The following is a 267,946-nucleotide window of genomic DNA, read 5'->3' on the forward strand; positions in this document are numbered from 1 at the left end:
ACTTTGCATCTTGCAATTAAGATCAGCAAGGGTACGGACACAGCTCGGCCTGCCCAACTTTGTAATTCACTTAACATCTACACAATACGGGGCTATACATAATCACATGAACCAAATTCGTTTAATGCAAATAAAGGTTATAAAAAGTAATTTTATTGCTGTACAGCTTATCTTGCGTTGGGCAGTGAGTCATCCGGACCCCTCTACGAGTCTTACGACCCTCGATAAGGGAGGGAATCAAACGGGAAACGCCTGGAACCGCTCACGCTATTGTGATCAGATACCGAGGGTTCGATATCTGACTAATACTCACCGCTCGTGTGAATTCAAAACAAGTTGGTCCCCTGACGCCGTTTATCAGAAATCGATAGTGATTGTGTACCAATAGGTACGTAATGCAATTGGGGAATTAAACTCTGTGTATGTAAATTGTTTTGCTCCAAAATACGTTACATATGCTCCAAAATAAGGAGATTTAAATGTTTTGTGTTAACTTATACGGTCTTTAATAATAACGTGAATAAATCTCTCGGACCGCGGTATCGGTCAATAATTGTCACTCCTATCTTCTCGTGGATATCGTACGAGATTATTATACTCGTATAAGCAAAGAAATCCGACGGCCTAAAAATATCTAGCCTATATCACTTCTACAATCTAGACGAATCCAACCACACCTCTTATGTTAAATTGAATGAGGCATAACATACGCACGAAAAACATTACCCTCCGCTTTCAGAAAATAATTGATTCAATATTTTTTATTTAATAACACTAAAAATAATATTGAAGGTGGTAGAACCCTTTGTGGTTCGACTCCGGCGGCACCACCGCCACACCTATTTCTACCTGATAACAGCAGTGTTAGGCGCTGCATTGTTCTGTTTTGAAGGGTTTGGAAAGGGAGACATACTTTTCCGAGGCGTTCCAGCTTAGTTCTCAGGGGTAGTGGCGCATTTGTGGCCGACCTCAGGTAGGAATCTAATCCTATCTGGGGTTGATTACTGGGCGGCAGTAGCCACTTACCATCAGATGGACTGCATGCTCGTCTGCTACTCCTATGTTTAACAAAAACCTTTACATAGCAAGCCATAATGAAAATTGTTTATATCCAAAATTCTATCTACCCATTTACCACTTTGAAAGATAGAACAAAATTCAAAGCTTCTATGAAATATTGCTCACTTATATCGCGAAAAGGATTTATGATCTGCGGTAAAAAATTCAAATGGACCAACTCTGTAATCTGCGTTCAATGCTTTATATTCCACAAATTTAATTTAACTTTGTCTATTTTCCAGTTGGGAATCAATTATCTTTATAAGAATAGTGTCTTTGTGTTTCATATTATGAAGGTCTAGAATAGTAAATAAAATTTATATAATAATATTTTTGTAATATTAAAAAATCTGGATTAGAGTTGTATTTGATGGTAAATGGTCTCTGCCGTCTATGGGATATTTATGACCAACTCGATATAGAATAGGTTCTAAAGCCAATCACAGGTGCATTGTCTGATGACTAAAATGTGTGTGGCAGTGAAACCACACTCATTTAGGCCTCTCGACTCAAACACTAGCTTTAAAACCTTTCTTACAATATTTAGCGACTAACTACCCCTATTTCTTATAGAAAGTTATATCCAGCAGAAGGTCTCTTTTTATAATCGACATATTGATATATAAAGGTTTTATATGCAATAGAAGTTTTTGCAGTTTTTGCAGGTATTTGCTACTGCCACCAATGGATATTAGTAATCAACCCTAAATAAGATGAATGTCGCACCAGAGGTCATGGAGATGATATGCTGTATGTGAAGACTAACTTGGAACGCCTCAGATAAATGCCACACCTTTCAAACCTTCTACCACCTTGAAAACAACCACTTGATCTACTTTGTCAGCCAATCGCCAAGTTGGCTAATTTGGCGTTGAATCGGATGCTGATTGGGGTCTGACAACTCTTATTTGATTCTTGGTAGCATGATGCATCAATAGGTGAAATAGCAGGAAATAACATTTCATTAGTTAGTCATAAAAAGTAAAGAACAATGTATACCTAATAAATTAGACAGAAGTGAGACATTGATTATTCTGTCTGCCTGCTCTTGATTTGAAAAGTTTCAGATTGTATTTGTATCAGAACTTTCGGGAACTCATGCTATGTTCGTTCGCGTCACTTGCTCGATGTAATCCCAAATCTAGATAGCTTTAGTTTGAGTCTTAACGGTTATATATTAAGTTTTGTGTATCATATTGTAATTGTTTATGTGGTATTTGCAAATAAAATCTTATATTCCCGTAGTGATTTACAAAATCCTGTCCACCACTGTCTCCTGGACTGTCTAGTATTAATTATTTTACAACCACTATACAGACTTCAGTATTGCTGTTCTACTGCTGCTGCGCAGTCAGTAGCAGGGGATATTTGAGTATCTTCAGATTGAGAAGGTTAGGTTAGGCCATAGAAGCTTCTTAGGTTGAGGCCAGAACCCAGCAAGCTGACCAAGTGTGGATTAGGCTTTACACGTCTTTGAAAACTTTTAAACGAAACTCTCAGTCATATAAGTTTCATTAGAATTCAAATGACAATTTCGAATAAGAACATAATTTGGAAAAATCAGACGAGCGGAACTCGAATCCCGGACCACAAGTGACGATCTGAAGTTTGACTTAGCAATCAGTTACGCGTACAATAAATGAAACTCCCTAAAACGCCCTTTCAACTATCAAAATTCTACCGAATATATCTGTTCCGTGAGTATGCATGAGGTAAGTTGTTTGAACTAGCTTTAGAGTTGGGGGCGGCTAATATTTACTGGACGGATTAACAAGCAGGGAGAGCTGAAAACGTTAGGAATTATAAGAAATGCAAATAGAAAACATTTTGAAATACAGAAGGTAGGACTTATCGTGGTTGCCTTGGGGTGGTATATACTTGACTTGCAACAGTGGTTAACTTGTTATGTTCTGATGTGAATGGTACCGGTATATTAAGACAGAGATAAATCAGAGATCAATAAGGTGGTAGAACCCATTGTGGTTCGACTCCGGCGGTACCACCGCCACACCTATTTCTGCTTCATAACAGCAGTGTTAAACGCTGCTGTATTCTGGTTTGAAGGGTGTGGCAAGGAGACTTACTTTCCCGAGGCGTTCCAGCTTAGTCCTCAGGGGTTGCGGCGCATCGATGGCCCATCTCAGGTAGAAATATATAATCATATATGAGGTTAACTACTATTGTCCATGGGCGGCAGTAGCCATTTAGGTACCATCAGATGCCATCAGGTATGACTGCATGCTTAAAATGCATGCAGTCCACCTGCATGCAAAAAAAGAATTAGTAAACCACAACAAGAAGCTATTCTATATACGTATACTTATACAAATACTGAACAGCTCAACATAATAAGCATTAAGGATCTGACTATGATATGGCGATAACCCGGCTGTCAGCTGCACGCAGTTTCAATCGATATCTTAATTAACTGGCAATCGCTACATCTCGCACTTTATACTATTTCTTCTTCTAGCTTCCCTTGCTATTAAATTAAAAGGTAGGTTTGTAGTAATTCCCTTTTTATAATATAGATGTAGAAAACGGGAAATCCACCTGATGCTAAATCGATATTTTTTATATAATAACGGCATTCAGATAAGTGGCTACCACAGCCCAAGGGTATTTGTAATAAAACCTAGATAAGATTAAATTCTTACCTGTGATCTGCCACAAATGCGTTGCTATAAAGCTATAAACCTATGAAGACTAAGTTGGAACGCCTCGAAAAATTCCATATGACTACCATAAATTTGTTCTGATGTGTGTGTCTTGAAGTGTAAGGTGTAGTGTACAAATGCCCATGAAACCAGAACACAGCAGTGCTTAACACTGCTATAACAATGGCATTTTTCGTTCCCGAAACAGTTGTGATTATAATCGTAAATAAGTAAAATGACAACGAGAAGCAAATATATATATAAGCATACTTTTACCAATACTGTAAAGTTACAACCAGAAGTAGGTCAAATTACAAGCGTAGGTACTTACACTAATACTGAACATTCAGCTCAACATACAGCATTAAGGATCTGACTATGATATGGCAATAACCCGGCTGTCAGCTGCACGCAGTTTCAATCGATATCTTAATTAACTGGCAATCGCTACATCTCGCATTCTATACTATTACTTCTTCTAGCTGGGCTTAGTATTAAATTAAAAGATAGGTGTGTAGTTATTTCCGTGTGATAATATAGATGCAGCAAAAGATATAAATATACTCGTAGATGAAAGGGAAAAAGGGAAGTCCATTTGATAGAAAGTGGCTATGTTTTTTTATGTAATATATAAGTAGTAAACGGCATGCAGGGGGGTTACTACCATCTCTTAAAACAATATTATTTTAATCATACATTGAAATTTCGTACCACGACCTGTTTTAAGGAGGTCTTGGTACGACACAAAATAATGTTGATGCAATATTGAAACAAAACATTACTGAACTATGATGGTTTTTAAAAGGTGGTAGTAGGCCCCCAGGTAATGTTAAGGGGATACAGTCACCGGACTGTAATCAACCCCAAATAAGATTACATTCTTACCTGAGGCTTGCCACCGATGGGTTGCTACCTATAAAGACTAAGTTGGAACGCCTCGGAAAAGTGTACACATACATCCTTTCTACATAACCACCAACACCACACTTTATCATACTCTTCAAACCAGAATACAGCAGTGCTTAAAACTGCTTAACTTGCAATTATGAGCAACCACAAACATATTTACTTCTTAAATGCGTGTGCAGTGTGTGTGTAAGCTTTGCAATGCTTTAAAAAACGCAAAAAATAACAAGAAACACGAAAATAAGCAAAAAGTTTCATATGAATGTCAAAAGTGAGTAAAAATAGTTATTTTTCTCTCTACCCAACCTCCAAAAAATAATCCGACCAAGCCCTCACCTTAACAATGACTTTGAACTCATTTTTGACATTGCGACCCTTCTAAGCCCTTCAAAATTTAGGGGACGAGTCATCTAAGACAGCTCTTTGTAACCCCTAATGACGCATGTTTGTACGGAATTGTCCGTATTTACGGCTGAGTACGTTTGCAGGGTTGAATGATTGTTCTGTTACAGTCAAAACATGTAGTAAATATATACGATACGATGTCGTGTCGTGTTACGATGCATGCCATGATATCGCGTCTTGAAATTGGTCGTTCATGATAGAGAAGGAAGCAAGGAAAGAAAGGATAATTGCGTAACATCTTCAATTATAATGATACTCTTATAATCACGAGGAAAAACACGTATAAAGTGTCCAGTATCTCCGGGTCAGCTGTGACTAGAGATGTTAAAAAATAATAGATTTTTATATCACGGCGTGCGTAAATGGACGTTTTACGCACGCTTCGCGTGCGCAAAACACCCATTTCCGACCCCGTAATATAAAATTTTATACAACACGCGGACGAAAAATGTTTTTCTGACTCGTGTGATTGCAGTCCTCGCCTGCGGCTCGGCCTGCAAACTCACACTTGTCAGAAAAAAATTTTTCGTCCTCGTATTGTAATGTACTATTATTTTAATCGATTATATAAATTACGTGTTTAAATCTATTTTTAGAAACAGTTTCTATCTATGTAACGGATGAAATATCGCGTATTAAACTCAGACGTATAAGTTGATTAAATAAAAACGGTGCAATGCCGGTGCCGGTGTAATTTTTATATAATTGATTAGTATTATTGTAAAAATCGATTATGATAAAATAATAATCGATTATTTTTTAACATCTCTAGCTGTGATGTGTTCTACATTTTTTTCTACTAAACGACATGGTATTGCAAATGTTGTGTCGTATATCGTACTACGATGTATTAGGATACGACGTCGTATAGTGTATTTGTGTTTTAGCTTTTAGAGGAGATAAAGGACATTTTGTTTTGTATACAGGCGCTTGACTTGATGCTTGTGGTATGTGTGATATGCTTAATGGCGAACTTATCGGTTCATTGATCAGTGTTTAGGGTTTGATCCCCGGCCAGGCAGATCTTTTCATTATAGTTTTTTTTGATCAAGTGGCTGGCCACTTAACGATTTATTTCTGTTGTAAATAATATTTATAAAAAATGATGATTTAAGATTAACATAAGGTGTATGAATAATCAATACGTTTTGTATCATTACGTCACATGTATTAATATTACATTTAATGTTTTTAAGTAAGACCTTTTAATCGTATGTCTATATTGAAAAATAGCTTAATGGAAAAATTACGGATTTCGAGAGAATCATCTCAGGAAACAGTTAGTGTAAGTATTAATTTAAACTTAATGCTTTGACAATCCAGCCAACATAATTACACAAATAAAATGTTTATTACAACAACAGACAACCATATCATAAATTCAACACATATTTCGCTGAATCCTCGATTAAAAGCACCAAACAGGATATAATAAAACAATGACACATAATTCACATAATTTATTAATGCTTCATTACTTTGAGCTATAAATTAACCCATTATTTACATATTCATCTTACAACTATAAATATTTATAACAGTAAGCAACAATATCAACTGCGTTCTATAAATACTATTAAGAATACACATAAGCTTGTACACCAAGTATTCTTTGAATTTAACATAAGGCAAAGTCATATTATAGACACGATTTTAAAAATAATAATTCAATTCAGTGTAAAAAGCGTGGGGTGCATTTTACTGCGGTTCATAACTATTCTCTTATAGATAATTGCCAATAGATTGATTGTAACATTTAAATAAATATTTTTCAAAAACTAAAAAACACGCTTTTATGATAAAATCAACTAAAAAGTAGAAAAGTATTCTATTTCATTCTTTCATACATGCAGGGTAAGATAAGGATGTATGTTGATCTCTTTCTACTGAAAAACGGAGTTACTGACAAACATACAAGTGAAGCTAATATAAAGCGTGTAAATATCAAGCACTCCACGCTTCTTACTCTGAATTGAATTATTATTTTAATAACTTAAATTATTTGCATTAAAGCAATATAATAATGGGGCAACGTGGTGGAATGTGCTCCATTCAAGAATTTAACGCCATTTTTATATACAACATACAAATCCAACATAGTCAGCATGCTAACGGGAAAACCTTTTTTTTTTCAAAAGATATTTAATTATTTTCAAACGTATTAGGATTAAATGAGTTCTATTTGGCTTTTTATTTTAAATTGGGATAAATATACGAAATACAAATTTTCAAAAATCCTCACCCCAAAAAGATCCCATATTTAACTGACATCGTACAAGATCGTGAAGACGAAAATGCGAACCGTTCATAATTAAAAAGAGGAATCCCTTTTGTCTTGTCAAGAAGTCTTGTCACATGAGCGTGCTTAGTTGTTTTTTTCATTTTAGTCGCGTATACCATTTCCGTGTAAACACGAATACCACGATTAATATAAAAGCTGGAGTAAAGAACTTCATTGATAACTTGCAAAAAAAAACGCAAAATCGCACTAAAATCGATGCCACGACAGACACACTGGTAAAGACGTAAAGGCATTTAACTGTGTAGTGACAATAGACCGGAAATGGAGAGGAAAATGTATTCAAGAGTTATTACCAATTGGTAATAAGTAGTTCTGAAATATAGGTCATATGTCAATCTTTCGAGGTATTAATGTGAAACTAGTTGAAAGATTTTTATGAAAATCTTAACAATGTCCGCCCTATTATATTTACCAATCCATCAATCCATCCAATTATTACCAAAGCTAGAAATTTGTCAGTGAAATGTCAAATGTCAAATCTTTAATCGACAAAACATAATTACAAATAACAAACCTATTTTGCATCGAACTTAAACACACATTTCAAATAAACCTAGTACCAATAATTCAACAGTGTAATACATCAAAATCAATAAATAGATCTCAATTTCTCACCACGAAGCTTTTAGTAAAATTAAGGTCGCATCAAGCCTCCCGAGGCGTACACTGGGAATGCCTCGGTAAATAAATGTATAGGTTTTACGTAGGCTCAAGAGTTAATGCCACTTCAATGATAAAAAATGTTACGTATCTTGGGAAAACTGAAGACAAAACGAGTGTTATTACTATATTTCTTTTAACAATGGTTTCATGACCTTGTTATATATAACTGGCTGACCCGGCAAACGTTGTATTGCCATATAAATAAAAAAATGTTAAGGGTGGACAAAAGGGTTGTTCACTTGAGGGTATGAAAATAGCTGTCCCTGTAGTTCAGGGATCAGAATAGGGCTACGGTATCCTCTGCCTGTCGTAAGAGGCGACTAAAAGGGGGCTTTCGGGGTTGCGGACGGCAAGAGTGGGAACTCTAACCGCCTGGCTAGCGACCCCGGGAAGAACGATGGTATGTGTGACCTCATACCGTCGTATCTGGACGGAGCCAGACGGGGCCACGCGCCAAGAAGACTCCGGTTGCGTTCCTTTGGAGATCCCGGAGTCCTTTACGCAGCGCTGAGGATGGTCACCGGGGGGGTTTTAGTGCGGTAAAAGTCCCACGTCGTCGCTCCCACGGCGTCGGGTACCTTTTGAAGGTTTCCCCCTCGTCAACAAAAAAAAAAAACAAAAAAAAAAGGTATGAAAAATAGATAGTAGTTTTGGAGGAGTACGGTAACTAACATTGTGATACGATAATTTTATATATAAGATTAATCTTATATATAAGCTTGTAACAAAACTAGCTGAGCTAATGAAATATATTTTATGACCCTCTATTAGAAAGGAAATAAGGAAAATAATATTGAGTGCGATAATTCATTAGGACGTCGGCACGTCTATAAAATGATATACTTTTGGGAAATAACACCGTTATTTATTGTTAGTACGATTTATGACTTTATCTTAAATCTTCTTACGATAAAACGTTATTCTATGATGAAAGGTCAGCGAGTCATGACTTTGGCCACCATTGGATACTACTTCCTACAATATGATACTTATAAGCGACACTATCTGATGGTGGAATAATACGGTGTACTTATAAAGGGAACTCGTTCGATTCTCGGCTCAGGATAGTTTTTATTAAAATCGAACTCGAAATTATAAGAATTTTAAACACTATAAGATCGAAACAATAAGCCATAATATAGCCTTGTGGTTGTAATTCGGGTTTTTAATCCGGCGTACTCCAATTTTTCCAGTCCTGAATCTTTGATTTTTAGAAGTAATGCGAGTATTCGAAATTAATTATCACTTGATCAAACGGTGAAGGAAAACATCGTAAGGAAACCTACGTACGTTTAAAAAAAACGTTTAAAAAAAAGCGTGATGGACTATTGCTTCCAGACATGACTTGTGCCCAACAGTGGGATAATAGATTAACGACGAAGATATTTTTAACACGATAAACACAGCCGAAGTCAGCCGAAAAGCGAGTCTCAAATATTATTGTGTAAGCTTAAAAGACACTTAAGAGCCATAACTGAAATCCCAACAGTAAAGTTTACAAAGGAGTTCAGAAAGTTCACGCAGGTTCACCCAAGTTCCTGTAAAAAGAATAAATGTCTTACAATTTCAAGAACGCCTGAAAATTTGATAAAGCTGATTAATGTTTTGTGTAAATATTTTATTTAATGCCTAAAAGAAGTTTAAATCCCAGTGCGAAGTTTCGGTTTTGGCTATGGCGGCCCTAAAACTGAAATAATGTTCATAAAATCTTTGTTTTACTCAACTAAAATAATTTTGGAGTTTGAAGTATGTAGCTTAATGGTACTAGTGTTGAATATAATATTTATTGTTCCTTTAAATAAAATTGGAGGGAGGAATAATTTCATGGAAGAATAGGTGTAACCCTTTTTATGTCCCACTCCTGGGCTCGGATTTTTCACCACAGATAACGAACGGATAATAATTTAAACTTATCCGGGGACTTTATTTATAATATAAGAGATGAGCACTTCAATTGATGGTATGTGGTTACTGGCGCTCATAGACGTCTGTAATTAACCCCAACTAAGATTTTATTGGATGAAGACAGTGATAGCCTAGTGGTTAAGAAACTCGGCCTCTCGGTCGAGGGGTCTTAGGTTCAAAGTTCACGTCCCAGGCACGCACCTCTGATTTTTCGAATTTATGTGCGTATTACAAATAAATTATCACTTGCTAAAACGGTGAAGGAAAAACATCGTGAGGAAACCTGCATACCTGAGAGATTTATTAAAAAAAATAATCTCAAAGGTATGTGAAGTCTACCAATACGCACTTGGCCAGCGCGGTGGACAATGGCCTAATCCTTCTCATCCTGAGAGGAGACCCGTGCCCAGCAGTGGGACAATAATGGGTTGATGATGATGATGATGAAGATTTGATTCCTATCTTGATTCCGCCAGAGATGCGCCACTACCCCTGACTAAGCTAGAACGCCTCGGAAAAGTTTGTCTTCCTTCCCACACTCTTCAAACCAGAACACAGCAGCGCTTAATACTTCTAACTTTATTAGTAGTAGTCTTCTATCCAGTGCACATGTATATTGTATGTGTGTAAAATATTTTACGTCATTCGGCAACAAATAAGTCGCTTGGGAACACATACTGCGAATATCCCCAAAATGTAACTCTCAAAATAAGTCATTTGTCAATTTGTGTGAAAGCAGAAATAGACATTTGAATGTAGGTTAATCCTAAACATTGTGTAGGAAACTATTTCTGTTTGGACTATATAATGCTCGTATGAAAGTTATCGTACATATTTTGTGATTAATTTGATATTTCTTACTAATTGATTAGTACTTTCTTTACTTATGTATTTGTTTTATATGTACCTAAATTATGAACAAAAGCTGGAATATCTCCTACGAGGAGATTTAGATACATAGGTTTATTATATAGAGAGGACATTGTCAAGATTTCATACAAAAACTTTTTTCCCGGTTCACATTGAGACCATCTCGGATTGGTTTGACGGTTTTTTTTTTAATTATATTATAGGAGTAGCAGACGAGCATGCAGTCCACCTGACGGTAAGTGGCTACTGCCGCCCATGGACATCTATAATCAACCCCAGATAGGATTAGATATTCCTACTTGAGGTCGGCCACAGATGCGCCGCTACCCCGAAGGACTAAGCTGGAACGCCTCGGAAAAGTCTGTCTCCCTTACCACACCCTTCAAACCGGAACACAGTAGCGCCTAACACTGCTGTTATTAGGTAGAAATAGGTGTGGCGGTGGTGCCGCCGGAGTCGAACCACAAAGTGTTCTACCACACAAATTTTGACACAAATTTCACAATTACTTATTACCAATTGGTAATAACTTGTGGATGACTTTTTCCCGCCCTATATACGGTCTATTACTATATAGTTGAACGCTTTAAGTCTCGTGTAAGTACTACAGATAATAGATAAGGTAAACATACGTGTGACAGTGGTACTGTCGTAATAGAACCATGTTGGTTTTACCAGCAATATATTTTTATCACCCTCGTTATTAATAATCGATCTATACAATGGTTTTCTACCAGAGATCGACATTTAAGAATTTCTTTATCCTAGACATTGTCATATTTTGATCGTTGGTAGGTTAAAGAAATTGAAAGATTGGTTATTAATAGGCGTTAAACTCTATCTATCGCTCGCTCTTCAATCAATTTCAATCTGTAAATTACGTAAATACTAATAATAATAGAAATACTTAGTATATTGGTAATGGTAGACATCTTACGTATAACATGACAGTTGAAAACTATATCTATTATTTACATAACATATGGATACTATTTCTTCAAACACATGTTTTTTTGCATTTTGGGCATCTTATAATTTTGAGTGCCTGCCTTCCGCCATTTTGAAATATTTCATTTCGTTGGGAAAATATGATGAAACATTTGTTTGTGAGTATTTGAAAACATTCTGTAATTAGAAAAGACTTCTGAAATTTGGGTTTATCCTTCGTAAACCCACTAAATAATAAAATATTTTAAAGTTTAATTTTTCTGCGGTTTCCAACTCATATATTTAGAAAGTATATCACTAATCATATTTTATCATTGTACACTTTTGATTGTAATTACTTACGTCTTTTATTAATAAATAATCGATCTATCCAATTCTTACACACCAAAGATCGAATTTTGACATGATGAATGACAGTATGAAAAAATTGTTTAATGTCGATCTTTAAAAATAAACATTGGATAGACTGTTAATTAATAACGGATGTCTATCGATCGACATAAATTTTATCGTTGACAACCGAAGTGATGTTGATTTTTTTCAAATTGGCGGAATTTGAAGGTAAGGCAATAAGGTTAGATGCCCTTTACAGAGTATTTGCGCTCAAATCCGCAAGCTGTGTCTACTAACAATTTTAAAATTCTGAACGCCCATACTACCTATCCCTGTACACTTTTGTAATAGGATTAGAAATTCTATATTATTTTAAATTACTTAGCATAATTCATAAATTTACAATTTTATAAAATTATGTTTATTTATAGACCATCTAAATTGATCTTATAACGTATGGATTCGGGTCTGAACCCAAAAAAAAATATGTTTACCACCGTATAATACCATTTACCAGAGCAACAAATCAAAAATCAATAACGCCTTTATTTTAGAAAGATGAAATATAATCAAATCATGCTGTATTATTTTAGTTTAAATAATAATTAATAATAAAATGTTATAAGGAATTTTAAATTGATAAAAAAATATCTTAAAGATATAATAAAATAACATTTATGTAAAAAATATTTTTAAACAAAACATTTAAAAGTTTTCTTTGTAATAAATTTTAAATAAAGTTATCTAAAAATTATATGTATTACACGGATGCTTAGCAATTAGTGTTGTTAACTAACAAAAAACACATAATATGAATATTATTTTTTATATATTTTTTTCGTTTAATAGACCCGAGTTCCATTTGTTATTAAGTAAATGGTCATTCCTATAGTTTTAACCATAGATTTTTGGGTTTAACTATTTCCTTACAAAAGGTAAGTTACAGTTGGATTATAACATTATAGTGACTAGGTAATGATTTTTACAACATATTTATTGTTATAACAGCATTGTAACATCGTACTTACCACAATCGTAGAATGTAAGCTGCCAACACTATTTTATTACCTATATTTTATGTACTTCTATAATTCTTAATTTAAATGAAATGGTATTTCTTTTATGGCTACAAATAGATTAGAAAACACAAAGAGCGCGTAGAATACAAATGCATAATGATATTAAAGTTACAATAAAAAGTTTTTTTGTAAAATATTACAACATTTAGTTTTAAACAATTAGAATACACTTAAAATGTTTTTAATAATGTTTATTTACTTTACACTACATAAATATATTTTACATAAATATTCGCCCTGCTTCTAATCGTAAATTTCATTACAGTTTTTTGCGCATTTTTTTTCTTTGTCAATTAAATGTAAATGAAGTTTTATATTTATTTGACAAATATAAAAAGTTGTTAATTAAGAAACATACCGTAATTGAATTGTAATAAATTATAATATATTTTAAAATAAAAAATAATTATTTAAGATTATATGACGTAAAAAATATTAAGTAGAGCTACTGTAACTAGTTATTATTACGATTATGAATTGACTTCCACTTAAATTTACAATTTGGTGGTTCTTTATACTAATGTAAGTAATATCCATAAGTACGTATTATTTTGTTGATAATATAATAATATTATAATATATAGCAGCGATATTTATACATTTTTGTAATATTTGGCGTATCTAAACCTCTCAACATCTTACAATTTATAGATCAAAATAGCAAAATGTCCAGTTACCCAAAATGCCTATAAAAAACAATACGTTTATTTAGAAAATTGCCTATAGCAAAGTGTCCAATTATCGAAAGTTTTATACATCACATTTCCTAATGAACAAATTTTTTTAGTGCATAAAAAATGGATGTGAATTTTGGACAGAATGCAATTTAACAATTAAACGTATTGTCCAAGAAACATTTTGAATACTTGGTCATTTTGCTACTTAGATGTATTGACTGTAAAGCCTCCCTACAACTTTACTATCCAGTTTCAAGTTTTTTAGATTTCCTAACTACAATAGATTATTACGCACTCTAACTTTACGATTATCTCAAAATAGAAATTATTTGATATGCAATTTATTATTTTCACTGTGTACTAATTTAAGTCCATACGCAACGTGATATGACATTATTTAAACAAGGGAAAGTTAAATGTAATGAAATGATATACAAAACACAGATTTAAATTATAGATACAACCGTGGTGTAAATGCTTCAAAATTTCGCTATAATTCAGTGCCAGTACAATAGCCCGCTATCATTTGCATGAAAGAGAAAGTAATTCCGCAATTTCAAGAGGAGTGAAAGAGACAACATTAATATTTTTTGTTCCTCGTGTGGCATCTATAAATTAAATCAATGCAAATATTTACGAAATAATACGTATATTGTCCACAGACACTCTACTTTGGTTAGCAATTTCTTTGGAACGTGAGGTGACGATAGATAAACACAAAATCGAACGAATAATGGCACTTTACAATTTAATTAATCTCTAATAAATAATTTGAAAATTAAATACATTTTTACGTATCACATCCATCTAAGGGAGTATTTACATTTATCGACGAAAGTCGGGTCGAAATACAAATAATGTGAACTGTAATGCGGTTAACAATTTAAACTTAGACCAAAAAATGAAGACGTATCCTTTTAAAACATAATGTTTAAGTATCTTAAAATCTGCCGGTTTGCATCGAATAAACAAATTACGCACACATGGTATACAAATAATGTCAATTGTATTTAGTATAAAGCAGAATTTCAAACATGACTTTGTTGTAAAAAAATTGAAATCGTGTAGAATTAAATATTGCAGAATCCCACATTATATAAAAGTCCCAAAGATTTCAAATTAAACAAGCCATTTACACAATTGCAACTGCTTCAATGCAATGCCGATCTGTTGTCTCCTTTTTGGTCAAAGAGTTTAATTAGATACATCGACGCAACAAATCATCAGTAAGCAGGTCAAAATTACTCAAATCCTTTTGTAGCGGATTGAATAAAAACAATTCTCATTTATCACATTCCGTTTTCGTTTCTGAACAGATATTCGTGAACAAGTTTGAGAACTCCCCAAACCAAATTACAGCCAAGAATGTTATTGGAAGAGCTAGTTCATAGCAACTATGCAAAAAACCAGAAGCCGTAGTACCAAAGCCAGCGAGAGGGCGCAGTGGTCAGACCTGCCCGCGGCCTGCACGCGGTCAGCTCTGGAGGCGCCGTCGGCCAGCTCCCGCGACCTCGCGAAGCCCTTCAACCTCTCTCCTTGAACGCTTTCTTCGTTACTTCGCCAATACACTGTGGCTATTGTTGCGAGACACTGTTAACAAAGAAACACAATAAATACCTATCTTTTTGTGACACATTTACTGTGAGCTAAACACTTGTATGTCCTACAGAAAGGTTGCTTGGAAACTAGATAAATGGAGAGTAATTGAACGACTATGATGTTGGGAAACTCTAACAAAGAGAAATAATAAATTCTTGTTAGGATACAGACACTGTGCTATAGAGTTTGTATTATATCCTACAAAAAGGTCTTGCTCAGAAATCTAAATTAAATAGTAGAATAGTAATGTTTCACTGTAATCAATATAATTATTACAAATTTTAATAATAAGATTTTAATTTCACATTTTTTTTTGATATACATTCTCGTTAATTATTTTAACGAATTAAAACTATTGGATTCTTCAAATTTACTTCAATTTTCGGAAAAATGTATAGCTTAACTTAAATAAATTTTAATTTAATACCTACCTATATGAATTTTGTTAAAAAAATTACACTTTGTTTAAAAAAAATCAAAGTAATAGTAAGTTAATTACACAATACTAACAATAAGTCACATTTTTAATAAGTAAGACGTACCTTAAGTTTCAGGTCTCCTTTCCTAAAGTGCTTAGGTTTAACTTTGAAGTCTAGTCCCAAACTAGTGGTCTCTAACCCATCCTCATGGGTGTGATACGATGGTGCGAGCAATGCGCCAGTCGGAGCTGGTTCCCCATTCACGTACCAGGCCAGCCTGGTCGCCGGTCTTGATCTGCCCGAAGTGCAGTTGACCTGCACCCGGTCTCCGATCTGATATCGGAGCCGGGAGCCTGTGATTGTTGGTCCCATTGTGGGTAGCGCTGGAGCAAAAACAAATATTATCATGTGATTTGACATCTGCTAAGAGGAACAGTAAGGTTTGACCGCTACACGTATTTCCATCAATTTGTAGCAAATAAGCTTGAAGTCCACTTAATGGCACGTCACTGCCGCAACAGATAAAAAAAAATTAAAAAAGTTTTTAAAAAAATAATTTGAAAATTTCACTTCCGGTTTTGAACGTGTATTTTTATTTATTTTTCAAAGTTTATTATTAAATACTTTATTTCGTTTTTTTAAAGCACGAAAAAATACTTTAAAAAAATCATGTTTTCAATTTTTACCATTCTTTAGAAGCTCATAACTCGACAAATAATCACTATGTAAAAAATATAGGACCTTGAATAAGTTCTCGCCTTTTTTTGAAAGATGGCGTTGCGGCACTCTGTGCCTGGAATTTGGTACGGTAACGAATCACCAAAGTAGTGCTATATGCAACCTCAAATTATAGTAGAATAGAGTTTACCACAGCGTCAACTACATATTTATTTGCCTTTTGTGAAAATGTGTACTTTTGTACCAAATAAAGTGTTTTTGCGGGGAATTTTTATTGCACTGCTTTATTCAGAAAAAATCTGCAGCAGAAGCACACAGAATTCTCGTTGAGACATATGGTGACAATGCTTTGTCGAATACAACGTGCAGAGACTGGTTTAGGCGCTTCAAAAGTAATGATTTTGACCTTGAAGACAAAGAGCGTTCTGGAGCACCGACAAAATTTGAAGACAAAGAATTGGAGGCATTGCTTGAAGAAGATCCATGTCAGACGTTAGTAGAGCTTGGGAAAACGTTACAAGTAGATGCGTCAACAGTTTCAAAACGTTTAAAAGCGTTAGGAATGATCCAAAAGCAAGGACATTGGGTGCCGTATGAGTTGAAGCCGAGAGACGTAGAGCGACGTTTTCTCATGTGTGAATTGTTGCTTCAACGACACAAGAGAAAAGGTTTTCTGCACCGTATCGTCACTGGGGATGAAAAGTGGATTCACTACGACAATCCAAAGCGAAAAAAATCGTGGGGTATGCCGGGTCACGCATCAACATCATCGCCCTAACCAAATATCCATGGTTTTAAGCTTCTTCTCTGCATTTGGTGGGATCAGCGGGGCGTAATTTATTATGAGCTGCTTAAACCTAATGAAACTATCACGGGAGCTCGCTATCGACTTCAGTTGATGCGTTTGAGTCGCGCTCTGAAAGAAAAGCGGCCACTATACGAGCAGAGACACGACAAAGTGATTTTATTACATGATAATGCTCGGCCACATGTGGCAAAACCAGTCAAAACTTACCTGGAAACACTTCAATGGGAAGTTCTACCCCGCCCGCCGTATTCATCGGACATAGCCCCCTCCGATTACCACTTGTTTCGGTCGATGGCGCACGGTTTAAGCGAGCAGCGCTTCCATTCTTTTGAAGAAGCCGAAAAATGGCTTGATTCATGGATTGCCTCGAAAGATGATTCATTTTTCCGACGGGGGATTCAATTGCTACCAGAGAGATGGGAGAAAGTGGTCTCTAATGATGGGCAATACTTTGAGTAATGTCATTGTAAGCATTGTATTTTAAATAATTTAAAAAAAAGCGAGAACTTATTCAAGGTCCTAATAATATTGTCTGTTCACATTCCTATCCACTAAGAGTATAATTGACCCCAATATGAACAAAATACAGAATCTATTTTTTTTTGTTCCTGTCCGTTAGGCGGGAAATGCCCCATACATCTACTGAACATACATTTCGGCTGCATGAAGTTACGTTCCTGTCCAGGCTTATATGAAACGCCTCGTTTAAGCTTAAATCTAATCAAAATTAGTATTACCAATCCAATTGCTTATTTGCATAATTAAGTTGTTTGGCACAATAGTCGTCACAATCCAATTTGTGATTCAAAGGGTCATGGTTTAATTTCCGGTACAAAAAATAGGGATCGTGAATTAAATTAAAACTCAATTTCTAAAATGTAACAAAAATAATTATGGGCTTCGGTTTCTAAAAATACATATTCCTGATAAAAGTGTTCACAAATCATAGGAAAACCAAAGGAAAATAGCGTTCAGCAAACGAGATGGTATTGAAAACTGTATTTCGACTGGCTTTTTCCAAACTGTACAAAAGTTTCGCGCCAAACAAACGAATATCGCGGTGGGCGTCACTTACGGGTCACTGTCATTTAGGCACCGTTTGTGTCATACGTCAGCTGTATACCAACTTGAATTTTTGAAGTGACTATCGGTGAAGTTAAGTCACTGATCATTAGCCTGATACTACGAACAAAATAAGATATTCATTATTGTTTGTAGCGATTGCCTCATTAAAACGTTCAGAAGGTTCACCACCGCCACACCTATTTCTGCCTAGTGAAGTACTGTTGTATTCCGTTTTAAAGTATATGGTAAAGGAGACATACTTAAACGAGGCGTTCCAAATTAGTCCTCTAATCCGTCCAACATCGAATCTTAGCAGGGGTTGATTACAAATGTTCATGGGCGGCAGTAGCCACTTAACATCAGGTAGACTGAATGCTCGTTTGACACGTCTAAATTATGAAAATCCTCGGTTGAAAAAATATCTTACCAACAATGACCATATCAGCATGGTCAGAAACAGTGGGGAAGAGTGGTCGTTCACCAGACACTTCGCAGCGGTACCTGCCTCCCGTCTCCAGTACCGCTGGGGTTAGAGTCACATTTGACCCGTTTAGACTCGAATTCTGTAACAGAGCATATCATTAGATAATTACCTATTACCCACAGACCTATATCTAAACAAATACAGGTCTGTGCTATTACCTATTGCCGAATTATCACCATGAGTCTTTACTTTCTTTAACAGAGCATATTGTTATATTTTTTATAAATTATTCCTGGAATATCATCTTCGTCATGAAGTGTTTCCGCACAGAACACATTTGGTTTGGACTCTTTTAGAAACATTAGATGAAATTATACATGTAGGGTTCAGGTTTCACATGTGTGTTTCAAAATGTATATATCTTTTATCAAAGAAGTGAAGTGCAGAAGTGAGTTTTGGATTGATTTTTCTACCTATTAATTAAAAAATCAATTCAGAACACCGAAATTCTCTACAAGAGGATGAATACGCAAATAATATCATTCAACATGAACAAGATTATTTAATTAGGTACCTTCATTTTACTTCCAAGTTTCCAATAGTTACTTCCAAGACATAGTAAATATAATTTTAACATCTGCGTCCAGTGTAGTTGAGAACATATTTTTAACCGACTTCAAAAAGGAGGTGGTTATCAATTCGGCCGGCATCTTTTTTTTTTTTTTATGCATGTACACGAATTACTCCGCCGTTAGTGGACCGATTTTAATAATTCTTTTTTTATTGTATAGAGACGAGCTGGAAGTTGGTCCCATTTAAATATGGTTAGGATCCATCGATGGGTTCTGGAGAAAATGAGGGGAACTCCTCCACCCATGTAAATATAACAGCCATAACTTCGCCGTTTATGAACCTCTTTTTAACCGACTTCAAAAAGGAGGTGGTTATAATGCCTTTAATTTCGTGTGTGTACAATTGCTTCAAGTTGGTCCCATCTAATATATCTCATATTAGACACGCTGTTTACATCGTTATCAAACGAAATATATTGAGTGCCGACTTCAGAAATATGTACTAAACCAACATTTATTTCAATTTTTTTTTTACTTTGTCGGTTGTATTTATTGTTAATTTTTTTTTTAAATCAATAAGCACTACGCTACTCCCAATATTTTATGACGGCAAGTTCTTCGCGAGCTCAATATATAAATTTAATAAATCGCAAATATTTTCATGTTCATATTCAGTAAAATATCGATAAATACCTCTCATTTTATAATCTGAAGTACTGGCATGCGCCATTAAATTCGATTAATTTCACGACAAGCGTTTCCGTCCAAACAATCGGTTATTATGTTGTCCGAATTAATTTCTCTTAATTTATATATATAAGTGTCGCTACAAAGTAATGAGTATTTCCGATTTCATGCAACGCACTTCGCGTTGATTAAATGACATTACTTAACAAGATTAATTTTTTGTTGATAATATCACGGCTCGGAATATTGATGTTAAATACGTATTGTTTATGTAAACTTTGTAAAATAAAGGGAATTGAAGGCTTAATGAGCACGGAATTAATAACAAACGGGTATTGATTGAAAACGGGTTTTACACTTCTGTTTTGGACACATACGAACGGTTTTGCAGACATACGTAATTATATGTAATCCATGTATTGCATTCAAATAATTTGAATAAAAACGTGGAAATTGTTAGATTTGTACTTTTATTACTAATGTCAAGTTGATCGTTATTACGAATAAATGTTCTTTTCTGCTTTTAAATGAAAATTAAAAAAAATAGTATTTTTAAAATTACTAAATATTATTTTAAAAATGTACTTCACATTCGAATCATCAATAATACCGAAAGCCCAAAACACTATCATAAATAAGTTTTAAAACTTATAATCTACGCTAAAATGTTCATATAAACAGTTACAGAAAGTAACATCACAAGGACGGAGTCTAATTTATGTCCAGGCCCATATGACGTCACTTCAATATGGATGAAACAGTGCAGTAAAACCCAATTGCGCGCTTCATAAATGTTCTCATATGCCGCTCGCTCGAACACTACTCACAGCGCTTTAATAAGCAAAAATTAATAACAGGAAGGCAACAGACGAAATTCGGTACCGGTAATCCCCTGTGAAAAATACAGCACACTAGGAACAAACTGCAACAATGAGGAACAAGGAACAAGTTACCAGGAACAGCGAGGAGCAATAAGTGTTTAATGCACGCATTCACGTGCAACTTGCAAGTTTCAAGTGGGGACCGGCAGGTAATTGAAGGAAAGTCGAAATGGCTCCGTCTAGCGCGAGTTTGTTGACTACTCCACAATGCAATATCCGCTCCAGTTTTGTGTAAGATAAGTGTACGCTTCCTCTCGGACCTAAGTAAACGACTCGCAACCGGATTAATTTAATTACAAGACTGTGTACGGACTGACAGAGCCGGATTTGGAGGTAGGGCCCTGAGGCAATGTAGAGCGGAGGCCCCTAATTATTTTCTGAATAAAAGGAACATTTTTTCCCTCACATCAGTATACAGGCATGTATTGCCTATAAATAAATTTATTACAATAAAATAATAGTTGTTAGTGAAGTGCAAGTATTTCGGTAAAAATGCGACAAAAGACAATTTGAAAAAAAAAGTTGCTTAACTAAAAGCCCTTTTCTTATGGAGGCCCTGGGGCATTCCCTAAATCCGGCCCTGGTACTGATATTTGATCTGCTACGTCCGGCACAGAAAGCCATTGCTAGCGTGTGTTCTACGTGCTAATTTGTCGAGTAAGTATTTGTAATGAATTTGCATTGGATACATTTGTCACTGAGCTGTAACGTTGTTTTAGTATAATTGGCACGCTAAAATTTACTAAATAAACACTATTATACAAATTGTTGTTTTAATGACCTGGGTATTACATTGTTGTACGATAAAATTTAAGTAACTTTTTTGTTTGTATATTCAGAACCATTCATTCATTTTAGGTCTAAAATTACGAAACTTTTACTAAGTACTAGTTAGGTACTTCCTTTTATTGAAGTCAGGTAGTGGAAACAATTAATACTTATTCGATTCTGCAGTCGACTTTAAAGGTAAGTAGAACTTTTAATGATTCGGCTGCTACGTCAATTCTAAGTTAGTCTTCTACACTACAATATGTTATGTATATTGGTGCTATAAGGTATAAATAATCGGTTAGGCCGTCTTAAACGAATGTCAGTACCTAACATTAATACCTATAAATGGTACTATACCATGAATATCATCATCAGCCTATTACTGGCCCACTGCTGGGCACGGATCTCATCTCTGAATGAGAAGGATTAGATGATTGTCCACCGCGCAGGCCAAGTGCGTATTCGTTGAATTCACATACCTTTGATTTTTTTTTACCATGAATATCATCTTCGTAAATATACAGTACAGTTACCTCTACATCAACTCCTGGCAGCAGGAACTTCCTGCGTGGTTCGACGTCACGAGGCACGTGTCTGAAGAACTCCTTCCCATCCTTGTACCACTTGACGGAGTAGAGCACATCACTGGGCCCTAGAGCCCAGCGGCACGACATCGTGGCTCGTGTGCCCAGCGGCACGTGTGTGGGTACACGGAGCTCTAACAGCTCCAGGCTGGAGACGCCGTATTCTGTAAAAGAGTAACTTTTGTTAGAGAACTATTTAACTAATGTATGGAACTAGTGGGATTGGGAAAACATCCACATTTAAGTATTAGATCTTGATAATAGCGCGACCTATCGGAATAAAAAGTATCCTATCTTATAAGCTCAAAATAATCATACGTAATTAGTTAAGAATGCAATAACAAACTGATTTTTACACACCAGAATATTTCGCCGAAAGTCAAGAGGAGTACATTTTGATGTGACCACAGTGGATAGAACTTTATTTAAACTATAGATAAAAATTGATCGGTCGCTAAGGCTAAGTCAAGTAAATAAAAACAGTGGAGATCTCCATATTTTTTCAACTGTTTGACGACCTACATGGCGCACCACCGTAAATTTTCCACGTTTTTTAATTGATCCAACAGCTAGGTATATCACAATTTTGCTTTGCGAAATAACATAGATGGATTGAATAGATTCGAGTCGTAGTGTCCGTATCTATCCGCTATCCTACGACCCAATAATCAACCCGATGTTGATCAAACTACAGCAAAAAAATATAAAGTAAATAAAAACGAAGAAAGTTCTAGAATTACACCTCCGTACGACATGGATGTTTGTATGTTCAACCATACAATTCAGATACGTGAAGTCTGAGTCGACTGTAAGTCATATCTACTACAAAACATTTTTTTTTAAAATGTGTGTTATGGAGTTTCTTTCGCCGCTTCTTCTCCATAACGAAACACCTTGTGAAGTGGTGGTTGTATTGACATTCAAAAAGTGCTCTGTAAAGAACCTATTTTGAATAAAAAAAAATTGATTTGATTTGATTACTTAGTCACATTGCCAATAAGATTACACGAAAATCGACATCGCAAATACCGTTAACATATTGCGCCACCTAGATATTTAAGTACTTTGTATACTCATATTTTTATTTGCCTGTAGGTAGCATGTTATGAAGGCAAAAATCCATTAAACGGCACGTCAAATAATTTCCCATGTGACGCCCGCTCGCGGCCCGTAAAAGGCACTATTGCCCGCCCAGCGTGGATAATATTACTTTACGAGTCGCGGGCGGCGCAAATGTAAGTAAATTGGCGAATAAAGACAACAAGCGCAACTAATGCGATGGTATATTATTACTTTTAACGTTTTGTGATGGAAATTAGTGATATATACATATAGTGGTTGGACGGCTCAATCGGGGAGTCTGAGGTTCAATCACGAGACACATATTTCAATGTTATGTACGCTTTAGAAATTAATTATCATTTGCTTTTCAACTAAGTAAAACATAGTGGAGAAAGCTACACTTCTGATATTTCTAAAAAAAACGTTTTCATAGATGTGTGAAAGCGCCGACTCGTATTTGGTCAACGCGGTGGACTATGAACTGAACGTCACTCACTCGGAGAGAAGAGCTGTAGACAGCAATGGATTGACGACCACGCCGAAAAAATCGTATCTTGGATGCGACTTTTGGGCGAGCTGTTTGACAATTTTTCCTTAAAATAAATAAGTATAATATAACATTCGCGTACATAAATAATATGTATTAAAAATACATTATAAGTTTGTTTCAGAAAGGCCTTGTCTCTCAGATACGGGGAATTGACTTCAAAGAATATTTTTAAAATATTACACGCACGGCGACTCCCACCCCTTTTGTGACCCGCTAGTAGGGACGGGTTTCTTTACAATCGAAGGAGCTCTGGAGCATGTTGCCCCAATGCAAATTGGCGAAAACTTTCTATAAGTATAATTAATTAGACCAGCCAAAATTACCTGGCGACACAGTCAAACTCTTTCGTACTCCTCCATAATTCACATAAAGTAAACTTCTACAGTTATATTTATTTAAACTCTTACTCAGTCCCTTGTAATATAAAATAACCAATTTCTCTTGTCTAACATTACAACCCTTTTTCAACCGCCGACACGATAACGACACTTCGGATATCGGATATCGGACAATGAAATATGTAAAGCGCAATTGTTGCTTCTTTTAAGGAATAGAAGGATTAAATGAGCGTGAGTCCATCCGATAGTAAGGTTACTGTAATAGATATTTATAATCAACGAAATTAAATATATTAGAAGGAGTTTTATCAGAGGTCAGCCACAAATGTGTCACGAGGCTATTAAAACTAGATTGATAAACATTGTTGAAGTTTCTTCTTACCACGGCCTTCAACTTGGAACACAGTACTGTTAATACTGTGATGATTGGAAGCTGATTATCTTTGTATACTTAGCGTTATCTGAGATGTCTGTAAACTAGATCTGTCTCGTTAGTGTAAGTGGCCTCGGTCGTTCTAATTAATTAGATTAATAAAAAAATAACAAAAACAAAGTAAAAAGTAATTCAAATAAATGTTGGTTTAGTACATATGGAGTTCTGAAGGCGGCGCTCAATATATTTCGTTGGATAACGATGTAAACGTGTCTAATATGTGTTACGTTTAGTTTTGAAGGTGGTAGAAACCTTAGTGGTTCGACTCCGGCGGCACTACCGCCACACCTATTCTGCCTCATAACATCAGTGTTTATCGTTGCTGTGTTGACATACTTGTCTAAGGCGTTCCAGCTTAGTCCTAAGGGGTAGCGGCGCATCTGTGGCTAACCTCAGATAGGATCCTGTTCTATTTGGGTTGATTACAGTTGTCCATGGGTGGCAGTAGCCACTTACCATCAGGTGGGTTGGTGAACCTTAATAATAATAGCATAAAAAGAGCTCTGATATAACAATTAATAGCATAAAAACAGCTTTAATATAATATCGGTCCAGTATATCGGCGACGAAACCGTTACCGTTATCAGCCAATGCAAAACGCCCTTACGCCTACGTTTCCTAAATAACCTCGAAATGCTTTTACGATATTTACGGAATCGTTGATCTGTGATGTGTGACCTATATAAAATGTATCAATTCACCTCGAGTTTTAATATTATAGACAGGTATACGCTTTGTTTGCCAGATATTTTTATAATCTTGAAAACCGAAAACAGATTATACCTTTTTAACACGCTTTTGTTAGCTTGGGTTGTATCTATGTATGTACATATGTAACGGAATCTTTGAGTTCAATTTTAACCAATTTCCACTCTGATTAATTTGAAACTTTGCACACGTATCAAGGTCCGATGACAATGCAATAATTTGATAATAGTCTCCCATTATCCTTATTAGATTAATTAATTCCCCAATTTATTTATAATATGCGAGTACCATAAGAGCTTGCAGTCCACCTGATGTTATGTGGCTATTGTCGCCTATAGTGGTCACTTCGTATGTAAGTGAGACGGCATACACACTAATTCTCTGAAACGCAAAAACTATTTTACAGTAGAAAAGCTGTGACGGTGGTTCCTCGTCGGTCTTTGCATTAGTCTTTTATATGTTAAATTGAGGATAGGTTATCCAAAGATGGTAGATGGTAAATAGAACCCTCTATGGTACGACTCCAGGGGCACCATCGTTTCCCTTATTTCTGCCTAATAACAGCAGTGTTAAAAAGTGTTATGTTCTGGTTTGAATGGTTTCGAAAGGGCATACTTTTCCGAGGCATTCCAGCTTAGTCCTCAGGGGTAGTGGCGTATCTGTAGTCGACCTCAAATAAGAATCTAATCTTTTATGGGGTTGATTACAGATGTGCATTGACGGCTGTCGCAGTTACAATCAGGTGAACTGAATGCTTGTCTGCTACTCCTATATTATAAAAAAATCTACACATTTACACAAAAGAAAAAGCGCTTATACATTTAAAGCATACTTCAATTATTTATCTTCGTAAAAATTTCATGGGTTATACATAACTTTTCTATGACAGTATACCTATCTATAAACATTAGATAAAGCAAAGATTTCCGAAATAATTTGGAGTTTAAAATAAAGGAAAGCTCGAAACTCAACTTCGTCATTGCAAGGGTACTTAAACGGTGCCTCTTTATTAGGGTCAAAGCACGGCTCGGTATTATGGCGTTAAGTGTTGCCAAGCTAGGAACACCATGAGTTTTGTTTTAACGGGACAGTAATTTTGATAATTCTTAAAAATCATGTAAACGACTGTCGGCGATGATAACTTTGAACGCTATATTCGCCGTTTTTGTGTATTTTTTATACAATAATTTGTTAGGTTTGTAAAGAGTTATTGTTGTTTTATTTAGGGTTTTGTCGGCGTAATAAGTGTCGGCGTGGATTCGTCTTGAGCCAGAATGGTCGTCATTTGTATAGAGTAAATTTAACGTCTTTTTTCGTCCCAAAGTTATTAGTAGGACAAACTGTGTTAAACAGAATATAGAAAAATAAGTACCAATAGTTACTAGTTTCATAACATATACGTACACTTACTTTGATGGATATAGATTTCATAGAATAGATAGAATCAAAACAGGTTAGAGTATAGTCTAGCTCCCAAGCCGAAAATAAATAACGTTGAATACATTATTTTCAAAAATATTTCAAAAAGTTAAGCGAGATTCTAAACAAAATTGCTTTGCTTTACGCGTATTATAAGTCAGGAAACTAAGTACGTTTCTCTATGAAAACTGATTGGCTTACAGCCAAGGAGTCACGGACCAAGTGTTCGTATCATCGTGTGTCGGGGGATGCTAATAATGAACGGTATCAGTACTTCAATTAACGCACACATGGCCATAGTTCATAATTTGTGTTTTTGAAAATACGGACCAATTTTGTTACGGAAGGTAAAAATCTTGTGTAGTGTTCGTTGTATATGAACTGCCTTTTATGGAATGCTTTGCTCTGTTATTTAAATACGTAAAACACACATTTATTAGGCATTTATTTACTTGTCAACGATTAGTAACTTTGAACACAGGACAGTGACAGTGGACCATGGACAGTGACTGCATAAAATTAATTAGATTTCTTTAAGTAATATCAGTCTCATGAATAAATTTCATGTTTTATTATATTAGAGTTATAGAAGCCAAAATGACTGCATAAAATTAAATAGATTTCTTGAAGTTTTTCTATTGGGATGAAATATAAAACAGTCCTGATTTTTCCAAAATCATGGTAACCGTAACAATGGTACGACGTAATCCTAGTTTGGGACGGTGATTATGGTGAACACGGCGTTTGTATATTTACGCTTGGAAAGTTAAATTTTCAAGTAGTAAACAGATTGCCTCGTTAATTTGGGCAATTTTCATCGCGTTTGGTTTGAGCTATTTTATGTTTCCCATTTCCCTCAAAGCCCGTACGAACATTTGAGTCAGACTTTCAAAGTGTTTTGTTTGTAAGTGGTTTGCAAATATCCTACGTTTTACCTGCGAATATGGCATAGGAATGTTAGATGGTTGTATGAAATATTTTCATTAGATGATAACAGAAATTGTATAACAGAAGTAGATGGAAAGTAAAGGAAAGGGAGGGAAGACGGATAAAAAGGAAGAGAAAGGTAAGATTAAGGAACTTAACACATGAGCAACTTTATGTCAATATCTGTCACCGACAATCGACACCTGTTTTCAGTGATTACTATCCCCACCTATATATCGACTATATGCAAGGGTAGTCATAGGTAAGGATAAAGATCCAAGAGTATAATATGAGTTATACCAACTTATAATTATGGAATTCTCTCTGTATACGCATAAAATCTATAGTAGTATACCTATATTATATATATAATAAACTCTTTCTTTGGGAAGTCGGTTATAAATACTCTCAAATTAGTATTTAGACCATGGAGATTAAAAAATAAGTTTTCAAAAGTACCCAAAAATTAATTTCGATGATAATTATTTCGTCGAATATAACGTATTGTTTGAAACTTACTAGACGAATCAAAGTAGTCTTGAAATGTGAGATCTAAGTAAGAATAAAGATGATGTGAGTAAGTAAGAAGAAAGTAACGTCATAGGGTGACGTGTACATCAAAAAAGATATGGCGCTGAATAAATTCATAGTATGCAAACCGAGCTACATTTCCACCGCCACAGCCACAATGAGCTTCGAGGAGGCTGAGCCTGAAGGATGCGACGTGCACTATCTCGCGTCCAGCCGCTGACGCCATATTTCCGCTACTTGATAATGTAATTCAAAGCGCTTTGTCCTAGATGACTGTCTTACACAACGGCTCAAAGTCGTTGAATAAAGCTCCACTATGCTGTAAGTGTAAATAGGAATGAAGTGTGTGCCTGGCATTATGATAGCCTTTTGTTAGTTTGCATACGATAGTGAGGATAGGTGTCTGATAGGGAATTTATAGTATAGGATACGGTGTTTGGGGTTATTGTTCCCCTAGTTAATAGTGTTATAGTCGTCACAATTTAATAGGCCCATTTTGACACATGCCATCGCTAGGCTCTAAGCATGTGATATACAAATCGATAACCAAAGAAACCAATTTTTACGACAAATCGATTACAACCACACATCGTATTGTATAAATTACTTAATATTTTGTAAACAGAATTCTATATTTTTATAAATCATCTAAATATTCAATAAAAAGGAGAAAAGAAAATAAATTCTAGTGTAATTTAAAAATTTAATCCTTTTTAGAAGCATCGGTCGTAAACTGTATTTTTTTCGTTTTATCATTCACTAAGAAACAATGTTGATTATTTTATTGTTGTTATAATGAAAAAGGGATAAATAATTAGTTATTGCTAATTCTACGTTTCGATTATTTGAAAGTTAATTGATTATGGTTTCTTCCGAATGATTTGAATCTGCAAGCTCTAACCGTCACGTGGTCGTAATTTCCCTACTAAAAAGTTAGTTTAAGACATTAATGACATTGGAATGGCATGTGTCAAAATGGGCCTATTAAATTGTGACGACTATAGGTGTTGTTTTAGAAGTTATGTGAAGAATAAAATTCTTTTGTAATAATAAGGGTGCAATATGTTGCTGCTTTTAAGAGGTGCTTTAGCAGCGCTGCTTCTTTTCATATAGGACATACCTTTAGTCTGCAAACAATAATAATAATTGTTTGTGTATTGATTTTACTATAAGTATTTGCTGAGATATTGCTGCAAAAATTGTTCCTCTTCTCTGATAAAAATATTTAAAAAGGATGATAATCTTCGATACCACGTGTTTAACCAAAATTTCACAGATTTCTAAATCACAATCCTTCACATCTATGACGAGTACAATCTGTTGTTTCACATTAAGGCACTTTGATCATAAACTCCCCAGTACAATACTGGTACACATACAGGTAACCCCGCTAAAGACAAACACAATTAGCTCACTATTGGATAATACTCTGAGTCTATAGTCTGAGTTCGAGTGCTCGCTGCAAAGTGCACTTGGCACAACACACATTTCACACAAACTGTGCTACTCTTTGGAACTTTTTAGAGCATGATGACGTTATCTACGTATATGTATTTAAAGGTGATAGAACCCTTTGTGGTTCAACTCCGGCGGCACCACCGCCACACCTATTTCTACCTAATAACAGCAGTGTTAGGCGCTGCTGTGTTCCGGTTTGAAGGGTGTGGTAAGGGAGACAGACTTTTCCGAGGCGTTCCAGCTTAGTCCTCAGGGGTAGCGGCGCATCTGTGGCCGACCTCAGGTAGGAATATCTAATCCTATCTGGGGTTGATTACAGATGTCCATGGGCGGCAGTAGCCACATCAGGTGGACTGCATGCTCGTCTACTATTCTTATATTATAAAAAAAAAAAAAAATGTAGCATTCACGATAGAGAATTAACCAATTTAGCCAACAATCAAATTGCTTGAAATAAAAAAAAAAGATTTTTACGTTCGTTAGCGTATTTTTTGGACTTAAAGGATACATTTCGAATGATATAAATATAATTCATATTCTCTGAAAATGCTTAATTGAAAACACGGCAATTTTTAAACCATGTGTTTAATCTCAATCCTACACTTCTACGGCAAGAACAGTCTGTTGCTTCACATTAAGGCACTTTGATTAAACTTTCCAGTATTAACACACAAAGGTACAGCTAAAGGCAAAGACAATTAGCTCACTATTGGATAATACTGTCTGAGTTCGAGTGCTCGCTGCAAAGTGCACTTGGCACAACACACATTTCACACAAACTGTGCTACCCTTTGAAACTTCTTAGAGCATGATTACATAATCTACGTATATGTAGAATTCACAATAGAGCATTAGCCAATTAAGCCAACAAGCAAATTGCTCGAAATAAAAAAATGATTTGTGCCTTAGTGTATCTTTTGCACTTGAAGGATACATATGATAAATGTCAGGCATCTTTTCTAAATATCATTACACGGCAATATTTGAAAGTATGTGTTTAATCAAAATTTCACAGAATTCTACATCACAATCCTACATAATATCAATGATAAAAGCAATGTGTTTTTTCAAGCACAGGTAACCTCGCTAAAGACAATCACAATTAGCACACTATTGGATAATACTGTCTGAGTGTTCGAGTGCTCGCTGCAAAGTGCACTTGGCACAACACTTTCAATACAATCTGCGCTATTCTTTCGAATATCTTATAGCATTGTGCCTGTTGTCTATTTGTATGTCGCAGTTAAGATGTAAAATTGGCTATTTTACATAACATCCAAATTATTTAGAACAAAATGATTTTTATTGTAAACTTTAGTTTTATGTACCTTTATTATATTACGAGTCTTTTTTGGAGTTTTAAGCTTTGGAATAACTAATTAAGACCCGACTTGACGCAGAGTGATGGAGTATGCTTCCATATTGCTCCATTAAAATTGGATGAATGATAAATAAACGTTATATGCATGTATTTTAATGTTATGTGTATTTTTATAAGATTGTATTAGTCAATGAGCCTGATGTTAAGATCCCTGTTGCTATGGGCATCTACATCGTGAAATACCTATTCGGTTGAAGGATTGACAGGGGTGAAGAAGTAATCGGTTGACATAAGTCAATCTTCATTATAAAATGAGGTAGCCATCTTAGTCCTCAGGAGTCGTCTCAGGTCGACTTCAGATAAAACCCCTGTTTTATATACAATAGGTTACAAGTGTCCATGGAGGCACCCTGACAGCATGGCGACAAAAAATAGGTACTAATTCACTTCAAGTACTAATTGACTTGAGGTGTCTGCCTTAACATAAGCTAGTCACAAACAAAATAAACCCCATCCATTACAATGCAGCCAGCAAGTTAAGCACAGCTGCAAAGCGAACATAATTAACGCAATATCGGATAATGGTGTCTGAGTGTACAAGTGTGCTCGGGTAGTACTCGTAACACAAACCTGACTCGGGGTGAGACAACTGTGGGGTTGAAATGAAATTGTGACTTTTTTCACGATGGTAGTAAAATGACAGTTTTGATGTTAAGAGATTATTTTTGTTCATAGGGCGCAGAGGTGAGCTTTAGGATTCTTTCAGAAATAGACTGATATGTCGTTGACCTCCTGATAGAAAAAGGAATAAAGCGGATTTTATTGCGTGTCTTTGTCTTTTTAACCCTACTGGGTTAAAGCTTAAGTAATGACTCTTTAGCACAAGGCGTCTTAATTTAGTCGCCAATATTAACATACATGATATTATCTATAGTATCTGTACTTTAAACCTTTCAACCTGTCACCAAAATGTACAACAAATGCGAAAAATGCGAATAAAAACAAACTCCTCGACAACACCTAATTGAAATAATACCACTTTACCATTAAGTTAAACAGCTTAAGTAGAAGTAGAAATAAGTAGAATAGTAGAAATATATATTCTATAGCATATTTCACAGAACTATATTCAAAGCCCTATGATTATTCAACCAAGAACAGTCTTACTAACCACCTAGCTAGTTACTAACGCCGGGAATTCCTTTGTAATTAGAACAATATTCGATAATAGCTTCTGAGTACGCAGTTAAGACGCCGCATCTCAGAAACCACATATTTGTATGTGTGAGTATGTATGTAGGTATGTAACATACTTACATCTACAGTAATTGTAAAAACTTAAGGTGTTTTTCATAGTTTTGATTTATAAAGAAGTAGCTTACGAGCATGCAATTTACTTTATGGTACCCTGTAGTGAAAAACACGATGCTCCCTAAATATTAAATCGTAACTCTTAGTGTATTTCTTCACTACGAAAGGTTCGGAACCGAGAGGTTTCGAAAGATTTAAAGTTAAAGGAACCCGTATGAATATGTTCTAGCATGAAGTTCTTACGCTGCGGTGGAATGATGTGGCCACCGTCTGACTTTCATATGAAAAAACTTATGCATATGAAATCTTAATCCTCAACGAAAGCATCTGTGATCGACATAAAGTAAAATTGGTCTTTAAGGAGTTGGTTAAAAATGGCCACGGGGCGCTTCGACCACTAACCGTAGATGGACTGTATATTCGTTTGCTACTTGTACTACTATAAAGCTACTATAAAAGAAGCACACCTTACAAACCAAAGCACACTAGCGCACCACTGCTGTTATAAACCTGAAATAAATATAGCGGTAACACCACGACGCTTACTTTACCACTTAAATACCTGACATATTTTGCATGTTTATGAAACAATATTTTCTTAAACGGCTTGTTGGCTCTGCTCCCCATTTCCTGCCCCAATCGAGCGAGGAATTGTAAATAAAAAAAATGTGATCCCCGCATCGAATACGTAATGGAGGCATCAGGTGTATCGGTAATACGAGTAGGATCTTATGTATTGTTTCGTTGCTATCAAAAATGGCTGACAAATAACGTTATCTCCATATTATTATTGCTATTCGCCTGGCTTTTGTTTTATGCTAGTATCTGATGAGTGTAACTGCGTACTGCAAGTATGGTCTGGTTGTGATAAAAGAGTCGATAGTAAAACAAAAAGGGTTGCAATATACAGCAATCTAGTAAATTAAGTAAGAGTTTGTGAGACAGTTAGCTAAGAACAGCCTTTTTTAGAAGTCACATAAATCCAATAAAAATATCAGGAGGCACGGCAGTGCCTCCGCCAAGTCGAGCCTAACTATCTTCCAGAAGCCACCTATTTTTGCGCTAAATATTTTTTTTAATAAAATTTTGTTCGGGGATTTATACGGCTACATGTTTAAAATGATTTTGATGGAGCTATAACTTAAGTATAATAACTTTACAGAATGAAATTAGTAATTTTATATATATAATTCTTGTGTCACAATGAAACGGCATTACCGATTTTCACCAAATTTTATATGCATATTCAGTAGGTCTGAGAATCGGGTACTATCTATTTTACATACCCCTAAGTGGTAAGGGTTGTTCACCCTTAACATTTTTTTATTTAAATGGCAACACAACGCTTGCCGGGTCAGCTAGTAATCAATAATATTTAACATCCTTAACAGAAATATAGAAACACATTTAACTTCAGTTTCAACTCTGTAACAGAGTTCAACTCTGTAATAAATTTAAATTGTATATAATCCACTACGAATTCACGGTTTTATAATCCTTTGCAGCGCCAACACTGACTCATTACACTAATACCCGTAAATTGGTATGTATGTTCTGTTTAGTGGTTACATAACAAACTTTAATATATTAACTTACGTATAAAGCCACTGTCCTCATCATCATCCTCAATCCATTACTGTCCCACTGCTGGGCACGAGTCTCCTCTCATAATGAGAAGGATTAGGCCATAGTCCACCGCGCTGGTCAAGTGCGTATTGGTAGACTTCACATAACTTTGAGTTTTTTTTTAATAATTGTCTCAGGTATGCAGGTTTCCTCACGATGTTTTCCTTCACCGTTTAGCAAGTGATTTCTAATACGCACATAACTTTGAAAATTCTGCCTGGGATTTGAACCCCGGACCCCTCGATCGAGAGGCCGAGTTTCTTAACCACTAGGGTATCACTGCCGAAGCCACTGTGTTACTCAAAAATGGCAACACATCTGTGATTGGCTTCAGGTAGAACCTCTAATGTGTATGGAGTAGGTCACAGATGCCTATAAACGGCAATTTAATTAGATGGACTGTAAGATCAGTATTGACTTTTTATATAAAAAATAGATAAAGGCACTTCACTGTGATTTAATTGAAAACTTCATAAGAACATCTAAAAAGGGCTTCTAAGTCTCTCAAAGTATGAAATTACTTATAACTTGAAAAGATTTTTCACTATTTCACAAAAATGTTTTCTTTGTGTACTTAGATACATTTTCTTTTTTTTATAATATAGAAGTAGCAGACGAGCATGCAGTCCATCTGATGAGTGCCTACTGTCGCCCATGGACATCTGTAGTCAACCCCAGATAGGATTAGATATTCCTTTCTGAGGTCGGCCACAGATGCGCCGCTACCCCTGAGGACTAAACTGGAACGCCTTGGAAAGGTCTGTCTCCCTTACCACACCCTTCAAACCGGAACACAGCAGCGCCTAACACTGCTGTCATTAGGTAGAAATAGGTGTGGCGGTGGTGCCGCCGGAGTTCTACCGCCTGAAATCATATCATATCTAAAAATGAACAAAAACATTTTTGATCACACAACACCTCACGGGAACAAGAACACACGGTATCTAGATTGTTCCAGAATGGTTTTATAAAAGTTTAAAATAAAAATGAGAAGCGGTACACAGTACGTTGAGAATTCCCAGCCCACCCAATACCGGCTGAGAATCGTTCCGAAATATATTAGTTGTTTACACAAGATGTGGAATAAAGAGCCTGAAGTTTGTTATTTATGCAAAATGGGAAGTAAGCGGAGAAATAACTTCTTCTCCTGTGAGGTATAAGGAATATTGTTACGGTTATGTCTAAGTAACTTCCGGTCGTTGGTATCTTAGGGCAATTGGGCTTTGAGAGGTAGGTATCTTCTTTTTCGTTCTGTGTATCAAGTAGCCTATAAGTTCTGTACTGAACTTTTGAAGGTAGCGCCTTCGTGGTTCGACTCCGGAGTCACCACCGCTGCTCCGCTTACCAACTTACTCCTCAGCGCTAGCAACGTGTCTATGCAAGCAAGATTACCTTCCTACTAGAGATTTTGGATAGGAACCTGAACCTTATCTTATCTGGGGTTGATCGCTAATCTCGATAGGTGGCAGTAGCCACTTACCACACAATAAAAAACATAGCATTAAGTCCACCTATATTTCTACAAATTAAAACCAAATTAATAATCTAAGCGCCTTTTAAAAACTCCACATTTCCAGATATCTGATACGTATTAAACTGAAAGTAAAAGAAGAATATTAAAAGGAAAAAGTTAACATCAAAATGTTAGCAAACACCAGTAACTATTCAAAACACATCCATTGGGGATCTTTTTGAAAATATTACGTGAACAGAAGCCGATGTGTTGTAAATATTGCGAAGTACAGGAAACTTAGCTCGTAACTTTCAGTGGAGAATATACCAGAAGTGAAACAATAAGTTCAGAGCCTTTCATAATATCGCTGGAAGTTAGAAGTAACTGGTTCATCTGTAGAACAATATGATCTCTGAAGTCGATTGTTTGTTTTTTGTTAAAGGTATTTTATTTGAAGTTTTTTTTTTATATATAATATAGGAGTAGCAGACGAGCATGCAGTCCAGCTGATGGTAAGTGGCTACTGCCACCCATAGACCTCTGGAATCAACTCCAGATAGGATATTCCTACCTAAGGTCGGCCACAGATGCGCCGCTACCCCTGAGGACTAAGCTAGAACGCCTCGGAAAAGTCTGTCTCCCTTACCACACCCTTCAAACCGGAACACAGCAGCGCCTAACACTGCTGTTATAACCTAATACTAGAGGTATTAGGTACCGTTCTACCTAGAAATAGGTGTGGCGGTGGTGCCGCCGGAGTCGAACCACAAAGGGTTCTACCACCTCAAAATATATTTATATTATATGCTCAATTACTAATGTCCATGGGCGGCAGTTTCTCACTGTCGGATGCATGGTATAAAAATATTTGTCTAAGAGTACAAGTTCTCGAACAAACCACATGGGATTTAGACTTTTAAAGAAAGGGTTTCAAATTTAAAATCCTTACTAATATTATAAATCCGAAAGTAACTTTGTCTGTCTGTCTGTCTGTCTGTCTGTCATTCTGGTTGTCTCTTCTTCACGCCTAGACCACTGAACCGATTTTAATGAAATTTTGTACAAAGATAGTCTGAGACCCGAGAAAGGACATAGGATAGCTTTTATCCCGGAAATCCCACGGAAACTAGGGATGGCGATCTAAGATCGATTAATCGGAGAATCGATCTTTTGGACCCAAAACATCGATTATTTTAATCGATATTAGTAAGGATTGTATCGTAAGCTATGCATTTGTTCAAGTGATGATCTTTAGCAAAGTTGAAGGTACGAATTTACAGTTTTATGTATGTTAGTATGTTATATTATTTTCTTTTAAACGCGGGCGAAGCCGCGGGCGTAGGTCATAAGGCAGACGTGCTTCCTGATAGAGAGCTGCCGTCGCCTATTAAGATTTGCAACACCACATCAGTTGCAAATGCATCGCCGGCTTTCAAGAAGAGTTCTTTTTGTATATTTCTTGAAGAGCCCCATAATATAGTACTCCGGGCCGAGCCCCATATTATAATGCTTCGGGAGGAATACCGATAAAATGACGACCGAGATAGGTGAATGACGAAAAGATATATCACAGTATTCTATTACCAAATAATCGCCCACCAAATTTACCCCGAGCTCTGTTATATTATGTACTTGGTAAATAGCTACCCCATTTCAATACTCGTTGGAGCGTTTGTCGCCAGAGCGATTGGACGAATGAGCGATGTAATTCGGACGAATTCATGGATTTTGCGGTACGGATATAAAGGCCATCAGAGTCCTTTGAATATTTGAAAGCTAAGTTTTGTGATTAATTAAAGGGAACTGTTTATTAATAGAATAATAGGAAGATTTTAAAGTGATTATCTACACAGCGTAACCGTCAGCATAATATATCGGACAGAAACGCAATGGGTTCCGGGTTTGATCCCCGGCCAGTTAGAAGGCTAAATGATGAATTTTGACATCTATTCTGGGTCTGGGTGTTCATGTATTCGTAATTGACGACATACAATGAATACTAAGCGATTAATTTTAATCATGTAAATATTTAACAAAACTTTGAAGGCTTTCGAAGTTTAAGTAGCATGTGCATGCAGTATATCTGCTATCAACTGTTCCAACTTAGTATTCAGTGTTAGCACCACATCCAAACCCTATCTCAGTTAGGACATCTGGGATTGGTTGCAGATGTTTGATGTTACTCTGACGCAGATGGTACATGCGGCAGTCACTTACAATCAGATGAACTGCTATATATTCTACTTTTAATATCATTAAAGTAAGAAAAACTTTTAAAGTATAATATAGAGATCAACCAATAAACTCATAGGCTAAACAAAGTTTTATACGAAGACAGTACGCCATAAACAAGGATGTGCTTACAAAAATCCCGCCTGATAGAAAGTAACGACGCGATCTAAGGTGAAAAGGCTTATCCGGGAGATACCGGATCGTTCCACGTTATACCCGCACGATTGGAAATTTTACTTTCATTTTACTTACTGGTAAGAACTTGGATATAAAATATAGTCATCACGTGAAATGCATGTGCGTGTAAGGTAAACGTATTTTTTTAAAGTACTGCGAAAGATTTTTACAGAATGTTATTACTAAGCTTATGCAGTCCTTACTTCGTCTGTCCATTTGTCAGTCCGTTCTTTCGTCCGGCGACCAAGCAACCGCTCGTCTGTCCGTCAGCCGTTCATTCGTCCATTTGGTCGCCTCTCCTTGGTTCATTCTTTTATCGATTCGGCTGTCTTACTTAACATTTGTCTATCGATCCATCAACTTAGTAGGCTGTTTTTCGTCCATCCATTAACCAATCATCTACTAATTTCAACCATCCATTTGACGACCCTTCCGTCCGTCCGTTCATCGTTCAGTTCTTTTATCGATCCGTCCATCTTTTATTTTTTTTAAACATCCATCCGTTCTTTTGTCCATCCACTTGTTTCTCTGTCTGTCTATATTATCTACAAAGAACTGTAATCTAGGCACAGAATATGAATAAGAATATGTTATTATATCGGCAATGGCGAAAACAAAAACAACAATTCATGTTACTTTCTAGAACTCGATTTCTAGCATTATAGATATTAATTCCGACGTGCGAATTAATTATCCCCGAGTTAATTATCCCCGTCTTGTGTGTATTTTAAATTGAATTTCCATTGAAAAAGTAAATTAAAACGCAAATAATGGAAACGCATCTGCTTCTGACAATGCATGTATTGGATATTATGCAAATGCAACGATTTCTATGTTAATGCCGATAGAATACATTATTGAATATTGTACTGAACCTTTACATATTTACTATCTAGTAAATATTGTAATATGAATTGTAATAGAATGGAATAAGCTTAGAGATTGTGTTTTTATGTAGAAGTCTTTATGGTAAACATACAGTTTGTTAATTAACATCTGCAGCTGAAATGTATCGTTTGCTGTCATTACTGCCTTTTAATTGTATTTAATGGCAATTGTCATTGGCCCACAGAATGCCAACGCCAAATAAAATCCGAGTTATACCTGAGATCGACCACAGATGCGTTGGTACCCTTGAGAGCTAAGCTAAGTCAAAACGCCTCATATTCCTATTCTAGACTTAACGCACGCAAACAAAAACACAATACCTTATATCACTATTATTAAGATATAAATAGTGTCAGTGAGACTTTAAATCACTATAATAGTGCCATCGGAGTCGAACTACAAAGAGTTCGTTCACCTTCAACCATATTACAGTACCTCCATTCAATTAGAACTAATGATGAAAACAAAGAGCATTAGGAATTTTCCGATATTTCGAAGCCTATGAAAATCTAGATCAAGATAGAGCATGCACGGGCATCGGAAGTCCTATCTTCATCTATCTATCCTGGCTCCAATCTATCCTGACACAGATTGTCAAAGCTCTCAGGATATCGAAAAAGCTTTTAGTCGCAAAACTCCGGTATATTTTCCATTGATGCAATTTTATCAATTTCGTTTTTATAAAAGCGCCTTTATTAATTAAAACGAATGCAAGTTTGATGTAAATCTGAATTATTGAAGATATTCTTTAATAGTTTTATAGAAGAGTATTACCCCCAGATAAGATTAGATTCCTACCCGATGCCACCCATGCACCGATACCCCTTAAAACTAATCTGGAGTGTCTGGGGAAAGTACCTACATCTACTTTATCACATTCTTTAAACAGTACCCTTAGTATGATATTTACAAAAATGACTGTTTTTATATTTGTTTACGTATTTCCCATACATTTCCAATCAGTTCTGATACAGTCCGCTAGGAGCGCTGATTATAAATGTATGGACAAATACGTAAACAAATACAAAAACAGACGTTTTTGTTAACACGTAAAAGCTCATACTAAGGGTACAGAACACAGCAGCGAGTGCAGCACTGGTGTTATTAGGCAAAAATAGGTGTGGCGGTGGTGCGGCCTGAGTCGAACCACAGAGGGTCTATCACCTTAATATGTGTATAAGTATATATAATATGGAGTTTGGGTACTTCATGGTCTCACATCCCGTCATAAAAAGCCGTAATTCATAATGTATAAAACGAGGATTAGATATGTTACAAAATAATTACTCTCGAGTTTATGTATGAAAAATGCTGATCTAAGGTACTCTTCGCAGTAATTAAGCGTTAAAAACGACGCAAAATGTTAATTGAGGTGGTGAGTGACATTTTAACGGAGAATCCTTTTCAATGTAGTTTGCATAAATTCTGAGATGGGTACCGGTAAAATGTTTGTTAACGATGCCGGTAAATCGATTCTAATTTATTTTAGGCCTTTGGTTCAAAATAGGTGCTTTGGCGTCAATACCATTTAGATATATTTTGGTATTTTTATAGGCACTAACATGTCATATCTTGACGATCTTTATTTTTATAAAATAGGAGTAGCAGACGAGCATGCAGTCCACCTGATGGTAAGTGGCTACTGCCGCCCATGGACATCTGTAATCAACCCTAGATAGGATTAGATATTCCTACCTGAGGTCGGCCACAGATGCGCCACTACCCCTGAGGACTAAGCTGGAATGCCTCGGAAAGGTCTGTCTTCCTTACCACACCCTTCAAAACGGAACACAGCAGCGCCTTACACCGCTATTATTAGGTAGAAGTAGGTGTGGCGGTGGTGCCGCCGGAGTCGAACCACAAAGGGTTCTACCACCTTAAACCGATCTGCGTGCCAGTGGGTTCAGGGTTTGATTCCCAGGCAGATTATTGATGAATTACATTTCAGTTCTGGGTGTTTTTGTATCTTTTCTGTCTATAACACCCACGACAGAAGAAAAAACCTCATGTGGATCTAAAGTCTAAAGAATGCTTTCTACTCTCATAGAAGTGGATTTAGTAATAGATATATTAAAATATAGTTGAAGGTATTTATTTCTTTATCTTTATTTGAATTTAATGCCATACATTTATTTGAAATATGGAAGACATTGTATGGGTTAGAATTGTATCGGAGTTAAATACGCGTCTGAAATTCATGTAAAACGAATCGATCGTTATAGTAATGAGACAAGGAATTGACAGGCATATACAGCTCAAATTTAATATAAGGTGTGGATTGGAGGACTGACAGATATATTTCATGACACAAAAGGGTTTACAGACATGTCGTTTTACGTGTCAAGAAACACGTATACCTTAAGTAAATATAGCACTGATTTTTTGAGTCTGTTTTGAGATGTTAAATGCCTTATTCTATTAATATACATTTCTAAAGAATCTCCAGATAATATTGGACTCATACCTGAGCCATCAATACGTTGAAAGCTTCTTAGCTTCTTTGGAATGCCTCCTATAAAAGTCTTTCCCTTGTCAGATTCTTCAAACTGAAACCCATCAGGATTTCACATTGCCGGCTAAAACAATAATAGCTGTGGCAATATTTCAGACTTTAATACTAAAAGTAAATAAAAGAAACAAAATATTATTACAAAGAAAATATTATTTAATATTAACAAAATATTATTAAATAAATTGCCTGTCCTAAACTCTATGTTCTGGTTTAGGATTCCACAATCCTCGTGGAGTGGAAAGCCTAATTTCTTCAGTTGTATGCATTGTTTAATTATGAATTCAGTGTTTCGCGTGCCCAGCTAATTAAATCTGTCAGTGAGATGTCTCTTTTGACATAATTGAGGCTTTTGAAAGTTTCAAAAATTTTACTGTACACTAAGAACTGCTGACAGATTCTTTAGTTAATTCAGTAAAGCAAAATTTGCATAGTTATTTTGTAATTAAAACCTGCTTTTAATTAAAAATAATGAAAGTTGAAACGGTTACGTTCATAATAAATTGAGTGGTTAGAGATTACCATCCAAAGAAATTAAATTAAGTAGAAATATCTCGTTGTAAGTGTATCAACAACATTTTTTAAAAGAAAACATGAAAAAAACTGAAGGTACAAGTCCAATAGCGATTACGAAAGACACGTTCGTCGGCATTCATAATATAATTATCTGCTTGGCCCGGGATCGAACTACTTTTCTGCGTCACTAGTCACGTTTACCATGGTTTAGATTATCCCATGTATTAAGCCAAGTCATAAACTAACTCTGTAAAAATTTTAACCAAATCCAATAATTACTTTTTGTGTGAAACAGTAACAAACATCCATCCATCCTCACACACTTTCGCATTCATAGAATTAGTGTGAAGTAAGTTTTTTTTTTATAATATAGGAGTAGCAGACGAGCATGCAGTCTACCTGATGATAAGTGGCTACTGCCGCCCAAAGACATCTGTAATCAACCCCAGATAGGATTAGATATTCCTACCAGAAGTCGGCCATAGATGCGCCGCTACCCCTGAACTAAGCTGGAACGCCTCGGAAAAGTCTGTCTCCCTTACCACACCCTTCAAACCGGAACACAGCAGCGCCTAGCACTGCTGTTATTAGGAAGGAATAGGTGTGGCGGTGGTGCCGCCGGAGTCGAACCACAAAGGGTTCTACCACCTTCTAAAAGATAAGAAGAGTAAGAAGTTAAATAAAAATAAATCATATAAAGGGTATACAATAAATCATTGTAAAAAGATACGCATAAAGTACGTCATTGTGGTATAATATATAATTCATTCTAAGTTCAGTAATTTCCATGTGATGAGTTTTAAATGTTAGAACTTTTCTAAGAAAGTAAGCGTCGCAATGAACATAAAATCTTGAAAAATATTTCATTCCCCGTTTAGAATTACCCAGGGGACGCGTTTATAATAACGGAAAGTAGCTTGCGGCAAAACTTTATTATGTTTGCGGCAAGTTGTGATAAAAAAATTAGTGCGCTCAGTGTAAGTCAGAGTTAAGCCGTTAAGTGTGTGTTACACGATTGCGGCTGTATGAAACTGTACGTGTGTGTGTTTTTTATTGGTATGTATTTATATGTGTTTGCCATAGATTAGTAAAGATTACTCACTCCTAACAAGAAAATGTACCCAGTTTTGAGAATTGAAATAGTTGCGTAAAAAAGTTTTGCCACATCTCCGTGCTAAATGACCCTAAAATATTTGATATAATTATTTATTTATTATTTAAATTACGCAGTATTAGTTATTTATTCGTAAATTGTCTCTAAAAATATTTTTATTTGTTAAGAATTAAAAAAAATAACTTACTAACAAGCCGTTTGTGGCTTCATTCAATTTCAAGACACCGAAGTATCTTACTAATCTATGGTGTGTGCATGAAACGCAAATTCAGCCGATCCACATAGTTATGTTATGGCGGGTGGCTGGGAATTGAAAGAGTGACTCCTAGTTAGTAACATAAATATGTTTTCATGCTTCGGATGATATGCTAAGCTGTGAGTCCCGATTGTTATCGTTAAACTTCCGGTTTTTAAATCCTGCTTGAGACCTTATGGATTCTGAAGATATGACATCGGTTGGCTACGAAGGGCCTCTTCTTCTACTCTCTCCCTTCTCATATTTCTCGATATCACTATGTTATTAAAAGATTCCGCATGTGCGTGATAAACTAGTATAGAGCATTGACTAATATTGCAGGTTGTTATACATTTATGTCCCACTGCTGGGCACGAGGTTTTTCCAGAGTCACAAATGCGTATTTAACCACCCAGCTCCAATACGGATATAAGGAGGTTATAATAAGTAAACAATGATGATGGCATTTGCATGAATAAACTAAATAACGAAGTGTCAAAAACCTATTAAGCTCCAAAGAGAATTGAAAACCGTTAACAGCTAATACATTTTCATGCTACGCTGTAAATGAAACCGAAATTGGAACACATTTTAATCGCCATTACGCGTAAATTACGTTCATATGGCTCGATGCGAGCTGTTGCAGCGAGCTCACGAACTTCCTAATATTTTAAGGAATTCTTTGAACTGCCTAACAAACTTAGGAATGATAGTGATAAGTTGTTTTGTATCAAACAGTTAGCTCCTAATGTTAAGCTGGCTATTTATGTTCCACCCAGACGGGGCAACACGCTTAGAGGACTCCGGTTGCGTTCCTTTGATGGAGTCCTCGTCTCAGAGTCGAGGACGGTCACCGAGGGGGTTTTAGTGCGGTTAGAATCCCACATACCCCGTGTCGCTCCCACGGCACTGGGTAACTTTTGAACGCCGCCAACAAAAAAAAAGAGTCAAAACTATTTACCGTTTTAAACTAACTAGTTTGACAGGTATTTTTACCCGACTGTGGAAGGTAATGTCTTTCGAGAGCATTATTATTTGTCAGATGCGATGTTACCCCTAACTAATGACTAACGTCTGTTATTAATAATCAATCTTTGCGATTCTAGTCTAGCAAAGATCGAAATTTGATAACGAATGAAGAAATTAATATATGAAGATATTGTTAAATGTCGTTATCTGGTAGACAAAACCAATAATAATGAACGCACCTAAGTGGAAATGCCTCGGGTAAGTATATCCTTTACCACACAAAATGATTCACAAGTTTTTAGTCATTTCCATCCTAGTCAAATTTACCACAGTCCCCGCAACATATGCACCTAATCAATGTAAGTAGCGAACATTCTCGATTAAAAGACACTCAGTTAGGCTCATGTGTGGAGTGTGTGCCGATCGGGACGCACTCTACTTGAGTGCGAGACTAAACAGATGACCAGCCATTCCTATAAGTGCAAACTTACTTTAATACATATAGGTAGGTAGATTTTAAATGCGCCTTCATTGATGTTATATCGATGTTAGAGAGACATTTTAAAAACTTTAAAGTATGCTGTATTCATTATAGTTAAAAGGTGGTAACCCTTTGCGGATCGACTCCGGCGGCAACACCGCCACACCTATTTCTGTCTAATAACAGCAGTGTTAAACGCTGCGTTGCGCTGGTTTGAAGGGTTTTTTTTTTTATAATATAAGAGTAGCAGACGAGCATGCAGTCCACCTGATGGTAAGTGGCTACTGCCGCCCATGGACATCTGTAATAAACCCCAGATAGGATTAGATATTCCTACCTGAGGTCGGCCACAGATGCGCCGCTACCCCTGAGGACTAAGCTGGAATGCCTCGGAAAAGTCTTTCTCCCTTACCACACCCTTCAAACCGGAACACAGCAGCACCTAACACTGCAGTTATTAGGTAGAAATAGGTGTGGCGGTGGTGCCGCCGGAGTCGAACCACAAAGGGTTCTACCACCTTCAAAATAAACAAAAGTAAGGTAAGGGAGACATACTTTTCCGAGGTGTTCCAGCTTACTCCTCAGGGGTACGGCATATATTCCGGATTTTAATTTGGGAAAGTTTCTAATTTGAGTTTTGGCGTTTTTTAGTATGTGTGTTATCTTTTTCGTTTATTTGTGGGTATATCAATCATTATTCGAATTATCGATTTAATTTAAATTTTAAATTAGATTTATGAAACAATGATTAAATATATTATGTAGATATTTTGTTATATTTATTAATTAATAAGTTTTCATTACATGGACAGGAATATTAAAAAAAATGTTTTTTTTCCTTAGCTGGCATTATTCCAATTTATCTGATTTAAGAATCGAGTTGGTCCTTAGCCCATTTAGTGGAAAATATATAAAGGTTCCATTTTGTCTAGCCGCTATCAGATCAAGACCTCCTTTATCCGAAACAAAATATCACACCACTAGAACAGTCAGTACAATAAATCTTAAGATTAAATCCACGCGTTCTAGTTTCGGAAAAAATAAACCACAGTCACATAAATATTTGCGAACTGTCCATTCTAGGTATGCACCGATATACCATGCTGTAAATACTGGCCTTTTTTATGTGTACATTAGACAAAAAAAAAACATTTTCTACACTCACAACCCCACACTAGGATTCCCTGTATCGTGGTTGCTATGGGCACACAGAGACAAATACATAAACGCCCAGACCCAGAAACAAACCTAAATTCATCAATTAAATATCTTTGTCTGGCCGTGGATCGAACCCGAGACCTTCTGCACGTCAGACCGGTATGGTTACTGCTCCGCCACGCGTGTCGTCAAACTAACTAACCACGAAAACAAATCACTAAAGGCAAAACCAAAATTCGATCGTACATTCGTTACATCGCCTTCCGACATTCAACACTGGCTATAGCGAGAAGGAGATGAAGCGAATAAAATTGAAATTACGTCAAAACGGATGAATTTCACCAAAATTAACATATTTCAATGTTCAAAATTGGGTATAATGATTATTACAACGGGCGTAACTCGAAATTGTTAGCAAGTTATACTTTTAATATCGGAATACGCACGGTAACAGCTTCCAAGGTAGAAATAAAACCAAAATATCGGTTGTTGAGTGTTAGCGACCGAAGCTACCAACTCGATATACTTGCCAAATTACGATTCTACTATATAAGAACTCCGATATAAGAACAGTTTTGTTAGAAGTTGGTAAAACTCTTTGTCGTTCGACTCCGAAAGCACCACCGCCACACCTATTTCTGCCTTATGCAGTGTTCCTGTTTAAAAGATATGTCATGGGAGACTTATTTGCCCGAGGTGTTCCAACTTAGTCCACAAGACTGGCAAAGCATCTGTATCCGTCCTTAGATACGACTCTACTCTTATCTGAGGTTGTTACAAATGTCCATGGGCGACAGTAGCTACCATCATGTGGACTCTATGCGCCTTTGCTACTGTGTTATAAAAAATGTTTTTCATAATATGAAAACCAAATATCGTCGGCCGTATCTAGTCCGTTCTCAAATTCGTATACTCGTTAGTATTTTTGGTAACCACCGCTGCATATAAATCCGCGCTCCAGTTAGAAAGAAGAAATAAACATTTATATAAGAAAACAAACGTTCTTTGACCTGTTTTAATCTTTGTTTAAATAAAACTACATACAGGTATGGGTTGTGTAGCCCACTTTGTTCTCGTGTGTTTGGACTAGGGATGGCGATCTGAGATCGATTAACCAAAGAGTCGAACTGTTGGGCAAACAAAATCGATTATTTTAATCGACCTCCAGTAATGGATAGATTCAGTGAATGGACCTTTCATCTTAGAAAATCGAAAGTCGATCTAATAATAATAAATAAATAAGATCGATTTTTGGAGAGTTGATTCCTTGGGCCTCGTTTTTTTTGTGAGTCGATTTATTACACTTCAATTCGAATTGATTCAATAATCGATATTTTTCGGACAGAATCGCCATCCCTAGTTTGGACATTTCGCAAGTAAAAACGTTGGTTTATAATAAATCAGCGCATTTGAATAACAGTTGTAAACGTAAGTAAACAGAAAGTTGATGACTAATGGGAGAGGAGTTTTCCATGTGGTTCAACCTGTTCGACTAAAGACCGCCATCATACATATTTCTGCCTTATGTAAGCAGTGTAAGCTCTGATGTATTTTGGCTTGATGGTTGTAGTAAGTAATAGTCTCACTTAGAAGATAATCCGCGTGAAGGAGCGGTCACCAGGACTGACGTGCAGTGGGTCCCGGGTTCGATCCCCGGCCAGACAGGTATCTAAATGACGAATTTAGGTTTCTGTGTTCACTTTATCTATATTTTGGCTTATCCAGAATTTAACATTTTTGTATATTATGAACAAAAAGCGTAAAATACAACACGGAATCATGATTTATTATATATTGACCGTTTTCGACAGGACAAGGCCTGAAGCATACACCTAATGAATTGTTACACTCCCCTACAACCTTACAACTTATCGATATATTTGTGTCACAAAGAATTTCAATATTGACCCACTATACCGGTAACTTGTATGGAACTTAGTCCTAAGTACATCTGAAGAGCCCTTGCAGTTCCATAGTATTTAAATTACCGGTATGTACTTAAGTGGTTTAATTAAAATTCTAACTGGCTACCGTTGGAAGGTAAAAAAACTTAAAAGGCGCTTATAAATAATAAGCTTAAATGAACCTCCCGCTTCTATTCACTCCACGTCCTTATTTTCATTTAATCTTTAATTTCAGTTATGCCTAGTATCTACTTTCCAGTAAATTAAGTTTATAAAGAATTATACTTTTGTAGTATAATTTAATTTTGAGGTCATTTTGCCTTGAGTTATGTCTATTTATTTGTGGGTTTACGACGTTTACATGTCTGTTTAATATATCTAGTACCTGTATGACCGAGCTTTGCTCGGTGTTTTTTAACCGACTTCAAAAAAGATGGTGGTTTCTCAATTCGACCGTATATGGTTTGTTTTAAACGACATTTTCTGAAATTAAAACCTAGCTAGATAGATCGATAGCCCTCGAAACCCCCTAAATACAAAATTTCAAGAAAATCGTTGGAGCCGTTTCCGAGATCGTTGATATAAATATATATACAAGAATTGCTCGTTTAAAGGTATTAGATAGATAGATAGATTTCTGATTTAAGGCAGTCGCTACTTTATGAATAAGTAAACATGTTGCGATCAACATGTTTACTTTACTCCATGAAACAATAGTTTAGCTCCTTAGATAAATTCACTTTCATATTTTTCCCAAATGCCTCAAAAGGAGTATAATTTAACATGTTTTGGTTCCAACTGGGCTATTTTCGCGTAAGTTTACTCGTCGCTTATCGCCTATCGTAAGACTTCTATAGTAAGACATTACTAAAACAAGACCAATTGAACCCTGAGAGTCTTCAAAACAAGAGACCGCAAGCATTATTTAAGTTTATTACGTTCCCCAAGGAAACCTTAAGTATTATAATATACTTACTTCAATAAACAATATTGAAATTTCTGATTATGATTGTGTTCAATAAAACAAATATATTTGTTGATAAAAACGGTATAGAGACACATTGAAAGGTATTTTAATAGAAAATAGTAACCTTATGGTGATCTTTGTAATGTTATTCTGAGAGCAAACTAATTAATTATCACTGGCTCTAACAGTGCAGGAAAACGTCCTGAGGAAATCAACATGCGTGAAAGTTCTTTATAAATAGTGTTCAAAGGTGTTTGAAGCCTTTTTTTTGTTTTCGAGGGGGAAACCTTCAAAAGGTAAGGCTTATGTGGGATTTTTACCGCACTAACCCCCCCCCCCCCCCCTGCGTAGAGGGCTCCGGGATCTCCAAAGGAACGCAACCGGAGTCCTCTTAGCGCGTTGCCCCGTCGGGCTCCGCCCAGGTGAGTTTGATGCTCGCCATCTGTTGCGTACGACGGTATGCGACCACACATACCGCCGTCCTTCCCGGGGTCGCTAGCCGGGCGGTTCGAGCTCCCATTCTCGCCGCCCGCAACCCTGAAAGCTCCTTTTAGTCGCCTCTTACGACAGGCACGGGATACCGTAGCCTTATTCTGGTCCCGCAACTAAAGGGACAGTCATCAGGTAGACTGCATGATCTTTAGCTTCTATATTAAAAACCCTATCCAGTATATACTCGGTATTGACATAACACCGTGATTTCAAACTTCCTTTGCTTGTGTTACATATTAGAGCAAGCTTGTTTGCTTCCATCGTAATTAGGAAAGTTTGTTCGCCTAATTAAATTTGTGTATGTGTTACATTGTTCCGGATTTTGTTATTGGATGAAGAATTTCTATGTTTGATTATTTTAATCAATCGCTTTATTACTGGAACCTTTTTTATCATTTTATTGGATAATACCTATTATTATTAAGATTTTCACAAAAAGTCTATCATACAGCAAATAGCAAACATAAATTGATTGACGTTTGACATTTATTTAAGAATGACTTATTACAAATTGGGATTACTATAATAGTATGACTTATTTCCAATGGGTAATAAGTCATGGAAGATACGTAGTTGAGGGTCTTTGTCACTTAGTAATTATAAAAGAAGCGGAATTTATGATTCAATATTACATGTTATGTCACATTTGCTTTCCATTTTACAACGAATTGGATTTTATGTCCAAATATTACAGTTATCAACGCTAATACCGCCCTTTGTGTAACCTGCCCTTCCTGTTAATGTCAAATACATATATTTAAATTTAATGTTTGAAAAAAAAATAGATTAAATAAATATTTTCTTAATATTTAAGATAGATATGTATTAGGAATTAAACGTCATAAAAATTATATTCCTATCTTGTCACTTCATGTCACACATACCCCTGCCTCCCCGTGTTACTTCAGTATATTGACCTGAACAACAAAGCTGGCTGAGTAAATAATATTTTTTCCGTCACCGCAAACCGTGACAAATGTTGGCACTCGATTTTCATTGCGATCGTTCCCGACGCCGGTGTAACGCAATGCTACATTTTTTATGAAAATGTAGATGTACGCGCAATATTACTCTCTTCGGGGGAGAATGGGCAAGTTTGACAACCACTCTCAGTTAGAAATTGGTGTTTTACTGCAACATGTGTGTAGTATTGCGGGGAATATTGGCTTTATTGTGTTATTTGATTTTCCTGGTATATCTGCTTTAAATTATTGATATCCTCGATGGAAAACATGACTTGGTAAAGTAGGTACAGGCCAGATTAGCTAAGCCTTAGACTTGGACAGCATCATTACTAGAAATAGCCAAATAACGACAGTATAGGCGACTACTACAAGATGAGACTTACAAAGTTTAGGAAGTATCCCTATACTTTTAAGTCTAACCTAAAAATATTTTTATGGCTCTCCATAGGAACATTTATAGGTTAGGGAGAGTCATATTAAAAAGGTTAATAAATAGCTTAACCCCAAAAACATACAATAATCATAATCATTCTAAAAATAAAAAACATGTGAGCCGTCACGGGACGCCTGGCAGATGTGAAACATCGACATTATTTTGTAAAAGTAATATGCAGAAAAGAACACATTGTGATAGGAACTAAATATGTCATAGTGATAAAATAAAATATTACGATTTTTACGGCATGCGTCGTCACGCCAGAAATCGGTTTTACGTGCGGCTATAGATGTTTCACACCAACAAGATTCATGGAATCACCTATCACACGTAAATGAAGAGAAATTATTAAATTTTGTTTATTTTTCGTGTTCGATCCGCCATGATTACATGAGTAACCAGAAAGAGACAAAGTATGTTTTTGTCAATGAAAGTGATAAAGACGCAAAATGCATGACCATGCATTTTGCGTCTTTATCACTTTCATTGACAAAAACTTTCATTGATTGAATTGAACTGTCATAGATCAATGAAAAAAATTTCATTGATCTATGACCATAGATCAACAGAACAGAAGTGACATTTTATTGAAGCTCACGATGTTCATACGTGTATGTTATAGTTTAAGATCCCACTGCTTAATTTTTATATTAGTGTGTTTTAGTCAAAATATAACTTTTTATAGTTTATTTTAATAAAATAAAATCGATATATGGGAAATTCTGTATCCTAATCTCTAAATTTTCTTCGATATCTGTGGTAAATAATAAAAAATATTACCATAAAATTTATATAGGATAGTATACGGTATTTTAAAATTTCTTTAATTGAATAAATTAACCTAAACATAATTTAATAAACAATCTTTGTATAGCCAGAAATTAATCCTCAAAAAGACCACGGTAAGATTATATAAAATTCGCATGTCACGATGTTAGTTACTGTACTCCTGCGAAACGCTCTTACTGATTTTCATCAAAATTTATATGCATATTCAGTAAGTCTGAGAATTGGCTACTATCTATCTATTTTTCATATCTCTTAAGTGATAAGGGTTGTTCACCCTTAACATTTTTTTTATTTATATGGCAACACAATGTTTGCTGGGTCAGCTAGTACATATATAAAATGTACACAACTTTGCAATTAATGGTCGTGTGTAAAATAAAACTGAAAATAATAAACATAAATTAGTAAAGATACTTCGCCGCCTTGAAATTGAATGAAGCCACAAACGGCTTATTAGTAAGTTTTTTTTGAATTCTTGACAAATAAAAACATTTTTAGAGAAAATTTACAAATAAATAACTAATACTGCGTAATTTACATAATAGATAAATAATTATTTCAAATATTTTAGGGACATTTTAGCACGGAGACGTGGCAAAACTTTTTTACGCAACTATTTCAATTCTCAAAACTGGGTACATTTTCTTGTTAGGAGTGAGTAATCTTTACTAATATACGATAATAAATATAAACAATTTTTAAATCGTATATTTTAAACCAGTCGATACATCTGTATAGATACATTCTTTCATCAAATTATATATTTATATAATAATAATTTATTTAGTGAAACTGTACTATAACATTTCTACGTAAACGATGTACTAAAACTATTATCGACAGTTCTGGACATTTTTTACCTTCTGTTCCATTATTTCATTGTCTTTGACAAGCATGAGTATCAATGAGAAATATACGTCCATACGTCCCGTTTTTAACGGGACAGTCCCTTTTTTCGATGCTTCGTGCCGTTGTCTCCGAAATGAACCGTTGCCATTGTCAATTAAGTAACAGTAAATATTATAATTGTGAAAAAAACATGGGGTGCTCCATTTATCAGTTTTCATAAAGCGCCCCACATTTTTTGCACAATTATACTATTTACTTTTCCTTAAATGATTCCTAGATTGAAAATTATTTTCTACTTTTTAGTTAATTTTACCATAAAAGCGTGTTTTTTATTATTTCTAACTATATTTTTTCAAGTAAAAAGTATTTGACATAAAAAAATCGATGTCCCGTTTTGACTGAAGTAATCATTGGTCACTATATTCCATGGTCAATATTTACGTTTGCGTACACTTGAAACGCAAGGTCAAACACTAGTTGTCTTTTTTTATCACATTGTTCTAATAGCTCTGTCCCTTATAGAACATTTGTCTATGTAGTTAAAGGTAATCGTCGCCACGCCAGAAATCTTTTTTACGTGCGGCTATAGATGTTTCACATCAAAAATAAACCCGGCTCCTTTAAACAAAGCCTATGTCATTCCCACAATTTAGTATCCAACGACAGCTCATATGTTAAAATCCATCGAGCCCTAGGGTACCAGGGAATGATACATACATACCTACATATACTAATACAGATGTACATTCGCTCGAAATACAGTACCCTCCGCAGTAGGTCAGAAACAAATCACACAATGTTTTTATCGTTTAGTTTTGTATTGCATATGTGGTGATCGCGGTTATCGATACGTGGATTTGACATTTTAATTTACAACCATAACTAAAACGCGGAATGTACTCGTACGAAATGAAATCCGTTATTCATACTGCAGTAATAAATAAACTCGGATGTAAATATAAAAATTGTTACTTGTAACTTGTACCGCTATACACCACCGCCACACCTCTTTCTGCCGATTAACAGCAGTGTTAAGCGCTGCTGTGTTCCGTTTTGAAGGGTGTGTTAAAGGAGACATACTTTTCCGGCGTTCCAGCTTCCTCACCTCAGGTATGAATATCTAATCCTATCTGGGGTTGATTATAGATGTCCATGGGCGGCAGAAGCATTACGTTGACTGCATGCTCATCTGCTACTCTTATAGTATAAAAAAAATTAGCTTAATAATATAAGTTAGTGTGTATAGATGGAAATAAAACTGTTTTGATGGCCCGTTCAATGACGTCAACACGGGATATAAATACTGACAGGTCCATTTCCTATTCGATAGTTTTGACTACAATTTTACGTCTATAGGAGACAGTTATCGATCAATGAACTACGTAAGCGCTGACTGTGGCTTAGTGGCATTTCTATCTGCTACGACGTTTCCAGGTTCGATTTCTGCAACAAAAGTTAAAAATACTAATCTATTCTAGTCGCAGCTGTTAATAAATTATTTTATAATCGCAGTTAGCTCTCCTCTATAGTGGCACCGCTGTCACGCCTATTTCTGCCCTATAAAGTTGTCAATACATTACTGTCTTACTGCTGGGCACTAGTATGTTCTTTAAGTGGGGGATTGAGTAGACTTCAAATACACCAGACAACTGTTCTTATTAAGCATGCAGGTTTTCTCGCGATGTTTTCGTTTTGCCGTTAAGTAAGTGATAATTAACTTTTTATACGTACATTCTTTGAAAAATCAGAGCTATGTGCTTGGATTTCGAACCTCGGACCGAGAGACCGCATTTCTAAGCAATGCTTTTTGGCTTTTGCCAGTACACAGTAGTACATTTAATGAAGGAAAAAAGAAAACGGTTTTGCTTATAATTTAAAAACATTTTTAAATTTATATCCAAAAGAGTGGCAGTTGTTATGGAACTTGTTTATTGCTTTATAAGTGTGTCTGATGTCAACACTCACTTGTTTTATGTGCCATGGAATGGATGGGACACAAGATGGGTGTCTGAGTTTGCACACCAGCAAATAATTGGTGTTTGGTTTTACTCTGATATACTGCTATTACATTGGCTGGCTGAAGAAAGCTGGCTCAAAGCTATGTAACGTCATACAAAATAAGACACATGCCTTGAAACGAAATAATGGAGCACAGCTGGTTAAAGGTAAATGATTTAATTCCGAAATTTAATTACAAATAAAAAACGTTAAATAACTACAAACTTTAACCTAGATCTGAAATAGACCCTAATATACAAACTTAATGACCCGTCCCTACTCTACCTTCATAATTTTGGCGTGTGTACAAGTTTTTGTGGAAAATTTACCCAAAACAAGGCAAGGTTTTTATTAAAGTCGGGTTTTAGGTCTGAACCAATTTAGCCTGGGAAAAACTGATTTGGTACCTTGCTTGCTTTATAAACTAGCTTATTACTATGGTTCACTGTTCTAATGAGAAAAAAAAAGTAGGTTTTAAATTGATAATCAACATGTAAATTGAAATGTTTTTCCAATGATTTTTTTGTGTCTTAGTGTGAGTCTGTATCAAACTTATTTATAATATAGGAGAAGCAGACGAGCATGCAGTCCACCTGATGGGAAGTGGCAACTGCGGCCCATTTACATCTGTAATCAATTTATTCCTACCTTAGTTCACCCATAAATGCGCCGCTACCCCCGAGGACTATTCTGGAATGCCTCGGATAAGTATGTCTCCCTTACCACACCCTTCAAACTAGAACACAGCATTTAGCAGTGTTGTTATAAGGCAGAAATAGGCGTTGCAGTGATGCCACTGGAGTCGAACCACAGAGTTCTAACACCGTCCAAAATGTAAATTCAAATGCTTTTTAAGGACTTTTGTCTTGGTGTGAGTCCATGACACTTAAGAAACTTAGTCATCATACAGCTACCTATAAAAAGATATATAACTTGGTTCAATGAATATTGTAATTCAAAATGGTGGAACTTCTATTTACTTTTCGCTCGTTCTCTTGTCATTTATTGGACACGGTTTTTGTCGTGAGCGCCAACTTCAGAACTAAGTAATAATATTATAACATTTGTGTCAATTATATTACGCTTAATCGAAGTCGGATAATTTGTTTTGTTAAAAAATATTTGACACTTTTGTTACTTGAGCGAGTCGCACAAATTGAATTTTAATTGGTTGTCTATGTGTCTGTAAATGAAAAATAATAGTTAAAAAAAACTAAAAAATACGCTTTTGTAAAAAATTCGACCAAAAAATGAAAAATAAATAATAGTTTAAAAAAACTAAAAAAATACACTTTTTATAGAAAATCCAACTAAAAAATAGAAAATAATGTTTTTAAAATTTGAATTAAGAATAGTGTAAATAAGATAAAAATATTTTTTATTGTAAAAAAAGCGTGGGGTGCATGGTGTCAATAGTTATAAATATTTTATTGATAGATATTGAGTAGAAGGATTATCATTTTGATAATATCTTAAAAAGCACCCCACGCTTTTTTTACAATAAAAAATATTTTTATCTTATTTACACTATTCTTAATTCAAATTTTAAAAACATTATTTTCTATTTTTTAGTTGGATTTTCTATAAAAAGTGTATTTTTTTAGTTTTTTTAAACTATTATTTATTTTTCATTTTTTGGTCGAATTTTTTACAAAAGCGTATTTTTTAGTTTTTTTTAACTATTATTTATTTTTCATTTTTTAGTGATTATTTTAGCGATTATTTTAACGATTATTACGTAGCGTATTATCAAGTTTATCTTTCGAATCAGCATCAGCACCTTTGCTTAGCAGTGCAAAAATGAATATTGGGTCTTTGTTTAACGCAGCTGTATGAAGTGGTCTTTTACATTGGTGTTTATTTTTATTGTTAACGTGAAATTCCCAGAGGTGTTGTTGAATGACATCCGAATTGCCAATGCTAACTGCTTTCTTTCATAATTTATACCATATCCCAGGTCCTCTATCTTGGATAAAAGTAATCACGGAAAAAGGATGATAGAGCATCTTTTAAAAACAGGCGCTGATGGCAATACTCAAGAGAAAAACGGTCAACTGCTTTACATCTAGCCATTTCAAAAGGACGTCGTCCAATCATCGATTTAATATTACAGCATGATGATGTTAATATCAAAAATAATTCTAGAATTTCTTCTCTTTGTGTTGCTGCTGCCTGCAGAGATTTTAAAACTGTTAGTAGTTTAATTAATTTTACAGCTCGAGTTAATAATATAAGTTGTGACTATGACGATGAGCTGAAATCATATATGCCTTTACATCTGGCAGCAAGAAATGGGAACAATGAAATAGTGGAAATCTTGTTAAAGGAAGGTGCAGATGTTGAATAAGGATGATGAGACACCGCTTCATGATGCTATTAACAACGGACGCGTCGAAGTTGAGGTCAGGTCAGGTCAGGTCAGGTCAAGTCAGGTCAGGTCAGGTCAGGTCAGGTCAAGGTCAGGTCAGGTCAGGTCAGGTCAGGTCAGGTCAGGTCAAGGTCAGGTCACGTCAGGCAGGTCAGGTCAGGTCAAGGTCAGGTCAGGTCAGGTTAGGTTAGGTGATCGGCGCGCCTGGTAGATTCCTTTATTGGTCTTAACGCAGACCTTCCGGGTCTCAGAAAAACAAAAATCGCTGATCCTGATTATCCTAGTAAGAATAACGGGTCAGAATGTTTAAAATATTGAATTGTCATCGGTCCTTAATAAGTATGCCAAATTTCAAGTTAATCCGACGTTTTGAAGGGGGTTAAAATCATGTTCAAAGATTCCGTTACATACTAACATACCAACATACCAACATACATACGTCTGAAGCTAATAAAAGCGTATTAATAAAAAGTCACTAAATAGTTAACGAACAGTTTGACAGTAGTTTCATTACTTACGCCCATTACCAATAATTTATCTATCCAATATTTTCCCTACCAAATCGACATTTAAAAATTCCTGGCTACTAGACATAATCAAATTTCAACCTCGGGTAGAATCGGATAGATTGATAATATCGAATAGATTGGCGTAATAAATGGCGTTAATGACTAACTAGCAATACTAGGTAATGGACAGCCTAAAAATCTTTACAATACATCAAGCCATAAAATCAATAATCGAAGCCAATTATGAAAATTTAATTACAAAGTTCCGGGAATAGTCCGATAAGTAAAATTAATCCTGGATGGTGCAGAGGAAATTAATTCCAAGAAACATTTAGCCCAATCTATCCCCCAGGAACTCGCTAAAGTCGCTAACGGATGGACGGAAGCACGCTGCCTCAATAGGATTTCCGTGCCTCGAATCTCTGAAATACGTTCAAATTTAATATTTTATATCCACTTAACATTCTGCGACTTTGTTTATTGATTGGTAATTTGTGAATGAGATATAATTTCTGTACATTTGTGCAAAGTCGGTACACTTTGAAAGTGGGAGGTTCGACTCAAGCGGCGCCACCGCCACAACTACTACTGTCTAAACAGTAGTATTAATCGCTTCTGTTCTGTTCTAAAAATGGATAAAACCATAAATAAATATGATAATGTATAGATCCCGTCCATTGATAAACAATCTATAATATTCTTACCTACTAAAGATGTTACCGAAGTTTATCAATGTCTAACATTAAGAAATTGTCATTTATCAATCTTAGGTAGGAAAAAATACTTAGATTGATAATAAAAACGGACACGGAGCTGCGCACACAAATATAGAAAATTACATCTACTCTGTGATTATTTTACAGCAAACCAATGGTTAGTGACACTCAGGCAATATCTTTATTACAAACAAACAATCGTTTCATGACATTATATCCGTTTCAGTAAAATTGGTGCAATATTCGTAGTGCATTAAGCTAAACCAAACACTACTGTAGGATAGACAATAATCTACGAATAGAGGAAGCTCATTGAAAATCCATTACGTTATCAATTGAATATCATACAGTCGGCAAGCTACTTCTGTCCTATTCCAGGGCACAAGTCTCATCGCTGAGTGAAAAGGGTTTAGGTCATTGCCCACCACATTGCCGATGGTCAATTGCGAATTAGTAGACTTCACAGGACACTTTTTATTTACAAAACTCAGTTATATAGGGTTTTTAACGATAAATAACGCTTGCTACAATCACAGCCCATCACTAAGATTCGTTCTATATCGTGTATAGGGACGCGTATAAACAAGAAAACGCGAACACCCAGACCCAAAACATAAATCTAAATGATTACATTTAGATATCCGCCTACCCGAGGCTTGAGCTTAGAACACATTATGGGTCGTCGTAATGTTTTACTTTACTGTAAAAGAAAGTGATAATTAATTTCTAATACACACAAAACATCGAAAAATCAAGTGCTTGGGATACAAACTTCAGACACTCAGATTAAAGACCAAATAACAAACCAATCGGTTTTCTTAGTGGAGTAGGTACACAATTTTTATGAGATATCGTGTACAATGCCAGTACGTACATTAGAAACTTCGGCAATCGTACGAGCCCCTTATGTTTCAGCTCCTACAAAGTTCCGACTTTTACGATAATGTCAGCCATTGCCATTCAAACGCGCTAAAACTTTATCAATGTGTGTGAAAGGATAAGCGCTGTCGTTACTATACTTCACAATAATTTCTAACAAGATACCCGGTAATGAAGGTTATCGGCAATGGTTTAACTTTATCACCAGGGTAACATCAGGTTACATGAGCTCTAAAGGTCATGTGGGTGAAATTAATGAAATTGCTCTAAAAATATTGCTTGTAAATAATTTGCACTTAATATTTTATTCTTAAAATTCCCTTGTTGATATGAAAGAGATGGACCATTTGTGGTTCGACACTGAAGGTATCACCGCCATACTTATTTCTGCCCAATAAAATAGTGTTAAGTGTTGCCGTGTTCCGTTATGGTGCGGTAAGGTTGGTAAGAGGCGTTTAAACTTAGTAACAACGCATCTGCTGTTAATCCGAGGAAGAACTCTAATCTTATCTGGGATTACAGTTGTCATTGGGCGGCAATTGCTACTTAGGTACCACTTTATTACAATAAAAAGAAGCTACTTAGAACTGAAGGAACTCCTAAATCGGCAATATTGAGCTTCATATTTAAGTTTAATTTAGTTAGAGTATACAATTTAAGGTATATGTTACGACAGTAAGGCGACATCGTAAAATAATAACTATGTAGATACAGAGACTAGACCGAAACCTTTCGTGTATTCTATCACCGAGTCGCACCATCGATCCGGTATATATAATACCTCCACAATTATGACGCATCCAATACTTTGAGTGGCATCAAATCGCGTTGCGTGTCGCAATGAGTCAGTATCGAGTGTCAACTAATCATCCACGTTGGACGTAATTAAACTTTTCATGGTGCCATGGTTTGCAGACAAAGGAAAGGGTTTGGCAAGAAACCTTATAACGTTTTGAATTATTTGGTTCAAAGGAAAAATTATTTATTAATGGCCAGTATTTTACGGCATTGTTTCGTTTAAAAGATAAAGCAACTGAGCCGTGGGACCTCTGGTGAAACATCAAAACTATTTTGTACAGAAAATATGCATGGCAAGATAGTTTAAAAAAAAATTGAATATACAGATAAATTTTCATATATTTGTATATGTATTTAGATAATACAGTCTTTATAATTATTAGAAAAACCAAAAACTCGTTTTAAAAATAATTAAGTGAAATGGAAAGTAATGTAACTTGTATATTTCCCACAATTTAGGCAAATCTAATGAAGCCTTACTAATAAACTAAAATCCATCAAGACATTTAATTTGTAGGGCGTATTAAAGAATGAGACTTACATAGGTTCAAAAATCATTACTCTCCAAAGTAGATAAAAAATAAACAAAAAATTAATACATCAAAAATAATATGTACGGCGTAGACGCATAACAAAGTTACATATTCATGTGTAAAAAAGGGCTACTCTTTATGTGAACAAATTTAATCTAGGTAAATTATTTTTCTACAAATAGGATTAAGCGTTTAATCATAACACGTATGCAAAGTCAACGTACGCACAATTTGTGTAAAAATTCCCTAATCCCGAAGCCAGCGCTGGCGGGCCGGGGTTTCCCTATCATGTTACTAACCTGACAAGTCACTCATTAAGGTAGTTGTGCTATCGCGAGCGATTGATATGCACATATTCCTGTATTGTAAGAGTGGGAGTTCGAACAACCCGGAAAGCGACCCTGAGTAGGACGGCGGTATGTGTGACAGGATATCGTCGTACACACAAGATGATGAGGCGAGCTTTATGCTCCACCAGGGTGAAGTCTGACGGGGCAACATGCTTAGAGAACTCCGGTTGCATTCCTTTTGAGGTCCCGGAGTCCCCATCGCTGCATCGAGGACGGTCCCCCCAGTAAGAATCCCACATAACCCCGTGTCGCTCCCACGGCACTGGGTACCTACCTTTTGAAGGTTTCCCCCTCGTAAACAAAAAAAAACATTTAAATCGTTGTAGTTCAGTGTAGTTGAGTCATTATTAGTCAATAAATGACTGCATTTTTTATTTATTTGTAAAATTCGCTATAACACTTCCATCCAATGGTACGACAAGTACCACTTTGATCGGAGAGATTATGTCAACTAAGTACCCTTCCAATACAATCAAACGGTGAAATTGATAAGTATTTAGAAATTCTATACTGAAGTATTGTCTGTAATTGTTTTACAGGAAAGCTAGCGAGCAGATTGTATCGATATTCTCCAGTATGTAATACGAGATATCGTAAATGTAAACTGTGAGACATAATAATCATAAACGCTATATTGTGTAATAATCAATTGTTTTAAAATTGTTTTAAAACTAAGTGGTATGATTTCAACGACAAACTTACATAATAAATTAAATCTCCCTACATTTAATGCTGGTATGAACATTGACTCTACAAATGATGCTGTACTCTAAGTGCCTACACAGCAATCGATAAATCGTCGGTTGAAATCATAGTGCAACATTGATCGACGTCGATCCAAATATGTGTGGTACGGATGACAGGAAAAATGTGAAACCATATAAGTGTAAGGATGTAAGTGAAAAAACCTATATGAGCCAGATCTCCATGCGGACGTAAGCCCACATGACGGGAATAAGGCTCATAGTTCTTATGAGTAACAAAGCATTGGTCATTGAGGACCAACCTAAATTTTAAAGGTGGTAGAACCCTTTGTGGTTCGACTCCGGCGGCACAACCGCCACACCTATTTCTACCTAATAACAGCAGTGTTAAGCGCTGCTATGTTCCGGTTTGAAGGGTGTGGTAAGGGAGACAGACTTTTCCGAGGCGTTCCAGCTTAGTCCTCAGGGGTAGCGGCGCATCTGTGGCCGACCTCAGGTAGGAATATCTAATCCTATCTGGGGTTGATTACAGATGTCCATGGGCGGCAGTAGCCACTTACCATCAGGTGGACTGCATGCTCGTCTGCTACTCTTATATTATAAAAAAAAAACCTCAGATACAACTCCAATCCTATTTTGAGTTAAATACAAAAATCCATGTAGTTGTGACTAACTATGCACCAACAATTGGCGGTAGAACCCGGTGTGGTATGACTCCGGCAGCACCACCGCCACATCAATTTCTGCCTAATAATAGCATCGCTAAGTTAAGCATCGCTGTGTTCACGTTTTGAAGGGTGTTGTAAGGGAGACACTTATCCGATGAATGCTCGTCTGCTACTCTTATCTTAGAAAAATGGTCGTTAGCTAAAACAATTTCAGGATCCAAGTGACTACGCTATTTTGGTTCCAACAATCGGCTTCTAACTTTCATCAAACGATCCGTTTATTTTTAAGTTTTATTGCTTTTCTTTCTAGTATTAATTACATCCTTTTGATAAGCACCTTTGATGGTTTCTTGAGCCTATTTTAAGCTCTTTCATAGAAATGAGTCAAGTAGCGTAGTGGTCACCATATTGGTCTGGCAACAAATTGTCACGAATTCGATTCCCGGCTAGGAAGGCACATGAATTACTTAATTATGATGTATGTTGAAATGATTTTTAGATTTTTAGAAAGTAAAAAGCATAATTACTTTTTCTAATACGTTTTATATGAATTATCTGTACATAATATGAAAATAAATTAGTAAATTGATATTAATAAAACCATTATTGTTTTTCTAATTCAGTCTCCACTTATATTTTACTAAAAGAAACTATGCTTAAAACATAAATAATTAAGACATAGAGCGAAAATTATAAGAATATTAAAAATTATAATATTTAAAACTTCCCCACGAATAATATCCTAACTTACCTACTTACAATCTAAAAAGTTTTCTCTAAATTGAAACCGGCGATATTTCACTAAGTAACTACCCAGTAGCTTAAGCAACGTTGAAATTTTCTTATTAACATAGAAATATAATTAAGAATTTTAATACGGAGCCATGCTGCGCTCTACATTCTATGAAAAAGCGCTTGAAAACCACAAAAGAGGTGCTTGAAATACCTACGAACCTATAGTAATAGCCAAAGGTGGAGTAACTACATAGAGGCATCTTAAAGCGGTTTTTTTAAACGTGATATTCGTAAAAATTCAGGTTATGAATTTAAGTTTCATGTATAAAGGTATAGATTCTATAGATCTATTATCTATGTCAGTTTTCTTTTTTTTATTTAAAAGGTAAATAATGTTGCATAATATGCAACACTATTTTCTGAGGCATTCCAGCTTAGTCATTTGGGGGAGTGACGTATCGATAGCCGACGTCAAGTAAGAATCTATTCTTATCTGAGGTTGATTACAGCTGTCCATGGTCGGGAGTAGTCACCTACTTGTGACTACTGCCGCCCATCAATTGGTTTGTATGTTCGTCTATTCCTACTTTATAAAAAAACAATATTATGTTAAAAAGATCGTAGCATCGTATCTGCAAGGTAATAGTGAATTAACTTTTCAATTATAAAGAATCTCCGTCCACGTACTTTGCTTCGCAATTCCGCTAGAAGGCAAGTCATACGTTATAAATTAGGGCCCCTTAGGAGCGTCTGCGGGTAGTTTTGCAATTTTTACCACGTCAGTTAGCAAGATAACTACAAAAAGCTTCCCCACGGGCAGAGCTTTTCAGGGCACTCGCTCCGAAAGCTCACGATATATAATGTAAATGCTAAGTTTGTTTTTTAACTAGCTAGTAGTAGCACCTGATGTAAAGTGGTTATAGTGGTACCTAGGGGTTGTTATTTATTTGTCGAGGTCAAGTAAAATCAAAATGCATAATCGCCTGTAACTTTTTTTCAGTTTTTTTTTTACTTCAATAGCCTATTAATGATGTTTGGTTGTAAGGAAATGAATACCTTAAACATAAGGTTATAATAAAATTATTTATACGCACCCACTATGACATATAAATAATTTCTGGACCATACCTGTAAAAGAAAATAATAATGATAAGAATTAATTTAATTATACCTCATGAAGATATATTACATTCGAATCGGAGATTTTTCATAGTATACGATTGAACAATATGTGGATATTGTGGCTATGTGTGGACATAGCCTCGCAAAACATTAAGTCTGGGACAGACACAATACGAAGGTGGTAGGTCGTAGGACTCTCAGTGGTTCGTCTCCGGCGGCACCTCCGCCACACCTATTTCTGCCTAATAACACCAGTGTTAAACGCTGCTGCGTTGTGGCTTAAAGGGTGTGGTTAGGAAGAGATACTTTTTCGAGGCATTCCTGCTTACTCCTCAAGGGTAGCGGCGCATCTGTGGTTGACCTCGGCTAGGAATTTAATCTTATCCTGAGTTGACTACAGATGTCCATGGGCGGCAGTAGTCACTGTCAGGTGGACTGCATGCTCGTTTGCTACTCTAATATTATAAAAAGCAATGTATCGTTTAATGTAATCGAACTGCGTGGATGACATACGAGCTCAATGCAAATCCAGTAGGCGTGATGCTTTATGTTTTTGTGAAAACGACGGCATATATTGTAATGTTTCCTTGTAATATCGTCGCGCCAGTTTCATTACGTTACAAATTACACGTCAGGATTCGGCATAATGTAAATAATGGTAAATAATGTATTTGATGATTTGTAAGTTTTAGTGATATGATTTTGTATTTTTCATTAGAAATCCAATTGCAATAGATATTTAGTGGTTTTGCTGTTATCGAAAGGACCTTTCTGCACCTTTCAAAGTTTAAATTATTTTATATCTCGTCGAAAATTTCGTGAACGTTTAATTATTATCGAAATAATCCGGACAAATAGAGAGTACTGAAATTATATCAAAAAAGCTCAAGAGCTTGAAAATAGCAGGAATATCAAAATCACAGACAGACACATTTTATTTACATATAAAGTCAATTCTGAATGGCAACTGTCTGTGTTTCAGAATAATGCTATTATACTGTTTCGTTATAAAAAATATTTCGCATTTTGCATTTCACATCGCTATTTTGACAGCTGTGTTATTCGGCATTCGGTAAGCCATCGTGATCCGCTTATATATTAACAAACGAGTTTCATTCTTTTTTTCTTTCTTTCATTTTGTTTTCAGCGAATCCTTTTCAACTCCGCTGTTCGATGAGAAAATCCTATTGATATATCAATAATGTATCTTAAAATTGATCATAAATTAATAAATAATTAAACAGGGACTACACATAAATATCGGTAAAAAAATAAAATGCTTTTACATAAAATAAATTATGTACATAGATAGTAGATTGCCTTTGTTATACCTAGACAAACAGATTCTTCGGAATCTCAGGTAACTCAAGGAACCGGGTAATCATGCACCCATTATAATCCCACAGTAGGACACGCTTCGAGAAGGGGTTAGTGCATCACAACGGCCTAGTGCAAATTGGTTCATTCACACACCTGAGAATTTTTTATAGAACTCTCGAGGTGTAGGTTTTCTCGTGAAGTATTCCTGCACCCTTAAAGCTAGCGATATTTAATTTCTTATACCTACGGGTAACAGATACTTAGGTAATTCTTACAAGTATTATGAAGTATTATGAATAAAAAAAAAACCGTTTGTTTAAAAATAATGCACTGAAAATTAAGTAATGTTTGTAGGACGTAGGTATGTGACTCCCACAATTTAAAACATAATTATGAACATACATACATGCGTTCATACTTGCATACATAGGTAGTACATAATATGTCCATTTATACACATACAGACAAACATTACCCTCTGCAATCGGATAAAAAGGGGATAAAACTAGAACGCTGGTCTTTGAAGGTGGTAGAACCCTTTGTGGTTCGACTCCGGCGGCACCACCGCCACACCTATTTCTGTCTAATAACAGCAGTGTTAATCGCTGCTGTGTTCCGGTTTGAAGGGTGTGGAAAGGGAGACAAACTTTTTCGAGGGGTTCCAGCTTAGTCCTCAGGGGTAGCGGCGCATCTGTGGCCGACCTCAGGTAGGAATATCTAATTCTATCTGCGGTTGATTACAAATGTCCATGGGCGGCAGTAGCCACTTACCATCAGGTGGACTGCATGCTCGTCTACTACTTCTATATTCTCTGCCACACCATTCCCTTATTTCCGTCTTAATAGTATATTTTCGAAAATCTAAACCAAGAGTTCACACAAAGACGGTTCAAAAAATTCCAATTAATATTATCTAAAATCGGTGTCTATATAAACGCACCCAAAATACATGTACCGTGCCACAAATACCTCATTGAAACAGCGAATCATTTTACATTCTCCCCTCGATATAGTAACTCTATTATGCTAATTGCCTTTCAATTTACATAGGACAAATAAATTGGTTTAAATTATTTATTTAGTAATGTACTGAGCGTTTCTTGCTCGCTATTACATTCTTGTCTAATTAGGTAGATTTCATTTGTCTAGGTGACTGTAGTATAATTTGCAAATTTAATGTAGATCTCTTTATGATAACGCGCAATCAAGTAATTCGAGATGCATGGGACTTGAATCTCGGACCCCACGTTGAGAGGCATAGTTTAAACATCTAATCATCTTACTATCAAATAGACTAAAAAAAGACGCTTTCTACACTTACAGCCCAACATTAGGATTCCGTGCGTCGTGGGTGCCATGGACACAAACAAAGACGATTACACCCAGACCCAAAACAGATATCAAAATTCATTATTAAAATGTCTGTCTCGCTGTCGGAGATCGAACCTGGAAACCTGACCGCGTCAGACCGATACGGTAACCGCACCACCGCGCGCGCCTTAAAACTGTGTTTATTTTCAATATAACAAATATATATATCTGGCTATTTCCTCCATAAAGCTTAACACGTGCAAATTGTGATTCATACTGAATTTTATCCTGACAAGCAAATGTAGGTATGCAAATTGTTCTTTCAATTACTCACGGCCCTTAAAAGCGATGTTGAAAAGCGCAAATCTGCAACAGTTGCTTTAAACGGAACAATAGCGTCATTTTTTACAGTCTTTGAGCCACTTTACGCTTGGAACACTTGGCTTATCGTTTGTAAAGTCATAAAACATTGTAAAAGGAATCATAAACGTGATAAAATAAAATTTGTTCACTTTGTATAATTAGTTTTATGGAAGTGGAACACTTAAAAGTGTATATTTTTAAATTACTACCAAGTTAGAAGTGTACGAAAGTGTACGATATCGAAACCCATATTATGTATAAGTGTTTTCTTCATAGAGATTTAAATAGCAAACGAACACGCGGTACACCCGGGGTTAATAATTACTGCCATTCTAGGACGTCTAATCGACCCGAAATAGGGCTGATATCTGAGGACTAAGGCAGATCGCTCATGGGCTACTATCGTGTGTTACTTACGTAGACTACCATTGTGTCGGTTAAGCTACTAAACAGTCGCTTAATCTGCTACCGCTGGGGCGTTTAATTTGTTGATTGAACGACAACGAACAATTGATTGTCTTTATTCGAAAAATCTGTCATCGATCGATTATTTAAGCAACTATTGCTAGTCGCGATAACTTAATCGCTAAAGCTACTAGTTGCTCAAGCGACAACAACCAATTGAAATGTCTCGATGTAAATACTCGTATGTCTTCCCTACTATACCCTTCAAACCAAAACACAGGAACTCTTAACTGTTTAAGCGAAAGTAGGTGTCAAATCAGACAAGTAGGTTGTACCATTTTCAACATTTCCGAAATTATAGTACACATTGTCCTAATTAGGAAATGAGAGCTAAGTGGTACAAAATGTATATTCTTTTAAAACGTAACAAAATGTAAAGTAAGTACAAATGAGCATGTATTAAAACGGGTTCGGGGCATATTTTATCTCCTAATGGAAATTCATAAGCACCTTACCCCATTACCATAGCAAATTCTCCAACTTATTCAGTGTCAAAATAATGAAACGATCATAACCAGGCATTGTCGGTATAATTAGACGAATTTAACACAAATATTCTGATTGTTTCCGTTTATTGCTCTAAAAAGCACCTACTCGTCTCACGTGGTACAATTAAGTGCTACACTTAAAGTAACAGTTGAGTGAGGGTGCCACTCAATTATTCGCAACTTGATGCGGGATCACGCCTTACCCACACTTCGCCGACAAACTGCGTCTCGCTTCGCCGACACCCGCTCCGCTTCCCACAAATCCCACCGACACAACAAAATTCCACGCCGCAATTATGCGCCACATGCGACACTCACGGATTATGTGAAATTAAGCACGTTACAGGAACTAAGTGGGCTTAATTCACGTCGCGAACGAGACCAGCAAATGTTGGTAGATACTAGGTACTGTATTTCATGAGTTACAGAGTTAAAGGTGCTACTTGCCACAACTCGACGATTCTGAATCACGCTGTTTAAGTTTTTTAAACGTTTTGTTTATATACGAGTTCTGATCTGTACCTACCATCGGCCTTAGAAGATCTCCTATTGCCCAAACTCCATCGTACTTCGACTCCAGAGGCAACACCGCCCATCTATTTATGCTGCATAAGTCCAACAGATGTCTGAGAGGCTATGGCTACTTACCATTACGTAAACTGCATAAAAAAGTGTTTTTATCTGTTTATCACTGACTGTTTCTTGAGAACGTATGAAAAGTAAATAGAAATTTCGCCATTTTGGTAAACTACCTTTAGTGAATGGTATTTGATAAACAATCTTAACTTTCCAGCTAAGCCGACTTGAAATATTGCGTGCGAATTAGTATCAAAATACTGAATCCGTTTTAGCTTTAAACTTTTTTCGGCTACTTTCAACTTTAGCAAGTTTGACAATGACAATAAATTTTGACAATGCGCTTCGAGAAATTAAATTAAATTTAAAAGCGAAGAAATTTGTGAACGAAAATTCGATACGTTAATCGTTTGCAATGTCAAAACTCCACATTATTAGGGAGCTTACAAAAATAACATAGAAGTTTCCACGTTTCGGGGGTAATTAAAACTTTTATACGTAAAAACAACTTTCATTGTTTACGGAGTTCCAAAGACAAAAACGGATGAATTAACGATTAACGTAAACACATTTAACTAACGAAGTTGACAGACTTTTGCTGTGTATTTTTAGCAGGCTACGGAGGGTAATGTTCGGTTATATATTTTAGATTTTATCCAAATGAAATTTGCTTATGAAACGATAGACAATTTTTTAAAGGATCTTAAAACCATGTAGAGTTTAGCTGTTAAATCCATTTTTCATCAACGATATCCATACGAAAATCAACAAGCAGTATTTGTTTAATTATATTTTAAAATCTGTCAACTTTACAAGGTATGAATAATCGCTAAGCAAATTTTTGAAGTCGCGTTAACCACTATTAAATCGCAAAATCGATCAGTCGCAATCGTACCCAATTCTCCGTTTTATTTGGGGCTATACACTTCTAAAGAAAGGCTTTAAAGTACTATAAAACTAAAGCCTAACCATTTTTATTTACAGACAATCAAGTCCAAACGAAACAGAAATAGGCTTTAAAACGAAAAGATACAGGAATGTCCGCTTAAAGAAAATTAAAGACAAATCGCACGGAGTGGCTTTTCATGTTCCCGTCCCTATCTATATTTACCCGACTATTTTCATATCGCGAATCAGCAAAAACTCAGAACAATATCCAAGTTAAACGTTTCCGTTCCCATTACCAAACAGGGCTGTGAAAAAAAGGGAATTTGACAAACATTTTATAGAGCTTATTATTCAAAGAGCATTACTTACCTCACACCCCGTTTTATGCGCGCAGTCCTATTCAAAATCTGCGTATTTGGCGTAAGGTTCCTTTTGGGATGAACGCGTATTTGACTTAACCATAACACTGGGAGATTACACTGTGTCGTTACGATGCTCGTTTAGATACCGCGTATGAAGAATTGCAGATCTAGAGACGCGAAACTTGCGAGAGCAGGGCATGTATTTTTAAATCGTAATAACTTCTTACACGCGATATCATCTTGCATTTTGCAGCTAAGCACCGTGCAAATTTAACAGTTAATACGTTTGGGTTTATCTTAAGATGCCGGCTTGATGTTTGATATTAGATCATACTTAGTATTTTACGCAGCCTGGAGTACATATAATCACATTATACCAGTTCACATTTTTTTAAAGGACTGACGTAGCAAACGTCCTGCTGATGGTAAGTGGCCACTGTCGTCCATAGACATATATATGTAATGGACATTACTCATCCAGTGGCCACTTTGGTGTACTTAGATAGGGCGACTATCTTGACACGTGAAAGTCAGACGGCATCCACACCATACCGTCAAAACTCAAGAACTTGCTACACGTTAGAAATAGGTGTGGCAGACTCACCAAAATATCATAAGATCCTTAGTATCTAATGATTCTTGGAGCATATATAACGCTGTTCCAGTTCAAATTATAAACAGATTTTATGATAAAACTGTAATGGGAGTACAAGTGTCGTGAATCCAGTGAAATCTACAGGATTTATGCAACTTGGCATTACAGTAGATAATTCGTATCCCGTGGGGTCGTTGATAGTGCTATAAATCGTGGGGAAAAGGTAATATTAAAACGGTTACTGGCTTTTATGAAAATGTCTCCTTTAACATTTATTTATAGTAGTAACGAATGCCTGTGAAGTGTATCCTAATTTTCAAGGCTCAGCGACTCTTCGAATAGATTGAGCTACGTTGTCTAGATGCACTGTATGGGATGTCCTATTACCATGCATAGGATTCCAAAGGCAATTTTTGATTGAACATATTAATAAATGATTTCAAAAGATATTTAGCGTGGATAAGTGGACGCGTAGGTGCGCCTTAGTTTCCTAGTTTAATGTTAGGAGGAAGCTGCAGAAAGGAAGAGGAAAAAATGTTCCGATCTTTTGATCCGCAGTCGGAAAACTGATAAACTTTGAGATGTTTTCCTGAGCCTCTGTGGTTCCGAAATAGATCGTTTATATATTCCATATATTTATATACTTAAACCATATTATCATATCCTAGTTAGTTTTTTATCAGTTCCTGGGGTATGAAGTATTCGTTATGTTTGATATGATTATGAAAATACAGATAATCCTAATATGAAGCTGTGAGCATACGATATACGAAACATTAATTTATTATATTAAAACATTGCGAATTAGTATTGATGACAGCATCCTAGACCGCTAAGTGAGTAAAAGCAGATCAAATATTCATCAGCCACGGTAATATTAAATTAGAGTTAGTACAGGTTCTATGAAAATGATTATTACGATAAACTTTTGCATGCTTCTTAAAATTTGTAGTTCTATAATTAAAATATAAGTTACATTATTCGTCGTTAGTTGCAACGTTTATTGTGTCAGACTGTTAAATATGGTTTCCCCACAGTTGGTTTACGCTCTAAAGGGGGTAACACATAAGCGACAATGAGCTCGTAAGCAGTGAGTTGCCGACTGTCGCGTGTCGCCGACTGTCGCGATTAATCGCCGGTGTCACACCTATATAAACTCATTGTTGCACATGTGTTATCTTCCTTAGAGCATATTTCACCAAGCTCCAATGCATATTTGTGGAGGGAGGTATGGCTTAGTGACAAATCATAATTAACCGACTTCAAAAAGGAGGTGGTTATCAATTCGGCCGGTATCTTTTTTTTATGTATGTACACGTATTACGATGTAAACAGCGTGTGTAACAAGAGCGCCGACTTCAGAGATATGTACTAAACCAACATTTATTTCAATTATTTTTTACTTTGTAGTGACATAGAAGTCGGTTGTATTTTTTTGTTAATTTTTTTTTTATTAAACTGCTCATATAAAGCCCTGGATACCAATAGTTCTTTATTGCCATGCAATGGAGACGGCCGGGACCGACAACTTACAGTGCCCTTGGAAGCATGGACGCCTCTGGAAATTTCCACTGGCAATGGATTAATATTATTAGGTACACAGTTATAACCTTAGTTTACTATTGCGTAAAAGCTGTAAAAAAACGACGCACACTTATACTTGTGCACTATTCATACAAAATATATTTGAATAATTTGCTTTCTAAATTCATTAAAATTGCTTAATTTAAAAATCACATATACATAGAATAACACATCATACACATCACAATCAAAATATAAATTTGCATTAAATTAAAAATACAGATTCACAGATAAGATTGAATTGTAACAGACCTATTTCAATTTTCTTTTATCTGTAACTACCTATTTCATTAGATCGTTAGAAGTTTGGCAACTTTTAACAAGATTAGCTTTACACTGATCGAATCGCGGGAGTACGAGTGCGTGTAATTATAAGTTAAGAAATACGAACATCGTCTGCTTATGATCTTGTTAGTATTTTAAAATTGTTACGTACGAAAGAACTTTGAAATTATTTTAAATTTTCCCCAATTATAGTACTCAAGTAGTCATTTTATTATTGTTGAATAAAACTCAATGTCGATTTACAGAAAATTCAAACATTCTGTTTCGTGTAAGCAAATATAATGATTATTTGTGACATTAAAAAAATGTATGACAAATTTTCTATAACTGTATCAAATATTAAAAAAAACTAGTTTAATGAACACTTGTATTTAAAAAATACACAATGTTTAATTTTTGCCAATTGCAAAAGCATGTCATGATCAGTTGAATCATTATTTCCAAAGGTGCGAAAAATATTTCGTTGCCCAGTTATTAACAATATAGTCTTATTAATTATGATCTTATCAAAGGGTTCACATATAACTAAATTATAAAGCTATAATTCGAACATTTAATTACGTTTACCGATCCGTAAACCCTTTCTTCAACCGGCACTCCCCAATTTCCAGAATTACCACAATTCAGGGCTGGAAAGCATGAAACCTTGTCAAGGGCCATGCAGCGTTCTTTGATCTTTATTATACAATAAACTTGGTTCATTTTACCCCAGTAATGAATATTAATGTTCTCGCGTAAGTCATAAAATAAACTTTATCTGAAGAACGCGTCCTGCACCTCAGGCTTGGTGATAAATTTACGAAGAATAAACCAAACTCTCCCAATTTCAATTAACACTGAAATTCGTATTGTTTACTTTCGAATTCGTGAATATTATGAATTATTTACCTAACAATGTTATAAACGCACCTGTTTTATCCCAAACTTGGGGATCATAGATCATCTGCAAAATCGTTACCACTCAGCAAGTCTACTATTTATTTTTAGTTATGGAAGTTTTATAAGAGCTTTCAGAAAAGGGGTAACTTGTGAAATAATAAAACGCTTTATTTGCAAAAAATGTTTATCGAAATCTTAGCAAACGCGCATCATGTACCACTGTAGTCAAACCAAGAAGTCTTTAAAAGACAGACTACATATTCGTTTGGTACTTTTACTACTGAAAAAATACTCTCAATTCTACCAGATAAATCATTTCATTCATATATTTTATTTGCTTCATTGGGAATCGAACCCGAATCCCTCTGCAGTTAAATCCGCAATACCCCACACGTGTTTTAGCCTCATATCACACATGAGGCGTTACTCAATTATTTTACAACCCATAAAACAAATCGCCTAAAAATATTTCACAACCCGAATAACTAATTAAAAACCTAATTTCACGGAGACAAACATGCACATTTCATTCAAACCCGCTTGCCACATGCTACTTGCATTCTGCATTGCTAATTGTACAAAGTCATGCCTCACGGAGCCAGCGAGACCATAAACAACCGTAATCTCGTCCCAGCTCCGTTACATTTGCCCAACAAACATCTAGTGTTTGTGTAGACAATAGCTAAGTACAATAATTGCATGAAGTGTACGGAGACGGCTTGTTGGCACAGTGGGCCCAGTAATGCGCTCGTACTAGCGGTGGCGACAGCGGACGCGATATAAATGTATGTAATCGAGGTCGGTTGCTACCTGTCATACATGTCACCAGTTGTACTTATAGCTCATACCTCATTATTTCATGAAGTGTACGGAGACGGGCTTGTTGGCACAGTAGTCCCAGTAATGCGCTCGTAGTAGCGGTAGCGACAGCGGACGCGATATAAATGTATGTAATCGAGGTCGGTTGCTACCTGTCATACATGTCACCAGTTGTACTTATAGCTCATACCTCATTATTTCATGAAGTGTACGGAGACGGGCTTGTTGGCACAGTAGTCCCAGTAATGCGCTCGTAGTAGCGGTAGCGACAGCGGACGCGATATAAATGTATGAAATCGAGGTCGGTTGCTACCTGTCATACATGTCACTAGTTGTACTTATAGCTCATAGCTCATTATTTCATGAAGTGTACGGAGACGAGCTTGTTGGCACAGCGGTCCCAGTAATACGGATTCGGAATACGAGCTGACGGTGACGAAAATAAACGTATGACATCGAGGAAGGTTGCTACCTGTCATACATGTCACTACCTGTACTTATAGCACCCAAGAAATACAGGTCTGTGACTTATAATTGTATGAAGTGTTTGGTACAGTAGGCACAACGGTTCCAGTAATATGGATCCGGAGTGTGAGCTAGGGGAGGCGACAATGGCGGCGACAGCGGACGCCACATAAATGTATAGCATCGAGCTTGTTATCTGTCATATACGTATTTCATTAGCTGTAGGTTGAACATATGAGTTACGGTATACCAGTTGTAATAGGCAATTAATAGGGGGCTCACGGGATTACCTGCTACAAAAGTGGTAGCAATCTAGCCAGAGCCTGGAATGAGCACGTCATAAGCACCTGAAGATATTACACCTGGTTAGAGCCCAATAGAATCGCCGCGCTAGGAGGTCAATAGTGCATATCTGGTGAAAGGTTTTCTTCTTTATTACTTTAAGGTACTCTAAGCTATTATGTTACGTCAAAACTCAGTCTAAGGGTATTGTTGCTCGCATATCAGCGTACTGTCACGCTTATGCGATCTCCCGTTAGCAGTTCACGTAGGCGTTCCCGCGTCCGCATCCGCTATTCCCCACTCTAGAGCACTACGTCTTGTGACGATTGTTTGGTTATGGTAATTACATGTTAATGAGTTAACGCATCGGTGCACGGTAACTAGATCATCTGTTTTCTACCGGTCAACGCTACCTTCGAAAGCTTTGCATAAGCTTTCTGTACAAACATTGGCCCACTTCGCAACGGAATGTTGCACGATTGGGACATGTTTAAATAAAAGAAATGACTACCTTAGAAGAAGTAATACAATAGACGCCTTATTTATATCTGTTGTAACAAGATTATAATATCTTATCTTATCTTATCTTATCTGTTTTCATAATAACAGTTCTTTTAATCAAGCGTCATATTTATAAAACTTAAATTCACAGTCGTATTACTAAAACATAATTGGTCTAAATAAGACACCACACGAGTAAAGCCACTTATTGTCCTTAAATGACATTTAAGATTGCCCCGAGGTGGGAGCAGAGTCGGACTGGGTCAAAAGGATCCGGGTGGCTCTTCACAAGTCTCGGATGAGGATACGTTTTTTTCGTCGGCAATTATTTTCGACGATTTTTTTATGCTAAGCCATCAAGGAGCAGAAAGATAAGGATACACTCATGGGATCTAACGTTGTCAGTCATTCAACGTTGGCATTTTTTTTAAATAATATTAGAGAAGTATACGAGCGTGCAGACCACCTGATGGTAAGTGCCTACTGCCTATGGACATCTGTAATCAACCTAAGATAAGATTAGAGGTCGACAACATATGTGCCGCTACCCCTGAGGTCTTCTGCTTGGAATTCTTCGAAAAAGTATGTCTCCCCTACCACAACACCACACTTTACCACACACCTATTTCTGCCTATTAACAGCAGTGTTAGGCACTGCTGTGTTCCGTTTAGGAGGGTGTGGTAAGGGAGACATACTTTTCCGAGGCGTTCCAGCTTAGTCCTCAGGGGTAGCATCTGTGGCCGACCTCAGGTAGAAATATCTAATCCTATCTAGAGTTGATTACAGATGTCCATGGGCGGCAGTAGCCACTTACCATCAGGTGGACTGCATGCTCGTCTGCTACTCCTATATTATATAAAAAATAATAACTGGTTGGTAAGTACCGTTCAGTGAAACAGTTGAAAATCTAGTCTTTTAATAGAGGTCTATTTGGTTAGTTCGTCAACGACATTCGTATTCCAAGTAACAATAATACACGCGATTTTTACCTTTCTTTGTCCCGTGAATTAGTTTTGGCTGACAAGTGACTTTGAGTGAGAACTACGAAGTCTGGACAAGTTATTAGATGTTTGATAAGTATTTCGTCCGAAAACGCTTTGTTGGATTTTCCTAATGTTCTAGAACTAGGTATTTTATTGTAAATTTTCTTTAAGTAAATGTTAATTTTTTAAGAATAAACTTAGTAAAGTTGTTGATTTACTTCAATATTTTTAAGGAATATTGAAGATTATTATAAAAAGAGGTTTCGGCGTTTGTCTGTCTATCTCATAGGTAACTTAAAAAGTATGGAATTGAGTTTGATATGGTTTTGTCATTTGTCATTTTTGTATGGATTGTCATTTTTAGAAAAATATGCCACATTTTCTATGACACTGAAGTAGGAAATAAGCATGCAGTTCACCTAATTTTAAGTGGTCACTGTCCCCCTTTGATATACTAATCTATGCTGTTACCCATATTTTTTTTATAATATAGGATTAGCAGACGAACATGCAGTCCACCTGATAGTAAGTGGATACTGCCACCTATGCACATCTGTAATCAATCCCAGATAGGATTAGATATTCCTACCTGAGGTCGGCAACAGATGCGCCGCTACCCCTAAGGACTAAGCTGGAACGCCTAAGAAAAGTATGTCTCCCTTATCACACCCTTCAAAACGGAGCACAGCAGCGCCTAACACTGCTGTTATTAGAAATAGGTGTGGCGGTGGTGCCGCCGGAGTCGAACCACAAAGGGTTCTACCACCTTTTGAACCATGACATATGTATCCTATAAATTTCATTAATACTTATAAAAAATAGTTTTCAGAAAATGAAATGCGATTAAGCAACTTATACAAATTATCAATATTAATCAGGCAGAGGCTTTAAAACTGTTTTTATTTATATCGCCTTGTATATTACAGATTGAATATTGATGATTGATTAAAATGTTCATAATAGTTACTTGTATTTAAATAAGAAAAAAGTTTTTTTGTTTTAAATTTAGTTTACAATATAAATCCGAAGCGCCTCGTTACGTCTATGTCAAGTTTGACAAATGTTTTACGAGCGACGTAACAGTACCCTTAGTATGAGCTTTTTCGTTTTTATAAAAATGACTGTTTTTGTATTTGTTTACGTATTTCCCATACATTTCCAATTAGTTCTGATACAATCCGCTAGTGGCGCTGAAGCTAAAGCTAAAGTTTGACAAATCACTGACAAATGTTTTACGAGCGACCTAACTGTTCACAAGTGGTTCGAGTGTTCTCAAGAACACTTGGAGCTTAAAATCTCAGTGTATGCAGCTTTTTTAATTAAACAATTTTTGAGTGGACTTAAGAGGATTTCTTGTTAGAAATGACTCGATGATTTATGTAAGCGTTTTCGTAATCTAGTGTGAGATTTCTGGTAATCTAAAGTGGTAAGATTTATTAGTTGTAACACTTTTTAGGGTACACAAAGGGAAAAACGGAACCCTATAAGTGACACTATTCGATTGTGGAATAATAGGTGCAGGTTGTGTGTTTTTTTTGGCAAAATAATCTCATTCAATTATCGGCTAAAAATATTGATTTATAAAATCTAATTTCGCAGTTTTTCTTTTTATCAAAATTGGCCTTGTAATTCCTTTCGGTACTTTTAGCTGTTTTTGTGTTTCTTATTAATGTTCCTTATTATTTTATTTTATTATATTTTTATTATTATATTACATTATATTTTTATTCTAATTGTTTATTTTGACTGTTGTCCATTGATAACGACCTAAACCAAGGTATTTAAGTTCCCCATCATTAATTCCCTATTTTATCCTTCTTCATTATAAACCTACTTATCTCACAGTGGACATGGAGTGGAGTATCGCTACTCTTCGTAAGGTACATAATATACTGTATAATAATGTAAACACATTCACTTAATCTCCTTACCAATTCCCTTTACCTGCCTACCGCTTCCCTTTTACTGTAATACATTATGTATACGTTTGTTCGTCTCATACCTAAATAGTTCTTGGAAATAGGATTTACATTTAATATTAACTAAATGAGTTCTATTTTCAACGTTCCATATTAGCATCCCGTGTGTGTATGGAGTCAAAAAAATGTTTAATTTTTTAAGTTAATTAATTATTTTTTTTTAATAATATAAGAGTAGCAGACGAGCATGCAGTCCACCTGATGGTAAGTGGCTACTGCCGCCCATGGACATCTGTAATCAACCCCAGATAGCATTAGATATTCCTACCTGAGCTCGGCCACAGATGCGCCGCTACCCCTGAAGACTAAGCTGGAACGCCTCGGAAAAGTCTGTCTCCCTTACCACACACTTCAAACTGGAACACAGCAGCGCTTAACACTGCTGTTATTAGGTAGAAATAGGTGTGGCGGTGGTGCCGCCGGAGTCGAACCACAAAGGTTTCTACCACCTTTGTGGTACCACCTTTTTAATTAATAGTAGGAGATGAGCATGCAGTCCACCTGATAGTGAGTGGCTATTTCCGCACATGAACAACTGTATACAAATTCCTGCGTGAGGTAAGCCACAGATTTTTTTATAATATAGCAGTGGCTGACGTGCATTCAGTCCACCTGATGTTAAGTGGCTACTGCCGCCCATGGAAATCTGTAATCAATACCAGATGAGATTATATTCCTACTTGAGGTAGGCCACAAATGCGCCGCTTCCTTTGAGGACTAACCTAGAATGCCTCGGAAAAGTTTGTCTTCATTAACGAACTAGAATACAGCAGCGCTTAACTGTGCTGTTAATAGGCAGAAATAGGTGTGTGCTGCCGGAGTCGAATCACAAAGGGTTCTACCACCTTCAATTTATCTATGAAGCTTAATAATTAAAGTTAAGATTAAAACTACTTCGCAACAATCCGCTCCAAATATGTATGTACATATGATGGTATATATTTTAAACCATGCAGTATGTACCACCCTCCCTCCCTCAAAGGATGCGTGCAGAGGCAAAATATTAAAAATATATACCACCATACATACCACCACCAACACATGTTTTGCTCCAAAACGGAACATCATCAGGTTAAGTTGACTCTACGACGGTTAATCGTGAAATAGTTTTAATCTTAACTTAATAGCATGCATTTCCGCAAAGTAACGCCTGATACAATTAACTATCAAGCTTATAAAAAATACATCGCAATTCCTGCGACTGCGTTCGGCACCGCATCTGGAGCCTGTGCACATTCCCCCCACACGCGCATTGTGACGGCGCCGGCGTAGCCGGCTAATACTTACTTGGCCCCCCAACACCCACCCTTTGATGGCAAAGGGGACCGGTGTTGGGAAGACCTTCGCGATAAAATCGGCTGTTTAAAAAAGGCGGTGGCGGAAGATTCTGCAACTACCCCCGAATGGACCCTGAAGAGGGAGAAGGCGGGAAGGAGCGAGACGGAAGGAGAAAATCTCGCCCTACCCCCGGATTGGCGGCAGAAGAGGGAGAGGGCAGAGGCGAGCGAGATGGAAGAGGAGTTTCTCGCCCTACCCCCCAATCGGCTGCAGAAGAGAGGGAGAGTAGAAGAGTGAGCGGGACAGCCGCGAAACTCGATAAACCATCCCGACTGCCCCCCAGGAAGATAGTGGTGCGCGATATTTTCTCCGGCGCCCACGTCCCGGTATCGAAGCCCCTGGGGGAGCAGCTCGATGAGATCGTGGTGAGAAAAGGACCAGGGCGGCCCCTGAAATTCGCTGGCAAACCCATGACGGGAAGCGCTGGCGTATCAACGAGGCCCCCGAAGAAACCGAGAGAGGATTCACTGTCTCCGGAGACCCAGCAGCTCCCAGCTAAGGCTATGCGAGTGGCGGTCGCGGATGACGAAGGAAGCCTAAGTACGCCGAAAACAACTCCACCTTCAAGTCCGACCTCAACATCTCCGTCGGACTACGAAGAGGCAAAGGAGGAAGGCGCTGGCGCGGAGGATGCTACTGCTGTGTATGTGGTAAGACGCACACGTACAGACAGGACCCCCCCGCGTTCCCCTACCCCCCAATTTCAGTCCACAGGGATCGCGACCATGGACGCCGGGCTGGACTCGACGTCCTACGCCGCTCTGGCAGCGACGCCGTCGCCGGCGCCCAGGGCCGCGACCCCACCAATCCGACCACCGACGCCCCTTGCTCCCGCGTCCCCCGTAGCTGCATCGTCACGGCTGGGGTCGTATGCGGACCCGCAGCCAGGGACGTCCTATGCCGCGGTGCTGACTACGCCAGCACCCCCGCGCACATCGTCACCGAAGGCACCAATACCTTCACGAGGTAACCCCCCCTCCCAGCAGGCCTCGAGTGCTGCAGCGGCCGGGAAGGCGTACCCCCCCCTGGTGGTGGAGCGGATGCCGAACTGGCCCACCCACTTCGCGGCGCTGCGGGACAAACTGGGTCGCGCACCCAACGCGCGGCCCTTCGGACAGGGCATCAGGTTTATGCCAGCGACGGTGGACGAGTACCGGGTCGTCCAAAGGTACCTGACGGACTTGTCCGCCACGGAACCAGGGCTCTCCTGGTTCTGTTATACTATGCAGGATGACCGCCCCACAAAGGTGGCAGTCAAAGGCCTGCCTAGTATGACGGACCCGGATGCGGTCACCGAAGCCCTAAAAAGGCTTGGCTTCCCGGCTCGATTCACCCGTCACATCCCACCAAGGCGAGGTAAGCCCGGCTGCGTGTACTACGTGCAGCTGGACCGGATGGCCGAAACGGAGCTCGCGCGCCTCTACGGGGTAAGCGAGCTCCTGTTCATGCCGGGGGTGGTCATCGAGGCGTGGAGGGGTCGTTTCGGCCCCCCCCAGTGTCACCGCTGCCAGGCGGTGGGGCACTCCTCGGTGAACTGCCACCGGCCGCCCAGATGCGTCCGCTGCGCGGGGTCACACGTCGTCGGAGACTGCCCCGAACCGAGGGACGCGACCCCTAAGTGCGCCAACTGCCGCGGGGCGCACACGTCCAACAATAGGGCGTGTGCGTACCTGAAAAAGATGGCGCGCGTCAGGGGGATGAACGTCCCTCCGCCCCGTCCACCCGTCCCAGCATCAACATCTGCCCGCAAGCCATCCGCGACCGCCGCCAGGGAACCAGTACCCCAGCGAGTCGTGGAGGAGTTCGCGCCCACCGAGGGCGCATCACTCATGGCGCCGGCCAACCTCCCTGCTCCGCGCGGCACGAGGGCGCAGGGCAGCAGGAGGAAGGCCAAAAGGCACCAGCGGAGGACCGAGCAGCAGGTGGAAACACAGGCTGCAAGGCCTCCGCTGCATAAACCGAAAGCGGCATCCCAGCCGCGCCCTCCGGTGGTCAGCGTCCAGTCAGCTGCCACACCGGCACCGACTCCGGCACAACACCAGCCACCTCCTCCAGCACCGATTCCAGCCCCGGTTGCTGCACAGGCGGCCCCCTCCCGCAAAGGGAAAGGTAAGGGCAAAGGCAAACAGTCGCAGCGGGAACCGGAAGTCCCCACGGCCCCACCTAGCCCCACACCTCGCCCACGGTCGGTATACTTGCCGACCCCCGCTCCTCGCCCCCTACAGGCTCTGGGGATCAACACGCCGGCCGATGAGCTGGTGGAGGCAATAGCCACCATCAGTGAGGCTATTGCGCGGTACCCAGAGCTTGTGGGTGCGATCAAAAATATTATCTCGAACACTCTCGGGTTCCAATATGGCAGTACAACTTAGGCTGTTGTATTGGAACCCGGGAGGCAATCTCCCCCGACACCAACACGGGCTCAGGCGTCTCGTCCAGGAGCAGGACGTTCACGTGGTGCTCCTGGGCGAGACGAAGCTGCGCCCGGCCCAAGACTTCCGGTTGCCCAATTACTTCGTGTACCGCCGCGACGAAATATCACCGCAGGGCATTGCCTACAGAGGCACCGCCATAGCGGTTCGTCGCGATGTGGTACACGATGTACTACCGCTCCCGCCGTTCACTCACACCCGTTCCATTGGGGCGGTGGTGAGTGCGGCGGGCCAGGAGCTGAGGCTGTTTGCGGCCTATAGACCGCCTGGACCCCTCTTTGATCCACAGGACATCCATACCATCTTGGACGATGGTGCTGCGACCTTACTGACCGGCGACCTCAATGCCAAGCATAAGGCTTGGGGATCCAGAATCGCCAACCAGGTGGGACGCAAGCTGTACGAAGACTCTGAGGCGAATGGCTACGAGGTGATTGGGCCAGAATCACCTACGCACATTCCCTCGGACGAGTCCCATCGTCCCGATGTCCTGGACATAGTGCTCCATAGGGGTCTCCGTTGTCCCGTCCATGTGGAGGTGCTGTATGATCTGGACACACAGCACCTCCCCATACTTATCACGCTTGGCCTAGGGGCCGAATCTTTGGCCTTTCAGCGCCACACTCGAAGGGTGGACTGGGGAGCATTCCAGGCCACCATGGGTGGCGTAAAGCTCACCCAATCGCTTAATACGCCGGAGGGGGTGGAAGCGGCGGCCAGCGCCTTCTCGGCCTCAGTCCGGGAGGCGCTGGACGCAGCAACCACCCTTGCACCGAAGACCAACAGGCGCGCACGGCTCCCAGTCCACCTGGAGAAGAAACTGGCCTACAAACGCCTTTTACGCCGACTATGGGCGCGCACCCGCTGCCCCCGGGTCAAGCGTGACCTCAACGCAGTGGCGGAGGAGTTGACTGCTGAGATGGCGGAGTATCGTGGGGCCACCTGGGAGGCGAGAGTCGACCAGGCTGGCGAACACGAGACCTCACTCTTTCATCTCAGCAGGCAGCTCACCCGAGCCAAAGCACCCGCCTGCCCACTCCTAAATGGGGCGGGCAGGCGGTGCTATGCACCTAAGGACAGGGCGGAGATCCATGCGGAGCACTTGGAAGAGCAATTCTCTCCTCATCCCGCAGCCGCCGCCGCCGCCGAACACCACGAGATTGTAGAGGCGTGGGTAGAGGACTTCCTCGGGCGCCCGACACCGCCACCCCAGGGTTTGGAGTTCATCTCCCCCACGGAGACGCGGAAGGTCGCCTTGCGCCTACCGAAGCGCAAGGCGCCAGGCCCCGACGGCGTGCCGAACATGGCATTGGCTATGCTGCCAAGAGGAGCCATAGTCACCATGACTAGGCTCTTCAACGGCATACTCCGCACGGGCTACTTCCCTTCCATCTGGAAGTTGGGGAAGGTGATAGTTCTCCCGAAGCCGGGGAAAGACCGCCGTCTCCCGGCCAGCTACCGTCCCATCACGCTATTACCCACCATAGCGAAGCTGTTTGAGAGGCTGGCGTTGAAACGACTGCAACCGTCACTTATTTTAAGGGACGAGCAGTTCGGCTTCCGCGCCGGCCACTCGACAACGCTTCAGCTGACACGGGTGATCCACCATCTTACAAGCGAGACCAATTACGGACGACACACGGTCGGCGTCTTTCTCGATATCGAGAAGGCGTTCGACCGCGTATGGCATCCTGGGCTCGTTTTTAAGCTGTTGGAGTCGCCCGTGCCGGCTTTGCTGGTGCGGCTAATGGCGTCGTTTTTAGATGGGCGGCAGTTCATAGTAGCGGTTGAGAACGTCACCTCAGACCCCCGCCCAATACGTGCGGGCGTGCCGCAAGGCAGCTGCCTCTCGCCACTGCTCTACGCACTCTACACGAACGACATTCCCACCCTCGAAGGTCACCTCGAGGAATGGGAACGGGACGTGGAACTCGCGTTGTTCGCGGACGACAGCGCGTACTTCGCGTCCTCTCGTGATCCTGTGCTAGCAACACGCAGGATGCAGCGCTTGCTGGACCTGCTCCCAGAGTGGCTGGACAAGTGGCGCATGGCCGTCAACGTCGGTAAGACGGTCGCGACACTTTTCAGCCGCAGGCGTACTATGCCGCCGCCGCTACGTTTCCGTGATCGGGAAGTAGCTTGGCAGCCCACAGTTAGGTACTTGGGATGTCACATCGATCGCTCGCTGCACATGAAGCCCCAGGTGGACCACGTGATCCGACAGGCTCGTGCTGCACGAGCGATGCTCCGACCGGTGCTGGCATCTCATCTGCCGACCCGCACAAAACTAAGGGTGTACAAGTTGTACGTCCGATCACGCCTAACTTACGCGGCACCAGCATGGTATGCCTTGGTGTCAGAGTCCAACCGCAAGCGTCTCCGTGCCGTGCAGAGCCTGGCCCTACGAACGATCGCGGGGGCGGGACGTTATGTTCGGAACGACGTGCTGGAGCGCGACCTCAAGGTTCCGACCATAGACGGGTTTGTGGCCGGGTTGGCGCGGCGTATGTACGCACGCGCCGACAACGGTCCACATGCCCATCTCAGAGGATTCGCGCCCCTCCACGCTCGACCCCCCGACGGTCTCCCGCTCCCTCGTGAACTCGAGGGGCAGGTGTCCTCCGACCACCAGGAGGACTGAAAATCTGCACACGCAGCCTAGCACAGGTCACGTTAGGACCGATTGCTGCACCGCTGCCAAACGGCAGCTCACAACACCGGTGGGCAGTGTACCCACTGAGGAGATTGCCCGGGTAAGGAGGGATCCCTCGAGGCCCGTATTCCCTGCGCCATGCGGCGAAGTCACGCCGCGGCATAGGACGACCATCTTGCTTGCTTACATCGCAATTCTCTGAGAATTACTTGCTAGTTGGTTACATGCGGTTCAAATGAACCTACGAATCAATGGTTAGCCGCAAGTATAAACATTGGTAATTAGGTCAATTAACACTAATTTACTGGTCGGAGTGCTCTGAATACAATCTTGATTGATAATCCTAACTATGGTCAATAGCGTAACGAGGTATCAAGTTTTGTATAAAATCGACAAATAAATAGATTGGGTATGACAACTTTTTTAACAGAAGGGATGTTTGTAGTAAGAAGATTTGATTTCGTTTATTTAGGTACTGATTTTTTTATGAAATTTTATTAGCAAATTCGGGTGCACTTCATCTGACTTTAATATTACTGACGCTCTGTGTAAAGGGTTGAAATCCTACCTGATACACAGAGGAGTTTAACACCAGAACATAAAATTGATCACACTACTCTTTTTAAGGCAGAATTAATTGTGAAGGCGGTATTTCCGTAGTCGAACTACAATACCATAGAACAGCGGTAGAATACCACCTTAAACCTATTACCTAATAAACATATTAGAGTTAGATGAATATGTGTGTGTTGTTAAGGATCCTCTTTTGTGATTAACAAAAACAGGGTGACAAAACAGGTGTTGTAACATTTAATATAAAAACTAGCAATTATAAAAATAAAACCCCGACTTGTAAATATAACCTAAGTGGGGTAAAAAAAGTGTGTGTGTGTCAGCTACGACGCACGATTGGAGTTTACTCCTTACGAACGATAATTATGATATATATCGAATAGAAAATAATTTGGATTGTTTCTGAATGTTTTATAATTCTAGAATTCATTTAAAACGTATTGCTAATTTTATATAACTTATTTTGAACATAATTCATTAGCAATAATTCTGTAATAAATATTAAATAATACTGTTTTGATTTTGCCCGTTTATCGTTGATAGATGGTGCTGATCAATAATGCATCCATTTTTATAAGTTAAATTAATATATCAGTAACTTACAAAAGCCTCTTTATGTTAAAACCTTATTTTGCTAATATTATATCTTATTCAATTGCTTACTGATTTTATATGTTACTCTTCTTTAAAAACGTTCATAAAAGATTGTTAATCATATTATGGCGCCAATGTTCATATTTTTCACAGTGTTTATAAATGATCAAACCTATAACTTAATTTATGCAAAAATGTAAACAAATTAGTTAATGACGTTTTAATGTTTTATATATTGCTAATTATTTTTATTGTAATAATTACTTTCATATGGGATTTGAACTTACTGTATTTTAAATTAATAAAAGCACTCTTGATTCATATTTTGGTTAAAAACGCTACTTCCTTTTTGAGAGGATATGATGATTGTAATAAAAAGGAGGGATTGTAATGTATTGTACGTTGCCGCCCAGCGACATGTATACATGTCCGAAACGAAATGTACCGTAACCGTCCACGGACATGTATACATGTCCGAGTTTAGCACCTTCGTATTTGGCTTATTTTAAATTATCTATGTTTTATTTGTGGCTAAAAATACTTTTAATATGTAGTCTGTGAACTTATTTTACCGAGGCAACGCATTCCTTCACGTCACTAGTACAAAAAAATAAAATTATGACATTTCTATTCAGTGACTTCACTGGTGTTGCGCGTAAAGTGTGGATATATATGTTTGTCTCTTTCTACGTAACGCCTCAACTTTTCGTGTTACACTTGATTTTACTCTTCATAAAATTTCCGTACCGGGCCTTATAACTCAAATCGTTTCTTAAGGAGTAAACTCCAAAAAATAAGCAAACAATATGACATATTAAAAAAAACAAATTGTTGCTAAAATAAAAAAAATAGACTAAACACATAAAAATCGGAAGAATATTAAAATGTAAAGAAGCATACTAAAATATAATTTGAAAGAATACAACTACAAATACCTACTCGTAATTCAAACCACAAGGAAGTATGTCTGCAGATGTAAAAATGCGCTATTCGATTTTCCTACACAAATCCGTGAAATCAATCTCGTGGCAACCAAAAGAGCACTGTAACCAAGTAGATTGAATGATACAGACGTGCATCCTGTATGTTGATGTACACTGCGAAACTGGAGTTATTGTGAAGTGTCTAGATTTTTTTTATAATAAGAGACTAGCAGACGAGCTTGCACTCCACCTGATGGTAAGTGGCTAATGCCGCCCATGGACATATGTAATCAACCCCAGATAAGATTAGATATTACTACTTGAGGTCGGCCACAGAGGCAGCCTGCGCACTAAGCTGGAACGCCTCGGAAAAGTATGTCTCTCTTACTACACCCTTCAATCCAGAAAACAGCAGATCTTAACGCTGCTTTTATGAGGCAGAAATAGGTGTGTCTAGAATTGTGTTAAAAAGTCAATTGTAAAGGAAGTGCGTATAAAATAATTGCGGGACGGGACTATCTAAAACAACTTTAATTACAGATAAAGGTATAAGAAGGCTTATGATTACTATGTTGAAACAGCGAGAATTATTTCTATATAACAAAAAAGGCACTCTTAAACTTGTAAAAGGAAAGACAGAGGAAATTAAAAACACTCTAAAAACAGTTTGTTAAAAAGAAGGGATAGATTAGTAAACAGAAATGAAACGGATGAAGTAAGCCTAGTATAACAAATAACTTAAAACTAAATGAATATTAAAATGTGTTGCGAAACGTAGAACAACAAGAGCGGAAAATAGTTTAAAACGAAAACATCACTGAATAAATATTTTAGAAAAATTAGAATAAAAGATTTATTTTATCACACATCTTAGCAGTACTAGGCATAAACAGAATACCTGTTTGTACGTTTCGACTACAACATATATTTAAATTCAATCTTAGAGGCTGTACCAGGAGATGCAGTTTGTCGTTCATAAAAACTGTCCTGTATTTTGATATGGTTTTGCAATAGTGGAGGTACATATTTTTAACTGACTTAAAAATATAAAGAATATTGAACTTAAACTCTTTCTATTTTGAGTCACATATTTTATAGACCTTTGATGCCAGGTTGAAATGCCCCGGGCTCCATTTACCATCATGTTTTATTTGGTTAAACCATGAAGTAAATATTTCCTTATCTTCTAGACAAGCGACAATACAAGGCCCGCGGGCGTGTTCCGTGAACCTCCATTTTTGGTCCGCGGACCTTTCTAGAACATAATTTCTGGTTCGCGTTATTTCAATTTATAGACATTTATGTTTCTACTTAAGGATGTTTTTCGCTCACCATTACCTCATGTAACTATCCGGTCCGTGCTGCTAAAAATGTAGCCGACTATTCTACACAATAAATCAAATTCAAGAATTTTATTACCAACACTACATTTATTACTCGTGTAGTTAATTTAACGTTAATGGGAAGGTGTAGATTTATTAGATTTATTTCAAAGGTTTTTATTGCCGTATATTTCGTGTACGCCAGAGCGTTTAATTTCGATATTAAAATCCTCACTTCCTTTGTATGTGGCGATTATGGAAGGATTTGAATGGAGTCGGATTCCGATCCAATTGATGCTTGAAACGATTACGCGGGCAATGACCTTTCATCCCTTTCATTGAAATTGATTAAGTATACGAGTCCAACCGTTTAGTTTAACTTGATGCGTTTGTTTATTAGTAATGCAATTTGGAATTCGTTTGCGGTTTAAGCAATTACTACGTTTCGTAACTCAGCATTAAAGATTTTGTTTAAATAAACACTCGTAACAGATTTCTACTATCTGTAATGTTTGTGTTTTGGATTTATGTCCTAAAGAGCATGCATTTTTTTTAATTTATACTGATCAGAATGCCTTAACCTTGTATTTGAATTAATGATGTATTCAAGTTCGTATACAAACTTTGGTATCCTATAACTTTCTTAAAGATATTTCTTAAAGATAGTTAGGCGTTTTGTTTTTGTGGTTTTAACAACGTGACCGTGGTTTTAACAAATTGACCATGGTCATTATATTGAACATAGCGCCCTCTGGAGGATATAATATTATAATAACTTCCTTAAATGGTGACTATTTAGGTCCAGATTCAATCCCACTACAACGATGAAATAACATTGTTGTTCAAGTTATTTGGATGTTTATATACTGACTTTGTATCTATGGTACCCATGTCACAGGGATATTTACTGATCTGTTGTAAGCGTTAATTAATTATTTATGAAGTCCGTACATTCAATAGTCGTCCGCTTGTTAATTAGTGTATAAATAATTAGTTGGGCTTTCATCTTACTTTTGCTTTACTTATAGTCCGAGATCCGGCTTTTTTTTTTTATAATATAAGAGTAGCAGACGAGCATGCAGTCCACCTGATGGTAAGTGGCTACTGCCGCCCATGGACATCTGTAATCAACCCCAGATAGGATTAGATATTCCTACCTGAGGTCGGCCACAGATGCGCCGCTACCCCTGAGGACTAAGCTGGAACGCCTCGAAAAGTCTGTCTCCCTTACCACACCCTTCAAACCGGAACACAGCAGCGCTTAACGCTGCTGTTATTAGGTAGAAATAGGTGTGGCGGTGGTGCCGCCGGAGTCGAACCACAAAGGGTTCTACCACCTTTAACTGTAGAATTACTATGTCTATCTATTTAAAAAAAACATAATTATTGTATTATCTATTAATGAATTTGTTGTATTATAAAATTGTATAAATTGTAAAACGTAATTTAATTTAATCCTTATTTTGTTTTTTGTTATATTTGTGTTTTTTCTTGGTTGCCTTTAACATTATAACGTAATTAAATTGATATTATTTATTTTTAATGTTAATAATATTTTTTATCATAATTCTTGTATTCAAAATGTATTGTTATTCGTTATAGTGTTGTGAATTGTAGTTTGTGCCCATAATTGAAGTGACACTCACCAAAATTGTATTGTATAGCAACGCGTAATAAAATGTATTAGTGTTTACTTCGTCGGCAGAACAATTAAATAAATAAATTATGGTACAGTATAGGTTGTATCTGGTCAGTGGTCTCATATCAAAATAATATGACTTCTAATACTTTTTGTAAAAAAAATCACATTCAATAGTAAAGTCATGTTTTTCGAAAACTACAAACAGGCACTGATATTTGTCTTTCTTTCCTTTTATATACCGCATTTCCAAGGATTCTTACTTCATCTGTCACTTTAAAATCAAGTTTAGCAAATAGGCATTCATACACTCGACATAACCCTCCCTCTATCGCAATGAAAAAAAAAACAAAACATAAAAACATGCAATCGGATCTTGGTTACCTACGTCTAGATTCGCCCGCACCGCTCCTAAATAAGCATTGAATTATACAAGAAAGCTGCGCTGTTAACAATACGTTACCAACCATAATTCATTCGTGCATTCATACGAAAGGGGCACGTACACGTACAGTAACGTACGGTCCAATTTTGGCGCACAATTTACCTGCAGATGCAACAAACAAAGCTATATTTTTGAGGAGGGGGAGTAGCGTCGGATTACGACGGCCATCTGCCGACACCGAACAATCAACCTAACGAGTCGACTCGCGACGGGATTAAGCCTAATGCCGCTACGAACAATACCCCCGACGCCCTTTATCAGTTACACTTAGACGCTAACAGATCGCCCGAGTCGACAATGCCCCTTGTTTATGGCTAATCCTAAGTGGATTACTTTCGCGATGACGAGCCGTCGCCAATCAGTTGCTTGTCCCGTTTAATTAAACAAACTTGTCAACGGTTTTCTGGATGTTTTTGTTTGGCTAGCTGTTTGTCAGCTGTGACTGTAAACATGGCTAAGGAATTAAGACATGGAAAAGGAAGGAATAAGGAATAAGGAAACATGCCTTTCCACTAGAGGTGTGTAGCTAAGAGGTGTGCGACGGCAAAGCTAAACTAAGCTAACCTAAGCGAGCAATCGACGACCCGCGTGGCGGAGCAGTCACCATACCGGTCTGACGCGCAAAGGGTCCCGGGTTCGATCCCCGGCCAGACAGATATCTGAATGATGAATTTAGATTTCTGTTTCTGGGTCTGGATGTTTGGGTATTTGTCTATGTGTGTGTCCATGGCACCCACGACACAGTGCTATGAAAATGTTATAACTATGTCAGTCGTGATTCTTAGCGCTCATCTGTTGCTCCAATCTGTAAGTCTCTCAAAAAAGCATAGTTTAGCTACCAAAGTGAAGCTAAGCTAAACAAATGAAAATCAAGGAATCCTATTGGTGGAATTAACATCCATAGCTTAGCTACCTCGCCGATCTCTGGTGGAAAGTCACCCTAATGTTGATTTTGTGCGTTAAGGCCGTTAAATTGCTTCTTAAGATATAAGCCGACGAGTAGTCGTACTTAACAAACCGACTAATTGTGCAATTGAAATGTATAACCAACTCGATAATACTAACATTGACTGACAGACAAGTTTTAAGCGAGTGATAACTATTTTTTATGAAAATGAAATGCATGAAATGGATTCAAACGAAATGAGTTTGCAACCACTTGGCTATAAAGCAATCGAAAAACTTAACTGCGATGGTGTCCCCATAAATGAGCCATAGAGAATCGTAATGCCACGTTTGCCGCAAAAGGCCTACAAACGTTCGGCTTAGTCAAAAGCTATGCTACAAACGCTAGCAAACCTAGATAAACCACGTCAAATACTCTATCCACACGCTTGTTTTGTGATGGTGATTTGTGATGGTTTGGCAAGCGTACGCATTACACTTATTTATTTTCGTTCTACTACATAGTTAATGCTGTATAATTATTTCCGGCTTTAATAAAACTCTGTCAATCACATGTTTGTTCTGTTAATTAAACAACCATGTCAACAGTCTTTGTTTGCGTGTCTTCGTTTATGTTTTACTTGTAACTGTTTGTCAGTCATGAGTAGGGTGTCTGTCTTTTCTGCGGAAACCAGGATCGTCCCTTTTCTAAAGCATTGAAGAAAATGACGTTTGAAATAGTAAGATAATTGGTAGAATCGTTGATGATTCGTCATATTTGATTGACGCGCAGAGGATCTCGTGTTCCATCCCCGGCCAGATATCTAAATGATGAATTTAAATATCTGTTTCTGGGTCTTGGTGTTTGTATATTTGTCCATGGTACTCACGACACAGGGAATCCTAGTGTGGGGCTGTGAGTGTAGAAAGCGTTTTTTTTTTATATTTATTATACTTTAGAGAGATCCTCTTACCATATCCTTTAAAATATATAATACCGATTAAAAGCAGTCCAGTTGTGTCCCCATAGCAAAAACTCCCATTTATCCTATTTTAAGTTGATTACAATCGTCCGCGAGCGGCATTACTGCAGGTGAATCGGTGACTCTGACACTTTCCCACCTTAGTTATCATGAAAAGTGTCATCATCGTCTATATACATTTGCAACGCCAATTACTCAATATACAATTAAAATGTAGGATCGAAAGAGACGCGAACAAACATAGCATAATATTTTTTCAAAAGGCCTAGATTATTTCCCGTCTCATAAAATTAAGGTATAAATTGTTTATAAAAGTAAGACTCAGCAAGTACTAACTTTATAATGTATGCGATTGGGAATTTCCTACAAATCTGTGCTCAAAACATGCCCACCGTAGTCGCAACTAAACATGACTTATGTTAATTTTATGCGTCTTAGAACCGTTATTTGAAGTCCAGTAATATAAGCCGACAACTAGATTGACTGATTGACCAATTAATCAATTATACAGTTGAATGGCAGAGACAATTTGCTCTAAATGTTAAATCGATTTAAAGTCGATGTTTTAAAAAGCTTTCACACCTTTACAGCATAACGGAAGAACTGCATCACGCTAGAAATCGCTATGGCTGTGGTACCAGCCCACTGGATTTATGTATACCACATTTTAAGAACCCTTCCAAATCCAAATGGCAACTTCGAATATTTTGATCGAAAATTAACATAAATATAATGACTATGTACTCTTTAAATAAATACCATACACGCTACAATATATTGTATATAGTACCAATCATATTTACATTAAAATAAAAAGAGGTAAGTAATAAGTATATTATTAGGTCAATGATGCAAACCAACATCACGGAAAGTATTAGACGACACCTGCCATGAACTTTGATGTTTTGAGCCGAGTTGTCACCATAATTGTCATGTCGTGCGTCTTTACGACACGTTCGCGTGGCAGTTTGGAGCTCAATTTTATTTTTGGGCCGTCTGAATGAACAAAAAATGTTTATGAGCCAAAAAATATCATTTGGCAGAATAAAACGCGAATGCGTTAAACACGTGTAACGTTTATGTTTAACTATTTGTTATATTTATTTTTGTAGGGATATTTTTTACTTAAGCAATAAAAAAACAATTAATATAATGATTATGTTGCTACACACCATAAAACGACATATAAATATGCATATTAGAGGTAGGAAGATTTCGTATCTTTGAGAACTTTAAGTTTACTGAGAAATAACGGTTAAAAATAAAAATGCTTTCTATACACACAGGCCACACTAGGATTGTTTCTATGTTATGGGTGCTATGGACACACGAAGGGTCAATACATAAACACCAAGACCCAGAACAGAAATTTACATTCGTATTGCCTGCCTGATTGGGAATTGAAAACAAATACACCAAAGACACCACGGGTCAGACCAGTTGTGACCGCTCGGCTACGCGGGTCATCAAATGTTAGGCATGTTAGGTATTCGCCAAAAGATATAACGATGACGTCAAACCATGACGTACCTTACCTTTTTTTTGTATTTGTTTTTGAGGGGAAAACCTTCAAAAGGTACCCGACGACGTGGGAGCGACGCCGGGTTATGTGGGATTTTTACCGCACTAAAACCCCCCCGGTGGCCGTCCTCAGCGCTTGGTGGAGAACTTCGGGATCTCCAATGGAACACAACCGGAGTCCTCCGAGCGCGATGCCCCGGTCGGACGGTTCGAGCTCCCACTCTTGCCGCCGGCAACCCCGGAAGCCCCCTTTTAGTCGCCCCTCACGACAGGCAGGGGATACCGTAGCCCTATTCTAGTCCCGAAACTACAGGGACAATGACGTACCTTACCCACCTATCTATCTTATACACCTTAATATCACCTATTAAGGTATAATATCACAACATAGCAGAAGCTACTACCGATACAAAATGACGATGCGCTATGAAAACTTACCCGCGTACATAGTTTGCGAAGTGAAATATAAAATGCGGGAGAACCACACAGCAAGGCACAGTGCAACCATTCTTAGCGTACCTGTGCACACATTCTACGTCAAACAGCACACAAAGGGTAGTTCATAGTTCATGTTTGTTTTGCAGTCTCCTCCAAGGAGACCACTTAGGTCCAACTTTCTACATGATAAAGCTGCAGTTATATTTTTTTTCATTGTTAAAATGTTTTTTTATGAATTTCGACGAACTCTTTATGCTTTGTTACTTCGTATGTATGTGAAGGTCAAATCTTGCAGTTAGCTGCAAGATTTGACTAAGTTATAGTTCATCTAACTCGACTAAGCTCAAAATTTGCATACACACATAAATTTACATCCTTGGTTTGACTGACAATACAATATTAGCTTACTGTCGTCACTCTAAATCCAATATGGCGGGTGCCTCAAGATTCAATAAATTTTTATATCCCCATGATTTAGGTATCAAATGAAAGGTTATCTGAGAAAAATACGAAAAATAAAATCACGTTACTGTAACTATTTTAAAATATGAATTTATCTTTTCGTCTAAAATCGCTATACAAACATAATAACTCCATATTTAAACTGTGAATAAATAGCCATGGATTAAAACATAGAAAATCTCTGAGCCAGTCCCTCTTTGTGGTTTGACTTCGGTGATCACAAAGTTTCCAGCATTCCAGCTTATTCGGTTACAGATCGAACTAGGCTATCTTAATCCCTTGTACTTTGAATATCGCTAGCGAAACGAAACCAAGATTTATCCGAATAAACAGACATTTAAAATTCTGATAACAATCCATTTAGCGAAGAGTTTAGATTAAACATATATGATTAAATACAGACACTGAGTAGAATTTGAAAGGTGATAATGGCACCATGGTTTCACCGGGGAGGTACCATGGCCACACCTGTTACTAGCTTGAGCAGTTCTTGCTTTTCGGTAGAAAGGTGTGGACGTTGGCTGACATGGTTTAAGTATAGCAATGCATCTGTGATCGGCTTAAGGAACTACTTGTTTTCTATGGAATTGGTCATAGATTTACATGGCCTGCAGTAACCACTTACAACAGGGGCACCGCAGCTTGCGACGTTTACTACTCCAATTCAAAGAAACGTCTAAGTAAAATTTAATCTTTTAGTATGATCTGTACGCAATAAATCCGTTATTTCTTCCGAAGTTTCGATTTTACAATTATTTGAAGTACTCTTGAACATCTGATTCGAACGGAAACCATGTAGAAGGAGCGATTATTAATGTTACTTGTAAATTTGACAGCTTAACCCTACAAAGCTATAAGCTTGTCAAAGACAATTGATTTGACAGGTTACCCGATCATATCAAATTTCATGACAGCGAAATAGCGGATAGCTGTCAAGTGGTATCGAAACCTTATAATAATGTAAGGGTCTCGTGGTTACTTTAATTAATTATGTTGATATTATAAAATTATAGCAACTGCATGCAGTCAGTTACCTGTTAGCAGCAATAGCTTAGTTACTATGCTTAGTGCTTAGAAACCCAGCCTAACAATCGGGGGTCTTAGGTTCGAATCCAATCTCTCATTTTTCTGTTATGTGATTATTATTATTATTGCTTAATCGGCGATGGGGGAACATCGTGAGGATATCTACACATGAAAATTCTTATAAAAACTTTGCTAAGGGTGTGTAAAGTCTACCAATCCGCACTTGGTCTACATAGAGCCTATGGCTTAAACCCCTCACTCTGAGAGGAAACTCATGCCCAGCAGTGGAATAATAATGAGTTGAACACGAATCGGTTGCATATACGATTTTTTCCTTATAAAACTCAGAATAAAGGGTATCTGCGGAAAATCAAATATGCACACGAAGTTTTGTAGCATAATGTCATTTGGCATGTGAAATGCAATGCAAAGACAGCCTCGGCGACCTGGGAGCAGGCAGCGTACATGCATTTTTAGCGTTTATCTATTGCAAAGTTTCTCAAAGTGGGCGATAACGCTCCCTTATGAGCGCTAGAGGCCTACAAGAAGACGAAAGATCCAACGAAATCGTTGATCTAAAATGAATACTTTGATAGTTGAATGTAATATTTGCCATTGAATTAAACGCTGAATGACGTCAACTAAATTTGAATAAGTAAAATACATTTTATTCCACATAATGTAAGGATCCCCTGGGAACGTGGTAAAACAGGATTTGTTTAGAGCACGCAAATGAAGCTTAGAGCAAAAGGCGCCTTATAATATACATATTTTTCATAATATTATAGTAGCAAACGAGCATGCAGTCCACCTGATGGTAAGTGGCAACTGCAGCCCGTTGACATCTGTAATGAACTCCAGATAAGATTAGATTTTAACCCGAGATCTACCACAGATGCGCCGCTGTCCCTAAAAACTAAGCTGAATTGCTTCAAAGCACTATGTTTCCTTTACCTTTTAATACCGTATAACATTGCTGTTTTTAGGCAAAAATAGGTATTGTCGAATGGTTGGTGGTGGTGTCGAACCACTGAAGGAAACGGTATTAAACCTTTGTTAAATTTATTTATGAAAATCATATTATTTAAAATTTTCACAATATACTATTATGGTATTATAATTGTTATTTTAAATTACGCCTAGAAGAAATCCACAATTAAAAATCAGTACTATTTCAAACAATGTTTCATAGTCAATAATATACACCTGCTATACAATATGACGTACTAAGGTAGTAATTTATTTGTTCCAAGTAATCACCTGATAGGTTTCATATAACAATAAAACTCCATTATCTAATGCCCCGGAGCTAACGTATGAAATAGCTCGACACACATTATTCTTCATATACTAGTCGCTTACTAGGGCACAGGTATAGGTAAGTAATATTGTAAATTATTTAGGTTTTTTCTTCTTTTGTTTAAGTCGAACAAAACATTGTACTTGTTCTGTTTACGGACACATAACCTTTGTAACGAACCCCAAGTAGTATTGGAGTTCGAGCTTAGATCGGCCATAGATGCGTTTCCTCTTCTAAAAAAAATAGTGAGGGTAGTTCACTATAATTTATTCCTGTAGTTCCGGGACAAGAATAGGGCTACAGTTTCCCCTGCCTGTTGTAAGAGGCGACTAAAAGGGGGCTTCTGAGGTCGTGGGTGGCAAAATTGGGAGCTCGAACCGCTAAGAGTCCCACATAGCGCTGTGATGTTCCCACGGCACCGGGTACCTATTTGTTAAGGTTTCCCCCTCGTGAACAAAAAAAAAAGTTCACTATAATTATGATTATACCCTTATTAGATATAGCAGTACTCTACTTTAATAAATAAAGTGGTCAATAACCATAAAATGCTGCAGTATTGCTTCAGCTTAACCCGGGGAGGGGGGGGACCTGTGGGTGTACCTTATGTTAATACATATGATTAAATAACATTTTCTTAATAATTACTTATCAAATGTGTTATCATGAATGTATGTATGTTAAATAACTAGCGAAAACATTACGAAAATGTCTTAACAAAATCCTTCTATAGTTTTGTGATTAATTTATACAGAACGTAAAATATTTTTAAGTTTATTGTAATAGAAAAAAAAGCATTTTCTAAAGTTTTATAAGATCTTGCTTCATTTTAAGATCAAAAGTAGTGCTTAATAATTTCATAATCCTCGTCTTTTAATGAACAAAGGATTAAAATGGTGGCTAATAATCATTGAGAGCGTCTTTTGTCATTAGGCGTGTTGTTTTGAGCTGAGCCGAGCTAAGATTAATTATGAAAGGGATCGTTTAAATTATTATAAGTAATAACAAATTATTCACCCCAAATCATCTTACATTTATTCGGTTTATCTACCTATTTACTATTTTAATGGATTAAATTTTACGTTATTCTTGTACTAATTAGTTTGTATTGCCTGAAACTAAATTGCTAGAAATATCTCCAGAAATCTACTAAATGATTACCTACAAATTTATTTATTATGGCACTTAAATCCTGTGTATATTACATTTAAGTTAGTCGTAAGAAAATAACTCGATTAAAGTGATTTAATGATATGCGTAATAAACACGTAACATCATTTTAACATACAATGATTAGATGCCATAAAACTCTTTTGTTCCATAAAACGGACGCCCCGTATTACAAAAGGTTGATGTTGAACAATTTCCAAAACGTAAACACTATGCGAGTGGAGCGATAAAACACATAAAGTACGTGAGCTCACGAGTCCTGCCGGCCACTTGTCACCGCCGCGCCGTTGTGGGCGGGGAAGCTCAGCTCAGCTCAGAAACTAAGCGGCGCTGCCAAAACTACGTGACCTTAATGTATATCAATCCCAGCGTGATTTATACGGGGAGGATCTCTAAAATATGATATAAAATAAACATTGACAACCGAAACGATGAAATACGACGCAGCGTTGTGATTTAAGGGCGCGTTCCACGAGATTTTATAGCGCCATAAAATCAGCCACGCCGGGCGGGCACAGCGCGCACGTACTGCACAGATTTGACAAAACAGACGACGGACATTTATTTGTTCGCTAGTTTTTTTTGCAAGTTTTATGGACTGCTGCCAACTTTATAGTCTCTGAGCGGCGACCGTTTACGTCTGACAGTGTAAAAATTGAGATTCAACGCGATTTGTAGTGTTTATAAAACAATTGCATCAATTTATGGATTTATCGCTCGATCGGTTTATTGATGGTCGATAGGATTAAGCGATCGTTTAAAACACGAACGGGAATACGAGTTGACGATGTGGTAAGTCGCGAATAAATTTAATGAATACTTACAAATCAATAAATAACGATTAAGTGTATTTATTATAATTATTTGTCAAGTTATAAATAGTAGTTCCATTCAGGTGTAACTTTTAGAAATACTGTTTCATTGGGAGTAATATTCTGGCATCATTTCACCGGGATCAGCTTATTCAATCAAAACAGATGCAGGTCCAGCGATATACGGTCAAAGCTTCATGCGGTAAGCTGGCATGTAAATAAATTAACACCGTTCTGCAGCTGAAAGCAATGAATAAGTTATTAGATTTTCCCATTACATTTACTGTCCGTCACAATCTTGTTCACTCGAGTTATTTATTGGTAATTACTATTATGCGTGGCTTACTCATACCTAATTTGCGCCGCGCTGCGCTAATACGGCGCAACTGCGCTTTTCGGAGTATAAACGCATAATAGCTTCAAGCTGGTTCATTTGTGAGGTTAAACGTTGCAAACATTCGAGTGTATTGCTCGGAAAGTGTGCAGAAGGTTGGTTTGCGCTGTAAAAGCGTTAGGCGGTAGTCATTAAGCCGTTCTGAGCGCCGCTGACATGTTACTTGGCGATCAGCCAAACTAACTGCAGCGATGTTGATAGCGTGAAGAAAATGACGGTGTATTTAATGTTGCACTGATAGAATTTAATGCGATACAAGTTTGCGATACGCTTGTGGGTTCAATAATGGGCGCGAAATTGTTATATTTTGATCTGGTTTACTTAATATTTATTTTAATTATTGAATTAGACTCGATGGAAAATGATTATTGATGACTGCAGACTGTACCTTTAAACTAGATTAGTCCAGCAGTCACAACTAAAGTTAATTACAGATGTGATGCTACTACCCATTTCGTAATAAAGGTTGTTTTCCACTACCGATGTACAAGGTAATTTAAGTATGTATGTGTGAAATCAACCAATAGGATTGCTTAATTTGACACACAACATCTACAGTTTAGCTATATGGAAAGCCTTGTTAACTTGTTACTGTTCCACTACTTTAGGCTTTAGGTCTCGTCTTAGTGACTACTGTCGACCACTCTTGCCAAATTTACATTGCTGATTTTTTAATTGAAAAATCTTAGCAGATCTCACAAGCAGGTACCTACTATTTTCTTAAGATTTTCTTCCCCATTTAAGTGATCAAATCAATACTTTGTAACATGCACATTAAAAAAAATAATTTAATTTTTTTAATTTATTTCCAAAAATAAGAGGATGATAGATGATACATATATTATAAATTTCTTCATTGATGGAACACGCTTATGCCCAGTAACAAGGACACTGGGATGTAAAGGAGATACAGACACAATATGTCACCAATAGCGATCCATTACAATCCGGGATAATCCGAGAGGCACCCAGGCGTGTCAACACAAATTGAAACGTCTCGACCGTGACCGACGGACGGCGCCCTCTAAACAATAATCTCATTACAATTTTTATAATCCGGCAATTGGGAGACAATGGAAACGGTGACTGTATGGCGCCTGCCACCTTCCTGCGAAGTTCAATGCACTCTAAGTTTATGAGTGATGACAAACGAGATGATCATACACCATGAATGGCATATAACATGCATTTAAGCCGTAAGCGTGTGTGATCGAATTAAAAATAAGTAACATAAGCATTACTAGGTATTATTTAATATTTTTTGGCAGTAAATAACAATTAATTAATTAACATTACAACTTTATCTATTATTTTATCAATAACATATATAAGGAAAGAAAAAAAAGTCAAAAGCTTTAAAAACCTTTACCTTGTTATTTCTATCTTCGTATATCTATTTAAACTAATATTGGAAACTACTAAAAAGACGGGGACTAAACTATCGTTTTAGAAAATATCTTTTACAAAAACTAATTGAATCTATTTGTACTAATCATAAACGTATATAAACCGATTTAGACTAGTTTCCTGCAAAGATAGATACACGATTTTACAAGAACCAAATTTGCTAGATAATCATCCCTATCTAAATGATACAAATAAAATTGCAAAAACACCTTCTCATAAAAATAAATTGGCCAAATAACCCTAAATCTTATAAACCGTTAAGTACAACAAAGTATCTGTATTATCTAACCGCCTTTATCCGTATTTACTCGGAATTAACCGTTGGTAGATTGAAATTCAATCGGAGTCCGGATAGCGGCTTGTGCTTACAAACCCAAATAGACGTGCATAGAAAATTAGTAAGTAGTTCTAAATACTTGTAGGTGTTACGTAGGAACCTTAACCTACGTCACTCTTCATAGTATTGTCTATTTGTGAGTCAGTCTCTTCAAAATTAGTTTAATAGTTTGCGAATTATTCCGTCAAGAGGGTGCTTTAAGTGAGTTGATACATTTTGCTTGCATATAAGTATATTTAGAAAATCGTATCACTTTTGAATAAAATGTGAAATGTAGTCACGCTAAGCTGAACTTATTAATGATCTTAGTAGATGAAAAGCTTTGCGGAAAGATACCGGTATTCCATATCTTGGGTATCATAATTGGGGTCCCTACAATAGCTACAACTATTCTTAAATATCCGGATTTCCTGCCCACATCTTAAACAAAAACACCCCTTAGAATGAAATGCTCAAAAATCAAAATTCACACATCGAAAAGAAATAAGCACTAAATCAGAGTTAGTCATTCGAAAATTAAAATTCAAACTCCGTCCGGATTGTGGTTTGTACAATCACAAATAAGCGCAGTGCATTGAAAATTAGCGAGACCCAAATCCTCCGATTCCCCGAAACAAGTTTACTGCTAAACAGAAAATATTTTCAGGTTCGCCCAACTGGAAAGTATGGCCGTTAATACAATCGGCCATCAGGCGCGCTAACGAAGTATTTTCAAAATGTTTGCGAATCAATCACCGCTCTTATTCATAATAATCATTCGTTCATTTGCGCTCGTGAAGCTTGCGGACCGAAGCATTGTGGGGGCGTTAGTTTCGATTCAATTTTACCTGTTTTTGTTATGTATATTTTATGAATTGGTTTATTAAATTTGAAGACATATTTTGTTTCAGCTTGGTAAACGTTACGTGACAACTGTAGTAACTATATCCAATCGCTACGTAGATTGGCTATTTTATTGATATAAGTAGAGTGAGTTCTTGAGACTTTAAATAAATATCAATACATGAATGAGAGTTCTCCATAAAAGTTCTCACAGGTTTGTGAAATCGCCCAATCAAGTTTCGGACCTAAAAGACGCCTAACAAAAACCCGCCTGAAAAAAGAGTCTAAACCAGTAAATAGCATTTTAGGTTCATTCTGTAATCATTTATTTCTTATTAGTCCGCTCTGAATATAGAATGAATCGCGTCGACATAGCAAATTGTATGACTACGCCTGCTCGCAACAACTTCAGAGCGGACTAGCAGTTTGGCGCGGACTATAACAGGCTAAGTAAATACTATGTTTTCTGAAAAAATAGTACCCTCACAATACTGTTCCCTATACTTAAAATACATACCTACTCATTTATAAAATTCTTATTCCGTTATAAAATATTCTATTACTCCTCTTGTATTAGAAAAAGTGTGTCTAATAACACACGGCAATGAATTCCAATCATATGAGCACACGCCGTAACATTATTCAAGGCATATTAGCGGCACAATTTACAATCGTTTAATAAACGCAAACTTTCATCTCGCTAAATTATGCAGCAGGAAAATATTCAATATAGGGTCGGTCGCCACCAGTCGCGTGTAAATTAACATATTACGGGGCTCGGCTACGCGTATCTTCCAGACATACCCAGTTGGTACTGTTTTACTGCTAGCGAGAAGCGAGGGAAGCGGCACGCAGTCGTTTTTTTTTTGTTTACGAGGGGGAAACCGTCAAAAGGTAACCAGTGCCGTGGGAGCAACGCAGGGTTATGTGGGATTCTTTAAACCCCTCGGTGGCCGTCCTTGGCGCTGCTTAGAGGGCTACGCGTCCAAAGGAACGCAACCGGAGTCCTCTTAGCGCGTTGCCCCGCTAGGCTCCGCCCAGGTGAGCTTGACACTTGACGGTTTACGGCCACACATACCGCCGTCCTTCCCGGGATCGCTGGCCGGGCGGTTCGAGCTCCCAATCTTGCCACCCCCGATTGTAGAAGCCCCTTTTTAGTCGCCTCTTACGGCAGGCAAGCATATTCAACAATTCAATGAGACAATCTTAAATCACAATTAAACTTGAACATTTTATTTTAACTAAAAGTAGTTGACTAAAATGCAAAGACACTTGATGGTATATTTTTATAACCTGTCTTTAGAATATTTCCTTACTAAAGGTGGCAGAACTTTTTGGAGTACGACTCCTGAACCGCGCCCATTTTTGACTAATAAAAACAGTTTTATGTGGCGATGTGTTCTTGTTTAAAAGGTATCACTGGGAAGATAGTTAAACAACATTCCAAGGTCCTTAGGGGTAGCAACACATTCTTACATGGTATATGCTTTACCAGTAGAACTTGATTGTAGTTCATTGTCATGCATATAGGCGACAGTGCCTACGTGCAATCAGATGGACTTTGGACTACGTGAAATCTTAAACGATAAAATCGCGTAAAACTGTCTCGCTGATACTAGAACAAGTTGCAAGCACAGCGTGTATTCCGTACTACGTCTGTAAGTAAGATTACACGCAGCCCAAGCGACTTATGAAAACTGCGAGTAGGTGCGAGCAATGATCCACAATCGTATTCAGTCGCAATAATGTCGCATAAACGAGTTCAAATGACACAAGTCCCTATTTCCTTATTACTTTTTTATCTCAATTTTTACAAATTTAAATAAGAACTGATTATGATTTTATAGTGAAAGCATCACCGCACCTTATAGTTAAAGTTTATTGAGCGTAGCAGTACAACTTTTCTTCAGCTTTGAAGAGTTTGGCAAATATATACATACGTCATATCAAGTCAGACCTCGGGCATCATGTGATTGATATAATATAATTCTTATCGTATTTGATAAATTGATACATTTTATTTCTGCCATAAAGAGATGTCAAGCGTCTGAATTCTAATTTAACGAGTGGGTTTCTGTGGAGTGGGAAATCATTCGGAGTCGACCGGTAGAACTAACGTCTTATGGTCAGTGGTCACTCCCGCCCATGGACATTTGTAGTCAACCCCAGGTAGGAATAAATACTTACTACCTGAAGTCTGCCATAAATTCCCCTGAGAATAAAATTGGAATTTACTTGTATAATTGCAACTTCCTAACTACGTACCAGATACAGTGGTGCTTAGCGCTGTTGCTACCTACAGAACTAAGTGTGACGGTAGTATCTCTGGAGTCAAAACAAAGAGGGATTCTACCTTCAATGACAACTCATCTCATTTACGTTCACAAAAGTTTATCTAAAATCGGTGATCGTTGAAGGAAAACATCGTGAGGAAACCTGCATACCTGAGAGATTTATAAAAAATAAAAAAAATAAATCTCGAAGGTGTGTAAAGTCTACCAATACGCATTTGGACCAGCGCGGTGGACTATGGCCTGATCCTTCTCACTCTGAGAGTAGACCCGTACCCAGCAGTGGGACAGTAATGGGTTGATGATGAAGTTTATCTAAAAGCGAATTAAAAATACAATGAGAACGATTGAAATGACTGAACGCTAGAACAAATAAATACTGAGCGTAAACATTTGTCGGGTTAGACACAGTGATCGATCTAGTGGTTTAATTGCCACTGGTTCCGTTTATTTTTAATGCCCATCCAGTTATGTAACAGTGGTTGATAGTCAGTTTTAACGATCGTAAACCGGCTATCACTAAAGCGGTTGGGCAATTTGATTATTTTTCAGTGTTCTAACATTTGTCCCGCGATAAAAGATTTTTTTATCCGAATGCAGCAAGTATGTATGTAGGTACCTATGTATGTATGTAGGTATGTAGGGTGTAGGTTGTATGTATGTTGGAACGCCCTACAGCCCAAACGGCTTGATGGATTTCAACTTATGACGTGTCGTATGATTCGTGTAAATCGTGGGAGTGACATAGGCTATATTTTTAAGCTGGTGATTTGTTTTTATTATCATTCTCTCGTGTAATAAAGAGGTAGAAAACCAGCATGCAGTCCTCCTGATGGTATGTGGCTATTGCCGCCCACGGACATCTTTCATCAACCCCAGATAAGATTAGAGTCCTAACTTGAGGTCGGTCACAGATGCCTTACTACTGAACACTAAGTTGGAAAGCTTCGCATAAGTATATCTCCCATACCACTACACTGTTTCCGTTAATAAGTGGAGATAATAATGAATGTGGTGTTATTCGTGTTTTGAACGAAAGTTTACTTTGTGTGTATAGTAGCTATGCACTGCTGTGTTCTGGTTTAAAATGGTAAGGTAGTGCTATAATTATTTTAATTTCATTTTCAGGGGTAGCACGCATCTGTGGCGAAACTTTAGTATGACTCCATGTAACACCATATTTTGAGTTGACTACAGTAGTCAGGTAGCTAGTGCCAAATTACTACGCTATTCTTCAATTTCATATAGAAAGACCCCATCAAGATAATCTACAAAAATCTTCGTCTAAAAATGATAACGAATGAACATTTATCCACACTTGGATGTAAGGGGCGATACGTTTCTTATTTATCCGATTTACCAGGATGAGGAATTCCGATTATCGTATGAGCAATCAGTGTCATGGCATGTTTAATAAAATCCTTCGTATATATTGATCGTTAATAATCACGTACCTTAGGCATGGTTCACACGTGGCGGCAAAACCGCGTGGATGAAACGCAAATTACAAGCAAAGTTAAAGTATGCAAGTGAGGTTTTTGAGGCAGATTACGAATTTGTAAAATGAGAGGTTTTGTATAAAATGAGATTTACTAAACCACGAGCAGTTAACCTCACCCTTCAAGACATAACACGATTAACTACATAATTCCTATTTGGTGATTGGAAAATAATTCCATGCGAGCTGAAATTGTTACAATTCAACTCGATTCAATTTTAGGTTGTTTTCAATAATATTAAGACCATACAATCGTTAAAAAATTGCAAGCGATAGGTTTATATAGTTTTTCTAACCCCTATTTCTTGTCGAAAGAACGTTCCTCTGTAACCCATGAATCAAATACAAGAACTACGTCAAACATAATTTTACTCACATTTGAGCAATATTTTTCAAGTAACAGTAAAAAAAGAAATATGGCCTTAAACGCTACGTCTGTAAACAGACTAAGAACATATATTAATATCAAACAAATGACTCGTGCCAAATAAGGCAGCCACGCGTGACTTAGGATCGGGGGAAAGATATTCATTTTCGTGTTTCCCCCTGAAAAAGTATCACCGTGTATTAAGCGTCGCTTTGTTTTTATTTTTTTATATGATATAAGAGTAGCAGACGAGCATGCAGTCCACCTGATGGTAAATGGCTACTGCTGCCCATGGACATCTGTAATCAACCCCAGATAGGATTAAATATTCCTACCTGCGGTCGGCCACAGATGCGCCGCTACCCCTGAGGACTAAGCTGGAACGCCTCGGAAAAGTCTGTCTCCCTTACCACACCCTTCAAACCGGAACACAGCAGCGCCTAACACTGCTGTTATTAGGTAGAAATAGGTGTGGCGGTGGTGCCGCCGGAGTCGAACCACAAAGGGTTCTACCACCTTGTTTATTTTTAAAACACCACCCATAGGAATATTTTCTTTCGTCTTACGGCATATACTCGTATATGTCTAAGGGCTTAGCTTAGCCCCCTTAGCGTGTGTAGTTCGATTTCAAAGACAACATTACACTAATTTCTGCCCTATAACAGCAGTGTAATGCAATGCTCTGTTAAAGTTTGGACGGTGTGGTGAAGTCTGTCGTATTGCAAGATCTTTCCTATAGGGATTCGTATCTCTGTCCCTATGTGTGGTCGCATACCGTCGTACACACCAGATGGTGTGGCGAGCGTCATGCTCACCTGGGCGGAGCCAGACGGGGCAACGCGCTAAGAGGACTCCGGTTGCGTTCCTTTGGAGATCCCGGAGCCCTCTACGCAGCGCAGAGGACGGCCACCGGGGGGGTTTAAGTGCGGTAAAAATCCCACATAACCCGGCGTCGCTCCCACGTTGTCGGGTACCTTTTGAAGGTTTCCCCCTCTATAACAAAAAAAAAGGGATTCGTATCTCACAGAGCCGATAAATGTGAGATGTTCCTACTTAGTTGTGAAGCGTAGAATGTAGGTATCTGTGACCTATCTTACATTTGAGACCAAACATATCCGGGGCTGCAAATGACGACTTACCACCAGGCAAGCTTCATGCTCGTTTGCTATTTCTATATTGTAAAAAATACACTTTTTTATGCTTACACTCAGACGTGTAATTTAAATTGCATTAGGAATAGTGAATATTATTTTTATCGTAATGGGTATTCCATCTTAATATTTGAGATGCAGACAAGCTAGACTAACTAAGAATGATGTTAGTCAATGCCCAAAGGTATTCAGTGATATGTAGGTCAAATGAATACATATACTTACTAGAAATGTCTAAAAATAAATATCTTAGTTCTTACATTTTGTGAAGTTCTATCTATTGTTTATTAACCGACTTCCAAAAATTTTAACAAAAGAAACCGACTTCTATGTCACTACAAAGCAAAAAATTATTCAAATAAATGTTGGTGAAATATGTACTAAACAACATTTATTTCAAATATTTTTTACTTTGTAGTGACATAGAAGTCGGTTTTATTTTTTGTTTTTCTTTTTTAATGTTAACAGTATGACAATTGATATCAAGAATCTTCCAGAAAAAAGTTTCATGAGATCTATAAAAAATAAAAATATATATTTAAGAATCAATTTTTTCGGCGTTAAAAATATTTCCATATTAAGTCTACTTTAATTAAAATATTTTGTTCGATAGGTATAAGACTAGAAGACCCGTATACATATTATTATTAATTATATTAAATTATGTTTCATGGTATAAAACACTCGAAGATCACATCTTATGGGAAAACCTACGAAATAATTGAATGTTTAAGTAATCGAGTATAATAAAGTAATTGAGAATATTTACAGAAAATCTCTTGTGTCATTAATTTAATGTTTTCATCAACGTACCTACACGTCGTTTCGTAACATTTATAAAATGAAAAGCAAAAATGTGAAACCTTTCATCGGAAATGATATTGAATAAGAGAATATAGAACATGAGTAGAAGACGCAATGGAGTTTCTATGAAATCTCGCATCGCAAATGGTCCGGTTGCAATGTTCGTATTTGTGTTTATGGCATTTTTTACGTTTGGTTAAATTGTTAGATAAGGTTAGATAAGTTTTAGAGATTTTTCTGAAAAAAAAAAGTTTTTGTTACTTATTTTTATGAAAATCATTATTTTCTCAATAATGTATGTTTTATAAATGGTGCACCTATTAGACATTATTTGTGACTTACTTAAGCGGTAAGTTAATTGCATTACATGAATGCACTTACTTAATCAAAGTAACAATCATCATCCAGTCTACAACGTATGTCGCCCTTACCACACCTTTCAAACCAGAACACAGCAGCGCTTAACACAGCTGTTAAAAGGAAGAACTAGGTGTGACGGTGGTGCCGCTGGTTCTATCACTATCAAAATTGTTGAACATGGAGATTTAAAATGGCATCTTGAAATAGTAACAAAATTCAAAAGCGCTATTTCGTATATTTTTATATTCTAAGACACGACTCGATTACTTTTAAATGCTTAGAATTTAATAAACTTAATTAAACCATTCGTTACTACGTGAACTACGTGAGTTCAAATGGCATCATTTACTTTGTATTTAATTTCTATAAAATTTACGTCAACCCATTTACTATTCCTTACTATGGCAGTTCTTAACTCTATTCTTCTGCTGGGCACAAGTCTCTTCTCAGTCTTAAGCTATAGTGCTCCATGAAAGTTGCATACAAATTGATAGACTTTACTCCCTTAGACCCTTAGATGTATAAATTCACTCACAAAGATTTCCTCCGTTATTAGAGCAAGTATTTATTAAATCCTAATACGCAAATTACTTAAAAATATTAAACTTAAGTGAATGGAATTCGAACCTCGGACTCCCAAATATAGACGCTAAATTTCATACCACTAAGCTTTCATCTAAATTCTATGAATCAACATTGTTTAATTTAACAACTAAAATGTTTTGTTTTATTAATAGTGTTTATTGTTTTTATTCCCCCAGTTGGTATATATGTACATAAATATAGTTATATTATTTCTATTGCAAAAAAGTTTTTTATGAATAATGTAATGTAAATGTATAACGTTGGTTGCAATAAAGAAAGTAAAATAAAAAAAAATGTAAAATGTAATTTACATCAACATGTACCATAAGTATAAATGTATTTCCTTTAGCAGTAGAGTCATTGTACTGAATGTAAAGCCATCTCTAGCTCTGAGTACGTCTGAGAGAGATAATAGATGCTTTACATAAGTTTTTACATTTGACTTGTGATAAAACTTACGTTTATTTCAAGCGCCTAGCGTTCTGTGGTGCTGAAAAACATGGTAATAAATTTTTCGTGGCATTAATTTGAGACATTCATACTTAGGATTCAAGATTCGAAACCAATACAGACAACTTCCATTTTCTGAAGGTACACATTGATTACCTACATGTAACTTTCTTTGACGGCGAAGAAAATATTTAGGAAACCTGCATACCTGATTTATCCTAATCTAATCTTACTTAAACATTGCTGATTTTAACCAACATTCTCATTCTATCAATTTTAAATAATGCCACAATCAGGTATGTTTAAAGTTTAAACAAAAGTAGTAAAATTTAAGATTTAACTTATCTTTAATATCCTCTGTTAAAAACGTTATTTTATTTTTATCCGGCACTTCAAATTATTACCAAAAATATTGATCGAATACACAGTGAATTGCATTTTTAATAAATAAAACAAACACGTAAGCAAACGCACAGCGTGTATAAAACATGTATATAGACATATATTTTTTGTGGTTTCACTCCAGTTGCACCACCGCCACACCTATTTTTCCCTAATAAGGCAGTGTTAAGCGCTGCTGTGTTCTGGTTTGAAGGGTGTGGTAAGGATGCATATTTTTTCGAAGCGTTCCAGTTTAGTCCTTGTAAGTTAGAAATCGTTACTCTTATCATCAGGTGGACTACACGGTGTTCTGTTACTCCCATATTATAAAAAATAAATGCGGACGAAGTCTTGAACAAAACTTAGTATAATATAAGCCTCTAAGATCTATGAACAATTAGAAGCGTCTCACTGGCAGCGGATCCAATATCCGTCGCCAGCTTTGTTCGCGACGGCTCCCCAAATAAATTGATAGTATAAATTACTCCTGTACAAAGGGATTAATTGAAGACAATGCATTTTACACGAAAATATTTATGTACACAGCTGGTAGCGTTTACTGGAGAATATAAATAAATAAGACGCTTTCTACACTCACAGCCTCACACTAGGATTCCTTGAATCCTGGGTGATATGGACACGCACAGAGACAAATACACAAACGCCCAGAACCAGAAACAGAAACCCAAATTCATCATTTAGATATCTGTGTGGCCGGAAGTCGAACCCGGGACCCTCTGCGCGTCAGACCGGTATGGTGACCGCTCCGCCGCGAGGGTCGAAATGACATTTTCCATATTATTCTCAGAGCCCCATACATAAAATATAAATTATAAGACACTTTGTATATACATAGTCCCATGAAGATTTCTTGTCTTTTGGGTACCATAGACACACACAAAGGCGAGTATACAAGCACCCAGACCCAGAACCAGAAATTGAACATTTAAAAAACTACTAAAAACGAAATGTACATTGTACATGGGCAAATATTGATGTTATGTGCTCACTGGCAATTAATTATCGCAATTCACAATTTGCAGAACAAAAAACTGAAGATATGCAAGCCGACTTAAAAACATTGTTATTTTGGTTATATCAATATAAATAATCTGTCAATTGACTAATTTATTCAAACTACATAATAAATCATTAATTTAAATAATATTTTTTCCGCAAAGCTGATATACAAAAATTCACAACGCAAAGCTGCAAAATGCTATAAAAATTCCGATTTTGGCATTCATACGTATTCGATACTTCATTACGATTTAATACTTCAATATTAACATATTTGCTTTTGTGGATACGTATGCCTTTCATTTACTAGTTACGTTCCATAGTTTAATTCCTCAAAGCTTTGCCTCGAATGTAAAAACTAAATGTTCAACAGTTTTCGGGATTGCAACGCGTTTTAATATTAGGTATTCGTTTACAATGCCTTTCCAGTTCTTACTTTTATTAATACTGAGAATTTAGGTGTAAAGTTTTCATTTGATGCACTACCCGGAGTATATAGAGCCTATGTTTTTCTATGTGTCACATTTTTTATAATATAGAGGTAGCAGATGAGTGGTTATTTCCGCCCATAGACATCAGTAATGAACCCCAGATAGGATTAGATTCCTACTTTAGGTCGGTCACAGATGCGCCGATACTCCTGAGAACTAAGCTGGAATGCTTTGGAAAAGTAGGTCTCCCTTACCACACTTTTCAAACTAAAACACAGCAGCGCTTAACACTGCTTTTATTAAACAAAAATAGGTGTAGCGGTGTTGCCGCCGGAGTCGTACCATAGGCAATTCTATCACCTTTTAAAAGCAGGTCCCTCCTACTTGATTATTTTAAATATAACCATAATAACATGTCATTGAAATTTGATGTTACAGTATATCGACAGTTCAGAAGTTCGACATATAATACCTATATCGACATAATTTCAACAAACTTGTATTCCTACTTTATATAACTTTCTATCACCTTGGTATTTAATATATTCGGAGATAAACGCGTGTCTAGCAGAGAAACGTAAACAGTTATCCAATATCGAAAACTAAAGTATTCCACTAACAGTTAAAAATAAAGGGCAACACAGTCACGGTCCGCCTGCTACGGAGGCACGGTACCGGGAATTTTTCAGTTTTTCAGCGGTGCAAATAACTGAAACTGTATGTAGCAAAAGGGGTATATTTCAGCTATTCATGTGTTTGCGTAACACAATATACGTAGACAATCAAAGAACTTTGTATTTTTATCACTCACTCTGAAACAAAAATATCTAACAACTACGTGATTTCAGGTTAGAGAAGGAAATTGTTTTTTTTTATAATATATAATATAGGAGTAGCAGACGAGCATACAGTCCACCTTATGGTAAGTGGCTACTGCCGCCCATGGACATCTGTAATCAAACCCAGATAGGTTTAGATATTCCTACCTGAGGTCGACCACAGATACGCCGGTACCCCTGAGGACTAAGCTGGAACGCCTCGGAAAAGTATGTCTCCCTTACCACACCCTTCAAACCGGAACACATAACAGCTGTGCTTAACACTGCTGTTATGTGGCAGAAATAGGTGTGGCGGTAGTGCTGCCGGAGTTGAACCACAGAGGGTTCTACCATCTTTAAAATTGTTGTTGTTGTAAGGAAATTGTTGTTCTGATTTAAACTATCAAGTACTTCAGCAACTACCAGTTATTATAAAATACAAAAACCGACTGCTTAACAATATAGCCTATGGTCATGCACGGAAGTTAGACAAATCTAACGACAACTCATATATAAAAATCCTTTAAGCCGTTTGCGCTGTAGGGCGGAGCAAAGATTGATATATACATACTTATTACACGTGTAAATAATTACATACGCTTGAAAAACATTACCCACTGCGGTCCGGTAATAACAAACATTTAACATATGTCCTTAAGAAAGGAAAAAACATTGATAGTCGATCTCATTGAAGATCTCTGTCCTAATTGAAATTTGTGACGTATGTATGAGGCATCCATACTTCTCCGGAGTGGCTACCATCAGATGGACTGCCAGCTCGTTTGCTATTATAATTTTATAAAAATATGTATCTATATCTTATCAATTTTTTACTACCAATCCTGTAAAGTTTCTTGAAAGTTTAAGGTCTAAAGATCCAGTCTACTTCACTGACCAAGTTTTGATTAGGATATTTCATATGATTTTGTTAACTACGAGTACCTATATGTATATTTAAAATGTTTGATTAGTAAACTGTCTTATACATTTATAAATAAAAAAATCAGTACACGTACACATGCAACAGATATGAAAAGTTTCGTTAAAACAATGTTTTCCGTAGTTAGTGAATCTGAAAGTCAAATTGAGGTACCAGGGGATTATAACTATGTGATGAGTTCAGACTATACCTACTCGTATAGTAGAGCACGCCGCTCGAGGGTGGATCCAATTTGTTTAGAATATAGATCGAAAGGTCACAATACAGCCCGCAGGCGAGATAAAGACACATTATCTGATAATACTTCTTTATTGGTGTAATTACACATTGGGGTCTTGTTTGGGATGAGTATATTTTGTCCTTGTAGAAAATTGACGAAGAAAAAGTAACCGAATATTCTAATATTTGTTTGGACAAAATCTAAAACACATTTAAAGCGCTTTGATATGACATTCTGCTGTTTTTGCATATAGATAAATCCGTGTTAACTAATATCCGTGTTAATGATAATGCATTAAATACTGTTGAGGTCCAGGGTTTGCTTCCTAGACAAGCAAGGTTTTGCCTTGCTTGTCTAGGAAGCAAACCCTGGACAAATAGTCAGATAAATCACAAATATCCATATTTCATCGTTAAAGTAAACATCAATTTCTAATAAGCACATTACATCGAAAATCATGTGTCTGAAATTCGAATACGAACCCCATGAGACTAAAATTCGCCTAAAATTCGTACCACTCGGGACCAGACGTAAACAACGGAAGGTTAACGGAAGACAAAACGCGCAATGCGGAGCGGATCTCTGTTTATGTTTTTATTTGTTACTTAAACGTAAACAAATTGAAAAACGCCCATTATTTATATCTTTTATATCAAGGGTTCGTATAATCCTAATGTGAGAAGCTTAAAGACATTAATAGAATACGTTTTTTATTTTTACCGTTGTTAGGAAGAATCTTAAAAGGGCGCCTTTCCACCAGAGATGTGCAAGGTAACTAAGTTATGGATGTGTATCAAATCCACCGATCGAACTGTTTTATTTCCGTTTGTTCAGCTTAGCTTAGCTCAGGCTGCCAAGCTATGGAGTGAATGGAGATTCTATGCGAGTTATGAACTGGAGCTACAAATACGAGAATTGCGATGCGCGACCCGTGTAGCTAAGTTTTTAATAGAACATCTTACTCGCTTAGCTTAGGTAGCCTCATTACAACCACATCAACATTTCAAAAGGTGAAGTAATTAATTGAATGACAAGCAAAAACAAAAAATACAGTTTGTATGATTGAACTTAAAACAAACCATTACATAATTATATGAGTGTAAAATGGCATTCGGTAAATAATTCTATAAAACGCGAGAAACGGCGTCCAGTCTCTGTCAGTAAGAAAATATTTATCTACAAATACAAGACAACAAATTGAATGATAAGCAACCAATAATGTTTACTTATAAATAAGTCGTATAATATAAAATAAAGAGGTGTCTGTATGTAGTTTAACAATGATTGCTATTATCTGGATAATTAAATCCATTATAGAGTACCATTGAATCTATGTAATGTGTAGCAGTATCTCCGTTAGGTTCAACACGTAGGTATGTGTTCCGATCAACACGCATAAAACACTGTAACTATAGCCATACAATTTCTAAGAAAACCAAAGTCCGACAGTACATAATAAATGCCTATAGACTATCGTTTTAGCCACTGGTAGATTTAACGATAGTTGCTCATAGTCACAAAAGTTGCTCGGTGACTATTTAATAATTTACACCTCTATATAGATTACTCACCCGTAAATGATTGACCATTATCAGAAATTTTCAAATAAATCAAACATGTAGGGCTTGTCAGTCGTTTAAACAATAAATTTGACATCCAAATTTTAGCAGCCTAAACAACTCAGTAGCTTAAGCTTAGATGGTAGCTCACGCGATCGTAATGGGCGATCTTTCTTAAAAATCCACTGGATAAACTAATAACTAATTAGTAAGTAGTAATTGTTTAGTACCAAAACATGTTTTTTTTTGTTTTTCTCTACCTATGGGGTTATTAAAAGTAGATACTAAATTCTGGCTCTAAGGAAAAAACACATTATAAGAAATAAACAAACTCCTTGCGAACCAAAAATATTAAGCATTCGTAAAAAGTAATTAAAACACAAGAGCCGTTATGAAATCCCTGAATAAATAAACGCAGACAAAACCACGACGCGATGCCTAGTTATAAGTAAACAACTTATTGAATTACTGTTACGTTTCTCAAGATGGAAGCAATTTCATGTTTTTATTTGCTAACTCAATAATATGTAAGTGTTTTCTGTTTCAAAGGTCTTCTATATCTCATAATCTTGTACATACACTTATTTATGCGTGCGACTCCGTTTACAAGAACTAGATTAAACCAGATTTAAATTATTCTTGTTAAAGTTTATTTCCTTTTAGATTGAAGAGCTACAACTCTTTATTATCCGAATGAGATAATTCAAGCGAATGAGCAGTGGTAATATATAGCCTTACTCTGTTTGTTCGAAATTTCGTCCGAACATTCGATTCGTTCGTTCGTATCGTGTCATTCATTTAGTCTGGTGTTTCCCACTCGTAAACAAAAAATGGCTTATTTATAAGTCATTTTTTGAAGTCATCTTTTAAGAAATGCATTTCATTTTTGAAAACAAAAAAAGTTTTACAAACTTCGTTTTTTGCCATCGCAGTTCATGGTTTCTGAGGTTCACGATCATCCATAATTAAACTTTAATGAAACGAAACGTCATTAAATTTAGTTTAAAGCAAGTTAACACTCGTTTACGCTGAATAAAAGCAATCCTTCACTAATAATACATTCAGAATACACACAGAAACAAGATATTTTGTATAATGAGGGTAACGCGTATGGAAAACGTGAATGGAAACAAGAATATTTCGCGTATTCTACATTTTTCTGAAAATGTTTTAAAAATAATTATATTGAAATCATTCTGAAACCTGTTCCCAACAGTGCGTTAGTCATGGAATTAAAGAGAAATCAAAGACGAAATTACAATTGTCGGCATCATAGTGCTCGAATTCGCGGTTCTGCAACACATTAATCTACCCAATGTCGAAGTCAACATCACCTTCACAGAAAACAATGACAAAAATTGTGATAAAATTCGTCTGTATAAAAAAAACTTCATACCCGAGTTAGAACAGCCGGGAGAAGAATCCAAGCCTCCCACAGTTGTGGTCCCAGCATAGCGATATAACAACTGTTGTGACCTTGTGTACAACACCCTAACAACATTGCACGAGGAATAATCTTATAATTTCGTTCCATTAGAATAATGATTTATTCAAAAAAATTGTCTACGAAAAACTATAAATAGGTACTAACTACACGGCAGTGCAGGCGCCAAGTTTTGGCATCTGCTTACATACAAGTTTGTATATGCAAAGTGCATCGTTCCCCCAAAACTAGATTACGGTCAATACCAAAAGTTCAACTTCCCAAAACGAGAATACGTTTACAATAGACGTCTGAGATTTTTTCCCACATGTTCCAAACACAGAATGTGTGTAACTTGAAACTCCTCGTGCTAGTATCCCTTTGGAATAGCTTTGAGACTTAAAGATTGCAGCTTTGCATGGATGTTATACTGAAACGACAGATGGGTGTAATGATAAGACCGTTGATCGTCGTTGAACAATGAAGAGATATATCTCATTATCTAAAACCTAAATAGATCTTATTAGTGTGTTGTCCACAATAATAGGTGTATTGGTATAGTAATAATCCGTTATAGACAGATTCATCTAGCCTTTTGTAACTATTTGTTTGTAAGCGTCTTAAAATATTGAAGCTGGGAAAGGTAAAGACAATGTTTTTAATTTCTTTACGAATCCAATTAATAATCTCATATTGGATATATTTATTGAGCAACAAAATAAAAGGCAACTTCGCAGTAAACCTGCATAGCAGACTACTAATACACGCCTCCTTCAGCAATGAAGAGGTCTGAGAAGAATAAAACCGACACAATACAAATGCGATAACAAAATAGGATTTTTTCTGAAACTCCTTGTGATATTTTCTGCAAACCAAAATCGAATCAACGTATCAAAACATTACAACCTATTACACATTGCATCGACAGAAAGAAGACTATTATTACAAAATGCAAAGTCCCTAGGCTTTGAATAAAATTTAGGTCCTAACGGATCTAGGGCGACCTCATCAGCGTTCCTCCATGCAATCGCGAAACTAAAACGTGATATTGCAATTTAATAGAAAGAGTTGATTGTAAGCGTAGTTGCTTGACGCCGGCTGAATATTGATGAAAGCTCCTCTGTAGCCAATTTATATGTTATGCATAAGTAATGGGGAAAATGCTGAACCTAGATTGAAGCGCATGATAAATATTGACATCGAACGCCTTCGAGGTCCTCCCGTTCCCAATCGACATGTGCTCGCATCACTATTGTAAATGATATATCTTATTTAAATGAAGCTGAATGATCCACTCGTATCATATTTCATTGTTGTTCATTCTATGATATTACTTAACTACTTTAAAAAGCCGATTGCTATAAAATAATGAACTGAAAAGTAAAGTACCGTAGCTTGTATCACTTCCACAATTTAGTCGAATCCAACGACACATTATATGTTAAACACAAAAGGCGTTTGGGCTGTATGGGGAGCCGGAATAAGAAATACATAGATACTCATAAAATATTAGCCTTCTTAACAATTTCTTGGATACCATCCTTTTTTTTGTTTTTTTTTTTATTCCAATATATTCGTATGAAACTGAAATGTTCGGTTTCCATATTTGTCTTCCAAGAAATCTATGCGTTATACCACTGCTTTATGTAAGGTTCATATAGATATGTAACATTATTGTTAACATTTGGTTATTTGGTTTGGATAACAACAGATGGCTTCAGGCTACTATATACGTATAGATATTAAGAATATTTTATATATAAACATTGCTTTTAAATAAATACTCTTTGCCTTTTTCTTTTGCTCTTATAGATTAGTTCCATATCCTATTACTCAGAGTACTTCGAACTTAATGTAATTACGATTACACGTCGAGGTGTCGTTAAGAAAATGGTGATCTGATAATAAAAAAGTCCTCAGAACGTCATAATTATTTGCAAGAGAACTAGCGGATGAAATCTATGGGCCTTGGTAGGGTTAAGGTTTACCGCCCATTGACTCTTATGGGCTATCGTTACATATAAGGACTCATAAACTACTATCTTGTTGCTTAAGCTAAGCAATTTGAATAAGCCACTCAGTAATCCCAATTGTTGTTCGACCGATGAGCGGTATATGATTGTTTTTATCTGAACAATACGTCGAAGGTCGATTGTTTCCACCTGTACATGAACTACTAAATATTTGTCGAACAATTTTTGAGATGCTACTTACTCACTATTTAATCGCTAAATCAGTTTTTCCAGCAAATTTTAGCTCATCTATAAGTGATCAGTCTTGGATTATTATAAAGCCTACCTATTCGTTCACATTTTTCTCCAAAGAGTTGTAAATAATAACAGACTATGGCAATAAAAGTTAAGTCATTCAGCGAAGCAAAAACAACCGTCGCTTGCGAAGAAATCCTTTGACGCTTCTACTCATTTTCATAATCGTTTAGCTCGTCGAAGTAATATTTTATGCATCAACAACCGGACAGACAGAATGATGTTGTAAGTAGGGATGGCGATCTGAGATCGATTAAGAAAATCGATCTTTTGGGCAAAAAAATCGATTATTACAATTGATCTCCAATAACAGATTGATTCAGTGAATCGCTCTTTCATCTTAGAAAATCGAAAGTCGATTTTTTTGAAGTTGATTGAACATTGACAAATGTGGTATAGCCTTTTTTTTGGTGACGAATACATATTTCATTTTTTTTTTCGCTATCTTCGTCCTTTCTAGCTGAAAAGATCGAAGATCGATTTTTCGAGAGCCAATTCTTTGGGCCTCGATTATGTGTATCGATTTAGCACACCTCGATTCGAATTAATTCAAGAATTGATCTTTCTTGAAAGAATCGCCATCCCTATTGTAAGTTTCTTCAAATAGGAACGCTTGTATAGGAAACGTAGAAATTTTTTAGATGAGGTGAACTTAAAACGGAAATCACAGCATCGGAGTGTAGATAAACGGTTCGTTCAGCCAATTGGCTGGTCGATATCCGTAGATTTAGAATCACGGAAACATTTAATTATTTGTTTCAAGTTTGCCACAGCCATAGATTAGTAAAGATTACTCGCTCCTACCAAGAAAACGTAACCCTTTGACAATTACTGTCATCTATTTTTGTGTGTGAAAAATATAAAAAAATGTAGTTTTTAGATCATTTACGAATGAAACGATATTTCTTCGCATTTTTTCTTCGATTTCGTGTCCAAACTGCGCATATCGGCATTGATCCGCGTAAATTACACCATGACAGCCATAAACTTAAACGGCTGATAATTTTGTCAGCCGTTTATGTCATTTATTGGCTTCCTTCCATTACAAGGCGGTGAGATATCTATACTTATCTATGGCCACAGCAAACCTTCTATATAATATTGAAATAGCAAACTAGCAAGCAGCCCACGAGACCGTGAGAAGTAACTCATGGATCTGTGGGGTTAACCACAGACCACATTACATGAACTTACCAGGAGATATCCAAAACCTTGAAAATTTACCATATATTTGTTTAAATAAAGGGTTTTTATTTGATTTTGATTTTTTTGACTTGAGGTTGCCACAGATGCGTTGATATCCCTTGAATGATTAAGGAATCCGTTGAAGGATTAAGTTGTCCCATCCGGATATATACGTCATCCTTATCAAATTTTTGATAGCGAAATACAGCACCGGTTAACACTGATATTAAGAAAAACTTCCGTTCGCCTCGGCCGAACACACTTTTCGTTACGTTCTCGTCCCGCATTCACCAGCTTACTCCCCAAGTCAAGAGTGCGTAAAGAAGTTTTACTACAATAAGAGCTTGTGCTGCTTTATAACAAAAGCAGAGGTCACCCTGCTATATGTTAATTTCAAATGATGCCCGGTTAAATAATAAACTAGACAGAAATCATACTTCGCAGAAACGAATATGGGTATCCACCTGGTTTTTTCCGATTCTAATTCTAAAAAATCAAAATTTATTATTATTTTTTTAATTCCCATTATTCAGTATATTTCGTTGATTGACTTTTTGGTAATCTAAAACATTAAGAGGAAGCATATATGCTTGAACAGTCTGAAAACGTTTTCAAGGGTCCACTAAACCGCACTTAACCTGTGGGCTGAAGCCTCAATTCTTCTCGTTCTCTAAAACCCATGTCAAGTATTTGAATATAATGACTCCATTATGGATAGACATCACACAGAATCGGTATTCTTGATAATTGTTCAATATTTTGATTTATTCGCACAGTTTAAAGTGGGGTAACATGAGGTTAAGATTCCGTTTCATACCAAGATCATCGTCAACCCATTACTGTCCCACTGCTGGGCACGGGTCTCCTCTCAGAATGAGAAGGATTAGGCCATAGTCCACCGCGCTGGCCAAGTGCGTATTGGTAGACTTCACATACCTTTGAGATTTTTTTTTATAAATCTCTCAGATATGCAGGTTTCCCCACGATGTTTTCCTTCACCGTTTAGCAAGTGATAATTAATTTCTCATACGCACATAACTTTGAAAATTCAGAGGTGTGTGCCTGCGATTTGAACCTCGGAACCCTCGATCGAGAGGCCGAGTTTCTTAACCACTAGGCTATCACTGCCTTTGCACAAGCTAATAAAATCGTGGTAAAAAAGTTCCTTACGGCAAATAACCAAAACATCAGTAGACACGTCGAAATAACAACACCACGACAATTAAAAACCTTCATTACCAAGAATAGGCCTTTGTTATAACACCAAATATGCATAAAAGTTTAATTAATATGGTCCTAAAATAACATTGTAACGGTTAGCTTATGTTTGTGTAGTCCTGAAAAGGTTTTAAGGTCTTTTAAATGTTAACGTTTTAATTTAAAACCACGTTACGAAATTTTCTTCCCATAACAATGTTGTTGCGTGACGTACATGCTACAAGATTTCTATCTAACGTTTAGAATTTAATACGCGTGAATAAATATAGCTAAAAAGTTAATCAGAGCGCTAATTCAAACTATTAAATGCCTATAGAAGCATAAATAAAGTGCGTTATGTTCTGGTATTAATTTATGTTTGATTAGGCTGAAACCCGTTTTATCCCAGATTTAGGAATGGGTTTCTTCCTACTGGGACGTGATAACAATAAATTTCTTCAGACTCTCGCAGGCCTAAACTGAGGTAGGCCTAAAGGTCCCAGTGTAGGCCTGTGATAACGCTGCTTCTTTTCAGATTGGTGGAACTCTCTTTTTTCGAAATGATATGTGAACGTTCTCCCGTAATTTTCTGAAATGTGTTTGAAGTCTACTAATCCGCAGTGGTCTGGCGTGGTGGACTAACGATTCAACTACGTCCTGCAATGATTAATGATGATGTTTCGCTTACATTTTTAGATACCCCTTTGTTACATAGCAAATACAGCTTAAGAATGTAGGTATTAGACGCTTAGACGCAACTGCTTCGCGTACAAATAGATGTGGCGGTGGTACGTCGCCGATCGAACCACAATGTTGCCATTAATGTTGCGAAATATCGAGTTTCACTATCGACCGTTTAAATCCACAAAAGCCAAAAAATCTATAAACGCATCGAAATCTTTGGATAATATTGCGTTTTCTTTAACAATCTTTAATCTGTGCAAATCAATAGTGCAAAATCGAGCGGCTACACTATCTGCCTTCAAACATTTCCTTCATTCCCCTGCAGATATCCTCAATGATTCACCACACTACAATACATGTCTGAGATTTTCCTGTAATCTACACAGAAATTCAATACTCGATATCACATAAACATTGCTTGTCAATGGAGCAAAGACTATTCATCCCTGAATAGCATTCATGTTCCGGAATATAACTGAATATAATTACACTTGAAGCATAATCCGGATACTCGGAAATAGCTGTGGGATTGTATTAAATAGTTGAATGCAGGCATACGGATTAAAATCACTAACATTTACGGATAAATTGAAATCTCGTATTAAATTATTTCTGACTTATTTGTTTGAGACAAGTATATTTATTATCCGAGTGCGGAGGGGAACCATTTTCGAACGCATGTAATTATATATGTTTATATTCCTATTTGGTAGCCTAAGGTCTTTTGTCCATCACACCGTCACCGAGCCGATACCGAGAACGAGATTATTTCGGGCCGATCTTAATATGTCGTGACGGCGATAGTTTGTCCACCGCGACCGATATCGGTGGTTTATTTGGTTCCAGCTGTCACGCGTGTGACGGCATTGTATGGACTAGTTCCAATGTGTTTTATATTGCCGATACATCGGCCCGTCAAAATCTCGGTGCCGATCTAGCGGTCACGCCGATCTACTCGAAATACCGGCGGCCGGGATGACGGTGCTCGGGTAATGGACGTGTGGTGGACAAGCGGCTATAGTAAATGTATGTACGCTACCTCGGCGCCGTCATTAATTATCGGTATCGGCTCGGTGAAAGTGGCGGTGGACTAACAGCGTAAGCGGCTTGACCGATTTTAACATATGAGGTGTGGTTACGTTCGTCCAAATTTTAGGAGGGACATAAACTTTTTTAACAGTCGAATTATTCATTTTATAATAATTTTCAAGTTTATAACATAGACGGAAAGGGCAAGTGGTGGTAAGTGTCTAATACCACCGATGAACATCTGTAATCAACTACAACAAAGGACTAAGTGGATCGGTTTGTGTAAATATAAAGAACTCTACCACCTCATTACCATAACTTTAGCACAAGGCAAAAGAATTAAAATATTGAAAGCGTATTACTGTAAAAATGCAAAAATAAGGGAGCACACATAAGATAAACAAAACCTATTTATGGAACCTATAAAAATGATTTACCAAAAAGGCAAGCAAAAAATCGCTCGACTAAATTAGATTACAAAGGCACTGTAAACGGCATCTACGTAGTCCATATAGAAGGAAAACGTCTACCCATATGACACCATTACGGGAGACAGCCCTCGGTAATGGAAATTTGCATACACACCTTAAAAATTTTATTCATAAGGCGAAAATTGTCTCGCATTCGCGCCGTAGCGGAAAATCGAATTATTGCCAGCAATACATTGCTTATAAAAACGGAACACTTAGGCTCCATTTACTTGAACGAACCTCCGTAAAAGTGATCAATAAACTTTTTGTGTTTTATGTAATAGACGTAGGTCGTAGGAGGCTGGCCGTCTGATGAAGCTAGAAATAAAAGTTGCAATTGAAGTTGGAATATGATAAAATCTATTTCCATCACTAATGTTTATTTGAAAGTTATGATTATCAGAATATCAATATCAATGACTGGGCACTTAAACCGAAACAGCAAGGTTCAGAATCTGTTGAGGAAATTTGGTCTGATCTCAAAAACACAGTGTCAGAAGTAAACCATCAATATCTGAAATTATCATTTGCTCCAAAGCAAGTATGGATGACGAATAAGATTCTTATGCTGATGGAAGAACGAAGATTGTGTAAAAACGTTGATGTCACAAAGTATAACAACATTGATCATCAGATAAGAAGAGAGGTTCGCTACGCGCGTGACAAGTGGTACTCAGATAAGTGCAATAATTTAGAGAAACTACTCGAGAGACACGATTCATTTAACCTACACAAGGAAATTAGATCTATGATCGGCACTGTTCGACGGACGAATGGACTAGTGGATGAGATGGGTCTTCCAGTTCTTGACATCCAGAGGAAAAAGCAGATCTGGGAACAGTATGTTTTTAACATGTTCGCTGATGATTCTCGTACCGCCTTAAAACCGATTGATACAGTAGAAGGGCATTCTATATTAAAGCGGGAGGTGTGGAATGCTCTAAGAAGAGCTAAAGTCGGAAAATCATCAGGACCCGATGGGATACACATCGAAGTGCTAAAATTAATACTGGAAGATAACATCGACACAATAGTGGAGTTGATGAATCTTGTGTACGAAACAGGAGAGTTGCCGAAAGACTGGCTGGTGTCAACATTCGTTACACTCCCGAAAAAGACAAATGCTAAGAAATGCCAGGACTACAGAACTATTAGCCTTATGAGCCAGATATTGAAACTATTTCTTAGTATTATACACGACCGTATTAAAACTAAGTGCGATGAACAACTATCGGACAGCCAATTTGGATTCAGATCGGGAGTAGGTACAAGAGAGGCTCTTTTTGCAATACAAGTTTTGGTGCAAAAATGTAAAGAGATGCAACAAGACGTATACATGTGTTTTATCGACTATGAGAAAGCATTTGACAGAGTGCTGCACGATCGACTTATATCACTCTTAGTTGACATTGGACTAGACAGCAGGGATATTAGAATCATTCAGAACTTGTATTGGAATCAGAGAGCTACTGTCCGTGTGGACGATCAAGAATCTGAAGAGGTTTCAATAAAAAGGGGTGTACGCCAGGGCTGCATTTTATCACCTGCACCCTTTAACGTTTACTCTGAAGCAATTATGGCTGAAGCACTAGAAGATCTAGAATGTGGTGTCAAGGTTAATGGGCGACTGATTAACAACCTTAGATATGCAGATGACACCGTGCTGATAGCATCATCAGAGCAAGAGCTTCAAAAAATAGTTGACAGGGTGAATGCTTGCAGTGTAAAGGCCGGCCTTGAGTTGAATGTGGCAAAGACAAAGGTCATGGTAATTTCAACCGAAAAACGGACAGACACGCGTATTTCAGTTGGGGGGCAAATCCTTGAGCAAGTACAGCAATACAAATACCTCGGCACGTGGCTAAATGAAACATGGGACAGTGACCAGGAAATAAGAACCCGTATAGAAATTGCTCGTAGCTCCTTCAACAGGATGAAACGTGTTCTGTGCAATCGAAATCTCAACATCTCCTTGCGCATTAGAATGGTCCGCTGTTACATCTGGCCCATTGTTCTATACGGATGTGAGGCATGGACGATTAAAGAAGACCTCAGGAAACGTATAGAAGCTTTCGAGATGTGGTCGTATAGACGGATGCTTCGCATTGCTTGGACTCAAAGAGTGACCAATGAAGAGGTTCTTCGACGGGTGACCCAAAAACGCGAACTTTTGCAAACCATCAAGCGCAGAAAAGTTGCGTACTTAGGCCATATCATGAGACATGATAGATACCAGTTGCTGCAACTAATTATGATGGGAAAAGTAGCTGGCAAAAGGAAAGTGGGTCGCAGAAAGAAATCTTGGTTGCGTAATATAAGAGAGTGGACAGGGATAGCGAGTGCTGCCCAACTATTTCGCCTCGCTAAAGATCGAAGGAAGTTTGCAGAATTGACGGCCAACCTTCGCTAGTCGGAGAGGCACTTTAAGAAGAAGAAGAAGATTATCAGATGCTGGTTAATTTCGAAAGATAATTTTGTATCTTTGTGCGCTAATGAAAATAGTGCAGGTGTAAAAGTATATAAATACCGATGAGTGGTGCCGACTGCACCCCTTGGCGACCGGTCTACCATGATGCAGCACAGACACATTCGCGTCCTCCGAATGGGTCCTATCCAGACCCTCCGAGATAAAAACAATAATATACCGTCCCGTGACGAGATCGAGTAATGACTGTATGTTTTCGTATGTTTTTACAGAAACGTCAACATTTCAATTTCACTCGTTATTTCGTTATCGTGAAGGTGGTAGAACCAGTTGTGGTTCGACTCCGGTGGCACCACCGCCACACGTATTTCTACCTAATAACAGCAGTGTTAGACGCTGCTGTGTTCCGTTTTGAAGAGTGTGGTAAGGGAGACAGACTTTTCCGAGGTGTTCCAGCTTAGTCCTCAGGGACTTTAGGTTGATTACAGATGTCCATGGGCGGCAGTAGCCACATACCATCAGGTGGATTGTATGCTCGTCTGCTACTCCTATATTATATAAAAAAAATATATAAGTATTTCAGCCAGCCCAATTTACTGAACTTAGGTACAATACTCATTTTTCTTTTACTTACATTGGAACAGTTCTAGATTTTACATTCTAGAGTTTTGTACAATTTACCAACGAGGATTCACACGAATCCTATGTTTGTAATATGCCCACACAGATCCCTGAGTTTTTCATAAAAAAATCTAATCTTCCTACCAACACTGGCACGATGTAGGCTTTATACGTCATTTGTCACGGTCCACAGCCTTTCTTCTGCAAGACTGTCTCACAAAAGGACGACAGGACGTTGCAACAAGTCTTCCTCATAATATTTTCGTCCTGCAGGCAAATTATATATAGAAGCGCATAGCAGTTTGTGTACTTAGTGGTCTAGAAGGTTAAGCAACTTTGAGCGCGATTGGAAGGTGATTTCCCCTAGTAGATGGTTTCCTCTAGAGAAGAAAAGAAAAATAAAGATAAAGTAGTTTCTTGCTCTCGTTAGTAATAATCCATTTTCACATATATTTACCTACTAACACCAATTCACTCTGAAGGTGGTGAACCCTTTGTGGTTAGACTCCGGAAGCATCATCGCTGCACTTCTGCCTAATAACAGTAGTGTTAAGCGCTGCTGTGGTCTACTCTAAAGGGTGTGGTAAGTTAGACATACTTAACAGAGGCGTTCCAACTTAGTCCTTAAAGGTAGCAACGCATCTGTGACCAACCGATGGGAGTTTAAACTTATCTGGTGTTAATTACAAACGTGGGTGGTAGTAGCCACTAATCATCAGGTGGACTGCATGCTCGTTTGCTACTACAAAGCTCAAAATTCGACAATAATTTCTCAGAATTACACAAATCTTACGCTTTGGTAAGCAAATTATTCGTGGACGTTTCCGTGCTACGGATGGCTTGTTAAGCTATCGGTTGTGGTTATTATTATTGAATAGTCATATCTTGTTAGAATCTACGGTTTGCAAACATTTCATTCTAGTTAGTCAACATACATAGTGTATTTTTCCTTCAAGGAGAGATGGAACATCATGATGAAGTAATGGAGTATGGGTCTCTTTCAGTTTCAACCCATTACTGTCCCACTGCAGGGCACGGGTCTCAGAAGGATTAGGTCAATAGAAAGGCCGCGTGTCAACCACTAGGCACTGCTTCTAGAGATAATTCCCTGCTTATCACTTAGTTTTGGGGAAAAACATACGCCCAGCAGTGGGACATCAAACGATAGCAGTAATAAGGTATAAAGGCCCATCGCTCCTATTTATGTTTTTATCATAATTACTAGATTAGTATTTATTAACATAGATACAATATAGCAATAATGTAATTCGATACACCCTAAGGATCCGAGTTCTAATCCAGAGTTAACCACAATTTTCGGCACTCATAATTATGTATCAAATTTTATAAAATATCTACGCAAATTTTATGTATCCAATTCAGATAAAAATATAATTTGCATACAAGGGAAAATATTGAAAGATTCCTTTAACAGATAGCCAAGAAGCGGTCACAATCTCATAGAAGTGGCCGATCTTATCAACATTGCCGATACTATCAGAATATGAGAAAATGGGGAACATCGTTTAAATTCAGAATTACCTACCGTTTTCTAATTTCATAGCCTCGGCCAACTTATTTTGGATAAAATGAACACAAGTATGTAGTATGTTTTAATATTAATATTTGCTGCGGATTCGTGTCGTAGATTGTATTAAGATAAAAGGAACAATAGTATTTAAAAAAAGCACTAGGTACAGCACGTCATTAAAATATTGAAATTTAATTTGAGTAACTCACTGTGTATTTATAACTCTAGCATGCTTGCCGAACTTTATTTTACTGTAGGTATTTTTTTCTTTTTATATTATGAGAGTAGCAGACGAGCATGCAGTCCACCTGGTGGTAAGTGGCTACCACCGCCCATCGACATCTGTAATCAACCCCAGATAGGATTAGATATTCCTACCTAAAGTCGGCCACAGATGCGCCGCTACCCCTGAGCCCTGAGGACTAAGCTGGAACGCCTCGGAAAAGTCTGTCTCCCTTGCCACACCCTTCAAACCGGAACACAGCAACGCCTAGCACCGTTGTTATTAGGTAGAAATAGGTGTGGCGGTGGTGCCGCCGGAGTCAAACCACAAAGGGTTCTACTACCTTCGCATAAGTATTAGCTTAAGTTTGTCTTATAAGTGTTCTTTTTATTTCTTTAGACAGTAAAAAATCTTTAAACCGAAACCTGTAGTATAAAAATAATTAATAAACGTACTCGTACTTTCATATGGACATACGTACAATCTACCTTCTACATAATGACAAACGAATATTAGTACTTAACTTTCCTTGAAAAATCGCCGGAAAATATATCTTGGATTTCGTTCTTTGATATTCCTTTTCAAGGAAACAACTATTCAGCGGACTTGCAGTCATAAATCATTTCGGAGAATACATGTCTGCTGGTCGTAAATCCTAGCCAAATAGCTGCAAGCTGGAACAAAGCTAGACCTTTGCAAGGAAGTGGCAATTAAGGTTACGTTCGTACCGCTGTAAAATTAAGGATTTTACGCACAGAGAAGCGTTGATAGTGGTAGGTAACATTTTACGGTGTCTGTTTGGCGCTTGGCTCTGTATGAATATACAAGATAATAATACTGTCCCACTGCCTACCAGTTACGACAGTAAGGACAGTAATGTACCTCAAAAGGATTAGCTCGTAGTCCAAAGTGCAGGGTACGTGCAAATTGGTGGACTTAACACATCTGCACGGTGTTTTTCTTCATCGTTTAAGCAAGTGATTATTAATTTCTAATACGCACATAATTTTAAAAATCATGGGTGCGTGGGTGCTTGAGATTGGAACCTCTCGATGTGACCTATCGATGGAGAGGCCAAGTTTTAACCACTAGACTATGAATGCTATATGAGCGGATAAAATAAGATAAAAAACTGTATCAAGCTTTCTGGCTTAATGTAGTTTTTATATTATTTTATACCTATTTTTATTGTCTTACCCACCATATTAATGTAGGGCGGTTAAACCATACTTATTTCCTAAAATTTCATACTTTCTCAACTCATATCTCATGACACAATAGCCTTCTGAAATATTTTGTTGTCAGAAATGCTATGGCATGTCGAATTTTGAATGGAGCCCCAACAATACTACGGGTTTATTACACCCTTCACCACCTGCGGAGGTCCGTCCGATCAGGGATGGCGATTATTTTCGAAAAAGATCGATACTCGAATCGTCGAATCGAAGTGTGATAAATCATTCACTAAAAATCGAGACGTAAAGAATCGATCCTCTAAAAATCGATGTTCGATCTATTCTGGGCGAAGCTAGTCATAATGTACCGTCAGGACCGAACTATCACCGAAATACGTATTCGTCAGCAAAAAATGTCTGTAACACATTTGTATAATAATATTCAATCAACAGCAAAAAAATCGAATTCCAATTTTCTAGAATTAAATATCGATTCACTGAATGTATCCATTACTGGAGATCGATTATAACAATCGATATTATTGGTTCAAAATCGATTCTTTGATCAATCGATTTCGGATCGCCGTCCCTACGTCCAATTGTTGTAACGTAATAATTTATCGGTTCCACCCGCGTTTAGGGAGGCTTTAGGCATTAAAGCACCTTTTAAAATAAACCCGGCAGGGTTTATTTTAAAAGGTGCTTATTTAGTGCGTGTTTTGTAATTGACGGTTGAAAATTTCAGCTGGTTTTTATCGATTAAATTATAGACGGATTTATCTTGGCTATCCTTTTTGTATCGCTGATGACGGGTCTTCGCGTAACTCAGGGAGATAGACTTCAGCGTGTAGGTTCAATACGGATTGGATGAAATACAGGTTAGTAGCAAGTTCGAATCCAAAGTTTTCAATCCTGTATGCTCTCCATCAAGATTTACCGGCACCATAAACACACATTCAAGGTAAAAAGGTCTACTTGTTTAATTTCAAAAGTACGATGAAAGCGTCCATAGAAGTCACTAAATTACTTCTGTCTTTTTTATATAATATAAGAGTAGCAGACGAGCATACAGTCCACTTGATGGTAAGTGGCTACTGCCGCCCATCGACATCTGTAATCAACCCCAGATATGATTAGATATTCCTACCTGAGGTCGGCCATAGATGCGCTGCTACCCCTGAGGAGTAAGCTGGAACGCCTCGGAAAAGTCTGTCTCCCTTACCACACCCTTCAAACCGAAACACAGCAGCGCCTAACACTGAACGAACCACAAAGGGTTCTACCACCTTTTGTCTAACATAAGCAGTGTTAAACGCTGCTGTATTGTGCTTTGAAGCGTGTGGTAAAGGAGACATAGCTTAGTCTTCAGAAGTAACCGCGCATCTGTCAATCTTTTATAGGAATCCAATCTTATGTATATGGTTATGTTGATTACATATGTCCCTGGGCAGTAGCCACTTACCATCCGGCGACTGCGTGCTCATCTGCTACTCCTATATTATAAAAATACAATCTAAGCACATTGAAACACACTGAAATGTCGCACAACCCTATATCTACTCATGTTGAGAGGGATGTTAATACCCCCACGCTTATTTCTGTCTATTTTTAACCAGAACACAATAGCGAACTATAAAGGCAGAAATAAATACATTTCTGCAACAGACTAACTTAGAAACAGAGCCAAGTTGTAGGAAACTTATTAGTTCGAGACCGGAGACGCTACACCCACACTTATTTCTGCTTATTATTCAAATCACGACACAAATTTGTCTTATATGAGAGAAACTAATAAGTAGTTACCTACTTCTTACCTACAAAAAAATATAGTTAGAATAAAACTACTTCGCAAAAATCTGCTACCAATATATATGACGGTATATATTTTAAATGCACCGCCCTTATTTCCACATAGAATAGGTACACATGCAAAAAATAAAACAACACCACCAATATCATACACACCACCATCAAAAGTAATGAATGGATCAAAGAAAATGTTAAGGCAGTGAGACTATTATTGAAAATATTTTTTCCTTTTGAAATACATACATTAAAAATACTAGTGGCAACGCAAGCGCGACTCCTGAGGAATCAGATGGAAGATTTATAAGTCAGTTGGCATCTACACCCTTCCGCCGTAACGCAACTGCTTCACGCTACAAATAAGTGTGACGGTAGTATCTTCCCGGTCAAGCCATATTCGTTCTACTTTTCAAAAACTTAGACATTAAAATCCACCTTCCGAATAACGTTTTTAACTAAGACCAAACATGACCTTTACAAATCTCTAATTTACCTTACTTTCAGTAGTAACTTTCTTGTATAGTTATGTTTTATATAACTTTTTTGTTGCCACAAGTGCATACACTCGTATAAGTACAAAGGAGATTGCTTCCGAGGCAAAATTGCTAAAATATCAACTCTCCTGAGCATTTGCGAACCTTTTGTGAAACGTGTACGAGTCCCGGAATTAAACTGTAAATAAAAACGGCGGTTTTCTTGTGTACAATTTTTAACGTTCCTCCGTTCCCGATAAAAAAATAAAAACTCTCTAAATAAACTGTTGTATTACCGTGAAAGTTTCAATAAAATCGGTTTAACCACTTCCAAGATAAACCCGAATGAAGCGGAACAAAATTGAAAAAAATGATTGCGATCTTTTTGTCTCGACAAGAATCGACCCTGAAGTTTTTATATGAAATATAAATTTTATATATAAGCGTGAAGGAAATCACAAGTTATAAGTTTTAATATATTTTTCTTAAATTACTCGTGCTTAAATGTTTTCCTTATCCTTAAAAATAAATCACAGTTTAAATCTAATAGGTACACAGAAATTGGGCGGCAAGAGTGGGAGCTCAAACCGTCCAACAAGCGACCCCGGGAAGGACAGCGGTTTGTGTGGTCGCATATCGCTGTAATCACCAGGGGATGTAATAGGAGCGTAAATTGCTCTTCCCGTGGCAGAGCCAGATAAAAGGGCATCGCGTTAGGAGGACTCCGGTTGTGTTCCGTTGGAGATCCCGGAGTTCTCCACCAAACGCTGAGGTCGACCACCGGGGGGGTTTTAGTGCGGTAAAAATCCCACATAACACAGCGTCACTCCCATGGCGTCGGGTACCTTTTGAAGGTTTCCCCCCTCGTCAACAAAAAAAAAGAAAGGTATACAGAAATTACAATAATAATTCGAATCCCTATAATACTCGTATTACTCGTATATTCTCCTATATTATTATCACATCTCAATTTTTGCTTAAGTATCTTATTTTAGATATTATAACATTCTAATATAGAAAAACATTACATATATTGTCGTCTTATCCATAATCTTTTATTACTCTTGAAGCTGTATCTATACACGTAAAAGGTGTACGAAAATGGAAATATTGGTGTTCTACTTTCGAAGACAAAGAGGCTTCTTTATACTGAAACCTTTCAATAGGGGTATTGTTTTGATTTTTATAACGTGTAAAATGTAGAGAGTGCTTGATTTATGGTCACGAAAGCAATATGGATTAGAAATGATTTTAGTATTTAGTATGCCGGCCCGGGTTGCGGATCCAGCACCACCGGTCTGACGCGAGGGTCCCGGTTCTATTCCCGGCCAGATAGACGTCTAAATGTTGAATTTAGATTTCTGTTCTGGGTCTGGATGTTTGTGTCGTCTATGTATGTGTCCATAGCACCCACGACATTGAATCCTACTGTGGGGCTGTTAAAGAAAGCGTCTTACAATAGGCATTAGTTTTATTTTCAAAGTTATAAAGTATGTTTTAAAATAAAGGTTCATATGATTACAAACACACCCCACTCACTTTATAAATGACTTTTTTTATAATATTAGTACACTATAGAGCGGTTTGCCGCCGTCCGGAGCGGAAGTTAAATTTATCACCCCCTATATACAGGGTGTCTGATCGGCGGGTTAAAGCCTAACGATATAAAGTTCGATTAACTTCGTCAACAAGTTACCCATTACTTGTCTTCAACTGCAGAATTTCAGTTATATGACACCCCAATGGCATTTACCCTGCTGGCAGAATAAGGGAACTCTTTTAGAAGTCATAATATATCTTGCTTTTATTTAGATACTAGCTGTCCCGGCAAACGTTGTGTTGCCATATAAATAAAAAAAATGTTAAGGGTGAACAACCCTTATCACTTAGGGGTATGAAAAATAGATAGTAGCCGATTCTCACACCTACTGAACATGCATATAAAATTTGGTGAAAATCGGTAAAGCCGTTTCGGAGGAGTATGGCAACGAAAACTGTGACACGAGAATTTTATATATTAGATGTTGTAACTAAACGTTTTATTCTCAGCTTAAATATCATCACTGTATTTAAGATAACCTACATTGTATTTCACTCAATGTAAGTAATAATAATAAGCAGTACCTCACACAGACACACATACACTAAACCACACCAACATATTGTCAAAAAATAAACAAATAACCATACAACATATTACATGCTTACCATTTTAGCAACCACCGTAGCTAGGCTATAAAAGAATAATGTCCCAATCAAAATTTCCGCCAATAACATTAATGTCAAGTATTAAAGCCGTTGGAGGCTTATTACGTAGGTTATTATGTAATATTTCATGAATTATTTGAGGCGATTACACGGGCAAGGCCATAATAACATGGTGAGACTCAGACAATCTCCGGTAGGGTGAAGGGAGTCTTGATATTGATTGGCAGCAATACGGATTAGATATATTTGCAGCTATAGCTTTTTTCGTCGAGGTCGTCTAGGCTCTGAATTTTTTTCACAAATACGATAAGGGGAGTACTTGGAATAGATAGTCTATGAAAATTGTCGGAAAAAGCAAAATGGTCCTACTCTTTGAATATTTTTTTTGCCGGTTTATGCTAAAGAGGTAGGGGGTCCGAGCACTTAGATTTAATACTTGGCCGTACTTACAATTAAATCGCAGTCTTCATTTTATCGCGTCTTAGTTTATGGTAGTGCATGCAATACTACAAAATATTATATTTTCTAGAAATATAAAATCTTTATCTCTGAATATAATCATTGATTATAGTTTGTCACATTTATATTGCAATTCAATTATTATTAAGTAAAAGAATACATTATTTTCCGAAAGTATAAAAACTGTAAATCTACTATCAGTATCCATTTTATTGTTGTGATATCACTCTCATAGTTAAGGTTTAATTCTCTTATTTTTGACGAACAAGTGTCGTGACTCCCTAAAAGACTAGCCTATAAATCGATATTCGATTGAGGTGTTATTACGAAATGTAAATAAAATATGGTAATAGACAGTTTACGTTATTTAAACTAGGTTCGAATCACGTAATAAACTAAATCGAAATCGACTAGACACTAATATGTTAGTGTCTAGTCGATTTCGATCGTAGCTTTGTCTTTTTTAATATCTTTCGTTTTATGTCAACTTTAGAATTTACGATTACTATAACGAGGGCTCCCTGTTAATGTGGGAATCCTTTGTGGCTCGACGCCGAAGGCATCTCACCAAAATTTGATAATTTCTACTATGAAGAAATTGTCAAATGTGAATTTGGATACACACATTGGATAGATTGATTATTAATAATAAGCGAAGAAGGACTAAACCAGTGTGAACTACTTCAAAATCACTTACGGATTTGAAAAATAGATATAATATTTGAAACTGCGATGGTAGCAAAGTATGTTCCCACATGTGTATTTTTCCCACGGACTAAATTGTGAATCTAAACCATTCTCAAGTCCCCTTGAACACACACACAACAAATTTCATCAAAATCAGTCCAGTTGTTTAGGAATAGTTCAGTGACATACACACGCACATAAGAAATATATATATATAAAGATAGTAAAATTATTGTAAATAAATAAAAAGATAAGATAAATCTTATATAAAAATCATCCATGCGAGCTAAGCTCTGAACCCTTGTTTACACAACAGCAATGCGCCACTCACGTACCTCAAATAGCCGATCAAAACCGAAAAGCATTTATACGCGACGGAAACCCTAATTTGCTGAAAACGAGCGCATCTATAAATCGTTTGATATTAGCTTAACGTACTTGTTGTACACTAGAAGGTGGACGATAAGCGATAAAAAATCGACTCGCTTGAAAAATAATAAAAGTTAAACGAGATTGGAACTTTATCCCTGAATGTTTTTTTAACGTGCAAGTTTTTTTCGTGACTGTTTTATTAGTAAATTTATTTTTCCTACAATAGATAGCAATATGTTGACATTAAGATATTCGAGAAATTTCATTTTTTAAACTTCTCCATAATTATAAAGATATTAATATTTTTTAATGCAATTAATTTTATTTTGCACAGACTTGCCAAGCTTACGTCTTTCGTCCGTTCATTTGTCTGTTTGCTTATCAGTCTGAGATATTTTTAAATAACTAACTTTTTAAATGACATAACTCGCTTGAAATTTTCTGGTTTTTAACAGAATAAAAGAAAGCTTCTTTTGCCAAAATATACATCCCTCTGAACACAACACCGACTCGCACAAATATTCGCGCAAACTCACCACACTCGCTACACGCCCGCACTCAAACACAACCCTAACTCGTATTATCCATTTATATCATCGATATTTGTGTGAGGGTTGTTTTGAATAGAATTGAAATTCATAAAATGACAATGGTTTTTGTTATTCTTTGTTTGTAGACAATCAGGGTTGAAGACAGGTTGCGGTTAACTGGGTTGAGGCTTTGAATACCGATGACGGAGCAACTACGCGACTCGTTTCAATCTCTACTCTATGCATAAGTAATGTGAAAAGTATGAAGATCCCGCGGAATACAACCTCTTCTAAAATATTGTGTATATTTTTATGGTAACGACTCCAGTTTTGTTTCTGAGTGGCTTCGGTGGTTGGATTGTAAAAATATATGATTGTTATACATGCATTTGTTATGTAGGAATACCTACTTAGAATATTTTTTTTGGTTCCGAAATCTGGTAAGAATAGGATCGTTATGATTTCGTCCTGCTTGTCTGTTTGTCAGTATGCCAGAGTCATTTTATAAGAAGACTGTTTGGTACGATATAAATTAAAAGGAGGTGGTGTCAATGAATTAATATAAAGTGACGTAGTATTATCACATGATTATCACAAAAGAGGTAAAACTAGGAAGGGATGAAACAAAATTCAAATAAGTATGCATATCTTCGCATAAAGCTCTTTCAAAGCATAAAAGTTGTATTTATAAAATTGAAGAAGGAAACAAGTGTGCAGTTCACCAGTCGCTGCCGCCCAGGGATCTCTATAACAACTTCATATTCTTAGAAATATATCTAATTTTTTTAATTATAGTTTTTTTTTTTTTATAATATAAGAGTAGCAGACTAGAATGCAGTCCACCTGATGGTAAGTGGCTACTGCCGCCCATGGACATCTGTAATCAACCCCAGATAGGATTAGATATTCCTACCTGAAGTCGGCCACAGATGCGCCGCTACCCATGATGACTAAGCTGGAACGCCTCGGAAAAGTCTGTCTCCGTTACCACACCCTTCAAACCGGAACACAGCTGCGCCTAACACTGCTGTTATTAGGTAGAAATAGGTGTGGCGGTAGTGCCGCCGGAGTCGAACCATAAAGGGTTCTACCACCTTCAATTATATTATAATTGAAGGTGGTAGAACCCTAATAATATTAGAATAATACTATAATTTCAATTATATTATAGTATTATTCTAATTAATTATTTTGTGTTATTTTTATAATAATAAGTGTCCATTTATATAGTCACTGGTTGGTACGATTGTATGAGTTAGCTTAAAAAAGAAAAAGAACGCTCTTGACAATTGAGTTGCATTTTGTGCGTGAATAAATAAATGTTGTAAATTTATTTTATTATTTTATTATATTATTAGGTTATTATTTTAGGTAGGTAGGTAGGTTTTATTATTTTAATATATAGAAAAGGTTCTACCTACTACGATGATCGCCTCATATATGAGTCAAGTAGCATCCACAAAATTAATTAAATATTCGCTATTAATTTCTCAGGATATTAAACATAAAATCTACGATCGTAGACCATTTGAGAGACATTCATTTACCCGTTCAACATATTTCGTAAGGAAACATTTACTATTAATTTCGTGGAGATAGACAATGTTTGTTTTGGTTGAGACAAAGCGTTATCTGTGAATTGTCCCGTAAAGATGTGTGCGGCCGGAAATGTAAATGGGACGTTTCGTCACTTTGTATGTGTGTAGTCATTGTAAATTGTCGCTGTAAAATCGTTGGGAGCTTAAAGCTTAACTGTATTAACGTTGACCGAGTGGATTTAAGTAGTATTAGTTAATCAAAAATATACGTATTTTACTGCAAGAAGAAAGGTCAAGAAACTCGTCCTCGTCATCGAGGGGTCCGAGGTTGAACCTCGGTTGATCCCAGGAATTTTCAAAGTTATTTGCGTATTAGAAATTAATTATCACTTGTTTAAAACGGTGACGGAAATCTAAAAAAATGCAATGTATGTGAAGTCTACAAATACGCACTTGGCTAGCGCGGTGGGCTATGGCCTAATCCTTCTCATTCTGAGAGGAGACCCATGTCCAGCAGTGGGACAGCAATGGGTTGATGATGATGATTATTATTTTTTACCACGCCTTAAGTATCTTGACCTGTTGTGAATGTAGCTAAAATGTGATACCCTTCATTCCAAAGACACGACTACTTTAGCATCCAATATCGTTATAGGCCAAAAAGGCGTACTGGTCTCACAGACGCACGATTGATTCTCCGAATGAGCGAATGATTTTACCACTTAAAGAGAAAGATGAAAAAAAATAACAAAAAATACAACCGACTTCCATATCACTACAAGGTAAAAATAATTTGAATAATATTGATTTATTATATAATTCTGAAGTCAATATATTTTGTTAGATTCCAATGTCAATGCCAATATTCACCTTTAAGTAGAAAATAAGTAGAAAAAAGTCTAATATACGCAACGTATATTAACAATAACAATATACGTTGCGTATATAGTAAGAAAAATAAAAAGTCTAATATACGCAAGACCAATTCCAAATATTCGTATATACAATCATAGGATGGTTATTACGGCATGTAAATGAACTGGCGTGGCTGCCGTCTATTCAAACTATGTAACTGTTCGATTATCCTGGAGGGTATATTCATAAGGCAGCAAGAACTTGATGTAGTTATCAGAATAAAATTACCTACGTGAATTTTACAACCACTTATTCGACTATATTTTAAAGTATTTACGTATCAAGTATTTTCTTTCTAGTCCTGCAGTACCGGCAGTAGTCATTAGCTACTTTTGGGAAAAATTGGTCACGCTCTCCATCATGCACTTCTATGACCGATAACTAGGTATTTATTTTACACCTAAAATTTCTCGACATTTTCGGAATAAGAAAAACCCTTATTAAGGGTAAACAAATTGCAAAAAAACGAATACGAAAGCAGATATTCAGATGCCTGTTTAGAATGTCTACTCAATCTTTAAATGATAATGAACATTATGTTTTTAATATACTTAATAGCACACGGTAGCACCTGATGTTAAGTCTCTGCCATCCATGAAAATCTGTAAACAACTCCATGTAAAACATGGGTTCTACCTAATGCCGATCGCCTCATATGTAAGCTAGCATTATCTCTAGTATTCTAAAAACATAAAATCATATCAAATATTTTTTTTATTCAAAATAGGTTTACAGAGCACTTTTTTAATATCAATACAACAACCACCACTTCACGAGGTGTTTCGTTATGGAGAAGAAACGGCGAAAGAAACTCCATAACACACATCTTTTTTAAAGCATAAGTTACAATCCTTTCTAAATTCCATACAGCACGGGTATCCCCACGTTTGAGGGAGCTCTAAACGTACGCGATGACATGTATGCCGTAAATATGGACAAATTTCATAGATTACGAACAATAATATTACGAACAACATTATGATACGATATAAACAAAGTACAAGATAGCGTGGCTGTCGTCTATTTCAAATGTGCACTGCGATTACCCTATTTGAGGGTAGACAGTGGGACTTACAAAGAAAGAAAGAAATAATAAGAAACGTAGGGTTTTGTAAACTTTTATTATTTCCGTTAGACGTTTTTGGAGGACATTCCAAGGTTAAAGGAAATTTTTCGTGATTGCACAAACTACTGACACACTTATTTCGTCTAAGTTGTAGCGTAAAGCGTAGATTGAAAGTTTGAACGTCCGTTGTTCTATCAATCCTATGTGTAGCTTACCAAAGATCGTGACCATTTCTGTTCACTGAGATTATAATTTTCGCAAAAATTGAAAATATTGATCATTAATTACAGGCATTCGTCGTGTTACTGCTAATGACGATAATGATAGGCTGAAAACAAATGGATAGGCTGAAATCTGGGGATCCCAGAAAGCTCTGATTTTTCGAAGTGTCGTGCATTTGACAAATTAACTTTCAGTCACTTAATTCAATTTATTCATTTGGAACACTTGCTTTAATGGTGAAGAAAAACATATTAAGGAAACACATAAATGAGAAATGATGAATTTAGGTGTCTGTTTCTGGGTCTGGGTGTTTGTGTATTTGTCTCTGTGTGTCCATGGCACCCACGACACAGAGAATCCTAATGTGGGGCTGTGAGTGTAGACAGCGTTTACATACAAAATGTTGTTAATTGTTTAATTCTGGGGGATTAAAATGAGTTGATGATGAAGAATTTGTCCAAACAATTTGAACAAGCTATGCACATTACGCACATAAAATAACGTTATAATGAAACACCCTTTGTTTATTTGTAGAGCGTGGAAATCGTTTCTCTTGTAATCTGGCGATGGGACGCGTCGATAGGACAACAAGGCATCATGCCGTGCCCTGCCACGAATTCGTAAACGCTATATCGGCGTGGCGTTTGTCGCTTTATTACGTACACTAGGTATGTACCGCGGTGTTACTCGTGTTTTTATTTTTATTTTTAACCATAGGAAAGAGGTTGTCTATTCGTCGTGTATATTTTTTCCATTTACGTCAAATAAATAGATTTGAAGTGGTTGTAGCTTTTGTAGTTCGACTCTGAAGGCACCACTGCAACACCTATTTTTGCCGAATAAAATCAGTACTATGAGCTGTTGTATTTCGTCTTGAAGGGTATGACAAACATAGTTATCCGAGGATTTTCAACTTAGGCCTTTGGGGTAAGATCGCATCTGTTGCCAATCAGATAGGAATCTTATCTTATTGAAGGTTGATCACAGATGTCCATGGGTAGCAGTAACCACTTACCATTAAGTACTATATGCTTGTTTGCTACTTCATTTTATTATAATATAGAAGTAGCAGACGAGCATGCAGTCCACCTGATGGTAAGTGGCTACTGCTGCCCATGGACATCTGTAATTAACCCCAGATAGGATTTGATATTCCTACCTAAGGTCGGCTCCAGTTGCACCGCTACACCTGAGGACTGAGCTGGAACGCCTCGGAAAAGTCTGTCTCCCTTACCACATCCTTCAAACCGGAACACAGCAGCGCCTAACACTACTGTTAATAGGTAGTAATGGGTGTGGCGGTGGTGCCGCCGGAGTCGAACCACAAAGGGTTCTACTACCTTCTCAATATTTGAAAACAATGATATACTAGCTCGAAAACACAAACAAACCATTCCTTTTTATATATTAGAATAGATTATGATCCGTTGCTTGTTCCGTGGTGGCAGACATGAAATCACAGTAAATAATACATGAAGGTAATATTTTCGCCGATTCGTCGCATCGAAATTGGCTGTCGTGTTTCAAAATGGCTTATTTATTTAAATTGTCCTGGATTCACTTAGGGGTAAATAATAAAACTAGTGACAATTTAGGTCTATTTCATAATATGAAAGCGTATAAATCGGTAGCTATAATTTTAGATTCAATTTTATGTTAACATAAGATGTTTAAAAGAATTGTCATATTGAGAAATGTACATCCTATCAATTCGTATGATACAAATTGATAGGATTTGCATTTGCTAGCGCTGTGGATACCTTCTGACTCTGAGGGAAAACACGTGCCCAGCCGTGGGATAATCGTGATTTGACGACCATTATCTTTTGTAGGAAATTAGTGAATGTATTAGTTTACTCTTTAATTATTACTTTGAATCTACTTTATGTTCTCTGCCAAACCAAACATTAATATACAAAAAACTAATAATCACAAATTGCTGGACATTGGGCTCTCCCTACAACTGTGAACTTATTCTCTTACTACTCTTCTTAAAATGTAATTAATATTTAAAATGAAAGTTTCATTCAAGTGTATTTATAATGAGAAAGTAATTAAAACAGGTTAATTAGCTTTAATAACATTATGTTAAATTCTACAAGTATAATTATAACTTAATAACTCCCGTAAAATATTAAATAGAACAAGAGTATCACACGAAATTAAAAACGAAAATTAATAGATTTTTCAGACGCGGAGCAAATTATTTCAGAAGTAAATATGCCATCAAAAACACTGCTTGTAAAAAAATCCAAGCCTCGCCATTCAGCTCTTCCACCGTAAAAAGTCGTGAGATCCATGGAATCCAAGCCGGTTGGTTCATACAGACTCTACTTAAGAGACCTTCTGTCTTAAGGTATTATCTCACTATCTAACCTAACAACATCTCATGGGACCATATCAATATTAAAAATATTTTATGTTTCAAATAAATAGATTGGATTTGGCAATCGTACTAAACGAACTAATTTAATTTAATATACATATACTTGTGATATACATTGTTTTTTTTTATAATATAGAGGAAGCAGACTAAGCTGGAACGCCTCGGAAAAGTATATTTTCCTTACCGCACTCTTGAAACTAGAACATAGCAGCGCTTAAGACGCAAAAATTGATCTAGCGGTGGTGCTGCTGGAAGCGGTGATACCACAAACAGTTCACATTGTGTTTTAATCGCATCATATCGCAGCACACGAGTAACATTACTACGATTGCCAAGTCCAATCTATTTATTTGAAACATAAAATATTTTTAATATTGATATGGTCCCATGAGATGTTGTTAGGTTAGATAGTGAGATAATACCTTAAGACAGAAGGTCTCTTAAGTAGAGTCTGTATGAACCAACCGGCTTGGATTCCATGGATCTCACGACTTTTTACGGTGGAAGAGCTGAATGGCGAGGCTTGGATTTTTTTACAAGCAGTGTTTTTGATGGCATCTCATTCCTTTTTGTAGGTATGTCTACTTTTTTTCCTTTCCGGGACTTTCTATTACTTGAATGTCAACAACAGATTTTTTTAAAGCCCCCTCACTGTCTTACGAGAATGAGCGTTCTTTTTTGTAGGTAATATTTGTAGTTATTGTAAGAATTATTATTTGAAGAGTACATGAATAAAACATATTTTCCGCTAGACCACGTTTTTATTCATTTCTATTTTAATCTTGAGTCACCGAACAATATCATTTTATACACAATTTATATTAAACAGATTCTTACAATACGCCCCCTTTATCTATATTACCCACCTATAACAAAACTCTACATAAATACATACATAACTCTTTCGTGGAACTGGCTAAATAGTTGAATCTCCCCACTAAACTCTGACACGGTAGACTACTGTTACTATCTGAGTTACCTTTTGTTTATTTCAAATCAACCTCCATTGAAGTTGATACGGACTTACAAACGGACATACCAAAGGCTTGCAATAATTTTAAAATACATTGTTTTTGGTCTCAAATAATCACTCAGTCATCTATAAGCATGCTATCACGCAGCGGTCCAACAAGAATTCAAGTTTGATTTTATTTTAGCACAAATTACGATCAGGCCTACACTCAGGCCGTTACAGGACCACTCTCTGAAATTAAATCACATGTTAAAAAGTTGTAAAATTCAGTTTATTTCCTCTCTCTAACATGATAACGCCTATTACTATCATTACTTATATCAACAGATTCACGTTCCATTACTTCAGACTCGCTTACATCCGTCATAGCATTAGTCACATTACTTACTTTACTTGTATCTGTAACCGCAGGCACACATACACCTATATCACCTGTAACACCCGCATCAGTCATGCACTCTTTTCATTCATCACCACTTTCATTCGAACATGACAATAAATTAAATCGAAAAAGTTAATATTTTGACAACTGGAATTACTCCCGTTATCCTCAGGAAAAACATTGTCTAAAAACTTAACAACTCGACTGATTTTGATTTCACGTGTCTTCGTATTAAATAATCGATATCTTCTTATGAATATCCGACAAAAATCATTGGTTTTGACTTTGCATCCAAAATTCGTCTTTTCTGTTTGGTATAAGAGTATACGCCGCACATCCAAATAAGCATAAATGGGTAACATCTACTCGTTTCCCAGACCAATTTTGTAGTGGCACGCAGTCTTTCACTGCTTTCGTCGGACTCCGGTTTTTGATATAAATCACAGTATTTAACGCTCTTGCTCAAATTCGCTGCAATTTATAATAGACTTCTCGATTTTTCGATAATAGTTCTGTTAGCTCTTTCAACCATACCATTCTGTTTGGTGGTATATACTATATATCGCCTTCTGATGTAGAATTTCATTTGTTGACAAAAAAATATCGTAAGCTCTATTACAAAACTTCGTTCCACCATCTGATCTCATACACTTGTTCGACTTGCTAGTTGCCTTTTCAACGCGAACTTTTTTAAATTTCGCAAATTCTCACTCATATGTTTGAGAAAATTAACATGTGTCATTCGAGTATATTCGTCGATAAATAATAACATGTACCTTGAACCGTTGAATGAAGTAGCTTCCATGGGACCACATAAACCTGTATGTACGATCTCCAGTATATCGTTCGCTCCCGTTCAAAGTTTTGGTTTCTTACTAGTCGACATATCCGTCGTAATGTTCACATCATCAAGACGAGTCACAATATTCTTTAAAATTCTCATATATTCCGGATTAGTACGGGCTAGTCTTCTATGCCAATATTTATTTGACATTGTCAAATTACACATCGGTGATTTGACAAATTGTTTAAATTTATGTATACCATGTACGTCGTGGCCAGTTGCGATGATATTATCCATAGAGTTACTAATAGTGCAACCGTTTTTCCGGAAATTAACAGTAAATCCTTTTTCAGTAAGTTTACTCACCAATAACGAAATCATACTTAAATTATTAGTCTGTATTTGTCTTCTGCATTCAACCTGTAGTTATTATTAAAATGATTACTTGCAAAGTATATTACTAATACATATATTCAGCTAGACCATATTTTTCACCGAACAATATCGAAAAGTGCATTAGCGAAAAGTGCTGAAAGGGGTTACGAGGCCGATTTTGATAAAAACTATAAGTGCATCATTCGTTTTTAAAATATCTTTTTCCTTAGCCGGGAATCGAACGAGTTCAGTTTTTAAAAAAATACATTCTCTATATTATTCCACTATATGATAGTGTTGCTTATAAGGATAAAATTCTGGAAAGTAATGTTATGTGACAAATTAAAGTAAAAGGAAAATTTTGAAGAAAATACATATATTTTCATACCTTGGTATACTAATCCTTAAGTATTATACGTAACATATGACTTATGTATAATTCTTTAGGACTATACATAAGGCCTCTTGTACATGACACGTTTTCTTAACCGTACGGCGTGTTTACCTTACCGCAAAAAAAACGTGCTAGCATGTACATGGCACGGCAAAGCTACCGGTCGAGACAACGGCCAGGTGCCGCTCACTTGGGATTATTCTGCCGTCAAGATAAGACGTCCTCACTATGAATCTTTATAAAAAAAAAATAATCGTCGCGTACTATATATATAGAAAACTCAAAAAAGAAGAGAAAAGAAAAAGAAGATTTTGGATACATCCGATTTTAGAAAAACGAGAAGAATTTGGCGCATTTCATACACTTGTCAAGAATCAGCTGAGGGAAGATGAAGACAAGTTTTACAATTATTTTAGAATGCAGAGAACGACATTTGATAAATTGCTCCAAAAATTATCCGAGAAACTAAAGCATCAAGATACCAATATGAGAAAAAGTATTTCCCCCGCAGAAAGATTGGCTGTAACTTTGAGGTAAGTATAAAATCAAATAACATATTATCCTTTATTATTTTTTTATTTATTTATATTAATCATTTACAAAACATAAAGACACAAAAAATAGTCACCAAAGTACAGGCTATGCTATATTTATATTTATTTATCACAAAACGAATGTTATTGTTTAATAATCATTTATTGATCCATCACGTACGTCTTAATATAAATTTCAGTACCGTCTCAGAGCTGAAAATACTACGGAAATTCAGTACTAAAATCAAATTCTTCTTCAACACTAGCGTGAGAATTTTCTGTATTCTCACTGTAGGCAGAAACTTGTGATGCCGGTCGGTTTGGGATTGGCTCCAAACCAGAACTATGTCCAAAATCGTAATCCTGACGACTGATTCCAAAGCCTGATAAAGCAGCTGTAGAATATCCATACATGGATAACTGCGAATTCGCCGGTGCTGTGCCACTTTGGTAGCCATGCTCCCGTTGGTTTCTAGGTGTAGGTATATATCGATTATGTTCTTTATGTTGAATGCTCTTAATTATTGAAATGACTTGAAACTGAAAGTCTATCATATTTTCATCACTAAACTTGTCAACAGTATCAGCGATTCCCCTAAAAAAGTTCATACTACGGCTTCTTTCCTCCTCTGCTGTTGCATCCATAAACTTCATAAACTTTAAGTCAAGTGCAGTGAATTGATTTTTTTTTTTAGCTTTTTGAGTGACGTTCATTTTACCTTCCCCTGAGCTTGATTGATTCCGGTCTGCATTTTCATTATTAAGGCCTGTATCATTTACACGTTCAGGCATGCTGGAATCGGTTTTGCGATGTTCGACAATTTTTTGCAAGAATTGCATTTCATCATAAAAATTGTATTTTCTAATTTTTTTTGCTCCGGCGCCAGATTTATATTCTTTCATTTTTTTGTTACATTTAATCCAATTATCTTTCATATTAGTCCACTTCTTCATCACAGCTTGCCCTAAAAATAAAATAAAATATTTTTTAATATTTCAGGTACCTAGGAACAGGAAATTCGTTTACAGACCTACACTACAGCTACAGAATTGGAATAAAAACCATAACTTGCATCGTACGTGAAGTTTGCTACTTCATTTGGTTAGAACTGTGCGAAGAATATATGAAAATACCATCTAAAGAAGACTGGCTTCAAATAGCTAACAACTTTCAAAGAAACTCCGACTTCCCTATGTGCTTAGGAGCAGTCGATGGTAAACACATCAGAGTCATTAAGCCTCTGGACAGTGGATCGATGTTTTTAAATTACAAACATTATTTTTCAATAGTTTTGATGGCGGTAGTAGATAGCAATTACAATTTTATATTTGTTGATATTGGTGCCTACGGAAAGGAATGCGATTCCAGTGTATTCAAAGAAACTACATTTTGGAAAAACTTAACGAACAACTCATTAAATCTACCCGATGCAACACGCTTGCCTGGAACTGACTACGAATTACCGTTTGTATTCGTTGGAGACGAAGCCTTTGCTTTGCACTATCACTTACTTCGTCCATACGGAGGGCATCAACTTAATCAATTAAAACGAACGTTTAATTATAGACTTACAAGAGCTCGAAGATTTGTTGAATGTGCTTTTGGTATTTTAGCCAATAAATGGCGTATTTTACACCGACCAATGAATGTGTCCATCGATTTAGCTGTAGATATTGTGAAAACTTGTTGCATTTTGCAAAATTATATACATAAAGAAGAAAATTCTCATTTTGATAGTGCGAGTGAAATCGAGTCCACCTTTGAATCAGAATCGGAACTAACACAGTTACCTATCACGAATTCAGTTCGTGGAAGTTTGTTGGCTAATGATGTTCGCAACAGATTTGCCCAATATTTTATGTCTAACGAAGGTACTCTCTCTTATCAAAATAACTATGCTTAAGTATTTTTTGTAAGTAAATACATACATACAACTTACCAAAACTGTTTTTTTCTTCACCACTTAAATCTTCAAATGTGGGATTTAAATGTATAAATATTTCTTTCCAGGAATCATACTTCAGCCGCTTATTTTTATAATCTTCGATAGTCTTATCCCATATTACAGATCTTTCGTGAACTAATGTAATTAATAATTCTTGATTTATGTTCATTTTACTAGGAAAACAAAATTAGCGTATGTAGTCGGTCACTAAAACGTGAAAACGCCCGGCGTCGTCGACACACTCACGAAGACTGCGATACAACACTGACGAAAATCACGCCGTGCGTAGGCGCGGCACGCCGAGGGGGACGCACGGTGCACACGGCGGCGGCGCCGTGCCTTCACGCCGCCGTGTCTGTCAACAAGCTCTCATAGTAATCCATACAACACTGACAACCGCGCCTGCACACGGCGAATAAATCGTAGATTTTTACGCCGAAAAAACGTGTGTCTACAAGAGGCCTAAGTCATAAAATTGAATAATTTGTTGGTTAGTCAACTAATTCTTCGATGTTATGGCCATGACTTACGGCTTAGTATGAGAAAGTAATAGGTGTTATTGTATTTTGTGTATGTTACCGTTAGATTGCAGAATACGTTAGCATACACATTAACTAGTTAGTATCAAGATTAGCTAGAAGATAATAATATGCAGATTAACTATGTAGTAAAATTCGAAACATCTTTTCAGACTTGTTCTTAGGGCTAAAACATATGCCTTTTTACGACATAACGACGTATCGTGATACATAGCGACATCATGCCGCAAAGCGATATTGTTTCTTGAAAATATGCAATGTTTGTCGTAAATTCATGACACGACGACGCATCATGGCATGCACGAAACGACGTCAAGGGGTGAAAATTGATACAATCTTCGTTCTGTACTTTAGGTAATGGGCAAGCTAATCTGCGTTTTAACTGATTAGGCACATTAGCCGCAACATATAGTTTTATTCTCATGACATTTGTCAAAAATTCGGAATGTTTTTGATATTATATTACTTTTTAGGGTTCCGTACCTAAAGGGTAAAAGCGGAACCTATTACTAAGCTGTCCGTTTGTCTGTCTGACATAGAGCTCTATTTCTGGAACCTTAATAGAAATAAACTTATTTTTTTACGGAATATGTATAATGATGGCCACTTTAACAACAAGTACTAAAAATAAAAAGAAAAACTTTCAAATAAAGGATAGTTTTTTTTTCTTTATGAGGAGGAAATCTTCAAAAGGTACCCGATGACGTGAAAGTGACGCGGGGTTATGTGGGACTTTTACCGCACTAAAACCCCCCGGTGGCCGTCCTCAATGTTTGTTGGAGAACTCCGGGATCTCCGACGAAACGCAACCGAAGTCCTCCAAGCGCGATGCCCCGATCGAGCTCTGCCCTGGGGGAGCAGTTTCGCTCCTCCCAAACTATCCGGTGTTCACGACGGTATGCGACCACACATACCGCCGTCCTTCCCGGGGACTCTTATAGGACGGTTCGAGCTCCCACTCTTGCCACGCCCAACTCCGGAAGCCCCCTTTTAGTCGCCTCTTACGACAGGCAGGGGATATCGTAGCCCTATTTTAGTCCAGGAACTACAGGGACAAACATATAAGGACCTGCTATTTTTTGGCGTTTTTCACTTTATCTATTGAACCGTAATAGATGTTACAGTTGACATTTTCACAATGCATTCTATGGCTGCTATAATATCAATTAGTAAATATAAAAAACACATGTTTTTTTTGGTACGGAACTCTCAGTGTACGAGTTCGATTTGCACTTCACCCATTATTTGTATTGAAGTTAAATTGAAGTTGGAATTGAAAACTTCTTTTGTCTCGAGAATAAAAACAATTGACGTCGCCAATAGGGGAGCCCAAGAGGGGATTTCGAGAGTGACTCGAACGCGGCAGATTAAGATATGGGAGATACCTTACATCGTATAGAGTATCTTAAACCATCCATTTGGGGGGTTCGCACGGGGAAAATATCGTGAAATCTATAGTAGCTTAATTACATGCTGAAAACAATAAATTTATAACAATCTGGCGATTTGAGGTTGCCAAAAATTCGTTACCTGGACATACTTGAGCGCGGTATTTTTTTTTAATATAAAGGAAATAATGCTAGAAAACGGGTAACATCATAATCATACCACACGTTGATGTAGTGAAAAACAGTCATTTAAAAAGAGAATATGTACATACACTATCTGATAGCGTCACTTATTAGCATGAATCCCTGGAAAGTACTGGTGTATAACAAGCTAAAGGAAATGGCAAATTTTATGGAAAATATTTTTTTTTTTTCAAATCGTCGGTATAAAAAGACCCCTCCACTAAATCGTCAGATGAAGGGTTATGAGAAGTAAAACATCAGCTGGAATTTCCTGTATAATAATCTTACACCCTCGAGTGTGTCAAGATAACGATTTTTTTTTTGCATTTTCGAAGAGTCACTGACAGTCTTTCGAATCAAATCGTCAGTCTTTCGAATGGGCGACTCATCTGGGGTAACTTAATATCCCCTTTTGAAAATCTAATGCACTGGTGTAATTTTTTTTCTCCATTTTTACCTCTCGTATGGCTGCAAACCAGCAGATAAACATATTTCTGCTGCGCCTTGAGTATGTCCGTCTGACTCATTTTTTTACATCTTTCGAATCCTCTAGAAGCTATTCCCACCGTGAATCGAAAAATATCATACAAACTTTTCTTCACTCACTAAAGTGTAATCTATACAATCGTATAGGTCCAAACGACGCTCGAGTTTCTACCCATTTAGCATCATGGGCTCCCCTACTACTCGTACATTTCGCGGACAGGAACACAGATTCATTAACTGCAAATATAACTTTGTAATCCTATATACTTATATAGGATACAAAGTTATTTTATGTAGTTGGTGTATCTAGATAACCGGACAGAAATTGCAAAATATTATAGTTTTTCCGTGAGTTATATACTAAACACTAATTGTATTCTCAATCTTAACCTTCTATGTCTGCTAGAAGTGCCTATACATTTTGATGATCGGTCAGTCAGTGAGTGACAAAATTACGAACTTTGACTACTTGTAATTCTTAAACTACTGGTTCAAATTAAATGAAATTGGCAATACACCGTGTCTATACAATGCTTGCTTGGCTCCTGAAAATCAGGCTTCTAGCTTCATATGCAACGAAGTTACAGGGGGTCAAAAATGGGCCGAATTGCTTCGAGAAAAGAATGCTACGGCCGTGCCGCTATTTTTGGCTTTGGCTCGACTTGGCGGAGGCACTGCCGTGCCTCCAGATCTAGAACATGTATCACTTAACGTAATTACTTTTGATATAGCTACAAAATGAACAGTTTATAAAATATAATATTGTGGAAGGAAATTGATGTGCAGTTCGCCTGACGAAGTGGACACTGCCATTCATGGATACCCCCAATATTATTGGTATTCTACCTGAGATTGGCCACATTTCCACTTCTACTCCTAAGGATTAGGTTAGGATAACTTGTTTAAATGCCTCTATTTTTCCACACCCTTTGAACAAAAACATAGCAACGCTGAATACTGGGGGCCTACCACCATTTTTTATAAACCATCATAGTTCAGGATAGTTTTATTTCCTCCCTAAAATATTCCGTCATACACAGTTGAACAAACTTAAGCCCTTTTTAATTTTTCGCTTATCCGTTGTATAAAACCAACTGAAATTGTCATATTTTGCTTAAAAAGTTAAATAACCTGCAAAAAAAGTAATGGGATGATTAAAATAATATTGTTTTAAGAGATGGTAGTAACCCCCTGAACGCTGTTGTAAAAAAGCTATAGAGGTGTAGTCGAACTTCGCAGAATCATATCACTTATAAAACGCAATACGTAGGAACATTATTCATACAGCAACCCATTTACTTCAATAGATACAACAAAATAAATACAAACCAATGTGTAAAAATCGTAAAAACTTGCAACATTTCCACCCGAAAGTTAGCCGGGGCATCGCAATGTTTTTAAAACAAAAAGCGGTGGCGAGTTGTTTTTTCTAAACTTGGCTGTCTATTTTGAAGTGGCTGGAATATAAAATTAGGTAAGGAGGCATAAATATTCAGCAAGACTATATAAATAAACGAAGTTGAGGCCATTTATTCCGATACACCGGGACTGGTGCAGAGACTGGAAAAGTTGGGAGGAAACGGGATTTCCTAATGTGATTTTAATTCGTTCTTTCGGCGACGCGGAGGGTAATTTCAATAAAACGCAAAGTCAGTGGATATTTTAGGAGAAAATATAGGAATAAATAAGATTGGACGCGTGAAGTTTAATGGAACCGCTTTTGACTAATTAAAACTTGGGATAGTAATTTAATTTACTAGTGGAATGAGGGAAACTAAATCAAAAACTGGAAATGTTATTAATTGGGACATGTAAAAATTTTCAAAATAAAAATTCAAAATATTAACCGTAGTATATACCATATATATACCATTTCGCATTAAAGCGATATCTGCCAGACGTTCTGCAGTTCAATGTAACATCTACAACTACAATATATAACATATATGGGCTATACATAGGTCATATAGCCTAGTGATCGAAAATTAGCCTTCAATAGGCGTTGCAAGGTTCAAATCTAAAGCAGCACTGACTTTTCCAATACACGTATTCTATCTACGCCCGTTAGTAGTCAACAATCTACCCAATTTTTGCCTACCAAAAATTAAAATATGACAATTCCTAATACGCAGAAATTGACATCGATCTTTGAAAACCAAAACAACGTATAAATTGTTTATTATTTTCCGTCAAAATCAATAAAACATTACATTTCGAGCTTCATCAGCCAGAAAAAGAACAAGAAACAAGGAAATTAGAAAGGAATAAAGTCTCTGTCGCCGTTACAGAAGTTTGCGAGGAAGTGTTATCTTGTGTTTCTGGTTCGGCCGACTAATTTAGAGATATGAGGGTCTCAGAACTTTCCACGGAGGTACATTTGTACGCTGTTCGAGTAGAAAATTAGCTAATACTGTGACTTATGTTGACGGGATCATTTTGTTGGATGTACTTGAAGTAAATAATTTTTGGGTTTGAGGTTAATCTACGCGATTATTTGATTTCGTGCAGATTACATTTCTGGCGATAAGGAACATATCAAACATTGAAAAAATTAAAAACCGATTATGTTAAATCATTTTAAACGTCGCAGTCCACCACACTCGTCAAAAATTAATAGAAATCACACGTCCGTCCAAACTTTTTGTTAAGAGAAGTCATATAATTACTGCATTTATTAGGTTAGAAGGTAACAAGCATGCAGTTTACCTGGTAAACGGTCACTGGAGCCCATCTGTAATCAACTCCATATATTATAGATATGGTATTCTACCTGACGCCGCTCATAGTTGCGACTCCTGAGGGATAAGTAAGCCCCATGTAAGCTAGCCGGCATCCACGCCCTCCACCAAAAGGCAAGAACTACTTCAAGCAGGAAATAGATTTGGTATCGGTGGTATCAATCCGTTCGAACTTTATTGGTTCTACCAATTTTCAAATTTGAGTAATAATAAATAATAAAAAAATGTGCTTGTGATTTATTAATCTTTACGTGCTTCAATATGCGACGTACAAAAATATATATAACACTAAAAAAATTAACACCTAAAACAAAATTTTGATCGAATACAATGTAGTAAGCATCACCACGACTTACCACATAAGTCAACTACTATAAGTCAACAACCAGCTTGCATTTGTTAGCAATTAGTAAAGCCAATTAGGACGACTTCCCCAGCGGACTCTACCATTATAGAGTACGGATGTATGAACTTACTAGCGAAGCGATATGTCTGTTTGCAATCCAAACTAACGAACTAGTCTAGTCTTTTTCTGGGAAGTATTATATTGATTGTCCTAAGTCTATTTCCTTCTATATATTTCTATTCTCTTCTATTTTTATACTAAGTTTACCGAGATAGCCTAATGATTGATTGGTTTTCGTGTTTGATTAATCAGTTTGAATCTGTTTAAAGACTTCAGAATGCAAAATTTGAAATCGAGTTGTGGTTTGAATAAATAAATTTTCATATTTTTCACATGCTTGTAAATTGTTTAGGGGTAAAACAACACAACATAACGACCATAGATATAATGTAGACAAGTGTGTGGTAATATTATATTGACGAATTGACAGAAACGCGTTACGCCACGTAACACAATCTGAAGATTAGTAGAAGGATAGATTTGCAGAAGACTAATACTTATAATATAATAAACGATTTATGGCTGGCAAAACAACATAATTATTAAAAGCAATGAATATTGACATTGAGAACAAAATATTTTGATTGAAATCATAAGATTACACATGAATGATAAGATTACTTATGATTGAATACACATGACACGAAGAAATTTTAATACCTATAGTCCAATTCAAAATTAGGTGTCCAAAATGTAAACTACTGTGTTGACATATCAAGAAATAGCGTTTCAAAAGGTAGTTTCTTATTTTTGACGATATTAAAGTAATAAAATAATAATCTAAATAAATTAAGATTAATTCACATTTTCCATTATTCATGTTACCTCAATTTCATTCCATACAGTAATAATGATAATAAAGATAAGGTTTATGGTAGAAATTAAAATGTGATAATGGTAACACAATCGGGATCCAAAACATTTTTTGTGCCGCCATTTTTAAGTTTTGTTTAAGTTTTTTGTTGAGTTTGTTTAAGTTTTTGTTTCTTGTTATTTTGTTAGGGTTTACAATACCTGTCATCGTATTTTGACAATGACATTTCTTTGTTTACATTTTGGACACCTAATTATGAATCAGACTATAGGTATTAAAATTTTCGATAGACATAATTTTTAAGAACTACTTCTTCTGCGGTTTTATTTGTGTATATAAATAACATGTAAGTTGTATATCTTACACAAGAATTACTCGGTTAAAGTTACTAGATAAAGTTATCTAATTTTGACACGATAGTAATTATACAAAGAACCTTTGTCTTGTTTCTTGTTAGCGCTTAATCAAGTTACCCTACACTTGAGTAATTATTATACATTTACCTCTACTATTATAAAACTAATGAAACCCGCGACTTTGCTTGTCATACCACATATATTCAATTACCGCTTAGAATTTTTTTCAAGTAATTTTAGAGTTTCATAAAAATGTGTACATTTCTTATATTTTTAGTCAGTTTCCTTTCCTAAATAGCTTTCTATTTTTTTCTATATTTTTTAGTAAAAGTGATTGATCGATTAATTTGAAAATAAAAGTTTTACCACTGCTTGATTGAACTACGTAGTATGAAAATCCTTAAACTTATATTAAGTATGCTAGAATCGTTCATCGGAAACTAAAAAGTTACATACACATGACTAAAGCAAAGGCACTTACCTCCACACACAAGCAAGAGGACGAGCAGTAGCGCACGGGAACGAACCCTGGACCCCATGTCGAACTGCCACTCGCCTCGCCGCTCGCTACTGTTCACCATATATCATCTGTAACAAAAAGTTATCATTAACTACTTGTGTGGCTAGAAGTTGAAAAATCTAATTAATAAATTATTTGAATTTTTTTAACAAGAAAACATGCAGTCCGCGTTATAATAAGTAGCTACTGCTGGCCAAGGGTATCTGTAAATCAGAATAAAACTAAGGTCTTATCCAAAGTCAATTGCGATTTTCCTACCCTTGAGAACCCCTAAGCTTAAAGCTAAATTATCCCTAAGAACATACCTCTAAGAAGAACTAAAACTTGTCATATAAATATGCCTTGGCACATGCTTTGTATCATATTATTCTTATTTTTTATCTTATTTATTGAAAGTAGATAGATTGATTTATAATTAAATTAACATTTAAATATTTTTAAGTGTCTTGTAAAATTTTACTGTACATAATATTAAAAACTTAATTTCATACAAATTTCTAATTATGTAAAGCAATAAAATTACAGAAAATATTTAAAATGTTGTCATTAAATTCATTATTAGCCGAATTAAAAAACGAACGAACGAAATAGAATGACCGCTTCACTCTAATTAGATTCACTATTAAGTAAGTACTTACCAAAATTACAAAATGCATAAAAATAAGTTAAAACTAAAAGTCGGTCAACAGAATTAGTTGAAAGCCTTCCTACTGAAGTTAGTTGACTGTAAAGTAGTTTACAAGAAAATTAACTTAACTTTTAAGATGCAGGATTTTAACTTACTTTGATACTTAGTAACATATGGGTGTGTTGCACAGTTTTTTCGTATTAAACTTCCGTATGCGATTATTAACTAGTGGAAAAGGGACATCTTTGAGAAGTAAAGTTTTCAATCAAATTTCCTGTGTTTTTATCCTAATTTTTTTCTCGAAAATAAGCGTCTCCTTCATGGTTTATCACCATTTCTACCGTATGATAGCAATATAAAGCGCTGCTGTGTTCTGGTTTGATGGGTGTGGTAAGAGAGACATACTTTCTCAGACAGTCCAGCTAAGTCCTCAGGGGTAGTGACGCATTTGTGGGCAACCTCAGGTAGGAATCTAATCTTATCTGGGGTTGATTATAGTCCATGGGAGGCAGTGGCTACTTTACATCAGGTTGACAGGTACTTCAATGTTATATAAGACGCTTTCTACACTCACAGCCCCACACTAGGATTCCCTGTATCGTGGGTGCTATGGACACACACAGAGACAAATACACAAACACCTAGGCCCAGAAACAGAAATCTAAATTCACCTTTAGAAATCTGTCTGGACGGGGATCGAACCCGGGACCCTCTGCGCGTCAGGCCAGCAAGGTGACCGCTCCGCCACGCGGGTCGTCATTCAAGTAATCATCAATTAAACTGCATGTTCATTTGTTACTTTAATTAACATTTAAAAGCTAAAGTAGCCACGAAATCATTTTTCCAGTCACAAACGCTGATAAAAGTCGGGAAGATATATTTTTAATTTCGTGAGAAGCACAATTCATCTGACGCGAACTGCATTAAAGTTGTTCCAATACTGAGCAAAGTCTTTCAGTCTTATAGAAGTAGTATTTATCGAGAAACTGTTTTGTGATGACATAAAAGTATATTATGTTTCTGTTTGCAAACTGTTTTGTTTTTTAAACTAGTAGGTAATTATTATAGAACAAAAAACTAGAGCGCTTTAAAAATAGATTAGTAAAGATTACTCACTCCTAATAAGAAAATGTAAACAGTTTTGACAATTGAAACTGTCACTGTCATCTATTTTCGTGATTGAAAAATACTAAAAAAATGTAGTTTTTTGAGCATTTACGAAAGAAACGAATATCGTTTTTTCGAATCTCTGCACTTTTTCTTCGATTTCGTGTTTTTGCACTCATCTGCACATGTCGACATTGTTCCGTGTAAATTACACCATGACATCCATTAAACGGCTGGGACATTTAATTTTTATTTGTTACATAACTTTAAATGGAGTAGTACCACTGTCTACACTACTCTCTTCATCAGTGCAAATTCAAATCACAACACAGGTGCATATTCATAAAGGATTCGTTTATCTGACCTAGTTATAACAAAGTTCTGTGAGATGCGGCACGCGTCAGCAGCATGCGTCAGGAGCATGCGTCACATCTCAACCAGACTGTCATACTTCCTTTAAGGAGTACAAGAAACCAAAATAATTGGCCAAGTACAAGTCGATATCACGCGTTTCTTATATGGTGATCCTAATTTACTTTAAATTTTTTATACGATTATTTAGTATTTTTACATACTCTGAAAAAATTCAGAGATAGAGTCCAGCGACAGAATAGCAGACGGCGGAGCCTTAATAATTGGGTTCCGTATTCACCCTTTATGCACGGGACCCTAAAACATCAAACAGCAAATTTTAAGTGATCTACCGCTCATAGATTTATATTTTCGGGAGATCCCAAATTCTACTCGTAGGTATAGAAAATCTATTTAATTAAAATCACTAATTTCGTACATCCACTGAAAATTTTAAAGGAAATTTTGTCGCATTACAATAAATATTTGTTTTATTAAATCATTCTAACTGAAATACACGCTGTACATCACTCTTATAAATTTTAATGAATTCCTAAGGAAATTGTAAACTCCATAACTATATTTCTTACTAGTAGCTGCAAAATAACAACTGCTTTACATAGCTGTTATAAGTAGAAATAAGAGTGGCGATGACGTCACGGAAATTGAATCAAAGAGTTCTACCGTCTGAACTGGCGCTGAGGAAGGTATCACACGATTGACAGTTCATGTCTTCCTCGACAATGTTCGATGGTCATCGTTTGACGCCGCCCGTCGTCAGCAACCGTCAGCAGTCGTCGCCGACTGTCATGAACTGTCAGCGACTGACAACTGGCGGCTCACTGACGTTGTCAATCAGCGAAAATCAACGATTGTTGACCTCCGTCGCCCATTGTCGACTGTCGTCAGAGACCGTTAACGACGATCATCGGCAACTATCTCACCTGTATTAAAATATCGGATCAAACATTTCGTCGAATGGTGATCAGGGTAAAGTGTACGGACACTTTTCACATTACTATGAAGCCTATTATTCTTATTTATTCGTTCTTCGGTAAACAATAAATTGTCTCTGTATTAATTACCTATCGTTCTAACCTAAAATGTAGTCAAGTTGTCGTTCGTCAAGCAGGGTGAGATTAAATAAAATTTGAGGGTAGGGACACCGACGGCAATTAGATTACACTGTCGCATGTGTGTAACCTCCCTTATAATCAATCCATTTAAGAAACGCATAACGCAGCCGCAAGCCGCTCCTCTGTCATTAGATAAAACTAGTTCAGATTTTTCGCTTTTCCATCCCATCCTCAGAATTTAATTCGGAATCGCAAGTTAGCAAATACCCGAAAAGGACGACGTGATCAATGCTCATTGAAATCAGTCCGCAGCCGAACATTTGTTTTAGTCTTTTCCGGGACTCGGATTAGGCCTATTTTATTAAGTTTCGTTATGTCAAATGTTTTATACGATTAAATTTCCAAGCCATTAAATTAAAACATAAAATATTTGACATAATTAGTCACAGCCATGTAAACATTATTATTAATATCATCGAGGTTAGAACATAATTAATTATTTTTTAATATTATTTTAATGCATATTTTTGTCTTAGCAATAATTATATAGGGATTGTTTTGTTTGTGGCTATTAAGGGGGCAAATATAGTATTGTAATAAATATAATTTATAAAACGCTCATCACATACTTCCAAAATTTCAATATTTTCAATTAACAAAGTTACTTCCACTTCACGATCCTTTTAAGAATTAGACATTTAGCAAATTGGTCCGTTCCGAGTAGAGTAGCCATTTCGCCAATTAGACATTTGTCAACTAAACCTTCTCCGTATTTCTCTAGACGCGCAATAAAGAAAATTGAACAAGTTTGACATAAACACACTCACCGTACTAGCCTACACCAATCCGATACGACCCCTCACAACAGCTGTTTAGTTACTTAATATACGGGTAAAGTTTAAATAAAACGTTCGTTCGTCCTTAATTGGGGTTTTTACAAACATTAATCAAGTGTTACGTCTAGGGGGGAATTTTTATGTGGAGGGCGACCGTGACTGATGACGGGCGAGTCCGGGGCGCGGACCGAGTGCATTCATCAATGGACCGGCTGACTCTCGAGGGATACCAGATAGATTGGTGAAATGCTTTTTGTTACAAGTTGGCGTTGAGCTTGTTTGAATCAATGCAATTTAATACTAATAACTTCTATCCCTATTGTAGTTATTACATTTACTGTACTATTGCATGGGTTTCCTCTCAGAATGATAACAGCTTAGGCCCTAGGTAACCGCACACACCTTTGAGAACTCTTTTTAATAATTTAAGGCGTAGTTGTGTGATTCTTCGTGGTTATTTACTTCGGCGTGATAAATAATTCATGTATATATTTATAAAAAATACGGACATAAATCAGAGGTGCCTTAATCAGAATTCGAAATTAAGAACGTTAGAATGATGAGTCGCATGTCAAACTACGAGACTATCACTGTTAATCCTTACTAATCCTTACTATCCTTACTATCTTACTAATATTATAAATCTAAAAGTAACTCTGTCTGTCTGTCTGGTTGTCTCTTCTTCACGCCTAAACCACAGAACCGATTTTAATGAAATTTTGTACGAAGATAGTCTGTAATCCGAGAAAGGACATAGGATAGTTTTTATCCCGGAAATCCTATGGGAACTAGGGATAGCGATCTAAGAACGATTAATCGGAGAATCGATCTTTTGGGCCCAAAACATCGATTATTTTAATCGATATTGGTAAGGATTGAAACGTAAACTATGCATTTGATCAAGTGCAAGATGATCTTTAGCAAAGTTGAAGGTACGAATTTACAGTTTTATGTATGTTAGTATGTTATATTATTTTCTTTTAAACGCGGGCGAAGAAGTGGGCAAAAACTAGTTATTACTTAATGTATATTTAAGTAATAGAAGCGTTATATAAAGCAAATATATTATCTTTAGTAGTATTTTTAATTTTAGTCTCTAACGATTTCTAACGAAAATTATTCTTAGTCTGTGGACATCAAAGAGAATTTTGGAAAGAGAAAAGGTAATAAAACTTTTTGTGGTTCGCTCGCCGCGGCAGCGCTAACTAGTTTTGTCTTAAAACAAGGTATAGGTCTGGTTAGTTTGAAGGGTGTGGGGATAAGGTAAAAACAATAATTTTGAAATTCGCAACTTTAAAAATATTATCATTCCCCAGAAGAAAATACGCCACCAAGACCATTATTTGTGGAGTCAGTTATAGATACTATTCAGGGGAGTGACCATTTAAAATATGCTCACTCTGTGTTCCTTTGCTTTTTCGTAGCATAAAATTGGAAGAAATGTGTGTGCATGTGTGTTCGCTCGTATGAGCTTATATGTTTAGGATCATTAATAAAAACAAGTAAAAATAGTAACTATTACAGGAGAAAATTTATTACAAAATGATTGATACGCATCATATCATAAAGGTACCTATAATATCATATTATATCGATCGATAATAATTAAATATTATAATTATTTATATTATAATTTAAATATTATTATAATTATTAAATATTATAATTATTATATATCTAGCGAACTGTTCTTTACTAAAATCGTTTACTTATAGTTTTTTTTCTTTCAGGACACACCTGAAGAATCTATATTCATTACTACTCCTTTTAAATAATATCCATATTACAGTAACAGCTTAAGTACAGGAATCCACCCAAACTAGTTCTAAATTAAACCACAAAGGGCCTAGGTTTTAAAATTTATGCCTATGACCAAAGGGACGAACTAATTACTAAATTAATAAAGGAATGTTTACCGTCCCAAACTTTAAGCTTGCCCTATTTTATAGTTCAAAATTTAAGGGTTATGTTATGGGTTACCTACTATGTTATGTTACATTACATAGTAGGTAACTACTATGTAATGTAACTACTAATGTACTAATGTTCTATATGTCTGTATAGTGTATGTTGCTTAATTTGTTAACTTAATGATAGTAGATTGATGGTTACCTTTGTGGTTCGACTCCGGTGGCATCAGTGCTACTCCTATTACTGCCTAATAAGCTATGCAGCGCTTAAGCTGCTGTGTTCCAGTTTGGAGAGTGTGATAAGGAAGACATACTTATCGGAGGCATTCCAACTGAGTCTTCAGTGGTAGCAACTCAGCAACGTCTTTGGCCGACCTTAAATAGGCCTTTTTCGTATCTAAGGTTGATTACAGATGCCCACAGGCCAGTAGCCACTTACACCATCAGGGAGACTGCATGTTCAATATTTATCGATAAATAGTCATTTGCATGTTGTTTTGCATTTTCATATTTTTTTTTATATTTAACCCAACGATAAGGCAGACGGGCTACCTGATGGAAATCAGTCACCGTCGTCAATGGACATTTGCAACACCAGAGGAGTCGCCAATGCATCGCCGGCTTTGAATGAGAGTTCTTTTTACACCCCTCTTGAATAATTTTATTTACACAGAATTTAGGGAAATCTATAAAATTCATAACTGTAGAAATTGCTAGTATTTTACATACTGGAACTAGTAACTAAAAACTACTGTAAAAGAGTAGCAGTAACTTTAGTTTCCGTAGAACGGTGATAGCAACGTTAGAACTAGTAATTTGTAAGCGAACTTGTGCTTATATACAGAGATACGCCAGACGCAGGCAACAGACACGTGATACTTTGAGAGTGCAGTTAAAACTTTTCTTCTAAGTTATTTTAGTTTTAAAAATATTGATTTTAAATTAAAAAGTCCGTTGATAGGTACTTATGTCAGAAATAATCCAATTTTTAATAAAGTATTTCTTAGATACTATCTGAATTTCAAAGCAGTAGAATCTTTAGTAGTTCGTCTCCGGCGGCACCTACGCCACACCTATCTCTGCCCATTAATATATAAGTTTTAAGCACTGCTGCTTTCCAGGTTTGAAGGGTGTGATAAGGGAGACATACGCAGCCACTTACCATGTTACCATCAGGTGGATCGCATACTCAATCATTACCGATAAATATATATTTTATTGTGTTTTGTATCTTAGGTATATCAATAACAATCACAATTGCAACGAAGTAATAACTAAAAACTACTGCACAAGAGTAGTAGTTAACTTTAGTTTCCGTAGAACGGTGATAGCAACGTTAGAACTAGTAATTTGTAAGCGAACTTGTGCTTATATACAGAGATACGCCAGACGCAGGCACAGATACGCGATACTTTGAAAGTGCAGTTAAAACTTTTCGTCTAAGTTATTTTACTTTATCTGTCCGTCATGCAAAAATAGTGAAATTTAGCTAAAAACTCCCTTGATAGATATACTATAAATAATCATTTTACTAGTATTTTTTTTTTGTAATATAGGAGTAGCAGACGACCATGCAGTCCACCTGATGGTAAGTGGCTACTGCTGCCCATGGACATCTGTAATCAACCCCAGATAGGATTAGATATACCTACCTGAGGTCGGGCACACATGCGCTTCTACCCCTGAGGACTAAGCTGAAATGCCTCGGAAAAGTGTGTCTCCCTTACCACACCCTTCAAAACGGAACACAGCAGCGCTTCAAACTGATGTTATTAGGCAGAAATAGGTGTGGCGGTGGTGCCGCCGGAGTCGAACCACAAAGGGTTCTACCACCTTTAAACCTATAGTATAATAAAGATTGTAACTAGGTGAATATTAAAATACAGTCGACTAGTCGTCAAACCATTAGTGTCCCTCTGCTGGGCAAGGGTCTCTTTTCAGAGTAACAGAGCTTAAACATAAAAGATAATCTAACCAGGTTGTCAAAGTGTGAATTAGTAAACTTCACACCACACACCTTTGATAACTTTTTTGTAAAGGACTTCCAAAAGGGTGCATTTCCTCGCTATGTATTTTCACCTTTTCAGAAAGTAATTTTACGACGACCCGCGTGGCGGAGCGGTCACGATACCGGTCTGACGCGCAAAGGGGCCCGGGTTCGTTCCCCGGCCAAACAGATTTCTAAATGATGAATGTATGTTTCCCTTTCTGTGTCTGGGTGTTTTTGTATTTGTCTCTGTGTGTGTCCATAGCACCCACGATACAGGGAATCCTAGTGTGGGGCTGTGAGTGTAGAAAGTAATTAATTTCTAATACACATATAACTTTTAACCCGGACCCGTTGTTTGAATTTGACGATTTTCAAAATATTAGACTATGAACTGCTTTCTTAACTACCCTTCTTTTATATTCCAAGTCTCCGATCATACCAATCAGATTATTCAGATGAAGCAAAAAGTACAATTTAAATAAAATTGAACCTAACTTTATCCAATTCAATATTTGCTTTGTTTAACACAGAGCTTTTGTATTTCGGCTCATAATTCGAGAGCTTTCATATGCATTCTCTTTTATATACTCTAGTCCATCAAGTGACCTAGATCTAGTTCATTTCTCATTCTTACTGCGACTAGGTACAAATGAAAGGACTGCCATTTTCATTCAAATTACTACCGCACTAAAGGAAAATTACTATTTAATGTAAAGAATTCTATGAGTTATTTCGTGAATGATGAATAGCTTAAATCTGAATAGGATAAGTACTAATTGAAACTCGACTTTCAATGCTGGCTATTTGAGTATTCTTATTATTGATGATTTTTTGTTCTGCTGTCCATGATGCCGTTAAGGATAGCTTGGAACTCTCTCAATCTCAGATTTGAAGGTGGTAGAACCCTTTGTGGTGCAACTCCGGCGGCACCACCGCCACACCTATTTCTACCTAATAACAGCAGTGTTAGCTGCTGCTTTCCGGTTTGAAGGGTGTGGTAAGGGAGACAGCCTTTTCCGAGGCGTTCCAGCTTAGTCCTCAAGGGTAGCGGCGCATCTGTGGCCAACCTCAGATAGGAATATCTAATCCTATCTGGGGTTGATTACAGATGTCCATGAAAACAACATAAGTTAATAGTTTCAACGTGTCGCTTGCATTTAAATCATATGGCATATACCTATTTCAAAATCAACACATCTTCAAACAAACTTTTATGTAACCCCCAAGGGTTAAAGTCTCTATCTTATAATATCTAATCTATCTAATAGGGGTTAATCACCATTTTTGCTTACCAAAGATCGAATTTTCAGTATCTATTAGGCAACAAGTGTCAAATATCGTTATTTCGAATACAAAACAATGCATAGATTGCCTATCAATAACAGGTGTTAAGAAACACACAACTGATACTTCAAGCCAAATGAAGAGAATAGTAAATTATAAACGGAATATGACAAGACGGTCGGAAGCCGGCACGGATGCAATGTTTACACAACTAAACCGCAGCGTACTGCTCCTGTGTTATTATTGTTTATTTTTACACCCGCTCGCCGGTTCAACGCGCGTACTTTGAGACCACCCGAATATGATGGTTTGTCACTGGAATGCTGATATGAATATGTTATATAGTTGCATTTTTAGTAAACGAGCATTAAGTCCACTAAGTAAATGGCTAGACACCCATAGATGTCTGTAATCAAACCCCGATAAGATTAAATGCCTGAGGTTGGCAACAAATGCGCTGATACTTCTCAAAATAAGTCGGAAAGCCGATGCTATCACTGAAAACAAGTTGGAAAGCCTTAGATAAGTATGTCTCCCTTACCATCTCCAAACCAGAATACTAGCGTTTGACACTGCTGTTATGAGGCAGCAATAGGTGTGGCGGTGGTGCTTCCGGATTCGAACCACAAAGCCTACCTTCGAAAAGATCTTTGGAGGGCAAAAAATAGATAGATTATTATTATTAACCAGTCTTAGTAGATTAATAAAAAACTGCTGTTGCTTCCCAATTCCATTCCACATTATCGGAATGACCACTATGATCTACGACATCTCGTGATCGTGTCGTGCAGTAAAAATCGCAAGCTATAAAGTGACTTAAAGCTTACTAAGTCTTAGTTCACACTAACTTGTCTCTCACTTACTTTAGTAAGTTTTCTTAACACGTAACACAATGAAACTCCATATAACTTCCTTGTACACTTCCAATGCAAATACTAAAGTTACGGCCCAAGTGTAAAGTTACACATTAAATGCTGTGATGTTATAAGGAATATAATGGTTATACCCGTTATTTGAGATAGATGTACCTCCTCTTGCTATGAGTGAGCCAGATTCAAATCCTACACAATATTTTTGGGTTCTGTAGGTAAATTACAAAAACAAAACTGTTTTCTACCGTACCGTATAATTATGTTAAGTCAAATGGGATATTACACATTTACGATAGTGCATAATATGAGGAAATACTGAAATATTCTATGAACCACTTTTTACATAAATATACCTAAACGATGAGGTAGATGGGCTACCTGATGTAAAGAAGACACCGGCGCCTTTGGACATTTTCAACACCAGAGAGCTCTTCTTGTACCTTTTTAGAAGAATCTTTCTATACATTTTGTGATAAAATTATGAAAAAAATCAGACGACACGGCAGTTATAGCTGTAAAAGAAGGCGATGGTGATGCCGCTGTCAAATTGTACTAAAGTTCTTTTCTTGCTATAGTAAAAATAAAATAAACTCCAATTTTATACCAATAGACACATTAAAATTAAAATAGTTACATATTTCATGATTTATTTATTCAATAATTGAAAACGACAACCCTAACATAAATACGAATGGAAAAGTAGAATATTGCCACAACAATAACTGGATCAAATTACTCCGTGAAAATACTGCCAATTAAACAAACATGTTTAAAATTTCTGATTTATGCTCTTATTAAGCCAAACTCGCGCACTATTTATTCCATTCAGTTTTAATTAAATAAATACGTACAACGCTCCACACATAGATTGTGGGTGTTAGGACGGCTAGGATTACGCAAAGTTAATTTTCGAAGCAAGACATCTGTATTCGATTTTAGGTAGAACGGCTGATTGTTTGTCTGTCTAATAAGCCTGTCCATTTGTCAGTATTGACGCAACGTCATACAGTGGTATGACGTTGCGTCAATACATATGGTTAATGACATATGGTCAATGACATATGGTTTATCTGTTAAATTCTTAGTTAGTTGTGAATGCGGAACCGCCCGAAATGTATCTATAACAGATGAACTTCGGTCTAAACACCAGATATGCCAGCAAAGCAACCCATAGATGTTCGAGATCATTTTCTAACACAGTTACCTGATATTGACTATTGTATTGTATAAAATACCGATAACAATGAAAAGGAATCGGCTCACACATATTTCTATCTTGAAACGGCTGAAGTTAAATTCATTACAGATTTAAAAATAACCATGGGCAACCACTTATCTATACTAATATTATAAAGAGGAAAATTTTGTTTCTTTGTTTGATTGTAATGAATAGGCTCAAAAACTACTGGACCGATTTTAAAATTATTTCACCATTCGAAAGCTACATTATCCACGAGTAACATAGGCTATATTTTATATGAAAATAAATAGATTATGAATTGATAAATAGATTTTGAGGCGGTACAAAGTTTGCCGGGTCAGCTAGTTATCTGATAAACCGCTCGATGAATGCTTGTTTACAACTTCAATCTTTGAACGCTAGAATCACAAAAGCTAGAATAATATAAAATAATTCATATTCAATATCATCTGACCGGGAATTGTATCTCACAATGCGTTAATTAATAATCATGTCGTCAAAATAAACAATAAACGGATTCTTCGAACTCCCAAATCGAGCTCAAGGAAACTCGATAAATGACGGCGAACAAGCCGAAAATTGTAACGGACATAAACATCGTTTACGTTTCCACATTAAAAACCTCGGCCACATATCAAATGGATATAATTCGTGTGAAGACAGGAGCATTAATTTTATACACAAGCTCCGGCACGCGGGTTTGTCTGCGTGCACTTGCGTGCTTTCTCTTTAGATTGTTTTATCTAATAAAAAAAAATGAAAGGATACTTCTACTTTTCTCTTCATATTTTTTATTGGAACAGATCACTCAATAACTTTTTTTGTAACGACAGTACCTGTAGCTCTACCGCGTTCTTATATAAAATGTATTGTAATCAAAAGACCATGTGTTTCAATATTTTTTCTTGGAGATAGCAAGTGGGTATAAAAAGCTTTTTTTGCCAATTTTATGATAGGGCTTCCATGTTATTCGAAGGTAACCACAAAATTTCATGAGCAATACATACCGAAGTAATAAGGAATCTTCACCCATTTTCGCTAACTAAATTTCAAAATTTGATCACTTTTCTAGGCGTTAAATTTGCGAAATTTGTTAGGCAAAGAATTAGTAATCCTCCTCAGGAGTAACATCCGTTATTACTAGGAGTGAAACATACAAACAGACAATTTAATTTACTAATTACTATACCAGTTAACAAGGTGAGTTCGCACGGCAGTTCGGTTCATAAATCGGGTGCCGCACGTCACAATAGTAATATATTAGGACAAATGTTATTACAAGCTTGACTCGTTATGTTATTTTTGGTCGCTCCCCCGTTACGGAGACAGCCGGCCCGACCGCAACGCTCGCTAGACCTAATCTAGAGCTGTATGCGGATGCGGCTTGGAGCTGCGGCTTGCGGCTGCGGCGTGCGGCCGCGGCTGTGACTTTGAATTGCCTTTATGAAAATTGATGATAAAAATTTTTAACAAAAAGATACAACCGACTTCTATGTCACTACAAAGTAAAAAATAATTGAAATAAATGTTGGTTTTGTACATATTTCTGAAGTCGGCGCTCAATATATTTCGTTGGATAACGATGTAAACAGCATGTCTAATATGATACCGGCCGAATTGATAACCACCTCCTTTTTGAAGTCGGTTAAAAATAGTGATTTAGTTGCAATGTTGCAGTAGTAGTTGCAATTGAGGAGTCCGGGGTTTGAATCCCAGGAATATCTTCCAAAGTTATTTTTATATTACAAATTAATTATTGGGTCGTTTAACAGTAAAGGAAAACATAGTGGAGAAATCTGCATATCTGAGAGAATTGAAAAGAAAGTTCAGAAAGTATCTATGTGAGGTCTACCACTTGGTCAACGCGGGAGGTTGCATAATCCGTCTGATTCTGAGTGGAGACCCATGCCAAACAATGGGCCAGTAAGGGGTCGATGATGAAACAGTTTGATGTAGCAATGTCGTGTAGTCTCCCTAATACTAAGTGGCCATTATCGCCCATGGACTTTTGTACTGAATTCTAACCAACTCAATACAGACCAGGAGTTTTAGCTGAAGACGATCACCGATGCGTTCCTACTCCTGTGGACTAAGATAGTCTTCGCATAAGTAAGTTATTCCCTAACATAACAAAGTACATCTAAAAACTATATTCAAATCGATCTTTGCTAACATACTCCTAAGATAGACGCAACAGTGAGAATGTAATGAAGTCGGTTAAAAAGTAAACTGTACAGTAGTCATATTCATATTTAATGTGGATGTAATTTTATAAAGATAAAGTGCTAGAACCCTTTCTGGTTCGACTTTGAAGTCACCGCCACACCTACTTCTGCCTAATAAGAGCAGTGGTATGCGCTGTTGTATTCCGCTTTAGTAGAGAGATTTACTTTTAGAGAGGTGCCATCGTAGTCCGTCGCAGTCAGGGGAAGTAACGAATCGATGTCCAACTATGTTATATATTCCTAAGACAGGCACAACAGTGAGAATGTAACCGACAAGTCCAAACTTCTAGTTCACTTACTACAAAGTACGTGTAACAGACGCCTAAGCCGCAATCGCTGACGCAAGCCGCTCTCGCAAGCCATAATGCACGCAAACCACATTCAGCCTACAACTGCTTCGGAGCTGGAATTATTCCTGGGAGGAGAAACGACTCGTTAAAGCTTCACTGGGCTCTGTTAGGCTTGTTAAAATGTTTGGGGTGTTTTCTTACGGAAATATGTATTTATAAATCGCTGGACATGCATAAAAAAAAACAAAAAAATGCCACGATTAGATAAGCTCTCTTCCTTTGGGAAGTCGGTTAAAAAGTAAACTGTACAGTAGTCATATTCATATTTAATGTGGTTGTAATTTTATACGGATAAAGTGCTAGAACCCTTTCTGGTTCGACTTTGAAGTCACCGCCACACCTACTTCTGCCTAATAAGAGCAGTGGTATGCGCTGTTGTATTCCGCTTTAGTAGAGAGATTTACTTTTAGAGAGGTGCCATCGTAGTCCGTCGCAGTCAGGGGAAGTAACGAATCGATGTCCAACTATGTTCTGTATTCCTAAGACAGGCACAACAGTGAGAATGTAACCGACAAGCCCAAACTTCTAGTTCACTTACTACAAAGTACGTGTAACAGACGCCTAAGCCGCAATCGCTGACGCAAGCCGCTCTCGCAAGCCATAATGCACGCAAACCACATTCAGCCTACAACTGCTTCGTAGCTGGAATTATTCCTGGGAGGAGAAACGACTCGATAAACGGTGACTGGGTTCTGTTAAGCTTGTTAAAATGCTTGGCTTTTTTTCGGAAATATTGCAAAGAAAACCACAATTGCCTATATTATTTTTAATGTAGTTGTTATGTTATAAAGTAGTTGTTATGTTATAAAGTTTGAAGGTGGTAGAACCTTTTGCGGTGCGACTCCGGCAGCACCACCGCCACACCTATTTCTAATAACAGCAGTGTTAGGCGCTGCTGTGTTCCGGTTTGAAGGGTGTGGTAAGGGAGACATACTTTTCCGAGGCGTTCCAGCTTAGTCCTCAGGGGTAGTGGCGCATTTATGGCCGACCTCAGGTAGGAATATTTAATTTATATCTAGGGTTGATTACAGATGTCCAAATGCGGCAGTAGACAATTACTATCAGATAAACTGGATGCTTGTTTGCTAAATCAATATAATAAAAAAACAATGGCTTTGCGACACTTCTCAAATATATTACTACTTTGTACCACGATGTAACAAGAAAAAAAATCGGAACTCCATTTGCCGACTAGTATTACCTTAATGCTTTAAATATAACCTAATCCATTATGCACCTCTTAGTCACCCGTCCCAGTTATTTTAGGTTACGTAGGACTCAAATAAATGTAACCCTTATAGTCTAAACCGACTAACTACTTAGCAACGCGATCGGCGATTTAGCTACTTTTCGGAAATTAGATGTAGCGAAGAAACACTACATCACATACAAGTTTGTGCGGCGATCGTAACTACTTTTGGATATACAACGCGGCAATTTAACGCAATATAACATTAATGCAATCACAACCACGCGTTTTTGATGTCGTCACCGAACACAACAAGCCGTCAAAACATGATAGAACATTAATGCAATTGTTCAAACGCGAATCACCGACGCTAAAAGTATTATGTCTACAAGGGCCGTATTATTTTCTGATGTAATGTTTTCAAATTTCAAATTTCAATATACGTGTGTTACACTTTCCGCGTGGCCGAGCGTACACTGTACCAGACTGACACACAGAGAGCTCCACGTTCCATCCTGGCCAGGCAAACATCTAAATGACGGCTCTAAGTCTTTACTTGGGGAAGCTATGTATATACTTCTTTTTATGTTTATGAAAAAACCGCATTTATACCATCTAACAAGTAATTAATTTAAAAAATCAAAAACCCGACTGCACCAAAAAGGCTGAAGTAGAATTTCCAAAAGCAGTGAAATAGGCATTTCATTATTTTTATCCAACAAGCCTGATACAAAATGTCATAGTGTTTGCTTCAAAATTGACGATTGTTCAAATGAACTTGTTAAAAGTTATTTATTTTACCCTTATTTTAGCAACTTTTCGGAAGAAGTTCAGCGATCAAACGCTACATCTTACACACGTTTGAGCGCCTGTCACATCTACTTTTGCACGCTCAATGCAGCAATGAACGTGGAAAATGATTTGCGATAAATGCAATTTCTGAAATGCGTATTTTAGATACCGCAAACGAACGCAGAAAATCGCCAAAACTCGATGCAGCACTAATGCAATCGCCAAATCATGAATCGCCGTTAAAAGTAGCATGTCCGCGAAAGCTCGCGTTACTCAGAGGTTCTTTAACCAAGCGAGATCATTTAAACAAAATAATATGAACGAAACCGACTCAATTTAAAATGTACTCCATAATTAATCGGGGGCTTAATTTAATTAGAATTGAAGTACCGTCAACAAATTGAACGAGCAGGAGTATGTGGTAAAGTAATTATTTTTTGTTGGGGTTCTAATGGTCACAAGTACCGCCATGCTTAATGCGACAAATTATGGGATTAAAAGGGGCGTATGGGAAATGAGTAATTTTGTTGACACCGTTATTTCTTATGGCCGTGAATTTTAACCCAAATTTTAAACGAGTGTCAGTGGGTGACAGGGTTAATTTTTTGGAATGTTGTAAATTGAAATGCTACGAAATGTAACTGGAGATGTCACCTTCAACCCATTCCTGTCCCACTGCTGGGCACAGGTTTTCTGTCCACCACGCCAAGAATGGATTGGTAGACTTGAGAGCATTTATTACAGAGCTGAATGACTGTATAGTTAATGTCTATTCGTTATATTAAACGTCTTTTAATAAGTTTTGTGACACAAACTCAATTTTTGAAGCATATGTATGTTTGTATGTCTTATCCTGTGGCACAAACTCAGCTTAAAGGCTAGACGGATTTTAACATTAATTGTCGTTGGAATTGTTTAAATTGTGGAATGACACAGATTTTTTAAGTAGTCGGGGTTTTTATTTATAATATTTCTTATTACCCAGGTCGCTGGACGGATAAATGGCTACAAAAATTTGTTGTCCTATTATAAAAACTCAAAAAACTGTTTAGACTAAGAAGCTATGCAAATAAAATGTACCACGTGACGTGGCTGTCGTTTTTGTGTAGCAATTTAATAGCTCACTGACATATGGCCGGGGGCGCTTAGGGTTAAACGGGACATTCATTTTTAATATGAAACCTGTGATGGCATAAAAATTTGAGGACGGAAAAGCGATTCCCGGGAGCAAATATTTGGGTAACCGACGTATACATATTTGTTTCCGGTGTATATGTGGCCATGAGTTTTGTTCCGATTAAGTCATAATTTGGATTAATATGTTAACACATATGAGTATTGCAATACATGTCTTGATAATGTTATATAGCTTAAAGCCAAGGTTAAACTTATGAAAGATTAGTTAACAATTATAATATACTTTTTACCCGACTGCCAAGGAAGGGTTATGTTTTTCGCGCGTATCTTGTATGTTTGTCTTTCTTTATTTGAACCGATCTTACAAACGGCTGGATAAATTTCGACAGTTAAGGTGTCCTTATATTCGTCTCAATGACCCGAGTGTCCTTAGATAGGTGTTAGAAAAAAAAAACAAAAAGGGCGAATTTTTGGCGCGAAATAGTAACATATTTCAAAAAAAAGTTAACCGAACCTATCGAGTGGGGTATCAAATGAAAGTAAATTAAACGTAGATTATAAAAACATATTTGTATATATAAAAAACAGCAAGATGACTGACTGACTGATTAATTAAATGACTTTTTAATTTTTCAGAAATCAACGTACATCCAAAACTGTTCAACTTAGGGTTCTGAAATTTTGCACATACGCTTATTATATAGCGTAAATAAGTACTAAGAAAGGCCTTTTGGAAATTCCACCCCTAAGAGGGTAAAATAGGGAAAAACTGTTTTCTTGAAATCCTTTAATTTTGAAGCAACTACTATAAAAATTAGTATTTGGCTTTCTGGATAGGAACAAGGACACACCTATCTATCCCCTTCCGAAAAATCAACCCCGTAGAGGGTAAAATAAGGCTTAAAAGTTAATTTGAACAACCGTCAATTTTAAAGCAAACACTATAAAATGTTGTATCAGGCATGTTCGATAAAAATAACGAAATTCTACCCCTAACGAGGTAATATAATCACCGGATAGATCTTTTATAGATCATAAATTGTGTTTTTTTTTGCGAAATAACACGTTTTAAAAAAATACCAAACCTATCGAGTAGGGTATCAAAACAAAGGAAATACTCATAGGTTATTTATATAGCGTAATTTCGTACTACGAGGATAAAATAATATTGTTTGAACATCTTTTGATTTTGAAGCAGATACCTACTATGAAACTTTGTATTTATAAATAATGAAACGCCTATTTCACCGTTTTTGGAAATTCTACTTCAGCCTGTTTAGTGCAGTCGGGTTTTTGATTTTTTAATTAAATTACTTGTTGCATTATTGAGTTCGAATAATTTTATAATAAATTTATATACAGTGTAAACTCTATATAACGGCACTGAAGGGACTGTGCATTTTATGGCGTTATAGAGAGTGGTCGTTAAATGGAGAGAAGAAAAATCAGAATTAGAAAAAGAAAAAAAATATTTCAGTCTAGTGTTAGTAGTTATGTACATAAAAAATAATCTTATTTGAACGCTATTGCGTGTAGTCTGCAATTTTTTCTGACGTCTTTTGCTGCACCAGTAATTTTGTTGTATTTTTTTTATTATTTTATTCATATCTTCTGATATTGAGGCATCTTGGTGACAAAGGAAGTAAGTTTCGTATGTATGATGCCGACAGTCGAGTTTATTGCAGGCTAGGATAATAAAGCGACAAAAGAACGTACACAGGTGCGCAGTTTTTACTAATTTTAGCAACTTAAAAGGTACTTTTTATTACTCAATTGTGGTCGTTATTGAGAGTGGGTGTAATGCTATGTAGAGTGTATCATTGTATGGAATATAAGCTAAACCAACTAAGCCAATTGTTTTCGTCGCTTTAGAGAGTTTGTCGTTAAATCGAGTGACGTTACATGGAGTTTACACTGTAATTAGAACATGAACACAAGATTGGGAGGTCGAGCCGTCCAGCAAGCAACTCCGGGAAGGACGGCGGTGTGTGTGGTCGCATACTGTCGTAAACACCAGACGGTGTGGTGAGTCCTGAAGCTCACCTAGGAGGAGCCCGAAGGGGCAACGCGTTCAGAGGACTCCGGTTAAGCAAAAAAAAACATGTACTCAGTTAGGAATAGTAATGCCTATCCGCGTGGCTGTCACCATACCGGTCTGCCATGCGGTATTGTAGGTTCGATCCCTAACCAGGCAGACATTTAATGATGAATGAAGATTTTCGTTTCGGGCTAAGTTACCCTCATGTACCCATGACATCCATAACACAGGGACACCTATTTAAGTTTAAAGCGACAATTTAAATTACATGTCGAACAAGTCACACAAATATTTTAATCACAAATTAAATATTTTGTTGTTTAATATTTATTTTAATTAGCTAACGCTTTGTAGAACTGTCAAGTCGCTACAAATTGAGCGGGTTGTTGATGTTTGGCGAAGTAATTATTTTTTGTGGCGCTCGGTTAATGGCGCGCCGACATATGGGCGCGGGCGGTCCGGTAGGGGGGCACCATTTCGAAAAATAAAGGACAATTGAAGTTATTTATTTTTTAGTTAACGACTTTGATGTTTTCACGTAACGTTCTAAATAAAATGTTGCGCTCTGAGTTTGCTGAAATTGCACAAATTTAAACATGTTTTAATAATTCACATATCTGTAAAATTGAGCGTTTTATTCAAATTTGGACTGGCTACATGGGCTGAACTTTTATCATTTAGAAAGTTCATTTAAAACAATTGCGATATTACCTCGTAAGCAACTATAAATCAATATTTTTTTTATAATTGAGTAACTAATGACATTATAATTTGGTCCATATTCTTCTATTACGTAATGTAGTTGTAGGTAGATATTATCCAAATTTTATGACTGGAATATTACTACCGTCATAATTTACCGTCATAATATATATACTAGCTTACACGGCAAACGTTGTATTGCCATATAAATAAAAAAAATGTTAAGGGTAAACAACCCTTATCACTTAGGGGTATGAAAAAAGATAGCCGATTCTCAGACCTATTGAATATGCATATAAATTTGGTGAAAATCGGTAAAGCCGTTTCGGAGGAATACGGTAACTAACGTTGTAACACGAGAATTTTATACATAAGAAAATATTTATAAAGTCTACTACTACACTATACTGCCTCTAAATTTATTCAAGTTCAATATATTATAATTAATCATAAAGTACTAAATTAGGACATCCCGGACTTATCAAACTTGATGGTAGCAGTAACCACAAGGGCAGGAGGGATTAACAGCTATAACATCGTCCCTAGCCAATACAGTAATGTTATTAGTATTACAATTTAATATATTTACTCCTATGTAGAATTAATTATGATAAATGGTGTAAATATGTAGTAAAGTATTACGGTGGTATTATTGTGGTCATTCAAAAATATTAAAGAATTAACTTTTGATTATATCACAAATACGGTACCAAACTACGGTATTTTAGGGTTATATCTTATTTTTAATGTACATATAAGGATTATTTAGTATAGTCCAACGCGCTGGTCAAGTGCGTATTGGTGGACTTCGGATACCTTTGAGACTTTTTTTACCACGATTTATTAGCTTCGGTTGTATCTACGCATATATGTATGTATGTAGCGGAATCTTTGAACTCGATTTTTACCCACTTTGAATGGTCCGATTCATTTAAAATTTTGAACAATTATCAAGAACCGATGAAAATATACGATTTTAATAATTTTATTCCATTCTCCTCATCAGTCGTCAGGAATCAGGATTAACAATTTTCCTCATGCGATTTTTGCATCATTTTTAGTTTTTAAACTATAATTAGTTTGTTATAAATCTCTCACGTATGCATGTTTCCTTGAGATTTTTCTTCACCGCATTCCTTCACCGTTTAAGTAAGTAATAATTAATTTCTAATACACTCATAATTTTGAGAAATCACAGGTACGTGCCTAGGATTTGAACCTCGAAACCCCTCGATCGAGAGGCCGAGTTTCGTAAGGTTTGTTAAGGTTTATTACTTACTCGTAGCACTTAATTTCTTCACTACTACTTCGATAGAAATAGGTAAGGCAGTTGAACTGTACTTTTTTACCATCTTTCAATATACGACATCAAGCATTTCATGTATCTATTCAACAATTTTAATTCTGAGCTATTCAAAGTCGACAAAGCGTATCTAAGTAATTATACGATAATAGACTATATAGCTTTCCAACAATTGCTTCGCAGTTCCCGGAATGCAATCAAGGCTTCAAACAAGTCCGTCGGATCATGACAATAGGGTGAGATCACCAACACTTCCTAGAACTTAGTAAACCTAACTACTTAATCAACTGCCTTGCTTTGTCTACTAGCATTAAAATGGAATGCCTGTAACGCTTGTCTTACTGCTGGGCATAGGTATTGTTGACAACTGGGAAAGGTCTGGGGTCTTTCGCCATTTTGCTCCAATGCATTGTTTTAACTCAAGCCTTTAAAAGTTTTAGGGGCTTAGACCAAAGTCTAAAGCAAATCGACCGTGACTATTACAGCCGAAGTCAGAGTTTTGTGTATGAAGATCAAGACACAGAAGTCCATGAGGTTTATCCGCTAGCGGTTACCTATTCCATACCTGACCGCAACCAAAATTTCTTAACTTATAAAACCTGTTACGTTTAATAAAAAAATCCAAATTGCACCCATTTCCAATGATACACATTTTTATAACAGAATAAGTCCTCATGTTGTTACGTTTTCTACATTTGAAAAAGTTATGTATATCTCCCATGTTTGGGGATCATGAAATCCTTGGAATCTTTTTTATATTTTTATATTTTATACGTAATAAAAATTAATTATGAGTTAAAATTAAAAGTCGCAAAATGATCAAAGTGGTACAATAAAAATAAAACGCATATTACGTCCGCATAGCATTGACTCATCAACAAAACTTAAATGGCGATTCGTGTACAAAACTCATCGGACGCACGCAAAAGCCATCCATTTCCGTGACGAAGTCAATTAAACAACTTGACAATCGTACCACCAGAATAAAGCGTAAAATGTCACCATTTACTTCTTTAAGCGTTTCGTATCAAATTTTTAATATTAATACGAGTACATTAATTGCTAAAATTTGTTCTGGTCGAGTTAATCTCGATTAACTTTTTCAATTAATGTATTTCCTTATACAATGTGCACACTTTCACGCATAGATATATACTCGTAAAATTCTAAAACTGATTTTTGTATTTACTTCCTCAGATTAGGATACAGAAAACAAACTATTTTTATTTTCTCCTATTTTTAAATACGCGAGGTTTTTTAATAAACTTTTACTGCAGCCTGTAAGATAATAATATCGTGTGAATTTCTATGTAGACCTAGAGGATTCCCATATTATTATTCCACCATAGATAAAACGCGTATTATATTCGCATAGAATTGAGTCATCGACAAAACTAAAATGCCAATTCGTGTACAAATCTCATCGGACTCACGCAAAAGCCATCCATTTCCGTGACAAAGTCAATTAGGTTACACTACGTGATGTTTGCATCCACTGAATGAATGGCACGAAATAAAATGTCCTGCTTGCAATTTTAGGCGTTTCATATAACACATTAAATATTCGCACACTACGTTCAAATTCATTTTAATTATTTTTACCTACAAGTATCTTTGTTTCATTCTCGTACTATTCTACATTTTTCCAGTTATTTTAAAGAAGAACTAATTTTCATGGATTTCCAAATGTTACATTTTCTTTGACTGCAAACAATAAACATACTTTTATATGTTTCTTCCAAAAACTACGGGATGTTTGAAATAACATCTACTGCAAACACAGTGCGGTTAAAGTGGTGCAATTAGAAATAAAACCCATATGATGTTCACATTGCTTAAAGCATGATGCTTAAATGACAATCCGTGTACAAAACTCATCGAACGCACGCAAAAGCCATCCATTTCGGTGACGAAGTCAATTACGCATTGTGGAGATTGCATTCACTGGATGAGGCGTACAAAATGTCACAATTACTGCTTTACGCGTTTCATATTAGTCGTATACTAGTCACCCGTCAAATATATGACCATACCTAAATACAAATAAAAATGTGATTTGATATATCAAAATATAACATGCATCATTCTCAATTTCTATAGATATTTTTTGATGAAGTACGTATTTCGAACACAGTTTTAACGAGGACAAAGTTTATGTTTGTATTTTTCGTCTCGGCATTATTTTTAGAGTTATTTTAAAAATGTACGATAGGAATAACTAGTAATTATTTAATTTAAAAGCGAATATCCGCTGTATAAATAATTAACTGAAAAGGGAAGTAATGTAGCCTTTGTCACTCCCATAATTAAAATTAGTCAAGCCGTTTGTGCTGTAGGGGGTATATATGGTCAAAAAATATTACATTCTACTGTCGGATAGAGATAACGTAAATATTTTTCACTTATTATTTAACATTCCTTCTCAATAGTTTTAATTTACATCTCAACTGCTATGAAAAGTTCATAATTATATTGTTAAATAGTTGTTTATTCATTAATTTATTATTAACTACGGCAACTATTATATAGATAGAAATGTTAAATCTTAAATTACCAAAATCATGCTCTAGCACAATTTGTCGCAAACTCAACAAAGTGACGCATTTAAACGACAATACGAACCGTCGAGCTGGCGCAAACCTATCCATTTGCGTTACGAAGTCAATTATGTATACAGCGCCATTGAGCGATATACACGTCAAATAAAGTGCATAAGTGTCACCCCTCTATCACGGTCAAACAGTGCTACGTTAACGGGTAAATACCGTTGGATATCGCTCTATTCTGTTCGTATGTTTATTTTATAATACCCTTATACAGTAAAAAAAGTACGACTAAGTTTTCGTTACCCGCTCGTCTATATGTTCTGATAATTTACACAGAAATGTTTAAAAAAAATTAAAAAATATGGTTAAAAATTAATCGTATTCAAGACACATCTTTTTTTAAGGATTTTTGTTTTGGCTCTAGTATTACACTTAGTGGAATAATATTTAGTACTTACTCTTATAAAATACAAAATTTTAAACCAAGTGTGACGCAGGCTCATGCGATAGGCTGCAAGTGACCAAATGGCGGGACTATAAAAATATGTGATCTTAAATAAGTTGGACTCATCTGAACCCCAACAGTAACATTGACCCCTGAGGACTATATTGGAACGTTATAACACATACAACATAAATCCTTTAAAATGATATGATCAATTTACAAGTATAATAGTTTAACCCTTAATCGGCCATGGCTTCAAACAAGTTGATTTTAATATATCAGTACGAAGTTATATTAGATTAGAGATTAAAGACTTGAATACTAAAAAAAAATTGTAGGTAGCAAGTAGTTTTTTTTTTGCAGTGGGAAATTATTTCCCTATAACCTATAAAAGTTATATTTTGTGGGAAATTATTTCCCTATAGCCATGAACATAATAACTTACCACTTGACTAACTTTTGTCAGCGTCTTTACTCGTCGATTTTTATATAGGGAAAAAAATAGACAATGCAACATTAAATGAATTATTTATTATAAGATTAAACAAATATAATTAATCAACTCTTTTTTATTAATTAGTTATGATTCTAAAAAAATCAAAACATTTCGTTATCCTTAAGGGTTATAGGGAAACAATACAATACATGTTCTACTTTACGAAATAAAAACAATTGAATACTTACAGGAATTTTTCTGGGCATAGCTTCAAAAACTATTTCAAATTTTGGGAGAAAATGACCGTTAAAATGAACTTTTCACTTTGAATGACCATTGACATTGACAGCTGACGTTTAGAAAGAAGTGTTTCTAGAAAAAAACTTAAAAAGACTACCTATCTTAATATACGTTCGATTTATTTTATTATATCTGTAGAAATAAAAAAAGGAAAAAAAAATTGGGGGCAACTTTGAGGTGGGAAATAATAGTCCTATGGCTTATTAAGGGTTAAATTACCAAAATCATGCTCTAGCACAATTTGACGCACACTCAACAAAGTGACGAATTTAAAAGACAATACGAACCATCGAGTTGGCGCAAACCTATCCATTTGCGTAGCGAAGTCAATTATACAGCGCCATTGATATACACGTCAAATAAAGTGCATAAGTGTCACCCCTCTATCACAGTCAAACAGTGCTACGTTAACGGATAAATACCGTTGAATATCGCTCTATTCTGTTCGTATGTTTGTTTCTGGATATTGTACAGTAAAAAACTAGTGACGAAGATTTCGTTACCCGCTCGTCTATATGTCCCAATAATCTGAATTGTAATTACGGTGAAATATAATAAATATAGTTCAAAAAACTAAAAAACACGCTTTTATGATAAACTCAACTAAAAAGTAGAAAATAATTTTCAATCTAGGAATCAATTAAGGAACAGTAAATAGTATAATTGTGAAAAAAGCGTGGGGTGCTCCACTTATCCACTTAGTTTTTGAAAAGCACCAAAAAATTTTTTTAATTAAACTAAACGTTCAAAATGGATAGAAATCGGGTTCAAAGATTCCGTTACTGTTACGTACATACATACCTACATACAACCCAAGCTAATAAAAGCGTGTTAAAAATACGGTTAAAAGTCAAGCAGTTCATCGTATGACGTATATAGAAGACAACATGCCATTTCTTTTAAAGATTTTTTCTTATAGTCCGACCTCTTATAAAAGATTTTAAACCAAGTGTGACTCTGGCTCATGTGATAGGCTGCTAGTGACCAAATGGCGCGCTTATAAAATATCTGGTCTCAAATAAATTGGACTCATCTGAACCTCAACAGTAACCTTGATCCCTGAAGGCTATATTGGAACATTTTAACATATACAACATAATTCCATTTTTTAAAGTGTTATAGTTTATTATAGTAAAGTTTATATTAAATCATATTTATCAATGTCTTGTAAACACTTAAGCTTTTAAAGATGGTAGAATCTTTTATGGTTCGACTTCAGCGACACCACCGCCACACCTATTTTTTCCTAATATCGGGTCGAATACAGATGTCCCTGGGCAGCAGTAGCCACTTACAATTAGGTGGACTGCATGCTCGACTGCTCGTGTCCGCTAGCTCGTCTGCTACACCTATATTATAAAAAAAAACTCAGTACTAATAAAAAGGGCTATAAAATACGCGTTACACGTCACTTAAGGCCAGGTGTCTGAAACAGTTTTTACGTGGGTGCTTAGATAAATACGGCTCAATTTAATGGTACTCGCAATACTTTAAAATAGAACTACTATTTTATCTCTGAACTGATTTCTCTAATGTATTCTTATAAATATGTTCAAGGCTCAGTAAGTGGTATATTATTAAATAGAAACTTGCTAGCGATACTTCGCTTATTAAATTTAATATTATTATACAAATGTAAATGTGACTTTGTGTGTTTGGTACACTTTCACGCCTTAATTTTTTTTTATATAATATAGGAGTAGCAGACGAGCCAGCAGTTCACCTGATGGTAAGTTGCTACTGCCGCCCATGTACATCTGTAATCATCCCCAGATAGGATTAGATATTCCTACCTGAGGTCGGCCACAGATGCGCCGCTACCAATGAGGACTAAGGTGGAACGCCTCGGTAAAGTATGTCTCCCTTACCACACCCTTCAAAACGGAACACAGCAGCGCATAACACTGCTGTTATTAGGCAGAAATCGGTGTGGCGGTGGTGCCGCCGAACCACGAAGGGTTCTTCCACCTTCAACCTTCACCTTAACTACAACACAGATTATCACGAAATTTAGTGCACACATTTTTAGAGTTCAGAAAAAGATATGTGGTCCGTTTTATTCCGAAAATAGTACCGATCCCGAAGAATACATAAATTCCTTAATATTTAATATTAATATTCCTATAATATAAAGTGTATATTATGACATACTCTATCTTTAAGTGAGTCATACTTGTCGCATAGAAATCAGTTTAGCAGTTACTAAAATTATTAATTAACAACTTTTAAAACGGTTTCTTTTTCATATAATTCTGAAAGAATAAATAAATGCTTTAAAACATTTATTAAATTAAGAAGACCACCAACGAGTGACTCAAACTTAATAAAGCGCTAATATCGCTTCTTGTTTGATATAAATAGCGATAATTTCAACAATTCCATCATTCATCCATCCATATAACATCCAATGCACACACCCTTCAAGCAATAAAGCGCTAACGTCGCTACTAATTCCCCGTTGCTTTGATCGGATGCCAGTCGTTCGCAACAGTTTGTGCGTTCGACAATAAATACCGCTATATTTAGCGTAATTCGCAACACATTGCCTACAGGACTCCGTGTCTGAATCGATATTGCGTACTTCCACTTGACATATGAAATAGATACAACTTACGAGTAATTGTTTCCGTTTGCCGTTTCCTTTTACGAGATTCGTCCGTTTCCTAATTTTCATTTATTTATTGTTTTTTGTCTATTATAATAAAGGCAGAAATCCTCCTAAATTTGCACAAAAAGTAAGTAAGTATCCAAAAGAGACGAATCCAACGACAAACTCGTAATTGGCACGATGACAGTATTAAATAATCAAAGAATAAATGATTTAAAAAACACAATATATTGAAAGGATTCTAAGAAATGACTCAGTTTTAAAAACAACTTTAAGATTTATTATATTTTCAATTAAATAAAAGTTTATTTTGTATGGGATGTTCTAACATGACGTCACCAACGGACGCCATAATACTCGCGAGCGTTTTCGCGCTTAATTCAAAATGGCTTTAAACAAATGCTATTATTTTCGTTAATACTGAATTTATTACGGAAATTCGAACGAAAAACGATTTTTGGAATCGGTAGAAACCTACGTTATAGAAGGGATTTTCAAAATTTGTCATCATGCCTATTATCTTAAAGTCTGTCAATCCGTTTATGCTGTAGGGCGTGCCAAAGAACGAGATATACAAACAAAAATTCGCACCCTCCGCACCGAGTAAAAAAATGTTTTACCTTAAAGCAAAAGTTTTTACATAAAAATATTTTTATTTCATTAAATTTATTGATTTAGATTGTAAAGTCTAATTAGTTTTTGAAGTCCTATAAAAACTATTTTTGGCCGCCCACAATTTAAAATAAATTCACCAGTATTGACATTAAATTTCCCAGTATTGACACGAGTATACCAATTATAATAAACCCTTTTACAACTGATACCAATTATTTCCTTAATACAATGCCAAAATAAATAAGTGTCGCTGCATCTTATATTTCAACCAGACATTAACATCTTTTTTATTTTGAATGTTAGCGTATTTTGAGCACGTCTTTATCATTTGTAATGTACAAAATAAAAAGGCATCTTTATAAGCTAACTGTAGCCGTGATCCGTGCCAAACGTGCGCTACGTTATTAACTTAATCAAAATGTCGTTTTAGTTTAGAATATTAAAAAATATACATACCGCGTCTTGTGTCGCCTATTTAGAACGTCGGATTCGAGCACTTTTATTTTGCCATTGGAACTACACTGGACACGTTTAATAATATGTTAACCAGTTTTATAATATAACATAAATCGTAATTAAAATCATACATGTCACTAATGAAGAAAAATTATATTTATTATTCAAGGTGGCAATATCAAAAATGACATTTATTATTATGATAGTTTAGTGACACGTGATAGTTTACGCGTGTTTTGACTGCAAACTCATGTTTTAAAATGTAATTATCTTACGTAATCACTATTACCTTGAATAATATAATTAATATAAGGCAACTACAGAACTATAACAAAAACAAAAACCCGATTGCTTTAAAATATATACTCTCATAATTTAGACGATTCGACCCTACACTTGATACATTAAAATCCATGGAGCCGATCTGCAGGGCTTGTTAAAGAATGAACATCACCCTCTGCATTAAATAGAAAATGCTAAATACTTCATTAATTTTAGTAAAGGTGAATTAATACTTACTATTTTAGGATACGCGATATTTCCCACATTTTCTGCTCCTTCTGAATATTTCTATAGTCTTCATTTTAAAGTTACATTGCTCGCTGTGAGCTTCTAAAGGAGCATAATATTAACATACGTTTTGCTGAAGTATTTTTCATTATCATCCTTTTCTGCTTTTTCATACTTCATATCCGTGGGGGAATATTTTAAAAGGTGCCATTTTAAACGGTGCTTCTTATATACAATGCAAAAATTTCATTTCAAAATAATGTAGTTAATTAACTTTATTATGAAAAATGTATAATATAGTAATTTTATATATCATGTTATAGAAGTATTTCGTTTTGAAAACTGCGTATCGTGAATACCCGTTACATATTAAAATGTCTCAATTCCGCGATAATATTAGTCTAAAATCATATGTTTTGAAAAGTGGTAGAAATGGTATGATATGACCATAGATTAGTAAGATACTTCGCCGCCTTGAAATTGAATGAAGCCACAAATGCCTTATTTTAGTAAGTTCTTTTTTTGAATTCTTGACAAATAAAAACATTTTTAGAGAAAATTTACGAATAAATAACTAATACTGCGTAATTTACGTAATAAATAAATAATTATTTCAAATATTTTAGGGACATTTTAGCACGGAGACGTGGCAAAACTTTTTTACGCAACTATTTCAATTCTCAAAACTGGGTACATTTTCTTGTTAGGAGTGAATAATATTTACTAATCTATGGGTATGACCCTGAAAGTAACAATGCCGTATCTAGGGTGAAACTGTTAAAATTGATATGATCGTCTTTATTTTCAAAAGTAGCAACTCAAAAAGCTTCAGATAAAACTTTTTTATATAGAGTTGGCAACAAATCTCTCTAGGAGGCAGAACCACTTTTCTGGACTGCTAGCTTGTTTGCTAACCCAATCTTAGAAGCAATATAATGAGAAATACATAAGATCATATTATTTTGGATTCAAATTCCGTACACCTAGCCCAATAGACAAAATAACAAACCACTAAACCACTTGTTAAACTTACATAAAACAAGCTTGTTTCATTACAACGCTAGCACTGTTCTGTTACCAAACCGATCAAATATTTAACCATTGCCAGTAGTTTAATAGAATCGTCCTCTAAACAAAGGATTTATTGACCCGGGAGTGTAACGGGGCTAGTGTCTCCAGCGAGCAATTGATTAAACGGAGCAATTAAGTAATCAGCCGTCAATGGAGGCGGATTGTCGCAAATGAGCGTCTGCGCATGTTCGGTGGCGCTGTGATGTGGGCTACTGAATTCCGTTTAAATACTGGAAATGTAACGTGAAACTAATACGGCAAATGTAAAGGTATATTAATACAGTAAGGAGGCGGATTGACGCAAATGAGCGTCTGCGCATGTTCGGTGGCGCTGTGATGTGGGCTAGTGAATTCCGTTTAAATACTGGAAATGTAACGTGAAACTAATACGGCAAATGTAAAGGTATATTAATACAGTAAGGAGGCGGATTGACGCAAATGTGCGTCTGCGCATGTTCGGTGGCCCTCTGACGTGGGCTACTGAATTCCGTTTAAATACTGAAAATGTAACGTGAAACTAATACGGCAAATGTAAAGGTATATTAATACAGTAAGGAGGCGGATTGACGCAAATGAGCGTCTGCGCATGTTCGGTGGCGCTGTGATGTGGGCTAGTGAATTCCGTTTAAATACTGGAAATGTAACGTGAAACTAATACGGCAAATGTAAAGGTATATTAATACAGTAAGGAGGCGGATTGACGCAAATGTGCGTCTGCGCATGTTCGGTGGCCCTCTGACGTGGGCTACTGAATTCCGTTTAAATACTGGAAATGTAACGTGAAACTAATACGGCAAATGTAAAGGTATATTAATACAGTAAGGAGGCGGATTGACGCAAATGAGCGTCTGCGCATGTTCGGTGGCGCTGTGATGTAGGCTAGTGAATTCCGTTTAAATACTGGAAATGTAACGTGAAACTAATACGGAAAATGTAAAGGTATATTAATACAGTAAGGAGGCGGATTGACGCAAATGTGCGTCTGCGCATGTTCGGTGGCGCTCTGATGTGGGCTCCTGAATTCCGTTTAAGTACTGGAAATGTAACGTGAAACTAATACGGCAAATGTAAAGGTATGTTAATACAGTAAGGAGGCGGATTGACGCAAATGAGCGTCTGCGCATGTTCGGTGGCGCTCTGATGTGGGCTACTGAATTCCGTTTAAATACTGGAAATGTAACGTGAAACTAATACGGCAAATGTAAAGGTATATTCATACAGTAAGGAGGCGGATTGTCGCAAATCATCGTCTGCGCATGTTCGATGGCGCTGTGATGTGGGCTAGTGAATTGCCTTTAAATACTGTAAATCTAATGTAATACTAACACGGCAAATGTAAAGGTAGGTTAATATAGTAAGGAAGCGGATTGTCGCAAATGAGCGTCTGCGCATTTTCGGTGGCGCTCTGATGTGGGCCAGTGAATTGAGTTTGGTTAATACTGTAAATGTAATGTAATATTGATATCGTAAATGTAATTTAATACTAATACCGTTACTGTAATAAAATAATAATACAATAAATGTACTACAATTTTAGCTTTGTCTAAATTTTTTTTCTTTTTATTATCATGTGTTTCTCCCGTTGTTGAATGATGGTCATGAATCGTTCACCATGAATTTGGTTTTCAATGGCTTCATGGTCTTAAAGCCTATATCGTGGATGCCAACATAGACACACAAAAATACAAACATACAAAACTAAATTAATCCATTAGTTTGCATGGCCGGGGATTGATCTTATAACCCACTGGTATGCAGCACATATTAGCAGTCCGTATATTTGTAATTTACAGGTATTTATCCCTTAATTTTATACATGCGAATATAATAATACCAGATTACTTAATAAGACTATCCTCTTACCACTTTTAGATTACTAGGAGAGATTATAATTTTAACAATTATAATTTATGTACGTGGTTAAAGCAAGTATTTTCATATAAAACTTAACATTTAATTATTTTAGGCTGCTAAGTACGCATATAAGGTTACTCGTGAAATAATAATGTTAAATTACTAATTTAAATGGTAGATAGGTACGCGGTATTCAAATTTGAAATATTAAATTACATTTATAATATTAAATTACACGTAAAAGTAACAATGTTTTACTTTTTTTTAAAGATATTTTATACAAAAATAAAAATATGACTTGGAACTCAGAAGTGACTTTGAAATAATGGTCAGGTTCTTAATAGATAATTTAGGATTCAGACATTAACGTCCTTTACTTATAAATCCAATGTTTTCCTATCGAAGTCTACTAGAATTAGGCAAAAATTTGATAGATTGATCATAAAATATCGGCAAAAAAGAAATTAAAACCGCATATCCCGAATACTCGTTATATAATTAAAAAGTAGAAAGATCGATTTTTTCTGATCTATATACATGAATAACCACAACTTGTGAATCAAATCCAATATAAGTTTAGTTTCGATAAATCCGTCATAACAGTACAAAGTAGGTACCTTGGTCATTTAGAAACAGCTGTGCCGTACCGTGCGAAATGACACGCGCTACGGCCATATGGCGTGGTCACCCCAGGTGGTCGGGGAGAGGACGCTGATTGGCTGTTCACTTGGGTAACGATAATATACTGCGGATTTCAAACTAAAGGTGGTAGAAGTTTGTGGTTTGATTGTGGCGGTACTCTTCACTCTTTCTAAGGTAAAATTTTGCCGTGATTTGTTTATTAAATTGGAGTATCAAACGAGTTCACATTCCACCTGAGTGGTCACTGCCGTCAATGTTATATTCTAGTCGCAATGGTCTACTGACAGAAGCACTGTAAAACTTTTATAGAAAAGATGGATTTTTTCGCCTCTTCTTTTACATAAACAAAACATTGGCGAAGGATTCATTTTGAATAAATTATTTTAATTATGATTTTTAATATTCGAGTAAGAATATTCATAGGCTGTTTTGTTTTAATTTAATCAATCAAAATTATTTCGTTAGCTATTTCTTATCCCTACTTTGCTTATACATCATATTCATCCGACTGCGGAGGGTAATGTGTCAAGTGTACATATTTTTTTATAATACAGGAGTAGCAGACGAACATGCAGTCCACCTGATGGTAAGTGGCTACTGCCGCCCATGGACATCTGTAATCAACCCCAGATAGGATTAGATATTCCTACCTGAGGTCAGCCACAGATGAGCCGCTACCCCTGAGGACTAAGCTGGAACGCCTCGGAAAAGTCTGTCTCCCTTACCACACCCTTCAAACCAGAACACAGCAGCACCTAACACTGTTGTTATTAGGTAGAATTAGGTGTGGCGGTGGTGCCGCCGGAGTCGAACCACAAAGGGTTCTACCACCTTCTACATTAGGAGGTAATTATTTTGAAGCAAATGGATTTTGTTTTTATAGCAATTACTAGTTGATTTTAATCTCTATTAACTCGATATACACAGAAGCCTTTCACTAGCCATCTACTAGCTATTCATACAAACATGCTACAAACTTCTTGATTAGTTCTATCACTTGTAGATTCAATTAATCCAAACATTTAATACAAGTCACAGACCCAGTTTAGATTATCTTAGCGAATTCGGCATCTGAAAGGTGCCTTTATAAAGCTACTCACTGGTACTATCATGTTACATCTACGTTAGTTTTGAACCGAATGAGATCACGCTTCTAAGAGTGTCTATTCGGCAGATTTAGACTAAATATTTACTTGGAATTTGCCAGATAGTAATTGGAAGCGATTGACTTCTGTGGTATTTTGTATGTTATAGCTAATATTTTTTTGGTATAAGTAACAATGTGTAGTCTACCTGGCGAAATTAAATTGTATGAAATAGTAAGTGACGATATAAATATTACAATCCATGGATGCTTGTTATAATATCCAAAGCAGAGAGACGTTCTTCTTGAAATTAATTTGACGTTATTTTTTTAAATTCCATTTTAGACCACCACATTTAAGTCAAATAATATATTATTTTGTACATTACCTAATTCTTATAACCAGTTCGAAGTCTGCAGTTTTATCCGAAGTTTCGGACTACTCTGTTGCACTGATACTTGCTTCGGACGGATTTGAAAACTTAATCCTAATCTGTATGGCTTTAAATCCGTATGAATCCGTTGACAGTTGTTTCGTTGTCTAGTTTTTAATATTGATCTCTTCGTATCAACCGTACATAGATACTAAAGAACTCTAATCTACAGCTTTACATACGGCAAGATAACCAAAACAAGATCAGTCCTTGGACTGGTTGCTGCCAATTCGGATCTTTTCACAATATTACAGTTTTGCATAAGCCGAAATATGAAATCTCTTATCCATTACACTTATTGTTTATAAGTGTAGAAAATATCTCGTCATTAAAGCCACACCTAATTGCTGAGAAGAAGCTTTTTGCAATCAAATATACCCATACTCAGAAAACACACGGCATTAAAATCTTAAACGTCGCCTATATTAAACAACCGTGTATATCCAAATTTGTATCCAAAAAGCACAACAAAAATAAACATCACATTAATCCGCCAATATTATATCAAACACGTCCTTATTCGATTATATCTCGATATAGATCTCGCATCGTTACATTTAATGCGAGCAGTTCACACGAAAGTGTCCGACACCGATTGAAAAATAAAATATTTACCGAACGACACCACGATCGTATTTTGTCCAAATAGATTTGGCAAGTTTGCCAAACATTGCAGCTTATTGGTGCTGAACACCAAATAAGCGCAATTTGTTCAAATTGAAATTTATTTTAGTTCAGTTATTGCATTCTTGAGTTTGTTTTAAATAAATTATGACGTGATTCACAAATTATTAAAGAATTTAAAGTTTATGAGAGGATTATAGGTATTTCTAATGTATAAATAAATGTTGAGACCAATTTTATTGTAGAGAGCTCTAATTGATAGAAATAGAAAACCTGGCTGCTTTACAAATAATTAACTTAATCGGAAAGTTACTTAAACTATATCACTACTACAATTTAGACAAATCCACTAACACCCCATATATTAAAAAAAAATCAAGCCGACTGGGTCGTAGGCATAGAGATGCTAAAAATTTAGACATAGGTATCTAAATTGTGGGAGTAACATAGGCTATATTTTTAAACAGTCGGGTGTTTTGTTTTTATAATAATTCTCTAGTCTAAAAATTTTATAAAGGTTTTGTTAAACGAGCACGCAAAAATAATAGAACAATTTTACTTAACGCAATTAATAAAAATGCGCATTTTAACCGTCAGTCCATCTTTGGTACGGCTGTTTTATAAATTAATTTGGCTCCCTAACCAAAATGCAAGTCTTTAGGAGGTTTCGTAATAACTTTTTGATATCCAATGCCATTTGTTTCAACTGTGCCGGTACCTTATTGTAGCAATAGTCGAAGTTTTGGCCATAAGATACGGAAAATGCATATCTTATTTTGTGAGACGTTCTTATAATATCTAAATTGTAAATTTAATACAAGCGTACGTTGTATGTAGTTTATAGCCAGTAGTTATTTAATGATATAAAAGTATTTTGAAAAAATCCTTATTTTGCGATTGCACACACATACTCTTGTAGACACGTAATTGTATACACAAAAAAATTGGAAATATCTTTTATATTTCCGTTTCATATATTACATACATAAATATGAGTGTGTTATGTTATATACATAAATATCATAAATAACTGAAGTTTTCAATTTCTTACTTAAAAAAATATTATGTAAAAAACATGTATTTTGTATTTATTTATACCTGACTACAGAGAGTAATATTCGAGCACGTATGATTGTATGTATGTACTATGTATGTATGACTCATTCTTTAGCACGTCCAAACGGTTCGACAAATTTTATCATAATTATGAGTTTGGATTCGTCGAAATTGCAGGAGTGACATAGTCTATTATTTAAAAAAAAACGATTTTGTTTTAGTCATAATTCTCTACTTGTTGTATTTCATAAGAAGTATTTTTTTAACGGATAAACAAGAAAGAGTTATTCCGACTCACAAACTCACAACACGCAGTTTAATTAATGTGGTATTTGCAGTTAAATCAGCTTTATAACATCGCATGGCGTGTATTACGCCTGCTAAGTCACAACCAGACAATTTTGTATGGCTTCAACACAACAGATTACAGTCAATAGCCAGGAATAACCTCCAGTGAACTGGCGTGATGGCATGACATGACAGTGACATCATGATATGACATGATAATAATATGATGATATGACATGATGTGTTATGGCAACATACATGATGTCAAAAAGGCTCAGTGATAAAACATTATAATATCGGCCTACTGTTTACTAGTTGAAATTCTTACTTTAGCAGCTAGTCATTGCGGTATCAAAAATATGAGTAGCAATGTTGCTTTCAACCCTGACTACCTTTATTTGAAAATATTATTATATTTGAAAATAAAAAGATAGACCGGATATAACGGATAGACCGATTTGAATGTAAGTAGGTGTTTTATTTTAAAGGATACCATTACGGTAGTTCTTGGCTAAAGAAAATCTATTCAGCGATTTTAAAATTATTACTCTTATCCAAAATAGTGTTTTACTCCAAAAGTTGGGATCTTTTATTTAATTTGCGTGTCATTTTAATTTAATTGTACCAAAAGCGATTAGTCAAACTGCTACTTGAACCGTTCTGCGGTCCGGCGTTCAAGTTTCCAAATTCATTTACAAAATGTCTCTCCAAGTTGAGCGTAGCGTGCTACCAGCATAAAATTATGTTCAATGCCATTACAATTAGGTTTACATTGTATATACTTTTAGGTATTATCATAAATATAAAGCCGTTTCAGTCCCACTGCTTCACGGGTCTCCTCTCAGAACGTCCTCGGACACGGAAGCCATAGTCCATTCCCTTCATCAAGTGGCAGTTGTTAGGTTACCGGGTGAGAAATTATCTATACAAATAAATAAAATTTGATGCTCTTTAATGTTTGTAGGCATTTTAGTAATTCCATATGAAAAATACAGGTGCTTATAAAAAATTACATGCTTTATAAAAAACTGGACCGACTTTAACGGAACTTAATTGACAGTTAGCTGATATTAAAAGGAGTAACGTCGGCTTCTTTTATTTTAGAAAAATATTTACAATTCCGCGCCAAAAATCTTACGAATTTTTTAGATCATTTACATTTTTAAACGCATGAGAAACCACGGGGCACAGCTCGTTTGCACATGATTATATTAAATAAAAACAAATTAATTTAGAAAACTGTTGCATTACAAAACTTTTAGTGAAACAGTTGCCAAATTAATTTACAAACGCTGTTGGGCAGCAGGACAGGATGACGGCACTTTAATAACATCGTGTTTAGCGGAGCGGCCGTTTGGGCACTTAGCGTATTAAATATCAATTACATGCCCTCCTACCATCCGGCTCTTTTGAGAAATTATTTTTGAATTGTTTAAAAGGAAACTTTCTTGGTGATGCTAGCTGAAATAAGCAAATCACCTTTATCTTTATGAGACTAAACAATACGACGACGTACATACATTCGCTTGATAGACATCTTTCGTAGTCAGGTACAATTTAGTTAAAAAATAAATATGTTTGATAAAATACCATAATTAATTATCAGTGATCAAAAACATGAAACCACTTGTTCCAAATTAATAATTAAATTAAAGTTATTGTGTGTATTTTATTACTGTTATAACTATCCTGTAGTAAATATTATTCAGATTAATTACTTTACATGCTACCTAATATAACACGGAGTTCATTTATTTTTAATGAAATATGAATTAATTAACAGAAGTATGCAATAAATCGTAATAAATAAAGGGTGACATACCCTTAATAAATTTCGTGTGAAATCCTTAGCAATCACAAGAATTATTTAATTAACGCTCAGAGTAGCTAAATTACATTCAACTATGTAGCAAGTAATAATTGAACCGAACTTGAGAGACGAAATAGTAGTCTGACAATCTAGGATTTAATATTAAGTTTATGTCTATCTATATTTCGATGCGTTTATTCACTAGATGTTTTTTTTCTTTTGATACGGTCACCGCTACTCTTCAAATATGTGACTCGTTTTATTAACTCCTGTCGCTACTATTACACTATGAAACTTATAATCTTATCACTAATTTTTAAAGTTGAGATAAAAACTTCTTCGCATCAATCCACTACCAATATGAATCATGGTATATACCTAAATCAAACTATGATGGAATTTATACCATGCTAATCATCAACTATGAAAGTCGTCAATTTATATAAATTGACCATGGAGTATCGCTACTTTTCAACTATGAAATTCATAATACTATTATCGCCTATCGCTAATATTTACCTACAAAACGCGTAAATTTGTTGTTTATCCTCAACTATCAATTTGTTATTGTTTACTTCTCAACTATGATCTTGTAGCAACTTAATTTCAATTTAATTATGTAAACATTTATTCAAATAATTGGCAAATATTGATATTGCAATATTGTAATAATAAATTTTACGATATTAACATTATCATCATCAACTTCATTCTGACAATAAATAATTTTCATTTCATTTTATATTGTTGCCATTTTATAGTTAGTCGCTACTCTTCAACTATGAAACGTTTTAACCGTATATCGCTACTCTTACGCTATGAAACAACACAGTTAATGTAAATGCCTCTGTTGTACTCATGTCAACACCCTATCGTATGGTTGATACTATAATGTTACTAAGTAATTGCATCGCGACTTGTAAGATTTCCTTTAAACGACAGGCGGGGAAACTATTCTTTGTCTGTGTAGCTTTGTGAGCAATTTATTAGAATTTAACGGTTACTCGAAATAACCGTTTTTTATTGATTGTCAATTAAAGAACCCGTTCTTTATACTAGTTAACGATATGAGGAGAATTGTTTTTCGAGTTTAAGCATAATATTTGGCAAGCAAAGTTTGGGATTTTGGATATATTCACGGGCGTTACATAATAAAATTTATCAGAACTTCTTTCTATATTCTTGGAGCCATAATTTCGCACAAGTAATAATGCTACAATGATATTGATAACAAAGCAACGATATTTTCTGACAATACATTTGTGAATTATATCTATTCTAGACCCGACATACATTTTGTGCCTGTATATGAAACTCATAAATTAGTATAGAACGTCGCGTTGCTTAATTAGAAACAGCTTAATAACTAATTAAACACGCAATCATCTTTCTTATACACGTTTACAAACTGTAAATATTACCAGCATAGTAAAGATTACTCACTCCTAACAAGAAAATGTACCCAGTTTTGAGTATTGAAATACTTGCGTAAAAAAGTTTTACCACGTCTCCGTGCTAAAATGTCCCTAAAATATTTGAAATAATTATTTATTTATTAAGTAAATTACGCAGTATTAGTTATTTATTCCTAAATTTTCTCTAAAAATGTTTTTATTTGTCAAGAATTCAAAAAAAGAACTTACTAATAAGCCGTTTGTGGCTTCATTCAATTTCAGGGCGGCGAAGTATCTTTACTAATCTATGATTACCAGTTTAAAAACTAAAACACATTGGTTCCCAGGATCATTTTAACTAGATCGGTACCCCAATCGTTTCTGTTTTGTGAATCATCATTAAATCGTTTTAACAGCGCCGCATACAAACTAGCTTAACTATTTAATCAGTGTTATTCCCGTTTGTATTTAGAAGCTTGTTGTAACATCATTAATTATTATTATTGTTGTTTTTTTTTTCTTTCTTGCCTACAATGTACTCCCGTTTAAAATTAAAAGTCTCTCGATATGCCACGGTATTCTATTTTTAAAAATATGGGTAAAGTAATTAATGTAATTTTTTTATTTATATTATAATAGGTAGTGGCCTGTCAGAATGAATGAAAATTTATTTTTTTATTTGCGATATATAAAAAAGTAATGTAATTTATATATTTTTTTTATTATGGGGTTCGACGTAAATAATATAAATATTAATAAAATGTTTAATAAAAATCATTACTGAAATAAGTGATCGCGAAATTTTAAGTTAGTGATAAAAAATAGTATTTAATATTCTATAACTTATCTAAATTGCATTGCAGTTTAAAAACTATCTTGTCTAGGTTACATTGGTGACACGAGGGACTCCAATGGTAGCAAGTGTCGATTTAGTAAAGCATGATCAGAACCTGCGTAGAACTTTGAATATGAGTGCACATTTCCGTGACGGCCACTTAATAAATGGACAGATCGTCTATTTGTTAAGATGTCCGTATGTACTTCTGTTACATAGAACATCTTTTGTAAGTAAACCGTTGCCTCATACATAATGAAAAGTAAACAGATCATGTTCTATTGTCTGACGGTAAGCCGCTGACCGAACAATGAACAAATAGTAGTTCTCAAGAACTCGTTTTTATTTTATATTTACTTATACCGTTCTTACACAAACATCATACTGTTAGAAATATATATATATTTAATTATAGAATAATTTTATTCATTATTTTGTTTTATTTTCATGAAGTATTTTATAATAAGAACTGGCTGGTACGATTGTATGCGTTGTCAAAAAAGGAAAAGAACAATTTTGACGTTAGTCTCAAGAGAAGTTTTAATTTTATATCTACTTATATCGTTCTTACACAGACATCATACTGTTAGAAATATATTCAAATGTTTTAATTATAGTATTATTTTAATTCATAATTTTGTGTGATTTTCATAAAGTATTATTTTTATAATAAGAACTGGCTGGTACGATTTTACGATAGCATAAAAAGAAAAAGAACACCCTTGACGTTAGAGTTGTATTTTGCGCGGGAATAATAGAAGTTTTAAAATGGATCAAGAAATTGTTTTATTATATTAATACCAAATAGCTTAAATCGTCCTATAGACGAGAACAACATTTATGTAAAAAATATTATAGGTACCTGTATCGGTATTCGTTTTTCACTTTTAATATTTATATCTGTTAAATAACAGGTAAATTAAAACTATAACAACTAACTCAAAATAAAAATTAATCGTTAAATGTACTTGGTTGACTCTTTACATATCTTTTAAATAATTTTATGGTTTATTTATTAAAATTAATTTTAAATTAAACATTATATTATACTTCAACATTTAATTATCTTGTGGTTTTTAGTTTTAAATTGAAACGGTTGTACAACCGAAGTCACTTTAGTTGTCCGACCATAAAAAAATATACGCAATATCAATGCCACTACAGCCATGAATTTTCGAAGAACTGCTGTTATTCATCATTTTGTCTCGAAAGCTTATCCGGATGACAAATTTGACAGTACTTCCTCTAACAAGCCATAATACCCAGATAACAATTTCTCTTTGTATGTCGCAGAAATAATACGGAGTTGAGCGTTTCATAGATCGGTAAACAGTATCACTGGGAAATATTCGTAAGTATTTGAGTACAATATTATTTTATAATACCGATCATACAAAACTATTCTTACGAGGAAATTACCGAGATTTTATTAAGAGAACAAAGATCAAGCATTAAAAAACTAATTGATTTCTATTATAGATTTGAATGAATATAAATATACAGTTAAAATTAAATATGTTAAATATACATAATTACTACAATGTATTTAAATAATTCTGCTCTCTTTTTAAATTTACAGACCCACTTTAGTTAAACCCATTAAATCTCTCAGCGAAGTCCATTGCTGAGCACAGGCCTATCTTAGACTAAGGATTGATTCATTCGTGGTTCGACCCTAGAGTGAAAACCGCCCCACTTATTTGCTGTTGACCAGCTGCTGTGCTCCGGTTTAAAAGGTGATGTAAGGGAGACGTACTTATCCGAGGCCTTCCAACGATAATTACTTCATGAATATATAATCATATTATAAATCTTGAATTAACAAAAATACTTAGTAATTTTTGTATCTATGTGACCTTTTAGTTGAAAAGAATCTTTTAAATCTATCAATATCCACCTACTCACTACCTACTTACCCTTTACTTGTTGACAAAGTCATAAGATGATATAAGTAGGTACGAAGGACGTAGAGTGTATCATTTCATTGAACTTTAATATAAATTTGAATGGCAGAATAATATGATTTGTTATAATAATACACATAGGTACTTATACTTATTATAAGTTCAAGGCATTTAATTTTTTATAGGTGATGAGTAGGTGGTACTGGGGAAGCGCACATAGCCCTTTGAATTGTGAATAGGTCTTAACCGACCTTTTTTATTTTGTTGACGAGGGTGAAACCTTCAAAAGGTACCCGACGCCATGGGAGTGACGCCGGGTTATGTGGGATTTTTACCGCACTAAAACCCCCCCAGTGGCCGTCCACAGCGTTTGGTGGAGAACTCCGGGATCTCCAACGGAACACAACCGGAGTCCTCCTAACGCGATGCCCTTCTATCGGGCTCTGCCCTGGGGCAATTTACGCTCCTCTCACATCCACTAATGACTACAGCGATATGCGACCACACAAACCGCTGTCGTTCCCGGGATCGCTTGCTGGACGGTATGAGCTCCCACTCTTGCCGCTCGCAACCCCGGAAGCCCCTTTTAGTCGCTTCTTACGACAGGCAGGGGTTACCGCAGCTCTATTCTGGTCTCGGAACTACAGGGACAGGGTCTTAACCGACCTAGTAAGAGCGTATTTGTAGATCGGTTAAGATTGTCAGGCGGGTTCGAGAGTAGGATGGGTGACCGCTAGTGTTTTTTTATTCATGCCTCCAAGCTTCAGAGGAAACTTTAAGCCTCAGAAGTTGTCAAGCCTTAGGTTTTACAGGCTGTTTGGAATTATTAGACACACGCCGGCTGTAACCATAAATCACATTGGAGCAACGTGGTAGAGTATGCTCCAAAGTAACCCAATCGTGGGGAAAGACCCGTGCCCAATAGTAAGACATAAGACGATGGCAGCCAACTAAGCAATATAAAAGCTATGAAAAGATATCGTCTATTAGATAATTAATTATAGATAATATTTTTATGAACATTCATTGAACTATAAAAAATATTTCATTTTTAATTATTTTCAAACGTTTTCAACGAGATAATTAATTAAGTTGCAAAAAACCATCCTATCAAAACATTTTTATATAAAGCGTTATCAAGTCTTTCAATTTAAAAATTATATGAGTTTTTATTATAGTCGAGAGTTTATTCCTCTTATGAACTTGAAATCACTCTCAATGTAATCGTTTTATTTCTAGGGTCCCGTAGCCAAAGAGTAAAAACTGAACCCTATTACTAAGCCTATTTTTTATTATTATTATTTGAATGTGGTAGAACCCTTTGTGGTTCGACACCTATTTCTACGTAATAACAGCAGTGTTAGGCGCTGCTGTGTTCCGGTTTGAAGGGTGTGGTAAGGGAGACAGACTTTTCCGAGGCGTTCCAGTTTAGTTCTCAGAGGTAGCGGCGCATCTGTGGCCGACCTCAGGTAGGAATATCTAATCCTATCTGGGGTTGATTACAGATGTCCATGGGCGGCAGTATCGGGTGGACTGCATGCTCGTCTGCTACTCTTATATTATAAAAAAAAGCCTCCGCTGTCGGTCCATCTGGCCGTCTGTCACAGAGCTCTATCTCCGGAACCGTAATAGACAAACACTAAAAAATTTCCAGAGTATATATAAAGATGGCCGCTATAACAATAAATACTAAAAATAAAAATAATAAGTGTATTTCTACCCTTGAGGATAACATTAGTACGCCTTGAATCCTCCCTTCAATGTTGTTGTATGGCATAAATAGGTGTGTCCATGGTGCCCTTGATAGCCTAGTGGTTAAGAAACGCGGCCTCTCGATCGAGGGGTCCGAGGTTCAAATCCCAGGCCTCCTCTCTCTGACCTCTGATTTTCAAAATTATGTGCGCATTAGAAATTAATTATCACTTACTTCGTGAGGAACAACATCGTGAGGAAACCTGCATACCTGAGAGATTTATAAAAAAAAATCTTAAAGGTAGGTGAAGTCTACCAATACGCACTTGGCCAGCGCGGTGGACTATTGCCTAATCCTTCTCATTCTGAGAGGAGACCCGTGCCCAGCAGTGGGACAGCAATGGGTTGATGATGATGATGATGATGGTGCCCGTACAGTCGAACTACCATAGGACTGAAGTAGTTTACCACTTCAGCAGCGTTTCACGTACAATTTCATAGTTTATTTTGATTAAATTATTTGATTAATTACATTATCCTTAATCAAAATGGCTCTATTGTTAACGTTATCGTTATAGTTTGGTGGCAAACTTAAATGAACGCCAGGTTTGATTAATATGTCAGGATTTGAACCCGCGACCTTTATGTCAAATGCCAAGCTTCTATCGCTTTTAGTAGATTGCTGAGAATTACGACATGTGACATCTTAGATGACATATTGTACTTACATAGGTAATGTATAGCTACAACTACTACTTATATTGTAAGAGTAGCAGACGAACATGCAGTCCAGGTGGTAAGTGGTTACTGCCGCCCATGGACATCTGTAATCAACTCCAGATAAGATAAGATTCCGACCTTTGGTCGCCCATACATGCGCCCCTACTCCTGAGGACTAACTTGGAATGTCTTCGATGAATATGTGTCCCTTACTACAACCTTTAAACCAGAACACAATAGCGTTTAACAATGTTGTTATTAGGCAGACATAGGTGTGTCAGTCGTGCCGCTGGAGTCGAACCACAGAGGATTTTGCCACTTTCAAAGTAATTCATACTAGATTAATCCTCCATAATGCGGGTAAAGCTTTTTCTCCTAGAGACAAATCCCTGCCTACGTCTAATATACTCATAGGATACACATACACACGGCCTTAGTATAGATTTGTAGGAAAAACGAATAAGATAACTAGGTTTCCGAACTACTTCCAATAATTATTTATACATTCCGAGCAATTCCATTGCCTGAAAGACAAATGTGGTTCAGTAAAATGAAACTCACAGCCTTTTAGGTATTAGGGTTTCCTAGGGTACCATTCATGCTATATATTAGTTTATGTAAACAAAGATAAAGATGTCTTTTATGACGTGTGACTAAGAATTAAAATTAGTGATAGACCGCTGGATGAAATTCGATCTCTGCATTACGCTGATTTTCGAAGTTATATGTGTACTAGAAAACAATTATTACTTGCTATAACGATGAAGGAAAACATCAGGAGGAAACCAACAGAACAATTATTTTAGAAAAGTTTTCAAATATGTGTTCGGTTTATCCATTCTTTTCTAGCCAGTTGGGTGAACTATGGCCAAGCCTTTCTCACTATGAGAGGAGACCCGAATCCAGCAGTGAGACAATAATGAGTTGAAAACGACAGAGAATTGAAACTGACAATATCAGAAATAATCGGCTGGCAAATAGAATTGAGAATGGTACTGTAAAAGATAACGATAAAGGTAAGTTCCTCACGTAAATAATGCTATGACTCATCCAATGATCAACTGTGATCATTATCGTTGAAAAATAAAATTAATAAAAAAACAAAAAATACGTGATTATTACTGTTTTAAAACGTAAAATTATTGTGTAAAATTTTATTATTAATTTAAAATTCTATAATAAAATTAGAATTCAAAACTTTAAGCATTTACGTACATGTGAGTAGTGTAAATAAGTGTAGGAAGAATAATTGACATTTAATATAACAGAGAATGAATATTCATCAGGAATATATTAGCGATATTTAATTAGATCATGTTCTGGGAATCGTCGGGTTCATGTTTGGCGAAAGGTATGCAACTTTCGGTAAGAGCTTAGTTGTCTAAAATGAACTTATGCTAATTAGTTCATCTCTATATATATATATATTTGCTACATATATAAATATATAGGTACTCGTATATACTCTACATATATAAATAATTTAATTGAAGCACCTTTTTGAAATTTTAAATTCATTGACATACATAGTTATATTATTAGTGTACATATTTTATTTGTTATGTAAGTTTTTTTATAAAAGTATCAATTTTAGTATTTTTTATAGATACACAATGAAAAACTCTTTTCAATTTTGTTTAAGACTGTGTGACACTGACGTGTTAATCTTGTAAACGGCTAATCCAATACTAATGAGATTTTACGCAAAAAATATTTCTCATTAAGTACCGGATTTTTTTACTACCACGAAAATAAAATTAACGAAATATTTTTTTATCAACTGCGCAACAATTCATTAAAAAAAACTTACATAAGTTTTCTTATTTACTTCAAGGCAAAAAACGTTAATAGAAAAATAATCACATTGACATTATTTTCCAAAAATGTAAGTAGCTAATATAATTGAAACGAAATTCTACAAAACCACAAAAACGCCTTTGATAAATCATTTAGAAACATTTAAGAATTCCTCTGTGATATTTGGGCCATTGTTAAATACTGAGAGCTTCGGTGCCTAATTAGCGAGCTTAATCAGCTTTCATTAGTAGAAATTGTTCGTTATTCACAGACAGATTTACAGGATACCTAGGGCTTGTAATTAGTAATTAATAACAAGGTCCTGTAACGTGAATAGCGTTAATCAACGTAACAGTAATATACTAAAATAATTTATTGAGACTTTATGAATAAATTGAAATTGGGAGGTAATTATAAATAACTTAAAATTATAATTATCAAAGTTAAGTTAAGCTTATTAAAAAATAAATACGATAATTATCATTAATATACCATTATTTTTAATTAGCTTTTAAAAATCATTAGCTGCGTTAATTTGTTTTAAACCCATTTAAATTACATTTTACACGAGTCCTCATTAAAAATAACATAAACTACTAACCCATAAGCTGTTTGATACATCCATTGTTAATCAATTGTCCCATCGGCAACAATCCGTAACACAACACCATTTATTCTTAAACACAACACGCACAATTTACGACAATCCACGGCACTTCGAACTTCGGCAAAGTTTCGTGCAGAGCTTACAAGCTCGCTCGACGTGCGGCTACCAGCGTCGCTTGCGCGGGAATGAGCGGAATGAGCCCGCTCAGAACCGCCCTCCTGTTGAAGCCTGCTTCTACGCCCCATTTACCCCGCTATCAATCTTTACTAATAAAGCATGGAAATGAAATCAAGCGAGCTTATTTCTGCTCCGTTGTTTGGACGTACGATTTGTGTGTTGATGTGGAAATGCGACAGATAATTGCGGTCGTTTCTTGGAAGCTTTTTGCGGGATTGCGAAATGAAATAGAAATAAGCTTGAACTGAAAAAGTAGAAACTATAGTGGTGCTTCCTGTTGTTACGTCACAGTAAAATAAGTCATACTCACAAATATACATACACATACAATTGTTTATAAAAATAAGTTTTTATGTAATCTTAAATTGTTACGTTTAATCTATAAATTAAATCAAACCTTAAATCTATTTTACTCGTATGTAATAGATGTAAAGTAGTATAATAACGCAACAAAGACGTATCAAGTAAGAACTTGAAACTTGTAGTTAGGTCACTTACTTATAAGCACATAGCCTTGCGGCTTTTGTAGACTGTAACTTCAAGTAACTTCTTCAAAGTTAAGTATCGTCGGGCGCGGTCGAGAATTGGATGGGTGATCGTTAGTGGTCAAATTTATACATGCACCCGTTAGCAGGGTACGTTAAGCCGTTAGTCCTAAGCTTGTCTTGGTCAGAGGCCTTAAAGGCGGCCTCAGATTCAAATGTCATATTTTCAAAAATAAGATATGACTTTGAAAGTGCCGTGGCTTAGTCATTTACCCAAACGTCCATTAATCGAACTAAGAACAGTGTGGTGGAATGTACTCAAGACCTCTCCTAGTTGTGGAAAGGCCATGCCCAGCAGTTGCACATAAACTACATCCTCTATTTAACATAAAACGCTTCTCACCATAACAGTGCTTTACAAGCCATACAAGCCAGCCATTACATTAACAAGACACCATTCTTGCTCCCATGTACTTCGGTTTAAGGAGATGCGCGGTGGTCTTAGAGTAATAATGAGTATAGAGTGCGTCATTGCCGCCAAGATCTTTGTACAAACTGTAAGATGTGTTATATGTATATTCGTTAACTACTTTTTATGAAGAGTAAGTAGCAAATGAGCATGCTGTCCACCTGGTGTCGAATGGCCACTGGAACTTTTCAAACCAAGAATGTTCACCAAGAAATCTCTAACCACGTCCGATAAAAATAGGGTTCTATGTGAATCGGATCCCAGATGAAGAACAGCCCAGATCAGCCCATGTGATAGTCAACAATCAACCACACCCTTCCATTTAAATCATTTCCGCTAAAAAAGATGTGGCGATGGTACATCTCCGATTAAACAATACTGTTTCTACCACGTCTCAAGTTAAACCTAAAACGAAATGTAATATACCCACCATTAATTTTCTCGGCACACTATGATAGTTTTACAATATTTACTATTACAATAAGGAAAAATAGTAACTCACTCTCCTTGAACTTAAATTGTAACTGTTCATCACGTATTAAGCGTAGTGATACTGTTCTCACGTATGCCTACTGTTCTCACCTGTGCTTATGGTTCTCATCCGAGTAAACTCGGTCTATAGTTTATAATTACTCCGAGGTGATAATAAATTAACTAAGGAAAAGCTACTTAGTTAAAACAACGTTGAGGCGAAAGTGCGTTCCGGGTTCCGTACGTAATTATGTATACGTAGTTAACCGTTAACTGTTAACTAATCCACTTAGGTGTGGGTCAAATTGTTCCGTTGGGATTTAGGTTCGGATTAGGGCTTAATAGAATAAAATTTTGGCGCTTATAGTATTTATACAACATTTTAATTCTAGATACAATTCTGTAACTAATGACGTATAATAAAATAAATCTTTCGAAATATTTTATATTTAAATTAGATGACTTACAACATAATAGTTTTGTTATCATATTTTGACAGACAGAAAATTAGTAAGTAGTTCTTAATTCTTAATAACTTTATACTTAATTTTTATGTGTTTCATGTAATTGCAGCAGTAAATATTTAAATAATTATTATCATTCAGTCAATAACGTTAGTCAATAAATAACTCCTTCTTTTAAACGCATGTGCAGTCCACCTGAGTTGAGTCTTCATTGTTGCCTATGACACTGTTAAATTCACTCTTCGTTAAATTTTTAATAGGCATATTGTTTCCAAAAAATATAACATCCTATAATTTAAACCCGGCCAGGGTTCAAATTTTTGGATTTTCTAGAGTAAACTAAGTCGAGTAAAACAAGGCTAAGAGTACTTTTTTATATAATATAGGAGTAGCAGACGAGCATGCAGTCCACCTGATGGTAAGTGGCTACTGCCGCCCATGGACATCTGTAATCAACCCCAGATAGGATTAGATATTCCTACCTGAGGTCGGCCACAGATGCGCCGCTACCCCTGAGGACTTACACACCCTTCAAACCGGAACACAGCAGCGCTTAACACTGCTGTTATTAGGTAGAAATAGGTGTGGTGTTGGTGCCGCCGGAGTCTAACCACAAAGGGTTCTACCACCTTCACTTCTATATTTATCAAATTTCTACTACCACAGTTTAGGAGAAATTGACTGTTCACAGGCGGACAAACAAATCAGACTAACATATAAAATGGTGGAACCGTTTTATATCTTAGTCTGGTTTGTTATTGTATCCACCCTGTATCAGTCATTTGTCTCATTGCCACGGAATCGGAAATCATCACACGCGCAAACAAACAATATACGTGTAACATTGTTCCAGCGAATCGTGATTGAAGATTACTGGTTCTTCCGGCCTACCTTTATATTCCATGCGGAGTCGCTGATGTCGCCGATTTGCCGACAATATTGCACCTATAACCTTAGATGACTAAAATACATAGATTAATCACTGCTAAAAAAAGTGTAACCAATTTTGAGAATTGAAATTGTTGTGTAAATGAAGTGTTGCCTCCCTTCCGCTCTAGAATATCCCTGAAATATTTGAAATACTTATTTATTAATTACGTAGTATTAGTTATTTATACATAAATTTATTCTAAGAATGTTTTTATTTGTAAATAATTGTGGCTTCATTCAATTCTTCTTCATTCTTCACGGCGGTGAAGTATTTTTCTATTTTACTTATCAAAGCCTACCTCAAACTAAGCAAAGACATGCGACTTAGGTTGTGTAATGTAATGTAATTATCTTTGTGTGGAACGGGAGACATGCTTTTCCGAGGCATTCCGGCTTAGTCGTCAGGGGTAGCGGCGCATCTGTGGCCAACCTCAGATAAGAATCTAATCCTATCTGGGCTTGATTACAGCCCGCCAGGCAGTAGCCACTTACCATCAGGAGGACTGCATGCCTGTTTGCTACTCCTATATTAAAAAAAATACTAGACTTTACAAAAATATGCCCAACTCATAGATTAGTAAAAATTACTCACTCCTAACAAGAAAATGTACCCAGTTTGGAGAATTGAAATAGTTGCGTAAAAAAGTTTTGCCACGTCTCCGTGCTAAAATGTCCCTAAAATATTTGAAATAATTATTTATTTATTATACAAATTACGCCGGATTAGTTATTTATTCGTAAATGTTCTCTAAAAATGTTTTATTTGTCAAGAATTCAAAAAAATAACTTACTAATAAGCCGTGTGTGGCTTCATTCAATTTCAAGGCGGCGAAGTACCTTTACTAATCTATGGCCCAACTATACAAGTCTGAATCTAGGCTTTGATATAAACCGACCCAATTCAAGCGCGAACGCAGCGATCCCACTTAACTTGTGCTTTGTTCCCGGAACTCCGGTTAAGCCGCTGACCCAAGAACAATGGCGGCTAATTTTTATGCCATTTCCACGCCATTGTCAACGGTCGTTTGGCGACACGGGACACATACAACATCAGTGCACGTGCCTCGAAACAACTGTAAACACCATAGATTCCGTGCACTAGACATAATAAAACTGTCAATTATTACACCATGAGGTTTTACGTTTTTACAAAAATGACTGTTTTTATATTTGCCCATACATTTCTAATCTTAGTGGATAGTATCAGAACCGATTGGAAATGTATGGGAAATACGTAAACAAAAACAAAAACGGTAATTTTTGTCAAAACGTAAAAAATCATACTAAAGGTACAAAGGTAAAGGTTTTGAAACGTCATGTATTACCAAAATGTAAATTATTTTCAAATTATAGACAGACGCTTTTGCATTTAAATTTATTCTATGTATGGATTTTTTTAAAATCTGATTTTCGAAGAACAATGCCTACATTAGTCACACATTGGTCTATAACGAATCTGGTTCACTTTAATCGTAAAGCATAATTTGTGACCCGTGAAAGTCGACACGTACCACTGACTTATTTTCGAGTGCGTAAAGGAACCTATGCCGTTGGTCCGTCTGTCTGTCCTTATGTTTTTTTAATAGGTATATCTTATATATAAAATTATCGTGTCACAATGTTAGTTACCGTACTCCTCCGAAACGGCTTTACCGATTTTCACCAAATTTTATATGCATATTCAGTAAGTTTGAGAATCGGCTACCATCTATTTTTCATACCCCTAAGTGATAAGGGTTGTTGACCCTTAACATTTTTTTATTTATATGGCAACACAACGTTTGCCGGTCGAGCTAGTATTATATATTTTATGGTGCGTGTTGTGTGCCTATACAGTGTATGTTTGTTATTTTTATATATTTATATCTGTCGCCGTACGTACGTGTACGTATCCCCGGCTTCAACGAAGACGTCAAATTACATCATTTATAATCTTGCCTTTTTACTATGAATTGCTATTTTAATCTCATGAAGCTTAACCTTAGCAAACTTTTCAACTACCTCTTACTACAATTCTCCGTCATGCTATCAGGCCAAAATGGTTGCGTCAAGTGGACATCAAAAGATACAACATTGGCCAGTTAAGAAACTGTAGCTCAATTGCTGGTTACATTTACGCTCACAACCACTTTCGGAAAACTTAAACTACAGTGACTAATTTTGATACTAACATAAGTTTCTTTGTAGCGAGCCCCGCTGGGAAATACACAAGAAAGGATTACGCATAAGGGACGTCCTGAAACTGATAGTAGGTACGAGAAGCAAATATTTTCAGAATGTTCCCAAGAATACATTGAATAAGATATAACTGTGACTAGCTTATGGCATCTTGAAATATTTTTATGGAATTGAAATAGAGAACTGGAGTGCAGTCTACCTGATGATAAATACATTTCAATATTTGTGATCAACTTAAATAACATATTTTGAAATAATAGAACCTACTTGATAGAAAATGGCTACTGCTGCCCATGAACATCTGTCATTATCAGATCAAGGTACGGCAAAGAAAAATGGAAAGATGGAACGAAAATTATGTAAACATTCAAGCAAACTATATATAATAGAATATTTTTAGAAAGTCGACAAGCTGGAAAAAAGCCTATTTAATATGTCATTTAACTGCTATATCTAAATATTAAATAAAAATAATAATGACTATTTAGCCTTCCTAAATAACTTATTCACATTACAAATACCTTTCGAATAACAAATTTAATTTCACCGAACGAAACTATTCATTATACACGCACAATATCCAAAGGTCACACGTTCGTTATCTATTTGAAAGTTCACTACAAATTGTGTAATCCGCATTAAAATTCTAACATATATCTACCCAATTACCTCTGGCGCACGTGTGGGCCGAATTCGGTTCGGAATCAAATACGATTGTTAACATTACTATTAACATTGTTCAAAAAGCTTTCGGGTTCGCAAAAGCTTCGGGTCGGTTGACAGTTCGGTTTCAAGGGACGCAACTTTATCGAAAGCTAATTTGTATGCAGAGCAACGTATGCAGGCTTAATGGCCGATAAGACGGCTGGTCTATCGCTGGAGGGCAGCGATAAACTGTTACAGGTGTACTCGAAATAATTTAAACACAGTAATACGTACATTCTGATTTTAAAAGTTGTGGTTGTAGGCGACGCACTATTTGCTTATTTATTTTATTATTTTAGCGCAGAAGGTTTTAATGTATATTTCTTTTAATACGTTCTTATGTATATTGTTTTTTCTATGTCATTCCTTCCTTAAAACGTTGTCATTAAATTTTCATTAGAACATTAATAGGAAAAGCCAGAAGTACCGCTTCTGGCTTTTCCTAATAATGTTCCTCAAATTCCACTAATCCCTACGTTTCTACATGCCTATCACCTATAGTGGTAATTCGTTGTGGTTGGAATGGAAGGACGCAAACTGAATAAATCGATTTCTACATAACAGTACTGCGATATGCTACTAATTCGAATTAAATCGGAAAGTACATTTACTACGATAAGTCAGTTTCCCTTAGTCCTTTGGGGCGTCTACCTATGGTAGGCTACAGGCAGGTGTGTTCTGCTTAGGATTACAGATCAATTAACATCAACGTTTACGCTATATCAGGTAGCTATCAATAACTGCATGCTTGTTAGGTTCGAATAGACAAAATAAATCGCGTCTTTGCTGAAATTCTCGGTTATCGTTACTCGTCCACTATAGAACACATCCCCATTCTCTACCTTCGGTAAAATACTAACAGGACTACGGTACAGATTAGGTAATGAGACAAGGCCGAGCCTTCAATTTCAAATTCTAATACACTTGGTAATCCGTGGAAAAAGTATTTTACTACACGGGTCCGTTTTGTATTATCTTTTATATTAGAGTAAAATACTTTGATTTAAAGTAAAGTTATAAAGCTTTATAATAACTGTAAAATTACTTAATGTACTAGGTACTTTACTACTTGTTTTAGCGCCCGTTACTACTAATCTATCTATCAAATGTTTTGCCAGCCAAAGATCGAAAATTTAGAATATCCGAAATACTAGAAATTGACAGATTTAAATCTATGATATGTAAACATTGGTTAGATTCGTTATTAATGTCGGGCGTAAGCTAAGTTCTATAAAACTGTAAAAAATGGTCAACGTGTGTGTGTGTCCTACTTTTACAACAAAGGGATATTATAAGCTTCGACAAAAAGTATTGAAATCTGAGTAGTTTCCATGGTTTGTTAAAATGCGTATAACTCGTATTCAGAATTGACATTACTAGAATAAACGAAGCTTAATTTTCGTAATAACAAAAGACCAATATTAATTTTTGCAAACAAGTAATAAAAATATAGCTAATTTGAGTATCAATTATGTTAAGACTTATTATGTTTCTTGATAAAAAAAAATACAACTTTTTTTACTAATTTTATTTATGACGAATAAAACATTTTCCTTTCCGCAATGACCGCAATCATGAGCCGCCCCCGCATTGTGCCGCCTCGCGGAGCGGAAAATTGATATTTGTTTACAGAACGTCACGCGCACGTCGCGCAACATCTACATAAATCTCATTACCGTTGTGTGCTTTGTCATTTGTGATTTTTATTGTGAAGCTTTTTCATAGCGTTTATATACTATCCATTTGGGTACGACGCACAATTGTAGTTACGTTCGAGCTCACTAAAACGAGTTTGAATTTACACTTATTTTTTTCCTAAAATAATATAGGATCATTCTACTCAACAATTGTTAAACTAATTTAATATTGAAGGATTTGACTAGTAGAACACAAGAATAGTATAAAAACATTCTTAATTCATAAATTTAGCGCATTGATCTGATAAAAATAAAACAGTTCAGTATAGGCAATTATTTTAACTTTTTGCACATTATATGTACCTTAGTTATGTTTAATGAGTATTAAACCATTTAACTTGAAAAATACTTTTTACAAATTTTATTTATGTATGACGAACAAAACATTTTCCTTTCCGCAATGACCGCAATCATGAGCTGCCCCTCATTGTGCCGGCTCGCGGAGCGGAAAATTGATATTTGTTTACAGAACGTCACGCGCACGTCGCTCAGCATCTACATAATTCTCATTATCGTTGTATGCTTTGTCATTTGTGATTTTTATTGTTAAGTTTTTACGCTTGTGCACTGTCAGTTTTGGCTTCCGTTTTGGTACGCCGCGCTTTAGTTAGATCTAAAGTGACTATCGTCCATTATTCATAGTAAATTATCCAATGTGTTGTTTAGCTTGAATTTAACTTCCAAATTTTCCTAAGGAAGTCTAAGTTTTACATAGATACAAACAAGGGACATAATATATTAAACATATTAATGTAGGACCTAGGCACGTTTACGAAAAATAACCATTCAAACAATATTTCAAATTAACTGAATCAACCGAATTTTGCCGACTTCTGTGTTTTACCCATCTACACGTAAGTACCTATTGCGCTCACATGCTAACCCAAATACCACCAATTGCGTTCAGTCCAAATTACATTGACAAAAGAATCGAAATAATATTAGTATTGTATTGAACACTGAAGATAATTTACATCATTCAAAATATTTATACAAAACAAAATACAGCAAACTATAAAATAAGTGCAGAACATCCCTAATCCCGTCTGAACATCACAACTTAGTTCCACATTAACCGATAATTGAATGATATCGTCACACCAAACATTAATTTATTACCGTTATTTATATCACGTGCAATAACATTAAATCACTGTGATGTGAACAAAATGCATAAGCTCATTTCCGTAGCCCCTCGCCAATCACGGTTTTATCATCACAAAGGCGATTCCCATCAAAATGCACGATATTGGCCGGCCGTGCACTACTCTATTACATAGAAATTCCATTTTGCCTTTTATTTGTACACAAGCTTCGCGCGCGGTGTCTCTCCGAGTTTTTTTGGCGATATTCGATGTTTTGTTAATAACGAAAACTGAAATCTGGGTAAAGTCATGTAAACTTGTTTTTACCCGACTGCCAAGGAAGGGTTATTATGTAATGGAAGTTGCATACAGTCCATCTAATAGTAAATGGCTTTTGCCGCCCATGGACATCTGTAATTTACTTCAGATAGGATTAAAGTTTTACCTGAAGTCAGCCACAGATATGTTACTACCTCTGAGGATTGAGTTAGGATGTCTCGTAAAAGTATGTCTGCTTTACCACCTTACAAACCAGAATACAGTAATGCTTAACACTTATAAGGTAGTATCATGGTGCCTCCTTTATACATTTCTAGAAGTGCAGAAATTCTGAAGATTTAACTCTCAAACTGATGAACTAAGCAGCTACCGTCTCATTAGGATATTTACAAAACAGGCGTTACTAGTCGCAATGACTAATTTCGAACGTCTCATGTCTTAAAACACATCCTTGAAACCAGAAAACAGCGCTAATATTTTTTTTATAATATATCATTTTAAAAAATCTTTCTCAGCTAGGATTAGGACTTCATTATATTTATAATGTAGAAAAAAAATCGCCGAACAAGCATAAAAAAAAAAATATATGTATATACGGTCGAACTGAGAAACCTCCTCCTTTTTTCAAGTCGGTTAAAAAGCAAACGCGCATAGTATACTTAATGCTAACTTGCCTTTGCCGTCCATGGACATATCTAATAAGATACAATCTGTAATAAGGCACAGATAGAATTGAAGTGAAATCTGTAGTCGGTCATTGTTGCCGTAAGGCTAAGGGCTAAGTCAGAATGCATCGTTGTAATGTTGTAATTAAAGTTGTAACTTTAATTAGATATAAATAAAAAAAATATCATTTTACGCCAATATTTGGTAGAGTAATGCGGTTCCCAAATTGTAAACTTCCAAACCTTACTGACAAATAAATAAATGATTATTATTAGGATTATGATCGGTAAAGTAAACAACCCTTTCTCAAACTTTAGACGATAATACATTAGCGCATAACACTTCTGTTTAACATAGAAAAAGTTATAGTACCGTGGGAGTCTAAAAACACAGGGTTATACCAATATTATTGACTATGCTTTAAGTACTGGAGGGCTACAGCTCACCCTGGAATACTATTTTCGATATATTACCAATATGATAATTTATCAACCATAGATACACCACCTTATCAGCTATATTATATCATACGTACGATCGCCCCTTGAAAATATTATCAGTATTAAAATAAGCATAGCAAGGGCATGGGAGCTTTAAAAACAACGGTAGAGGTCACAAGGGTTAGCAGCTGGACAATAACACCCGTTTTATAATATTCAATCTATCTAAATTTTGCCCACCAATGATCGTAATTCGATAATTTATAGTATGCATAAATCGTCACACGTTGATCTGTAGGCAAAACATTGAATAGATTATTAATAACGGAATCGAAGATCGACCAGAAAAATAATAGTTAAACTACTTTGGTACTCGTACTATCTTAAACTACGTTGACTCATCACTAGTAGACTCTGTATGTTTATTACGGCCGCATCACTTTTTGCTTTATGTGGGTGGTTACCCTCCCATCCTTAAACTGTTAACGTAAAAAAGATAGCAAATCATTATGTAACACTAAAAGATAAATTTAAATTCATCATTCCGATAATCTGTCTGGCCGGGTATGAAACCTGGAACCCTCTGATCAGACCGTTATAGTGAGAATTCCACACTCCGACACGGAATCTTACTTTGAACGATATGCATAGGACGTATAAGAAAGCGAAATTTATAATATTATGTTGTACTACACCTCTCACAAGCCATACAATAAACACATCTTTTAAAAAAATATAGGACAGGTGTTACATTTTTTGTTCGCTGACCATGTTTTTTCACAGCCCTGAGCGCGTGCGGTGTGCGCGTGCGTCGCCAGGTGATCGTGCATTATGCGCGCCATCTGCCGGACTATGGATAAAGCAAGCTGTCTAAATGATTAAAGTTTTATACGTGTTGTAAGGCTAAGTGAATTGTTAAGTTCGATTACGAGCTATATTTGTGAGCAATGAGCATGTAATTTAACCGGATCGTATGTGGCCGTCGTCCATGGAGATCTATAATCAACTGCAGATAGGCTTATAGTGAGAGTGTGGTGAAAGTTGAGACACTTACATGAGGTATACCAACTTATCTCTCAGAGGTGCTATATAATGTTATTGTGTGTGTTTGTACACACAAACACACACACATAAATTATTTCATGTACAGTGAAACACACACAAAATAATTTACACAATTTATTCCACCTTACTCCTCAGGTGTAGGAACGCATCTGTGGGCTACCTCAGGTAGGATTTTAGTCTTATCTGAGGTTCATTACATATGTCCCGGCGGCAGTAGCCACTTACCACCAGACCGCATGTTCGTTTGCTACATCTATGTTATAAAAAATATGAAGGCAGTAGAACCTTTTATGGTCTGTGGCGCACCACCGCCACACCTATTTCTGCCTAATAACAGCAGTGAAGCGCTGTGTTCGTATTTGAACGGTATGGTAAGGGAGACATACTTTTCGAAGGTGTTCCAGCATAGTCCTCAGCGGCACATCTGTGGCCGACCTCAGGTAGGAATATCTAATCCTATCTGGGGTTGATTACAGATCTCCATGGGCGGCAGTAGCCACTTACCATCAGACCGCATGTTCATTTGCTACTCCTATATAAAAAAAGACAGACAACGCCTATACAAAATATTTGCGTAAAACCATCAAATTCCGAATGAATTTCGGCTTTTATTCAAATTAACCGATTGTTTGCTTTCGGGGACGAGGTTCCTTTTGTGACGGCGATTTAATCACGACTCAATTTTTAATGGGAACACATGTTAAAAGAGATATTTTGCATTTCGAAATTCGTTTTTCGATATTTTTTACGAACGAATAATCCTTTTTCAATCCACGGGTTTTCAAATCGGTAGTTTTGTATACATTTTTATGTTTTATAGATTACGTTCTTCAATTAAGTATATTTTTATATGTTTTACGTAGAATTTTAACAGAATATGTGTAATATGTACGTTCATAGAAACAAACATATTTTACTGTATAATCCATTGCAAGTCAATGATTTCAAAGATGCGTTGCGACCTCACTTTGCATTTTGGAATGACAAAATGGCTTCGAATATCAAGACCGAGAAACCGACAAGCGTTGGAAGTTCCTTGGTTAAGTCTGTGATTGTTGCAGTCGTCAGTTGTCCATGCATAAATCCATAGAATCACAGACCGTGGGAAATCGCCATCAGATGCGATCTGTGCCCAGCAGGAACAGAAATATATTGACGACGATGATTATTGAATACAAAAAAGTATCTTATATTTGTACAGCAAAAAGACCTAGTCGTCAAGCCATTACGGCCCTACTGCTGGACATGGGTCTCCTCCACGGAGTAAGAGGAGTTTAGGCCATAATGCACCACACTGGCCAAATGCGGATGGGTAGACTTCAATCACCCTTGAGATTTTTTTTACAGAATTCTCAGGCGTGTTTCCTAACTATGTTTTCCATCACCGTTTAATAAAGTGATAATTAATTTGTAATATGCACATAATATTTGAAAATAGAAGGCGCGTGCCCAGGATTCATACCTCAGACGTCCCGTTTGAGAGGTTGTTTCTAACAGCGAAGCTATCACTGTCTTAAAAAGGCCGAGTACAATCAACAAAATAACATAAACACTACAAAGGTATTCGCTCACAATCCTCACAATAACGCCATTCCAAACTCCTCGTTTTGAGTACGAAATTCAATTTACATCTTTTTGTCTCTGCTTACTTAATTCTTTCTCCGCGAAAATAAATCTCCCGTAATTGATTCCGCTTTAGTTCAATTTGTCTTCGTTAAAACTCAATTTCCGTAGTCTATTTGTGAATAATAAATTGCGTACAGTTATGTGTTGGAGCATGTCCCGAAAAACAATTTGAATGGCCACGAAACAAGTCAATCTAAATTACTGAGAAGCGTCACGGAAAGAGCTCCAACCGTACTCACGGTAACGATGAATCAAACTGATTTTATCGTGATTTATTTCGGCCTCTTTTTAATAATAGTTTTATATGCAAATGAAAATGCAGTTCACCTGATCGTGAGTGACTATTGCTGCCTAAACCAGTAATCAATCGCACATAAGATTAGATCTCTATCTGGGGTCGGCCACAGATGCGTTATTACACTTAAAAATTGAGTTATAACGCCTCGAATAAGTATGTCTCTTAATATATTCTTTAAACTAGAATGCAGAAACGCTTGACAGCGCAGAACTTTATATGGCCGTGGTGCCCCAGTAGTCAAGTGACATAGGATTCTACTAACTTAAAATTACTGCGGATTGTCATGGAATAAGCACTTCCAACTGTATAGTAACCAACACAGTAACTGATATTTCCCGTGATTTATTTTTTCCTCGTTAATGTATGTTCTTCAACGTTCAGTCAATGTATGATATAGAAAGACAATAGAACAATAGAAGCTAACAGGCTTTGAACACGAAATTCGCTGTTTATTCCTGACATGTAAGTTTGAATTAATATTTGGAAATATAATATGTTAGGAGGAAGTGGAATGCAGTTTGAAATAAGTTAAAGTAGCGTGTACTGTTATTTGTGGGAATCTGTAATCATGGATACTCTTTGATGGCAACTTTTGAAAATCCTCATGCAAAGTTATCATTGAGTTAATTTTTTTGATCTCGTAAAAATGAATCATAATCAGCTTAAATTCCAAAGATTTAAATTTTCAGTAATTGAAACCGGTTTACATTTTCAGTACCGAAATTACAGTATTGTTACCCAAACCACCTCTACATACAAAGTTTCATTCTGATGACTTCCAAGACTTGACAAATGAAACTAAATAGTAATTACTATTCTACGAAATGTAACTTACAATGAAAAGCTGGTAAAGAAACCTATTTAAAAAAAATAACAAATGTTCTTAATAACATTTCAAACCTTTTCCATTTCCCCAAGAGTATTAATTAACGAATGATATTTTCTGAATAGAACTAAAAGGCTAGTAACATACCTGGAAAAGCGGTTACCGCAAAAAGTTAAAACAGAATAAAGGACTCGTTTTATTTTAAAAAGTTATTTTAAATCCGTTGAATTGAATTCTTTCGTTCGAAGATACGCCTGCTGATTATGTAGCCTAATTCTACTTACTAACAATAGCAATTTTTATATGTTATTGTTAGTATAATAAATTTAGAATATATCATAGTTAGCTACATAATCAACAGTAAGCAGATAAACCAAATTAAATATACATACGAGCATGGAGTTACGTGATGGTAAAATACTTCAGTGGACATCTGTAATCAAACCCAGGTGAGGTTAGCGTCTTACGCGAGGCTAGCCACAGATGCATTGCTATCTTTACTGTAATACTAAGGACTAAGTTGGACTTTACTATTTACTATACTATTAATACTATTTTCTATAAGGGACTAAGTCGAAACGCTTCGGATAAATATGTCTCGCTTACCACAGCTTTTAAAGTCGAACGGAAAAAAGAGTGGCGGTGGTGCCTCAAGAATCAAACCACAAATCGTTTTACCACGTTCAAATAAATTACTTTTTAAGCTTATTGTGTTTACATGGTACTCCAATAAAACCCTCTTTGTTTGTATTAATTTGCTGATCTCGGTTGTAATATAGCGACTATTTCGGGCCAATGCATGGTCCGAAACCATCTTACACTCGCAATATTAAATATGAATATTGTCTTTTGCTAGTACGAGTACTAATGGTTAGTAGAATTGGTCTCTAAGGCTGGACCGCTTCCAATGATTTAACATCGTACATGCGCCCCTAGAAGTTCTCAGTTCTGGTTTTATTGAAGTACTTTAACTTAGTAACTTGCTAAGTTGTATTTTGTAATGGCGAACAACGATCCACATATATACCGACATATGTATATAATGTATATCGTTGTTCGCTATATGCACAGCTTCACTACCGTAAATACGAGTATTTCACAAAATCAGTCGCTCCACGGTACTGAGTACCTTTTGGTGGCACCGCCTCGACACAGAAAGTATGTAAACACATCATGTATGTATGTCGACATGTAAAAACGTAATATATACAATTTTTAAAGAATATAAATCGTTTCGTTTCTCTTCGATACATAAAGATATTTAAAACTTGCTACATAAAGTGTATAAGAAAAGCAAAATGGGTTCAAATATTATGTAAAAATGTAAATATGTTTAATTCATAACAACGACAACGCCATTTGTTATATTTTGAAAAAAAAAAATATAGCGCAATTTTCATCATGAAATCATGAATTACTTTTAATGAAAATTTGCGAGAATATTCCATTCAAATCCAAAATCTCAACAAAATTCATCCAGGAAAATGGATCCTGCGGGATGAAACCGTGTTCAGCAACTAATAAATACGTATATCTTAGTACTAGAGATCAATGTAACGGGTTTCCTAAGCAATTTAATTTGGTACTTCATGTCGTTAGGCATATGGGCGGGTTCGTTATGCGGCTGCGGTTTGTGTGCTATCAGATACGGTTAGGGTTGGCACTTTTTGAAATTAAAAGTATGCGCGAATTTTAAAAAATATATTTTCTTAAGTTAGCGTTTATTGCAATTAAAGCCGACCACAGCTTTTGTTTGGTTATATGAACAAGATATTAAAAAAACGTTTTTATCTGAAAATGTAGTTGTCTGAGTCTATTATAGATTACTATTGAAAAATATCGAAAACTATGTCATCATCGTCATCAACCCATTAATGGCCCACTGCTGGGCACGCAACTCCTCTCAGAATGAGAAGGATTAGGCCATAGTCCACAGCGCTGGCCAAGTGCGTATTGGTAGACTTCACATACCTTTGAAAACTTTTTTTTTAAGAATTCTCAGGGATGCGGGTTTCCTCACGATGTTTTCCTTCACCGTTTAAGCAAGTGATAATTAACTTCTAATACGCACATTACTTTGAAAAATCAGAGGTGCGTGCTTGTCATTTGAACCTCGGACCCGTCGGTTAAGAGGCCGAGTTGCTTAACCACTAGGCTATCACTGCTTTGTCCCTGTAGTTTCGGGACCAGAATAGGGCTACGGTATCCGCTGCCTGTCGTAAGAGGCGACTAAAAGGGGGCTTCCGGGGTTGCGGGTGGCAAGAGTGGGAGCTCGAACCGCCCAGCCAGCGGCCCCGGGAAGGACGGCGGTATGTGTGGTCGCATACCGTCGTACGCACCAGACGGTGTGGCGAGCGCCAAGCTCACCTGGGCGGAGCCCGACGGGGCAACGCGCTAAGAGGGCTCCGGTTGCGTTCCTTTGGAGATCCCGGAGCCCTCTACGGCCACCGGGGGGGTTTTAGTGCGGTAAGAATCCCACATAACCCTACGTCGCTCCCACGACACTGGGTACCTTTTGAAGGTTTCCCCCTCGTAAACAAAAAAAAAAAGGCTATCACTGCTTGAAGAAAATTATGTACCTTTGCTTCATTGCAGTCAAACATCTTACACATAATATTACATGAATAATTAATAATAGATACCCTAGTTATTTAGCAAAGGTTTTAATTCAACATTCAGTATTGAGATCGTAATTAACCACAGTAAACCTTGTTGTTGTTGTTCGTAAACCTGAGGTAAGTTCTAAAAAATATTCTTAAATTGTATTTTTTTAAATATATTGATCTCGTTTATTTAGGTGACAGCCCTAAGTTCTAGGCCCGTGCCGCGATGTCCCGCCGATAGCGAGGGTTCGATATTGACGACTTTATAGTCGATGCCTTATCTTTTACATCTCAATCCCCAATACTTGAGGGAAGACGCCGCTAATTTTTACGCGAATAAAATCAGTATATTTTGGTAGTAACAGTACGAGTAACAGTTCTCTGCCTATAATTATGGTTTTGTCTATAATTAATCTCCAATAAATTTAAAGAAATCGATTATCAAAAAATAATTAATTATATTTTCTTCAAAATAAAAACGTTCTATCAATATCATTACTACGGGTCTCCTCTGAAAATGAGAAGGATTGCGCCGTAGCCCATCGCGCTGGCCAACTGCGAATTGCTAGACTTCACATACCTTTAAAAACTTTTTTTTAACTTCTCAGGTTTGTAGGTTTTCTCGCAATGTTTTTCTTCACCATTTAAGCATGTAATTAAGTAAGTAAGTTTAGCAATTAATTTCTAATAAACACAAAACTTTGAGAAAACAGAGGTCTGGGAGTTGAACCTCGAGCCCCTCGATCAAGAGGCCGAGTTTCTTCAACCACTAGGCTATCACCGTTTTCATCAATATGGTAAGTCGTTTTTAAATCTTTAAAATAAATATGAAAACAATTACTTTAAGTAAATACTCATTTGTCTATTTTCTAGGAAACAGTTATTAAAATAATGATCTACTTATAAATACCATAAAATCTTACCTACAATGTCGACCGCTCTAAAATTTCGTGTAAAAACATACACATAACCTTAGAAAATTAATTTCAAAAATCCCTTCTTAGTAGACGTCCATTGCGAAATGAATTTACGCCACGATTCAGGTCAGGTCGGGATTTTATCTGTTCTACAAAATTAAGACTACAACGTTTGTCTCTATTAAAATAAAAAAGAAATATAAAATGTACGACGAATTGTCTATAAAAAGCGCTTAGCCGCCCACTTCTATAGATCATATTGTACATTAATGAATTAATGAGTTTTGAAGGTGGTAGAACCCTTTGTGGTTCGACTCCGGCGGCACCACCGCCACACCTACTTCTGCCTAATAACAGCAGTGTTAGGCGCAGCTGTGTTCCGTTTTGAAGAGTGTGGTAAGGGAGACATACTTTTCCGAGTCGTTCCAGCTTAGTCCTCAGGGGTTGCGGCGCATCTGTGGCCGACCTCAGGTAGGAATATCTAATCTATAAAATTCTATCTGGGGTTGATTACAGATGTCCATGGACGGCAGTAGCCACTTACCATCAGATGGACTACATTCTCGTCTGCTACCCTAAATTGTGAAAAAATACCGGCTTTCCGACTTTAATCCGTAGAATTGTCCAAAATTTTGTGGTCCTTTAAAAATCAAACCATTTTGCATAATAAGATTAATCAGAGCCCTTGGGACATCTAGATGCCCACCTTAATCTCTTTGTCTCATTTGTATTTCAGAGCGAGTTTCTACTATGGAAACCGACCTTTATCAAAGTTAGCGAAAGTATATAAATTAGTGATAGTAGCACTGTTAATAATCAGCGTCGTTACTTGTTGCGAATCACAATTAACTGGTATGCTATCTAGAGACGGGTCCGGCCCGTTACGGTTATATCTTTATGTCATATTTTCAATCTTATAAAAAGGACTTTAGTTTAGTTTAAGATGTTAGTTATTGGATCTCATCATACAGAATAGGATAAAAATAATAGATATTTTGTCGGGTAAAATATATAGCATGACATTTTTAGTAGGTTCTACCGTGCAAGTATTTATAGTTGTAGAAAAACTGATGCAAATACTTTTTCGTACACATTATAGAAAGCCAACCCAAAACTTGACGTATCAGCGTATTAATTTGATGTAATTTCAAACTCAATCCTTAATCATGCACCTATTTATTTCCAGCAAAGGAAATCTCTGTTAAAAGTTTATGTTTATGATCAGTAAACCATCGCGACTATTTTTATCTATAATATGGGGCTCAGTACTCTGGAACTCAACGTAATTACCAAAGCGACCCAATATAATAATATAAATAAATAAAAATAAACAAATTTTAAAAAGCTAACTAAAAACATTGACATAAAGATCCTCACCTAAGCGTACAAACCCGGCGCGTCACGCGTGGACTTAACGCGTCTAATTTGAAAAGTCAGCGCGCGTCTTAGCTTTAATGAGTTTTCGTGTAACGCCTTCCTAGCGGGGCAAATTTATGTCATGAATAATAATAGCAGAACCGCGTTTAAATCCCGGCGACACGTCCTCAGATAATCCACCAAAGAAACATCTTAATAAACACTGTTTTAACGAGTTGTTGACGGGCGCATCATCGTGGAAAGCGACGGCTGACATTTATTCGAATCGCTTGGATAATCAAATTCAGGTATGTTTTTATAAGCATTTTCTTATGGGTCTAAAGATATGAGATTTGTAGAAGAAAGTAGTGATAAGCTAGTAATTAAAAAGACCTATTAACCTACGTTTCGAAACAGGCATTTATATTTTTCCAAAGTTAGATACATAGTAGAAATTATTTGATTCTCAAAATATTAATAGTAAAATGTGTTAAGAAGTATGTTTCTATCGGCAAGATAAATCCATAGCAATTTTTCGTGATGGACTGATGTAGATGTCGGCAGTCTTAGATCCATATCTACGCCACCATTGGCGACCATTTTAGTCCTTAGGAGTATTAACGCAGTAATTCAGCTAAGTTAGAACCCTCTTCTACATTGGGATAATTAAAAATGTGCAACGGTAGCAATGGTAACTTACCATCAGATGGACTGCATGTTACATCAATCTTATAATAGACTATAAGGTGTTATATTACTCTTTGTATATAGTATTCTTTGTCACTTCTGTTACCTTTATATTTCATAACAAACTATAATAAAGTCAGTGTCATACCAGCATTCAAATCTATATATATATAAGAGATTTCCACGTATATAGTCACTCATCACGATATCTCTGGAACCATTAGAGCTAAAGACTTGAAATTTGGTAGGTCTATATATATATAAGAGATTTCCACGTATATAGTCACTCATCACGATATCTCTGGAACCATTAGAGCTAAAGACTTGAAATTTGGTAGGAATATTCTTTTCACCGAGTAGAGGTCAGCTAAGAACGGATTTTACGAAATTCCACCCCCAAGAGGGGTTGCGGGGGTGTTAATTAAAAAAAAATCACATTTTAAAACTACAGCTCTTATAGGTATGAAACTTAGTCAGGATATTCTTTTTGGCATGTTTGAATTTACTAAAAACTAATTTTATGATATTCCACCCCCAGAGGGGAGTGCGGGGGCGTTGAAAATTAAAAAAAAAAATAACTTCCAATCTATCGCTTTTAAAACTCTGAAACTTGACCAAAAAATTTTTTTAGCATCTATGAGTTTACTAAGAACAAATTTTATGATGTTTCACCCCCAGAGGGCTGTGTGGGAGCGTTAAAATTAAAAAAAAAATTGTTTTTTCCAATCTATAGCTTTTGAAACTCTGAAGCTTGGCCAGAATATTTCTTTTGGCATGTTTGAATTTACTAAGAACTAATTTTATGATATTCAACCCTAAGAGGGTTGTGCGGGGGCGTTAAAAATATTAAAAATTTGTGTCTTCTACTCTATAGCTTTTAGAACTCTGAAACTTGACCAAAACATTTTTTTGGCATGTTTGAGTTCACTAAGAACTAATTTTATGATATTTAACTCCAAGAGAGTTGTGCGGGGGCGTTAAAATTTAAAAAAAAAATGTTTTTTCCAATCTATAGCTTTTGAAACTCTGAAACTTGGCCAGAATATTTCTTTTGGCATGTTTGAATTTACTAGAAATGAAATGTTGTTGGAACTTTATTTTATAATCCGTTAATTTGGAAGCAACCACTATGAAAAATTATCATTGGACTCAATGAAGCATCTGAGTCACTGTTTTTTTTTTAGATCAACCCTTAAGACGGCTATAAAAGGGTGTATGCATTATGCCTTTCTGTTTACACATCTGTTTCAGCATTTTTAGCAACTCAACAATCAACCCCAATAGGGTACTATAAGTAAAGAAAGTTTCTTTAAAAACCGTTATTGAAGTTACTTCCTTTGGCGTGTCTGGAAAAAGAACAGCAGAGAAATTTGTGTAGGGCGAAATTCCACGGGCCGTCGTAATATATATTTTTAACATGGGAATGTATTGCGCGTGCTGAAGTGCAGAACAGCGGTTTTTTAGGGTTCCGTACCTAAAGGACAAAAACGGAACCCTATTACTAAGACTTCGCTGTCTGTCCGTCTGTCCGTGTTTCACAGGGCTCTATCTCTGGAACCGTAATAGATAGACATTTGAAATTCTTACAGAGGATGCATTACGGTGGCCGCTATAACAACAAATACTAAAATAAAAAAAAGTTGAAAACAAATAGGGGTCCCCATACAACAAACTGCTATTCGATATTTTTCCAACTAACTTTTGAACCGTTAGAGGTAGACAGTTCAAATTTTTTACAATGTGTGTACTTTAATGGCTGCTGCAATATTAAATACTAGAAATAAAAAAAAAATGAAAATTTTGGTTGTACGGGACCCTCCAGGTGCGAGTTTGACTTGCACTTGGCCAATTATTAGTAACGCGCAGACCCGCGGGCCACAAGGGAAAGTCGCGGGCCATACACCACCCGTGGGTGTCGGGTTGCCGACCGCTGGTGTTGAATATATAATTGAATATTGTTAAGCTTTCAGAAATTTGCTGATAAAGTATTTATTGATGCATATGTACATGGGAATGTTTTTGAAATTCTACTAAGGAGGTCAAAGAAGTGTTATATGTATATATACGGGAATCTTTTAGGTTCAAAGTTAGAAACGTGAAATTTCAGATAATGTCTATTCAGACAAATATACGACAACGTGGACGGGTGCAAATTTCATACAGATAATGCGTAAGTTTATTCAAATTGGCCTACTTTGGACACACTGCGTGCCAACAGTTGTGGTTATGCGTGGATTAGTAATGGTGATGTGGTAGACACATAGACAGGGCTACAGTATCCCTTGCCTGTCGTACGAGACTAAAGGGGGACTTCTGGAGTTGCGGGCGGCAAGAATGGGAGCTCTAACCGCCCAGCCAGAGACCCTAGAAAGAACCATTGTATGTAAGGCCCCATATAACATGGATGGTTCCTGTGGAATAGTGTAAATAATAATTATTGTATCCTACATGAAACTTATATTTTAAAGAAAGTTTCATTACAGTCCACTAATTAGAGTTTTAGTATATGTTTCTGAAGAACGCTTGACCAATTTAGGTACACAGTGACGAAAAAAAAAGCTTTTATTAATTAAATATTAATGCTACTTTATCGTTAAAATTGTTAAAGGGACAAATTTACGATCACAGTTATTTGTATGTCGTATCATATTTTTTTACGCGGGCGAAGCCGCGGGTTCTGCTAGTGTATTATATTACCTCACCGCCTACCTTATAAATTATTACGTACTACTAATTTGAACCTAATATCTATAAGGTTCTAAACGGCCAAAACACTAAGTACCTAATTGACCTGTAACACCTGCAACATCAACATTACATCGATGTAAATCTATAGCCTGTAAATTTGTTGTTCTCTAGTTCGCTGTTCCTAACCGAAAAGGCCTGTTATTTTAAATTTCGCGTGGGAATGGATAGCTGAATAATCAGTTTCCAATTCGTAGGCATCGACTTACCAACTAGTAGAACCGACCCCGGCTTATCCAAGGGAGTGTTTTAGCGACATAAATTGCTCCACCCATTTACATTCCGTCGTAAATTAACATATTCGTGGGTATTCCCAAGCCAGTTGGTTATTCGAACAAATTTCAATAAGTTTTCTGAACACTACACTATCTTTAGTTTTGTGTATACGTTTTTATATTGCTTATGTATTTTGCTGGGATCTTATCTTTCTTAGATCTTGTTGAGGTTAGGTTGGGTTAGTGTGTATATGCACTGTGCTGTGTACAGACACAGTGTCTGTTTGGAAATATGATTTACTTTTATTAAGTTTTATTTACTTACATTAAGTTAAGTTGGACTGCATTTTAGTATATAATAAGGTGATTATATTGTGTACTAACTGCCACCCATATGGTAATCAATCTTTTTCTACCTCTTACTTAGATCTCGATCTAGTTTGTTCTTTAAAAAATCTACAAAGTATAATTACATAACATTTTAATATAGCAACGTAAATGTACTAAAAATATCTTACGATTGGTATATTTACAGTGAAAACTTTCTTCCAATAGTATTTCTTACTTGAATTAAATAAATATGTTCTACGTAGCAACAATCTCGACTAATGGAAAATGACGAGACTCCTACAATAATTATACCTACTTCCGCGTAGTAATTGATTTACACGAAACATCCCAATTAATTAAAAGAGTGGTTTTATTTATTTACTTCTTACCTTTATTTTTTTTAATATAAGAGTAGCAGACGAGCATGCAGTTCACCTGACGGTAAGTGGCTGCTGCCGCCCATAGATATATGTAATTAGCCCCAGATAGGTTTAGATATTCCTGTGTGAAGTCGGCCACAGATTCGACGCTACCTCTGAGGACTAAGCTGAAACGCCTCTAAAAAGTGTCTCCCGTATCACACTCTTGAAACCAGGACACAGGAGCGCTTAACACTGCTGTTGCAGAAATAGGTGTGGCGGTGGTGCCGCCGGAGTCGAACCACAAAGGGTTCTACCACCTATAAAATACCCCCGCCGCGTGTTTTCTCCCTTATAGAGTCCGTAGTTTAAAGGCAGTAGACCTTTTTGTTGTTCAACTCCAAAGCCACCATTGCCACACATATTTCTATCTTATAACAACAAAAGGTACCCGGTGCCATGGGAACCCTTGGTGGCAATCCTCAGCACTTTGTGGAGAACGTTGAAGGGGGGTTTAAGGGTGAAATCCCGTTCTTTCTCCCTTTTGTATTTACAAAGAAGATAACACTGCTAATAGATGAACTAGTATTGAACAATAATAAATTATATTGAAATTAATGGATTTAAAGTAAATATTCATACTAGAAATTAAAAGAAACTGCTTCCATTTTCTATTTGTAATATATTTCCTTACCATAATTTTTAGATAACTTAAATAACTGTAAAATAGGGAATAAATGTAGTAAAACTGAATATTTTTATATTACGAAAATGAAGCCATTCCCCAAGTTTAACATATTCCCCCAATATGTTGCCGTTAGCGCGATGCGGGTGGAAATTCACGTCCGTCATATTGGCTAATCCGATCCTAAATCATCTTTATCCGTATCACCGATGAAAACGGTTATTTCTTACCTTATAAACATGACGATGATAGGTAACACGGTTAATAATAATTTTATTTTTCATAACTAAACACGTTTAGTGAATAAACAAAAACTCTTTTCGATTCTTAAAGAAATCCATGTCACCTACTACTTAAAAACATGTGTGTTTTTTTAAAACTAAATTATTAATTATATAAAGTGAAGTAGGTATAGGTATAATAGATTAAATATCACGTGGTTTAACGGTCAACTAAAACATAACGATGAAAACCTGCATATTTGAGAGGTCTTTAAAATGTTCTCAAAGGTACATAAAGTCTACCAATCCGCTTGGCCAGCGCGATGGACTATGGCCTAATCATTCTCATTCTGAGAAGAGACTCAGTGCTCAGCAACGGAACCGACAAGGTCGATGTAATAGGTCGATCCTGATAGGTCGATAATGCCTAAATACTGAGTTCCACTGAACAACTGTAGATAACTTAATACAGTTTTAATATCATTGACATACTTATCAGACCTAAAAATGCGATCCCGCTTTACTTCAGCGGCAATATATTGCCGTTAGGACGCGATGTGGGATAAAATTTCACGTCCGTCATATTCCACTAATCCGATCCTAAATCAGCTTTATCCAAGCGAACATCCATTCTTTGTCCCGTACCTTAAACTTATGAGCTTATGGGCGCACGGTTACGTTATTTTTGATGCCATTATACTATCTTCCTTAGTTTTATTTCCTTTCTTACTATAAAGCCTAAATAAAACAATGTCAGCTTTTTCAAAGTACAAATTAAAAAGCAAGTATCATGACCATTAACGTAAATAAGTTTTGAAGGTGGTAGAACCCATTGTGGTTCGACTCCGGTAGCACCACCGCCACACCTATTTCTACCTAATAACAGCAGTGTTAGGCGCTGCTGTGTTCCGGTTTGAAGGGCGTGGTAAGGGAGACATACTTTTCCGAGGCGTTCCAGCTTAGTCCTCAGGGGTAGCGGCGCATCTGTGGCCGACCTCAGACAGGAATATCTAATCCTGTCTGGGATTGATTACAGATGTCAATGGGCGGCAGTAGCCACTTACCATCAGGTGGACTGCATGCTCGTCTGCTACTCCTATATTATAAAAAAAAAAGTAATAATTGTGAAAATGAATACCCGGCTGCTTAAGCTAATAGCCTGTGTGACGCCCATAATTTAGACAATTATGTGAAAATCCGGCAAGCCGTTTGCGCTGGAGGGCATGCCAAAGAATGAGACATATATATGTACGCTCGGAAAACATTACCCTCCGAAATTGGGTAAAAAGAAATACGCAATCCACCTCATGGTAATTGACATCTGTAATGAATGCGAAGTAGGGTCCTCTCTGAGACACGTTAATACACCTAAGACTACGTTGTAATGCCTCGTAAATCCTTCTTTTAACTTAAACTTAAACCAAAAAGCGCCTATTAGTCATTATAAGCCAAAAGTACTAAATTTGTAACCTTTAAATGAAATATATATTTACATACAAAGTGTGGAATAATGTTAATAAATAACAAATTTTATAATGATTATATTTTGAATAGATCCTAATTAGTGGGGACGAAGGTGTGAAGTCAGAAGTGAAGGACTTGAAGTTAAAAATGGAAATTTAATTATTATCATACGCTTCCGTACCTTTCTACATTTAAATGAAAATTTTCGAGAGATAAAAATATAATTTAAAACATGATTCCTGTCATATATATTATATAATGCTATGAGGTACGTGCCTGATAACCACTGGGCAGCGTTAGAAAAATACCTACAATAGAGTAAAAATGGGGCGAAAATGCTATAAATATAGCGACCCTATCATATATCTGTATCTTCGTGTAAATACTGGATGTAAGAGTTTATACAGCTTAGCTTTCAGTTAGCAATACACCTGTTTTAGATTGAAGGTAGGGCTCTAGTTCGATTTAGTGGAATTATCAACGAAAGTCTATTTTTGGGCACTTTCTGAATTACATGTACTTAGGACATAGATTGCCACAATGAAAAAAGTAAGTTAATTATAAAAATATTTAAATTTCACCTTTTAAAAATTATACTCTCTAGCTTGTAGGCTACATCAATACTGGTGCCTTCACCGTTTTACAAATAAATAATTTGTACTAAGTCTCTTCGTTTTTTTTTTTATTAATAGATTGTGAATTATATAGCTTCAAGAAATATATCGCATGTATCTCTTATTTTAACAGTTCATCATTCATTTCATCATCAATCCTGATTCTACGTGATTCTATAGCTTGTAGCTTACCAGTGGGATATCAGACGCTAGGAGGGAAGGGTAAAATTTCACGTCCGTCATATTTGGCTAATCCCGTCCTAAATCAACGCGGTCGTGCAGGGGTCCGTATATTGTTCCCTTACCTTACACCGCTCGACTTTCAGCTAAGGATGCTCATATTTTAGTGCCCTCTATTCATAACGTTTTAAATAATAAGTTGAGAATGCATAAAGTTTTATTCTTTATAGTAGTATATGTAATAAGGTATATTTGTGTAAAGTTGTATGAATTTTGGCATTTTACTCCGAAGGTTTCACGGTTTGAAGGAAAATTCACACGTGCTAAATTAAAGGTTTACATTCCAGTGAAACTTTAACTAATATTGCAAAGAGAAGTCATTTCTACGAGGTCGACGAATATATGGTGTACCGGTGACGGCTCCCGTGGAGAAGCTTTCACCATATTTGTCTGATGTGAAGAGTTCTGGATTCGACGCCATGCCAGGCTAACAGACCCGAGAGAGGAATTTAGATTAACGTAATAGTCTAAGTCAACGAAAAAGACAAACCCACGAAATAGGGAATCATAGTCATGAGCTATATCGCGTATAAATGTTATTGTGTTGAACGTGTCACAAAAGCGCTCAAAATACTGCCAAAGGTTAACGATACCCTTAACACTACTCACAAAACCCCAAAATGCATTTCGCGTATCCCAACCGAATAATATAACGTATAAAATAGCGAGCCGTCAGAGCGAGTGTCGTTGTCCCGTTTAATAAATCTCTATTTGCTTTGTCGCGAGGAAGGCTTAAGCCGAGACATTTTTCTTCATTCGCCGCGTGCGCTAACAAACTCGCTGTCGAGGACGTAAGAGGTTACCCTTCTCAATTTTAGAAAATGTGAACGTATATAACGATAATATTAATATAAAGTTTCTAAGCCGTAAAAATGTACCTTCCTAGGTCGATGAGGACATGTAAAGGACGAATTTGGCGGGTTTAATATTTTTTGTTTAAAATAAAACATGGTACCTTCAAACTATAATCGGTTATATTAAAATTAAAAATTAAAGGTTTTTTTAAATTTAGATTTACTACATAAATGTACGTGTAGGCTAATGAAATTGCAAGGTTTGGAAATTATCGGCAGCTACTTTATTTCTTTAAGGAGTCTCTATTTCTTTAAGGCTACTTCATTTCATTAAGTAACACAAGCAATTATACCTAACTTATATATTTGATCAACATAGTTAAGTAGATAATCTTAGATCATTAAATAGCAGAAATTAAATTTTGAAATATGACCTTATGGCCGATTTGATAATAACCAATCAGGCTTGGCTGGCTTGGCAGAGATTCAATCACGTGGTATGTTCTATAGTTGTTCTGTTACATAAAAATCACTTTAGATCCTGTTATTTCAGTTATGGATCAAATTTGGATAACTATACTATTAAAGTGTACTGGATACAAAACAAAACCCAATCAAACAAATTCGACCATCGTCCAATAAGTGAACCGAATGTTAAATCATTTTGTGATCTATTCATCGCTTTGAATATTAATTACGCAATCAAGGCAACAGTAACCGTAATACAAATCAGCGAACAATTCGCATCATTTTCAAGCTCAAACTGTTTGTTATTGGTCCATATGACCCGTGAATAATCGAAACACAGATTACGCTGATTTGTGGTGAGCGGTCGCTATACGGAAATTGACACCAAAAACGCAAAAAATAATTCAATGTATTCATAAGTGATGTAATACACACATATGTTTCTGCCTTAAAATAGCAGTGTTAAGCGTTGCTTTGTTCTGTTTGAAGGAGGGATGAGGGATTTACACGAGGTTTTCACATTTAGTATTTAACTAGCAGAACCCGCGGCTTCGCCCGCGTAAAAAAATATGATATGACAGACAAATACTCGTAACTGTAATCGCAAATTTGTACCTTTAACAATTTTAACTATAAAATAGCATTAATATTTAATTAATAAAAGCTTTTTTTTTCGTCACTGTGTACCTAAATTGGTCAAGCTTTCTTCAGAAACATACACTAAAATTCTAATTAGTGAACTGTAATGAAACTTTTTTTTAAATATAAGTTAAAAACGTTCTATTATTTGTAACAGGAAAGCCAAATGCAAGTTTTTATAGTCCTTGCTTCCGATTTAAAGGAGTTTGAAATCAAATTCCAACCCCCATTTAACGACCTTAAGGGATGATTTTCCAAAAACAATGAAATAGGTGTTTAATTATTTTCCATCGAAAACCCAAATACCGATTTTTATACAGTTTACATCAAAACTGGAGGACTTTCATACAAACTTACAACCCCTATTTTACCCTCTTAAGGGTAGATTTTCCATAAATGGTGTTAAAAACGTTCTATTATTTCCAACAGGAAAGCCAAATGTAAGTTTTCATAGTCCTTGCTTCCGAATTAACGGAGTTTGAAATAAAATTCCGACCCCCATTTAACGACCTTAAGGGATGATTTTCCAAAAAACAATAAAATAGATGATTAATTATTTTCTATCGAAACCCAAATACCGATTTTATACAGTTTACATCAAAACTGGGGGACGTTCATACAAACTTACAACCCTTATTTAACCCATATAAGGGTTGATTTTCCAAAAACGGTAGAATTAAAGTTCCACTATATCTAATCAGTAAGGCAATGACTAACTTTCGTAGTACTGGCTTTCAAATTGGCAAATTTTAAAATAAGCTCTCAACCCCTATTTTTACCAACTTAAGGGTTGATATTCCAAAAACAATGAAATAGGCGTTTAATTATTTTCTACCAAAAAGCTAAATACAGATTTTCATAGAGATTAGATCAAAACGGGGGGATTTTCATACAAACTTACAACCCTTATTTAACCAACATAAGGGTTGATTTTCCATAAAAAGTAGAATTATAGTTCCACTATATCTAACCAGTAGAACAATGGCTAACTTTCATAGTGCTGGCTTTCAAATTGGCAAATTTTTAAAAAAGGTGTCAACCCTTATTTTACCAACTTAAGGGTTGATTTTCCAAAAATGGTGAAATACATTTTTAATTATTTTTAATCGAAAACCCAAATACCATTTTTCATAGGGTTTACATCAAAACTGGGGAAATTCCATACAAACTTACAACCCTTATTTAACCCACATAGGGGTTGATTTTCCAAAAACGGTAAAACTAAAGTTCTATTTTATCTAACCAGTAAAGCAATGGCTAACTTTCATAGTGCTGGCTTTCAAAATGGCAAAATTTAAAATAAGCTGTCAACCCCTATTTAATAACCTTTAGGGTTGATTTTGGAAAAACCCTTAGATTAGATTTTTATAAGTTAAAATCAGAAAGCTAAATACCAATTTTCATCCAGTTTGCTTTAAAACTGACGGACTTTCATACTAACTTTCAACCCTCATTTAACCCCCTTAACGGTGGAATATCAAAAAATCCGTTCTTAGTGCGCATCTACATCATAAAATGAAGCTATATTTCAAATTTCATGATTCTAGCTTCAGTAGTTTAGTCAAAACCTTGATTAATACGTTTTGAACGTGAGTATCTTTTCGCTTTTATATATATAGATGAATAGTAACGCATCTTTGGTTGACTTTGGACTCAAATCCTAATTGGGGTTGATTATAGATGCAACAATGCTTAACTTTCAGGCCGCTACCGGGCCTGTTTAATATCGGGTAACTAATCAAGATACACGATTTTATTTTTTTGGCAATATTTCTCTCTAATTTTCTGTCTCTGTCTAATTTTCTGCTTCTGTCTTAAAATTCAATCTGACAACATTTACCTCTCGCTTCAGTCTAATTTTCTATTAATACTTTGTGTGTGCTTGAAAGATATATTCAGTATTATATTTTACAAGAGGATAGTAACACTATCTCTCGACGAGTCCACGCACGCTCCGCTCCGTCCAATCCCATTCAACGCTTTGTTTCCGATTTAGCAAAATCTTTTTATTCACATCGTTATAGTTCAAGGTTGATCATAGATATTTTAATCCTCGCTGCGTAAGCACTCACTGATACCAATGCATTATCCAAAAGAAAGTTAAAACACACTCACGTGAACCTTTTATTACAACCTACAATTGGACATGAGTTTCTTTATCAAATGAACAGAATTGAAGCTATAGTTCATAACATTGGTCATGTGCGGAATTTTGAACATCATAGACCTTAAAAATCTCTCGCATACAGAGGCTTCCTCGCGATATTTTCTGTTACAGCAAAACGAATTGGAACCTATAGAGAATACGACACCGTTTCATATCACGAAGCTATCACTAGGTACTTTTCATTTTTCGAAATAATAACAGAAAACTTTTTAAAGTTTAGCCAAGGCCCAAAAGTGGTACACGGGAATAACAAACTCTGTAGAGATTCTCCACAGCGGATTCTCAAAGGAGCTTAAAATAATAGAATGATACCTGAAGACTTCTAAGTCTATTGTTTCGGCGTAAGAACCGTGAAATTGTATTTTCAGTTAAATACCGCGAAACCGCTTTGTCACTAATATTTTTCCCTCTTTGACCTAAAAGAATTTTGTAACAAAGTTAATTGTGTTCGAAATATCTTTGAGCAACAGCTAAGGCTGTTTGATTATTTACGTTTAACTTGGGGTTCCGGGTTTGGTCCTCCGAAACCAATTTGAAACCGTTTTTCCAAATATTATGTTAATTAAATAAACTTAATATCAGTTTCTATTAAAACAAAATAAAATATCGTATTAAGAAACTTATCTCTCTGAAAATTATCCAAAATGTTTCCGAGTTTTGTACCTCTCTACCAATCCGCACCGGACAAGTGTGGTGGGCCAACTGGCCAGAGATCGAATCTGGAGCATTTTACGAGACAAACTCGTACGTGCATAACAATTTAGATTATGATAATAATAATTATGTTAACACATATTACATAGAAACATTTGCCACAGCTAGAATCTGAAACTTTTTAAGATGTGTACATAAAAACGGAGCCTAAATCAATCAATTGAAACGCCCAAGCAACGCTAAGTAGCTGCCCGCCCAACAAAACGATCCCTGTGGGCGCAATCGCAATTCGCTACAGTGTAACGTAACGCGTTACAACGCCACACGCACAGCTTCACGTCGCCAGCTGCTTCACTTTAATATATTATTTATTATTATTAATTTATTAGTGACACTTAGTTAAATATCAAGTTTTCTCTGAATAATAACTCAAATTTTGCCCCTGTCATATTCATACTTCAGTGAAATATCAATAAAATAGACACGCGTTTATAATAAAAAGCAAATATTTTTTTGAATAATACCATATAGCTAATAATCTCGTGGTATTAGAATAATTCATTCGATTCTCATGATACGAGTACTTTACCCAATCTAGCGATAAAAAATGGTATTCTTTAAATAATAAATATATAATACAATAAACATTACATAAATTTCATATAGTTTATTATATCAATATTTAAAGCACCTGGCCTTTTTATTTTATCGATAAATCAGATAAACGAACCGCTCGCGAGCTAAGTAGCCGGCCGCCAAAACGATCCCGATGCGCGCAATACGTCACGTTACGTTACGTTACAACGCCTCTTGCACAACTTCGCTCTATCAGCTGACTCGCTTCAATAATGTAATTATTAATGAGTACTAGTATACTATTGTAGCTAGAGTAAATTAAAGTGAAGAATTTACTTTTCTTTGTTTAATAACCCAAACTTTGCCATTTCCATATTCGTACTTCAGTGCAATAATAATTTAACCACGCGGTCTTAGTAATGTAATTTAAGTATTTAAATCATATCAATAATATCATAGTATTAAAAGTATTTTTATTTGATACTCATAATACCTTTTCCAATCGAACCCAAAATGATGTGCTTTAAATAATATTTAAAACATAACGTACACTATATATTATTTATTATTTGAATACTCAAATCACCTGGCCTTCTTATTCATCGATAAATCAGAAAAACGAACCGCTCACGGGCTAAGTAGCCGGCCGCCAAAACGATCCCGATGCGCGCAATACGTCACGTTAGGTTACGTTACAACGCCACTCGCACAGCCACTCCGCGTCGTCCGCTGGGTCACTTCAACAATGTAGTTATTAATTAGTACTAATATACTATTATGACTAAAGGAAATTTAAATTAAGCATTTACTTTTCTTTGTATAATAACCCAAACTTTGCTATTTTTGTAATTGTACTTCAGTGCAATAATAATGAAATAATCACGCGCTTATAGTAAAGTTATTTATTGAAATCGCCTCAATAGTATCGTGGTATTAAAAATATTTTATTTGATACTCATAGTACTTTTTTCCAATCTAGCAATACAAATGATATGTTTTTTAATAATAAATAAATAATATTGTAAACATTACACACACCACATATAATTTAATAAATCAATATTCAAAGCACCTGGCCTTTTTATTTTATCGATAAATCAGACAAACGAACGCTCACGGGCTAAGTAGCCGGCCGCCAAAACGATCCCGATGCGCGCAATACGTCACGTTACGTTACGTTACAACGCCACTCGCACAGCCACTCCGCGTCGTCCGCTGGGTCACTCGTAAATATCAATGTACTATTCTGGCCCGCGTACTTTAAGTGAAATATCTTCTCCATTTTGGAATACAAACACCCGAACGCGCCCTAATTCCAATACTCTTGCCTCGCAAGAAAATAAAACAGCGCATAAAAGTCGCTGTTTCATCATTATTTACGATATAGGCACCGCATTTGTTTATAGGCACTACTTTAAATTCATGCGCTTATACGAGTAATCGCGTTAAGCTTAAGTTAAGGTTGTAATATCGTGATGAAGATCGTTTAAGCTTAGAATATAAGTGAAATATTACGTGTAACTTAGTACTCATAACCGCAGCGCGTTTCTCGTTAGTATACACAAGACAGAGCACCTTGTGGTGATTTGTCGATATCGATACCTACTATAATGAATGCTGCCGATAAGAGAATGTTCCTCATCTCTTATTTATCATTATTTGAGCAAAGAGTTAAAATTAAGTCAAGACCACCTTAAAGAAACTGTTAAAAGTAGCTTCAAATTTTTTTACTACTACTACAATTTTTACCTAATATAAAACCAACAGACTCCTACACCACCCAAATCCCAAGATAATTGCAAATTGGATTAAAATATCATGGAATGGGATATAAAAACCTTATAAACGAAATAGAAATAATAATCCAGTACAAAAAGTTTTCCCGTCATTTAGCTACTTTCTAGAAATATACGTTTTATTACAATTCAGTACGCCCACGTGCCTTCGCCAACACCAAGACATTCTTCAGAAGGCGTACTCAATTTACTGGAAATGTTTAAATGCTACGTTGCCTTTACGATTCTTCCTGATAAATGAATTCTTTGTAACGTTAATCGTTATCAACCTATTACTACCACTACAAGGCTCTTCATAGAACTGATTTTAGGGCATAGTACACCATTCCGAATCAATGCTACTAAACTTCACACGTGTGTTACAATTATGGGGAGCAATAAGGTATTTTTTAAAAACAACATTTGGATTTCAACCATCAAAGTTTCAGGTTGGTAGAAGGTCGAAAAAAGAAGAAGGTCAAGGTTAGGTAGAAGGTCAAAGTCTTGAACTAAGTATTACTCTACACATAAATACCCAAATATACGTTAATGTAACAAATATCACTTCCGTTTTATTCTGAAGAACACTGACACATGACCTTTAACGTAGTCTATAATAAAAATTTCAAAAACCTAGGTCTTTGATATCTTCTTGAGTAGAAAAACTTTACTTAGATATAGTTTCATTTACTTTACACGCATACATTGATCTATTGCATACAAGTCTGTGCTTCCGAAGCTACTCGTCAATACCACTGAAAAAAGCCTAGAAAATCCCTAGCCTTGCAATAACCTCAACCAGACCGATTGAAAAAAACAAAAATAAAAATGCACAAACTCAATTATGTATACAGGCACAGGCGCGGTTATTTCCCCGTATTTTCGTTTCCACGAAGCGTAGAGGCCGCGAGATTTGTGCCGTAAGCCGTCCGTCGCCTACACTGACGCGTGAGATATCATCTGCCGCTGCGCTTATAGGGAAAATATGACACAAATAGAGCCGGCTTACATAAACAAAGCCCTGGCAAAAAGGGCTCATATTTTGCAATGTACTGGTTTTACTTAACTTTATTTGCAAATGTTACTCGAACATTAATTTAAGAATAAGTTGAACGCAATACGTTAGAAGCATTTTGTTATACTTTATTTGGAATTGGTTACCAATTATACATGCCAGCAACTAATTGACATCTGATAAATATTTATTTTTTAATATAGGAGTAGCAGACGAGCATACAGTCCCTGAGGACTAAGCTGGAACGACTCGCTGAAGTATGTCTCCCTTGCCACACCCTTCAAACTAGAACACAGAAGTGCTTCACACTATTGTTATTAGGCAGAAATAGGTGTAGCGGTGATGCCGCCGAAGTTAAAGCACAAAGGGTTCTACGACCTTACACATGCTAACCACATATACTTTTGGGATCTATCAGATACAGGTCTGTGCTGCCTAAACTACCCGTCAACACCACTAAAAAGAGCCTAGCTTAGCCTAGAAATGCCTAGCAGTAGCCTCAAAAACAGACCGATTGAAATAATAAAAATGCACAAACTCAATCATGTATACAGGCACAGGCGTTATTTCCCTGTATTTTCGTTTCCCCGAAGCGTAGAGGCCGCGAGATTTGTGCCGTAAGCCGCCCGTCGCCCACACTGACGCGTGAGATATCATCTGCCGCTGCGCTTATAGGGAGAATATGGCACAAATAGGGCCGGCTTACACAAACAAAGCCCTGGGAAAAAGGATTTACTTTTTGCAATGTACTGGTTTTACTTAACTTTATTCGCAAATGTTACTTGAATTTTAATTTAAGAATAAGTTTTACGCGATATGTTAGAAGGTATTTGTGCTATACTTTATTTGGAACTGGTTACATATTGAAGGTAGAATATCTGTGGTCCGATTCTGGCGGCACCACCACCACACCTATTTCAGCCTAATAACAGCAGTGTTAAGCGCTGCTGTGTTGTCGTTTAATGGAGACATAATTTACCAAGGCATTTCAACTTAATCCTCAGCGGTGGTGGCGCATCTGTGGCCGACCTCAGGTAAGTATCTAATCTTATTTGAGATTAATTATAACAGACGTCCATGAGCTGCAATGCTACTCCTAAAGTATAAAAAAATCAGAACAGATGAATATCGAGTAGTTATATTAGTATTTTTAGTAGGAGATGGAAATAGAAAGCAATATTTTTCATGAAATTGAAGTAAAAAATGAAGTCGATCCATAATGAATTGCTATCAATAAGTACTAAGTTGGAATGTCCAGTATAAGTCTCCTCACCTCGCCCTTCAAAGTAAAACATAGTAACTTAGCACTTGACACTATTGTTAATAGACAGAAATTGGTATAGTTGCGGTTCCTATGAATGGTTGAAATACACAAAAAGTGTTTCTTTGATTTTTTTTCATCAAATTTTCAAACTTAAGTGTACTCGTATATTAAATAATCAAGTCCTTATTGCCTCACTAAACAGTCCTCTAGATTATACAATTCGGAGATAAAAGGAATTATTGAGATCTTAAAGTATGTCGTCCTTCCCAGGAAATAAAATAACAAAGCGACCCATTATAACAGCCGTGGGAATTATCTCTTAAAATTAAGATAAATATTATAATAATATCAGTAAATGATAACGCAATAGTAGCTCGACGAATTTATGTCGACTGATACGAATTATCTTAGACCTTATTACAAAGGTTAAAACAAATGAAATAACAAAAGAAACACTAAAACGAAACTAAAGTCATAAAACATAAGTCATAAGTATTTTAAAGCCGGCGATGCATTGGCGACTCCTCTGGTGTTGCAAATGGCCATAAGCGACGGTGACTACTTTCCATCAGGTAGCCCGTCTGCCTTATCGTTAGATTAAATATAAAAAAAAAATAAAAATAAATAAAACCCTAGTGATACGATACGCCACGTACATCCCAAAATGCAGTTTTTCAAATTTTCCCAAAGTCACCAGATTTCCAAGTTTTTTTACTGCTTCTATATACAAAGGTCGTCTGGAAAAGAGAAAGGTACCTAATGCAGGTATATATGTGATTATATTGTGATACCATAGATAAGTATAGATATCTCACCGCATGGAACAGAAAAAACAAAGCGCTGCTGTGTTGTGGTTTAAAGGGCTGACACAATGCCGACATGTGCAGTTAAGTGATGCAATAACACGAAATCGAAGAAGAAGTGCGGAGAAATATCGTTTCATTCCTAAATGATCTAAAAACTACATTTTTTAAATATTTTTCAAACACAAAAATAGATGACAGTGACAATTTTAATTGTCAAACTGGTTACATTCTCTTGTTAAAAGTGAGTAATCTTTACTAATTTGTGTGATACATAGTTGCTGGATAGTAGTTTAATCCTAACTTCGTATTTATATCTGTATGAACAAACAGTTAAATAACATGTGCAAATATTTGTACGTCGCGCGTCGTGGTAGCATTAGCAGCTGTTTCACACTAGCGGTTAGTTGACGCATATCCTAAACAGTAATGTGAAAGAAAACGAAAATTCTTTAGACTTATATGTATCTTATGGTAGTTAATGGTAGTTAACTTTTGGTTAAATTTTCGAAGTAAATAAGTTTGATGATAATATACACATATAATTTTTCGTTGATATAGATTTACTATTCTTCGTTATAGAATTTTCGATGTTGGCAAGCAAGTTGCGCTACTATTATTTCTACGTTGTTTTTGGCTTCGGTATGAAGAATGTGCTAAGAAATTGAAAGATTTGTAATAGGTTAAAAGTTAGATCTCTAATTCTTATCTTTAACTAATATTTTCTCTAATTCTTAGTCTTGTCGTTTAAAATGCGCTAAATATAGATCGAAGAAAACAAATGCTCGCTTATTAATTATTCTGTATTTCTAGTTTGGAACATTGACTTTAATCTAAATAAAAGCTCTAAACTGTCACAGGTGCATTTCGATATTAAGTGGTTAGATCATTAGGTATAGGCTGTCGTGCTATCCAAAGACTTTAGATTGATTAATAATAAAAGATGCTATTCTTTTATTATTAATCAATCTAAAGTCTTAAATGCTGCTGCATTGACAAAGCGCTAGTATGAAACAGCTACGCTTATAATTCTGCTGTATTTTTCGTCTCGGAGCACTTAGCTTTAAGCTTAGTAAAAACCTTATTTGCCACTGGAGTTACTTCTTTGGTCTTGCAAAATGCAAAACTCAACTTGCTATCTGATTTTTGCGGGCTCATTAATTGCAAGCAGCCCAGATACCGCGGGATGAATTAAGTTTTTTGTAAATATTTACTGCAAAGTTTAAAAGAACCGGCACGGAAATGTTAAAACGTTCTTAGTAGTGTATTATCTTGTATCTTGAGAGTTAGTGGCTTTATATTTTGAGCAATTAAGGAAACGATGTCTAGTCTGAGGTAAATGATGTGAAGGGATCAGTGATTTCCGATAACTCAGCAAGCAAATACGGTAGTGTCAAAGAAATACGTAGGTGGTAGGTGTTCGTTTTATACGACGGCACCATTGCCATACCTTTTTAGCCTTATAACAGCGGCACTGTATGGCATGGTAACCATTTTTGGGATTTTTTAATTGTTATAACAGCAATATTAAACCATGCTGAATGTCATTAAGAGCGTGGAAATGCTGATTGACATAAATACATACAAGTTTTTATATAATATAGGAGTAACAGACAAGCATGCAGTCCACCTGATGGTAAGAGGCTACTGCCGCCCATGGACATCTGTAATCAACCCCAGATAGGATAAGATATTCCTACCTGAGGTCTGCCACAGATGCGCCGCTACCCCTAAGGACTAACCTGAAACGCCTCGGAAAAGTAGTCGTAGAGGAGTAGTAGGACTAGTAGTCTCCCTTGCTACACCCTTCAAACCAGAATACAGCAGCGCTTAACCACCGAGTCGGAGTCGAATTACAATGGGCACATTAATTTTTTTATATTATTCACTATTCTCGCTCTTTTAGTAGCTCGTAACATTTTTCGCCGTTCTCCCTTCGTTCCCTATGATTTTATTCGAAGTTAACATTAAAAGGATCCGAATACTCTAAAAGGTTCCGGTTTAATTAGGTCACGAACAAGATGTCGAATCACACACTGATGCCTAGTTCCTATAATTCTAGTAAAGCGAAGGCCAGTTTCCAAAATAGGATGATGAAACGCTAAGTGTGATGAACGTAGATAAAAGTAAGTCAAAATAGTCTTCGACCTTTTTGTGTGACATAAATATTAAATGCACTGGATCTCATAATGTTAAGTAGTCACCGTCGTTCACGGATAACTATCACCCCCAGATAAAAATCAAATCCAATCTGTTGTTGACAATGGAGGTAACTTACGTGCTGCTTTTAAGGACTAAGTTAAAACTTTGAACTGCCTTACTGTGAATTAGAACACAGCAAATACGAACATGCATACGCATTTGGTCTTGTCATGTAAATCAGAAATTGACAGATACTGTTTCTATTTTGCATTTAACCCGACTGCGGAAGGTATAATATTTTTCGAGCTGCAGCCCACAAGGTTTGACGGATTTAAGAAATATGGTGTCGTTGGGCTAAATTTAAAGTAACATGGGCTATTTTTGAGCAGTTGGATTTTTTGTTTTATAATAATTATCCTGATAATGGTCTAAACACTCAACACTCAACTCACTCAACGCTAAACACTCAAAAATGAAAACGAAAATCAGTCAGGTGAACTGTTAGCTCGTTAGCTACTTCTATAAGCTGATTAGTCCTGAAATATTACTTTATATTATATAATAAAAGATTCAATAACAGCTCCATTCTTTATTTTCTTTGACAATCCTTTCTATGACATCCTATTTTCTCTACACAATCTTTCTTTCATTATTACCTTTTATATAGTTTCCCGCTAGATTGCTAGTCACCAGCAATTAAATAAATTCTTATTAGCATAGAATAATTTAAAAAGTATTGTAAAAAAATATACTTAAATATACCCTTACATTTCTACTATCTGTTCTATTAATCTTATATTAAAATTCTCGTGTCACAATGTTAGTTACCGTACTCCTCCGAAACGGCTTTACCGATTTTCACCAAATTTTATATGCATATTTAGTAGGTCAGAAAATCGGCTACTATCTATTTTTCATACCCCTAAGCGATAAGGGTTGTTCACCCTTAACATTTTTTTGTTTATATGGCAACACAACGTTTACCGGGTCAGCTAGTTATTATATATTATGTATTATATTAAATAAATAAAAGTTCTCATGTACGCAAGGTAGGATACTCGTAATATCCATTAAGTAATTAAGATACAAATAGTTCCGGATCCTTCCAATCCGGAACAGCCTGTAAAGGACCCACCCGGTTTAATTGGATCACGAGCGAGGAGATGTCGGACACAGGACCGATGACGGTGTGAGGCCTCCGGTTATCTACGACCTGTAAAGTATCCAGATTATCCGACATAACATGTTATTTTTGAATTTTTTCGTGAATTTTAAGGTTATTGTTAAGGTAATGGTATTAATATTTAATATTAATATCATGTAGTATAAATATATTTATGTAAATAATGTATCTTACGATTTTATACTTACAAAATAGTGATAATATTTGAAGGGATATTAGATTGTCCAAAGTATAAAAATGAACCGTTGTATCTACATACATTTTAAGAGAAAAGTCTGTGACTACCTTAAATGTAATAAACCATATTAGACCACATTTTTTAGAAAAAAAAAACAAATAGTTCCAATTATACCAAATTTCTCTTACGATTATCTTACGTGAGTCGCTTACTATTATTTCGCAGCAAAAGTTACGTTAAATAAAGCAAAGGTAATATCCATTAAGTAATTAAGATACACAGTTCCGGGATCCTTCCAATCCGGAACAGCGTGTACAGGACCCGGTTTAATTGGGTCACGAGCGAGGCGATGTCGAACACGGGACCGATGACGTCTGAGGCCTCCAGTTATCTATGACCTGAAAACTATCCGGATTATCGGACATCATTATTAGCTATACCTTTATAAACTTGAGTGTAGAAAGGCTAGCGGGTATTAAAAGAGTTTAAATTGAGTATTAAATGAAAAATGTAAAATAATAATCAATATTTAATAAATCCCTACGATAATACGAAGCGATTGCGGTAATGTTAAATTAAATTAGGCGTACAAAGTTAATAAGCCATTGGAGGGTTAATGAATAAACTCATGAACGTGTCAGACACGGGTCGTCGCAGACAAAATATTGTTACCTGACTGCAGGGTAATGTTTTTTGAGCGTATTTATGTATAAATGTCGTGAATTCATCTAAATTATGCGAATAACGTAACGTCCTAATAGCCAGGAATATTTCTGCGTAATTCTATTTTTGTATTTATATTATTAGTTTCCTATAACATTTGTATTAAAACACGAGCCGTCTCTAGTATTGCATAAAATATTATGTATATGCCACAGGATGTGTCTGTCCCGTTAAATGTATATTGATAAATCTTCATACATAAGAAACTCGTATGTCCTTTAAACACAACACTGCTTAATAAACATCGCTAACTACAAACAAACAACAGATAAATCCAAAGCAAGCTCGCACAGTAATCATTTAAGTACAAACGACTCAATTTTATTCCTAAAGACATTAAAACTTGCTGTCAGAGTGAAAAATAATCTCGGCAAAATTATAGCGTACAAGATGAACGGGTAAGATAAGAGCCGCCGCAAAGTAAATTTATTAAGCCGGTGTACTACTTAAGTCAGAAGCAGAGTATCTAATTAGCTATCTACGGTACACAATAAACAGATATTTCAACGGACTGTGTATAAGAGGTAACATTACACTGATTTCTGGTACCACTCGTACAAACTTGAGTGTACTACTTAAGTCAGAACCAGAGTATCTAATTAGCTATCTACGGTACACAATAAACAGACATTTCAACAAACTGTGTATAAAAGGCAGGAACGCCACACTGATTTCTGGTACCACTCGTACAAACTTGAGTGTACTACTTAAGTCAGAAGCAGAGTATCTAATTAGCTATCTACGGTATACAATAAACAGATATTTCAACGGACTGTGTATGAGAGGTAACGCCACACTGATTTCTGGTACTACTGTTACAAACTTGAATGTACTAATTAGTCAGAAGCAGAGTATCTAATTAGGTATCTACGGTACACAATAAACAAATACTTCAACGGACTGTGTATAAGAGGTAACATTACACTGATTTCTGGTACCACTCGTACAAACTTGAGTGTACTACTTAAGTCAGAACCAGAGTATCTAATTAGCTATCTACGGTACACAATAAACAGATATTTCAACAAACTGTGTATAAAAGGCAGGAACGCCACACTGATTTCTGGTACCACTCGTACAAACTTGAGTGTACTACTTAAGTCAGAAGCAGATTATCTAATTAGCTATCTACGGTATACAATAAACAGATATTTCAACGGACTGTGTATGAGAGGTAACGCCACACTGATTTCTGGTACCACTGTTACAAACTTGAATGTACTAATTAGTCAGAAGCAGAGTATCTAATTAGGTATCTACGGTACACAATAAACAAATATTTCAACGGACTGTGTACAAGAGGTAACATTACACTGATTTCTGGTACCACTCGTACAAACTTGAGTGTACTACTTAAGTCAGAACCAGAGTATCTAATTAGCTATCTACGGTACACAATAAACAGATATTTCAACAAACTGTGTATAAAAGGCAGGAACGCCACACTGATTTCTGGTACCACTCGTACAAACTTGAGTGTACTACTTAAGTCAGAAGCAGATTATCTAATTAGCTATCTACGGTATACAATAAACAGATATTTCAACGGACTGTGTATGAGAGGTAACGCCACACTGATTTCTGGTACCACTGTTACAAACTTGAATGTACTAATTAGTCAGAAGCAGAGTATCTAATTAGGTATCTACGGTACACAATAAACAAATATTTCAACGGACTGTGTACAAGAGGTAACTCTACACTGATTTCTGGTACCACTGTTACACACATAAATGTACTACTTAAGTCAGAAGCAGAGTATCTAATTAGCTATCTACGGTACACAATAAACAGATATTTCAACGGACTGTGTATAAGAGGTAACATTACACTGATTTCTGGTACCACTGGTACAAACTTGAGTGTACTACTTAAGTCAGAAGCACGAGTATCTAATTAGCTATCTACGGTACACAATAAACAGATATTTCAATGGACTGTGTATGAGAAGTAACGCTAAACTGATTTCTGGTACCACTGTTACACACATAAATGTACTACTTAAGTCAGAATCAGAGTATCTAATTAGCTATCTACGGTACACAATAAACAGATATTTCCACGGACTGTGTATGAGAGGTAACGCTACACTGATTTCTGTTACTACCCTTACAACTATTTGTAGCGTAAACACAAACAAGTACGTATGAGGCGATGATCTTAATGCTCAAGAGTGGCAACCCATCCGTCATTGACTATTCTATATGGAGTAAGTTAGAAGTGGCCATGGGCGTAAGTGTCCATTTACTATCAGGTAGGCTACTTAATAAAGAACTAGTGTAAAGTTTGGGTGAGGCTGGAATTGGGATGGGTGACCCCTAATGATAGAATTTCGTAATTGTTTCTGCTTCTATAGCTTACCGAAGTAAATTAAGCCATCATTATCAGTTTTTGTCATTGAATCATTAAACCTTATCAAAGGAAAACACAAAATGCAAGCAGTCTCAAGCAGATAAAAACCTATTGTAAACACGCCCTCTCGATCCGGTGAACCAAAGTTCAAAACCCAGTCAGGACCCTATGACTTTTAAAGTTTTATGTGTATTCATAATCAATTATCGCTTGCTTAAACTTTGAAGAAAACATCGTAAAGGAACCTGAACGTGGCTGATTTATCTAAAATCGAGTTGTCATGGGTCTGTTGAATCTACCAATTGACATGGTCAACGAGGTAGTCTGTAGCCTAAACCCCTCTCCCTCTGAGAGGAGTCCCGTGCCCAGAAATGGGACAAAAATAATTATTGTATGAATCGACAAAGAAAACATCTAAAATGATTTCGCCACTTACCCATTCCCAGTTATAAGGAAAAGTCCTTGTATTATGTAGATAAAAAGCCTAGTAAAATCATCTATATACCTAGGTCTTCGCAAATTATATTTATCGTAAGTCCGATTATTAAATACCTACTTGCCGTCCTTGACATTGTTTATTGAAGTACTGTTTATTTTATCACTTTGTCTCTTATTATTTTTTACTTGAATAAAATTTGTCTCCTTCAAAAGTAAGGGTGTTATTTGATCGTATACATCTCCACAATTTACTGTTTATGGATTATGATCTGTGAAGTTACAATTGGTGAACAAATTAAACATCTATCCAATATTTGGTGTTATGAATAGATAAAATCACATTTTAGAAAATAATCAATGGTAATGTTAACCAATGCTAATTGGCTGACTTATATGCTTAAAGAGAGCCAAAAACAAAGTGCTCTTTAAGTAACCTACCACCCCGGATATTCTTATGAAATTTTTCAGTTGGGTAATGTCTTACACACCTCCAAATTCCCCTTATTCGGATTGTAAAATTGATGTGCTTCAAGAGGACAATCAAATTTTGCCGAGAAAGTATTTTCGTGAGGTGTAATTAAGTCACGAGTGTCTCAACGCCCCCGACCGTTACGTTCACAGGTAATCACAATTGGGAGACGTTAATTCAAATCTGTGCTCGAGTATTTCCGACCGGACACTTGAGCACGAAATGGCACGAATTGACGAGCACATAGATAGGACACGTGAAAGAATTAGGTTCTGATGAATAAAAATTGGGTCAAACAAACTGACGGAGGGATCAGCAGATTCAAGAATCAAAAGCAATGTCAGGAGTGGGTACTTCATTACGAAATTAATGCAGGAGTCTAAAGGGATGTAATTTTGTTGTTTTTATAAGTGTAATGGTGGGTTGCATCATGTAACTTTATCATGTACAAAAGCCCAACCAACCGTCAAATCTATAGGTAAAAAAAAATTGTTGCATAATTTAGTTGAGATTGAAATTATGTCATAAGTAACTAACACTTAACATTTACTGCTCATTTTCGATCGGTTAAAGCTGTTGTATTTTTTAACTTACGTATCTGTGATTAAAATTGTGGTGACAGTGACACAAATGATATTAATGACAAATAAATTGGTGCTACACAATACATAATTGGTTACAATCCATCGCTACCGTCAAAGTTATTGTTATATATGTCGGAGGAAGAGTCAGAGTTATTTAATATAGTTTTAGCTATACTGTTACTTTAGTATTTTAGTAATGTTATTGGTACTTGATCAATCGAAGGGTTAATTGCTTTAAATTACAATTAACAGTATTGTATAGCTTTTGTATTAGAATCAGAGCAGAGACTTTAAGAGGTCTCTAGTGGAGTCGAGGTATGTGGCGGCGCGGTGGGGAAACATGTATAAGAACTGATGTGAGTGATCGAGGTGGATCATTATTTCGTTGTGCTTTGGAGCGTGTAGTCACTACCTTGAACCTGCTGCTCAAATCCTTTGTTTGTAAAGTAATAGTAGTAGTATAGTATAGTTATTTTGTAAATCCGAAGTTATAATCGTAAGAACAATAAATACTGTGATTACTGTATTTGTGCCTGCATCTACCCTATGACAACGCCCACAAAACCCATAGATTCTATCAATGATGTCGATGAGAGCCGTCCTTCTCCGACATATATAACTCTAACCTATAATAGCAAATATGACTAACAATGAACGATAACTTCATTTTATAAAATAGAAATTTCAATAGAAAAATAGAATATGGAACATGGAATTTAATATCCATAACATTTTATTGAATCAAAATCAAGCAATCTTATTTAATTGAATTTGACATATGCAAACTTCGCTATCTCACACATCACATTCGATGGAAAGTCAGATTTTAAGTGTGACTTATCAGTCAACAAAACTTTGTCATGTTATTCATCGCATAATAGGCAAATCTATTTCTGATTTACTTTCATTGTTAAAGAATCAAGTTTATAAATCGACTCAGAGTTTTCTTTTCTCGTTTCGGATAAACTAGTTTGAAAATACTAAATTTGATTTTTAATTTCCTCTTAGTATGCTTAGCGGGCTTCTCAATTAAAGCTCTCATAGAATGAAACGTAGAACTGGCGACATTTTCATCTTAATTAAGCTTATTCCGGCCCATCAAAAGCTGGCGCAGACTGGGGTTTTCTTTTTTATATAATTCTGGTCATTGATGCGTTTATCTTTAGATCTAGAATGGATTTTTTTATGACATTGGAATTGAAATCTAAAGATCAAAATAGATTTGTTCGGATGTTATATATAAGGTTATAAAGCTTCACAGTTCATAATTAACCACATTATTTTTTGAAGTCATTTTAAATCTATCTTGAATAGTTCATAGTTAATATTCTGATATACTTAATGTTACTAGACGGTCCTTAAAAATCAAAACATCGTAACATTGAACCCAGACCTGAAGAGAACTATACAGTCTTTTCAGAATTTTGATACAGATACATTTGCTGACAGATTCTCAAGATCTAAATAAAAAGTCAACACTACCAATCCTAAGGGGTAAAATAGCAGGTGTAGCAAAGCTATGATGCCTTTACTATTTGAGGCTGATTACAATGCCAATAGGTGGCAGTAACCATTTACCATCACGTAGACAGAACGCTTATTTTCTACTTATTTTTTATAAAACAAATGTCCTAAAATATCCATTATGTCTTTGCAAATGTAGAATTAATTAAGTACGTATCATAGTTTTATGAATTTTAATATGATAAATGTTTTATGTACTTAACACACATAATAAATTAACAATTTCGTAGGCACACATTCGACCCGAAAAAGAGAATAGAATTCTAATTAAAAATAATTCCAGCCATAATTATAACGGGCAAGTTTAGTACCTTGTTTAAATGGCTGCCGCTATTTGAGTTGGGACTCGCACCTGAGCGCGGGGCTTAAGGAAAGGATGCTAAATAAATATTTTCCGAATGAAAGGATAAGGGAACACTTCGGCTATAAGTTTCAGGTAACGTGAGCAAGCAATCCAGTTTGCAGTTATGGGAATGTTTCTAATTATTACATTGGGAGGAAGCTTTTTGTGTTTTGTCAAATTTAAAATGGTGTAACGTTTTATGATTGCACACCTGTGGTAAAAATACGGCGTTCAGTTGTAAAGAAAACTAATTCTGGCTTAAAACTAATGTTATTCGAAGATTTAAGGATATCTGATTTAAGGGTATTAAGGGTATAGGAGCTAAAGACTGGTAAGTCAAACAAGTAACAAGAGGCCTTCAAACATATACTTCAGGTGTAACCCCTTTACAGGCGACCTCAGGTATCCTCTGTCCTATTTCAGTTTGATTACAGACGTTCATGGGAGTCACTTATCCCTGCTGAACTGCTCTTGTGTCATCTCAATTGAAATTGAAAGCGCACGAAACAGTCTGTTTGTATGCCCTGAATTCAAGTTTCTATCCTGTAGCAGTAAATGTATAAGTGTTTTTCTGTCTTTTTCGATAAATAAAGAACTTTTATAATATGGAAGTAGCAGACGAGCATGCAGTTCACTTGATGGTAAGTGGCTATTGCCGGCCATGGATGTCTCGAATCACCTCAGATAGGATTAGATATTCCTACCTGGAGTCGGCCACACGTGCGCCGCTACCCCTGAGGACTAAACTGGAATGCCTCGAAAAAGTATGTCACCCTTACCACACCCTTCAAACCAGAACACAGCAGCGCTTAACACTGCTGTTATGAGGCAGACATAGGTGTGGCGGTGGTGCCGCCGGAGTCAAACACCAAAGGGTACTACCACCTACAACTTACTTACTTAAATTAATAAGCGTTTATGGAATAAGAAGGTCAGCATTTACGAAAAGTTAATACGAAACTATTCAAAGTTGCAAAAAATGTCTTATTTAAAGTCGATGATATTTTGTCAACTTCTTTACCACTACAAATGATAACTATTGCAGAAGAAAATAAGTTTTGTCAGACGGCAAACAATACGAAAACAAACGGTTGAACATCATCCATAGAACGTGTACGTAGATTTTTCTCGACATCAGAATTTGCGCAATGTGGGCCTACATCGCCGAAATATTTGAATTTAGACTTTGGTATTCCAACGTTGTCTTAAATCGCAGTTGTTCGCTTCAGTACGAATACCTTACACAACGTATAGAGACAGTTCGTATAAAGAAAGGAAGCTAAACCTCGGAACGCCATGATTTTCAAACGGAATTCTTTGTCTGAATAATACCTAATTTATGCAATACAATTCACGTAGACAGAACAATCAGAACGGCTTCTAAAACTTGCCAAGGTTGTTCACTAAACACAGTTAAATCGCTGCAAAAAACTTTTCAGTATCTGAATTGAATATTAATTCATAGAGCAAAATGGATAAGATATAAAAGCAATGGCTTTAAAGAACGCAACTGGGTCACTTTATACAAAAAGGCGAGGCTAAAGTTTATTTGGAAGCTTTTTAATTTAATTGTTCATGCTTCGTCGTAATAATAATTTAGGTAACACTACCGCCTATTGCTTCGTCGTAAAAATAATTCTGATTGCACAGCCATTAATTTCTACCTTTCACATCCGTATTGCGTTGAGACTCCGCGTCGCAATTTTTGTGTCTTAACCTCAAGACCAAGTATTCCAACTTAGTCCTCAGGGATAGTAATGCATAGTCAATTTCAGTTACGATTTCAATCCACTAAAAAACTTCAATCCACTTACCATTTTTCATACGAATTGAATCATACTGTGACGTCACTTTTTTACCGTCTCATTTCTGGGTACGGGTCTCCTCTCAGAATGAAAAGAGTTTACGGCTATAGCCCACTATGCTTTCCAAGGTCGGATTGGTAGACTTCACACAACTTTGAGTATTTTACTAGAAGCCAAACCAAAATTTAATTTGGAGCATCCAATGAAAATCCATTCATATCGGCCCGTTTCCCGAAATTTGTTCAACACGATCGATTCGCTTCGGTCTAATTATGGAGGCAATTTGTACAGATTTCATCTTAAATTGTCCTGTCAGTATTGTAAATAGGTAACATCCGGAGCCGGTATGATGGAGTATTGGAGGAAATGCGGAGTTTTCAAATAAATAATTTCTTTTGTAAAGGATAAAGGAGTTTTGTTTAATGAAAACACCAAAAGAACAGGAGCCCTACTTGTCATCAATTCACCGTCATCAATTAACATCTAATAGGATAATAGGATTCATATCCTATGTGAGGACGATCGATGATAGGTTACTGCCCTTAAGGACAAAGTTAGATCTTTACGACAAAACTGTTTCAGCAATTCCTACTGCAATCATAGTGGGATTTTTACAATATATAGGTATAATATATGTATTTTTATAATATAGGAGTAACAGACGAGCATGCAGTCCACCTGTTGGTATAGTCCGCGTAAAACTGCTAGTCCGCTCTAAATATAGAAATCGCGTCGCCATACTAAATTGTATGACTACACCTGCTCACAACAACTTCAGAGTGGACTAACAGTTTGGCGCGAACTATAAGTAGCTACTGCTGCACGTGGACATCTGTAATCCACCCCAGACCATTCCTACCAGAGATCGACAACAGATGCGCCGCTTGCGTTGAGGACTAAGCGTTTCAAACTACTGTTAATAGGCAGGAATAGGTTCTGGCGGTGGTGCCATCGTACCACAAAGGGTTCTACAACCATCAAAAATAATGGTGAAAGTAGCAAACGAGCATGTAGTCTTACCAGAAGCCGTAGAGGGTTGGTCTCGGATAGAACTTTAATAATATAAGGGATTAATGTAACAGATTTTAGGCAGTAGTAGTTAATCATTTATTCACAAGTGTACCTACCTTGTTTTTTTCTCAATATTATTAAAAATAAGTAAGAACTTCTTAATTACCTAGGCAAGGTAACTAAGAATGCTAGAATAGGCCGATAGGTCACGAAACCGTGACTGATACGCTCAATGTCTGTAGATAAACGGATAAAACATTTGTTCTTTTGTTTTGTTTATTCCCAAACGATCAACAAAAACGTAATTCGCCAGATTTCGAGTCTACCCATTGCGTGATCAAAATATGAATTAGACATTCATGTAGATTTCCATTTTCAAGTCGGATCGTATTTTAACACGTTTTAACACAAAGAAAATGAATAATTGATTACGAATGATACAATTTTCTTATTCGTACAAATTCGTATAAATATTTCCTGTATTAAAAAAGCGACCCGTTGCGTGAACCCCGCAATGTGTAGTGTTCCGTGTATGGAATAAACATTCAAGTTATTCCTAGAAATGCGTAGAATTCCGTTTAACTGTAACTGAAAACGCTCCATTTCTCAATTGATATTTGTAAGTTCCACCCCTTGTTATTTTCCAGAACACAGAAACCTAATGCCACATCTGCAGCAGCACTCCTACCAAACCTCAACAAGCCATCGTAAAAAGAAACGTGTGGATAGAACATTTGACTTGGTTTGGTAGGTTTGCAATCACGTGTAGAACTCTTGATTGGGCCCAACGTTTGTAGAAGTGTAAAGTTTTCGGCAAATGCCAAGTGGCTATTCTATTTTTAAATAGCGTATTATCTAATTTTGTTGTGTCGTTTTCCACTAATTGAAATATTTCGACAAAGGTTTGAATGTAAACAATACCGCTCTTCAATAGTTTCGAGGCCATACACGTAAATTTTAAATATTTTCCTCGACAGCCAATCTTGCCATCCTATATTTTGAAGACGTTATATTATTTATGATACCTATTAGTACCTATACTGTTTTTTACAAATATTTTGTGAAAAGTATTGCCGTTCTGTATTTTGAAGATCATATTATTTATGATATTTATTAGTTACCTATGCTTTATTTGAAAATACTTCATACAGACATCGAGACTCTACGTATAGGAATAATATCATCAATGCATTGTAACAACAAAGATATTTTCACATACAGGTGTCATAAAGCAATCCTAAGAAATATTAAGCACTATAGAAATATTTCGCTGGCCTAGAAAGCTTTGCCACTATCAGTCACCAGTCACCCTTGTAACTACTAACGGAATCCGACGCTGCTTAACCTAACTTTATAAATCAGTTACGACCAACACAACCCTCGGACTATTAGAATAATGCACATGAATTTATGTAGCAAAACACATAAAATCAAATTAAAACTTTAAGGATCAACCAGCATCAACGTTAGTATCTCGCTGCTCTTAAACATAGCATGCTTGTTATTAAAACTTTTACGGCGTAATTATAATTTTCAGAATAGGGGAGGATATATGAAAACAACTCGTGAATAGAAATGTTCAATGCATTTTTTTTGCGTCATAAATCCATTATTGTCCCACGGTTGGGCACGGGTCTCTGTCAAAGTAAGGAAGTTTGATCCACCGCAGTCACCGCACTGGCCCAGTGCGTATTGATAGACTTTACAGTCCTTTGAGATAATTTTTAAGAGTGTTGGTTTCTTCACGATACGAAAGAAAACCTTCACTACTTTAGATTTGTTTAAATATGACGTTAGTGTTAATTACAATTATTATTTGTATTACAAATTAAATTCACTTGATCTTTATCAATTTATTTAGTTATTGTCTAATAACACCGATTCACTGACAATGTAATGCCCGTCGGTCTAAAAGCGAGAAATTTATAACATTAATTATAAAGTCAGTGAGCATCATAAGGATGTTATTGAAAAATATTTAAAACGGCAAAAGATCTAATTAGAGAATGTTAACTTGTTATTTAAAAATATGTATCTAACTTCTAAAGATTTTTAAAATCAGAACACTTACTAAATAGGAAACTCTTATTTTTGATTTTTTAACTATTTTCTAATATATTTAACTACATAAGTGCAAATGAATATCTGATACAAGTAAATATATAAAAAGAATGAAATATCAGGCTAATGTACTTAGCTTACAATAGCCTCATATTAAGGAAACTTAGTTTAGTGTCTGCACCAAGACAATCGCGAACTATAGGTAAATCATTATGCAGATTCTAAAATAGTACCTCATTTCCCCGTTTCCATCGATTGCAGGTACCCGCTAATCATTTGAGCCGGATTAATTGCCTCCGAATGAATTGGCGCCGAAGACGAGAACCAGAATGATGCATTGATTTTATCCAGAAAATTTCGTCCACTTAAAGTTATAAGTACCTAATACACGTAGACGAAACGTGGATATCGTCGTTTTTATAGTTTTTTGCGGATTGTAGTTGTCGTATGGTGTCCGTTTAAAATAGCAACTTTTCTCTTGCTGTGGATGTCGAAGGGTGCGACAAAGGGAGTCGAACCAAGGAAGCAACGAAGGTATTTCATTAGCCGTACGAGTACTATTCCAGTCTGATCATTGAAATGCCTTTCGCGGAAGGAAGGTCTCGTAAATGGTAAAAATTACGAATATAAATCACCGGTGATTTTGTTATTAAAATAATTACATAGATTACCCAAAACTTATGATTGACCAGTTTTTGTCTTATCAGAACTTTCAAATTAAGAAGATACTAAATTAAAATAAATTTAATGCTCTACTAAACGCGATAAAGGAACTCAAGAAACTTTTGCACAATAAATCATTATCCTAATTCTACAACAATACAGAATTCCGTATTCCATCCGCAGCAGACATCCGCTAATCATTTGAATGGCGAGATTGGCGAGGCTCTCGACATCCGCCGGATTTATCGGCTTTAAATGAATCCGCACCTAAGCGAATCGACGGATTCCGAAATTAGCATCCGTTACAAGATACTAGAGTATCGATGTACGAACATTATCTATAGACATACGTTTACGGATAAGTGTAAAAGCAAAGAAAATGGCAAAACTAAGTCTCTAATTTCAAAGACAAGAGATCCCGCTTCAAGTATTCTGATTAACGCTATTTAACCTATTATTTGTTTGAATATGAAAGACAATACAAATGAAATAAACTCCAAATACTTGTTCGCGAGTGTTCCAAGAGCTGAAGTTTCCAAAATGTGTAAAGCTTTGTAAGATTTACACTCCTTAAACAATTTTTTTTTAATCGGGTATATTTTAAAATATAAGTACAGAATTGTTTAAAAATACAATGCTACAATTTTACTTTATAATATTTAAGACAGAAGATAATATGCAGCAGACATACGCTAATCTTTTGAATGGTAACGCGTAGGTGTTTTGGCGAAAATTGACAACTCCAAATAACCGGGATTTAACGTAAATCAGCTTGAATCATTGAAACCGTGCGAAGTGGCAGCCACTTCAAGACTTGAGCGATGACTTCTGTAAGCATGTCACGAACTTCGATTTAATTGGATGAAGTTAGGAGACTGAATTTGCTCATTAAAATATCACTCATCTTTACGTTTTTTAGATGGATAGATTATGTTTTAAATCGAAGTGTTTCATTTCATGTTGATAGATTTTTCATTAATTTAAACCTCAAGTCCCTTCCTCTAAATGACTCTTTAAATTAGATTATCACCTTATTAATCTTTACTTGGACTTACGGTGCCTTCAAACTAGTATTATAGAAATATTATTTTGAATTATCTTAATTGGATAGACACGTGTATCGCATTATCTTTATTCAGGTCAAGTTTTCTACGGATAGAAGCCTAGTAGTTGACTACGCAATTATATTGCTGCTAATTAAGATATTTCTCTCATCTTAATGAAATTGTGCTCTAACACGATGATATTGGATAAAATTGCGCAAGCATCCTAACGTACCTAGTAACATGTTACTTCTTGAACCCATTACTGGCCCACTGCTGGGCACGGATCAGAAAGGTTTAGGCCATAGTCCACCGCAATGGCTAAGCTCGAAATGGTAGACTCCACACGTCTTTAAGGCGTATAAGTTTCACGATGTTTCCATTAACGTTATCATTATTATCAATTCATTATTGTGCGACTGCTGGGCACGGGAGTCCTTTCAGAATGAGAAGGATTAAGCCATAGTCTACCGCGCTGGCCAAGTGCGAATTTTTTAAATCTTTTTTTTAAGATTTCTTAGGTATACAGGTTTCCTCACGATGTTTTCCTTCATCATTATAGAAAGTGATAATTAATCTCTAATATGTTAAAAAAAAACAAAGGTGTGGGCCTAGTATGGAACCTCGGATTATAAAACTACAATGATACCTACCGCTTTACCAACCGAATGATCATGAAGAATAGTCTGCATATTTCCATTTAGTGACAAACACTAATTAACATCATTATTATATCCCCGCAAAATAATTCTGAGAACTTGTGAGGACTTACAAGTTCTCAGAATATTGTGTCGCGACTATATCCACGCAACTTGCTGATGGGCAGACGAGCGGAAAATTGCCAAGTGGCTCCAATAGATTCGGGTATTAACGTGCTTAGCATACCACGATTATTATTTATGACATGCAAATGTTTGATTAGCTTGTTACAGGCCTGCAATCAAGCATTATTGATGTCCGTATACCTTGAAGAAAGACTTTACGGTCTTGAAAGAACTCAAGGAGATATTTTGACGCATTGCATGTGACTAACTTAATTTCAAACATTCATCCATGAAACTATAGTACCTATTCATGCCATGGAAACGTAGGAAATTGCAGGTACCTATACTTAGTATATATTATAAATGTTGCTCCAAAGTTTACTAATTAAAAACTATTCTTTATATATTTAGGGGCTCGTGTCACATTAAATTTTTGTAGGATGAATAGTACTCCTCCGCTTTAAAGTTATAGCAAGTTGCCCCAATGTTACACAAAAATGTTTTTATGTGTTAAAAATATGTCAAATCGACTATAAAATTGTATGCCAGTAACTGAATTAATTTTCTAATCAACTTACATTACACCTTAACGTTATAGGTACATACGTCATATAAGAAACGCTTCATAAATTTTGTGATCTTAACTAAAGCACTAGGCTCAATGAATGCATGCAAAGAGGGCCGGATTTGGACGGGGGCAGGCAAGACTACTGCCTCAGGGCCTCCACAAGAGAGGGGCCGCACAATACAGTAAAATTGTAATTTTCACATTTTCCTTGAATTTAACTAATGACTACTTCTATTGTATACTATTCTTTGTTGAAATAATTAGCAAGAAGATATTGACGGAATTTTCCTTTTAATTGAAAAATAATTAGGGGCCTAAACTTCGCTGCCTCAGGTCCCCCACACCTCCAAGTCCGGACCTGCATGCAAGCATCAAGATGATTAGCATGTAACCGAGGGTGCGTGTGCCGTGCTCACAAAGAGACAATTATCGGCGCCGAGACTCATTAGCACATCAAACCGGCGCCGAAAGCTAACAATTACCTAATGGTGGTAGAGAAAAGCTAGCTCGTAAGTGTAGTGTGTGTATGTTAGCCGTTTTGCATATTCGCACCTTTAGAAGTAAAGGGACATAATTAAAAATGTTGAGAAATTCATTTATTACATAAAATGACTCTATTACTGAATTTAGTAAATAAAACTACTCTGTTTAACATTATTAAACTAAAATAAGAGAAGTTAACAACATGAAATGTGATTGTATTAATTTACATACATAATTAAAATGTCATCACCACGTTGTGCTGATTTTTTTTAAATTACCTTTTATATAGTTGTGCACTTTAGTTCAAGATAGTTACGTCCACAGATCTATATCTAAAAATACCGGTCTGTGGTTACGTCGCATAAGTATTTTTATGTAAACGAATTTATTCCATGATTGTATGCTCATATGCTTTATGAGCATACAATCATGGACCATACTTCTCTATGACTGACTTCAAATAGAACGCGATTCTTTTCCCGATTTCTTCGAATACTTTAAGATGAATCTGCACTTTATGTATACACTGGACCACGGACCACGTTTTTTTTAAATTCTGAAAGATGAATTCTGATAAATGTTTTAAGATTGCCAGATTCCCCGAATCAGCCGTTTTCAGGATATATATTATAATAATCTGTAATTAGCAAAATAAAATATGGGTGAAGAAAATGGAGAATGAAGAATTGCCGGTCTAGCAAGTTCAAAGCTTTGAAAGTTTTGAACATTGCGGCTGTAATGCTTGGGGGATCTTCGAAGTAGATACGTACAGTTTACTTACAAGATTTTCTTATAAATCTGAATAAAAGATTAAGAGTTTGTTATATAGTGGATAACCGAGCGTTTTTTTCTTTTATCAGAAGTCAAGTATGCTATTTATGATTTTTAAAGCCATCTAAGATTAGCGTTGCGTAAGAGAGGTTTTATTAATATTGTTACATTATACCTAATATCAGGAACACGACATCAGTCCATTTTAGTACCTACATACATAAAAATAAATGAATACCTACTAATGTCTACGATGTGTCTTACGAGACACTATAATCAAGAATCTATCAGATATCGGTGTCGTATATAGGTACGTACCTTAAACCGATATTTTTTAGATTCTTATTTACCTTAAATCTATTTATATCCAAAATACTATGGTACGAAAACCCTAGTGTAAAGACTAAGTTACAGAATATTTAGGTATCTACTAAGAACTTTGTGTAAATAGCAAAGTTACGTACCTACTTTGTTAAGTAAGATTTTCATAATTTACAAAAAGTTTTGATATTGCAACTTGTAGTGAAAATTTTAACTTTAACTCTGAGAGGTAAATAGCCACTGCCTGAAGGAGTAAATGGTTAATATTTTAGACATTTTATTATAACTCTGAACTAGGGTTGTTGCGAATATCAGCATCAGCATCAGCATCCGCTGATTACACCGGTCTACAGAATTTTTGAGCATGGGTTATACACACGTTATTTTTATTGCTTTTATACCTAGAAATAAGAAAAAGACCAGAAAATAGTTCTGAATTTACTTTTATGTGTACAAATTGGAAAATTCAAATCAATGAAAATATAGGGTCTCCTACCAAGGACTTGATAACGAAGAAGTTGATAACGGTCATCTTATTGTAGCTACATCTGTCAAATTAGTTTTAATTTATTCAGTTTGTTTTGCCACATTACCATGGACGATTATAGCATTCAACAACTCGAACAAATAATATTTTTTTTTGTATAAAAAAGCTATTCTGTTCGGGCAACGCGTGCTACAATCGTCCGCTACCGCGTGGTCGCCATAATCGTCCTACCGAAAGGACTATTCGCAATCTGGTGGATAAATTGACGTCTACTGGGTCAGTAAATGATTGACAAACATCCGTATATCATCGAAACAGAAGATCTGCCGAAAACATCGCCGCTGTCCGTGAGAGTGTGCAATAGAATCTGAGACAGTCGATTTCCCGTCGCCCATAAGAACTCTGCCTTTTGCAGACCATAACCATAAAAGCCGTGCGGACATTTGAACGATGTTATATTCTACACATAATTGCAGTAATAGGTCCTTCAAACGAATAAAAAAATCGATAATATATCACACACAATTTGTTTTATATAATTTTAAAGATAGGAAATGCTCAATGAAAGACCCTATACATGAAAAATGGACACAGTTGATTTATTAAAAGATACACAAACATCAATTAAAGATACATTCTTATAATAGAAGTTTTAAAATAGAATCCAAGTATTTATTAATGAACACTAAACAGTCGTTGGTAGATCCGAATAGCATGTTTTCTTTGATTTTTTATCTTTGAGTGGATTCACAATACAAAAATAAGAATCTATGCGATGATCACTGAGTATCCTTCAAATTTTTGCAAACTTTTTTTTTCACCTCGGTACCAACCTACAATAAAACGTACCGTATTATAACCTAATTAAAGTTATTATAAAATAGTTATTAAAATAAAAAAAATAATATAAACTCACCGTCCAGAATATTTCTGCAAGTGTTACCTGACACAATATGTGAGGCCCATATTTTATCTCGATTTTTAACAGGTACACAGTATACAGATGGAAGTAAGTTAGTATGCCTCGGAAATCTCTAAATTTGTACATAAATCGTACTTTTTCTCTCTTACTTTCATAAATTCGCCACAAATATAACGAAATGAGTCAGCGTCTCGTTTACAACTTCTCGAAGTCATTTTGTACAGACTGATACAATGAAAAAAAAATGAATTACTTTATTCCACTGAAATAAGCAATCACTTACTTTCGTACACAAGGAGCGATGCAAGAAACACTACACTCCGGCCCCTTGCCACTCTTTTGACAACGTTAATGCGCCAAGACCGACTTTATTGGACTCGAAAATAAAAAATTGATAAATTGCTCTAATTTCTATAAAAGCAAATATTTTTGATTTGTAATTTCATTTTTTTATATATATTTGCTTATATAATCAGAATATATTAAGTAAAACTCATGCACAAAAAAAAATTAAAAAATTGTTGACCTATGTTATCAGCTTTCTTTTACATATCAGCATCAGCATCCGCATCCGCAACAAAAGATGCCGATATTTAATGCTGATATTGAAATTGTAACGTGTTCGTTGAAGGCGGGACCGAGCTTAAATCACGAGGAGTTTTAGCCAATCACAGAAGTTTATAAACACAAGTTGTCATCAAACAATCATTCGATTGTATTGACAACGTAATTTGGTCAGACATCAATAACTTTCGATCATAGTTCAATCAATCAATAACAGAATTATGTATTCAATTCATAATGCCACATCCAGTGAAAAGTGCAATATGACCAAATATTTCGTTATTGAACAAAGATACGACACAGTGTAGTTTCTGTAAAAAAAATAACAAATAAATGCCGACTTCTGTGTCACTGCAGAGTTGAGGGTAGCTGAAGTGGATGTTGGTTTGGTTCTGAAGTCGGTGCTAAATATATTTCGTTGGATAACGGCGTAAACAGCGTGTTCAATATGAGCGCCGGCTTCGGAGATATGTGCTGAGCCAAAATTTGTTTCAGTTGATTTTTGCTTTGTAGTGACATGGAAGTCGATTGTATTTTTCAATAATTTTTTTTTTCACCTTTTTTAGTGATGACTTACTAAAAATCTTACAAATGCACTAGTCGACTTTACGATTTTTGAAAGTTCCCCTCGATATCTCTGGTCTGCCATCGTCAGACCCTTATTTTCTTATAATGGAACTACTTTGGAAATATCTTTTTTTCCAACAAAATAAAAATCATCCAGTTCGGTTCATAAACGACGAAGTTATCCGCGAACAAACATAAAAAAGACATATATACGGTAGAATTGAGAAACCGCCTCATTTTGTGAAGTTGGTTAAAAGACTATTCTCGTAAGGGACGTACAAATACCTCAGTATAAAATATATTTATATTTAGTATTTTTAAATATCAGCATCAGCATCAGCTGATATTAATCTGAAAAAATCAGCATCAGCATCAGCATCCGCTGATCTAGTAAAAACCTGCATCAGCAACAACCCTGCTCTGAACATTTAGTTTTGTAAAAATAATATTACGTACGTTAAATTAAGGTATAAAGTACTTACTTTTTCGAGCCGTCTTGCATTCATCGAGGTTCAATAACTGCTATCCTGTGCCGATCGTTGATGACGGCTGCATAGTGCCTGCAACATACATTGCTTTTTAACTTATATTTTTAGCTGCACTTTATATGTTTTTGTCATTAAGGCAGACACAGCGGTTATGCAAATCCAACTTAGTCCTTAGGGGTAGCATCGCAACCTCAGAAAGGAATGACATAGAAAAGAAACACTGGAGACGTAACGTAAACACGAACGAAATGTAAGTACATTTCGTTATGTATTATCGTTCGATGGTAAGTACCATCATGCGTTTTTTGTGCCTAAATTTGTACCGAATTGTACTTACTATCATATCGTTAATCAGGTTTATTCATGATCTCCATGATCCAAATGTCCAACTACCCCTATAAAGGATGCACTTAAAAGAAACGCAGACAATTTCCTAAACTGAACTACCCTCAATTTTAAGTCTACCGTTTTACTTCAAAAAGATCGAAAAATGATCTATAATGTTTAGAAATAGAGTGCATTGTTGCAATAGCATTTTGGTGTAGGTATTAATAAGCGGAGAATTCGAGTGGTTCTGAGTGTACTTGGGCGGGCGCCGCCCTGGGAGTCGGGTGCCACTCGACCCAATGAAATATGGACTTCTATCAACTAACATCATCTTTAAACCGACAGATACTTATATAACAGACTGATGAAGTGTTATTGTTCCAATCATATTTTTCTATGATGATTAACGATTTTAATTTTACATTTTTTTCGGTTCCTCTAAAGAACCTCAAAAAGGTTTCCCAAAAGGAAAAGGATAGGTCCTACAGTTATACATATAACGGCGGGCGCTTTATTTTCATCGGTGATTGTTTACAAATAAATTAGAATTAAAATTCAGGTAGTTGAGATTAATGTTGATGTTAAGTTGATTTATTTTTAAGAGCGGGTACCTATATCCGAATGGAGTTGTAAGTGTCATGACGGGCGAGTCGTCGTTCTTTCACAGCGACTCGCACGTGATGGTCATTTGCAAACCCATTTGCTCTTAATCGTAATTTTCGTAATATTTTAATATTTTTTTGGTTATTGTTAATTGTAGCAGTACACCGATCAGTGTAATCGGTGTAGTAATACAGTGATCAGTGTAATCATTGTAGTAGTACAGTGATCAGATACTGTGAGACATTTATTTTGGTAAATACCTGCATGTAAACGCCCACGCAATCTGAAGATGTCCGAACGACCATCAGATACACCTAACCAGCTTGGAAATCCTTCGATACATATATTATTATGTCCATTTTATATCAATGGAATACAAATTTATTCTATTGTAGGTTTCAAACCCAGGCCACGGCGCACAGTGCATTAAAAATCCCATAATAATTTTGATCCATCTCTAACTCCATCCGTCGTCCATCAATAACTTTGCATTGGAAACATTAACGTAATATGCGACATAAAATCAAAACGGCTCGCTTTATTGATAGGTAGGTACTGGTAGCATTACTAGCTTATTTTTTTTGTTTAATACATTTTGTCTGAAACTGAATCTCGTGAAACCAATGCTATATGAAACATCCTTAAAGTTTCTTATCAAGTAGTCAGAACTTGCACAGTAATGCACAGTATTAGAAATGGTAAAGACAAAGATATTATTTTATCGCTACGTTCAAGAGATATAAAGGTGTGTAACGTGACGATCACTGATCACTCATATATGTTCGTATACTTGTATGAAAGTGTTTTTCTTATAATGAGACGTATCAAATGACCTTGCAATCCACATGATAATGCGAAGTCACTGCCGCCCTCGGACATCATGACCGATTCTATGTAGAATACTCGGTCTACCTGATGCCAATGACAGTCGCGCTGCCTCGACATCCTCTTCCAACGAAACGCAGAACTGCTAACAGAAATAAATGTTGTGTTGGTACCTCCCTGGTTAGTTTCACCAGGTATAGTATCATATTTTTGAAGGTGATAGAACCCTTTGTGGTTCGAATCTGGCAGCACCATCGCCACACCTATTACTGCCTCATAACAGCTGTGTTAAGCGCTGCTGTGTTCTGGTTTGAAGGGTGTGGTAAAGGAGACATACTTTTCCGAGGCATACCAACTTAGTCCTCAGGGATAGCGAAGCATCTGTGGCCGACCTTAGGTGGGAATATCTAATCCTATCTGGGATTGATTACAGATGACCATGGGCGGCAGTAGCCACTTACTAACAGGTAGACTGCATGCTTGTCTGCTACTTCAATATTATAAAAAATAACTTTCTTAATAAATAGAAATTAGGATTACACAATAAAACAATGAATTGCAAAAAGACAGTATATTTCGTTGATACAGAGATTCGGATATTACTACATAGAAGCCACAGCTTGTCGAAAATACCAAAATGTTATTATAACTGACAAAAAAATCCTAAACAGAACATTTTATTGACAAAATCTTTAATTTATTGATACAATAACGCATTATTAATCATATTACCATGAACAATTAAATAAACGAGAAAAACATATTTTAATAAAAATTTGAAAACATAACATACTTAATCCTATATGTACTATTGTACTTAATTTTGTTGAATTTCCAACAAGCCATGCGTACTATGTAACATAATATGAATTCAATTTTACATAGTACAAAGATTTTAATGTCACAAAAAGGAAAGTATGAGGTCTCCTGGTTATGGAATACGTTAAATCTAAAAAAACTATTAAAATTAGGTGAATTTTAATTTTAGAAATATTTTTGTAAGAGTTGTGCATAGAATGAAAATGAATATAGGTACTTGGCCATACTTATTGACATATTTCTCTGATATATTCTACCAAAGAATTACTTTTCTGTTTAGTTACATGCCATGACATATTCCGTATAGCGTCTCTGGTTGGCGATTTGGGTTATACTCGTATCAAGTAAAATTTGGCAGCAACAAACTTAAAAAAAAAGTTTCTGCTAAGTACATTTTTATTACGTACGCAGACACAAATAAATATACAGCTAGTTATAAACCTAGCAGAGAATATAATCTATACTAAATACTTCAGTAATTATGTAAAATTATTTCTTACCAACCACAAACTAAAATTTTAGAGACTAATAATCAAAAGTACCAAGAGACCCCACACTTCCATTTGTAATAAAAATAGTATATAGAGGAATGTCATCGATAAAAACCTTAAGAGAGTACAAGATTATTAGGTCTTAGCATAGTGTCGAACTAATTGATATGGCAACATACGTTAAAACTAGGGGCTATGCTACAGGACTTAGCTAAAATGATTTGGAGTCGTTAGATTGAAACGGTAACTGATATAAGTAAGTTTGGGACTTGGGCGTTACGCGTAAATGACGTCATAGGGTTCGGGGAGGGGTTTCGGCGATGTTATAAGAGGGGTAAACGTAAGCTGCATGACAACACAATTAATGCTAAGTTATTTTATTATTTAGGTTATTGAAAAACAAAATGGACACATATTAGGCCAGGTTTTTTAAGGACTGAAATTGAATCTCTTGTCAATATATATTTCCTCAACTTTTTAATCAAAATGTTTAATTGTTCACATAGTGAGTCCGTCACAAATGTCCATACTATCAGATGAATTGTTAACACATTTGTTACTTGAATTGCAAATTCATTTGAAAATAGAAAAAAAACTGTTTTCATTAAAATATAGTTTTGGAACTATTGAGGGTGAAATCCTGCTGTAAGCCACAGCAGAGATTTATAAAATATGATAGTATGACATAGGCGTGACGGAAAAGGATCTAAATGTATGACGTCATTTAAATGTAGGCTTTAGCTCGGTTGCGATTCGCTATAAACTTACATGTGAAACCACGTAACGCCCGAAACCGACTTAGAAAATAAATTAAAAAACATTAAAAATAAAGTTACACTCATTTGTATCCTTGATTAAATTATCACAATTTGATATTTTCATTGAAGGTGCATTAATACATATTAGACTGTTCACACACTGTGACTCACTGCATTTATAGCTTATTCAGAGTTGACGTTTTTTTTATCATATAGGAGTAGCAGACGAGCATGCAGTCTACCTGATGGTAAGTGGCTACTGCCGCCCATGGACAATCCCAATCAACCCCAGATAGGACTAGATATTTCTACCTGGGGTCGGCCACAGATGCACAGATACCCTTGAGGACTAAGCTGAAACGCCTCGGAAAAGTATGTCTCCCTTACCACACCCTTCAAAACGGAACACAGCAGCGCCTAACACTGCTTTTATTAGGCAGAAATACGTGTGGCGGTGGTGCCGCCGGAGTCGAACCACAAAGAGTTCTACCACCTTCAAAACGACGTTGACGTTGTTATCGCATGGCAAATCATAAAATATGCCCTAAATACATTATTACCAATCGAACATGTGTCTCAGTGTGTGTACCGCCTAATTTTGCTAATAGCATGTACACTGCGGTGCATTATTCGTAAAAATTAAACCTTGGAGATACAATCGTACAACTATGGTAACATGATTTACGACCTTAGTTTTACGACCGTATTTCTGTTGTATCACCTTTTTACAATCAATACATGCACATTTTTATAATCAAAACATATAAGTGTAACTAGTGCTGAATAAAAATAATTACATTATTAATAATAATTTAACAACATAATATCAATTTAAATATTTATCGTAAATTAAGTGGCAAATAAGTTGCATAATTAATTATACACTTCATGGTAAGTGATTATTGATGTGTTTGGACGTCTGCAATAAGCTTTAATTATTCATCCTATATTTATTAGGACAAGTTGCTACTTTTGTAACTTGCCTTAGAAAATAGAAATTGAGAAATGATACAAATATTAAAATAAAATTCTATGAAAATTCATTTCTTTGTTTATTAGCGCCTGAGGAACTCCAAATATGTTGATATTTTAAGTAAGCAGTTTTTGGGTTCCGTCGCCAGAAGATAAAACCGCAACTGCTATAGCAACAAATATTAATGAATATTTGGTGGTACGGAACCCTCCGCGTGCACTCGCACTTCGCTAATTCTTTACTATTATTTTTTGTTAATAAGGGGTCTTTAGAGTTCCGTAGGGAAAATATAAAAACGCAGTTGCTATATAAACAAATATTACAAAAAAAATGAATATTACGTGGTACGGCACCCTCCGTATGCACTCGCACTTTGCTAATTATTTGTTACTGTTTAGATAAGGATTCTACAACTTCTTTATTCTAAGGCTCAACGTTACAATTTATAATATTAAAGCGGTTCACGTTAAATAAATGGAAATATTAACTTAACTATGATATGATAATAAAGGGTTACAGTATTAAAATATTCCTTGTATAGTAAGTTGCGATGGGAATGTACGAGAGAGATGTTTTGTGAACTAAGGCGATGAATTACAATTGACAATATTCATATGATATATTTTTTTTCTAGTAGCACTGATAGTCGATTGATATGAGTATCGTTTTACACTTAACATCCGGTGTTAAATCCCGGGGGTTAATACCTCTAACCCATTGAAATTATGTGGATATTAACAGTAAGTAAACTTTCGAAATTACTGGTAAAGGAAACATCATTTAAAATTTTCCAAATGTCTAATAATATCTATAAAGTTGCCAAAGTTGTGCAAACTCTATCTATCTGGACTTAGTAATTAAACAACAAATAACTGTTTTTCTTGTGAGTTCCGTCTAGTATAGTTCGACCGCGAAGGTACTGCTGCCGCGATTAGGTATAATATATTATATATATTCTAGTAAGCAGTGATAGTGATTAACATACTCGGCCTCTTGATCGAGGGGTCCGAGGTTCAAATCCCAGGCACGCACCTCAACCGCAAAAAAAAAAAACAAAAAGTCTCAAAGGTGTTTGAAGTCTACCAATACGCACTTGGCCAGCGTGGTGGACTATGGACATTTTATATATAGAGTGAATCGAGCGTGAATCAGTTTTGTATTTCGGTGGAAATTTGTAGATGCCAGCAGTGCCAGCTGACATCATATGAAGCAACACACTTGTCATTCACATGAATTCATTGAAAATTGCAATTCATCTCCTCTTGAGAAAATAATGTTTCAATTCCATAGCAATTAGGTATCACAAATCGAATAATATGGGAGTTTGGACATTATCAATTTACTAATTTTCTTCTGTTTCTATTAACATAGATACATGAACTAAATAGACTCCGAAAATTTTTCATACAGATTAATTTGTGTTTGACTCATGATGTTGAGCTCGGACAAACAAACTTTTTTTTTATAATATAGGAGTAGTAGACGAGCATACAGTCCACCTGATGGTAAGTGGCTACTGTCGCCCATGGACATCTGTAATCAACCCCAGATAAGATTAGATATTCCCACCTGAGGTCGGCCACAGATGCGCCGCTACCCCTGTGGACTAAGCTGGAACGCCTCGGAAAAGTCTGTCTCCCTTACCACACCCTTCAAACCGGAACACAGCAGCGCCTAACACTGCTGTTATTAGGTAGAAATAGGTTTGGCGATGGTGCCGTCGGAGTCGAACCACAAAGGGTTCTACCACCTTCAAAAACTACATAATTAAACCAATATATTAGTAGCTGTGTCTTCACATACTATTTAGTGTTATTTTATACGGAGTCTATTTAATTATTTCTCTAAGTAATAAAATTCTAGGTACTGATACTACAAAAACCCTTACATCGGAATCCAGTCTGTCTGTTACACTTATATCATGAACCTTATTGCAAAATTCGATGAGTGTATATCTATTAACTAAAAAAACAAAATAAAAATAATTTATCTAGTGACTTAACACAATTGGACGAGACAATAATATAAAAAAATAAAAATAACATTAAAAAACAAACGTTAAAAATGTAAAAAGAAAAAATAATAAACCGTTAGTAAATAAAACTTAACTATTAAATTTATTTGTCGTGTCAAAAATTTAAAATTCAATATCACCACTTATATTGCCCATTCATTGTATATTGCAACTGTTTAAAATTTAATTATTGATAAATAGCGAAACATAATAAGTGAGAATTTCTAAGATTAAACTTCAAAAATCTAAGAATAATCGTGAAAATCTAAGAAGAATAGAAGTATGAAGAATTTTAAAGAATATGAATAGCCTTACTTTCTTTCTCAAACCAAGTCATTTCCCTTGCCAAGCTCGACCAAGTCCATCCGAGTCGCAGACCCGAGTATTATACACCCGAGCGCCACTTAATCTCACTTTACTTAAACTTTGATACAATTTACGTTTAAAGCCTTGTAGGAAACTAATATTTGACTGTAAGGTCTTTGGGATCATAGTAGTAACATCTGGAAAGTAACATAAGGAATTCGTTTCCTATTTTCAAATAAATTTTCAAATTAAGGATATCTTTCCACCAGAAATATGCGAGGTTGCCAAGCTAGGGATGTCAAATCCACCAATAGAATTGCTTGATTTTCATTCAAGATTCATTCAAATTCAAGAGATCTTATACAAAAAGTAGATATCGAATTTGGAACCTTTATTAAAAACAATCCATTTATCCCATAATTAATATATCTCGATAAATATTGTACGGTATGTGGGTAGGTTGGTATTTGTATTGAGCGCATGCGTCACTACTATCATGTCAGCAGGTTAGTGACGACCTGACTCAGTCTGTTCGCGAACTCTGACCCGAACGGACGTGGTTGTGCCTTAGCGAGCCAAATAGTATTACTATCGTTGAGAAACTACAAATAGTTACATCAAAAAGTCTGACAATAATTCGAAATCTCACTTATCATATTTCGCAATTAATAAATCGTTTAAAACTTACACTAGCTTAATGGATACCTACTCGTATTAAAGCAAATCTATTGATCTACATTCTGGGAATGTAATGAGTTTACAAAACACTATCACTACGCCGTATATACACAAAGTAAATTATAAAAATACTCTTCAATCGACAACGCGTTTGCTACGCGTTAAGATAAAGAGATTCATTCTTTGGAAGAGATGTGATGTCGCTTCGACTTTTTGTTCATATTACAGTATGCTAAATTTACTGCGCTTTTTAATTTTAATTTATGAGACAGACACTCGATCAATCCAATCGAGACCTGCACAGTTCGATCACCGTAGATTACAAAGACATTTAATTTCGTTAACGACCGCCAGAGGCGCTGCATGTAGATTTGCATGGGCGAACGAGCTGCCTAGTTTTTGATTAAATTGATCGAGTACTAGATGGAAACTCATGCTCTGAAACCACGTACCAATCTACCTTCTGAAAGAAAAACCGACGATCGTTATAGTTAATAATTAGAATATAACTGCGCGGTATGTAACTTATTTAATCGCATGTGCATTTGTTGCACGTTCTACTTATTGGCTCATATGAACACCAATAGGTTCATTTCTGCTTGTTATATTTTCTTGTAGTTTTGAAAATTAATAACGAAACTGAATCAAGTAGAACGCCTCCAAATATTTTTTACTTTTTATCAAGTGAAACACAGTTATACGGTATGTTTACACAGACAAGTAGTTATATAAATTTAAATAAGCACATAAAATATAGCATACTGTAATTTACAAGTAATATTCCATTTAACGTTAATCTACCTTACTATACCTATACCAAAGTAACAAGCAGTA

At 36.1% G+C, this 267,946-nt stretch overlaps 2 protein-coding genes across 2 annotated transcripts; both read right to left on the reverse strand.

Annotated features, from left to right (window-relative positions):
* Positions 1-13,490: 13,490 nt before the first annotated feature.
* beat-IIIc (beaten path IIIc) lies at positions 13,491-200,582 on the reverse strand. Its single transcript, XM_073082469.1, has 6 exons — positions 200,407-200,582; positions 153,655-153,761; positions 22,242-22,456; positions 18,801-18,936; positions 15,946-16,205; positions 13,491-15,394 (listed from the first exon to the last, which is right to left on the reverse strand). The coding sequence occupies exons 2-6, from the start codon at positions 153,752-153,754 to the stop codon at positions 15,185-15,187; spliced, it is 921 nt and encodes a 306-aa protein (XP_072938570.1). The 5' UTR covers positions 153,755-153,761; positions 200,407-200,582; the 3' UTR covers positions 13,491-15,184.
* LOC140749850 (uncharacterized) lies at positions 144,281-146,489 on the reverse strand. The gene is made up of 2 exons (XM_073083071.1): positions 146,258-146,489; positions 144,281-145,282 (listed from the first exon to the last, which is right to left on the reverse strand). Exons 1-2 carry the CDS (start codon positions 146,430-146,432, stop codon positions 144,540-144,542), a joined length of 918 nt encoding a protein of 305 aa, XP_072939172.1. The 5' UTR covers positions 146,433-146,489; the 3' UTR covers positions 144,281-144,539.
* Positions 200,583-267,946: the final 67,364 nt, after the last annotated feature.

This window comes from Epargyreus clarus, unplaced genomic scaffold (genome assembly GCF_041222505.1).
Source record: "Epargyreus clarus isolate Ecla_fem2 unplaced genomic scaffold, WU_Ecla_fem_2.2 ptg000018l, whole genome shotgun sequence".
Lineage (NCBI taxonomy): Eukaryota > Metazoa > Arthropoda > Insecta > Lepidoptera > Hesperiidae > Epargyreus > Epargyreus clarus.

Excerpts from the sequence above, each read along its gene's own strand:
- beat-IIIc (XM_073082469.1), bottom strand. The coding sequence starts at position 153,754 with ATGGTGAACAGTAGCGAGCGGCGAGGCGAGTGGCAGTTCGACATGGGG. Across the intron at positions 22,457-153,654 it reads CCTCTTGCTTGTGTGTGGAG|AATACGGCGTCTCCAGCCTG; the intron begins GTAAGTGCCTTT and ends ACTCTTTTACAG. Across the intron at positions 15,395-15,945 it reads AAGGAGACCTGAAACTTAAG|TGTCTCGCAACAATAGCCAC; the intron begins GTACGTCTTACT and ends CTTTGTTAACAG.
- LOC140749850 (XM_073083071.1), bottom strand. The coding sequence starts at position 146,432 with ATGAACATAAATCAAGAATTATTAATTACATTAGTTCACGAAAGATCT. Across the intron at positions 145,283-146,257 it reads TGAAGAAAAAAACAGTTTTG|GGCAAGCTGTGATGAAGAAG; the intron begins GTAAGTTGTATG and ends TTTTATTTTTAG.